This window comes from Polyodon spathula, chromosome 6, assembly GCF_017654505.1.
Source record: "Polyodon spathula isolate WHYD16114869_AA chromosome 6, ASM1765450v1, whole genome shotgun sequence".
Classification (NCBI taxonomy): Eukaryota; Metazoa; Chordata; class Actinopteri; order Acipenseriformes; family Polyodontidae; genus Polyodon; species Polyodon spathula.
Window position 1 is genome coordinate 34,659,658 of NC_054539.1, and position 276,046 is coordinate 34,935,703.

Below are 276,046 nucleotides of genomic sequence, written 5' to 3' on the forward strand. Positions count from 1 at the left end.
TACTCACCGAACACCCAACCCTGAGTGGGTGAAAACATGTTGCTTTTATGCAGCTGTACCAAAACTCAATTGCTAATCAGTCATTCAATTGGAGTCTTGGTACAACTGCACGTGAATTAATAAAGTGCAATTCCCCATGCTCACATATTACATTTTAATTTCATGTGAAGTGCTGTGCAATCCTCGTGCCTAAATACAAATATACATTTTAAACACGCGTGTTACACAGACCCGTTTATATCCCATGTACCAATGACTATACACCAACATTTAACACGCCACATGCAACAACATTATACAGGGGCGGACACTGTCACATATACCCCCCCCCCCCTGTGCAAAGCACACATGGCCAAATGGCCACCCATATTCCTTTTAGGAATAAGAGCTAGTATCATAGCTTCCTACAGTAGCAAGCATAACCATTGATTGACCCCCCCCTTAAATTTTAATCAAATTTATTCTGATTGCTCTATTTTTGGTAAATTTCCATGACAAAATCCCAGTCGTACATATTCGCATACATTGCATAAGGTGAAAGTGAACAGGATGACATGGTTCAGATGTACAGTATATAAAATTAAATAACTTAGAATGACAATTGTCTGCTTTTATTACCACATGCTACTAGTCAAGTTTATGAAACTGCTAAATATGAGTGACTTGGTATAGTTTTTTTATTTATCAATGACAATGTCAACCAAGCAAATTTGTTCCCATTTCACAATGAACCGTTAACAAAACTGTTTATAAGGTTGTACATTAACCCTATGGCTCAACATGACCTGTGTCCATTAATTTACTGCAAACCCATTTTTTATATATATATATATATATTTCACTTTTGCCTTGGAAAAAGCATTTTGGATTTAGACAGGATGAATATTATGGTGATCTGCAATGTATTCCAATTCCATTTAGCAAAGAATTGAATGAGAACCATTTACTTGAAAAACCCTTTCAAACGAAGTTGCATCTAAAAGTGTTTCATCTGAGTTTTTTACTGAAAGGTTATTTTTATTGTTAACCTTTTTCTTAGCACTCAAGGGATGTACTGTGTAAAAAACATTTTACTAATGGGGTTTCTGTCTCTTCCAGTCACTTTGTAGTTCTTATCTGAAGTTATCCAAATGGTTTATATAAATATTAATAGGAAACAGAGAAGACATTTATAAAGATCCACAATTTTGTTTCAGCAAGGTCACATTACACATTCTGGCGGATGGTGGAGTGATAAAATGTCAAAGTTGAGAGTTTATATCTGTCGTGGCTGGAGTTCTGTCCACTGGCTTCTATTTCTTGCAAAGCGTAGTTTTGTACAACACTAGTAGACAATGTGTGTGCTTTCTAAGTCAGGAGTACATGTTAAGGCTAGGACACACAAGCAGCGTGATGCCGTTGGTTATCAGCAGCAGTTTACCGCCATTGTTGCTGGCAATGCTACTGAATGAAACTGTACAGAACAGAGCAATATAATGTCGCAGTACCGTTGAGTAGTGCTACTCAAATCAAATCCAGAGCGATTTCCTCTAGCTGCCGCATGCTACCATCTGTGTCTACACGGTGTCCAAGCACCCTGAAATGTTTGATCATTCCCATGTTTCCTACAAAGATGCTATTCTCAGATGACTGCGACTTATGCGTCCCGAGCCAAAGGCGAGGGCGTTAACCAAAGTCAAGGTCAATTAAAACATGGTAGAGCCTTCAAGAGGGCACAATTGCTATTAGAAAATGATTTTTCTATTTCTCTTAACCACTTGAAACCTACATTTAGCTTTTAATGATTTGTTGGGTATCATTCCACTAAGTTATAGGAAAATAGTCCCAAACATTCATAAAGGATCACACAATTAGAGGCATAAAAAAAATCGTTAAATAACTGTTTTACTTGTCAGTGCTGATTATAGTTTATCTGAACAGTGCAGTAGAACAGAACTGTCCGTTTGTTTTTGTTGAAGTGTCTGTCTGAGCACCAGTCGAGCAGACAGGCTGCGATTGGCCGACTCTGCAGTTACAGGACCGGTTGCTTGCATCAATGCAAAGTATGGATTGGCTGGTTTTGGTGGATAATTAAATACATGGGGACCAATTGTGTCCGTTTAGTCCAAATAGATGTGAACTACGCTTATAAATACAGTAAGTGAAAATAAATTCAGTACTTTGGCAGATTGATCTTAAATTGGATTCACAAGTGATGCTGTAACATTCCAACAGGCTTCTACTATGTATTAATGCTCGCTGTAGCTGGAATCTGATTGGCAGATTCAGAATTGTTTTCCAACACATGTAAATGTATCATTGTAATTGTGCCTTCTTTGCTACACTGATCTGGCTGCACATTGTGAAAAGTGTAAATGGACACGAAGCAATCATTTATTTTTTAGCTTAATGTAACAGTAGACCTGGCCACCAGCTTTAATGTTTTTAAAGTTCGGCAGGAGTTGTAGTTTCGGATGGCTTGTAGACTAGGCATCCTTTGGTTGTCACACAGATGAGAACGTTAGGTGCTTCTCCTGATCTTTCTTTGTCCTAAGAAAAGTAAAAATGAATCAATTGCAGGCCTAAAGGCTGGCAATGATCCACAAGGGCTCAAGTTGAGAAGGCAAAGAAAAGAGAGAGAGAGATACCATGTTCTTCTTGAAGCAGCTCTTCTTAAACACCTTTTGCAGAAGTGTCGTTGTTGAAATTATCCAATAAGTTTATCCGTCCAGATTATTATTCATTAGTCATTTAGCAGATGTTTTTATCCAAACTGTGCATCAACAACCACTTGTTTGGCAGGGGTTAGCCACATTAGCTGGCACTATCCAGCTCTATTTTCAAATAGAACATGATGCTGGAGACATCTACTCAAGGCTTCGAAGAAAGAAAATGGATGAGGATGGAAAGTAGTATGTAAAGGACTAGCTCAAGATTTGCAGTAAGCAAAAACTTGGAGTTCTAGGTTTGTGTTTGTGGCTGGAGCAGTGACAATGATTAGGTGTTTAAGGGAGAATAAAATGCTTGAGGGAGAAGGGACAAGGCTTCAAATTGATTAATATGCTTTATGAAGGCAGTCGAATGAAATCCAGAAACAGGAAGCAAACCAAGGTTTGCAGGATATCAACCATGTCAGATGTGTTGAGGACTTGCATAACTACAACTAGTGATGAACCAGCACAAGAGAAAAAAGAATCTCAACAGGCACAAGCCTGGAGTTAGACAGAGCTTCTGAGAAACCAGCATGGGACACGGTAAACACGGATATTTGTTTTGCGCTGGAAAGGCTAGGTGGAACAATCAAATAAGCAATGGAAGGAATTATTACTGCTTCAAAATGGGTAGTGGGAGGAGAATGCTTGGCTTCTAGAATGTGAGCGCCACCAGTTAGAGCATACATGGATGACATACAATCATGACTACAACAGTAGCCTGCACTAATCAGTTATTAGGCAAACTAATCAATAACACAATGGGAACGAATGCAATTCAAGTCCACCAAGTCGAGGAGCATTTCTATAATTAAAAAGGTAAATTAGTGGATAAGAGGTTCTACATTAACAATGACCAATACCAACAGTCTGAGAACCCTGTGAAGTCTTGAGAGATGGTATGGTAAGAACCTAAAGCACACAGTTCATGTGGGAGAAGTTAGACAACAAGCAGCGTAAGGGTTAGAGCATAGACAGCAGCTATTTACTGGGCAAACTTAAACTCTGCTGCTTTGTTTGGTCTACTGCCAAGACTTGTGGCCACTCGCTGTGTATGAGGTTTGCTTGACAACAGAATAGAAGCTGGAAGCCATAATCAGTTCATACATCAGGAAATGGTTAGTTCCACACTGATCTATGGACAACAGAGCAGGATCAATTTCCTCATTAGGACAACATATGAGGTTCTCCCATCACCACAGAACCTTAATCTATGGGAGGAGTGGATCTGTGATGTATTTTGTGTTCGTTAGGTACATTGACAGGATGCAAGGTGGGTCTTAGCCAAGGACAGTTTACTTGGTGTCCTTCAATGTTTGGTATTAGCATTGGAAGAGAAGCACAGCATGTCACAAATGCTAGCAATGGCACAAGAACATTCCTTCATCCAGGGGAGCAACGGTATAAAAACCAAAACATCTAGGACAACTGGAAGCTGCTATAGACTGGAAAATTCTGGCAAATGTTGGACAATGGCTTATTTGAACCTGAGATTGCCACCACTAACCTTCGACATGATAGTCTTGTGGTCTGGATCAGCACACCTTGTTCACCTGGTAGAGTTAACAGTGCCATGGGAGGATGTTGTGGACGAGTCGTATGAAAGGAACAGACATAGATATTCAACTAGCTGCTGACGTGGAACAGTGAGGATGGAGACTCCAGGTTTATCCAGTGGAGGTGGGTTGTCGAGGATTTGTGGTACACTCCACAACCCGGTTTCTCAGTGACATCTGATTCAGTTAGAGTTGCGACACATCGAAGAACTTATCTGAAGCGAGGAGCAGCAACTAGCTCCGATTGATACGAAAAGATTCTTGTTGGGGACATCTGGCACAGTAAAAAAAAAAATAAAAAGATGTAAAAGGATGAGTGACAGTGGGGAGTGATACTAGGATGCCAGAATCATTGACAAGCCCTCTTAAGGTATTGTGAGCTAGTAATCAAAACACTAAGGATAGAAGGTGCCCACTTGAAGACCCACAGAGAAGCACCCTATCAGCTCAGCTGCTCTGTGGTTGATCCCTGGAGCCAGCATTAGAGCCCTTGTGTGTGCTGATGCAAAAAATAAGCTGATCCCTGGAGCCAGCAATACACTTAAGCCATCAGCACCAAGCAGGAAGATAACTACATTATCAGATGGAAGGAAACAGATGGATCACATTAGTTTACAGTAAAAGAAGCTATGTCTTAGTTGGTGCTTATCTTGGCAAGAGCCGATTCCAATATCAGCATGAAGTTTTAACACCTACTCATGTAATGTACATCTGTTGCAGAGTCACTTACAATAGGACCTTTATTTTACATCTCCCTTCCTAATAACCGATATGAAAATTGGCTAGTCATTACATAAAGGTTACCAAGAGGATGCATTGTGTGCGTCTGTCTGCAACGTCACAAGTGACATGTTGGTAAATAGCCTCGGACTCAAATGCCACAAAACTCACTTTATTCCTGGTAACAGAAATGTACACCAAGTCAGTGTAAAAGCTAAAACGTTGTAACCACTTCCCCTCCACACTTGGAGTCACCCTGAAGTATAGTTTTGCATGCAGAAAATTCTCTTTTTGCATCACTATTTACTTTCTCCAAAGCTGGTAATAAGCATTCTCACTTTTTAGCTCATTGACATTTCCAAAGCAAGCATAGTATTCATGCCAACCTCCATTTTCATAAAATACATTTTGGGATACTGTGCAGATAGTTATCACTTGTTGAGGTTATGTTTGAAATCTGTACAGGCAGTGTGGGAAATTGACAGAATCGTTCTGGTTTTCACGCAACTATCAAAATGTTTTTGTATTCTTATTTTAAAGGTGTAAATTCAAGAGGTTTAATGCTCTTATTAAAATCACACACAAAGAAAAACAATCCATTACCATTGTGACTTAATATCAGCCTTAATAAGCCAAGTCTTTAATCAGACTAGCTGATTAGTATTAGCTCCTTACAGTAGCAGGTATTGAAAGCAAGAAGTTTATACATCATGGATAAGTTGCTTATGTGAAAAGACAATGCCTGTCAAGTCTGCGAGACAAAACAAGCTACTTATAGCCAGTTTCTTCAACTGTAATTTAAAGAATCCTGAGTGATACTGTCCATTGAAAAACTTTAAAAAGTCAGAAAAAGAAACAGTAACATCTGTGCAAGAGTCCAGGTATTGCTTTAAAGAAATGCTTACATGGAAAAATTGTTTTTGTTTTAATAAACCATTCAAAATGTGGACATAACCTTGATCTGAAAAATGGCTTTTATAAAATCCCATTTAATTTCCCTCTTTCTAATAGCGATTGCACTCATGTTGGACTGAGTTCTGAGGCTCATGACATTAGAGGAACATTTTGTTGAGGAGCAGACAGGCTTTTAGTGCTTGTTCACATGAAGGACTGAGTGCAGAAGGACAGGGATTTACACTAAGTGGCTCTGGTTTACAGTTCTCATACGGGAGATGAGAAATGTTTGTACCATCACAGGCTGAAAGGTGAAGATAATTGGGTTTTTATTCAATATCCCCCTCTGTTCCGAGTTTGAACAACATTAGATTATGAGTGTGTACACAAACAATTTAGATGAGCGATGTAGAAACAAGACATTTTAAATAAACTGGGTGCTTAAATGTTCTGGTGTGCAAATAATAAACTGAATTACTATAAATATAGACCACCTTTAGTATCCGCACAGTGTGGGGAAGACAAACAGTATGCTTGCGTATAGAGTACAAATCCAGGGAGGTTATGAGGAGGTTGTATAATGCAGGGGTGAGACTGCATATAGGGCCTCATTTATGAAAGGACATTACATTTTATGGTGCGTGAATTGTAATTACTGTGCATGTTAATGATTTTTTACAATTGTATTCATTGTGTGACAGTAGGCATATTATGGTGCACACATTTTATTGTACCATACTATGGTAATCAGAATGAATGATTTGTACGGTAATGCCTGGCAAAGTATTTAAATGAGCGTCCAGCTCAGAATAATGATTCGCTGTATTCACATGATATTTACTAAAGGACCTTAATTTTAGTGCAACCTATTAGCTTGATTCATTCAGTTTAGTGAATCAATTCAACACATTTGTTAGTTTGACTCACTAAAGCAAAACATCTTGCTGAATTACTTTGTTATGAAAATACATTTGAACAATTTTTTTTTTTTTTTTTTAAAAAAAGACTGTTCACTTGGTGGGCCACATCAAATTATATGTAGCAGGTCGCTACTTTGTGTTTATTGTTTCCATTACTTTCATTTTAGAACACCCACTTGTCTTTCATCCCAACCCCTGTGCCAATCAAATGAGGATTCCCTTTACCTGGATCATTTAAAAGGCTGGTTTTACAGACAAGAGAATGGAAGTTACCGGAAAATGAGTGTTTGCGGAAGAAATTGAGAAGGGACAGGTTAGTGAGGGGTGACTGTGGACTGAAGAAAAATGGAGAAAAGGAGTAAAGGAAAGATGGAAAGTAATTATTCAGGAGGGGAAAGGATGAATGGTGCATGAGTCAGGAAAGAAAAACAAAGGAGAAAGCAAGGAAGTAGAAGGCAAAAAGGAAGGTTTAGGGGCGATTATAAAATCAAATAAAAGATCTAAGTGTTAACCCGTTAAAAGTGGCTGAATGGATTATAGTGGCTGTAGGGAGAGTCAAGGCAGTGAAAAAGGCAAAAGGCAGAGGTTTATTAATTGAGTATGAGTAAGACTCGGAAGAACAGTACTGGGATTAGAGGAGCAAGGCCAAATCCCAACCGAGTTACATAAGGCAGAAAAAGAATGTGTAAAGTAGTGATATGGGGTGATGATGGACATTACAATAAAGGAGTTAGAGGAAGAGTTGGAAAAGGGTCAGGTGGTGGAGGTAAGGCATATTGGGAAAAGGGTGAAGTTAAATCTACAATAGTAGATTAACATTTGAACTGGAAGAAATACCTGAGCAAGTAATTATTGCATTCCAAAGAGTCAGAGTGAATGAATACAGGCCATCAGCTACAAGATGTTATAAGTGTCTACGATGTAGTCATATGGCAGGCTCCTGCAGGGGTAAAAGAAGATGTGCTAAGTGTGGAGGGGATCATGAGTTCAGGGATTGTGATGTAAAGGACAGTAACTGTGGTGGGGAGCATAGTACATCATTTAAATGATGTATGGAACAGATAAAAGCCAGGAAGTTTCAAAATTAAATGAGGAAAAAACTGTATGCAAGTGCAGTGGCAAATGGACAAGAATTTAAAAATTGTAGTTGATTAAGTTGGTGGATATTTTTTATATTCAAGAGACATGGTTGATTCCAAAATTAAAGTACCAGGGTACATAATAAGGAAAGATAGAGGTGGAGGAGTATGCATAAGAATAAAGGAGAATATTGTTTTCTGAAATTGTTAGTTACAATTTGGATAAGTTGGAGATAGTGGGAGTACAAAATAATGTAGAGGACGGTGCGATAAGTGTGTTGAATATCTATAACCCTTGTAAGGAGTTAGATAAGGAAGAAAATATTATTGAACATATGAGGGGTGGGAAGATTTGTGGAGATTTCAAAAGCCATAACACATTATGGGCTAGTATGATAAATGATAGAAGTGGAATGGTGATTGAAGAAATAGAAGATTTAAACCTGGTGGTTTTAAATTTGGGGGAAGGAACAAGGTATGATGCAATACTGGGAAAAGTCCAGCGCTTGATTTATCAATTGTATCAGCGCAGTTGGGAGTTAGAGTGGATTGGAAGATTAGTGGATGAAGAAATGGGAAGTGATCATCTTCCTATAATTACAATAGCTGGTAAGGCCAAGACTGATGAAAAGGTGCAAGGAGAGATGGGATTATAAAAAAGCAAACTGGGAAGAATCAGTGCAGTTGTAGTAAAACTTAAATTTAATACAAGATGTGAATATTTAATGAGGGGATAATATGCTATCAAGCAAGCAGCAAAAAGAGCTATTCCAATTAGCAAAAGAAAGAAAGGGATTAAAAAAAAGTCCCTTGGTGGAATGAAGAATGTTCCAAACTAAAGGAAATCTTGTTTGAGAAAGTTAACTTAGCAGATGACTTGAGTTAAGTCAAATGGCTCAAAGGACTTATGAAGAAAAAGGAATATTGGCAGGATTATTGCACTAATTTAAGTTTGGATTCTAGTATAAAGGATGTGGGGAATAAAATTAAGGCAATGACAGGAAAAGGGAATACATTGTTAAAGCAGGATGGAATTATAACTGACAATGAGAAGAAAGCCTCTATGCTGGGGTTAGCATTTGCCAAGGTGGGGGAAGATGAGAATTATAATAAGGTGGAGGAATTTAGGTACTTTATTGTGCTTTGAGCAATTATCTTGGTGCAAACATACTATAAGAAATTTAAAAGGATAAATATTCTAAGTAGTATTTCAGGAACGAGTTGGGGGCAAATAAAACTAGTATGTAATAAATCCAATCCTTAAGCAACATCCAATAACTAGTATTTGACAGAAATACAAATAAACTACCCTGAACAATACAAGTCTCCAAAGCAGTAGGATTGCACAACAGAACCAAGAAAAATTGTGGGGTAAGTCAGAATTGTTTACGACAAATAGAACACAGGAAGACAATTAAACCAGAAGACAGAGTTCAAATAGCAGATGTTTTTGAATGTGTGGAATATTATAATTGCAGACAGATTTAAACATTTGGAGTACATGAGTTTTAACCAGACAGCATTTGAACCATTCAAAATGTTTACCACACTCCATCAGGCAGTTCTTATAAAAAGAACAAGTGTCCACAAAACAACCACCAATACTTTAAAAGTCCCAAAATATTACCCAATCTGTATTGCAAGTGTAATTGAAACAGAAAAGTTGAAACAAAACAAAAATGAAACTTCTGTGCTGGGGGCTCATTAATCCAATAAATGAGAATGATAATACTACAAAACAATCAGAACAGCCCAGATTATCCAGCAGAAGAGAAAATAAGATTCCTCCCCATTAGGGGATCTCACCCAGTTCTTCCTTGGTCCTGTAGAGCTTGGAGTTTCCAACCAGGTAAAAAGACAAAAAGTGATGATGATAACTGGATTAGTCACTGTTGTTTTTCAGATCCATATAAACAATTTGAACGATGTGGATAGTTTCAGTTTGGCAGGAGATTAGATAACTGGTTAATTTAAAATGGAAAAATGGTAGATTAGAAAAAATACTGTTTCTAACAATCAAAAGATTATTGCTTCCTGATTACTCTTTTACAGAAAAGCAAACTCCCTCTTCAAACACTCTGCATCCACCAAAAACCACACCTGAAAAAAGAATCACCCCAGCAAAAAAGGAACCAACCTCCCCACCAGCCAGTAATAGTCCTATTTAAAGAGCCACCAATTAAGATACCTAGACTTAATGATAAATCAAGCCAAATAAGACCTTTGCGAAGGCAATTAAGGAAAGCACCTGAATCTAAATAGAATGTCCATGAAGCAGTTAAAGAACAGATCCTCAGTTAAAACGAGAGAAAGTCCAGTGCAGAGATAAACCCCTACCAAAAGTTAACAGTAAATTGAAATAGCTTCACTTAATTTTACCTTATGGAATCTGAAAGGCCCACTTTAAAAATGAGAACAAAATTACTTATTTAGCAATTGAACAGAGAATTAAATTAACCTGGCCAGGTATTCTGATACTCAATTAAGAGCAGCAGGCAGCAAATTACTTACGTTGCATTCATGGACCTAGTGCTACATGTATGCTGATGATATACAGAGGGTTAATTAGGAGTTTAATAGATTATGGAAGTCAGATTCTAATGGGAACGTGTAAAAGTAAGCTGGAAAAACTGGATAATTTGCAAGCTAAAGCAATAAGGGTATGTATAGGAGCTACGAAATCTGCTCCAAGAAATGCTGTGCAGGTTTTGTTAAATGAGATGCCGTTGGAATTTTGAAGAAAATGGCTAAGTATAAAATATTGGATAAAGGCTAACTCTCTGCATACAGAATTTCCTCTGCGGAAAAGCATGGAAGATAGGTGGATAAACCATTATAAAAACAAATGGGGGCACGTTGGGGGTATTGGATGCAAAAATGGATAAAGGAATTGGGAATTGAAAATTAATATAAATGTGTTACCAGGATGGTTGGTGGAAAAACCAAATTGTTGTATAGAATTGAATGAGCAAGTCAAGAAAGGAGGGGAAAAATGGAATTGAAAAAAGATTCAAGCTTTTGTAGAGGAGAAGAGTGTGGAAGCACTAAGTTCGAAATTGGATATATAGATAACTATTGTAGATAGTGTGGATATATATATATATATATAATTATATATATATACTATATATATATATATATATATATGGATCCAAGCTCCAGGTCGTGGGTTTTTGGAGTGGCAATGGTGTATTATATCCCAGAATTGGGTATTTGTAAAATAGCAAGGATATCAGACCATGTATCAGTGTATGCTGCAGGAATGGTATCTATACTATTTGCAATAGTTAAAATAGCTGAAATAAAGCCTAAAAAAGGTCATATTTTGTGATTCTTTAAATGTACTTATTTCATTAAAAGGGGAGTTTATTAATAGAATAGATATCATGTTTGAAATAATGCAACAATATAAGGAATGTACAGTAATGGGGATTGAAGTGATTTTAATTTGGATTCCTGGTCACTCTGGGCAATGAGATGGTAGATCTTGCAGCAAAAAATGGGTTAAAAAGAGAGGAGATTGATTTGATGATTCCACTGAGATCGCAGGAAACTAACAACCAAACGAGCAAGATGGGCCGAATGGCCTCCTCTCGTTTATAAACTTTCTTATGTTCTTCTTCTTATGTTCTTAACTAGCGATTCTGGCTTAATTATCCCTAGATTCATGTAAAGTGATTAAGAACATAAGAACATAAGAAAGTTTACAAACAAGAGGAAGCCATTCGTCCCATCTTGCTTGTTTGGTTGTTAGTAGTTTATTGATCCCAGAATTTCATCAAGCAGCTTCTTGAAGGATCCCAAGGTGTCAGGTTCAACAACATTACTGGGGAATTGATTCCAGACCCTCACAATTCTCTGTGTAAAAAAGTACCTCCTATTTTCTGTTCTGAATGCCCCTTTGTCTAATCTCCATTTGTGACCCCTGGTCCTTGTTTTAATACAATTAATGTGTATGTTTAAGTATTTCAAATCAATCTTAAATGTGTATTGGTTATAAGACTATATGTTTTTGTGTGTGCGTTTGTGTGGTTTAGCAGAGATAGAGAATGCATACCTATCTCCAGTCATATGCGGTTTTCACGATTATCTCACCTTAAGTTCTAGACAAAACTGTAGATATTTATTACTGCCATTTTCACCTATTGATTCACCCCATTGCCACTGTACTTTATGCATCCATGCTTCCTGCGATGTCATCGGGCAGGTGTTCTGGGCTTAAATGACTGAGCTATAAAGACAGGCTAAAAGAAATGTATCTTTTTCTCTCAGGATAATGAACAATTAATAATTAGGGGGGGCATGATTGAACTATTTTAAATATTAAAAGTAGTTGACATAGCTAACCCAAACCAATACTTTAAGTGCAGTGCAGAAACTAGGACCAGTGGACACAATTGGAAATGACCTGTAAATAGATATAAACTTCTTCAAGCATAGGGCCTCATTTACGAAAGGGCACTAAATTGGGAGTTAACATGCATGTAAAGTAGTGAGCCTAATGTGAGCGACAAATCTAAATTTATTGCCCCATTTACTAACAGAGTAAAAATAATTGAACTGCACATCACTAGTTTTCAGGCTAGAGTAAGAAGTTTAAGTAGTGACCCTAAGTTGTTAAAGCCTGGTGTCCAAACAAACTAATTATCACTCACTTTAATGTGCACAATACAGTAATCACCCTTTATCAAATAGTGTGAATGATGCTCATCTCATTATTCAGAGTGGGTTGCCCCATATAAATACATTATCATGCATTAGCATACAAATCACATATTCATTCTGATTACCATAGTATGGCACAATAAAAAGAGTGTCCATCATAATATGTGCACTATTTTGCACGATAATTAATAAAATTGCAATAATAAATACAGAAATCATTAATGTGCACAGTAACTGCAATTATTGTGCACTATAAAGTTTAGCGCCCTTTTGTAAAGAAGGCCTATAGGGCCTCATTTACTAAAGGGCACTCAGTTTGGAATTAACGCACACGTAAAGTAGTGAGCCTAACATGCATTATAAATCAAAATTTACTGCCTCATTTACTAACAGAGAACACATTAACACTGTCCTAAAATAAACGATCGCAGAAACAGCACTCAGCAGTGGACAGGTAGAGGCAATGTATTTGTATTTGGACTAGTTTAAGTTGTAATCATATAATACCTTATTTGAATTCAAAATCACGTAGGACCCACCAATATTGAAATAATCAGACTGAACAATGCTTCTAGAGAATTGTGGCAAAGTACCCCACCCCTGTGTATATTTTGTGTTGTATGTTGTGTGTTAATGTTGATGTATAGTCATTGGTACACAGGATATAAACGGGTCTGTATAACACAAGTGTTTAAAATGTATATTTGTATTTAGTCACAAGGATTGCACAGCACTTCACTTGCAAATAAAATGTAATAATATGTGAGCATGGGGAATTGCACTTTATTAATTCACGTGCAGTTGTACCGCGAATCCAGTTGAATGATTGAATGATCACGGTAGAGCTGCATAAAAGCAGCATGTTTTTCACCCACTCAGGGTTGTGTGTTCGGTGAGTGGAGAACGGGATTGGAGATGGAGGTAATGATAATAAGAATAGTTAAAGTATCAGCTCACCGTGTTTTGTCTGTGTAGTTCGTTTTTTCTTTGTCTCTTTGTTTTGGCTGCCAGTGTCGTGTCCTGTTTTTTTGTCCTGTTTTATTTTATAATAATAAACCACGCAGCAGCGCATCCATTTATCATTTCATCTCGCAGTACTGTGTGTTTCTTCTGGTCTGATGTCCCCACTACAGCTGTCTTTGTCACATGAATATAAAGGAAAAGTGTTATTGGAAATAAAACTAAATAAAGGAAAAAGTAAACGTGCAACAACCAAACTAAAGTAATACTGAAAGAATGAATTAACTAAACTAAACAGCACAGAAAAGAAAATAAACAATGACAACTCACTCCTGATAGTTGATTAGCAATCCAAAGAAATCTGTGGGAGATTCCCTTAAAAGTTACAACCACATTCCTGACAACTATTTAAGACAAAGGTTTGTCTTAAGAACATAAGAACATAAGAAAGTTTACAAACGAGAGGAGGCCATTGGGCCCATTTTGCTCGTTTGGTTGTTAGTAGCTTATTGATCACAGAATCTCATCAAGCAGCTTCTTGAAGGATCTCAGGGTGTCAGCTTCAGCAACATTACTGGAGAGTTGATTCCAACCCTCAAAATTCTCTGTGTAAAAAAGTGCCTCCTATTTTCTGTTCTGAATGCCCCTTTGTCTAATCTCCATTTGTGACCCCTGGTCCTTGTTTCTTTTTTCAGGTCGAAAAAGTCCCTTAGGTCAACATTGTCAATAGCCTTTAGAATTTTGAATGTTTGAATTAGGTCGCCGCGTAGTCTTCTTTGTTCAAGACTGAACAGATTCAATTCTTTTAGCCTGTCTGCATATGATATGCCTTTTAAGCACGGAATAATTCTGGCCGCTCTTCTTTGCACTCTTTCTAGAGCAGCAATATCTTTTTTATAGTGAGGTGACCAGAACTGAACACAATATTCAAGATGAGGTCTTACTAATGCATTGTACAGTTTTAACATTACTTCCCTTGATTTAAATTCAACACTTTTCACAAGGTATCCGAACATCTTGTTAGCCTTTTTTATAGCTTCCCCACATTGTCTAGATGAAGACATTTCATAGATCCTAGGTCTTTTTCATAGATTCCTTCTCCAATTTCAGTATCTCCCATATGATATTTATAATGTACATTTTTATTTCCTGCATGCAGTACCTTACACTTTTCTCTATTAAATATCATTTGCCATGCGTCTGCCCAGTTCTGAATCTTGTCTAGATCATTTTGAATGACCATTGCTGCTGCAACAGTGTTTGCCACTCCTCCTATTTTTGTGTCGTCTGCAAATTTAACAAGTTTGCTTACTATACCAGAATCTAAATCATTAATGTAGATTAGGAATAGCAGAGGACCTAATACTGATCCCTGTGGTACACCACTGGTTACCACACTCCATTCTGAGGTTTCTCCTCTAATCAGTACGTTCTGTTTTCTACAGGTTAACCACTCCCTAATCCATGTACATGTGTTTTCTTGAATCCCTACTGCATTCAGTTTGAGAATTAATCTTTTGTGCGGGACTTTGTCAAAAGCTTTCTGGAAATCTAAATAAACCATGTCATATGCTTTGCAATAATCCATTATCGATGTTGCATCCTCAAAAAAATCAAGCAAGTTAGTTAGACACAATCTCCTTTTCCTAAAAGCATGTTGACTGTCTCCTAGGATACTGTTAACATATAGGTAATTTTCCATTTTGGATCATATTATAGTTTCTATAAGTTTGCATTTAATAGAAGACAGGCTTATTGGTCTGTAGTTACCTGGTTCACCTTTTTGTGGATCGGTATTATGTTTGCAATTTTCCAGTCTGTTGGTACCACCGTTGTGTCAAGAGACTGTTGCATGATCTTGGTTAGCGGTTTGTAAATAACTTCTGTCATTTCTTTGAGTACTATTGGGAGGATCTCATCCAGCCCAGGGGATTTGTTTATTTTAAGAGCTCCTAGTCCCTTTAACACTTTTGCCTCGGTTATGCTAAAGTTATTTAAAACTGGATAGGAACTGGATGACATGTGGGGCTTGTTGTCTGTATCTTCCTTTGTAAAAACTTGTGAAAAGTAATAATTTAATATATTTGCTATTTTTTTTCTTCATCTACAATTTTGCCATTTGTATCTCTAGACATTTAATCTCCTCTTTGAATGTTCTCTTGCTGTTGTAATATTGGAAAAAACATTTTGGAATTGGTTTTAGCCCCGTTAAGCGATGTTCATTTCTATTTCTCTCTTGGCCTTTCTAACTTCCTTTTTGACTTGCGTTTGCAGTTTCGTGTACTCTTTCTCTGTACTTTCTGTTTGGTCCCTTTTTAACGCTCTGTAAAGTGTCTTTTCTCGCTGAATATTTAATTGATCTATTAAGCCATTTTGGCAATTAAGTTTTACATTTAGATTTGTCTACTTTAGGGATGTAATTGTTTTGAGACTCTAGTACTACATTTTTGAAGAACAACCATCCTTCTTCTGTGGATGTTTTCTCTATTTTACTCCAATCTACTTCTGTTAGTCTCTGTTTCATACCTTCATAGTTTGCTTTTCTAAAATTGTAAACCTTAGCTTTAGTCATTACTTTTTGGGTTTTAAAAAACACTTCAAATGAGACCATGTTGTGGTCTGAGTTTGCTAGTGGTTCTCTGACCTCTGTTTTAGTTATTCTGTCTTCGTTATTTGAAAAGACTAAATCAAGGCATGCCTCCCCTCTAGTCGATGCCTTGACAAATTGTGTTAGGAAGCAGTCATTTGTCATTTCCACCATTTCAATTTCATCCGTCATGCTCCCCACCGGGTTTTCCCATTTTATTTGGGCGAAGTTGAAATCCCCAATTAGTATGGCTTCTCCTTTGCTACACGCATTTCTAATGTCATTGTATAACAGATTATTTTGCTCACCGTCTGAATCTGGCGGTCTCTAGCATGCTCCTATTATTATGCCCTTTGAATTTTTGTCCGTTATTCTGACCCATATTGATTCGATTTTATTTTCATTGTCCAGGTTTAACCCCTGTGCTTCAAGACTGTTTCTTATGTATATCGTTACCCCTCCTCCTCTTCTGTCCTGCCTGTCTTTCCTATACAGTGTATACCCACAAATATTATATTCGTCCCCATCACTCTCAGACAACCAAGTTTCAGTAACACCTATCACATCATAGTTACTTGTTAGTGCAGTAGCTTCAAGTTCTAGAATTTTGTTTCTGATACTTCTAGCATTTAGATAAATACATTTAATGGTTGTCTTACCTGAGTTGTTGTCCTTGTTTTGATGCGGTCTCCCTTCTGTTTTTTTTTTGTTGATTTCTCCCCACTTCCTTAACAGGATGTGGAGGAGTGTCCCGCCCTTTATGTTTATTAGTGTTTTATGTTGTATGTAATGTGTTATGTTGGTGTTTATGTATAAAATACAAGGGATATAAATATGGGTTAGGAGCATGAGTGTTTAAAATGTATGTTTGTATTTAGGCTCAAGGATTGCACAGCACTTCACGTGCAGGTAAAATGTAATAATACATGAGCATGGGGAATTGCACTTTATTAATTCACGTGCAGTTGTACCGAGACGCCAATTGAATGATTAGCAGTCGAGTCTTGGTATAGCTGCATAAAAGTAGCATGTTTTCACTCACTCTGGGATGTGTGTTCGTGAGTGGAGAATGGGGCCCTGTTCCTCGTAGCTGGTTTAACTAATTCAGGCTAATCAGAGATTAGCCAGATTCGATTAACCCAATAATTGAAGTCAGGATATTTCCGTTCCTCGACGGCGAATACAGGCTAAAAGTGTCTCGTTAACTCACATCCGATTTAAGAAATCTGGGTAATTGCGTGTGCTCGTGCTACCTAAAAGGGAGAATCGCAGAGCACTGAAACAGTGATCTTTACGAAAGATGACGTCAAAAGAGAGCAACTTTTTTTCAGCCTGACCGAGTAAGGGTTTATAATGGAAAGTTTTGAGGAATATAAAAGCATTATCATAACTAAATGCAACACTGCTGCCAAGTCCAGACAGGAAGCATGTGAAAAAATTGCAGATAAGCTAAATGCGTAAGTTTTTTTTTTTTTTTTTAATTTGTGGAGCACTGCACATGAGACAATGATGTCGCAGGATCTGTCACAGATCATCTGAGAATAATTGAGGTCAAGTCATGGATGATGTACGGTATTATCCAAAGTCTGTCACCTACTGTCTAGCACTGGCATTGTATAATTGCCATTAAAATGTTGGATTATTTGCATCAGTTGCTGAATTGTAGCTAATTTTTAATTTCATGTAAGTGATAACATCATAAGTACTTGTACATTAATGCTGTGAAAGGATTTCCTGTTCACAAAATCCACCTCATTTGGTCCTGAGGGTGCCTTGATGGGGATCTGACTGCAGTCCACAGCACCAATGACATTAAGGAACTCTGCATAATAATGTAGCCTACTTAATAAATGATAACAATGGTATAACCTATTCATTAAATTGCATATGACCTAGTAGATTACCTGCGACTGCATAGAGGACCTTTTTTGTGAGCGTTTCCCCTTGTATGTCCATGTAATGTGCTGAATGCATTAAGTAATCTCTTTAGGGCGACGTAGACCCTGATATTTTCGGCATCGCCAACTGGTTATAGGAATGTGCCACTAGCAAAAAAGCACAGCCCTATGCATATAGTCTATGTTACTGTCAACGCACGACTGACCCGGGAGGTATGGACAATGTATGTATGTATGGCTCAAGTAGATTTATTAGGTAAATGATACCTTGCCGACCAAATCTATGGCGCTTAAATGCAAAACATCTGAATGATGCAAAGGATCTTGGCAATCTCTCAATACTCTTTCCCTACGAAAAGCTAATCTAATTAAAATCACTCCTTGATCTGTGGGATCTCTAAGGAAGGGTGTTGCCATTTTAGAGGGGTGTGTATGAATTTTTACACACAGATCCGGCTAACTTTGAGTTAGCCTGCGCTGGAGCAGGTTTAAGATTAAGGATGTGTTGCTATGGTAACTTAGTTGGCTAGACATTAAGCTTGCTTCAAGGAATGGAAAAAGCCAGACTTCTGTCATGTTATCCTGACAGTTAACTCAGTTAGTCAGCTACAAGGAACAGGGCCCGGGTGAGAGATAAGGAGGTATCTCAATAACAATTGCTATTTCACGGTACTTGTTTTCTATTAGTCCATATCTGTTTTGTCTGTCTGTTTGTTTGACGAATCCACCCTTTATTTTCAGTGTTGTGTGTTTTGTTTACTCTGTATTATTATTTAATAAATAAACTGACCGCCATAGCTTCTCAGTTTTCATCCGCCAGTTCTTGTTGTGGAGTGTGTTTCTGGTCTGACGTCACCCCTGCAAAGGCACCCTTTCACAGTTGGTGTCCAGAAGTGGCATTACAGCACCTCCAAGAGCCAGACCAGGAATACGGCAGGTGAACCTTTTTTAATTTTTTTTCACAACATAAGGATGTTGAAAATAAAAAAAAAATGGGAAAATGTGGCCGAAGAAAGCAGCAACCTTCCTAGCAGCCAGAGCAGGTGCTCTGATTTGAGATGTCTGCACCAGGGAAATTCGGGACAAGGACCTAGATGTATTTGTGGAGGCTTGGGAGAGCCAGGGGGGATATTGCCTCCTGTGCAAGCACTACAGGCATGGAGTGGCTGACTGCCTTCTCCTGGATACAGAAGAGGGGCAGTCTCCGTGGCAGCAGCTGGAGCCAGAGCGCCTAGAGGTCTAGGAAAGGGAGGTGAGCAGACGGAGGCAGAGAAAGAGAAAGGTGCGGAGGAAGGATGAGCCGATGCGTCCACAGCCCAAGAAGGGGAAGTCCTCAGGTCTGCAGCCCAATTCTCCAGCAGCAGAGGGAGAATGCCTGCTGGTTCCACCTCCACAGCCATGGGAGGAGCCCTTGCCATTCCCGTCTCCACCAGCAGAGGGTAAAGGCCTGCTGGTATCACTTCCCCCACTGTCACCAACTGCAGGGGAGAAGCAGGAGCTGCCTCTGCTTCCATCACCTACCCCTGCAAGTGAGGGAGAGCCACACCAGTCCCCCCCCCAAGTGAGGGAGAGCTGCACCAGTAACCTGCAACAGGGGGAGACTACACACTGCTCCCACCTTCGTCACCAGGAGACTACACGCTGCTCCCAACTTCATCGCCAGGAGACTGCTTGCATCTCCCACCTCCACCTGCAGAGGATGAATTCTTGTTGGTTCCGCCTCCACCGCATTGGGAGGACTGCTTGCATCTCCCACCTCCACCTGCAGAGGGTGAATTCCTGCTGGTTCCGCCTCCACCACCATGGGAGGACTGCTTGCAGCACCCACCTCTACCAGCAGAAGGTGAATTCCAGCTGGTTCTGTCTCCACCTCCATGGGAGGACTGCTTGCAGCTCCCACCTCCACCAGCAGAGGGTGAGTACCTGCTAGTTCCATCTCTATCGCCCAAGGATGCCTGCCTCGCTCCACCCAAGGTTGCCTGCTGCTCTGCATCACCCGGGGTTGCAGCTGGTTCCGCATCGCCCGAGGTTGCCTGCTGCTCCACATCATCCAGGGTTTCCTGCTGCTCCTCATTGCCCAGGGTTTCCTGCTGCTCCACATCGCCCGGGGTTGCCTGCTGCTCCGCATCGCCTGGGGAGCTACCGGTTACAGGGTACAAGGAGAAGTGGAGCTCCCGCTGCCACCTCTAAGTCCAGGGGCTCCCCTCCCAAGTTTGCCTCCCGATGGTCCGCTGCTACTGCCGTCGCCTCCCGAGGGTCCGCTGCTGCTGCCGTTGCCTCCAGAGGATCCGCTGCTGCTGCCGTCGCCTCCCGAGGGTCTGCTGCTGCTGCCGTTGCCTGGGGTCGCTGGAACTGCTTCGCCTGGGGTTACTGTCAGCCCTGCTTTTCCACAGGAAATACTGTGGCTGGAGCCCCACAAAGGGGAGCTGCCGGCTATGAAGAAGGGAGGAGAGATCAGGAGTCCACCTTCCCCTGCAGCACTTTCGCTGCAGGGAATTTGGTGGCCAGAGCCCCACAAGAGGAAGCTGCCGGCTACACAGAAGGTGGGGAAGGTAAGGAGGCCACCCCCACAGACAGTCAGGCGGTTTTATTAATTCACGTGCAGTTGTATCGAGACTCCAATTGAATGATTGATTAGCAATCAAGTCTCGGTGCAGCTGCATAAAAGCAGCATGTTTTCACTCACTCAGGGTTGTGTGTTCATGAGTGAGTCGGCTAGACATTAAGCTTGCTTCGAGGAATGGAAAAAGCCAGACTTCTGTTAAGTTATCCTGAGAGTTATCCGGCTAACTAAGTTAGCCAGTTACAAGAAACAGGGCCCTGGTGAGAGAGAAGGAGACATCTCAATAACAATTGTTATTTCGTGCTGGATGCTCTAGCGCGGTACTTGTTTTCTGTTGTCCACATCTGTTTTGTCTGTCTGTTTGTTTGGCCAACGCACCCTTTATTTTCAGTGTTGTGTGTTTTTGTTTAATTCTTTTTGTTTGTGTTATTATTTAATAAATAAACTGAGCACCACAGCTCAGTTTTCACCCGCCAGCAAAAAAGAGTGTTTTGGTTTCTGTTCCTAACGTCACCCCTGCAAAGGCACCCTTTCACACAGAGGTATTGTTAGTAACACAAATATTTACTTTTGTTAATATATGATAATAAAGCATTGTTAAATCAGTCTCATATATGTTTTTGTTCAGAAGTCAATTCTTACTCTTGCGAGATAAATATACTCTTTGCTTCCAGACAACCTATCAAGAGTTATCTATTATCAAGACAGCTAAATTTGGATTCTAGCTTTAAATGCAGAATGATAGTTGCCTTGTAAAACCCACATAAATTGGTAAAAATCACATACAACAATTACTGCAGAGTTCATTAACTCATAGCATGACTTGAATGCAGTAATACTTTTCTTAAATTGTACCTCAAATAAAACATTAATTTTACTTTAAGGTTGGCTTATTCTCGAGTTCATAAGAGGATAAAACACTATGTGTTGAATACTTACCAGACTCCTTGCTGCCTCCTCCAGTTGATCTGTGTCTTCAACAAAACAGGTGCTCAAAGGCGAGCCTGTAGGTGAAGGGAAAGTTCAGATTCCGGTTTCTATTTTCCTCACGTTTTGTCTGCACTTCAGTATACGAAAGAAAATGTTTTTGCAAAACATGAATCATGGCAGGCACAAAACAATTATATCCCTAAAGTAGACAAATCTAAATGTAAAACTAAATTGCCAAAATGGTTTAATAGATCAATTAAAAAAAATATTCAGCGAAAAAAGGCACTTTACAGAGCATTAAAAAAGGACCAAAAAGAAAGTACGCAGAAAGAGTACACAGAACTGCAAACGCAAGTCAAAAAGGAAGTTAGAAAGGCCAAGAGAGAAATAGAAATAAACATTGCTAAGGGAGCTAAAACCAATTCCAAAATGTTTTTCCAATATTACAACAGCAAGAGAACATTCAAAGAGGAGATTAAATGTTTAAGAGATACAAATGGCAAAATCGTAGATGAAGAAAAAAAAATAGCAAATATGTTAAATGATTACTTTTCACAAGTTTTTACAAAGGAAGATACTGACAACATGCCCCACATGTCATCCAGTTCCTGTCCAGTTTTAAATAACTTTAGCATAACTGAGGCAGAAGTGTTAAAGGGACTAGGAGCTCTTAAAATAAACAAATCCCCTGGGCCGGATGAGATCCTCCCAGTAGTACTCAAAGAAATGAAAGAAGTAATTTACAAACCGCTAACCAAGATCATGCAGCAGTCTCTTGACACAGGGGTTGTACCGACAGACTGGAAAATTGCAAACGTAATACCGATCCACAAAAAGGGAAACAAAACTGAACCAGGTAACTACAGACCAGTAAGCCTGACTTCTATTATATGCAAACTTATGGAAACTATAATAAGATCCAAAATGGAAAATTACCTATATGGTAACAGGGTACTGGGAGACAGTCAACATGGTTTTAGGAAAGGGAGATCGTGCCTAACTAACTTGCTTGATTTTTTTGAGGATGCAACATCGATAATGGATAATTGCAAAGCATATGACATGGTTTATTTAGATTTCCAGAAAGCTTTTGACAAAGTCCCGCACAAAAGATTAATTCTCAAACTGAACGCAGTTGGGATTCAAGGAAACACATGTACATGGATTAGGGAGTGGTTAACATGTAGAAAACAGAAAGTACTGATTAGAGGAAGAACCTCAGAATGGAGTGTGGTAACCAGCGGTGTACCACAGGGATCAGTATTAGGTCCTCTGCTATTCCTAATCTACATTAATGATTTAGATTCTGGTATAGTAAGCAAACTTGTTAAATTTGCAGACGACACAAAAGTAGGAGGAGTGGCAAACACTGTTGCAGCAGCAAAGGTCATTCAAAATGATCTAGACAAGATTCAGAACTGGGCAGACACATGGCAAATGACATTTAATAGAGAAAAGTGTAAGGTACTGCACGCAGGAAATAAAAATGTACATTATAAATATCATATGGGAGATATTGAAATTGGAGAAGGAATCTATGAAAAAGACCTAGGAGTTTTTGTTGACTCAGAAATGTCTTCATCTAGACAATGTGGGGAAGCTATAAAAAAGGCTAACAAGATGCTCGGATACATTGTGAAAAGTGTTGAATTTAAATCAAGGGAAGTAATGTTAAAACTGTACAATGCACTAGTAAGACCTCATCTTGAATATTGTGTTCAGTTCTGGTCACCTCGCTATAAAAAAGATATTGCTGCTCTAGAAAGAGTGCAAAGAAGAGCGACCAGAATTATTCCGGGCTTAAAAGGCATGTCATATGCAGACAGGCTAAAAGAATTGAATCTGTTCAGTCTTGAACAAAGAAGACTACGTGGCAACCTAATTCAAGCATTCAAAATTCTAAAAGGTATTGACAGTGTCGACCCAAGGGACTTTTTCAGCCTGAAAAAAGAAACAAGGACCAGGGGTCACAAATGGAGTTTAGAAAAAGGGGCATTCAGAACAGAAAATAGGAGACACTTTTTTACACAGAGAATTGTGAGGGTCTGGAATCAACTCCCCAGTAATGTTGTTGAAGCTGACACCCTGGGATCCTTCAAGAAGCTGCTTGATGAGATTTTGGGATCAATAAGCTACTAACAACCAAACGAGCAAGATGGGCCGAATGGCCTCCTCTCGTTTGTAAACTTTCTTATGTTCTTATGTTCTTAACTATTTAGGTATTCCACTGAAACACCAAATCCTCCACAAAATGTGCACGCTTCGTCAGGTTACGCCTGGGATATTCCACCATAGATTCCTGCACTGCTAGCTAATACAAGACTGAATACATTTCAATCTCTGTCCACTTCAAATGTTAATCCAACTCTTTCATGATCAATCAGGACTAAGCTAGAGATTTGATTACAAGTACTTTTAGGATTTTAGACATCTTACGCTGTGGACTCCGACACCAATGCAAACACTAGAGTAGTTATCTTGTATCAGATTTTCTGAAAACGGTATCTCTGTTAAGCCAGTTGCAGGCTCGGTCTTCAGATTGTCAAAGTTCAGAGAGTTGTTTATGTGTCAAGAGACTTGGGTTTCATGTTGGGAGCACTGTTTGGAACTTGCCCAAGTCCATGTGTATTTCCCATTGGTTCTTCTCGTTCTGAGACCTCCCAGTGTTCTCAATTGGTCTGCTGTTTCACCCACTGTCGGCTGGATTTATGAGGTATCCTGTCTTCGCTCATAAGAACATAAGAAAGTTTACAAATGAGATGAGGCCATTCGGCCTATCTTGCTCCTTTGGATGTTAGTAGCGTATTCATCCCAGAATCTCTTGAAGGATCCCAGGGTGTCAGCTTCAACAACATTACTGGGGAGTTCCAGACCCTCACAATTCACAAAAAAAAAGTGTAAAAAAGTGCCTCCTATTTTCTGTGTTGAATGCCTCTTTGCTTAATCTCCATTTGTTTTTCAGTTCAAAAAAGTCTCTTGGGTCGACACTGTCAATACCTTTTAGAAATTTGAATGCTTGAATTAGGTCGCCACGTAGTCTTCTTTGTTCAAGACTGAATAGATTATTTTAGCCTGTCTGCATATGACATGCCTTTTAAACCCAGAATAATTCTGGTCACTCTTCTTTGCACTCTTTCTAGAGCAGCAATATTTGTAGTGAGGTGACCAGAACTGAACACAATTTTTTTACTAATGCTCTTCAAGATGTAGTGTCAAGGCATTCAAAACCGTCTGGTTTTAAATTTTGAAAGACACCACCGGTGCCACAGGATTTAATCAGCGCTGGTGAAGATTAACCACTTGTCCAGTATTTAGTTTATGACTCTTTTTAAAAGCATTCTTTGTCAGTGGGGAGTTTGTGACCAAAAAAACAAGTAGACACAGAGAAAGAAGCCTGAATGGCATGTTCTAAAGTGGAACAGACCATCAGGAGTCCAAAATGAAGTTCTCTTTAGAGCTGCGGGTTAACATTTACCTTACAGAAATCAACTCAGAAGCGGTTGGTGGCGTCCTTTTTGTGACTATCACAATCTGACTGCACCACTCGCTCCTGAAAGGTGCAATCACTCCAAGTTCGAGCATCACTGCGGAAAAGTGCCCGCCCCTGTGTATATTTTCTGTTATATGTTGTGTGTTAATGTTGGTGTATAGTCATTGGTACATGGGATATAAACTGGTCTGTGTAACACGAGTGTTTAAAATGTATATTTCTATTTAGCACGAGGATTGCACAGTGCTTCACTTGCAAATAAAATGTAGTAATATTTGAGCATGGGGAATTGCACTTTATTAATTCACGTGCAGTTGTACCGCGACTCCAATTGAATGATTGATTAGGAATCGGTCACGGTACAGCTACATAAAAGCAACATGTTTTCACTCACTTGGGGTTGTGTGTTCGGTGAGTGGAGAACGGGACTGGAGATGGAGGTAACGATAATAAGAATAGTTAAAGTATCAGCTCACCGTCTTTTGTCTGTGTAGTTCGTTTTTTCTTTGTCTCTTTGTTTTGGCTGCCAGTGTCGTGTCCTGTTTTTTTTGTACTGTTTTATTTTATAATAATAAAACACGCAGCAGTGCATCTATTTATCACTCCACCTCACAGTACTGTGTGTTCTTCTGGTCTGACGTCCCCACTACATCTGTCTTTGTCACATGAATATAAAGGAAAAGTTTTATTGGAAATAAAACTAAATAAAGGACCGCGGGAATCCAAAGCCCGAGGGACAGCTGCTTCCATCTCCACCAGTAGAGGAAAAATGCCTGCTGTTCCCACCACCACCAGCAGGGGAAGAATGCATGCTGGTTTCACCCCGAGAGCGAGAAGGAGAGCCGCACCAGTCCCCTGCAAGTGAGAGAGAGCTGCACCAGTCCCCTGAAACAAGGGTAGACTAGACGCCACTCCCACCTCCGTCGCCAGGAGACTACACGCCGCTCCCACCTCTGCCGCCAAGAGACTACATGCCTCTGCCAACTCCATCTGCAGGAGCAGAGCAGTTCGAGCTGCATACCTCTCCTCTCATCTTTATTTTGTAATCCCGGTTTGGCGACCAGAAAGAATAATCCAAGGCAATACAAAGCAACGGGTTACAGTCCCAAAATAATAAACAAGGTATATCACACACAAAGACACACACGACCACCAGTCCAGAGTGAGTGTTAATGTGAAAGTGGTGAAATCCAATCTATGTGTACAATGGTGAAGTATTGTCCAGGTTGGTGCTGGCCTTAACACTAGACGTGGCAGTCATTTTTGGTTTTTGGTTTTTGGTTTTATAATGTAATTTTCTCCAGCCGTGTAACACATATGGGGCTGCACATTTATATACCTTTCTGTCCGTATGTATTAAATATTCTAACAAAGCATGAAACATGGGAGTGCAGAAATAAAGGAGTGTGAGGATGGTCACAGTGCGCAGGTGCGTGGTGATATCACGGACCAGGAAGAAGCGAGACAACACACAGAGACGTGGAGTTTTGGTGAAGCTGAGCGCTTGCTTGCACTCAGTATTTAATAAATGAACAAACAGAAAATAAAAGGTTGAACAAAACAGCACACGGCACTTGATGCCAAAATAAACAGGCAAACAAAATGAAGAGACACTAACACATAGGGACTAACACTAAACAAACAAGTACCGTACTGGTCCTCCAGCATGACGTAGCAATTGATTATTTTACTTTAATTTACTTTACTTTTCTCTCCGTCTCTCTCCCATTCTTTCGCCCTGAACACACAACCCCGAGTGGGTGAAAACGTGTATCTTTTATATATCTGTACCGAGACTTGATTGCTAATCAGTTATTCAATTGGAGTCTTGGTACATCTGCATCTCCTTGGGCAGACCCCGGCGTATTGTGAAAGAGCAGGCTAGATAGCCGATAGAATAGGACGATGATCCGGGTCGTGCGGGTAGCGGCGACCGGGATAAGGCTGCCGAGTGCAGCACCTTTTATTTGTAGTTTTATTACTGTTTTATTTTCCCTTGTTCTTTTCGCCTTCTGTTTTCATTATTATTTCTTTGAGCACCTGCGAGTGCCCGTGCTGTTCACTTACCAGCTGTGGTATTTCCGTGGTGCTGTCTATCATCGTTGATAGGCAGCCCACGGTCAACAGTGCCCTCTGCCGGAAAAAGCAAGAACTGTCTGAAAATAAAACTGGGCACCTGTGTGGTGTTTTCAAGTACACCTGTCTGTCAAGTACACCTGTCTGTCAAGTACACCTGTCTGCAGTTCTGGTCACCTCGCTATAAAAAAGATATTGCTGCTCTAGAAAGAGTGCAAAGAAGAGCGACCAGAATTATTCCGGGCTTAAAAGGCATGTCATATGCAGACAGGCTAAAAGAATTGAATCTGTTCAGTCTTGAACAAAGAAGACTACGTGGCGACCTAATTCAAGCATTCAAAATTCTAAAAGGTATTGACAGTGTCGACGCAAGGGACTTTTTCAGCCTGAAAAAAGAAACAAGGACCAGGGGTCACAAATGGAGTTTAGAAAAAGGGGCATTCAGAACAGAAAATAGGAGACACTTTTTTACACAGAGAATTGTGAGGGTCTGGAATCAACTCCCCAGTAATGTTGTTGAAGCTGACACCCTGGGATCCTTCAAGAAGCTGCTTGATGAGATTTTGGGATCAATAAGCTACTAACAACCAAACGAGCAAGATGGGCCGAATGGCCTCCTCTCGATTGTAAACTTTCTTATGTTCTTATGTTCTTATGTCTCCTAGTCAGTGAGTTACCCACACCCCTTCCACACCAAGGTACACAAGTTATCTGTATGTATTATACACACACACACACACCAGACTCTTTTAGAAATCAGGTTGGTTGTCACAATATCCCTTCAATGAATTCCGAGACACAGTGTTTATGGGTATACAGGTAAACCTTGGTTTTATTTCAGTCACAGCTGTACCAGAAGGGGTGGGTGGCTGGTGACACAGCTCTGTCCAACCCACAGGAAAAGTACAAACAAGAATTCTAGTGCCACAGAACCACTCAAATAAATAAAGCTTAAATCTTGTGTAACAAAATAACCAAATAAATCAATAAAATAAACCACCCAAACTCAACCAGATAATTAATCTACAATAATAACAAAGGAAACACATAATACTAATACTAATAAAGTGTACTGTGAAGTTGTCAGGGGTGCAATACCAGCCCAAGCCACAGCTGTAATATAAAGAACATAAGAACATAAAGTTTACAAACGAGAGGAGGCCATTCGGCCCATCTTGCTCGTTTGGTTGTTAGTAGCTTATTGATCCCAAAATCTCATCAAGCAGCTTCTTGAAGGATCCCAGGGTGTCAGCTTCAACAACATTACTGGGGAGTTGATTCCAGACCCTCACAATTCTCTGTGTAAAAAAGTGCCTCCTATTTTCTGTTCTGAATGCCCCTTTTTCTAAATGTTAGGTTTATACTTTAAAATGTAGTTTTAGAAGTTACATTTATTCTATAATTACCAGTGTACAACATTTAATTAACAAAAAGAATAGGCAATATAGTTAAAAAGCACATTTTCTAATAAAATATAGTAACATATAAACAATTAAATCAATAAAGAAAAGGACTGAGAGTGAAGAATTGCAAGGACAGCGGCGGCGGGCTTCAAACAGCAATTACACAGACCACACCCAAACAGATTGGCCGCCCTGCAGTGAATGGGTTAAACTGAATTTAAAGAAACACAAACAGCAGTAAGAAAACTTCCAGTCTTCCAATAATCTCTTGTGCAAAATAGCATTCATTTGTTTCACTACAATCAATCCCGTGTCTATACTGCTCACAGAACAACCAGAATCAATAGTCTCACTTCCTTTACATACACTTCAATGCACTCCACAGCCCTGCCCATCCTGGCTGTTTTTCTCTCACAGATTGCAATGCCTCTGACCTCTCTGATTCTCTTCAACACAGCACAGTATATCTGGATTATCTCCCCAAAGAGAGGTCCCATCTATATATATATATATATATATATATATATATATATATATATATATATATATATATATAGCAGAAAAGACAAACAAGGAAATTAGCTGCCAAATACATGATTAATAAACAGTAAAAATCACGAGTAGGGAAAATTAAAACAACATGCAGCACCTAGCATGCATCAGGTCCGACAATTACAAACAATGACACAATCACATCAGATAAAAAAAAGTAAGCTCCAAATAGTTAAAAAGACCGCGTCCATCTATTCTAAGTGATACCATATATCATATATATAGTGATATATATATATAGGCCTCAAGTCTACCAACATAACTTATCTTTTTGGACAATATGTTACAATAATGATCTCTGATAACTGTTACTAAATTAAAGCAAATGCTTCCATCTAGTGGTTAAAGCCTTTCAGTATTTCATTGTTATGGCTCTGCCAATGATTCCCAAGGCTATACTTAACTGACAATTCAAGGACATTACCTCCTGTAATTCAGAACACTTCTGAAGCAGCCTACAATCTTTTCCCTGTCCAGGCATTACTCATCATCCAGATACCTTCATTGTATTCAAAACACTCATTTGCCGCCTTCTCATAATTTAGCCACAATTCAAACCCTTATATTGGTTTCAACTTGTCATCTGGGCATCCTGCACATTGATCTGATTGAGAAATAAGCCTTATTTTTTTAAGCTAAAAGTAGGGTAACAGGGGTGGCTGACACAACCTCTAAGCTGTATTGTGTAAACTCCTCCAGATGGTATTAAGTCAGTGATATTTTTAATAAAAAGTCTATTCTTCCTCTGGTTTACAGGTTTTCATGTCACAGCACCAATGCAGTATGTGTAGTTGGAAGAAGTGTTTTTAAGATTAGAAAGAAAGCAGGAAATTGTGGCTTTGATCCACACTGACCACTGCTGAGTTGGCCATTATTGATGAGGGCAAGACTACAGCAGGGAACTACATTTCTGTCCTATTGACTGATGGTGTGTAGCATTGGCTACACCCCTGCAGCATATGAAGTTTGCTGTCTTCTATATCTAATTGATGGCAGAAAACCAGCCAGGTTATCAAAGTTTAATTGAAAGCTTATTAAGCAGTTTAAAGTCACACGTTTAATATTTTCTGAGGTTTACCAGTAAATGCTAAAAGTTTATTGAAATCTTCATATATTCTGTTTTCCATACATAACATATTAGTAATTATAACTGCATCTGTTCTCTTATTTATCAATCACTTAATGCAAAGGCCTGGTTCTATCTAGTTGAATACCTTTGCCTCATTAAGCCATTTGGTAATTTCTTTATTACAGGCACCTAACTGTTTAGAGAAAATAATAGATGGAATGTGCCCTATAGATTAACCAGAAGAAGAAGAAGAAGAAGAAGACTGTTTAAGAGAGAGTCAAGTTTTGTACAGAGAGTGAAGAGAAGGGTCTGGTTACTGTATGTGTTTGTTAGCAAAAGTATTTTCTAAGCTACTGCTTTTGAAGAATAAAAAAAAAACACTTAGGAAAGAAGTGTATCAAAAAGTGAAATCAATGCTACAGTTAACTTCTCTAGCTGAGTTTAAACTTTGCTTTAGCGAATTAATAGAAATGTATTGAAGTCTTTATGTCCACCTCTGGCTTACTAGTCATTGTCTCACCAAGCCGTTCCTGTTTTACCCTGGAATTTAAAATAATTATTCGTCTGAGCTACATCTCCAGTGGGAAATTGTTTACTGGATGGACATTTCTAAACCATGGTGATTTTGCTGCTGTATTCCTGAATTCTGGGTGAGATCAAACCAATTTACTCTTTTTCTGCTGCTGGATTACTTTTATGAAAATCAACATATTTATATATATATATATATATATATATATATATATAGAGAGAGAGAGAGAGAGAGAGAGAGAGAGAGAGAGAGAGAGAGAGAGAGAGAGAGAGAGAGAGAGATCTGGGGGTTTTTCCTTAATCCCTGGTTTGGTTATACTTGTTCTGGTCAAATAGTTTTTTTTTGTGTGTGTGTGTGTTTCATTGGGGTTCAATGAGCATCTCAGGACAGAAGCCCCAGCTTATTGGTGTATTTTCTTTATTATGCCTTGTGCATGGACAGCTTAAACCAGGGGACATTTTTTGGACATTTTGGTTTCTGTTTTTTATTTTTATTTTTTGGGACTTTGTCAATCATTGACTCAAATCTTTATTTTTTGGGTCAATTCATCAGATTTATTCTGTAGTTGTTGGATGTGATTTATTTTCTTCACTTATCTATCTTTCTTATTGCTCTACCAGTTTTTGTTATCCAGTATTTCTATTCTTACTTTGTGTTTTGTTTTGATTGCTTCAATGTATATTTATTGTAATGAATACTGTCTTACCCTTACCCTTGGATCTGGCACTCCGCTCTCCTATCATTTATTGTGGGTGGGAATATAATTTTGATCAGGTAATTTACAATTACTTTATTTCTTCTAGAGCTGAGATTCTTACAGGTGTCCACAAGAAGTTTGGGAATAAACTTAATTTAGTTTTGATAGTGTTGCAATGGTAAGAAGTTGTTCACATGCTAACTGATACTGTCCTGGGATGTCTAGATACTAGAGAGAGAGAGAGAGAGGGAGAGAGAGAGAGAGGGAGAGAGAGAGAGAGAGAGAGAATGAATGAATGAATGAATGGCGGATGGTAAGTAGGTGATAGCTAATGTGCTATCCAAAAGATATCTCCTTTGTTAGAGAAAATATTGTTAATGTAAATATATAACTTACACACAAGTTTGTTTGCTGTGTGTCTGATTCAGCCAGCTTTCGGATAGTGCTTGGAGTGACCGGAAAGCTCCAAGTTTCTCTGAAAGGAAGCTTTCTCCACGTCTGAGGGAAGGATATACAAGCTACTGAGAGACCTTTATTCACCAGCGTTTCACTGCTCGTGGACCTGAACTCTTAAAGAAGGTTAAACAGGACTGCAATGCTGTAAGTAAACAATTCTTGGTGTTCTAAACGGGACATGCAAACTATAGATAATTAATTGGCTGACAGGGCATGTGAGTTCTATTAATACATGCCTAAAGGGGCTTTTGCAGCCACCCCGCACCCAAGGTTCGCTAGGGCCCACAAAGTTTATTTTCTTTATTTATGTATATTAGTCCTACTGACCAGTATGGTATTTTTCAACAGTGCACTGCATACAGGTATCACATTTGTTTGTTTAGCTGTATGTCTTGCTTAGCAAATGGCACATATTTTGATGGTACACTGTAATTGATCTGTGAAGTATGAAAGACTGTTTATATTAAACCTATATTATATATTGTTTTAAAAACAACAAAAATAACAAAGGAGTGTGGTGGAGTTTTATTTGTTTCCTTTTAAATGTCTGATTTTACTTATTCATCCTGCAATAATAATTGTTTCCATTGTAAAGCTCAGTAAATGTATTTGATTCAAAACAGTGCTTAAGTGTTTCATTTAGTTGCTGAAGACAGGATAGATTGGTACATATTTAATTTTTCCTAGCTGCTGTGATTCAGTATTCAGCTACCCCACACCAGCTAGGTGGAGGTGTTATGTGAGTGTAGATGTTAATGTGGTGCCACCTGAAGTATTGCTTTCAGAGGGAGCAAGTACATGGAAAATAGTGGTTGCACAGCATCTGCCTCTAATCCGGATAAGGCACCAGAACCAGTAGATTTCTTCGAGAAGCTAAATGCCTTCTTGGGATCAGATGGGAAGATGGTCCAGGATGTGCGTAGATTGATGGCCCTGAGACTGCACTGTTTTCAAACCTGGAAGCTATTATTTTAGCAATGGAGAAGTCATGGAACGAGCCTGACTCCGTACAAGAGGCTAAGAGTTTTCTCAGGAGCCAAACCCACCTGCGACAGAGAAAGAATTAATCTTGGTTATAAATCTCCCTCCTGACATGTGAGGGCTCTGTGTAAAGGGAACAGAGTGCCCCTACTGGATGGCCTGACAATTAATTCCAAAGGAAAGGTAGAAGTCATAGAAGTCTGAATGAGATACGAGAGGAAGAGCAGCAGGAAGTGGCTTGTCAAGCCCTCAACGTACCTGTTAAGACAGTTAGCACTAGTGATTTATCTTTGGACAGTTGCGACAGCAGATTAAGGAATTCCAAGAGGGGTTTGTCAGTATGATGGTCAGCGGTATGCTGCAGCGTAAAGCTCCCAAGATTACATAACAAAAGAGAAGACCTCCACCACTGCTTATAGCTATTGAGAAGGCCACTGAGACAGCAGAAATAGAGACCCACTTGAATGAGCTACAGGGAAAAGTAGCAGTGTTACAACTGGGCTAGCTGTCATCAAAGGTCAATCGGCCACAGAAGCCTGTTCCACCCGGAGATAAGCCTGGAGCTACAAGGTGTTGTACTAAAGACACTGAATCCTACTTCTGTTATCACTTTGGTGAGGATGGTCACATTTCAACCCATTGCTGTGAACCAGAAACTCTATAGAAAGTGGTTAAAAAGTTTATCCAGTCTAGATAGACACAGGGAAACCGATCAAGGGGCCCAGTGAAAGAACACACGTGAGTCTTTACCATGACATGTTGCCTTCCTCTAATATTTCCACTAACCTGTGGATCCCCAAAAGACTAATTGGGCCTTCCTCTGTGAGCTTAGTGAAGATCGATGGACACAAATGCAAAGCATTACTGGACATTGGCTTCCAGGTCACTATCATTTTCGAAGGGTGATATAAACCATAACCTATGGAACGTACCCATCCATCCAGTAGAGGGACCCGCTATCTGGGGCCTTTAGCAACATCAATTACCCCACAGAGGATAGTAATTGTGGACCTGGAATTTCCCAGGATGTAGCAGGTTTGCAAGTCCATCTCTGTGGTGGCATTAATTTGTCCTGAGTCTAAAGGACATGACAACATCCCTGTCATTATTGGAACAAATGAGAGTATATTTGGACACCTGCCACGGAGGTGAGAAGAAGTTGCAGGACCCCAATATGTGGACGTTTTGCCCTTTCACCCCATGTATTTAGCTGCTTACAGGAAACAGATGACCAGAGAGCAAGATGTACAGGAGGAGTCCCTGGGCAAGGTACTGTGGGGCCACTGTGAGCCCGTGAAGTTCTCTCCTGGTACCAAATGTGCCCTCACCTATGAGGTAGATACTCCTCAACATCTAGGAAATCCACCTGTAATGGTGGAGACTCCACCTGAAGTTTCCTTGCCAGGTGGTTTGCTAATCCAGAGAGGCGTTCTACCTGCATCGACTGTTTCTGCCAAATGTATAACCATGTTCGTGGAGAATGAGTCTGTACAAGAAAACTCCCTACCAGCTGGGATATTGTTGGCTAATGTTTTTAAGATTGACACTATTACGGGGTCTCCCAAGTTGTGCATCCAGTAAAGGTGCACCAAGTGGAGTGAGTGGTGTGCATCCTGTGTGTCCAGTAAAGGTGCACCAAGTGGAGTGAGCGGTGTGCATCCTTGAGATCACAGGTTTGAATCCAGGTTGTCATTACCGGCAGTGACTGGGTGTTCCTAGAAGGTGGTGCACAATTGGCTGAGCACCTACTGGGTAGAGAGGGATTAGGTTGGCATGGCGATCCATGGTTCACTACACACCAGCGGGTCTGCAGTGGAGCCATTCAGATCTGTGTTGTTCTCCGGCACTACAGGTCTGGCAGCTTCGCTGTGGATCTTCAGTGCACAAAATTATGGATTGGCAGGAATACTTTTCACAGGACACGTCTTTCAGCCTCTGTTTCCTGAGTTCAGGGGTTGCAGCAGTAAACCAGGATAAAAATAATATTTGGGCATTCCAAACTGGGGAGAAAACCAGGGTACCATTGCCATGAAGCCAGAAGGGGAGATATCCGCCATACACCCCAGATTGTTCAACTTCGGAGGCTTACCCATCCCTGAAGAGTGTAAGAACCGTTTGAGATGCCAGATGGTCGAAATAAGCCCAGGTGTTCTCATTACATGAATGGGATGTGGGGCTTGCTAAGGAGCACCATATTTGTCTGAGTAACCCTAGGCCATTTTGAGAAATATCCAGATGGCTGGCCTCAGAGGATATCAAGGCTGTCTGGAGACACCTGCAGGAGCTGCTGTCTACTGGGATCATCAGAGTCCCGAAGTCCTTTTGCATCTCCTGTAGAAATGGCCCAGAAGGATGGTTCAGTGAGGATGTGTGTGGACTACTGGACCGGACTATTCCAATACAGAACATGTTACCCCACCTAGAAGATGCCTTGGACAGTCTGACAGGAAGCAAGAGGTTATCGGTGTTAGACTTTCATAGTGGATGCTACCCAATTCCGATGGGGAAATAGGACAAAGAAAGGACAGCTTTCATCTGCCCACTAGGTTTCTATTAATTTGAACGCATGCCACAAGATGTAACTGGAGCTTCTGCCCCATTCCAATGGCTTAAGAAAGCCATTGGAGATATAAACCTGCTTGAGGTCTTAGTTCACCTTGATGATCTAATTTATATTTGTGCAGACCTTGGAAGAGCATGAAACCTTGGATAGGCTGGAAGCCTGTTGTTTGAAGCTTTCACAAGACAAATGCCATTTTTGTCAGCCATCTGAAGTATGTGGAACATATTGAGTCAGCCCAAGGAGTAGCAACCAATCCTGACAAGGCTGAAGCTGTTTCCACATGGGAATGACCTACTTATCTAAGGAGTTTAAGATCTTTCCTAGGGTTCTGTGGATATTATCAGAGAATGCATTCAAGGACATAAATTATGTGTTGGACTTTGCTGACAGCACTAAGCCATAGCCAAGCAAAACACCCTGTATGTGGATGTCAGCCTGGAGGGATTGGGTGTTGTATTATATCAGGAAGCGATATCCTGTCCATCAGTTTGAGTTCCTCACTCTCAAACGAGCTGTCGTGGATAAGATTCATGACTACTTGTACAGCACAAAGTTTCTGGTCCTCACTGACAATAACCCTCTCATGTATGTGCTCACATCTGCTAAGCTGAATGCCCTGTGAATAGGTGGCTTGCAACCTTGGCCACTGTGACAGGAAATGGTGTTATGGTGACCTCAGGCCAGAAGAACAACAAAGGTAACTGCAGTTCAAAGGCACAGCGCGAGCCATTTTTATTTGACAAAAAATAAATAAAATATTTAAAGAAAAACACCTGCTCACAGAGCACAAATAAAATATTTAAACAAAAACAAAATCACAAACACAAAAACACAGGTCAGGCTGGGCAATCGCCTTCACTGATCCTATACTCTCCTCCGTAAACCCAACCACGAGCAAGGAAAACTGCTGGGTTTTTATACAGGTTACCATCTCCCAATTAGCAACAAATTAATCACTGAACTAATTAGGGAGATGGACACCTTCTGCACAGGTTTTTAATGTGGATGGGGGTTCCCACCCACGCTGCAAAACATATACAAAAACAATAACAAAACAAAACGCATGGCTAAGCTGTCATAAATACAATAACAAAAACACACGGCACGCTGATATATATATATATATATATATATATATATATATATATATATATATATATAATACATAAACACACACACACAAGTCCCCAAACTCCACCAATTTGGGGGGGTGGAGGGGGAAACCGTTTGTGTACTATCCCCCCCCCCCCCCCCCCCCCCCCCCCTTGTGCAAAGCACACATGGCCAATGGCCTCCCCCCTCAGTCTCAAAGTCCCAGAAGAGGGGTCTGGAATAATCTGCAAAACCTCCCATGGTGGGAGGTCCTCCTCGCCCCCCATGTTTTCCTGGGTGGAGGCTCCCTCTTCTGGGGCTCCAGGCGGACTGTAGCTGGGGGAGCTGGTCTCCTGACCTCCCCCCCCTTCTTTGTAGCCAGCAGCCCCCTTTCCTGAGGCTGGCCAAGGTGCTTCTTGAGGTTCTCCAGGACTGGGAGTGGCCCCAGGTGGCGCAAGCCAGGCTGCGGCCCCAGGCGAAACATAGCCGGCAGTGGCCCCAGGCGAAGCAGAGCCAGCAGTGGTCCCAGGTGAAGCAGAGCCGGAAGCGACCCTAGGGAAAGCAGGACCGGCAGCAACCCTAGGAGAAGCAGAGGAAAGACAGGCAACCCCAGGTGAAGCAGGACGTCCCAGGGAGTCGTTGGGGTCCAGGCACTTCGCGCGGGGAAGCAGGACCCCGCAAACCCCAGGCAAAGCGGGCCCTCGGCCCCAGGGGGGTAAGATATCACAGGCTGCTCCAGACGAGTGGAGCAGCAGGCAGCAGGCACCTCGTCGTAGTCGGGGTCCGCCCCAGGCGATCGTGGTCCAGGCAGACCCAGGGGATGCAAACATGGCATCCGTCTGGGCAGCTGTTTGACCGTAGGAACCCGTCACACTCCGTCCGAGGAACACACATTGCTCCCTCCCGTGTAACCAGGGAGCCTTCTGCTACCTCCGTCGCCTGGAACTCTCCGTCGTCGCCTGGAACTCTCCGTCGTCGCCTGGGAGCCCTCCGCTGACGCCGTCGCCTGAGAGCCCTGAGATTCGCAGCCAGTATTTATGTTATTAATTTTGTGTGTAACAAAAGTGACTGTACATTCATATATATATATATATATAGATATATATATATATATATATATAATATGTATATAATATAATAAAATAATAAATAAACAAACACAAAAACACAGTACAGGGGCGGAGGGGGAAACCCTGTTCTAAAAATAAATACTGTACAGGGCTGCTCGCCCTGTTACAGCCACCTGTGATTTCAGTGTACAGTATTGACCCGGGCATGCTTACATTGATGCAGATGCATTGTCCAGAAGACCTCACTCCTCCCAGACTGGCTCCAGAACTGAGATATCTGAGGCAAGTGATTTGCAAGCAAGTGGACTTGGTACCCTATCCTTAAGAAGCAGTTGACAGAGCCATCAACCAGTTGGGAGTACCCCCAGAGGCTATTCCTACTGCGTACATCAAATTAACGCATGTGGACATGACTAATACCCATGCCGAAAATGAAATTTTGAAAGCCCAGAAGTCAGATCTCATGTTAAATCATGTCTGGTTTGTTCTAAAGCATAACCTCCCAGTTGGTTCAGTCAAATCGAGGCTTCCTGCATGCCTCTTGCTCTTGAGAGAGAGAAACAAATTGTTCTTGAAAAGAATTCAAGAAGTGTGTTACAATCATTGCACAATATAATGGGTCAGATAGATATCGATGGACAACTGAGCTCATAAAACCTAGTTTCTACTGGCCGCGATTTAGCTTTTGAAGTGGAGCAATATGTATGTAATGTATTCTCAACGGAAGACACTTCCTAAAAGTTCCCAGCCGATGATGCAGTTCATGAGTAAAGGACCAATGGACCTGGTGTGCATTGAGTATCTGTATTTAGAACCAGACAGAAAGGGGTTGCCAAAGTCTTGGTGAAGATCGACAATTACACTCGCTATGCCCAGGCTTTTCCCATGAAGGATCAAAGAGCGCAGACGGTCGCGATGGGATAAACATTTTGTCCATTATGGTCTCCCAGCCAGAATTCATTCTGAGCAGGGTGTAGCAATTCACATGTAAGTTTCACCCACCTGTCCCTTTTATTAGGGTTAGTAGCCTGGCCAGGTTAAAACTCAATTTCCCATAGTTCCTTGCTATCTCCCTCTGTTCATCCTCTCTTCCCCATTGGCTCATTCAGATATCCACTTCTCCTATCTCAGAGCTTTGGAAGCAAGCACCGGTATTAAAGCTGGCTGGCTAGGCCAGGAGAGGACTCCCTTTTCTCTTGAGGAATCCATTTTACAAACAGCATATTACTTAATTACAGTGTAACTTTAACTTTATTTTAGATAATACATGTGCATCCATTTACTCTTTTGTTAAAATCTTGTACTTTGTCTAAACTTTTCTTTTTTGTTTACACTGTTACTTGTTTAAGTTTAGTTGCTGTTCAAGGTCTGTTTAGGGTTGATTGTTTTTTATTAGTGGGTTCAGTTTCCATTTTGTTCCTGATCCTCCCGATTTTTTCCAAACGGCTGTTCACCACTCAACCCAGTACTACTCGACAGACGCATCGTTTTCTACGATCACTATTTTTCATCAACCTTCATCCATCATCATCAATACAGGACTCTATTTGGGACTTCATTATTTGTTGGTGAGATTATTCCTTTTCTGGTTGCTGGTTTTTTCTACTTTACTGTGATACTTTGGTTCCTGTAATTTTGGTTTTGTTCTTGTGTTACCTTGGATTACATGTGCATTGCTTCATTGGACTTGTTAGGCCTAAATTTCATTTATCATTCGTTGCCATCAAGACTGTCTTTGTAATTGGTTTCCCATATAATTATTCATTCACCTTTGTCTTTTTTGCCTGTCTGTGTGTTGGTGTTGTGTGTGTGTGTGTGGGTTTATTGGAGGCCCACCGTACACTGCATTAATTTTGATTTAGTGTTATTTAGTTTGGATGTTTGTTTAGTTCACTTTACTTTCTTACTTACCTGTACCTTCCACTTGATTAATTGTTCTCTGCAATATGTTGTTGTCCTTATTTCATTTATTACTTCTAGTTCACAACAATAAACAGTTTGTTTGTGAAACTGACACCTCTGACGTCCCTCGTTTTTTTTGCTGCCTGTCACTATTGCTGACTTAGTTATAGATATTGGCCCAGTAGTATCTCCTTAGGGAGAACAGTTCAACTGCTTCTCAGTTGGGCAAAGTGACTGTTACAGAATTGGAGGCCCATACGTGGACCCTTTGTGTCTCATTAAATTCATATTCAAATTCATCAGTTTAAATTGTTGGAAACCTAATGTCAGAAATGGAAAATCAGATCTTGTCTTCACTAAACTTCACTGAGATTGGAGATATACCCCATGTGACTATCAGAAAGACTGTAACAGAGATAACTACCCGCCTTAGTGATCTGTACATTACCCAAGAAGGGGCAGAGCTTTTTGGAGGTGATGATGATGAAGGTAACCTTAATGACAGTGAGGCAGTAGGGCAATTGACTGAGCACTGTTCCCATCTCGCCTAGCAGGTTGAGCAACTGGAAACACAGCTTTCTGAGTTCCAGAAGAGCAGCATTAACCGTGAACAGGTCCTGCGAGATTGCAGAGAGGCGAAGGCAAGAGGCTATAGATGAAATTGATCTGGAAGTGGTGAAGTGCCTTAAATGCCGTAATGTGCTGTGGGGAGAAGAGCTGAAGCACCCCTCATCTGCCACTTGCTTTACCGTCTCTCTCCTCTGGAAGGCAGTCTGCCCCGCATCAATTCTCCTTTGAGGTTGGGTTGACTGATTACCGTGACTCCAGAAATGAAGGAAGTCTTCACCAAGCAAAGCTGACAATAAAGATCAACTTCCTAGAGTTTGACGGAGAGGCCAGCAGCGATATAAGAACATAAGAATATAAGAAAGTTTACAAACGAGAGGAGGCCATTTGGCCCATCTTGCTCGTTTGGTTGTTAGTAGCTTATTGATCCCAGAATCTCATCAAGCAGCTTCTTGAAGGATCCCAGGGTGTCAGCTTCAACAACATTACTGGGGAGTTGATTCCAGACCCTCACAATTCTCTGTGTAAAAAAGTGCCTCCTATTTTCTGTTCTGAATGCCCCTCTGTCTAATCTCCATTTGTGACCCCTGGTCCTTGTTTCTTTTTTCAGGCTGAAAAAGTCCCTTGGGTCGACACTGTCAATACCTTTTAGAATTTTGAATACTTGAATTAGGTCACCACGTAATCTTCTTTGTTCAAGACTGAACAGATTCAATTCTTTTAGCCTGTCTGCATATGACATGCCTTTTAAGCCCGGAATAATTCTGGTCGCTCTTCTTTGCAATCTTTCTAGAGCAGCAATATCTTTTCAATAGGGAGGTGACCAGAACTGCACACAATATTCAAGATGAGGTCTTACTAGTGCATTGTACAGTTTTAACTTTTCACAATGTATCCGAGAATCTTGTTAGACATTTTTATAGCTTCCCCACATTGTCTAGATGAAGACATTTCTGAGTCAACAAAAACTCCTAGGTCTTTTTCATAGATTCCTTCTCCAATTTCAGTATCTCCCATATGATATTTATAATGTACATTTTTATTTCCTGCGTGCAGTACCTTACACTTTTCTCTATTAAATGTCATTTGCCATGTGTCTGCCCAGTTCTGAATCTTGTCTAGATCATTTTGAATGACCTTTGCTGCTGCAACAGTGTTTGCCACTCCTCCTACTTTTGTGTCATCTGCAAATTTAACAAGTTTGCTTACTATACCAGAATCTAAATCATTAATGTAGATTAGGAATAGCAGAGGACCTAATACTGATCCCTGTGGTACACCACTGGTTACCACACTCCATTCTGAGGTTTTTCCTCTAATCAGTACTTTCTGTTTTCTACATGTTAACCACTCCCTAATCCATGTACATGTGTTTCCTTGAATCCCAACTGCGTTCAGTTTGAGAATTAATCTTTTGTGCGGGACTTTGTCAAAAGCTTTCTGGAAATCTAAATAAACCATGTCATATGCTTTGCAATTATCCATTATCGATGTTTCATCCTCAAAAAAATCAAGCAAGTTAGTTAGACACGATCTCCCTTTCCTAAAACCATGTTGACTGTCTCCCAGGACCCTGTTACCATATAGGTAATTTTCCATTTTGGATCTTATTATAGTTTCCATAAGTTTGCATATAATAGAAGTCAGGCTTACTGGTCTGTAGTTACCTGGTTCAGTTTTGTTTCCCTTTTTGTGGATCGGTATTACGTTTGCAATTTTCCAGTCTGTCGGTACCACCCCTGTGTCAAGAGACTGCTGCGTGATCTTGGTTAGCGGTTTGTAAATTACTTCTTTCATTTCTTTGAGTACTACTGGGAGGATCTCATCCGGCCCAGGGGATTTGTTTATTTTAAGAGCTCCTAGTCCCTTTAACACTTCTGCCTCAGTTATGCTAAAGTTATTTAAAACTGGCTAGGAACTGGATGACATGTGGGGCATGTTGTCAGTATCTTCCTTTGTAAAAACTTGTGAAAAGTAATCATTTAATATATTTGCTATTTTTTTTTCTTCATCTACGATTTTGCCATTTGTATCTCTTAAACATTTAATCTCCTCTTTGAATGTTCGCTTGCTGTTGTAATATTGGAAAAACATTTTGGAATTGGTTTTAGCTCCCTTAGCAATGTTCATTTCTATTTCTCTCTTGGCCTTTCTAACTTCCTTTTTGACTTGCGTTTGCAGTTCTGTGTACTCTTTCTGCGTACTTTCTTTTTGGTCCTTTTTTTAATGCTCTGTAAAGTGCCTTTTTTCGCTGAATATTTTTTTTAATTGATCTATTAAACCATTTTGGCAATTTAGTTTTACATTTAGATTTGTCTACTTGAGGGATGTAATTGTTTTGCGCCTCTAGTACTACATTTTTAAAGAACAACCATCCTTCTTCTGTGGGTGTTTTCTCTATTTTACTCCAGTCTACTTCTGTTAGTCTCTGTTTCATACCTTCATAGTTTGCTTTTCTAAAATTGTAAACCTTAGCTTTAGTCATTACTTTTGGGGATTTAAAAAACACTTCAAATGAGACCATGTTGTGGTCTGAGTTTGCCAGTGGTTCTCTGACCTCTGTTTTAGTTATTCTATCTTCGTTATTTGAAAAGTCTAAATCAAGGCATGCCTCCCCTCTAGTCGGTGCCTTGACAAATTGTGTTAGGAAGCAGTCATTTGTCATTTCCACCATTTCAATTTCATCCTTCGTGCTACCCACCGGGTATTCCCATTTTATTTGGGCGAAGTTGAAATCCCCCGTTAGTATGGCTTCTCCTTTGCTACACGCATTTCTAAATAAAACCGAATCAATATGGGTCAGAATAACGGACAAAAATTCAAAGGGCATAATAATAGGAGCATGCTATAGACCGCCAGATTCAGACGGTGAGCACAATAATCTGTTATACAATGACATTAGAAATGCATGTAGCAAAGGAGAAGCCATACTAATGGGGGATTTCAACTTCCCCCAAATAAAATGGGAAAACCCGGTGGGTAGCACGAAGGATGAAATTGAAATGGTGGAAATGACAAATGACTGCTTCCTAACACAATTTGTCAAGGCACCGACTAGAGGGGAGGCATGCCTTGATTTAGTCTTTTCAAATAACGAAGATAGAATAACTAAAACAGAGGTCAGAGAACCACTGGCAAACTCAGACCACAACATGGTCTCATTTGAAGTGTTTTTTAAATCCCCAAAAGTAATGACTAAAGCTAAGGTTTACAATTTTAGAAAAGCAAACTATGAAGGTATGAAACAGAGACTAACAGAAGTAGATTGGAGTAAAATAGAGAAAAAACCCACAGAAGAAGGATGGTTGTTCTTCAAAAATGTAGTACTAGAGGCGCAAAACAATTACATCCCTCAAGTAGACAAATCTAAATGTAAAACTAAATTGCCAAAATGGTTTAATAGATCAATTAAAAAAAATATTCAGGCACTTTAAGGCACTTTACAGAGCATTAAAAAAGGACCAAAAAGAAAGTACGCAGAAAGAGTACACAGAACTGCAAACGCAAGTCAAAAAGGAAGTTAGAAAGGCCAAGAGAGAAATAGAAATGAACATTGCTAAGGGAGCTAAAACCAATTCCAAAATGTTTTTCCAATATTACAACAGCAAGAGAACATTCAAAGAGGAGATTAAATGTTTAAGAGATACAAATGGCAAAATCATAGATGAAGAAAAAAAAATAGCAAATATATTAAATGATTACTTTTCACAAGTTTTTACAAAGGAAGATACTGACAACATGCCCCACATGTCATCCAGTTCCTATCCAGTTTTAAATAACTTTAGCATAACTGAGGCAGAAGTGTTAAAGGGACTAGGAGCTCTTAAAATAAACAAATCTCCTGGGCCGGATGAGATCCTCCCAGTAGTACTCAAAGAAATGAAAGAAGTAATTTACAAACCGCTAACCAAGATCATGCAGCAGTCTCTTGACACAGGGGTGGTACCGACAGACTGGAAAATTGCAAACGTAATACCGATCCACAAAAAGGGAAACAAAACTGAACCAGGTAACTACAGACCAGTAAGCCTGACTTCTATTATATGCAAACTTATGGAAACTATAATAAGATCCAAAATGGAAAATTCCCTATATGGTAACAGGGTACTGGGAGACAGTCAACATGGTTTTAGGAAAGGGAGATCATGTCTAACTAACTTGCTTGATTTTTTTGAGGATGCAACATCGATAATGGATAATTGCAAAGCATATGACATGGTTTATTTAGATTTCCAGAAAGCTTTTGACAAAGTCCCGCACAAAAGATTAATTCTCAAACTGAACGCAGTTGGGATTCAAGGAAACACATGTACATGGATTAGGGAGTGGTTAACATGTAGAAAACAGAAAGTACTGATTAGAGGAAAAACCTCAGAATGGAGTGTGGTAACCAGTGGTGTACCACAGGGATCAGTATTAGGTCCTCTGCTATTCCTAATCTACATTAATGATTTAGATTCTGGTATAGTAAGCAAACTTGTTAAATTTGCAGACTACACAAAAGTAGGAGGAGTGGCAAACACTGTTGCAGCAGCAAAGGTCATTCAAAATGATCTTGACAAGATTCAGAACTGGGCAGACACATGGCAAATGACATTTAATAGAGAAAAGTGTAAGGTACTGCACGCAGGAAATAAAAATGTACATTATAAATATCATATGGGAGATACTGAAATTGGAGAAGGAATCTATGAAAAAGACCTAGGAGTTTTTGTTGACTCAGAAATGTCTTCATCTAGACAATGTGGGGAAGCTATAAAAAAGGCTAACAAGATGCTCGGATACATTGTGAAAAGTGTTGAATTTAAATCAAGGGAAGTAATGTTAAAACTGTACAATGCACTTGTAAGACCTCATCTTGAATATTGTGTGCAGTTCTGATCACCTCGCTATAAACAAGATATTGCTGCTCTAGAAAGTGTGCAAAGAAGAGCGACCAGAATTATTCCGGGCTTAAAAGGCATGTCATATGCAGACAGGCTAAAAGAATTGAATCTGTTCAGTCTTGAACAAAAAAGACTACGTGTCGACCTAATTCAAGCATTCAAAATTCTAAAAGGTATTGACAGTGTCGACCCAAGGGACTTTTTCAGCCTGAAAAAAGAAACAAGGACCAGGGGTCACAAATGGAGTTTATGTTCTTATATAACACGTCTTCCTTTTATATGAGAGCTCCTCTCTCAGTCCTTCTCTCCACCAAGCTTTACCCAAACGAAGGAAAAGATCAGCGTTACCCTGGACCATATATGTAATCCCATATGACATCTTGGTAAACGGTTGCAGCTGCCTTATTGCTTGCAGCTGCCCCTCGTTTACCTTTCAGGTCAATACGGTCTTACAACAGAGTCTTGCTTCTTTCCTGGCTGACCGACTTCCAGGTCCCGGAAACAAACTGTCAGGCCAGCTCTTCCAGATACTTCTCCTCCTGTTCTTTAGTGCCCTCACAGGTCGGAGGGAGATTTATCACCAGATCTCATTATCTTTCTGTGACATATGCCACCGCTCAGAGTGGAGCCGAAGGAACACTCGGCTAAATCTACCTTTCCCATTACTCCCCCCTCTCGGGAAAAATAATCCACATTTTGGTGGTCTTTCCCTGCCCAGTGCACCATATTGTACATGAAGGGCTGCAATGCCAGATACCGCCGAGTTATCCGGGCATTGCTGTCCTTCACTGTGCTTAACCACGTGAGTGGGGCGTGGTCTGTGACCAGATCAAATGAGTGTCCCAGCAGGTAGTATTGTAAAGAGTGAGTAGCCCATTTAATGGCCAAACACTCTTTTTCGACTACGGAGTAGTTACGTTCCCGAGGTAACATTTTTTACTCGGGTACAATATCAAGTGTTCTACTTTTTGGGACAGGACTGCACCCAACCTGATAAAACCTGGTCCATCAGTCTCTGAAAGGCAGCGGGCGCACCATGTAGGCCAAATGGCATGGTTTTAAAGTGGAACATCCCTTCTGGTGTTGAAAATACGGTTTTCTCTCTGGAGCTGCGGGTTAAATGGATTTGCCAGTATCCCTTCGTCAGGTCCAGAGTGGAAATAAACCTCGCTTTTCCCAGTCTGTCTAAAAGTTTGTCAACCCGAGGCATAGGATATGCATCGAACTTAGCAATAGTGTTTACCTTTCTGAAATCCACGCAGAAGCGGTTGGTGCCGTCTTTCTTGGCCACTATGACAATTGGACTGCACCACTTGCTACTGGAAGGTTCAATCACCCCAAGCTCGAGCATATCCCATACCTCTTTGCAAACTGGTACGGTCACTCTCGCACTGTGACACCTGGTGGAGAGATAATGTCATATTCAACTAAGTTTGTTCTGCCGGGCACGTCAGAAAAAACATCGCTGAACTCCTCAATAGCTTAAGCAGCTCTCTTTGCTGATCCGGAACCAATTTTTCCCCCATTGAAATCACTCTTGTGCTAGGAGTCTCTGGACAGGGGCCTAAATTATCCTCCATATTGTCTGGGGCTATAAATAAGACCTCCCTTGCCTGCCAGGGCTTTAACAAATTGACATGGTAAATTTCACATTCATTACGGCGATCGGGCTGTCTAATTTCATAATTCACTTTCCCTATAGCCCGAATCACTGTGGATGATAAACAGACGTCCTGATGGGACGTATTGTTAATATTTTGTACACCTGCTGTAACGTATTGGACAAAAAATTGGTTCAGTGATCAGTCAAGATCTCCTTGGGGATCCCTACTCCAGCCATAATCTGCACTAGCTCGTGGCTATTGCAGCGGCACTAGTGGGCCTCAATGGAACTGCCTCCGGGTATCGCGTAGCATAATCCACCACTACTACTAGTATATGCATATACCTGGAGTCAGAAGGAAGCAAAGTGCCCACTATGTCCATTGCAATGCGCTCAGAAGAAGTGAAAATAATCGGCAGTGGGACCAAAAGGGGCGGGGAACACTCTACTTGCTGGCAGTCTGGGCATGTGGCTACATATCTTGACACATCAATATGAAGACCTACCCAATAGAATTAAGCCAATATCCATTCCCTCGTCTTCTCAGCTCTGAGGTGCCCCGCAAAAGGGATCTCATGCGCCATCCTCATGACCTCGGTCCGACAAGACGGGGGGACTGAAGTAACTTAAAAAAAATGATGGTGATTAAGTAGATTCAAGAAAATGCACAGAGTCCTTTTCTTCAATCAGTTGCCAGTTTATTGAAATATGCAGGGAGTCCGGTCCCAGGTACAGGACAAACAGAATACTCATCATTACAATGTTTGCATGACATTAAATACCCTTCTGTATAGATGGTCCACCTCCCCTTTCTCTGACACTTAACCAATGGTCAAGGTACAACACATTATTCTGTTAATTCTTTAGTGTGTGTGTGTGTGTCTGTATAGTCTAATGTGACAACTTCTGAACTCAGTGCATTCTTCACACTCCTGGAGAAAAAAGGTCCATAAATCTGCCCCTTTGATCCTAGTGGCATTATCTCTTTCGATCTCTCTGAGAACCTCTGGGTCCAACGCCAGTCCCTGGGAGCCTTTTAGCCCCTTTATGCTTTGCATTCCAAAGTCTTACAGCCTGGCCCCTTCTGGTCCACAGCATTGTTATCTTTTTAGCTTGCAGTCAATGCTGGGCAAGAAACTTGAAGACACCAGGTCTCTATCAATTGTTAGCAGTACATGCAATTTGAACCAAACAGTCTGCTATCTGCAATATTAGTCTCTTTATAGAAAAAAAAACACCAGTATAGCTCTGCCAGTCCACATACGTAGCAAACTGCTAATCAATTCTCAATCCATGTTTTCCAACAGGGACCAACAATTGTGTTACAGGCTGCCCTGTGCCCGTGGCTAGGTTTACCCTATACAGTAATTGCCCTTTGATACTGAAGTGTGGATATACTAGTGCCCCAGCGCCATTAACATCCTTACCTTCAATAGACCGGACCTGCCCCCAAGCGTGCACTAGTGACGGGTCTTTATGTTGGCCCCACACTATGTCCACGCTTGAGTACCACAGGTCCGGTCATTGAAAGGGGCTGGAATAACCTCTGCCCTAGCTGGTCCAGTAACCTCGCCCGCTTAGTCACACTGCGTTCCCACTCCCTTTGACTGCCATTTGTTACCACCCTAGCACTTTCCCACCAGACCCCAGCCTTGTCTCAAAGATGCTCCCTCCCATTTCGCGGTCCATCTCTCCTTATTTGTTTTTCTAGGATGGAAAAGAGGGGAAAACATTTCAGGATGAAAAGGAAACACATCACCAATTCGTTCCCATTTCTTTTTTTCTGCCAAGTTTATAAGTGTGGCTGAGACTGCCATTATTTACATAAATTGTTTGAATTTTGGCCAGTCTCGGCCCAGAATAACTGGGTGTGGCAACCTTTCCACCACCCCTACTATGAGGTGATGTTTTATCGGTCCTACCGATAGATATACTTTTAGGGTGTGGTATGTCGCAGTGTCTCCATGGATACAGGAGATGGCCACCTGACCTTGTGGCAGCCACGACACACCGCCCAGGAGAGCTGTCCTAATCAAGGTTTGCTCACACCCTGTGTCCACTAATGCGTGGGTTTTCACATTCCCTAAAACAACATTAATCAGACAAGGGCCCTCCTGACCATTTTCCCCACGCTTACCAGTTTCAGGTGCCCAATTACACGTGGCCTCATCATACTCCATGGCAGTGGGGCATGACCTGGCCATATGTCCCGGCTGGTTGCACCTAAAACAGATAGAAGGGACAGAGGGAGCAGAGGTTAGAAATCTGTTCCACTGCTGTTAGGGCAACGGGGCAGGGGCAGCACCTCTACCCCAGCTGAGGGCCAACCTTGAACTCCATGGGGTCAGCGTTCTTGGAGGTCTGTGTCCCGGGAACAAGGGTGGTGGTGTTGGAGGAGAGGGAGGGAGAGGTCGGCTACTGCAAAGGGCAGGGACCGACAATATCCCGACCCGGACAGAAGTCAGAGAGTCCTCTAAATCTGCAACCACCCTGAGGCATGTCTCCGGGGTTCTCTGGTACTCCCTAAGCCTCGCCCGGTGGGTCTCTCCTGTAATAATAAGGCGGCAAAGGATAGCCTGTTTGACCAGGTTGTAGTGAGCGGCGTGATGGTCACTCATGGCTTGGTAGGCTGCCTGAGCCTCCCCGATCAGACAGGGTCTCAACTGGCTTGCCCAGAACTCCCGCTGCCAAGCCACTGCGGTAGCCAGCCACTCGAACACCACCAAGTACGCCTTCCGTTCATCCTCCGCTGACATCTTCATCGCCCTTGCCTTCAGGGCGACATCAGTGGTGTTGCAGTAGGGGCCGTCGCTGAGGCAATGGCCAGCCCTACCCATTCAATGAGCACCATGTAGAGCTCCTCCCTTCTCTCCTCTGCATCGCGCCTGCTCTCTAGCACATGCAGCAGCTCCGCCAGCGCGTTGCGGTCCATCCCACTGCTGACACCATGTGTGGCAAAGTGGCTGGTGGAGGGGGAACAGGTGTAGCGGCGATGCGGTGCAGTAGTGACGGGCAGACAATTGTAATCCGGTGAAAAGTGCTTTTAGTATTCTAGGTCTGGTGACCGTAAAATAATAAATCCCTGGCAATACACAACAATGTGTAAGGTACGGGGATAACAAAACAGGGCAGAGTCCCGAACAAAAACGAGCACACGGTCACCAGTCCTGGGTGAGTGCAGTCGTGCTGGTGGTGAGTGCGAACACAGGTATTTTCGTAGTTCAGTGGTGATCCGGATAGTGCTGACCCTCGGCGACAGCTCCGGATGTGCTTTAACTGTCTGGTGGTGCAAAATCACAGACAATTACAACACAGACAAACACAATACAAAACATGTAACACATCTTCCTTTTATATGAGAGCTCCTCAGTCCTTCTCTCCACCAAGCTTTACCCAAACAAAGGAAAAGATCAGCGTTACCCTGGCCCCTATATGTAATCCCGCATGACATCTTGGTAAATGGTTGCACCTGCCTTATTGCTTGCAGCTGCCTCTCATTTACCTTTCAGGTCAGTACTTACAACAGCCCTTCCAGATACTTCTCCTCCTGTTCTTTAGCGCCCTCACAGGTCGTGAGGGATATTTATCACCAGAACTCATTATCTTTCTGTCACAGGGATGTATTGTGTAATTGTGATAAATGACAGCCTCTTCATCCGGTTGAACCTTACGTAGGAAAGGTTCTTTGGGGTGAGGTTGTTCTTTGGTTGTTTCCTCCACAATGATTTCATCATCATCAGAATGACATTGAAATGTGCTCAAGTTGTGATTAGTAAGCAGTTTTACAAGTTTTGTGGCAAGATGATGTCTTTTTTGAAAGGATTTATTTCCTTCAGTTTCTGTAAAGCATTATACACTCTTCCCAAACCTTTTTGGACTTTGTTGGTCCACTGCATGCCAGTATGTGGAGTTCCAAGTCATCTGGCAAGGCTTGTTTTGGCGGGGACAGATGGCTCAGTGTTTTCCAAAGATCTGTCTGTTTGTGAATAAATGACATGTAATTTCCCTATTGTTGAGTTTGTTTGTTTAGCTGTTGGTCCCAAAAAAGTTGTTCCTGCTGTTTTTGGGGTCTGGCCTGTGGCTCATTGTGATGCTGATTCTGCTGGTTTTTGTTACAGACAGTTGCACGACGGTATTCCTCAATGGGCGGATTTCGTTCTGAATATTTTACAAATCCAACAAAACAATCCAGGCATTGCAGGTAACTGTGCCAAATGAGAGTATACTGATTCCTTAGGGGCCATGACTAATTAAAACAAATATATTACCACTAAGATATACACTGTATAGGCCTATTCTCAAAACAACACGGCTAAATATTTAACATTTAATATTCAAAATAAATAGGCAACTATTACTATTATAACTAAATCAAAACAGCCACCTTCATAATATTAGGAATCTATCATCTATCTAACATAGCCTACCATACTGTGCTTTTCTGAATAAATAAACTGATTCCACATTAGGTGTTTTTCTAATGAAAAAACTAAAGAAACACGAATTTAAAATCAAACAAAATCAATTTATTGAAACTTGTATTATTATTGTTTGTGTTGCAGCAGAAGGCTATATATATGAGTCTTCCCAGCGACAGCGAGTGGAAGCGACAGCGAGTGGGAGAAGTACAGGCGTGGAAAAGTACAGAGCAGTTTCGAAGCAGAAAGGAGAAATTGCATCTTGAATTGCTTTAATCAGAAAACAGAGGACATTGGGGAAACACAGCAGCAGCTCAAAGTCAAACAACGTGTGTTTTTCTGATAACAAACAAGCTGAAACTCGGAGCAGCTGATTCAAATTCAGCGCCGTTTTGAGACACGGGCGAGGGGAGGAGCCAACAGCACAGCAGAACAACGCAGTTAAACAAGGCAGTCTTCCCAGCGACAGCGAGTGGAAGCGACAGCGAGTGGGAGAAGTACAGGCGTGGAAAAGTACAGAGCAGTTTCGAAGCACTTTGAAAGCAGGTTGACGGCTGCAGAAGAAACTAAACTTCAAAAAAAAAAACCTCAACATGGTCTTCAAGCCAGTAATCTGTGACACCTGCTTGATGTGGGAAATCCGAGAAAACCCAGCGGAGCTAAACCAAGTGTGCGTAAAGTGCCGCGCGATCCAGGATTTGCATAAACTAGTAAGTATGCTAGAAATGGAGCTGGAAGAAGTGAGACAGCAACAAGATCTTGAGGAACTGGCACACCCACAATTCATGGAAGTCTGCATCACCGCTAACAGACTGAAAGCCACCAGGGAGATAGAAGGTCAGAACAGCTGGGTTCAGGTAGGCAGAAGCAGGGAAAAAAAGAAACTTCGTCAAACACCACCACCAGAAATCAAAACAACCAACAGATTTGAGTCACTTCAGAATTTTGATGAGCAGAACCAACAACAAGAGAATGAAAGGAACAACATCCAGGACCCTACTGACAGTGGTGACCAGACAGCAAAAAGAAGGGAGGTCATGATTGTTGGGGACTCCATATTGAGAAACACAGCAAGTTCAATTCGCAGTTTGGACCCCCTTACTACAACAGTGTGCTGCCTTCCGGGAGCCTCGGTCAAGCACATCACTGAGAACGTGGACAGGCTCCTAGAACGAACAGGAGAGGACCCGGTAGTAGTCATCCACATCGGTACAAAAATGTAGTACTAGAGGCGCAAAACAATTATATCCCTAAAGTAGACAAATCTAAATGTAAAACTAAATTGCCAAAATGGTTTAATAGAAATATTCAGCGAAAAAAGGCACTGTACAGAGCATTAAAAAAGGACCAAAAAGAAAGTACGCAGAAAGAGTACACAGAACTGCAAACGCAAGTCAAAAAGGAAGTTAGAAAGGCCAAGAGAGAAATAGAAATGAACATTGCTAAGGGAGCTAAAACCAATTCCAAAATGTTTTTCCAATATTACAACAGCAAGAGAACATTCAAAGAGGAGATTAAATGTTTAAGAGATACAAATGGCAAAATCGTAGAGGAAGAAAAAAAAAATAGCAAATATGTTAAATGATTACTTTTCACAAGTTTTTACAAAGGAAGATACTGACAACATGCCCCACATGTCATCCAGTTCCTATCCAGTTTTAAATAACTTTAGCATAACTGAGGCAGAAGTGTTAAAGGGACTAGGAGCTCTTAAAATAAACAGATCCCCTGGGCCGGATGAGATCCTCCCAGTAGTACTCAAAGAATATTGAAAGAAGTAATTTACAAACCGCTAACCAAGATCATGCAGCAGTCTCTTGACACAGGGGTGGTACCGACAGACTGCAAAATTGCAAACGTAATACCGATCCACAAAAAGGGAAACAAAACTGAACCAGGTAACTACAGACCAGTAAGCCTGACTTCTATTATATGCAAACTTATGGAAACTATAATAAGATCCAAAATAGAAAATTACCTATATGGTAACAGGGTACTGGGAGACAGTCAACATGGTTTTAGGAAAGGGAGATCGTGCCTAACTAACTTGCTTGATTTTTTTGAGGATGCAACATCGATAATGGATAATTGCAAAGCATATGACATGGTTTATTTAGATTTCCAGAAAGCTTTTGACAAAGTACCACACAAAAGATTAATTCTCAAACTGAACGCAGTTGGGATTCAAGGAAACACATGTACATGGATTAGGGAGTGGTTAACATGTAGAAAACAGAAAGTACTGATTAGAGGAAAAACCTCAGAATGGAGTGTGGTAACCAGCGGTGTACCACAGGGATCAGTATTAGGTCCTCTGCTATTCCTAATCTACATTAATGATTTAGATTCTGGTATAGTAAGCAAACTTGTTAAATTTGCAGACGACACAAAAGTAGGAGGAGTGGCAAACACTGTTGCAGCAGCAAAGGTCATTCAAAATGATCTAGACAAGATTCAGAACTGGGCAGACACATGGCAAATGACATTTAATAGAGAAAAGTGTAAGGTACTGCACGCAGGAAATAAAAATGTACATTATAAATATCATATGGGAGATATTGAAATTGGAGAAGGAATCTATGAAAAAGACCTAGGAGTTTTTGTTGACTCAGAAATGTCTTCATCTAGACAATGTGGGGAAGCTATAAAAAAGGCTAACAAGATGCTCGGATACATTGTGAAAAGTGTTGAATTTAAATCAAGGGAAGTAATGTTAAAACTGTACAATGCACTAGTAAGACCTCATCTTGAATATTGTGTGCAGTTCTGGTCACCTCGCTATAAAAAAAATATTGCTGCTCTAGAAAGAGTGCAAAGAAGAGCGACCAGAATTATTCCGGGCTTAAAAGGCATGTCATATGCAGACAGGCTAAAAGAATTGAATCTGTTCAGTCTTGAACAAAGAAGACTACGTGGCGACCTAATTCAAGCATTCAAAATTCTAAAAGGTATTGACAGTGTCGACCCAAGGGACTTTTTCAGCCTGAAAAAAGAAACAAGGACCAGGGGTCACAAATGTAGTTTAGAAAAAGGGGCATTCAGAACAGAAAATAGGAGGCACTTTTTTACACAGAGAATTGTGAGGGTCTGGAATCAACTCCCCAGTAATGTTGTTGAAGCTGACACCCTGGGATCCTTCAAGAAGCTGCTTGATGAGATTCTGGGATTAATAAGCTACTAACAACCAAACGAGCAAGATGGGCCGAATGGCCTCCTCTCGTTTGTAAACTTTCTTATGTTCTTATGTTCTTATATTCATGGGCCATTTTCTTGCAAAATAAGACTGTAGCAGGGGGAGATCTGTGCTGACTCTGCTGGCGTGTTCACAGTGCTGCAGGAAGAGGGCAGCAGTCGTCCAACAACCGCCTGCGAGTCATGGCAGTGACACGGGGAGGTGGGAAAGTGGGTGTGTGGACTTTCCCCCTTTCTGAATGGCTGGGAGACAAGTCTTGGGGAGATTGTTAGCCCTATAAGATAATGCTCTGTTGTTTCCTCAGGTCTGCCCTTTTAGACGCGCCGAGAGTGTGGAAGCGCTGGTCCAGGACCGAGAACCAGTCGGGAGAGAACGAAACTGAGTGTTTCAGAGAGAGACAGTGAGGGCGGGGAACCCTTGGGTAGACCCCAGAATATTGTAGCCGAGCAGGCTAGTTAGCCGGCAGCGTAGGTCGGTGATCCGGGTCGCACGGGCAGCGGTGACCGGGATATCGCTGCCAAGTGCAGCACCTTTTCTTTGTAGTTTTGTTACTGTTTTATTTTCCCTGTTTCTTTGCGCCTTTGATTTTTGCATTGTTGTTTTGAAGCACCTACAAGTGCGCCTGGACTGTTTACCATTGCTTGGTATTCCCGTGGTTCTGTTTACCATAGTTGGTAAGCAGACCACGGACCAACAGCGCCCTCTGCGGGCTAAAGAAACCAAAAGCACCCCTGAAATAAAACTGGGCACCTGTGCGGTGTTGTCAAGTTCACCTGTCTGTCTCCTAAGTCAGTGAATTACCCACCACCCTTCCACACGTGGTGTCAGAGTGGGATTCATGGCATTGCCCCAAGCAGTGCATCCACAGAAGGAGCAGACTAGCAATGGATGCTACCCAGTTTACTGCTGTGATGGACCTCCTGCGCCAGACGCTCACCGCAGCAGTGCAGGGGGCGGCTAGACCAGCAGCTCCAGACCCCCAGTTACAATGCCCAACAAAAATGACGGCCGAGGTGTCTGAGGCCATGGCAGCCTCGGCCGGGTGGGATCCAGCTCAGTGGGCTAGCTACCTGCTGTCTCAGCTCACGGGAGAGGCGCAAGCAGCGGCGAGAACGCTGTCCCCGGAGCATATGATGGATTACCCCATGCTGAAAACTGTCATCCTTAATCGCGTGGGGGTCACACCGGAGGGGTATAGGAAGAAATTCCGGGAGGAGCAGTTTGTGGCAGGGGAGCACCCACAAGCCATTACCCACCGCCTGAAAGATTACGCTCTGGGTTGGCTGAACCCAGACAGGAACACCAAAGCCAGGGTGGTGGAGATTATTGTGGTTGAGCGCTTCCTGGAGGGTCTAGCCCCGGGACCTCGGCTGTGGGTCTAGCGGCAGGCGCCGGATACGCTGGATCAGGCAGCGGAGCCAACGCCTGCGAGACTGCCGGGGAGGACTGCGGCTACCGGATCATCCCCTCAACTGGCCCCAGAGAGGGGGAAGGGGTAGTCCAGGATTTGGTTGGGGGGTGTCGGCAGGATCTCCCGGCCCGGGAACTGGGGCAGGGTGGGGATACCCACGGGCTGCTGCAGTGTTGGACCGGGGTCTCATGCGGACACCTTATCGGCGAGCCCCTTTTATGGCTGCAGTGATCCCACCTGTTGCTAAAGCTTTGGGGAGAGAAACCAGCCCACCGAGGTGTTGGACGTGCAGGAAGGTGGGCCACCTCGCCCGGGACTGCCCCGTGATGGAGTGTGACCTCAACGGCCAGGTAGGCACGTTCAATTACCACAGTCACATCAGCACACAGGTTTCGTTATTCCTGTGACAGTGGATGTTGCAAAAACCCAGGTTCTCCTGGATTCGGGGTGTGGTCAGTCTCTAGTGCAGGAGAGCCTAATCTCACCGAAGCACAAACACATATTGGGACAGGTGCATATTAAATGTATTCATAAGAACATAAGAAAGGTTACAAAAGACAGGAGGCCATTCGGCCCATCTTGCTCGTTTGGTTGTTAGTAGCTTATTAATCCCAGAATCTCATCAAGCAGCTTCTTGAAGGATCCCAGGGTGTCAGCTTCAACAACATTACTGGGGAGTTGATTCCACACCCTCACGATTCTCTGTGTAAAAAAGTGCCTCCTATTTTCTGTTCTGAATGCCCCTCTGTCTAATCTCCATTTGTGACCCCTGATCCTTGTTTCTTTTTTCAGGCTGAAAAAGTCCCTTGGGTCGACACTGTCAAAACCTTTTAGAATTTTGAATACTTGAATTAGGTCGCAGCGTAGTCTTCTTTGGTCAAGACTGAACAGATTCAATTCTTTTAGCCTGTCTGCATATGACATGCCTTTTAAACCCAGAATAATTCTGATCGCTCTTCTTTGCACTCTTTCTAGAGCAGCAATATCTTTTTTATAGTGAGGTGACCCTGAACTGAACACACTATTCAAGATGAGGTCTTCCTAGTTCATTGTACAGTTTTAACATTACTTCCCTTGATTTAAATTCAACACTTTTCATAGCATTTTGTTAGCCTTTTTTATAGCTTCCCCACATTGTCTAGATGAAGACATTTCTGAGTCAACAAAAACTCCTAGGTCTTTTTCATAGATTCCTTCTCCAATTTCAATATCTCCCATATTATATTTATAATGTACATTTTTATTTCCTGCATGCAGTACCTTACACTTTTCTCTATTAAATGTCATTTGCCATGTGTCTGCCCAGTTTTGAATCTTGTCTAGATCATTTTGAATGACCTTTGCTGCTGCAACAGTATTTGCCACTCCTCCTATTTTTGTGTTGTCTGCAAATTTAACAAGTTTGCTTACTATACCAGAATCTAAATCGTTAGTGTAGATTAGAAATAGCAGAGGACCAAATACTGATCCCTGTGGTACTTCATTGGTTACCACACTCCATTCTGAGGTTTCTCCTCTAATCAGTACTTTCTGTTTTCCATATGTTAACCACTCCTTAATCCATGTACATGTGTTTCCTTGAATCCCTACTGCGTTCAGTTTGAGAATTAATCTTTTGTGCGGGACTTTGTCAAAAGCTTTCTGGAAATCTAAATAAACCATGTCATATGCTTTGCAATAATCCATTATTGATGTTGCATCCTCAAAAAAATCAAGCAAGTTAGTTAGACACGATCTCCCTTTCCTAAAACCATGTTGACTGTCTCCCAGGACCCTGTTCCATATAGGTAATTTTCCATTTTGGATCTTATTATAGTTTCCATAAGTTTGCATGCAATAGAAGTCAAGCATATTGGTCTGTAGTTACCTGGTTCAGTTTTGTTTCCTTTTTTGTGGATCGGTATTACATTTGCAATTTTCCAGTCTGTCGGTACCATCCCTGTGTCAAGAGACTGTTGCATGATCTTGGTTAGCGGTTTGCAAATAACTTCTTTCATTTCTTTGAGTACTAATGGGAGGATCTCATCCGGCCCAGGGGATTTGTTTATTTTAAGAGCTCCTAGTCCCTTTAACATTCTGCCTCGGTTATGCTGAAGTTATTTAAAACTGGATAGGAACTGGATGACATGTGGGGCATGTTGTCAGTATCTTCCTTTGTAAAAACTTGTGAAAAGTAATCATTTAATATATTTGCTATTTTTTTCCTTCATCAATGATTTTGCCATTTGTATCTCTTAAACATTTAACCTCCTCTTTGAATGTTCTCTTGCTGTGTACTCTTTCTGTGTACTTTCTTTTTGGTCCCTTTTTAACGCTCTGTAAAGTGCCTTTTTTCGCTGAATATTTAATTGATCTATTAAGCCATTTTGGCAATTTAGTTTTACATTTAGATTTGTCTACTTTAGGGATGTAATTGTTTTGAGACTCTAGTACTACATTTTTGAAGAACAGCCATTCATTTTCTGTGGATGTTTTCTCTATTTTACTCCAATCTACTTCTGTTAGTCTCTGTTTCATACCTTCATAGTTTGCTTTTCTAAAATTGTAAACCTTAGCTTTAGTCATTACCTTTGGGGATTTAAAAAACACTTCAAATGAGACCATGTTGTGGTCTGAGTTTGCCAGTGGTTCTCTGACCTCTGTTTTAGTTATTCTGTCTTCGTTATTTGAAAAGACTAAATGAAGGCATGCCTCCCCTCTAGTCGGTGCCTTGACAAATTGTGTTAGGAAGCAGTCATTTGTCATTTCCACCATTTCAATGGAGCCGCACATTTTGCGGGTGCGGCGTTTGTATGTAGTCCGAAATCTCAGCAGTTCTAGTGTTAAAGTTATTTGTTGTGTTGCTTGGTAATATTTATTAGCGCAACGTGTGATTGTCTAGAATATTTTTTTGCAAGAATTGCATAACTAGTTTTTCGGAGTTGTTTGCGGACCTCCTGGAGTTTATTGGTGGATCATATGTTGGGGACCACTACTCTAGTTTAATCTATGTATTACTCAGTGTTGTGTGACAAGTTTAGAAAAAATACCCTGAATATTTATTTTTTTGCCAAATTACCTTCCGTATTTTTCATTCAAAAGTTTGTTTTTAAATTGGATTTTTTATACAATGGAAAAGTGATTTGTGCTGTGAATTAATTTCATCAATAGGCTCTCTGTATTTCTTTTTTGGTCATTTTATGGATTATGGAGTATGAAATCACTTTGGTGCCCTTGGGTTGAATTTAGGTTTTGCCTTTTTGTCCCCAAGAGCTGCTTTGGTGCCCCTCAATCTTCATGCCCAATGAAGACAACATTGCCTTGCCCTTAATGACCTGCCATACTCCACTACCAGTATGAGTCCTGCAAAACTTAAGCATAAGAACATAAAGTTTACAAACGAGAGGAGGCCATTCGGCCCAGCTTGCTCGTTTGGTTGTTAGTAGTTTATTGATCCCAAAATCTCATCAAGCAGCTTCTTGAAGGATCCCAGGGTGTCAGCTTCAACAACATTACTGGGGAGTTGATTCCAGACCCTCACGATTCTCTGTGTAAAAAACTGCCTCCTATTTTCTGTTCTGAATTCCCCTCTGTCTAATCTCCATTTGTGATTCCCTGGTCCTTGTTTCTTTTTTCAGATCAAAAAAGTCCCTTGGGTCGACATTGTCAATACCTTTTAGAATTTTGAATGCTTGAATCCAGTCGCCATTTCATAGTCGTCTTTGTTCAAAACTGAAGTAGATTCAATTGGTTTTTAGCCTGTCTGCATATGACATGCCTTTTAAACCCACGAATAATTCTGGACGCTCTTCTTTGCACTCTTTCTAGAGCAGCAATATTCTTTTTGTAGTGAGGTGACCAGAACTGAACACAATATTCAGGATGAAGTTTTGCTAATGCATTGTACTGTTTTAACATTACTTCCCTTGATTTAAATTCAACACTGAATGCTTGAATCATATAGTCCTTTGAGCATCTTGTTGGCCTTTTTGTCTGCATATGACTTTTTAAACCCACATTGTCTAGATGAAGACATTTCTGAGTTCACAAAAACTCCTAGGTCTTCTTCATAGATTCCATGTTCAATTTCAGGTGGCTGGAGCTGGAACGGAACACTTCTGTGGTGTATGCAGAGAGGGACCTAAAGATCGGGACAGTACCCAGCAAACATGTACGTATTGGACCCATGAGGGCAAAACATGGGCACCATGGGTATGTTCAGCCCATGCAAAACCCACACTGGCCCAATTCGGGTACAGCAGAATATAGACTCCATAGCTGGGCCAATGCTGGGCCTGTACACACTAAAACCGAAGCAAGCGGAGGGGTGGGTGCACGCGCACGCGCAAGTTCGTCTCCAGTTGCTTAAATCAAGTTGCTGCTCGAGCGAATTCGCAGAAGTTGGCAACAGTTCGAGAGAGGACAAAGCAAGTGATAGAGTAAGAATATCTCAATAGGATGGATGGATGGATGTCGTTTTAGATAGTTAGATTTAGATAGTTTTTTTTTATTATTTATTATTAAAAAAAGACGCCAGAAAGAGCCAGTGTTTTTCATGGTAGGATACTGTACAATTTAATTGGTAAATGTGTAGATATATAACTTAAACAGTAAATTATGATACTGTAATTTATGTGTGCCGTGTTAAACGTTTCGACACCTGTTCAAATGACTTTTTGTCAAATGTGTCAGTGTAGCGTATTTAGCAGTCTTTTTTTCAGTACAGTATATTTGATATTCGCTACTGTGGACGTAAACTCATACCCGGCATGAATTAAAGTTGGTTGAAACGCACTATGTTCCCCTACCATATGTATTTGAGCAGGAGGATAATGGGGGAAAATGTTCTGAAGTTTGCTCTGACAAATGAGCGCCAGTTTCGGGGGTAGAACGATCAGTGTCTGAAGTAAAAGGCTACCTGGGGTAGGGATTGGACCGTTTGAAATTTTCACCGTATGATAACTGTTTAAAAAAATACCGTGGTAACCGTAATATGACGGTATACTGTACATCGTGCAAGTTATCAAGTAAAGGCTCAAAAGAAGAAAGACTAATGTAAATCATTTAAATTACTGTAGTTCGTATGTTACTATGACAGATAACTTGGTACGCTTATTTTTAATAAAGAAACTTAAAAAAAAAAAAAAAAAAGTTGTACACTCTCAACATTATACTGCAACAGTATTAAGATCTATTATTTGCTCAAAATGATGTGCTGCTGTAGTTTGTATTTTAATGTATAAAATTAAATAAACAAATAAATACTTTGTTTAGCTGATGGGAAATAGAATTGGGAAATAATCAGCCTTTTTCTTAAAACACAAACATGTACCACAGGTTATTATTTAGGAGCAGAGATGAGTCGTTTATTTTTTCAACCGGATAAATAAAATATAGCAAAAAAAAAAAAAAAAAAAAAAGTATTCTGTGTTTACCGTTTCCTTCAAAACCATTATCAAAATACAGTATCAGTTCACAAAAAAGATCTTCCTCAGACACTTTGTTAAGGCTGCAAGTACCATTGCTTGATTTAGAAGAAGCGTGTCTGCAGTTGAAAAGTGCGTAAATCGGTGTATAACCGAAATACGATAATTGTGGTTTAGAATAAAAACAACGGTATTAATACCATAATGTACTTAAACCACGGTAAACTGAAGAACCGGTATGCCGACCCAATCCCTAACCCGGGGTGACTGAAAGGGCTTGAAATGTTTCAATACCGCAGCTAGTGTTTTCAGATCAACTTTAAATAAAAGAAGACAATTTGTGAATTGTTTCACAGTAACTGATTTATCTATGAACACTTTGAATAATTTGTGAAAATATAAACATATCGCACTTACCCGGTGTGAATAAAAAGGCCTTTTCAGCTTACCTCAGAGACTGAACATTCTACCGCGAAACTGGCGCTTATCGTTTAAGCCAGCGCGAACTTCAGAATTACATTTCCCCCATCATCCTCCTGCTATCTATGGTGGGGATGAGGGAAAATGTACTGCTGAAGTTCTCCTAAATGGTACGTGTGAAGCTGCCTTTGGAAAAACAGCACAGTGGTCTGCAATTCAGCAGTGTAAAGTGTTCAGCATCTCAAAAATAAATAATAAAAGCAATATGCATACCTTTCTTAAACAGATACAGCAACATATGGGAATGTGCAACACTCACACTACTCAATTTCCCCTTTAAATGGCTGTAAAGAAAAGGGCATAAACTGAACAAAAACAATAGTGTACACATTTTGGTACAAATTGAGAAAGATATGTTTTTTTTTTTTTTTTTTTTTTTTCCTATGGCCAGTGTCACTTTATCATTGAATTGCCACCTTACAGTACATGGGGTGGTCATCCTAAACTTAGACCAGTAGGAAAGGGACCCAAACAAATGGCTAGCTATGTTTTGATTTTAGTATTTGTATATCCCAGATTATATGGGAAACAAATGAAATATGACAGCACAAAGGCAAGAAATAAATCTCTGTGGAGATTCAATAAAAATGGTCTGTTAAGAAGGACCAACCCATGCACTGTATAATAATTTCACCCACACTTGAATCTGCTATTAGTTGTTGGAGTACAACCTATTGTTTTGTTTTCCAGATATTCTGGGATATACAAATACTGAAATAGCTAGCCGTTTGTTTTGCATCGCTTTCCTACTGATCAAAGCGTAGGCATACAGAAGGGGTACTTCAAGAGCTGTCAAGTTTTGAATCTACTGGCGTGGGGTGTGATTCCTCAGATATTGCTTTTGTAAATAGTGCTGAACCAGAAAATGCTTGAATAGCAAAACAGGAGGCAGAAGACATTGGGCCTGATAATCGAAAGGTTTGCCCACCGTGCAGAGGGGTATGCGCACCGCAAATGGCCGTTCTGCCGAAATTGTTCCAAGTTGCCATATTCAAAACGTCCTTTTGCGCGTCACAATCCATTCTGCGCTGTGCAGAAATAAAATGTATGCATCGCGCAATATGGGGGGAGTGTCCGACAATATGCGTGATCATGGTATATTCGAAGGTATGCGCCAAGCACAAACAGGTTTGTGATGTGCAGAATAACAATTGTAAAAGGACTGTGTTAACGCCGCGCACACTAACATTTCAGCACTGACTACAAACAGGCAACAATGGGAAACGTGGGTAGCATGCAGTGTGTCCGTCGACATTTGGATGTGAATGATGCAAGGCACACCCAGTGTAGTGTCTGTCTGTATGTGTATCCTGGCTACCGGGACCATCCAGAAGGTAGCAGGTGATACAGTGGGGATCACCCAGTCAGTGGTTTTTATGAGGTTGCGCACGGTAGGTGCAATTGACTGCACCCATATTACTGTCCTGGCACCTGTTCCGGTTGTCCTGTTCTGTCCTGTTCTGTCCTGTTCTATCAGGATTCCAGTTGTATTCAGAATAGTGGGAAATTTGAATTTATTCAATGCCATGTAAGCAGGGTATTCTGAATGAATTCGTCTGTATTCTGGATACCAGTATTCCGAAAAGGTGATACCAAATACCCACTTAGTATTAGGATACTATCGGTATACTAGCCCTTCTAGACACCTTATTTAGAAAACCTTTTTTTCCAGACTTACGAGTCGTCGTTTTATAATCTATAATATCTAGACGGCTTGCTTGCCCAACAAAGCCTTTGCAAAAACTGTGCACAAAGAATGATTTTGCTCAGCATTTAATAGTGCACAGACAGACAGAAAATAATAGGTTGCAAGACAAACAAAAACACAGGACACGACACATTTGCCAAAACAAAGAGATGAAACAAAAACGGACTAACACTAAACAAAACACGATGAGCAGATGTTTGAACTATTATTATTACAATTATTATTACTACCTCCGTCTCTCCGTTCTCCACTCACCGAACACACAACCCCGAGTGAGTGAAAACATGCTACTTTTATGCAGCTGTACCGAGACTTGATTGCTAATCAATCATTCAATTGGAGTCGCAGTACAACTGCACGTGAATTAATAAAGTGCAATTCCCCGTGTTCACATGTTACATTTTAATTTCATGTGAAGTGCTGTGCAATCCTCGTGCCTAAATACAAATATACATTTGAAGCACTTGTGTTACACAGACCCGTTTATATCCCGTGTACCAATGACTATACACCAACATTAACATACAACATATAACACAAAATACACACAGGGGTGGGCACATTGCCACATTTACCCCCCCTTGTGCAAAGCACACATGGCCTCAATGGCCACCTCACCCCTTAAAATCCCAAAAGTCTCACTCAAAGTCCTGGGCCAAAAACAGGGTCTTAAGGGGTTGATGGGCGGCAATGTTGACAATAGCCAGGCTACTACTGGCCATGCTGTCAGCAGACAGTACCACTGGCAGTGTAAATGCTGCCAATGGTGCGGCTGTCAGCAGACGTGCTAACAGCTCCGAGACTGACTCCTTCAGCCGAGGCAAGTCCAACAGTGGAAAAGCTGCTGGGGTTGTTGGTCTCCAGACCTCCCCCAAGATCTCCGGCAGTGAAACTGCTGCGGGGGAAGGTGGTCTTCTGATCTCTCCCCCCTTTCTCATAGCTGGCAGCTCCCTCTGGTGGGGCTCTGGCCACACTGACCCCTGTGGCCAAGCAGAGCTGACTCCAATTCCTGACGAAACAGTTTCAGCGACCCCAGGTGATGCGGAGTGGCAGGCAACCCCAGGCGATGCCAGGCAGGCATCCTTGGGTGAAGCGAGGCAGGGAGTCAGAACAAGCTGGGGTGTGGGTGTTGGCCCTCTTCCCGGCCACTGCGGCTGGGCGGTTCTTTCCCATGCTTCCCTCAGCAGCCTATGCAAGGGCTGCTGAGGAGTGCCAGTATCTATTCCTGGTCCTTCTGGTGCAGGGAGAGGCATCGCCTGCTTCTCTCCCCCTGATGGTGATGGAGGCAGAGGCAGCCCCAGCTCCTCTCCTCATGATGATGGGGGAAGTGATACCAGCAGGCATTCATCCTCTGCTGGTGGAAAGGGACCCAGCAGGCATTCACCCTCTGCTGGTGGAGGTAGAGGCAGCTCCTGCTGCTCTGCTCTTGGCGTTGGAGGTGGTGGGGGCAGAGGCAGCTCCTGCTGCTCTGCTCCTGGCGGTGGAGGTGGTGGAGGCAGAGGCAGCTCCTGTTGCTCTGCTCCTGGCGGTGGAAGAGGCAGAGGCAGCTCCTGCTGCTCTGCTCCTGGCGGTGGAGGAGGCAGAGGCAGCTCCTGCTGCTCTGCTCCTGGTGGTGGAGGAGGCAGAGGCGGCTCCTGCTGCTCTGCTCCTGGCGGTGGAGGTGGTGGGGGCAGAGGCAGCTCCTGCTGCTCTGCTCCTGGCGGTGGAGGTGGTGGAGGCAGAGGCAGCTCCTGTTGCTCTGCTCCTGGCGGTGGAAGAGGCAGAGGCAGCTCCTGCTGCTCTGCTCCTGGCGGTGGACGAGGCAGAGGCAGCTCCTGTTGCTCTGCTCCTGGCGGTGGTGGAGGCAGAGGCAGCTCCTGTTGCTCTGCTCCTGGCGGTGGAGGAGGCAGAGGCAGAGGCTCCTGCTGCTCTGCTCCTGGTGGTGGAGGAGGCAGAGGCGGCTCCTGCTGCTCTGCTCCTGGTGGTGGAGGAGACAGGCGGCTCCTGCTGCTCTGTTCCTGGCGGTGGAGGTGGTGGAGGCAGAGGCAGCTCCTGTTGCTCTGCTCCTGGTGGTGGAGGTCGCAGAGGCAGCTCCTGCTGCTCTTCTCCTGCCGATTGGAGGTGGCAGAGGCGTTTAGTCTCCTGGCGACGGAGGTGGGAGCGGCGTGTAGTCTATCCTTATTACAGGGGACTGGTGCTGCTCTCCCTTCCTTGCAGGGACTGGTGCTGCTCTCCTTCACTAGCAGGGGACTGGTCGGCTCTCTCTCCTGCTCTGGAGACAGCGGTGGGACCTCACCCTCTGGTGCTGGAGACGGCAGCAACGGCTCATCTCCCTCTGGCTGTGGAGGGAAAACCAACAGGCATTCTTCCTCTGCTGGTGGAGATGGGAGCTGCAAGTCATCTCCCTTCAGCCCAATGAGGATGCAGGTAGGCGTTTCTCCTCCCACTTGGAATTCAACCTGCTGGGGCAGTCCCATATCGGCAGCCAAGTAATTGATCACCACGGCTGCCGGGTTCACGAAGGGCACTGGGTAGAAATGTTGTTCCCAACGTTCCTCATCTCTGGCCCACAGCAGGTCAACAACCAGTGGGAGGTCCTCCCCACTCCACTCCAGGTCCGACACCCAGTCCAGCATCTCCTCAGAGGACGGGAAAGGCTCTGTCTCCTCCCTCCTGGGCTCTAGTTCCTCCTCTTCATAACTGCAGAAGGGACAGCTTGAAAAGCGATGCCCCTGTTTGCAGAGGGGGCACACCGGCGACGGCTGGTTTTATCGCCCTGGGTTCCTAGCCTTCAGGCAGAACTCCTCTGTGTCCTCCTCCTCCTGCAGTCGTTGCTGCCGCTTTCCTCTACCGCTTCTTCCCTCCTCGTTGCTGCAGCCAAATTCCTCTCGGGCGGAAGGAGAGAGCGAAGAAGTGGGGTAAAGAAAATTTAATTTTTTCCCCTTACTTAAAAAAAAAAAAAAAACTTTTTTTTTTTTTTTTTTTTTCCCCAAAAATCTGCGGTCCCTGCTCTGGTCTGCATCTAGGAGGCGCTGGTCGTCCCCGTTCTGACACCACGTGTCACAAAGACGGCCGCAGTGGGGGGTCGTCAGACCAGAAACAGGAATCAGGAAATAAACAACAGAGGTGGAGTTGGGTGGAGCTGAGCTAATGGTCTCGCTCAGCGTTTAATATTGCACAGACAAACAGAAAATAAAAGGTTGCAAGACAAACAAGAAGCACAGGACACGGCACATTCGCTAAAACAAAGAGACGAAACAAAAACTGACCAACACTAAACAAAACACGGTGAGCAGATATTTGAACTATTATTATCTCCGTCGCGGTACAACGGCACATGAATTAATAAAGTGCAATTCCCCGTGCTCACATATTATTACATTTTACTTTCACGTGAAGTGCTGTGCAATCCTCGTGCCTAAATACAAATATACATTTTAAACACCCGTGTTACACAGACCCGTTTATATCCCGTGTACCAATGACTATACACCAACATTAGCATACAACATATAACACAAAATACACATGGGGCGGGCACTTTGCCACAATCATATTTAAAACAAAATACACAAAAGCAGTCAACTATTTAAAATAGTTACAACTCTTTCATGAAATCATGCAGTTTACTGTTTATTTGCAATAAAGATATCTGGGTCTGCAGCTTTAGTTTGGACTGGAACTCATTCCAGGACCATGGGGCATACTAAGCATGGGATCCTTTACCAGCCTGAGTACGCACATTTGGGATTTTAAAATGGAAAAAAGAATGAGATCTGAGGCTATGGTTACTATGGGAATCTATAAGGTATTCATTAAAATAAGTATATTCATATAATTTACATTGAATAGCCTTGTATCCCGGAATATACCAGTGCTTCAACCTGTGTAAAGCCAAAGAAGTCCAACCTACCAAATTCTATAATATACAGTGATGAGTATTAAATCTTGTTAGCATATGCATCAGTAATTAGAAACATGAGATGCAAATGTATTCTAGGTGGACATTCAATATGCACATAGCGCAATCAAATTTGAATTGGGTGAAAGCCCTAATTTGTCTGAATATACCAATATCTGTGCGATAATTGCAAAGCGCTAGTTCCAATAACTGCGCACCTCTAGTTCCAATAACTGCGCATCGCTGGCTCAAATAGTGTCAGGGTAACAGTCAACACCGGATGGGCGGATCAGTTATGTGCTTTATTACTGTATTGATATGGTGGACAGCTGTAGTGTGTTTAGATATACAGTTATATGTGTTCATCACTACTCCACAAGTATATCGGCATCCAACGTGTACCATCAAAGTATGGAAATGAAGATTAAGAGAAGGATGAAGAGGGAGGGGGGTCCTGCCTGTTATCTTTTTTGTGTGTTGCCACACATCTGTAAATTAATTGTATAAATACTTCATACACTCATCTTGTGGCCCATTGCTCTATTTGGCTCTTCCATAGGTTGCTGTGTATTACGGGTGAGGGGTGGGCAGCTGCAATTCAGTGAGCGAAACACAGACAGGGCAGTCTTGCAGTGAAAGGCATGCTGACATTTTCCTAAAGTCAGACCGGTGATACGATCAACCAATCAAAGACCTGTATTCTCTCTGCAGAAGTCCAATCATAAGTTTGAGGTGGGACAAACAGTTTTGTTAACTAATTTCTGAACTTTTTTAGGGAAACTAAGTTTTTGAATGTTGGTTTTGCTAATTGTACAGAGACTGTTAATTTTATTGAGAAATCATAGTAGGCTACAATTAACATTTTAGGAGCGTATTTAAAAATAATTATTCTTACAAAAAAAATGGCATAATGAAAAAAACCTGTTCCGGCGAAACTCAAAACCTTACAAATCATGATGTTCAAATGAGTGAGTAGAATGAATAACATGATGCATTTCTGTATATTGTGTATATAAAAATGCTTGATTTGATATTTACTTTGCAAGTGAATGAACTTGTTACATTTACAAATCAGAGAGTGTGCTACCACAGAAGATTGTCATGGCACGACACTGTTGCAGCAGAAAAGGTCATTCAAAATGATCTAGACAAGATTCAGAACTGGGCAGACAAACTTGCCGTGTGTCTGCCCAGTTCTGAATCTTGTCTAGATCATTTAATAGAGTACAGTGTAAGGCACTGCATGCAGGAAATAAACATGTGCATTATAAAAATCAGATGGGAGATACTGAAATTGGAGAAGGAATCTATGAAAAAGACCTAGGAGTTTTTGTTGACTCAGAAATGTCTTCATCTAGACAATGTGGGGAAGCTATAAAACAAGGCCAACAAGATGCTCAGATACATTGTAAAAAGTGTTGAATTTAAATCAAGGGAAGTAATATTAAAACTGTACAATGCATTCGTAAGACCTCATCTTGAATATTGTGTTCAGTTCTGGTCACCACACTATAAAAAGATATTGCTGCTCTAGAAAGAGTGCAAAGAAGAGCGACCAGAATTATTCCAGGTTTAAAAGGAATGTCATCTGCAGACAGGCTAAAGGAATTGAATCTGTTCAGTCTTGAACAAAGAAGGCTATGCAGCGACCTAATTCAAGCATTCAAAATTCTAAAAGGTATTGACAATGTCGACCCAAGGGACTTTTTCGACCTGTAAAAAGAAACAAGGACCAGGGGGTCACAAATGGAGTTTAGACAAAGGGGCATTCAGAACAGAAAATAGGAGGCACTTTTTTACGCAGAGAATCATGAGGGTCTGGAATCAACTCCCCAGTAATGTTGTTGAAGCGGAAACCCTGGGATCCTTCAAGAAGCTGCTTGATGAGATTCTGGGATCAATAAGCTACTAACAACCAAACGAGCAAGATGGGTTGAATGGCCTCCTCTTGTTTGTAAACTTTCTTATATTCTAATACTGTCCGTATTCAATAAAACAGTGGCGTTATCAGTACATTAATTTGAAAACGCGGCGCCTAGCTATGGAACTAACTGTGCTTTTGAATGGTCTGTCTGTATGTGTGCATGATATATTGTGTGGTATCGTCTGCTGTCATATTGGTACATACTGTGGCAATACCAATGATAGCAGCTTGTCGGGGTAATGCCGTTACTATTGGTGACTGTCCATCATTCTGCATTCTCGCTTGCCTGTTGTGTGCAGTTGCTATATTGGTAGTGAATGCGCAGATGGTTTTGCGAGGCACAAACATATTTGCGAATTGCTCAGAAAACTGCTATATTCCAATGTCTCGCAACTGCTTTGTGCCGTTTTGGAATATCTCTCATTTTGTGCCAAAGCACAGTTTTTTTTGCGAGGCACAAATTTAGCGAGTGGATTGCGTAAAGATTGAAGAGCGGGCCCATTGAATATGTACATGGCCAAAACCAATTTGAAGCAGAATATGATGAACATTTAACAGCTTTCTTATGGATATTCCAGTATTCAATGAGAATTATAGTGTCAGTCACGTTGACAGTGATGGTCAGTTCCCTTATAGTGGAAGTGATTTAAGATTCTGATGATTCAGGGTATATGGGCCTACAGGGTGAGCTTTGTGAATGGGCAGTAAAACATGGCATCGGGCAGAATGAACATAAGAACATAAGAAAGTTTACAAATGAGAGGAGGCCATTCAGCCCATCTTGCTCGTTTGGTTGTTAGTAGCTTATTGATCCCAAAATCTCATCAAGCAGCTTCTTGAAGGATCCCAGGGTGTCAGCTTCAACAACATTACTGGGGAGTTGATTCCAGACCCTCACAATTCTCTGTGTAAAAAAGTGCCTCCTATTTTCTGTTCTGAATGCCCCTTTGTCTAAACTCCATTTGTGACCCCTGGTCCTTGTTTCTTTTTTCAGGCTGAAAAAGTCCCTTGGGTCGACACTGTCAATACCTTTTAGAATTTTGAATGCTTGAATTAGGTCACCACGTAGTCTTCTTTGTTCAAGACTGAACAGATTCAATTCTTTTAGCCTGTCTGCATATGACATGCCTTTTAAGCCCGGAATAATTCTGGTCACTCTTCTTTGCACTCTTTCTAGAGCAGCAATATCTTTTTTATAGCGAGGTGACCAGAACTGCACACAATATTCAAGATGAGGTCTTACTAGTGCATTGTACAGTTTTAACATTACTTCCCTTGATTTAAATTCAACACTTTTCACAATGTATCCGAGCATCTTGTTAGCCTTTTTTATAGCTTCCCCACATTGTCTAGATGAAGACATTTCTGAGTCAACAAAAACTCCTAGGTCTTTTTCATAGATTCCTTCTCCAATTTCAGTATCTCCCATATGATATTTATAATGTACATTTTTATTTCCTGCGTGCAGTACCTTACACTTTTCTCTATTAAATGTCATTTGCCATGTGTCTGCCCAGTTCTGAATCTTGTCTAGATCATTTTGAATGACCTTTGCTGCTGCAACAGTGTTTGCCACTCCTTCTACTTTTGTGTCGTCTGCAAATTTAACAAGTTTGCTTACTATACCAGAATCTAAATCATTAATGTAGATTAGGAATAGCAGAGGACCTAATACTGATCCCTGTGGTACACCACTGGTTACCACACTCCATTCTGAGGATTTTCCTCTAATCAGTACTTTCTGTTTTCTACATGTTAACCACTCCCTAATCCATGTACATGCGTTTCCTTGAATCCCAACTGCGTTCAGTTTGAGAATTAATCTTTTGTGCGGGACTTTGTCAAAAGCTTTCTGGAAATCTAAATAAACCATGTCATATGCTTTGCAATTATCCATTATCGATGTTGCATCCTCAAAAAAATCAAGCAAGTTAGTTAGACACGATCTCCCTTTCCTAAAACCATGTTGACTGTCTCCCAGTACCCTGTTACCATATAGGTAATTTTCCATTTTGGATCTTATTATAGTTTCCATAAGTTTGCATATAATAGAAGTCAGGCTTACTGGTCTGTAGTTACCTGGTTCAGTTTTGTTTCCCTTTTTGTGGATCGGTATTACGTTTGCAATTTTCCAGTCTGTCGGTACCACCCCTGTGTCAAGAGACTGCTGCATGATCTTGGTTAGCGGTTTGTAAATTACTTCTTTCATTTCTTTGAGTACTACTGGGAGGATCTCATCCGGCCCAGGGGATTTGTTTATTTTAAGAGCTCCTAGTCCCTTTAACACTTCTGCCTCAGTTATGCTAAAGTTATTTAAAACTGGATAGGAACTGGATGACATGTGGGGTATGTTGTCAGTATCTTCCTTTGTAAAAACTTGTGAAAAGTAATTATTTAATATATTTGCTATTTTTTTTTCTTCATCTACGATTTCACCATTTGTATCTCTTAAACATTTTATCTCCTCTTTGAATGTTCGCTTACTGTTGTAATATTGGAAAAACATTTTGGAATTGGTTTTAGCTCCCTCAGCAATGTTCATTTCTATTTCTCTCTTGGCCTTTCTAACTTCCTTTTTGACTTGCATTTGCAGTTCTGTGTACTCTTTCTGCGTACTTTCTTTTTGGTCCTTTTTTAATGCTCTGTAAAGTGCCTTTTTTCGCTGAATATTTTTTTTAATTGATCTATTAAACCATTTTGGCAATTTAGTTTTACATTTAGATTTGTCTACTTTAGGGATGTAATTGTTTTGCGCCTCTAGTACTTCATTTTTGAAGAACAACCATCCTTCTTCTGTGGGTGTTTTCTCTATTTTACTCCAATCTACTTCTGTTAGTCTCTGTTTCATACCTTCATAGTTTGCTTTTCTAAAATTGTAAACCTTAGCTTTAGTCATTACTTTTGGGGATTTAAAAAACACTTCAAATGAGACCATGTTGTGGTCTGAGTTTGCCAGTGGTTCTCTGACCTCTGTTTTAGTTATTCTATCTTCGTTATTTGAAAAGACTAAATGAAGGCATGCCTCCCCTCTAGTCGGTGCCTTGACAAATTGTGTTAGGAAGCAGTCATTTGTCATTTCCACCATTTCTGTTTCATCCTTTGCGCTACCCACCGGATTTTCCCATTTTATATTGGGGAAGTTGAAATTAGTATGGCTTCTCCTTTGCTACACGCATTTCTAATGTCATTGTATAACAGATTATTGTGCTCACCGTCTGAATCTGGCGGTCTATAGCATGCTCCTATTATTATGCCCTTTGAATTTTTGTCTGTTATTCTGACCCATATTGATTCGGTTTTATTTTCTTTGTCCAGGTTTAACACCTGGGCTTCAAGACTGTTTCTTATGTATAGCGCTACCCCTCCTCCTCTTCTGTCCTGCCTGTCATTCCTATACAGTCTATACCCACAAATATTATATTCATCCCCATCACTCTCAGACAACCACGTTTCTGTAACACCTATCACATCATAGTTACCTGTTAGTGCAGTAGCTTCAAGTTCTAGAATTTTGTTTCTGATACTTCTAGCATTTAGATAAATACATTTAATGGTTGTCTTACCTGAGTTGTTGTTCTTGTTTTGATGCGGTCTCCCTTCTGGTTTTTTGTTGATTTCTAATGCACTTAGTGATTTGCTTAGCATTTTGAGAAAATATCATACAACTTTACCAAAATGTGCATGTACTGTACTGAAAGCAAGTCAGACATCCGCTCCTGTAAGACAAGTAACTGGTGGTCAGTACTGTCACTTGGGATTTCTGCCATATATTGAGTCAATTTCAGAAAAATTGCTAGAACTGAAAGATGACACTATCTCACTTTAGGTCAATGTTGATGGCTTGCCACTTTATAAAAGTTCAAGTTTACAACTGTGGCCAATTTTAGCAAGGATTTCTTTTGAAAAAGAGCTGTTTGTGATTGGTCTCTTCTGTGGTGAGGGCAAACCAAAAGATGTTGATGATTATATGTTGGATTTTGTGGAAGAAGCTAAAAGACTGGAAAATGGTTTCGAGGTAAATGGGAAAAGATTCAAACTATGTACATCATGCTTCATGTGTGTTGCCTCAGCTCGGTCCTTCTTAAAGAGAACCAAGGGCCATGCAGGCTACTATGGATGTGACCGATGTATACAGGAAGGAACATCTGACCTTTCCTGAGTTAAATGCCCAGCCACGCACTGATACACACTTTGAAGAAATGCGTAATGAAGAACATTACCATGGTCGTTCTCCATTACATAGTTTGAACATAGGTTTAGTAACAAAGTTTGTTTTGGGTTATATGCATCTGGTTTGTCTAGGGGTAACAAAAATGATGTTATGGTTGAAAGGTCCTTTGTCATGTCTTATGTTCTTGGTCAGTTACAGCCATTTCCCAATGTTTAACAAGCTATAGGCAATATATACCTGTGGATTTTGCAAGGAAGCCAAGAGGTCTGTCAGAAGTTGACAAATGGAAAGCTACAGAGTTTAGACAGTTTTTATTATATACAGGATCAATTGCATTGAAGGATCATCTTGCTTCTCCCTATTATGAAAACCTTGTTTGCTTGTCAGTAGCCATTTATTTAATGCTTTGCGCAGAAATCTGCACTTATTGTGATTATACAGATAGTCTCATACATTTTTTTGTGACTCAATTCATGACATTGTATGGGTCAGATCAACTTGTGTATAATGTTCACTCTTTAACACACCTAGCAGATGATGTCAGAAAATTTGGTGCTTTGCATTCTGCTTCTGCTTTCCCTTTCGAAAATTATATGAAGCAGCTAAAAAAAATCGGCATGAAAACCGTTTTGTTCTTCAGCAACTAATTCAGCGTCTTTCTGAAGAAAGGCACAGTTCGAAAAACTAGTAAAACAAATCATCAAGGATTGAGACGTGAACGGAGTCCAAATATTCCTACAATGCCGCTGTGCAAACAGTACAAAGAAATATGTTTACCTGACGTTTGTGTTAAAACTTCAACTGGAGATAACTGTGTCATGATAAGAGGAGCATTAGGTCTGGTTGAGAATATACTATCTGATGGGAAAGATTTGTATGTTTTCAAACAATTTCAACATTTGGAATCACTATACAGACAGCCAATAGATTCAGCAACAATTGGCATTTTTAAAGCGAAAGCACAAAAACTACAGTTTCAGAAATCGAAAATAAATATATTTTAATACCATGCGGTGACGTGTGGGCTGCCACTCCACTGCTTCACACATATTGAAGAGAATGCAAGACTGTCCACATTTTTTTCTTTTCATTTTTTAAGTTAAGGACAGTTTGTTTAAACAGATGGAAATGTACAAAATAGCAGAATTCATTGGAAGAAATGAGGTGGCTGTCATAAGCAGCAAATGTATGAAAGGGGAAAGAAAATGCTTCTGGCCTCCATACATGTCCACAAATTGCCTGCGGAAGGCCTTCCTTACACATGAAGAGCCTGATGATAGCACATGGAGCTTGTACTCTGTGCATTGTATGGCTGAAACAGGTAAACTTAATTTTTAAACTAAGAACAAAAATTACAAACCTGCATTGATAAATTATATCTATAGCTGGCAAATGTGTTAAACTATTGACATTCTGAAAGTTTTCTTTTTTTGGTTAATTTGTTAAATTCATATTATTTATAAGGAGTTGCAAAATATCTTGCTTGACTAGTAGTTTGTCACGGTGCTGCCCTCCCCAAGTGGATAGAAGGGTTCTTTCCACCCAGCCGACACAAATAATCTGTTTTAGTTTCCTTTATTTGTATAGCAGCAACAGTACTACTTTGTACAAGAGAAAATCAGGCAACAAAGTAACATCTATACTATGTTACTATATATTTGTAGCTTTTTGTTTGGGTTAATTTGTTCTACAATAAATGACTTCAAGAGAATCATCTGAATGAGAGTGTTAGCTTTCTGTCTCCGAGGCAAACTTTTAGTTCCCCCACACCAAAACAGGTAACCGATTTATTATGCTTAATATACATTTTTACTGCTCAGTTACAATCCCCTTATACATTTTTATTAGGAAACTCTTAGAAAATAATTTGCATATTATATAAAAATGAATTATACTAAAATGAATTATCCTAAGTAATATATCAATTGTTTGTTACAGTACTAGTACAAATAAAATAAAGTATTGAAAACACCTACTTGATGATGCTGTTAAGCCCCTTTGTTCTACCTGCGATACTGACAATCTGTGGCGATCAAATACTGCCATAAGGTGATCGTCATGCATGGCTTCTATACTTGTACTAAAACACCACTTCCATCAGTAGGCACGTTTTTTATTATTATCTTATTTTAAAACCCCTAATCCTTCCTTACATATATAGGACTGCTAGTTTAGAAATCACAGTCTGTGTAAGTCTGTCTTTGTGTGTTTTATGGTGTTTAGAGTGAGTCTACTGTGTGGATCTGAGTTAATGAGTTTGTGTGAGAAATGTGTGAAAGGTGCTGTAGCTGATGAGGTGCAAATTGCCCAATTAGCTACAGCACCTGTATAAAAGGGAGTGGTTGGGAGGGTTTGTGTGTGAGAAGAACTGTGTGTGAGAGTGGGTGGTTTATTGGTGTGTATTTTGTGTTTAGAATTTGTTGTTAACAGTGTTTTGTGTTTGATCTTTTTATTTGGCTATCGTGCCTTTTTGTTTGGTAATTAAAGTATTTCATTTGATGCACTTTCTGTCTCTGAGTCTCCTCACTTTGGCTACCCTGCCACAGTTGGTGTTAGTAGTGGTATAGCGCCCCCTGGAGACTCAAAGCGGGGTGCATTGATTTTTGTTTTGTTTAAAAAAAAATAATAAAATAAAAATAATATAGAAAATGGAACTGGCCCAGGAGAGGAAGGGGAGGAGGAAGGGCAAGAGAAGAAAGAGGCAACAGGAACTGCAATAGCATTAGGAGGCTGGGGATGACAAATGGCAGGTTCTTTTAAAGAGCCTCGTGGCGGAGTTGTGCCCCGGCTGTGGGGCGTATGGACACACGGTGGCTGCCCCACGCAGCACGGGGGGGAGGAGCCACTGCTGCCGTCCCAAGAGCCAGAAGGGGAGCTACAGTCCTATGAGCTGGAGTGGGAGGCCCAACCCCCAGATTTTTTTTGGGGGGATGAGGGTGTGAAGCTGGTGCTGCACAGCATCCCATTTATTTGCTGCCCGCGGAGACGCTGACCACCAGCCTTGCTGTCGGAGGAACCTGCAGTGCCACATGCCCTACCCCTGTTGTCGGAGAAAGCAGCAGTGCTACCAGCAGTGCCACCAGCCCTGCTGTCGGAGGAGCCGGCAACAACCTCAGCCCCAGCCCTGCTGCTAGAGGAAAACAGGTTTTTTATACCTGCCTCCACCACCAGAGGCCAACAGTTTGGTAATTATTAAGTATTTAATTTCCTGCACTTTGTCTCTCAGTCTCCTTACTTTGGCTACCCTGCCACACACCTTCACACAGTTCCATAGGAAAACACATTTAGACGCCTACATCCAGCAGTTCCTATTTGTCTTGCAGCAGACTATGAGAAAGCCAGAAGAAAAGCAGCCAAAGCAGAGGTGGAATCAGATTTGCAGAGTGAGGTTGACGATCTGCAGTGGAATCAACAATCTATAAAGTAATGTTTATAGTTGTACAACTTTATTCATTTTTGCTTTGCACAAAGTAAAACATACAATTTACAGTTGCTACAGAGAATTGTGTATTTTTTCATCAATGATAAACAGAGAAACCATTAATAACTGTTGTAATAGTGTTTTAGAAATTACCCATTTCCAATTTTGACAACTTTTAATGTCTGGTTGCCAAAAAATATGTTTATTCAGATAATAGGAACTTATAATACAATGCACGAAATAGTAATGATTTTTTAAAATGTTTTTATAGACGTAACAGAAGATATGAGGGCGAATCTTCAGAAAGTGAGGAAGGAGCACCAGTAGGAAGGAAAAAGGACTCTGTTCCTGTCCCACCACCAACCCAGACATGGTCATTGTCACGTGGATCACCACCACTTATTCAGTCACCACTGATTCCAAGGTCACCTAGAACATCACTTGAGCAAGTGACTGGTATGTTTTATGTAGCTCTTTGACTTCTCATTGTTATATAAAACCAGAGTTTATCAACCATAAAAGTTAGGTTTCAAAATAGGTTTTGAAACTGCAACATTTATATTTATTTACAGTAGTTTTCAGAATTGGAATATGATGTAGCAGAAACTGTTTAAACAGGTCCAGAATTAGCCCTGTGTTCACTATTATAATAAATAAAAAAAAATAAAGCTGAGGAAATACCAACATATTTAAAGAGAATGTGGACAAAATTGAAAACTGGAAGACTTTTGTTTTCATTCTTTAGGCCCTAATCTATGGATTTCACATGACTGGGAATAGAGATATGCATCTAGTCACAGATACCTTAAAAAAAAAAAAAAAAAAGGTAGGGGTGTGAATCAGAAAACCAGTCAGTATCTGGTGTGACCACCATTTGCCTCATGCAGCTCGACACATCTCCTTTGCAAGGAGTTGATCAGGCTGTTGATTGTGGAATGTTGTCCCACTCCTCTTCAATGTCTGTGCGAAGTTGCTGGATATTGGCGGGAACTGGAACATGCTGTTGTAGACGTTGATCCAGAGCATCCCAAACATGCTCAATGGGTGACATGTCTGAGTATGCAGGCCATGGAGGAACTGGGACATTTTCAGCTTCCAGGAATTGTGTACAGATCTTTGCGACATGGGGCCGTGTATTATCATGCTGAATCATGAGATGATGGTGGCGGATGAATATCATGACAATGGACCCCAGGATCTCGTCACGTTATCTTCTGTGAATTCAAATTGCCATTGATAAAATGCAATTGTGTTCGTTGTCCGTAGCTTATGCCTGCCCATACCATAACCTCACCGCCACCATGGGACACTCTGTTCACAACGTTGACATCAGCAAACCGCTTGCCCTCACGACGCCATACATGCTGTCTGCCATCTGCCCGGTACAGTTGAAACTGGGATTCATCCGTGAAGAGCACACTTCTCCAGTGTCAGTGGCCATTGAAGGTGAGCATTTGCCCACTGAAGTCAGTTACGTCGCTGACAGTCAGGTCAAGACCCTGGTGACGACTACGAGCATGCAGGTGAGCTTTCCTGAGATGGTTTCTGACAGTTTGTGCAGAAATTCTTCGGTTGTGTAAACCCACCCTTTCATCAGCTGTCCGAGTGGCTGGTCTCTGACGATCCCGCAGGTGAAAAAGGCAGATGTGGAGGTCCTGGGCTGGCGTGGTTACACGTGGTCTGCGGTTGAGGCCGGTTGGCCATTCTGCCAAATTCTCTAAAACGACGTTGGAGGTGGCTTATGGTAAAGAAATGAACATTCAGTTCTCTGGCAACAGCTCTGGTGGACATTCCTGCAGTCAGCATGTCAATTGCACGTTCCCTCAAAACTTGAGACATCTGTGGCATTGTGTTGCATGACAAAACTGCACATTTTAGCGTGGCCTTTTATTGTCCCCAGCATAAGGTGCACCTGTGTAATGATCATGCTGTTTGATCAGCTTCTTGATATGCCACACCTATCAGATGGATGGATTATCTTGGCAGTGGAGAAATGCTCACTAACAGGGATGTAAACAAATTTTGTGCACAAAATTTGAGAAGCTTTTAGCACGTATGGAAAATTTCAGCTCATGAAACATGGGACCAACACATTACATTTAGCGTTTTATATTTTCGGTGTATGTGTGTGTGTGTGTGTGTGTGTGTGTGTGTGTATATATATATATATATATATATATATATATATATATATATATATATATATATATATATATATATATATATATATATATATATATTTAGCTATATAAGGACTAACACGTCACAGCACTTGCAGTCTTGCAAGCATGCTGATAGCAACAGGTAATTATAGCTCTTAACTTAACCTCAAGTCACTGTCTTCCTTGGAACCATTGGGGGGGTGGATGTTCCTACAGTTGTCCGCAGAATTATGGTTGCCTTACTTTGTAATGCATTGGCAACCAAATTCAACTGGAAGGGCCTTGGAAACGAAAGATCATTTTATGACCTCAATTCGAAAAGTGATGGCTGGTGAGTTACATATGTGTTTTACTTTGCCTGTGTAGAACCTTAACATTAGTTAAACATTTGATCTTTTTTCATTGCATTTCAAATGAGCAGTAAATCTGCATGATATGTTAAATGTTATGAAGTAAACAGAAGTATCGAAGTAGATAAGTATTATTTTTTTTTTTTATTAGTGTAATTTTCCTGAAGGTGGTGAGATAGGGGAGGAGTGGTCAGGAGGTGTGTGAGGGGGGGGTTTGGTGAAAGGCTATGATGTGGGGGTTGGTGTTTGGTTGGGGGAATTAGTGTATTTTTAAGTCAGAATGTTGACTTTAGATATGTTAAAGTTAAATCGAAGTTGACCCACATGCAACTTATAAGCCTGATACTGATACCTTTTTTTTTTTGCTTGTTAGAAGGATATTCCTTCTACCCCAGAGGGAACCCGTCACTTGTAGGGACTTGTAATTTGCAATTTAGCGTGTTGGTCAAAGTTTTGATTTGGTCCGGGCCTGTGGTGCATTTATTATTTTTTATTGTTTAAATTGTTAACTTTAGGGTAAAATTTTATATTTAAAATTTCATTTGTTAAATGTTCCCCATATGGTGAAAAGAAAGCCATTTTAAAATATGGTAAATTAATTATGATCCTTATAATTCTAATATCTAACAACTGGCCCCTTATAATTATAGGATATTGTTTTAGGTATTAAATATTTAAAATACATAATAATATTTTATATATATATTTCTAGAGATAGGATATTGTTTATATTTTAAATATTATTTCAAATACAGTACTGTGCGAAAGTTTTATGCAGGTGTGAAAAAATGCTGTAAAGTAAGAATGCTTTCAAAAATAGACATGTTGATAGATTATATTTATTATTAACAAAATGCAAAGTGAGTGAACAGAAGAAAAATCTACATCAAATCAATATTTGGTGTGACCACCCTTTGCCTTCAAAACAGCATCAATTCTTCTAGGTACACTAGCACAAAGTCAGGGATTTTGTAGGCATATAGTCAGGTGTATGATTTAACAATTATACCAAACAGGTGCTAATGATCATCAATTCAATATGTAGGTTGAAACACAATCATTGACTGAAACAGAAACAACTGTGTAGGAGGAATAAAACTGGGTGAGGAACAGCCAAACTCAGCTGACAAGGTGAGGTTGCTGAAAACAGTTTACTGTCAAAAGTCATACACCATGGCAAGACTGAGCACAGCAACAAGACACAAGGTAGTTATACTGCATCAGCAAGGTCTCTCCCAGGCAGAAATTTCAAGGCAGACAGGGGTTTCCAGATGTGCTGTCCAAGCTCTTTTGAAGAAGCACAAAGAAATGAGCAACATTGAGGACCGTAGACTCAGTGGTCGGCCAAGGAAACTTACTGCAGCAGATGAGACACATCATGCTTACTTCCTTTTGCGGGGGCTGCATTTCTGCAAATGGAGTTGGGGAGTTGGTCAGAATTAATGGTCTCCACAATGCTGAGAAGTACAGGCAGATACTTATCCATCATGCAGTGCCATCAGGGAGGAATCTGATTGTCCCCAAATTTATTCTGCAGCATGACAACAACCCCAAACATACAGAGAAGGACATTAAGAACTATCTTCAGCGTAAAGAGGAATAAGGAGTCCTGGAAGTGATGGTCTGGCCCCCACAGAGCCCTGATCTCAACATTGAGTCTATCTGGGATTACATGAAGAGAGAGAAACAACTGAGGCTGCCTAAATCCACAGAAGAACTGTGGTTAGTTCTCCAAGATGTCTGGGCCAACCTACCTGCCGAGTTCCTTCAAAAACTGCAAGTGTACCTAGAAGAATTGATGCTGTTTTGAAGGCAAAGGGTGGTCACACCAAATATTGATTTGATATGGATTTTTCTTCTGTTCACTCACTTTGCATTTAGTTAATTGATAAATATATTCTATTAACATGTCTGTTTTTGAATGCATTCTTACTTTTACGGCATTTTTTCACACCTGCCTAAAACTTTTGCACAGTACTGTACATAAAGCAATATTTCATCTCATATTTTTTATTCATAAAAGGGGCCAATTTTTTTATCTTAAAAATAAGGATACATTTTTTTTCCTGTAGAAATGTAAAAGACATATAAGTGTTCAGAAGACTTCAAAACTTTAACAAGCTTGTTTTGTGTTAATTGAAAACTATTGCTACACAATTTTAGAATCCTGACATTGCACAATGTACAATAACCATTTTGCAATTTGTTTTCAAATATGGTTATGGTCAAATTGTAAAATGGCTATTGTAATTTGCTCAATGACAGAATTCTATGATTGAGTGTAACATTGTGTTAGTATTATTTTATTGTTAATTAATTACATTCTAGAGAACTTAAAGTACACCATATACTACTAGATATGCAAAAGAATACTTACAGTACCTTGTAAGTATTTGCCCGTCTAATTTTCTGCATTTTTGCATATTTTTGACACTGAATATCTAACTAATATTAGATCTTCAACCAAAATCTAATATTAGATAAAAGGGACTCTGAGTGAACAAATAACACAAAATTGATACTTTTTTCATTTATTTATTAAAGTTATGCCACACCCAATGCCCCATGTGAAAAAGTAATCTCCCCCTTAGAATCCATAACTGGTTATGCCACTTTTAGCAGCAATAACTGCAACCAAACGCTTTCTGTAGTTATTAATCAGTCTCTCACAGATCTGTGAAGGAATTTTGGCCCACTTCTTCATGCAGAACAACTTAAACTCTGTGACATTTGTGGGTTTGAGTATAAATTGCTCGTTTCAGGTCCTGCCACAACATCTCAGTGGGGTTTAGGTCTGGACTTTGACTAGGCCATTCCAAAACTTTAAATTTATTGTTCTTCAACCATTCTGATGGAGACTTACTTGTGTGTTTTGGATCATTGTCATGCTGCATGGCCCAGCTGCGCTTCAGCTTCAGCTCATGGATGGATTGCCTGACATTCTCCTGTAGAATTCTCTGTTGCAGAGCAGAATTTATGGTTCCTTCAATGTTGGCAAGTTGTCCAGGTCCTGATGCAGCAAAACATCCCCAAATCATGACACTACCACCACCGTGATTGACATTTGGTATGAGGTTCTTGCTGTGGAATGCAGTGTTTGGTTTTCGCCAGACATAACAAGGCCCATGTTGGCAGAAAAGTTCCACTTTTGACTCCTATGTCCATAGAACATTGTTCCAGAACTCTTGAGGCTTGAGACTAGATTTCATGTTCTTAGTGAGCAGTGGTTTCCTACTCTGCCAAGTATATCACTTTAGCCCAGTGTCTTTCTGATGGTGGAGTCATGAACACTGACCTTAGCTGAGGTGACAGAGGCCTGCAGATCCCTGGATGTTGTTTTAGGGTTCTTTGTGACTTCCTGGATGATTTTACACCTTGCTCTTGGAGAGATTTTGGCAGGATGGCCACTCCTGGGAAGATTCATTACTGTCCCAAGCTATCGCCATTTGGACATGTGTTAAAAGGTGAATTCTTTTAAGAGAGGTATATGTGTGTGTGTGACGGAAAGATGAGTTCTGGTGATGAATCTTCCTCCCAACCTGTGAGGGCGCTAAAGAACGGGAGGAGAAGCATCTGGAAGGGCTGGCCTGACAGTTCGTTTCCGGGTCAGGGAAGTGGGTCAGCCTGGATGGAAGCGCGACTCTGTTGTAAGACCGTATTGATTTGAGAGATAAACGAGAGGCAGCTGCAAGTAATAAGGCAGCTGCAACCGTTTATCTCGATATCATGCGGGATTACATATAGGGGCCAGGGTAACGCTGGTCTTTTCCTTCGTTTGGGTAAATGTTCGGAGAGAGAAGGAGCGAGAGAGGAGCTCTCGTTGTTACAGAGAACTGCGTGTTGTGTTTTGTTGTGTTTGTTTGTAATTGTCTGCGTTTTGCACCACCAGACAGTTAACTCACCTGTCCGGAGCTGTCGACCAGGGTCAGCACAATCCGGATCACCACTGCACGGAACCGTCACGAAATACAGTGTCTTCACCCACCACAAGCACGTCTGCACTCACCCAGGACTGGTGACCGTGTGTTCGTTTTGTTCGGGACTGTGTCCGTGTTATTGCTATCCCCGTGCTTTACACATTGTTGTGTATAGCCGGGGATTTATTATTTAACGGTCACCAGACCTGGATTATAAATAAAAGCACCTTTTCACTGGAAACTGTTGTCTGCCTGTCACTCCTGCATCGCATCACCGTTATACCTGTTCCCCTCCACTAGCCACTTTGCCACACGTGGTGTCAGAACACGGGATTATGGACCGCAACGCGCTGGCGGAGTTGCTGCAGGCACTGGAGACCAGACGGGATGCAGAGGAGAGACGGAGGGAGGAGCGCTATACGGCGCTCATTGAACGGGTAGGGCTGATCGTTGCTGCAGGAGCGACCCCTACCGGAACATCATTGATGTCGGCCCCGAAGGCACGGGCCATGAAAATGACGGCGGAGGATGATCCGGAGGCATTTTTGGTGGCGTTCGAGCGGCTGGCAACCGCGGCGGGATGGCCTCGGGAGTTCTGGGCAAGCCAGCTAGGACCTTGCCTGATCGGGGAAGCGCAGGCAGCTTACCAAGCCCTGAGCGACCAGTACGCCACTGACTATGACCTAGTCAAGCAGGCTATCCTCCGTCGTCTCAACATCACCGCGGAGACCCACCGGACGCGGTTCCGCGAGTACCGGAGAGCCCCGGAGACACGCCCCAGGGTGGTGGCACAGCGGTTGTGCGACCACATGGTCCATTGGCTGACCCCAGAGAAGAAGACCGCTCAACAAATGGGGGAAGCCATTGTGGTGGAACAATTCTGCCATGTGGTCGGCGCCGAAACTCAGGCGTGGGTACGGCGCCACAACCCTGACACCCTGGAGGAGGCGGTCAAATTGGCCGAAGATTTTGAGGACTCTTTGACGTCAGCCCGGGTCGGGATCCTGTCAGCCCCTGCCCTGCTCAGGAACCAACCTCTCCCTCCCTCTCCTCCAACACCACCACCATCACCCTCGGTCCCGGCACCCAGACCTCCCAGACCGCCGACCCCGTTGGGCCCCCTTGCCTCCCCCCCATGGAGACCGAGGATGGCCCCCAGCTGGGGTAGAGGTGTTGCCCCTGCCCCGTTGCCCTACCAGCAGCGGGACAGATATTTAACCTATGCCCCCTCTGTCCCTCCACTCTGTTTTAGGTGTAACCAGCCAGGACATAGGGCCAGGTCATGCCCCGCTGCTATGGAGTGTGACGTGGCTGCATGCAACTGGACACCTGGAACGGGTAAGCAGGGGGAAAACGGTTGGGAGGGGCCCTGTCTGATTGACGTGGTTTTAGGGAATGTGAAAACCCACGCGTTAGTGGACACAGGGTGTGAGCAAACCTTGATCAGGACAGCTCTCTTGGGCGGTATGTCGTGGCGGCCACAAGGTCAGGTGGCCATCTCCTGTATCCATGGAGACACGGCGGCATACCCCACCCTAAAAGTATATTTATCGGTAGGACCGATAAAACGTCACCTTGTAGTCGGGGTGGCGGAAAGGTTGCCGCACCCAGTTATTCTGGGCCGAGACTGGCCAAAATTCAAAGAATTGGTGCAAATAATGGCAGTCTCAGCCACACACGTAAACGTGGCAGAAAAAGGGAAAAAGGAACGGATTGGTGATGTGTTTCCTTTTCATACTGAAATGTTTTCCCCTCTGTTCCGTCCTAGAAAAACAAATAAGGAGAGACGGACCGCGAAATGGGAGGGAGCGTCTTTGAGACAAGGCTGGGGTCTGGTGGGAGAGTGCTGTAATGGTAACAAACGCCAGTCGAAGGGAGTGGGAACGCAGTGTGACCGAGAGAGCGAGGTTACTGGGCCGACTAGGGCAGAGGTTATTCCAGCCCCTCTCAATATACCGGACCCGTGGTACTCAAGCGCGGACCTAGTGTGGGGCCAAAAGAACGACCCGTCACTGGTGCACGCTTGGGGGCAGGTCCGGTCCATTGAAGGTAAGGATGTTGATGGCGCTGGGCCGCTAGTATATCCACATTTCAGTATAAAGGGGCAATTACTATATAGGGTAAACCTAGCCGCGGGCACAGGACAGCCTGTAACACAATTATTGGTTCCCCCGTCTTGTCGGACCGAGGTCATGAGGCTGGCGCATGATATCCCTTTTGCGGGGCACCTCGGAGCCGAGAAGACGAGGGAGCGAATATTGGCTCGATTCTATTGGCTCGGTCTTCATACTGATGTGTCGAAATATGTAGCCACATGCCCAGACTGCCAGCGAGTAGCGCCAGGTCGAGTGCGCCCCGCTCCTTTGGTCCCACTGCCGATTATTTCCACTCCGTTCGAGCGCATTGCAATGGACATAATGGGCCCGTTGCTACCTTCTGACTCTGGGTATACGCATATATTAGTAGTGGTGGATTATGCAACGCGATACCCAGAGGCAGTTCCATTGAGGTCCACTAGTGCAGCTGCAATAGCCACCGAGTTAGCGCAGATTATGGCTAGAGTAGGGATCCCCAAGGAGATTTTGACGGATCACGGAACCAATTTTTTGTCCAATACGTTACAGCAGGTGTACAAAATATTAAAAATACGTCCCATCAGGACGTCCGTTTATCATCCACAATCGGACGGTTTGGTTGAACGTTTTAATCAGACCTTAAAGTCGATGCTGAGGCGATTTGTAACACAGGAGCAGAAACATTGGGCATCGCTTCTTCCCTACCTCCTTTTTGCGGTGAGAGAAGTGCCGCAGAGTTCAACGGGGTTCTCCCCCTTTGAGCTCCTGTACGGCCGGCAGCCTCGCGGCATTCTCGACCTGCTGAGGGAGGGGTGGGAGGAGCACAAAGGCTCGTCTAAAAATGTAGTGAAGTATGTGCTCCTACTACGAGATCGCCTGGATTTGGTCGGTCGTTTGGCCCAAGACAACCTCAGATCGGCTCAGCACCGACAACAGCAGCATTACAACAAAAATGCACGGATTCGAACCTTTCGACCAGGGGACAAGGTAATGCTGCTACTTCCCTCATCTGAATCGAAACTGTGTGCTAAATGGCAGGGGCCGTATGAGGTGATTCGGGCTATAGGGAAAGTAAATTATGAAATTAGACAGCCCGATCGCCGAAATGAACGTGAAATTTATCATGTCAATTTATTAAAGCCCTGGCAGGCAAGGGAGGTCTTATTTATAGCCCCAGGCAATATGGAGGATGATTTAGGTCCCTGTCCAGAGACCCCGAGCACAAGAGCGATTTCTATGGGGGAACAATTGGTTCCGGATCAGCAAAGAGAGCTGCGTAAGCTTATTGAGGAGTTCAGCGATGTTTTTTCTGACGTGCCCGGCAGGACAAACTTAGTTGAATATGACATTATCTCTCCACCAGGTGTCACAGTGCGAGAGAGACCGTACCGGATCCCAGAAAGTCGACGAAGTGGCGTTCGCAAAGAGGTATGGGATATGCTCGAGCTTGGGGTGATTGAGCCTTCCAGGAGCGAGTGGTGCAGTCCGATCGTCATAGTGGCTAAGAAAGACGGCACCAACCGCTTCTGTGTGGATTTCAGAAAGGTGAACGCTATTGCTAAGTTCGATGCATATCCCATGCCTCGGGTCGACGAACTTTTAGACAGACTGGGAAAAGCGAGGTTTATTTCCACTCTGGACCTGACGAAGGGATACTGGCAAATCCCTTTAACCCGCAGCTCCAGAGAGAAAACCGCATTTTCAACACCAGAAGGGCTGTTTCACTTTAAAACCATGCCGTTTGGGCTACATGGTGCGCCCGCTGCCTTTCAGAGACTGATGGACCAGGTTTTACGCCCACATCATGAATATGCAGCAGCGTATATTGATGACGTGGTGATATACAGCTCCACCTGGCGAGAGCATTTGGCTAGGGTTGCAGCCGTTCTTCAGTCTCTAAGGGCAGCCCGGCTGACAGCTAACTTGAGGAAATGTGCGTTTGCCAAAACAGAGACTCAATATTTGGGATTTTTAATGGGGAATGGAAGGGTGAGACCTGTAGTCACCAAAATCCAGGCTTTGGTTGATGCAGCGATCCCCAAAACCAAGACTCAGGTGAGGTCACTACTGGGCTTAGCCGGTTATTACCGCCGCTTCATCCCCGAGTACGCCACAGTGGTTAACCCGTTAGTCGACCTCACCAAAAAGAGTGCTCCAAATTTAATTAAATGGTCAGCTGAGTGTCAGGGAGCGTTTGATACTATTAAGCGTACACTTTGCCAGGCCCCCACTCTTATTACTCCAGATTTCACCAAGAGATTCATCCTCCACACCGACGCATCGGATGTAGGTTTGGGTGCAGTCTTGTCCCAAAAAGTAGCTGGAGTAGAGCACCCGATATTATACCTCAGTAAAAAAATGTTACCTCGGGAACGCAACTACTCCGTAGTCGAAAAAGAGTGTTTGGCCATTAAATGGGCTACTCACTCTTTACGATACTACCTGCTGGGACACTCATTTGATCTGGTCACAGACCACGCCCCACTCAAGTGGTTAAGCACAATGAAGGACAGCAATGCCCGGATAACTCGGTGGTATCTGGCATTGCAGCCCTTCATGTACCACATGGTACACCGTGCGGGGAAAGACCACCAAAATGCGGATTATTTTTCCCGGGAGGGGGGAGTAATGGGAAAGGTAGATTTAGCCGAGTGTTCCTTCGGCTCCACTCTGAGCGGTGGGATATGTGACGGAAAGATGAGTTCTGGTGATGAATCTTCCTCCCAACCTGTGAGGGCGCTAAAGAACGGGAGGAGAAGCATCTGGAAGGGCTGGCCTGACAGTTCGTTTCCGGGTCAGGGAAGTGGGTCAGCCTGGATGGAAGCGCGACTCTGTTGTAAGACCGTATTGATTTGAGAGATAAACGAGAGGCAGCTGCAAGTAATAAGGCAGCTGCAACCGTTTACCTAGATATCATGCGGGATTACATATAGGGGCCAGGGTAACGCTGGTCTTTTCCTTCGTTTGGGTAAATGTTCGGAGAGAGAAGGAGCGAGAGAGGAGCTCTCGTTGTTACAGAGAACTGCGTGTTGTGTTTTGTTGTGTTTGTTTGTAATTGTCTGCGTTTTGCACCACCAGACAGTTAACTCACCTGTCCGGAGCTGTCGACCAGGGTCAGCACAATCCGGATCACCACTGCACGGAACCGTCACGAAATACAGTGTCTTCACCCACCACAAGCACGTCTGCACTCACCCAGGACTGGTGACCGTGTGTTCGTTTTGTTCGGGACTGTGTCCGTGTTATTGCTATCTCCGTGCTTTACACATTGTTGTGTATAGCCGGGGATTTATTATTTAACGGTCACCAGACCTGGATTATAAATAAAAGCACCTTTTCACTGGAAACTGTTGTCTGCCTGTCACTCCTGCATCGCATCACCGTTATACCTGTTCCCCTCCACTAGCCACTTTGCCACAGTGTGTAATATATATATTTTGAAAACTAAGGGACTGAGTGTATACTATCCGGCCTTGAACTGTTTTTGAAATGGGACTGTAAGGTTGTACTTTCTTTAAGAGCATACATTTTCTGCAAACTAATTTAATTCATTTTTTCACTTACAACAGAACTCCTATTGATTTTCTTGTTTTTATTTAGAACGAACTGTGCTACTGAACATTCTATTCTAAAGCAGACCTTGCCATAACTTATTTTTTTTGAAGGCAGATTGTGATATTGGATTGAGCTAAATTTTTTTGTGTGTGGATTCTTCCAAAAAAAAGGAGAACAAGATGGGTTAAAAGACTGAAACAGTTGAGGAAGAAACACTTATTTGTAATAAAAAAAAAAAAAAATGTTTACACTTTTTTTGTGTAGTGAAGGTGCTGATATTGTGTATGTGTAACTTGAAATGTTAATTTTGAGTGTTGATGTATTATTCTTAACTGAGCGGTTTATAAGCTGGGAGTATTGTGTAGTTTGGGGTACAACTGATTACTGATATTTTTGTTAATTGGGTAGCTGTCACCTGACAGAAGGGGACTAAATTTAGAGTTCACGCAGGACTTGCATACAGTATTTCTCCAGCTTTTCTCCCTAAGTGGAAATAATTGCTGTTGGTGAAAAAAATAATAACACAGAAATTAAAGGAAAGTTTTAATTTTATTTCATGCTGAAATAAAGATTTTTTTTTCTGTAAATACAGTATAATTGTAAATCTCGAAAAACTACTCACTTCTAAATCTTTTGTAGTCATCTTTGTATTACTTTAGTATAAATACATGTTAATTTGGATTCATATGTTGTTTTTTTCTGACTTTATGTGAACAAAAAGACCGTTTTCTCATTGGAAATAGGTACATTTCAAAATATCACTGTCCTGGTCACAAAAGCAAAGTTTGTGGGGAATAATAGCCATTTTCTATACTTTTGAGGCATAAGCAATTAGGAAATAACACTTACTACCCAGAAACCAAAATAAAAAAAAACATGTTTTGTTACACAGTGAAATCAGACGATGGAAAACCACAACCATATCCTTTAAATGAAAACATACACCAATAAATCATTTATTGCTTTATTTTAATTTTAAAAGTTGTTTGAGTTAATGTAAATGTTTGTGTAAATAATGTATTAAGTAGGCTAAAGATAATTGAAGGCCTGAAGCAACTAATCACTAAATTGATAGTAGCCATAAAGTAATATAATAAAATACAACATAAACATTTGGTTGTAATTATGGAATTAAATTTACACTGACCTCATAAAAAGGTAAAGTGTATTTGATTAGTTTATATTATGGAAATATGTAATTACTAATTATTTCAACATTGCAAAACACAAGCAAAGCAAATGGATGGAGATGCAGGTGGATCACATTAGTTTTCTGCAAAGCTAGGTCTTAGTTGGTGCTTATCGAGAGCCAAGTTCAAAGCAGCATGAAGTTCAACATCTACAGATCAGGATCAATCTGTTACAAAGGGTCATAAAAGATAAGCTTGCAACATTGCACAGAGCTGAGCGACTACAGAAATGCTACAAAAAGAAAGCGTGCAAGAACGAAGATATTCACCAATGAGAAAAATGGCACACTAAAATCAAATAAGTTTGAGCTGGAGAGGTATTTGGAGGAAACACATAGATTAATAAATGCAGGAGCCTATGTCAATTCCTTCAGATATCCCACCTATCAATCCACCCAAATACCAAATGGAGGACTGTGCACCTAAGTGGAAAGTAGAGCAAGCTGTGAAAAAAGCAAGGGCATCATCATCTCCAGGGCCTAATGGAGTTCCATACAGAGTATACAAGAGTGCTTCTTGAGTTCTACGAATCCTGTGGAAATTGATGCAAGTGGCATGGGGGAAAAACAGGTTGTGCCAAGAGAATGGCGCCGAGCAGGTGAAGTCTTTATTCCAAAAGATAAGGATTTTACAAGCATCGGTCAGTTTTGGTATATTTCCCTATTAAACTTAGAAGGCAAGATTTTCTTTAGCATTATTGCTCAGCGATTGTCAATCTACTTATTAAAGAACTGCTTCATTGACACTTCAATACAAAAAGCAGGAATTCCAGGTTTCCCAGGATGCTTAGAACTCATCAGCGTAATCTGGCAACCAATTCAATCAGCAAAAAAGGAGAGGAAGGAGGTCCATGTGACATTCTTGGATTTGGCTAATGCACATGGTTCAGCGCCACATGAACTTCTTTGGGCACTATTAAATCAAGGAGCATATGGTTTATTTAGATTTCCAGAAAGCTTTTGACAAAGTCCCGCACAAAAGATTAATTCTCAAACTGAACGCAGTTGGGATTCAAGGAAACACATGTACATGGATTAGGGAGTGGTTAACATGTAGAAAACAGAAAGTACTGATTAAAGGAGAAACCTCAGAATGGAGTGTGGTAACCAGCGGTGTACCACAGGGATCAGTATTAGGTCCTCTGCTATTCCTAATCTACATTAATGATTTAGATTCTGGTATAGTAAGCAAACTTGTTAAATTTTCAGATGACACAAAAGTAGGAGGAGTGGCAAACACTGTTGCAGCAGCAAAGGTCATTCAAAATGATCTAGACAAGATTCAGAACTGGGCAGACACATGGCAAATGACATTTAATAGAGAAAAGTGTAAGGTACTGCACGCAGGAAATAAAAATGTACATTATAAATATAATATGGGAGATACTGAAATTGGAGAAGGAATCTATGAAAAAGACCTAGGAGTTTTTGTTGACTCAGAAATGTCTTCATCTAGACAATGTGGGGAAGCTATAAAAAAGGCTAACAAGATGCTCGGATACATTGTAAAAAGTGTTGAATTTAAATCAAGGGAAGTAATGTTAAAACTGTACAATGCACTAGTAAGACCTCATCTTGAATATTGTGTTCAGTTCTGGTCACCTCGCTATAAAAAAGATATTGCTGCTCTAGAAAGAGTGCAAAGAAGAGCGACCAGAATTATTCCGGGCTTAAAAGGCATGTCATATGCAGACAGGCTAAAAGAATTGAATCTGTTCAGTCTTGAACAAAGAAGACTACGTGATGACCTAATTCAAGCATTCAAAATTTTAAAAGGTATTGACAGTGTCAACTTTTTCAGCCTGAAAAAAGAAACAAGGACCAGGGGTCACAAATGGAGTTTAGACAAAGGGGCATTCAGAACAGAAAATAGGAGGCACTTTTTTACACAGAGAATTGTGAGGGTCTGGAATCAACTCCCCAGTAATGTTGTTGAAGCTGACACCCTGGGATCCTTCAAGAAGCTGCTTGATGAGATTCTGGGATCAATAAGCTACTAACAACCAAACGAGCAAGATGGGCCGAATGGCCTCCTCTCATTTGTAAACTTTCTTATGTTCTTATAAGAGATATTATGGGGAAAGTTCAGCATGGAAAAGGAGGATTTGGTCTCAGTTCAGCTCCTCCTACATGGCACAAGAGTGTGGAACAACGCAAGATCGGCTGGTAAGACCTATGGAGAGTGGAACAGAGCAGGATCAGTTTCCTCATCAGATCAGTATATGATGTTCTCCCATCATCATAGAACCTAAACTACTGGGTGGGTGAGGATGTCTCATGTCCTTTGTGTTTGTGGCACACTCAACACACAACCTGGTTTCTCAGATGTTGGGTTCAGTGGCCAAGAGTTGCGTCGCACAGTGAACTTATCTGAAGTGGTAGAAAGGAGCAGCAACTGGTTGTGGCTGAGACGGAAAGATTCTGGATGGGGATCTCAAGCACAATAGAAAGAAATTAACGCTGATGTACAGGTAATTATGCTGGGCTGAGATGAGTGGGGGATGGAGGGGGGTGATGCTGGGATACCAGAGTCACTGTTGAGCCCTCTTGAGGTGTTTTGGACTAGTCAACGAAACAAAGGATGGAAGGTGCCCACTTGAAGCCCCCAGAGATGTACCCTACTTAGCTCAATCCAGACGGTTGTTATGCTGATGCGCTGGGGAGACCGCAATGGGTTGATCCCTGGAGCCAGCATCTCAGCCGTTGTCTGTGCTGATGTGCTGGGGAGGCAAAATGGGCTGATCCCTGGAGTCAGCATTACACTTCAGCAATCAACACCTAACAGAAGGATATCTACATCATCAAATGGAAAATACCATAAATGGATTGAGATGCAGATGGATCACATTAGTTTACTGCAAAGCTACATCTTAGTTGGTGCTTATCTTGGCGAGAGTCGAGTTCAAATCAACATGAAGTTCAACATCTACTCTCATTTAACCTCTTAGTCCCCCCTGTTCCACTGGCGGAACATGGTACTGCAATTAAATGTTATATTTCAAAAATCATCTGTAATATTATTACAAAATCAAAACTGCAAAAAAAAATATATCAGACTCCAATATCAGAAACGTTGTTTTCCTACCGTGAAACAGCGAAGGAATTTTCAAATTCGCCAATTCACTGCTGAAATATTCCCTTCGCAATGTGTCTAGTACCTCACGGCTGAAATACAACTCTGAACGACTAGCTGTGCTTTTCCCTGCTCTGGCCTTACATTTATCTGATGGTGAAATCTTCCTGATCACGTTGTAGGGGAGGTCACAAGCTGTCCAATCATACCTTGACTTTGTTTGTAGCCTAATCCATTGAAGAGTAATCGATGTGCGTATGTAAAGAAGACACATATTTGCAAGTGAGGGCGCAGCATTAAGCAGATAGGATCAAGGTTTGTTACCATTTTCTGATAATTTTTTAAATTGTAAAATTTATGAAATCGAATGAAATGGCGAGCAGTGTTCCAAAGCATCCCAAAAGAAGTCTATTCAGTCTTTTTGAAGTTTTGGAGGAGATGGATAATAGTGAAAGTGACGGCGAAAATGAGATTTGGAGAGCGCTGATTCAGCATCTGTGAAGCAGCGTTTGAAGATGGATTGGAGCCTCTTCAGGATTTGTAAGTATAATGGATCCACACTACATTTATTATTATTATTATTACGTGTAATTTTCAATATGCATTTTTACTGTAAATGTTATTAGAAAATGCAACCATTTGACTCTCAAGGGGCACATAGAAGTAACATTTTTAACAATTTTTATTGCATTGTAAAGAGCAACACCATGTCTCATCTGTACAGTGCTGCTGTATACGGTCCCTGATCTTTACGATGCAATACAAGTTGCAAAAAGTAATTGTTGCTTCTCGGCCATCTTTATTATTTTCTCATTGATGTTCATTGATTTAGATTATTGCATGGGAGTGTTTAGCAAACTTTTTTTTTTATATTTCCATGATTACAAGGAGTGATGTTACTCATTTAGAGACAGTGTAGGTTTCTTAGCCTGTGGCAGAGCAAAGCTCTGCCCTTTTTAAATTGGCAGGGATGGGGTTAATTTTCCCTACTTGCCAGGGTTTATTATGTTCAGGTGGCTGGGGTTGATTAGTTGATTAAATGATTAACTTATTTAACGATCAATCAGCGCCCAGCCACCTGACATAAAAGGAGGCCTCTGCTTCTCATTTGGGGAGGAGGGAGTTGAGGAAGCAGGTTGGTGGGTTGTGGTGTGTGTTTTTGAAAGTTTGAATCCAGTGAAGGCATTGCCCAGCCTGGAAACCTTGTTTTTGTAAGTTTTGTTTTTTTGTATTGCTTTATTTGTGTTTCAATCCCTTTATTTTGCCCTTGTGCATGTTTATTTTGTGTTATTTATAATAAAATTAGTATTTTTTGAACTGCAGACTGTCTCTAGGACTGGGACTGTTACAACAATCACTCACTCAGTTCCTTGCCACATGTCAATCAAAGTGAAGATGAAAGGAACTGAGGTGTTCAGTCTGGCAGCCTGATTTAGAGCAGCAAAGGTGTCTGCAATTCTTCTTCTTCACATTTATCAGACGCCTTTATCCGGTAATTAACATATGTTCACCTGTCAGCAGTGCTTGAATAAGTGTAACCACTTTATTTTGAAAAAAAATCCTCCTCATTATTTTGCTTCTTGACATTTACATACTTTCAAGCAAGTGAGTAACAAAAATAGTCAGGTACTGAAAACTCAGAGCTACAAAAATCTCAATAGCAACATTCTCCTGCACAAACCCACAGTTATGTGAGAGCAATGTGCCTGACAGTTGTGGCATATGAACTGGGAGTATTTGTCATGCATACTCATCATGGATATATTTCGGGCACCCCAAAGCTTTCCAAAAAGGCCGCATTTTGAATGAAATATTGGACAAATAAGTAAAAAAAGAGGATTACAAAATCTAATTCATGTGGCAGTGTATAGCATGTGAGGTGCCAAAAGGTAACCTCCCTTTTAGAACTTGCTCAAGAAACTAGTGTATGACTGGCCATAAAGATTTACACAATATTCATTTTTGGAGCGGTTTGGGGACCCTTGGGCCTAGCTTTGTAAAAACTCATGTAGAATTTTATCCCTTTAATCAATCAGTTTATAATTTGTATCCAGTGTAGTAGACATGTTGGGGAAGGACTGGAAAAAAATCAGGCTCTTTTCATGTGCTACAAGGTGAAAACATGACGATAGAATATAAACAAATGAAAAGCATTTCTTGGTTTTTATATATTTTTTTCTGGGTATCTCCTTCCAGTGTGGTACTGAATAAGACTTTAAATCTGTCCTAATGGCAAGGGGGTTTCCTTGCATTCAAGCCCTGAACCATGCCTGTGCTGTCTATACTTTGGAAGATAATGTGATTTATTTAAGGCCATAGCCCTCCAGGCGGAAATTGCCTGTGGGAGGTTGGGGGTTTAACAGGTTAATGGAAATATTATTAAAAGTAATTAAAAAAAAGTGAAAACATTGTAACAAATAATGATTCTTTAGTCAATTTCAGGTCCAAAGTCTATCTTTATTACAATAATAGATGATCAAAGACAATTAAACAAGGTTAACCAACACTTTAACAGGTCACTGTGGGCCACGAACTACGCATCTAAAACAATAACAAAAATAAATCTCAGGGTGGAACTAGAAAGAAATCTCAGGTTAAAACTAAACTGTTTACTCGTTTCTCTCTCTGCTTCCAACAACAAACACTCCCCGTCACTGGTCTTCAGAACAATCCATTCCCGCCTCGACCAATCACCAGCAGTTCCAGTGGTCCGTGCCTGTCGCCTATAGGCTGCTGGACTGATGTGAAACACAGCCCCTCCCACCCCAAGCTTTACTGTACTTCACAGACCCCACATACGTTAAATATATTACGTAGTTTCTTTAACGTACTTTCAAATTAAACATCAAACATTTAACTGTACTAACTCAGTGTCCTATTAATGTACCTTTGTGTACTTATATTAATATAGGCCTATTTTTAATTTTTGTATTTTTATTTTTTTTAAATCATAGTACTCACGGGACTCTCTGGTAAGTAAAACTACTGTTAAATTTTTGTCCAGCTATTCCAGTATAACTGTAAAAAAGGGGAAGGGATAGTATGGCTTGACTGAAGGAGGGGTGAGGATTGAGTCATGGAGGGGTGAGGTCTGATGTCTGATGATTGAGTCAAGGAGGGGTGAGGATTGAATCGAGGAGGGGTGAGGTCTGAGGATGTCCTAAAATGGAACGCCATATATTTGCCCAAAATGCAAATTCTGACCTTCAAAGCAGAGGCTCCCTTTCCTCCCTTCAGAAGACAGGCCTCTTGTCTCTCACACGGGGTGACAAACTCCATATACATCCAGCAGGCTATGCATTTTTTGTTTGACTTGTTTATATTAATCACATTTTGAATTGAGCGTTGGTTTGATCTCTTTAATGAGTGTGTGTATTTCACATTCTTTTTTCTTTGCTATTTATATATTTTATATTTGTTTTCTTGTGCTTTGATGCATGTTTGTAACTTTGTCTGCTATACGAGGGAGCCCAGGATGTGCTATTAAATTGCAGGCGGTGCCCTACTTGTAGAGAGAAGAGAATTCCTCTGCCGGCTTTAAATTGAATAATTAACACCTTTTATTTCACATACCTGTCTTCCACCAAGGGATTATATATGATTGATCCTGTTGGTTTGAGGGACATTAGATGAAGTCGCATTTGTTGTCAGCATGCATGCAAATTAATTTGTGTATGCCTAGTTTATTTTTCCCCCATCTTTGAATCTTGTCACATTTCAGTGGTTTTGTATTGAAATGCAATAATGAAAACATCTACGAAAGACCTGATTTCTCTAGACAGTAGTGTGTACTTAAGGCTAAACTTTTGAAGAATAAATTATGAAGTAAAAGTGAACTTAGTTGAGGACACTGCTGTTTTAAATAACTTATGCTCCGAATGTATACAATACATTTTTCATTCTTGTATAAGAACCTGTTGCTGAGCATCTCAGCCTTCATATATCTTAACTTTAGGTCTACTATACTTTTTTTTTTTTGGTTTATTTATTAGTTTAATATAATGTCAATGAGAACTTATTTTTTTGCGTCCTCCGCACATGATTACACATATTGCAAGTTAAACGGAGACAGTATTCTGCTGTGTTAATGTAGTACCCAGATAACCAGCAAGCATTGGGCTAACGTTGGCAGTAACTTGGTTTGATTCAACATTGGTTGCGGTTGGTGAGCTGCAGTTGAGCCAACAATGGTAGTAACGCTTTATATTGTGTGGCATAAATTAATATTAAATAGATATGCAATTGCATATGAAACTGTTAAAATAATATTCAATAAACATTAAATAGCTGGCTTCTTGCTAAATGTTAACCAAATGTCAAATGAAAATGAATTTGCATATCGCATCCATTTATAATACGTTTTGTTACCCTCAAATCTGTAATAATTTCCCATTGTTTACATGTTTTTAAATGAAAATACATTGGTAGGCAACTGAAATATTGAGAAATAATTAAATACAGTACATTTAAAGTTAGCAGGAGTAGTTGGAATTTACTTTTTTAAATTTATTAAAACGCATTTGTATTCTGTTTGCCTATAAAACAAACCCTAAGTGACGCTGTTTGATTGGATTCCTTCTTGATTACTCTTCAGGTTTTAATTAAACCTGAAATATGTTTAAATGTGTATCAGCCTCCTCCATTTCACTGGTTGAGTGAGATTGATTCATTTGAATCTAATTTTTCAGTATAATTTATAATCTCAGTAGGAAAATAATAGGCTACGTTTGTATTTTGAAACCTTCACAATGTAGTAATAGGAACATGACAAGCAGTTTTGTGAGGAAATAAGATGCATATAATTGAATATAATCTATATGGCTCTATTGAGCCTTCATTGGGTGCAGTAGTTACTGAATTGAACGCATGTGTGTAATGAATTTGTTCCAGTGCGTATATGGAATCTATAACAAAAATAAATAAATAAATAAATTAGAAAAACGCAACAGCCATTTAAAGTGGTGATATCAAACACAAAAACCCAAGTTAAGAGAAGCAATTGTGGCAACCTTACCTACCATCAAGCAAATAGGCACAATTGGAAAGGTGCTGGTGCCCAACATTCACACAAATGTTGCTTCTAACTTTTTTTTTGATCACTCCACTTTACATTTGAAATGCTCATTCCCTTATCGGCTGGGTTGTAACCAGAAAAAAGATGCTGAGACTCATGTGCCAAGGAAAGTGCTCAGCACAGACTGAAGTGTTCTTAGTTATCCTTACAAGAACTACTACAAAGAGAAAGACAGACAGGGAATGGGAGAGACATCATCACAGGTGCAAACAAGTATGCTTTGAGAAGACACACGGACAACATGCAGGTAAGGCACAGGTAGATTAGAGCACACATAGACATTTAGCCCATACATACAAGAATACCTGAAAGAGCATGAAGCCATATATTGCCAACAATGAAGATGATGAACAAGACCAATAATAGCAACGAGTGCAAGGGATAATGAGAATGCAAGGTAAGTGTATGGGAAGTGACAGTTCATGGGACAGATATTGCAGAGCCAGGGCTGGGGTGTTGAAGCCTTTTTTTTAGTTGTGCATTGTCAGTGTTTTTTTTGTTGCAGATGTGACTTTTGAGCTGATAAGGGAATGGTCACAATCCTCTTGAAGTTGTAGAAAGAATATTTCAATTTAAAGTGGACCAATCAAAAAAAGAAGCCAAGTTAAATGCAATAATTGTGTGAATGTTGGGTCAAAGCACCTTTCCAAATGTGCCTGTTTGCCCTAGCTCTCCTAACTAGGGCTTTTGTGTTTGATATCACCACTTTTAGCGGCTGTTCTGTTTTTCTAACTGGTTTTTGTTTATAGATATCGCTTCTTTTTTTTACTTCATCAAATAATGAATAAAGCAAGGGAAATATATTAAAGAATGTGTACGGTAAATAGACAGATGAGAGTAATAGTTAGAGTAATATAACAGAAATTAGAAGATTTTAAAGTAAAATAATGGTAGAAGGGACTTTTGGACAGTATTGAATGTGTAAACATTGTGTTCTTTTAGCTGCAAATGTACACCCATGAGTGGTGAAAACAATGTCTATTTGGCTAGGTATTGATATTTACGTAGGTACAAAACAACAATGTTATGAACAATTAAAAAGATACATGTTCATGTCAGTGCTAAAGGGTAGAATACTAACACATTTTAATCCTGAAAAAATATATATTCTCCTTGTTGTAGAGGTGTGTGACGGAAATATGAGTTCTGGTTGGAAATCTCCCTCCGTGCCCTCACAGGTCGGAAGTAGCGAAAGGGAAAGTCTTTCGGCGGGCTGGACGGACAGTTCATTTCCAGGGTCGGGAAGTCGGTCAGCCTGGAAGAAGGCGAGACTCAGTTGCAGTGAACGTATTGACCTGGAGGGTAAATGAGGTAGCAGCTGCAAGTAATAAAAGCAGCTGCAATTGTTTACCAAGGGGTCATGCGTGATAGCATAAAGGGGTTGGAGAATTGTTAATCTTTTCCTTCGCTTGGGTTTGGTGTAAGAAGTGGGATATGGATCGCAACGCACTAGCAGAGCTAGTGGAGGTGCTGGATAGCAGACGGGACACAGGACAGAGGAGTGCTACACTGCGCTTATTGAAAGGGTTGGGCTGGTATTTTCCACAGCGTCAACCCCTACCGCAACACCAGTAATGTCGGCACTGAAGACCCAGAGGCATACCTGCTGGCATTTGAGAGGATGGCTACCACCGCGTCATGGCCACGGGAGCTCTGGGCAAAGCAGCTGGGACCCTGCCTGATTGGGGAGGCTCAGGCAGCCTACCAGACTATGAGCAATTTCAATGCTGCTAGCTATGACCTGGTCAAACTGTCCGTTCTCCGCAGCCTCAACATCACGACAGAGACCCACTGGGTACGGTTTAGGGAGTTCCAAAGATCCCCAAAGACATGCCCCAGGGTGGTTGCGGAGCGGTTGTGGGACCACGTGGTATACTGGCTGACCCCAGAGAAAAAAAACATCCTGCAAATCTCGGAAGTCGTGGTGGTGGAGTAATTCCGCCATGTGGTTCGGCGCCGATACCCAAGTCTGGATACGGCACCACAACCCCAACTCCCTGGAAGCCTCCCTAAAACTGGCAGAGGATTATGAGGAATCCCTGGTCTCCACCCGGATTAGAATACTGTCGACCCTCTCCTCCACTATCACCTGTACCAGCAGTCCCGGGACCCAGACCTCCAAGACTGCCGACCCCAATGGGCCCCCTTGCTTCCTCTTCAATGAGGTTTGCCCCCAGCTGGGGTAGAGGTGCTACCCCTGCCCCGTTGCCTTACTCACAACGAGACAAACACCTAACCACTGCAACCAACCGGGACATCTGGCCATGTCATGTCCTGCTGCCATGGAGTGTGACGTGGCCGCGTGTAATTGGGCACCTGAGGTAAGCGTGGGGAAAATGTCGAGAGGGGCCTTGTATGATTGTAGTTTTAAGCAATGTGAAAACTCATGCATTAGTGGACACAGGATGTGAGCAAACCTTAATGAGAACATCTATCTTGGGTGGTGTGTTGTGGCGGCCACAAGGTCAAGTGGCCATCTCCTGTATCCATGGAGATACGGCAGCATCCACCACACAAAGTATATTTATCAGTAGGACCAATAAAATGACACCTGGTCGTAGGGGTGGCGGAAAGGTTGCCACATCCAGTTATTCTGGCCTGAGACTGGCCAAAATGTAAAGAATTAATGCAAATAATGGCAGGCTCAGTCGCACACTTTGTTATTTAGAAACTGCTAACCAAGATCATGCAACAGTCTCTTGACACAGGGGTTGTACCGACAGACTGGAAAATTGCAAAAGTAATACTGATCCACAAAAAGGGAAACAGAACTGAACCAGTTAACTACAGACCAATAAGCCTGACTTCTATTATATGCAAACTTATGGAAACTATAATAAGATCGATAATGGAAAATTACCTACATGGTAACAGTATCCTGGGAGACAGTCAACATGGTTTTAGGAAAGGGAGATCGTGTCTAACTAACCTGCTTGATTTCTTTTTGAGGATGCAACATCGATAATGGATAATTGCAAAGAATATGACATGGTTTATTTAGATTTCCAGAAAGCTTTTGACAAAGTCCCACATAAAATTAATTCTCAAACTGAATGCAGTAGGGATTCAAGGAAACACATGTACATGCATTAGGGAGTGGTTAACATGTAGAAAACAGAAAGTACTGATTAGAGGAGAAACCTCAGAATGGAGTGTGGTAACCAGTGCAGTACCACAGGGATTAGTATTAGAACATAAGAACATAAGAAAGTTTACAAACGAGAGGAGGCCATTCGGCCCATCTTGCTCGTTTGGTTGTTAGTAGCTTATTGATTCCAAAATCTCATCAAGCAGCTTCTTGAAGGATCCCAGGGTGTCAGCTTCAACAACATTACTGGGGAGTTGATTCCAGACCCTCACAATTCTCTGTGTAAAAAAGTGTCTCCTATTTTCTGTTCTGAATGCCCCTTTTTCTAAACTCCATTTGTGACCCCTGGTCCTTGTTTCTTTTTTCAGGCTGAAAAAGTCCCTTGCGTCCACACTGTCAATACCTTTTAGAATTTTGAATGCTTGAATTAGGTCGCCACGTAGTCTTCTTTGTTCAAGACTGAACAGATTCAATTCTTTTAGCCTGTCTGCATATGACATGCCTTTTAAATCCGGAATAATTCTGGTCGCTCTTCTTTGCACTCTTTCTAGAGCAGCAATATCTTTTTTATAGCGAGGTGACCAGAACTGAACACAATATTCAAGATGAGGTCTTACAAGTGCATTGTACAGTTTTAACATTACTTCCCTTGATTTAAATTCAACACTTTTCACAATGTATCCGAGCATCTTGTTAGCCTTTTTTATAGCTTCCCCACATTGTCTAGATGAAGACATTTCTGAGTCAACAAAAACTCCTAGGTCTTTTTCATAGATTCCTTCTCCAATTTCAGTATCTCCCATATGATATTTATAATGTACATTTTTATTTCCTGCGTGCAGTACCTTACACTTTTCTCTATTAAATGTCATTTGCCATGTGTCTGCCCAGTTCTGAATCTTGTCTAGATCATTTTGAATGACCTTTGCTGCTGCAACAGTGTTTGCCACTTTTTTGTGTCGTCTGCAAATTTAACAAGTTTGCTTACTATACCAGAATCTAAATCATTAATGTAGATTAGGAATAGCAGAGGACCTAATACTGATCCCTGTGGTACACCGCTGGTTACCACACTCCATTCTGAGGTTTTTCCTCTAATCAGTACTTTCTGTTTTCTACATGTTAAACACTACCCTAATCCATGTACATGTGTTTCCTTGAATCCCAACTGCGTTCAGTTTGAGAATTAATCTTTTGTGCGGGACTTTGTCAAAAGCTTTCTGGAAATCTAAATAAACCATGTCATATGCTTTGCAATTATCCATTATCGATGTTGCATCCTCAAAAAAATCAAGCAAGTTAGTTAGGCACGATCTCCCTTTCCTAAAACCATGTTGACTGTCTCCCAGTACCCTGTTACCATATAGGTAATTTTCCATTTTGGATCTTATTATAGTTTCCATAAGTTTGCATATAATAGAAGTCAGGCTTACTGGTCTGTAGTTACCTGGTTCAGTTTTGTTTCCCTTTTTGTGGATCGGTATTACGTTTGCAATTTTCCAGTCTGTCGGTACCACCCCTGTGTCAAGAGACTGCTGCATGATCTTGGTTAGCGGTTTGTAAATTACTTCTTTCATTTCTTTGAGTACTACTGGGAGGATCTCATCCGGGCCCAGGGGATTTGTTTATTTTAAGAGCTCCTAGTCCCTTTAACACTTCTGCCTCAGTTATGCTAAAGTTATTTAAAACTGGATAGGAACTGGATGACATGTGGGGCATGTTGTCATTATCTTCCTTTGTAAAAACTTGTGAAAAGTAATCATTTAACATATTTGCTATTTTTTTTTCTTCCTCTACGATTTTGCCATTTGTATCTCTTAAACATTTAATCTCCTCTTTGAATGTTCTCTTGCTGTTGTAATATTGGAAAAACATTTTGGAATTGGTTTTAGCTCCCTTAGCAATGTTCATTTCTATTTCTCTCTTGGCCTTTCTAACTTCCTTTTTGACTTGCATTTGCAGTTCTGTGTACTCTTTCTGTGTACTTTCTTTTTGGTCCTTTTTTAATGCTCTGTAAAGTGCCTTTTTTCGCTGAATATTTTTTTTAATTGATCTATTAAACCATTTTGGCAATTTAGTTTTACATTTAGATTTGTCTACTTTAGGGATATAATTGTTTTGCGCCTCTAGTACTACGTTTTTGAAGAACAACCATCCTTCTTCTGTGGGTGTTTTCTCTATTTTACTCCAATCTACTTCTGTTAGTCTCTGTTTCATGCCTTCATAGTTTGCTTTTCTAAAATTGTAAACCTTGGCTTTAGTCTTTACTTTTGAGGATTTAAAAAACACTTCAAATGAGACCATGTTGTGGTCTGAGTTTGCCAGTGGTTCTCTGACCTCTGTTTTAGTTATTCTATCTTCGTTATTTGAAAAGACTAAATCAAGGCATGCCTCCCCTCTAGTGGGTGCCTTCACAAATTGTGAAAATTAGGTCCTCTGCTATTCCTAATCTAAATTAACGACTTAGATTCTGGTGTAGTAAGCAAACTTCTTAAATTTGCAGACGACACAAAAATAGGAGGAGTGGCAAACACTGTTGCAGCAGCAAAGGTCATTCAAAATGATCTAGACAAGATTCAGAACTGGGCAGACACACGGCAAATGACATTTAATAGAGAAGTGTAAGGTACTGCATGCAGGAAACAATGTGCATTATAAATATCATATGGGAGATAATGAAATTAAAGAAGGACAATATGAAAAAGACTCTATGAAAAATACCTTTTTGTTGACTTCATCTAGACAATGTGGGAAAGCTATAAAAAAAGACCAATAAGATACTCGGATATATTGTGAAAAGTGTTGAATTTAAATCAAGGGAAGTAATGTTAAAACTGTACAATGCATTAGTAAGACCTCATCTTGAATATTGTGTTCAGTTCTGGTCATCTCACTACAAAAAGGATATTGCTGCTCTAGAAAAAGTGCAAAGAAAAGCGACCAGAATTATTCCGGATTTAAAAGGCATGTCATATGTAGACAAGCTAAAAGAATTGAATCTATTCAGTCTTGAACAAAGAAGACTACACGGCGACCTAATTCAAGCATTCAAAATTCTAAAAGGTATTGACAATGTCGACCCAAGGGACTTTTTCAACCTGAAAAAAGAAACAAGGACCAGGGGTCACAAATGGAGATTAGCCAAAGGGTCATTCAGAACAGAAAATAGGAGGCAGTTGCTTACACAGAGAATTGTGAGGGTCTGGAACCAGCTCCCCAGTAATATTATTGAAGCTGACACCCTGGGATCCTTCAAGAAGCTGCTTGATGAGATTCTGGGATCAATAAGCTACTAATAACCAAACGAGCAAGACGGACCAAATGGCCTCATCTCGTTTGTAAACTTTCTTATGTTCTTACACGTAAACATGGCAGAAAAAAAGAAAAAGGAACAAATTGGTGATGTGTTTCTTTTTCAAGCCAAAATGTTTTCTCATATTTTCCATCCTAGAAAAACAAATAGAGAGAAGTCCGCAAAATAGGAGGGAGCATCTTTGCGACAAGGCTGGGGTCTAGTGGGAGAGTGCTTAAATGGTAACAAACGCCAGTCAAAAGGAGTCAGAAAGCAGTGTGACCGAGAGGACGAAGTTATTGGACAGTTATAGGGTAGATGCTACTCCGGCCCCTCTCAATATACCGGACATGTGATACTCAAGCGCGGACATAGTGTGGGGCCAACACAATGACCCGTCACTAGTGCACGCTTGGGAACAATTCCAGTCTATTGAACTTATGGATGCTGATGGTGCTGGGGTGCTAGTATATCCACACTTCAGTATAGGGTAAATCTAGCTGGATACCCAGAAGCAGTTTCATTGAGATCCACTACTGCCGCTGCAATAGCCACTGAGTTAGTACAGATTATGGCTAGAGTAGGGATCCCCAAAGAGATCTTGGTATCAATTTTTTACGTCTAACACGTTCCAGCAGTTATATAAAATAAAAAAAAAACTTCTTCCCTACCTCCTTTTTGCAGTGAGAGAGCTGCCCCAGAGTTCGGCAGGGTTCTCCCCCCTCGAGCTCTTGTATGGCCGACTGCCTCGCAGCATCCTCAATATGTTGAGAGAGAGGGGTGGGAGGAGCACAAAGGCTCATCGAAAAATGTAGTGAAGCATGTGCTCCTATGTGGCGGAGTGTCCCGCCCCTTTATGTTTATTAGTGTTTTATGTTGTAAATATGTTTATTAGTGTTTTATGACTCGGGAGCGATGAAGACGAACACACGCCATCAGTCGACCGCTTCTTTACACACTGCAGATTCACCATGCAGCCGCCCAGGAGCTATAGCATAGGAGGACAATGCAGCTAACAGGCAAGCCCACAGGAGCCGGGCCAGACTACAGGGGTCGCTGGTGCACGGTGAGCCAAGGATACCCTGGCCGACCTAGACCCCTCCCACCCCCTGGCGACGCTCAGCCAATTGAGCGCCGCCTCTTGGGAACTCCCATCCGCGGTCGGCTGTGGAATAGCCCAGACTTGAACCGGCACCGTACAGGCTATAGGGCGCATCCTGCACTCACGCAGAGCGCCTTTACTGGATGGGCCACTTGGGAGCTCCCCCGGGCAATTGCACTTTCATTAATTCATGTGCAGTTGTACCGAGACTCCAGTTGAATGATTGATTAGCAATCGAGTCTCGGTACAGCTGCATAAAAGCAGCATGTTTTCACTCACTCTGAGTTGTGTGTTCGGATTTGGAGAACTGGTGAGAGAGGAGAGTTAAATTAAAATAATATAGCAATTGCTACAGTGTGCTGGCTGAAAACCAACATGGTACTTGTTTGTGGGTTCGTCCACGTGTTTTCTGTTTTGTCTGTATTTCTTTGGCCATTGTGCCCTTTAATTTCAGTGTTATGTGTTTTGTTTAACTCTTTTTGTTTGTATTATTATTTAATAAAACAATGGACGCCATAGCGTCTTAGGTTCACCGCCATCACGTTTTGGTTTGTGTTCTGACGTCACCACTACTGTCATCCTGGTCACATGTGGGATAAACCCAGCCTCCACAAGTCAGGCCAGGGAAGGATTGGGAAAATGGAAAGAAGTGGCTGGAGAAAGCAGCAGCAGGAGGTGCAGCAACAGCAGCACGGGGCCGGTCGCAGGTTTCCTTGCATCTCTACCATGCCGGATATTTACCTTGGCTGTCTGGATGAGGAAGGGTGGTGAGCAGCTGATTCAAATTCAGCTCCATTCTGAGACACGGGTGAGGAGAGGAGCCAACAATGCAGTTAAACGAGACAGTCTTCCCAGCGACAGCGAGTGGAAGCGACAGCGAGTGGGAGAAGTACAGGCGTGGAAAAGTACAGAGCAGTTTAGAAGCACTTTGAAAGCAAGCTGACAGCTGCAGAAGAAACTAAACTTAAAAAAAAAAAAAACCCTCAACATGGTCTTCAAGCCAGTAATCTGTGACACCTGCTTGATGTGGGAAGTCCGAGAAAACCCAGCGGAGCTAAACCAAGTGTGTGTAAAGTGCCGCGCGATCCAGGATTTGCATAAACTAGTAAGTATGCTAGAAATGGAGCTGGAAGAAGTGAGACAGCAACAGGATCTTGAGGAACTGGCACACCCACAATTCATGGAAGTCTGCATCACCCCTAACAGAATGAAAGCCACCAGGGAGATAGAAGGTCAAAACAGCTGGGTTCAGGTAGGCAGAAGCAGGGGAAAAAAGGAACTTCGTCAAACACAACCACCAGAAATCAAAACAACCAACAGATTTGAGTCACTTCAGAATTTTGATGAGCAGAACCAACAACAAGAGAATGAAAGGAACAACATCCAGGACCCTATTGACAGTGGTGACCAGACAGCAAAAAGAAGGGAGGTCATGATTGTTGGGGACTCCATATTGAGAAACACAGCAAGTTCAATTCGTAGTTTGGACCCCCTTACTACAACAGTGTGCTGCCTTCCGGGAGCCTTGGTCAAGCACATCACTGAGAACATGGACAGGCTCCTAACGAACAGGAGAGGACCCGGTAGTAGTCGTCCACATCGGTACAAACAACATTGGAAGAGACAGACCAAAATCCCTGCAAAACAAATTCAGAGAGCTAGGAAGGAAATTAAAAGAGAAAAACAAAACTGTGGTATTTTCTGGTATACTACCGGCACCTTGCAAAGGACCATATGGACAGCTGGAAATAATTAATCAAAACGCATGGCTGAAGACGTGGTGCACACGGGAAGGCTTCACCTATCTTGATCATTGGACCACATTCTACAACAAGGACTATCTGTATAGACGGGACGGACTGCACTTAAATAACAAGGGAACCAGTCTACTCGGAGAAAAGATCCTCGAGCAGGTTCAGAAGCATTTAAACTAGAAAGGAAGGGGGGAGAAATCAACAAAAAAAAAACAGAAGGGAGACCGCATCAAAACAAGAACAACAACTCAGGTAAGACAACCATTAAATGTATTTATCTAAATGCTAGAAGTATCAGAAACAAAATTCTAGAACTTGAAGCTACTGCACTAACAAGTAACTATGATGTGATAGGTGTTACAGAAACTTGGTTGTCTGAGAGTGATGGGGACGAATATAATATTTGTGGGTATACACTGTATAGGAAAGACAGGCAGGACAGAAGAGGAGGAGGGGTAGCGCTATACATAAGAAACAGTCTTGAAGCCCAGGTGTTAAACCTGGACAAAGAAAATAAAGCCGAATCAATATGGGTCAGAATAACGGACAAAAATTCAAAGGGCATAATAATAGGAGCATGCTATAGACCGCCAGATTCAGACGGTGAGCACAATAATCTGTTATACAATGACATTAGAAATGTGTTAGCAAAGGAGAAGCCATACTAATGGGGGATTTCAACTTCCCCTATATAAAATGGGAAAACCCGGTGGGTAGCACGAAGGATGAAATCGAAATGGTGGAAATGACAAATGACTGCTTCCTAACACAATTTGTGAAGGCACCCACTAGAGGGGAGGCATGCCTTGATTTAGTCTTTTCAAATAACAAAGACAGAATAACTAAAACAGAGGTCAGAGAACCACTGGCAAACTCAGACCACAACATGGTCTCATTTGAAGTGTTTTTTAAAACCCCAAAGGTAATGACTAAAGCTAAGGTTTACAATTTTAGAAAAGCAAACTATGAAGGTATGAAACAGAGACTAACAGAAGTAGATTGGAGTAAAATAGAGAAAACACCCACAGAAGAAGGATGGTTGTTCTTCAAAAATGAAGTACTAGAGGCGCAAAACAATTACATCCCTAAAGTAGACAAATCTAAATGTAAAACTAAATGGCCAAAATGGTTTAATAGATCAATTAAAAAAAATATTCAGCGAAAAAAAGGCACTTTACAGAGCATTAAAAAAGGACCAAAAAGAAAGTACGCAGAAAGAGTACACAGAACTGCAAACGCAAGTCAAAAAGGAAGTTAGAAAGGCCGAAAAAAAATAGCAAATATATTAAATGATTACTTTTCACAAGTTTTTACAAAGGAAGATACTGACAACATGCCCCACATGTCATCCAGTTCCTAGCCAGTTTTAAATAACTTTAGCATAACTGAGGCAGAAGTGTTAAAGGGACTAGGAGCGCTTAAAATAAACAAATCCCTTGGGCCGGATTAGATCCTCCCAGTAGTACTCAAAGAAATGAAAGAAGTAATTTACAAACCGCTAACCAAGATCATGCAGCAGTCTCTTGACACAGGGGTGGTACCGACAGACTGAAAAATTGCAAACGTAATACCGATCCACAAAAAGGGAAACAAAACTGAACCGGGTAACTACAGACCAGTAAGCCTGACTTCTATTATATGCAAACTTATGGAAACTATAAGAAGATCCAAAATGGAAAATTACCTATATGGTAACAGGGTACTGGGAGACAGTCAACATGGTTTTAGGAAAGGGAGATCGTGTCTAACTAACTTGCTTGATTTTTTTGAGGATGCAACATCGATAATGGATAATTGCAAAGCATATGGCATGGTTTATTTGGATTTCCAAAAAGCTTTTGACAAAGTCCCGCACAAAAGATTAATTCTCAAACTGAACGAAGTTGGAATTCAAGGAAACACATGTACATGGATTAGGGAGTGGTTAACATGTAGAAAACAGAAAGTACTGATTAGAGGAAAAACCTCAGAATGGAGTGTGGTAACCAGCGGTGTACCACAGGGATCAGTATTAGGTCCTCTGCTATTCCTAATCTACATTAATGATTTCGATTCTGGTATAGTAAGCAAACTTGTTAAATTTGCAGACGACACAAAAGTAGGAGGAGTGGCAAACACTGTTGCAGCAGCAAAGGTCATTCAAAATGATCTAGACAAGATTCAGAACTGGGCAGACACATGGCAAATGACATTTAATAGAGAAAAGTGTAAGGTACTGCACGCAGGAAATAAAAATGTACATTATAAATATCATATGGGAGATATTAAAATTGGAGAAGGAATCTATGAAAAAGACCTAGGAGTTTTTGTTGACTCAGAAATGTCTTCATCTAGACAATGTGGGGAAGCTATAAAAAAGGCTAACAAGATGCTCGGATACATTGTGAAAAGTGTTGAATTTAAATCAAGGGAAGTAATGTTAAAACTGTACAATGCACTAGTCATCTTGAATATTGTGTTCAGTTCTGGTCATCTCACTACAAAAAGGATATTGCTGCTCTAGAAAAAGTGCAAAGAAGAGCGACCAGAATTATTCCGGATTTAAAAGGCATGTCATATGTAGACAAGCTAAAAGAATTGAATCTATTCAGTCTTGAACAAAGAAGACTACACGGCGACCTAATTCAAGCATTCAAAATTCTAAAATTTATTGACAGTGTCGACCCAAGGGACTTTTTCAGCCTGAAAAAAGAAACAAGGACCAGGGGATACAAATGGAGATTAGACAAAGGGTCATTGAGAACAGAAAATAGGAGGCACTTTTTTACACAGAGAATTGTGAGGGTTTGGAATCAACTCCCCAGTAATGTTGTTGAAGCTGACACCCTGGGATCCTTCAAGAAGTTGCTTGATGAGATTCTGGAATCAATAAGCTACTAACAACCAAACAAGCAAGATGGGCCGAATGGCCTCCTCTCGTTTGTAAACTTTCTTATGTTCTTATGGCAGGAGTTGGAGGATCCTGAGCATCGGGCATCAGGGGGAGAGGTCCCACTGGCTCAGAGGCCGACAAATTCACTCACCTCTGAGGGAATCTGGGGCTGGCTGGTGGAACCTGGGAGGAATACTGAAGAGGCCCTCCCTGATGTGAGCAACCTCCTGTGGGCCAGAGATGGAGAGTGATGGGAAGTCTGGGAAAAGCAACACCGCCCAGTGTCCCTCCCACACATTGCAGTCATGGTAGATGCCTGGGGTTGCCTGCTGCTGCTGTCACCTCCTGGGGGTCCGCTGCTACTGCCGTCGCCTATGGTTGCTGGAACTGCTTTGTCTTTGGTTACTGTCAGTCCTGTTTTTCCACAGGAAATACTCTGGCCTGAGCCCAACAAAGGGGAGGTCAGGAGACCACCTTCCTCTGCAAGGAATTTGGTGGCTGGATCCCCACAAGAGGGAGCTGCCGGCTACAGACAAGGGGGGGAAAGTCAGGAGGACACCCACACAGACAGCCAGGAGGTTGCCACTATTGCCTTGGCCACTATGCCTGTTGGGGTGGGAGGAGGACCTCCCACCGTGGCCGCCATCTTTGGCCCGTTGCTGCCCCTGGATGCTCTGGATCAACACTTACGACAGCTTGTTCCATTTCCTGCAAATATCCAGCAACTTCGCACTGCCATTGAAGAGGAGTGGGACAACATTCCACAGGCCACAATCAACAGCCTGATCAACTCTATGCAAAGGAGTTGTGTCGTGCTGCATGAGGCAAATGGTGGTCACACCAGATACTGACTGGTTTTCTGATCCATGCCCTACCTTTTTTTAAGGTATCTGTGAATAACAGATGCATATCTGTATTCCCAGTCATGTAAAATCCATAGATTATGGCCTAATTAATTTATTTCAATTGACTGATTTCCTTGAACTATAACTCAGTAAAATCTTTGAAATTGTTGCATGTTGCATTTATTTTTTTGTTCAGTGTAAAATTAAAATGTTTTGTTTTAAAGTTTATAAAACAATAACATATAAAGACGTAATTTTAACAAAAAAATAGAGTAGATTATTAAATACAAATGAAGCATCGCTGAGGTGTAATGTAATGAGAATGTATAGTTTGGAAACAATAAGTAAAATGGATATGTGAAAAAGATCTGTTTCATGGACAAGTCCAGAAGTCCAGAACACCATGGAACTGTAAAGAAAAAATCATAGATTACAGCTTTGTACCATCCTATCTCCTAGAACTTCTAAGTCCATATATTCCTACTCGTTCTTTGAGATCAGAAAATGCTGAATATTTAATTGTGGCTCTGTTGCCATGGTGTGAAGGTCGCTGTATAAAAATACATTTGTACTGTAGCGTATTGTATCATTGATATAGCTAGAGGTTTAACAACATTGTAGTGAAATAAATGTTTTGTATTATTAGACACAGCCAGTAATGGAACAGCGTTGTGGAACTTTAACTGAGTGAATATGAAGACAGTAACTCAGTGTGCTGTGTATATACAACCGGAACTTCAAAAGTCACATGACCTGCATATTGTAGCCATATTGGTTCAGTGGAAATATAAAGTGACTAACTGAAATAGTTTAACATATGAAGATTTGACACAATGGCAACTGTAGCTTTGTAGAATTACTGACAACAAAGGTTAGTTTTCTTGTATGACTGAACTTGACCTAGACAATACTGTAATGAACATGAAGCCAATATCTCTGATTGTTAAGACTTGAGACCAAGTAGCCACATAACTCCAAGATGACATCTATCTTAGGTAACAGGTACAAAAGAGTTTGAATAGTTCATGTGATTTTTTTAAGTTGAAGTAGCAGTGACATATGTTTAAAAACATTTAAGCCCCCATCAAGGGGACGCTAAACTAAACACAAACCATTATATTAACTTGCACTTATGTAACAATCAAATTGCAACATTGTGTTGGGATTGCTTTTTTATTTCACAATATATTGCGTATAGACTCAGAGTATTAAAAATATATTTCTAGTTTCTACACATTCAATGCACAGATTTAAAATTATACAATGGCTCAACCCATTACAGCAATACAGTAAACTATAACAGCATTGCAACATGATTCCTAAATTAATACAATGCCATCCTCAAAGCAGTTACAGTTCAGTAGAGAGCAGTTAAACTACATTATGCATTTCATCTCCACCATGTAATCAGCCTGTAAATCTCAATCTCATCGAGTTCCAATTTTCTTTTTCTGCAGTCAGAGAGTCGTTCGCATTGGATGTTCATTAGATGACTTCAACAATTAGTGCACATTTTTAAGACTGAGTTTTGCCAGCCGTCACTGCTAACTGGGGCTGTGTTGTGCAGTCACATCAGACCCGGAAGAAACAGACAGCACTGAGTGAATTGTGAGCGCGCTGCTTTCATGTTTTACTAAAGGAACAAAATAAAAGCTTTGAACAAACACAAACACTGATAAACAAAACAAACAGCACAAAACAAACATAAGACAAACCCAAACAAGTATTGTGAGGGTCCAGTTGTTATTTTCTATTTTAAAGTGTACTCTCTACTGCCTCGCATGTCCTGTTCTGTTTTCTCCTCATCAAACACCCACCCCCGAGTAATTCATGCATCTATATATACAACTGTGCCGGGATTCAATTACAGTGCCTCTAGTAAGTATTCACCCCTTGGACGTTTACACAGTTTGTTGTGTTACAACCTGAAATCTTGATGCATTTAAATGGGATTTTTTTCTGATTTACACAACCTACTAAACCTTTTCAATGTGTGAGAAAATGGGGGGGTGGGGGGGTAAAAACAAATTAATTAAAAATAAAAACCTGAAAAGTCTTAATTAGCTAAGTGTTCACCCCATTTGCTGTGACACTCCTAAATAAGCTCAGGTGCAACCAATTGCCTTCAGAATTCACTCAATAATTTAAATGGAGTCCATCTGTGTGCAATAAAAGTGGTTCACATGATTTCAGATTAAATACACCTGTCTCTATAAGGTCCCACAGTTGGGTAGTGCATCCAAAACAAAGAACTACCATGAAGACCAAGGAGCTTTCAAAACAACTCCGGGATAAAGTTGTGGAAAGGCACAGATCAGGGGAGTAATATAAAAAGATTTCAAGGCAATGAATATCCCTTGGAGCACAGTCAAGTCGATCATTAAGAAGTGGAAGGAACATGACACCACCCCTTAGAGTAGGCCGTCCTCCCAAACTGAGTTTTTAGAACTTTGGAATTTGCAAAAAGGCATGTGGGAGACTGAAAAGATGTGGCAAAAGATTCTGTGGTCCGATGAAATAAAAATTTAACTATTTGGCCTAAATGAAAAGAGTTATGTCTGGCGCAAACCCAACACAGCACATCACCCAGGCAACACCATCCCTACTGTGAAGCATGGTGGTGGCAACATCATGCTATGGGGATGCTTTTCATCAGCAGGGACTGGGAAGCTTGTCAGGGTAGAGGGCAAAATGGATAATGCTAAATACAGGCAAATCCTTGTGGAAAACCTGCTTTAGTCTGCAAAAAACCTAAGACTGGGACAGAGATTCACGTTTCAACAGGACAATGACCCCAAGCACACAGCCAAAGCGACACTGGAGTGGCTTAAAAACAAGAAAGTGAATGTCCTAGAGTGGCCCAGTCAAAGCCCGGACTTGAATCTGATTGAGAATCTGTGGCAAGACTTGAAGATTGCTGTCCACCGATCCCCATCCAACTTGACAGAGCTTGAACAATTTTGCCAAGAAGAATAGGGAATATTGCATGATCCAGATGTGCAAACCTGGTAGAGATTTACCCCAAAAGACTCACAGCTGTAATTGCTGCCAAAGGTGGTTCTACCAAGTATTGACTCAAGGTGGTGAATACTTATCAAACCAAGACTTTTTTTTTCTTTTTCATTAACTGTTGTTTCTCAATAAAAATTCTCCTCCTCTTCCAAGTGTTGAGTAGGTTGTGTAAATGAAAGGAAAAAAAAAAAAAACATTTAAATGCATCAAGATTTCAGGTCACACAAAAAACTGTGAAAATGGCCAAGGAGGGTGAATACTATAGGCACTGTACTATTAATCATTCACTTGAATCCTAGCATGTGAACTAATTTGTGCAATCTCCGTGCCCACATGTTCATACACATTTATTTGCATGTGCAATCCCTGTGCCTAAATACAAATATATTACTCGTTACATAGCCCAAATTATATCCTGTGCACCAATATATATACACACCAAAAATAACACACCACATACAACATACAACACAAACTATGCACAGGGACGGGGCACACTAGCAAGGCTGATAAAGAGTGTTAATTGAAATTGATTTGATCGCGGTCTGCTGCTGATGGAGATGAACTAGTCTGATTTCAAATCGCTTTCAAGTCAGTCCCACTCGAAATGTGGCTTAACACTAATCTGCCTTTGTTTGGTAACAGGTAAGGGGTGTTTCACAGTAAAATATTAAACTGTTCCAAAAAAAAAAAAATGCTGACTGATGTATCTACTTAATTTCTTACATGCCAGATATCAAAGATGAACATGTTCAAGACTGTCCAGTCTGCCCTGTCTATATGTAAACACCACAAGCTTGCATTCCCTTGCTTTTTAGCATGGAATCTCCTGAACACAAGAGTTTAGAAATCCTTATCCCAGCCAGAGAACTCCTCCTCTGCTTTTGTTATTTCAGGTGGAAACCTGTCAAAATTTAGGTACGGTGATCCCTAGAACAAAGACCATAGGTTATGTCATTTCATACACATTTTCTTTCAGTTTATAATAGTGTTAATATTCTCTTAAGCAGTTATTAGGTGAAGTCTCTACAGAGTCTGTGTAGTTGAATAGAAAGACAATTGTATAAGACACACAGTATGTAACTGACAGGAACCACCTGCATTGATAATCATTATGTTAGGAATCATACAGTGGTTACAGTCTTATTATTCTGGGATTTTTATTAGGTCAGTGGTGTTTTTAAAAGCATACATTTCCATAAATTCTAGGCAAAAAACATTTTTTCCCATATTTATGCTTTATCACAAGTGTTTGAAGTCTATATTCCATTTTTGAATATGCAAAAAAGGGAGAGAAAAATCCTTAAGCATGCAGTCTCTACATTGCATACACAGACTGTCCATCAAATAAACAGCAGAAAAAGGATGTAGCACTTATTACATGCTACTCTAAAAAAGGCAGTGTGATACAATACAAAGTTTTGATGGGGTTTGGTCCTCGTTTTCTTTGACAACTAGGGTCTTGTCATTCATTTCCCAAAGAACAAAACTCAAGTCAAGCTTACCATTCGTATCAGTGGTATTGTGGGTGCTTCTATCTGTCCAGCCTGCAATTTCTGCCAATTTATCTTGCTGAACCACCTGGAAAGTGAGAGGGACACAATATGTTTATGTACCCTGTATTCTACACATTGAAATATACCGTATTGCATACACAATGGACAACACACCAACTGGACACAGGGCAGAAGCACCAATTACCACATATTTATTTTACAAATTATAAAACAAAAAGGATAAACAAAAAGCTAAAAAAAAATACATTTGTGGCTCATTTCTGCAGACAAAATATAAAATGGGAGTTGTATCCGCATTCTCAGCCAGACAGGCTTCTGGCTACCTCTAGCTTCTCTCCTGTACTGAGAGACTCAACCCACTGGGCTCTGATCTACCTGTGTATTAAGGTGTTCAGAGTCAAATCAATTGGAATGTCAGCTGGGAGCTGACCTTCTACATGTAAAACACACATTTTACAATAAAAACACACTATTGAACATTTATAGTCAGCACCGACATATCCAACCCTATAAAATGGTGACTTCAATGACGGTTAATTTTCAATAGAAAATTTTTTCAACAGAAGTAGTATTTTAATTTATGATTCTGAAAATACCACTTGCCAAAGAGATGACACGTGGACTGTAATAAAGTACATACTTTTAAATCTGGTATGTATTGTAGCAGAATGTAAAATTCCCCATTAACGACCCAACTGCAAAATTAAATCAAAATGTTTCTCATGCACGAACTGCGTAAAACATCAAAATTACAGAATATAGTGCTCGATAAGGCCCTAGCGTCACAGTTAACTTGCAAATGAAAATGCACAAAAGCAACTAAAGAGCACAGATTTTAAAAAAAAATACATCACAGTATCTAAAACTGTTTAATGATGAACTGAGTTACATTACCATAGCTTGTCTCGTTTGCTTTATTTTTGCTGCATTTTCGTCAGGTGAAATTAGACGAAACGCTGTGTAACTGCACAATAAAAACAGACTGATTTGGCTTGCAGAGAGAGAAAAAAAATACATAAAAAACCTGGGCTGTGACGGATAATCAAATAAATTCTAACATTGAAGAGATGGTCTTTGTATTAGAAAACTGGTGATGGAGCTGGAAGTTGCGTGATAGGTAAGTGCATTCATTATTTATATATATATATATATATATATATATATATATATATATATATAATATATTATATATAATATATAAAATATTCTAGAAATTTGTTGAAAATTAATTAAAAATAAAAACTGAAATAGCTTTGTTGTATAAGTGTCCACCCCCCTTGTAATAGCAATCCTAAATTAGCTCAGGTGTTACACCTTCAAACTCACACACAAAGTTAAGTGGCCTCCACCTGTGTTAAATTGTATTGATTCGAATGATTTCAAGATATATTCAGCAGATCCTCTAAGTTCCCTCTGCTGGGTAGTGTATTCCAAAGCAAAGACTCAACCATGAGCACCAAAGAGCTTTCAAAAGAACTCCAAGACAAAGTTGTTGAAAGGCATAGATCAGGGGATAGGTATAAAAAAAATATCAAAGGCCTTGAATATCCCTTGGACCACTGTCAATACGATAATTAAGAAGAGGAAGGTGTATGGCACCACCAAGACCCTGCCGTCCCTCCAAACTGGATGACCGAGCAAGAAGAAGACTGATCGGCTACCGACTAACGGCAACTTTGCAAGAGCTACAGGCTTTTATGGCCAAGACTGGTCAAAGTGTGCATGTGACAACAATATTCCAAGCACTTCACAAATCTGGCCTGTATGGTAGGGTGGCAAGAACGAAGCCATTACTCAAGAAGGCTCATCTTGAATCCCTTTTGAAGTATGCAACAAAACACTCAGGAGATTCTGTATCCATGTGGCAAAACGTTTTGTAGTCTGACAAAACTAAAATGGAACTTTTTGGCCTAAATGCAAAGCGTTATATTTGGCGCAAACCCAACACAATGCATCACCCAAAGAACACCATCACTACTGTGAAGCACGGTGGTGGCAGCATCACGTTATGGGGATGTTTCTCATCACCAGGGACTGGGGCACTTGTCAGGATAGAAGGGAAAATGAATGGAGTAATGTACAGAAAAGTCCTTAAGGAAAACCTGCTGCCCTCTGCAAGAAAGCTGAAACTGGGACGGAAGTTCACCTTTCAGCATGACAATGACCCAAAGCACACAGCCAAAGCTGAAACTGGAATGGCTAAGGAACAAAAAGGTAAATGCCCTTGAGTGGCCCAGTCAGAGCCACAACCTAAATCCAATCGAAAATATGTGGCATGACTTGAAGATTGCTGTCCATCAATGCTTTTCAAGCAACTTGACAGAGCTTGAACAGTTTTGTAAAGAGGAATGGTCAAATATTGCCAAATCTAGGTGTGCAAAGTTGGTAGACACCTATCCCAACAGAGGCACAGCTGTAATTGCTGCCAAAGGTGCTTCAACCAAGTATTAACTCAGGGGGATGGAGACTTATCCAATTATGATCTTTCAATTTTTGATTTGTAATATATATATATATATCTCTATATATTTCTCAAAAACGTTTTTTCTTAACAGTGTGGAGTATGGTCTGTAGATAAGTGGAAAAAAATCCTCATTTAAACACATGAAACTCTGAAGCACTGTGTGACAGGATGACAGAGGGCTGAGGCTCAGAGACAGTGTAAAGGCAAAAATAAAGTTATTTATTTAAACAAAATAATCAAATAAATAGTCACAAGGGCCAACAGAAAAGAGATTCAAACAGAAATAATAAGTGAACTTACAAAGTAAATGGTCAGGTTCCTTTTTAAACAAGACACTCTTTTCTTCTAAACACAAAACTCTCCAACACAAAGCAAACTCCCAACAAAAAAAAACACCCCCAGCCAGGCCCTCTCCCCTGGCTTTTATCCCCTGTGGCTGGAGCCCAATTAATCAATAATCATTCAATTAGAGCTCCAGCCACATTCTCACATGTTTTCTTGGCAGGGAGAAATATAACCCCCTCCCTGCCAGTTCCAAACACATTCATATAGATGGGGCAGTTCCCCGTCACACACTGAACAAAATATGAAAAAAAGTTCAAGGGGGTGTAGACTTTCTATAGGTACTGTGTGTGTGTGTGTGTGTGTGTATATATATATATATATATATATATATATATATATATATATATATATATATATATATATATAATTTGTTTTTTTAATACAAGGACAGTAAGACATGGCTGACTTGTATCAGAGTGTCGTATATCCAAGTGCTGACTGTAATGGGATATGTGGATTAATTACGTGCATTTAGATTATGTTTGTATCTTTAACTGTGACATAACATGTGTGTTAGCCAATAGCACTGAAGTTAGAATGCCTTGATATTGAAACGAGCTGGACATGAACATAGAGCTACCGCCCTCTGTTGGACGGCTTCGGGACACTTGAGAAGTGACCCATTTGCATAAACCAGAGCAAAGGACTATGGGGGGTACTTGCACTGTTGCAGGGTCCCTTTCACCGATTATTATCCAAAATTATTAAATGTTATTGAGTTAAAATTACGAGTTTTATTTTCTGTTGTTCCTGTGACCCTCTGTATCTGTCTGTGAAATGTAGATCAGTCACCGTCATGACACAGTATAGTCCATGTGTGCCCCTTCCTCTCTGTGCTCCCTGTCTGTGGCTCTCTGTTGAGAACACATGCTGTACTTTTTAAGTGTTGTTGGGAATTAACTTAAAAGCAGAAATGCTATACTGGTGTCAGAAAAGTAGAATAGAAGAAGATGCTGCCTCCTTAGAAGGACCCCAAGCAGGGAACTAGCTGCTTCCTTGAGCCTGGGAGGAGACCGGCCCCTCAGAAGCCAGGTGAGCGGGTTAACAGGAAAAGAATCTGGTGCCGCCCGATGAGAAAGCAGAGCAGCAACGGACCTCAGACCACAGAGTAACAGTGGCAATCTGGCCCGACCTTCAGCGGCAGAGCCTTTTTCAAGGCTTCAGCCCAGCGGCAGTTGACCCCACGACACAAGCTCATCTCTGTGTTCCAGCGGCAGATGGTGGGAGCCTTTCTCGGGGCCCCGGGCCAGCGGCAGTCAACACCGGGGCCCAAGCTCACCGCTACTTGACCTGCCCTCCGGACAAGAACTGTAATGCGACACTGTGCACTGCCTTCAGCATTGCTTCGGAAAAAGACCCACTGAACGCCTTGCTCTCGACTTATTCATCTGTGGCCTCTTTCCTAGCGAGCTGCACCACCATGTACATCTAGCCCACCCACGCTCTGTCTCACAGGCACTTGAGAAGGCAGAGGAAATGAAGGCTATCTTAATGGAAGAGTCCAGGGCCAGACGCCGTAGCGGAACCAGAACTGTCCAAGCTGCGGACCTTTCTGGGACTGAGAGCGAATGGGAACCCGAAGGGGAGGCCACCTGTGCCACCCAGCCCACAGAACTAGAACAACCACGGAAACCATCAAACTGTCATCAGTGTCACCGGCCCTTCGCCAAGCGGCAACCCCAGCCTGACGCTACTAAGACACCACAGCCCAAGCCGCCGGGAAACGCCAGTGGGTCGGCTTAGTCGAGGAACCGCCAACCTGTCTTACAGCATCCTCCAAACCAGCTACCCTCGGGGTTCGTTGGCACATGCGACAAGGGAGAAGCCTGAATATCCAGTGCAAGCTTAACAGGTTCCAGTTATAGGCCCTGGTCGACAACGGATCCACCATTTGCCTACTATGCTCCGACACCCTCCCTACAGACAAAGGGAGGAACCTAGAAGCATGGCACCCTTCTACAGCCAGGATTAAGACAGTCACTGGCCAAGTGACACCTGTCCATGGCAAACGAGTTCTATAGATCCGTCTGTGGGACCTCCTCCTGGCCCATGAATTCTGGTTTGCGGACATCGGGGACCCATGCATCCTAGGCTTGGATTTACTTTCTAAGTCTAAAGCGCGGTTGGAATTGGGCACCTCAGTCCTCCGGGTCACCATCTGCCCATGGGGTCTGGAGCTGGGCCGCTACCAGGGGTCCACGAGACACTGGGCCTCCAACGACACAGCCCTGCCACAGGTACCACAATGTCTCGCTCCTTCCCGAGGAAAGGACCGCCGCAACCACGCCAGCTTGGACTAAAAACCTGCCTACCACTGGCCCCGACACTGAACCCCTGGAGCTGGAAGGAGTGGTGGCTGAGCTGTGGAAATGCAGCCACAATGGCCTATCTTCCGATGAGCAGAAGTCACTCCACCACCTCTTGCATGAGTTCCATGACGTCTTCTCCGCTAACTCCCAGGTCTACGGCTGCACCAGGTTAGTTCAACACACTACTGACACCAGCTCCACACGCCCCATCCGCGAACGGCGTCGCCGCGCACCACTGGCCAAGAAGGAGGCTGCAGAATGGATGGTGCGAGATATGGCTGCCGCCGGAGTAATCGAGCCATCGGACAGTCCTTGGGTGGCCCCTGCCCTGCTAGTAAAAAATAAGGATGGTACCTACCGGTTCTGTGTGGACTATCGCCAACTCAACACGGTGACCTGTAAGGACTCATACCTGGATCGATGAGGCCCTAGACTGCGTCGCCGGATCTTCTTGGTTCAGCTCCTTGGACCTCCAGAGTGGGTACTAGCAAGCAGAACTAGACACAGCTGCAAGTCCCAAAATGGCTTTCTCCCTCGGACAAGGGCTGCGGCAGTTTATAGTCATGCCCTTCGGACTGTGCAAATCTCCCGCTACCTTTGAGTGTTTAATGGAAAGAGTCCTAGTGGATGTACCCCGGTCGGCTTGTGTAGTTTACCTGGATGACCTTATGGTGCACACCCCCACCTTTCAGCAAGACATGAACAATTTACGGACAGTTCTCTCCCGCGTCCGGCAAGCGCAACTCAAGCTGCACCCTGGCAAGTGTCACCTGCTGCGGCGAGAGATCACATTCCTTGGGCACATCGTGTGGGCAAATGGGAGCGCTACCAACCCAGAAAAGGTGAAGACTGGTCGGGACTAGCCAACGCCGACTTCCGTGGCACAGGTATGCAGCTTCCTCGGGCTTTCATCCTACTACCGACGTTTCGTGAAAGACAGCCCAACTACCCCAGCCTCTACATCGCCTAACCGAGAAAGGATGCCATTTCCAGTGGGACCCTGACTGCCAGGAAGCCTTCACCCAGACTCCAGTTCTCACCTTCTCCGATCCCCAAAAGGAATTTGTCCTGGACACTGATGCCAGCAACGTGGGCATCGGGGCAGTATTGGCACAATCGATGACGGAAGGAGAACAAGTGGTAACCTATTTCAGCAAGATGCTTGGGAAGGCAGAACAAAACTATTGCATCACCCGGTAGGAGCTGTTAGCCATGGTAAGGGCAATCAAGCACTTTAGACCCTACCTGTACAGACATCAGACCAGACGGACCATGCATCTCTCCAGTGGCTTCTGTCTTTCCAAGAGCCAGAAGGACAGGTAGCCCGCTAGATAGAGGCGCTTCAGGGGTTTGACTTTGCCATCTGCCATGAGCTAGCCGCCGTCATGCAAATGCAGAAGCTCTCTCACACCGCCAGTACTGAGCCCGCTTGGAGCAGAAGATGCTCCTGCATGAACTGGAGGTGAGGGTCATTAGCGACGGGAACAATGATGCCACGCCGCTTTTCACACCAGAAGCCCTCCAACAACTACAGCAGGATGACCCAGAGGTAGGCCCTGTCCGTCAGTGGAAGTTAGCAGGACAGCGACCTCGTAAGGAGGACCTTGCCCAGCTGTCCCCAGTAGTCAAGGTGCTCTACGGCCAGGTTTGGAAACCAAAGAAGGCGTCCTGTACCGGTGCTGGCGAGACCCTACCAAAGACTCTCACCACTGGCAACTTGTTGTTCCACGGAACCTCCGGCCCGAAGTCCGAAGTCTGCCGGTGTGACTCCTGCACTGCCAAGAAGGACCCCCTGGACCATGGCCACTCTACACTGCAGGAGTACAAAGTGGGGGCACCCCCTCAAGCGGGTGGGGTTCAATGTCCTGGGCCCTTTCCCCTGCACAGATCACAGCAACAATTACATTCTCGTGGCCATGGACTACTTTACGAAGTGACCCAAGGCATATGCGGTGCCCAATCAAGGTGCCACCACCTGTGCCGACGCCCTACTGGAGGGGATGTTCTGTCCCTGAAGAGCTACACAGCGACCAAGGAAGAAACTTCGAATCCCAGATCCTTCGTAGAGTTTGTGACCGTCTGGGTATTTGAAAAACTTGTTTTGTTTTCTTTCCCCAGTCTCTTTCTGCTGAGAAGACATGCTGTCCTTTTAACTGTTGCTGGGAATTAAACAAAAAACTCTTCTGCTAAAGATCCATTGCAGTCTCATTCATTGAACTCATGCAAGCAGAAATGCTACAATATTTTTTATTTTGACTGTTTTTGTTTTGGATCAATTTAGACGCTAATGTGACAACTGAATTAGTGCAACTCCTAAGACCTCTACCCACAGAGCTTTCCCCTGTAAATCTTTCATTATCGATACCTGTGGTTTCTGATGTCCTTTATTCCATTTTTGGTGTTTCCTAACCTTTGACCTGGTCGTTGCCTAGGAATCAAAAATAAGAGAGTGGACTGACAATGGTCAAACATTTTCAGAAAGAGTTTTAAAAGCTGAGATTCTACCTAAAATTGTGGAATACAATACCTTTTTTTTCATATCCTAAACAAAATCCTCCTCTTACTTCAGGGATGACTGTTTCTGTCTGACTGTCTTTCTGTATGTCCTTTCATGTTTTTTTACAATGATTACATTTTTTTGAGAGTTTTTAAGAGTTTTAGAATCTGGGATAATAAAAGCAGCTGTCCATTCAGTAGATCTGTATGCTCAACTTACATTTGTACATGTGCATATGTGGCTTTAAGTCAAAATGATCAACAATGATGTTACCGATTGCTTTAATTTTGAATTTATAGCTGTAGGGGGATGTGTATCACTGATGGTAGCTTTTCTGAACTACCCAGGAGGATTTGTTGGTAATGTGATGGCAGTCATGCAGATTAGTGTACATGTGGAAGAAGGGGTGTAAACTTTTGTCCTCTTTTTCATGATATCCTTATCTTCACAAACAGGTAATTGATCCATTTGCGTGTTGCAGATGTACTAGTGACAGATGGAGAAGCTTACCTACAGAGTTTGCTGATGAGAGACCTAGCTCCCTCTCCCATGTAGTGAGGAAATTTAATGATCCCATCCAGAATCTTACTGTAGACCTTCTGGGGGTCAGAGCTGGAGAAGGGGGGGCTGAAACACAGAAAGGGATGTGGATCATTCCACAGCTTGCCAAATCAATCTGTTTTGTCAGCTGTTCACTGTCAGTTTAACCTAAACTGCATTTTACTGTCCTGAAACAAGGAAAACTAGAAATGGGAGGTTAGTAAATGCTGCAGGACGTGAAGTCAGAATCTAAAATTCTGAGTGAATCCCCCATGCTCCCAATGCTAGACAATGACTGCTAGAAGCATAGCATCTCACTAAGACTTGTAGGAAATAAGTAGAAAAAGGTTTCTTGGCACCATCTTCAACAAAGGCAACCAGAAGCCAATCCTTTAAGTTCCATCAGCTTCAATTGGCCAACTCGATGACAGCATGCCAGTACATTGGTAAAGCTCACTTGTCCTCAGCTATTCGTCAGTTGCCAGATGAGCCAGTGGAACTTGGGGGAGTACAAGGGGGAAGGTTTCAGGTTGCCCCTCACCAAGATGACGCTAAGTAAACCTATCTCCTTACATCCTGCCAGTCTTAGTGAGATTCTAGGTTTACAGCCACCACAAACACTGTCTTTGTGGTGGAAGGCTGAACTACACCGTGGTAGAGCTTTCTCACTCTGCAACAAGATATTAGCAGATGAAGTAGCAGCAGTGGCTGCGATAGATTTCCACTTTACAGGAAGCTTAATAATTTTGAAAGAGATAATCACTAACATTTACATGCACAATTAATATTTTCTAAATATTAAATGTTGCAAGGAGGAATCATTTATTTAATGTAATCCTGGCTTAAGTTCAACTAGGTTTTGGAGTTCAGCATGCTTAGCTGTTGGTAATTGTTCAAATATTTACTAGCTGGAAGTCAGGCAGAGATGCACTTGAAGAGATTGTCACACTATGTACAATAACTGATTCAGGTTATAACTTGTACATACTGTTTCTATGTATATAACTATGTTTCTTGTCTCACCTTCCTGACAGCAGCTCATAGACCAGGATCCCCAGAGACCAGAAATCTGCAGCAAAGTCGTGTCCCTCATTCTGTATGATCTCAGGCGCCAGGTACTCTGGTGTGCCACAGAAAGAATATGTCTTCACCCCTCGCGTTAACTCCTTTGCAAATCCAAAATCTACCTGTGAGGGGAAACATGAAATCTACTTGTAGTTCATTTGGAGAAGCATTGGCACTTAAGGGATACTTTACTGTACATCCCCTGTATTTACCAATATTTAATTTCTTTCCTGTTTAATATACTATTTATATTACTGTACAGTTTGTTCTGTATGATTGTACATCGTGTTTCTGTTTAGATAGTTTTCTTCCAACAATTCAATCATAAATTGCCTAAAGCCTACTCAAGGCTGGTGGTGGGAAAGTGAGGTGGGGAAGAATATTAGCGTATAGCTTTTTTAATTTTATCGGGAGGATATCTGCCACTACTACACCTAAAGAAGCTTAAATATGATTCATAAAATACAACATGGAACATGTTTCAAATAAGGATCATAGCAAATAGTGATCTAAATAGAACAAGAACATACATAATCAGATCTTAAATAACTGTACAATACTTCTTCCAAATCCATTGGGTTGTCTGTTTTGCTAAGGTCCAGGGATATACTGTATACTGGTATTATCACTGTGGTATTATTCTAACCTTTCTGTAAGGCATTATATATTGAAACCAACAACAAACAAGAAAGAAAGAGAAATACCCACCAGCTTAATGTATCCATGCTGGTCCAGCATTAAATTCTCTGGCTTAAGGTCTCTGTAAATAATCAACTTCTTGTGCAAATATGCAAATGCCTCAACCACACAGGCAGCACAGAAGACAGCTATGACCTCCTCAAAGCGCCTTCTGTATCAGAAACAAACCAAAATCACCCCAATCAGCCGAGCTAAAACATCTCTGGGACATCCTTCGTCACAATAACTAAAAATATAGAACACACTCACCTTTACGCTCTCATACCTTTTCTTTGTACTCTTTCCAAGCTTCATATTGTCAAGTAATAAAATAATATTTTTTATGCTACACAGATCTCAGCTTGGAGTACGGACAGCGCCCCAGATAAGGTTTTGTGTCATTGGTAATTTACTCTCCAATTTAAACACCATGTAAGTAAAATGTATTTTGGGTGAGTAAAATGCAACATTGCTAGGCACGTGTACTTTCAATAAATACTGAATATACCATAAAACTTCAAATAATTGTTGGTCTCCAATACTCGATGGTCTTTAATAAGCGCCAGGGCTGCTGGGAAATATGGTAAATTGACGCCGGGTTATGAATAATAATATAATGCCCGTCATACTGAATGTTCCAGCCAATATACACACACGGCTTTTTCATGATATCATCTGAAATATTTGCAGATGTTAGTGATCTTATATAATAAATGCCATCTCAAATAGTTGCTGGTCTCCAATAGGTGCTGCGGCTACTGGTAAATATGGTAAATAAACGCTGGGGCATTTATTTTAAGTTTTACGGTACTTTAATGATAACTTATGGTGCATGCATTAACTTTAACTAAGTTATTTTGAACTATTTGGTCTTATAATAAAAACAAAAACAATAATTGTTGTTATTTGCTTTATTGACCACAAACTATAATGCTGTGAAACAAAGTATATATAGTGCACTAATGAAACAAAAATATAATATTGTATTCCTTATTGATCGCCTTGCTATAGCAATTGTGAACTTGTCACTGTTTTCGGTTCAGACACTCAGGATACAGGCAGAAGATATCACAGAAAAAAACCCAAAGGTTTGCACAAAACACTGGAAAACAAAAAGCTTCAAAATAAACCCACCCAGGCTTTAGCTATCTGGTGCTCTCTTTCTCTCTTTTGGTTTCTATCTTCACTCTTCTCCCCTCTTCGACACTCACCTACACACTCTCCCACAACACACTCCTTTGTCCTTTTACACCGTGTGTCCAGGGGTTGATTGACAATCATCCAATCAACGCCTGGCCACATTCCACATTTTTCTATTCACTCTCAATCAAACAATCAAACATGCCATGTGGCTGTGCAAAGGGTGACCATCTTTGTTCCAGTCACCAAACTCACCCACACACACACACACCTACACAGCCATGTGGGTGGATCTGGGGGTGGTCCACCTTCCGGTACCTTCACAAAGGGACGAGGATCAGCGATGGGAGACCCAAACAAGGGGGCAGGGGTGACTTGAGCGTAAGCCAGTGACCTAGTCACAGAGTCCACACCAGTCTGACAGGATATCTGGCAGTCTCTCCAGCAGTGAGCCTGTTCCCCACAATACTCACACTAAGGTAATCTGTAGAGAGGTGCTGCAGTCTGCTGGTGCTTCTCTTCTTGCAGCAGCAACTCTGGTTTCGGCAACAACAACTCTTGCTCTGGCTGAGCATCTCTGGCTATGTTTCTGGCTGGAGTTCACTGTGCTGGTAGAGCCAATCCCCCCAGGCCTCCAAAACAACCGCCAGACCATGGAGGCAATGTTGCCTTATCTAGTGCTTGCTCATGGAGGGGCAAGGTTAAAAAGTTCAATAGCATCCATAGCTCTGAGGATATAGGGGACCCGCTGTGGCTTGAGTCACTCTTTTGTAGGACTTTTTTTTAGGATGATCAGGTCGTTGTGTTGGGAGGTACCTGGGACTGCTGCTACTGTTGCTCTTTACTCTTTCTCCCCTCTCCAACACTCACCTACACACTCTCCCACAACACACTCTTTGTCCTGTTATACCATGTGGCCAGGGGTTGATTGAAACTCAATCATCCAATCACCACCTGGCCACATTCCACATTTCTCAAATCAAACAAATAAACAATCAAACAATGCCATGTGGCTGTGCAAAGGGTGGCCATCTTGGTTCCAGACTTCTTTGCCAAGATCCACCAAACACATACAGACACACATGCGCACCCATGCACCCATGTGCTTAGCCTCTGCTCTGTCACACAATATAAAGCATCTCAACGCTCTGCAAGCACAAACTATTGTATTTATTATATAGATTTACCTTCCAAAAACTTGTTTGACAAATAGGTAAATCGTATATTCACAAGTCACAAACACACACTGCAAGTGAATGGATTCAACCACATTTCTTCTTACAAAAACCTGACTTATTGTTCATGTGTTTCAGGCAATTCCAAGGCCAGCTGCAATTAACTGTCTTGACATTCCTATGATCCATTCTTGTACCGTATGCAGTCTATTTACAATTGATCATTGAGACACTGGGAACCAACAAAGTACAAGAAGCTTAACATGCAAACTTATGTATACAGAAAAAAAAATATGCATATTCTTTATACCTAGTACGCGGTTTATCTGGAGTGCTGGGTAAGGATGTTAGTATTTAGGATTAAACACATTTAAATATTTAAATCTAAACATAGTGACATTTTGTATCCAAAATAGCCAGCATTAGAGAGCTAATAGAATTCTGTAACTTTTTAATGAACATTAAAAAACACTACACTGTTCTCTACTGTATGAACACTACATCTGTATTTTAAAGCACATCTATGACATTTAATGAACATGTAATACTTAGAAAAAGTTTAAACTATTAACACCCCTAGCTTAACAGGAGGAAACTTACTGCAAAATAATCAACCATATTAAGCCATATGTTACTAACAATTTTATGTTCCTGACTATTTATTTGCTTGCTTATTTGCTTAAACTACATGTTGAGATCCATAAGCAATAACTCAGTGTTTTGTACAGTCGATAACAGTGGCACATACCAAAAAAAACAACAACTATGCAACAATGAAACAATGAAAGTATTAACACTGTGTTAATACTGTTGATAAAGATAGTGTTTTAATGTATTATTATCATGATTTTGTATTCAACATCTCTTTTCATCAAAACATTTTACAGCTGTGTTTCCCCCTTTTAAATGAGGCTTGGGTCACAATGGGTATTCTCCTGGTTAAAAAGCAAATAAAAAATCTATGGGTGAAAATAAAATCTTACGCTTCTCTAAGTTTGGTCCACAACTCTCCACCTGGACAGAACTCCAGAATCATGTAGACGTATCTACTGTCCTTAAATGCTGTATACAGCCTGCAAAAAGCAAGAAAATATTTTATAGATCTCTACACCCACACACACAGTGAATACACAAGTTTACCATTGAGTAAGACTGTAAATCGGATTTTGCAAAATTAATAATAATTTTTTTAAAGTTTGTTGGTTATCAAAGAGTGTGTCTGCCATGAATCCCTACCTGACAATAAAGTTGCATTGGATTTCCTGGAGAATACGTCTCTCTAGCATGACATGCTCCTGTTGTTGCTTGGAGACAATGTGCTGCTTACTGATTTGCTTCAGGGCAAAGTAGTGTTTGTTATGGAGAGTTGTAACCTTAAGCGGAAAGGGTTGAAGGTCATGGTTAAGGTTTGAAGAAAGGTTTGTGCAGATTTAGGGTAAGAAACAGATTTAAATGTGCATTTCACCTCAGCTCTACAGCATAATTTGCATAGGACTAAATAAAATTGCATTGCAAACAGCTGTCAATTCACGGAACAGGAGAAAGGACTGCAGGGAAGTAAGCCTGAGAATTAAGTTCTTGTGACTTTTGGAAGATGACATGCTTTCCCCTTGGCTCACGAAGAACCGCCTTTCGCAGAGATGAGACCGAACTGATCGGCCTCCCAGGCTGGGAAGCATTACTTCCCTCAAGGGAAACATGAAGAGAAGGATAGAGGATACATTTGAGAAGACTAGAAGTAGCCCCGACTAACAAGGAATGGCTATGCTTTGGGAGATCGGCATGGCCAATCACTGAGACAGAGCCATGCGGGGCGACAGGAATTCTGAAAGAGAAAATGAAATGAATATGCAAAGGGGCCAGAGAGAAACACTGGTATAGATGAAAGCAAGTTGTTAGTAAGGAATATGGTTTTCCTCTGGCTCAAGTGATAGAAAAAAAGAGATTTGAGAAAAGTGCAGGATTACACCCTGGCTCAGGGAGATACTGTCCTCTTGGAGGTGAGATTGGTCTGATTGGCCTCCAAGGCTGGGGAGCATGTATGCTGCCCATGGGGGGACCTGGAATGATAGAGAGATTGATAAGATAGATTTGTCCGGGGGTCCCCCGCTGGATCTCGGAGAACCCTCTTCTCGGAGGTCGAGGCCAGCCCGGCTAGGCCTTAGGTTGGGTTATAATAGTCACTTGACCCCAGAGGGAGGCTGTTGCAGAAGTGGCACTGTGTTTTGGAGGAGGAGGGGAGGAAGGTGGAAAACAATAAAACAGAGAAAGAATGAGTGTTCAACCCAGGGCTTAAATAGGAAGTTAATTGATAGATTCCTTGATTAACTAGGGAGAAGCCCCTGCACCTGTTCCCCGATCACCCAAATGGTTATAATTCAAAATTATAGCAATCTGTATGATTAATAAGTTATTCACCATATATATCAACAGTATGTAAAGATTAGTGTAGAAAAAATTATTAATGTAAAAATATAAATGTGACATACAGATAGATGGATGCATTGACAGACAGACACCTCTCTTTATCCCCAGAATTTGATAACCTCAGTAACTCAAACTAAACAATGTTAACACCAAGTTTCATGTTAATTGGATAAGCAGTTCTCCAGATACAGTATATGCACAAATTTAAGTGTGACATCGAATTGATGGATGTACTATATAGCCAACAGACACCTGCATATACCCCTATAATCTCATATCAATAACGTATGCTAAATAATGTTAAAATCTAGTTTTATAACAACTGGGGGATTCTCCTGATATATAAAATCTAAAGTGTGACATATGTTTGAATGGACAGACAACCACCCACTATATCCTCTTGCAAGGGATTTATTCCCCAGCGGTGGAAAATAAAACATGCTGGTTTCACCTAGACATCAGGACCTCCTTATACTTTTGAAAATCAGATAACCTGTGGTGATTTAATCCAATCCAAATAGGGCATGTCTTTGCTACAGAGAATGTTTATTTCATTTAAAAAAGTATTTCCAGGGGGCTGAAACCATGGAAAGCTGAACAGTTTCCAGTTTGGGGAGCTAGTAGCTAGGTAGTTCAACTGCAATGAAACATCTGGGTTCAACCTCGTAACGAAGGCTCTCTAAGCCTAAGACAATAGACCCTGCCAAGAAAATGTGTAACATAAACGAGCAGCATGGGGGAAGTGGGGTCAGAGGCCTTGTGTTTTTGCAATAAATTGAATTTTCAACCTAGTCATTGATTTAACTGGGGATAACTTGTGGCATAGTAGCACTGATATGACTGAGTGTAGTTGGGCACATGTGATGGATGCTCCCTAGCATCTAGAAGTATTGCATTGTGACAGGTTGCCACTATTCCTCCAAGCTGCTGAATGGACTACAAATCCAATATACATGACAGAGGTGAGGTGTTGCACAGCTAGTGACTTTGAAAATATGATGGGAAATTCAGTAAAAATTACAAATGAATTAGAAGGTTGTTCATGTACCAGTTCAACCCGACCAAAGCCTCCCACTCCCAGTGTGACCGGTTCTCCCTGGTATTGGCCCTCCTGGTAGAGAACTGGCACCAATTCTTCAAGCCGTGATGGGATACAAACTTTGGAGTTGTTAGTGAAAACACCACTATTCAGAAGAAACAGAGAGAAGTAGAGTTAAAGGGACTGACCGCCAAAGATTTGATTCAGAAATGTTAATTAATCCACATGGTTTGCTGAATCCAGCCTCTAAATTCTAAATTCAGTACTTTTCAAGTTCTGGTGAAGAGCTACCATGGGCAGCTAGACCTCCAAGATGTTTAAATTGTTCTGGATTGACTATCCCTTAAATATTACTGTCTACTTTGGAAATGGAAATCTGCAGCAAAAAAGCCATAGCCATTTACACAAATGTAATATTATGTTTGCTCTGATGCATTTGCAATCATAAGTTCCCTTCCAATGCCACCCCCAAGTCTCGTGTCAGTGCTTGTGTTGTATCAAGTCTCCCTCACGTGTAACAAGCAGGCTGAAAAAAATATACTGAAGGAAAACAAACAATAACATCAAAACGTTTCATTTACAAAGAAATCATGGGAAAATACAAGTGAGGAAATCAGAATTAAAGGTAAGCAATATGTTTGGTATGTTAAAACAAACATGATGTTTTGACTAGATTTAATACAGAACAGTTTTGTAGCGTGCAACGCTGTAGCAGTTTTATACACATTTTAATAGAACATAAAAAAGACAGCTGCGGTAGTTCTAGGTACCTATGTACGCCCGGTAGAGCTAATGTTAAAACTTTTAATTAAACAGTGGTTTTGTGTTTCTGCATAGCAATATGACCTGAATGCCATAGATCTTGAAAAAATAACTGGGTTGTTCACAGTTAAGTTTGTGTGAGCCATAACCGTGGCTGTAGTGATCCCATTGTGGCACCAGTACAGTAGTTTAATATTAGACTCACCCGTGCATAATTTGCACTGGTGTGGTTGCTCCCACCTTTGTAGGGCCCCCCAGAAATGCCTAGAAAATCAACTTATACAACGGTTTTTACGTTAGCTGAAAATGACATTGTAATTTATATCATGGTAAAGGTGTATGGGCTATCCAGCTTACATTTATGATAAAAACACTTTTTTTAGATCTCACCTCTTTGTGTAAGCCAACAAAGCCTTGTCAAATATATCATAACTGGAAAACAAAGATATAGTGTCAAAGCTCATCACTTTATATTACTTTACCTGCTGTATACACCACACACCTATCAAAGCTATAATCTGTTGTATATCTGCGCCTGTAAAAATTATTCTATGCGGGCACCATTTTTATATATAAAAAATGTACATTTTCATACTTTAGTATGTTTTGTTTATTCTATTGATTGTATAATTTGTAGTTTTTTGGTTTTTTTTTTTTTTTGTGAATTTAGTGCTCATGGAAGTTGAGGTATAACTGGAACAAAAGGGTAGACAGGCCCCATGAGAGCTTCCCCTCATTGCTCTGTGACAGCACCTCAAATCTTTGCAGGGTCTCTCTCTGTGTCAAACTGTGTGGTAGTTTTGTTATGTGGACTAATGTCCACTTTGAGCTGGATTGAGATGGCCAAATACATTTAATTTATAACTTGAGTTGATTTTCAATAGTTACAGTGGTATAGAGAACAGGCACTATCAGTCGTCCATAAGTCCATAATAATTCATGTGAATGGTAAAAAAAAAACTAAAAAAAAAAAACTAAAACTAAAAGCCTATGGAAAATATGGCCCCTGCATGTCACCATATATAGTAATAATAATAATAATAATAATAACAACAATAATAATAAAATTATTATTAGTACTCACTCATCAGGCAGTTCTATGTTCTCAAATGGAATGGTTTCTTCAAAAACCCTATACAAATAAAAGTGTTGGTTATTATGTATTTATTTTTATTCTGTGTGTTTGTAACATCAAAAGTTTACACTGTGGAAGATAACTACAGCTAAAAAGACAAGCCTTGGTTGTGTCGCACATGAAATTTAAAACCCTAATACATAGCACTGAATGAAGACTCTACTTTCCAAATATAAATGTTTTTTTCATGTAATATGTGCAAATCATTAGTATTCATTGTAATAATTTTATTTATAGGCAAAATGTTCAGTATAGGTAATGTTGCATGTATTGCATGTGAACTACATTTCTACCTGCTTACTGTATAAAACAACTGTAGCTATTATACTTAACTATCTACAAGTTTCACTACTGTACCCAGCAATTGTTAAACAGATGCTGGTTAGCCTACAACACACCTGAAACCAGTTGTCATTGGTTGATAGATAATATACATTGTAAGTGCTAGACAAATGCTAGACTGGTAGACAATTGACTGTGGTGACAGTTAGGAGCACTGAGCCAAAGACAAGGATACATTTCGAAAGACAGGATCAATTGTCTACAGGTACTGACCGCTGTAGAGTCTATAAAACTAACAGACTTTTTTTGTATTATGTAGTGAGTTACACAATTTTGAAGTACTGTTAGGTTTTAGAGGGCATTTACTACAGGATATGGTTGCTTACATAGAACCCAATTGGCTGTCACAAGCTGTTTATAAGGTTTGTAATTACTTGTTTGGTATCTTCTAAAATGTTTCTTATTATTCCCTCCTGGGGATCCATACATATAGATATATGCTTGTCCAACTGTTAAGAAACTTGCTAAGATATTATTCAGTGCAGATTATTGATATCATATTAAATAATAAACATAAAAACTGAAACAGGTAAAGCACTGTGTGTCTGATTGAAAGTGTCTTTACTTTCATACTGTTCATACCCCAACAGTTATGTGGAATGGAATACTCACTCTTTATCAATGGAGATGCAGGTGACAGGGCCCATTGCAGTGCATGTTGCAGTCCGACAGATTGCCCTAAAAAGAGAATGAAATCATTTTTTAACAATGTAAAATGTAATTGTATTAGCTAAATTATCACTAGTGTTTTATTTCTTTGTTGCTTTTTTCAAAATGTGATTTTTTTTTTTTTTATTATTATTTTTTTTTTTAACAAAACAGCACTTCTCATTAAAACTTGCAGTATGTACCAGGGTACAACAGTGCTAGCTTAAATCTATTGGGTCAGCTTTTCAAAGCTTCTATGTTTTATTTTGGGAAAGTGAAAAATCACATGTGCAGAACCCTCAAGTTGTTTGTTTGTACAGCGTCCGTAATCATTTAAGGGGGGGGTGGGGGTGTAGTTAAATAACTTTGGTGATAAAGAAATATACATTAACAAAAAAATATGCAACAAAGAAAGCAAGTAATAACATAAGAAAGGTTACAGACAAGAGGAGGCCATTCAGCCCATCTTGCTCGTTTGGTTCTTAGTAGCTTATTGATCCCAGAATCTCATCAAGCAGCTTTTTGAAGGATCATAGGGTGTCAGCTTCGACAACATTACTGGGGAGTTGATTCCAGACCATCACAATTCTCTGTGTAAAAAACTACCTCCTAGTTTCTGTTCTGAATACCCCTTTATCTAATCTCCACTTTTGAACCCTGGTCCTTCGAAAAAGTCCCCTCAACATTGTCAGTACCTTTTAGAATTATGAATGTTTGAAAGCACTTCACACACGCACAAAAAAGTACAATCAAACCATTAACTCAAAAACAGTCTAATACAAAATGATCTTGTCTTCAGCTAAATATTATGACGTACACTGTTAATGACTAGCTGTAAGTGATGGAGTACACCCTGCTTCTGTGTTTATTTGTATTATTTTTGTATTATTAGTTGCTGAAGACCTATTGTTATTGTTAAGATTATTAGGCTTCCAAGCCAGGATGGCTGGGGAAGCCTAATATTATTGTAAAGATCTTCTTCTTGGGAACTGGTGAAGCAATTGATCTGAAACTTTTTATATCAAAATGGCTGCCAGTAGTAAAGGCATCACAGCATCTGTCATTTTTGTGCCCCACCCCCTCAAGATGTGTTGATTGATTTATGACCCCTAAGTCTGCCACACCTTTTTTGACAGCTGTCAAAAAGGCCCTCCCTTATGCCCGCCCCTTCTTGACAACTGTCAAAAAGTACCACGTTGTTTTTTTTTTCCTGACATTAAAGGAGATCCGTAAAAACAGACCAACCATAAATATGGTGTCTGTTTCAACATGTATCCTAGTTCACATAAATAGCATAGAAGTTCCTCTGAAATAATAGTTTTAAGCCATTACAGAGAGACATAATTTGACAAGTGTTTTGGGCGCAATATGTAATAATACAGGTTATCACATAGAAAAATAAAGTTAGAAAGAAGAATAAAGAGGTGAGTGTGCATTTATCTTTTGACAATGCAAAGAGCCCTCTAAAATAACAACCGGAGCTGTTACCATTCAGAGGATCCACAAATGCATAAAAAAACCTTGATCATAGGTACGTAATATTATAGGCTATTATACGGAAAAGTGTGCGCATTTATCTTTTGACATCTTTCAGCAGTTCTATGACAATAGCCTGAACCATTATCGTGTAGAGAACCCCTGTTTACACCACAGCTTCATAATCAGCATTATACTGAGAATTAACCTTAACTGAATGAAGAAAGTCCACTGGAGGTCCCCTATTAATTAGGAGATGTGGCCCCGTGGTGGGTATTAGAGCCTTCCAATAATCCCTTCCCTGGTGAATTAGCATACACCCCCCTAGCAGTCGATTTTGATATTACAGCGGTCTCATTATTTTCAAAATAAAATCTAAAAACCTATTTAAAGGTTACACTACGTTCTTTGGATCAGGATTATTTTAAAACCAAATAAGACATTATTACAAAAAAGGGTCTTCTTGTTCTGGTAAAACTGAATATATGGTGGTTAAACGCTGCATCAGAAAGAAATACCTTATAAACCTTCATTTAAAAAAGAAGTGTTTTTATTTTAGTAATAAAAAAATAATAATTAAAAGTTTCCTCTCCGTAACAATTGAAGTATAACAGACTTGATTTAAATTTAGATCATCCTTTAGGCATCTTAAATAATTAAATAATTAATAACTGTGTATTGTGGTTTAAGTTATTTATCAATGCTGGCAACTCCTTACCACTATTTTCAAAGCGAAACCCCAGTTTTTTAAATAAATATAACAGTCTTTCAAAATAGGGGTTTCAGTAGGGAATGACTAGAATATACATGCCCACACTTGTCCCTCTACAGTCCTTTGTATGTAAATTAAGGATTTGGTTCAGAATTTTGTGAGTCCTGATCAACACACCCCTCCTAAAGAAATCTTGATTGAAGGGACCCAAATTCACCAAAATAAAAAAAGTGTTTCAGCCAGAAAATAGACCACACCAGAAAACCTTTCAGATTATGTACAATAAAGAGTATTGGAATCTGATTACACCACCCTGCCCTATGGATACTGGAGGAGGTTCCGATGTACTCCTTTCCATCCCTTTCGCTGCTATTATATCAGGGCCTTCCATTTCAGGGAAAAGCTATTTTGTGAAAAAAACTTTTAGAAAACTCTTCACAGATTCTGTCACAGGTTCCTGAGAACATAATATACTGTAATATCTGCTGGCAAAAATTAGTTTGTAAATTTCCTAATTTAAAATATGTTGAAGGTATACCACCCTCCCTCTGTGATTATTCCTTAATCCCCCCTAACGAAGTCAATTTAATCATTATCAACATTTTGATGGAGACAACTAGTGAAAATGACAAAATACAGAAAGCCTTTACAAAATGCACTCACCGTAGGAGTTTATGTATATTATATCTAGTGCAAAACTTTGTTTTTTCAGGGTAAAATGAGTCGTACCATAAACTTAAATGCCAATTATATGATTCTTTTTAGAAGCTTTAGAAGATGCTACAAAACAACTATACTGTTATCTCTTGGTAGATTTAAATGCACACTCCCCTGAAGATTACCGGTTACGAACAGGTTTGTTCCAGGAGTTCCCAGGAAGCAGCACTCAATTGGCTGAGCGTCACTGGTGGGGGGGGGTCTAGGTCAGCCATTGTGTCCTTGGCCATACCAGCAACACCTGTAGTCTGGCCAGGCACCTGCAGGCTTGCCCATTAGCTGCCCGGGAGCTCCAACACCATGGCTGCATGGTGAATCCACAGTGTGTAAAGAAGCAGTCAGCTGACGGCACACACTTCAGAGGACAGCCAAATAATATACATATATACATATATGTGTGTGTGTGTGTGTGTATATATATATAATTTTATCAACAGCAAACAGCATGTCAGCTAGAATAAAAAGAAACCTCCCCCTCTTAAAAAGGTGAGTTAGCGGCTATTCTCACCAGAGAAGAATCGTTTTACAAGAGACCTCTGATGATCTTGTCAAATCTATTGTTGAAACCATAAATACTTTCAGAGGGAATATTCCTTTGACCAGCACCCAATTAAAAAGACTTAAAAAAGAAAAGGTAGTAATAAAGAAGTTATGTAATAAGAAATATCCTCTAAGAAAGAAGAGAAAAACAGTTAACCAAAGGGGGGTTTATAGGGTCTTTGTTAGGGATTGCCATTCCGTTTTTATCAGATCTTCTAACAGCAAGACTAACACTATGGAGAATGCTCAGAAAATGTATCTCGTTCCCAACAACAGAGTGACAGACTATGACAAGCCCCCTCCACTACTCTTGAACCTATAAGAAAAGCCATGGAGAGTAGTCTTGATAACAAAATGAAAAGCATATTACAGAGAACAGATATCAGCGATTATGAAAAAATGAAACTATACACTGCTAGAGGAATATGGAATTTATTTCACAAGCCATGACCCAGAACTCTAGTTTAACTCATGGAACGATAAAGGAGAGTTTATTTTAAGGGGTAATGCTGTGCATGGGTCCCACATGGTTGATTTAAATAAAACAGCCACAGGGCTTAGTAACGTTACTGATCGTCGGACCCCCGTAGGCTGGGAAGAATTCCTAGAGGGTCTGGCCCGCATAAATATCCCTAATTCGGTGATACCTAATACACAGACCCGTAGCTGTATGCAAACCTTTACAATTACCCTCCTTAAGAGTTCCATAAGTAGGAAAAGGAGAAAAAAAAGACTGGGAAGATTATTAATTTGTAAACTTTTCATTTTTGTTTTAATTATTATTTTCAATGTGATTTTATGTACATACGTTTGTGTTAAATATGCTTCGTTTTTTTTATGATTATAGTCTGTAAAATGAAATTGTTAAGCAGGGTTCGACATTAACCATGGCCCGGTGGCCTGGGGCCAGTAGAGAGCGCAGTTTGGCTGTTAGTTACAAAGCACCACAGGCCCAACTGAGCCAGTAACATTTTTTGACTGTATAATATATATAGTATAGTCCACATGGAGAAAAAAAAGACGAAAATATAGAGTGGACGAAAGACTTAATCTGGCTTCATGATGACAGTGAAACAAATGTCAGTTACCCAGACTTGCAGATAAAACAGCAGCTTTTTTGTTGGGAATTCAACATTTAGTTGCCCTCGTATCCAGTCTGACATTAAGAACATAAGAACATAAGAAAGTTTACAAACGAGAGGAGGCCATTCGGCCCATCTTGCTCGTTTGGTTGTTAGTAGCTTATTGATCCCAAAATCTCATCAAGCAGCTTCTTGAAGGATCCCAGGGTGTCAGCTTCAACAACATTACTGGGGAGTTGATTCCAGACCCTCACAATTCTCTGTGTAAAAAAGTGTCCCCTATTTTCTGTTCTGAATGCCCCTTTTTCTAAACTCCATTTGTGACCCCTGGTCCTTGTTTCTTTTTTCAGGCTGAAAAAGTCCCTTGGGTCAACACTGTCAATACCTTTTAGAATTCTGAATGCTTGAATTAGGTCGCCACGTAGTCTTCTTTGTTCAAGACTGAACAGATTCAATTCTTTTAGCCTGTCTGCATATGACATGCCTTTTAAGCCCGGAATAATTCTGGTCGCTCTTCATTGCACTCTTTCTAGAGCAGCAATATCTTTTTTATAGCGAGGTGACCAGAACTGAACACAATATTCAAGATGAGGTCTTACTAGTGCATTGTACAGTTTTAACATTACTTCCCTTGATTTAAATTCAACACTTTTCACAATGTATCCGAGCATCTTGTTAGCCTTTTTTATAGCTTCCCCACATTGTCTAGATGAAGACATTTCTGAGTCAACAAAAACTCCTAGGTCTTTTTCATAGATTCCTTCTCCAATTTCAATATCTCCCATATGATATTTATAATGTACATTTTTATTTCCTGCGTGCAGTACCTTACACTTTTCTCTATTAAATGTCATTTGCCATGTGTCTGCCCAGTTCTGAATCTTGTCTAGATCATTTTGAATGACCTTTGCTGCTGCAACAGTGTTTGCCACTCCTCCTACTTTTGTGTCGTCTGCAAATTTAACAAGTTTGCTTACTATACCAGAATCTAAATCATTAATGTAGATTAGGAATAGCAGAGGACCTAATACTGATCCCTGTGGTACACCGCTGGTTACCACACTCCATTCTGAGGTTTTTCCTCTAATCAGTACTTTCTGTTTTCTACATGTTAACCACTCCCTAATCCATGTACATGTGTTTCCTTGAATCCCAACTGCGTTCAGTTTGAGAATTAATCTTTTGTGCGGGACTTTGTCAAAAGCTTTCTGGAAATCTAAATAAACCATGTCATATGCTTTGCAATTATCCATTATCGATGTTGCATCCTCAAAAAAATCAAGCAAGTTAGTTAGGCACGATCTCCCTTTCCTAAAACCATGTTGACTGTCTCCCAGTACCCTGTTACCATATAGGTAATTTTCCATTTTGGATCTTATTATAGTTTCCATAAGTTTGCATATAATAGAAGTCAGGCTTACTGGTCTGTAGTTACCTGGTTCAGTTTTGTTTCCCTTTTTGTGGATCGGTATTACGTTTGCAATTTTCCAGTCTGTCGGTACCACCCCTGTGTCAAGAGACTGCTGCATGATCTTGGTTAGCGGTTTGTAAATTACTTCTTTCATTTCTTTGAGTACTACTGGGAGGATCTCATCCGGCCCAGGGGATTTGTTTATTTTAAGAGCTCCTAGTCCCTTTAACACTTCTGCCTCAGTTATGCTAAAGTTATTTAAAACTGGATAGGAACTGGATGACATGTGGGGCATGTTGTCAGTATCTTCCTTTGTAAAAACTTGTGAAAAGTAATCATTTAACATATTTGCTATTTTTTTTTTTTTTTCTTCATCTACGATTTTGCCATTTGTATCTCTTAAACATTTAATCTCCTCTTTGAATGTTCTCTTGCTGTTGTAATATTGGAAAAACATTTTGGAATTGGTTTTAGCTCCCTTAGCAATGTTCATTTCTATTTCTCTCTTGGCCTTTCTAACTTCCTTTTTGACTTGCGTTTGCAGTTCTGTGTACTCTTTCTGCGTACTTTCTTTTTGGTCCTTTTTTAATGCTCTGTAAAGTGCCTTTTTTCGCTGAATATTTTTTTTAATTGATCTATTAAACCATTTTGGCAATTTAGTTTTACATTTAGATTTGTCTACTTTAGGGATATAATTGTTTTGCGCCTCTAGTACTACATTTTTGAAGAACAACCATCCTTCTTCTGTGGGTGTTTTCTCTATTTTACTCCAATCTACTTCTGTTAGTCTCTGTTTCATACCTTCATAGTTTGCTTTTCTAAAATTGTAAACCTTAGCTTTAGTCATTTCTTTTGGGGATTTAAAAAACACTTCAAATGAGACCATGTTGTGGTCTGAGTTTGCCAGTGGTTCTCTGACCTCTGTTTTAGTTATTCTATCTTCGTTATTTGAAAAGACTAAATCAAGGCATGCCTCCCCTCTAGTCGGTGCCTTCACAAATTGTGTTAGGAAGCAGTCATTTGTCATTTCCACCATTTCTATTTCATCCTTCGCGCTACCCACCGGGTTTTCCCATTTTATTTGGGGGAAGTTGAAATCCCCCATTAGTATGGCTTCTCCTTTGCTACACACATTTCTAATGTCATTGTATAACAGATTATTGTGCTCACCGTCTGAATCTGGCGGTCTATAGCATGCTCCTATTATTATGCCCTTTGAATTTTTGTCCGTTATTCTGACCCATATTGATTCGGTTTTATTTTCTTTGTCCAGGTTTAACACCTGGGCTTCAAGACTGTTTCTTATGTATAGCGCTACCCCTCCTCCTCTTCTGTCCTGCCTGTCTTTCCTATACAGTGTATACCCACAAATATTATATTCGTCCCCATCACTCTCAGACAACCACGTTTCTGTAACACCTATCACATCATAGTTACCTGTTAGTGCAGTAGCTTCAAGTTCTAGAATTTTGTTTCTGATACTTCTAGCATTTAGATAAATACATTTAATGGTTGTCTTACCTGAGTTGTTGTTCTTGTTTTGATGCGGTCTCCCTTCTGTTTTTTTGTTGATTTCTCCCCCCTTCCTTTCTAGTTTAAATGCTTCCGAACCTGCTCGAGGATCTTTTCTCCGAGTAGACTGGTTCCCTTGTTATTTAAATGCAGTCCATCCCGTCTATACAGATAGTCCTCGTTGTAGAATGTGGTCCAATGATCAAGATAGGTGAAGCCTTCCCGTGTGCACCACGTCTTCAGCCATGCGTTTTGATTAATTATTTCCAGCTGTCCATATGGTCCTTTGCAAGGTGCCGGTAGTATACCAGAAAATACCACAGTTTTGGTTTTCTCTTTTAATTTCCTTCCTAGCTCTCTGAATTTGTTTTGCAGGGATTTTGGTCTGTCTCTTCCAATGTTGTTTGTACCAATGTGGATGACTACTACCGGGTCGTCTCCTGTTCGTTCTAGGAGCCTGTCCACGTTCTCAGTGATGTGCTTGACCGAGGCTCCCGGAAGGCAGCACACTGTTGTAGTAAGGGGGTCCAAACTGTGAATTGAACTTGCTGTGTTTCTCAATATGGAGTCCCCAACAATCATGACCTCCCTTCTTTTTGCTGTCTGGTCACCACTGTCAATAGGGTCCTGGATGTTGTTCCTTTCATTCTCTTGTTGTTGGTTCTGCTCATCAAAATTCTGAAGTGACTCAAATCTGTTGGTTGTTTTGATTTCTGGTGGTTGTGTTTGAGGAAGTTTCTTTTTTTCCCTGCTTCTGCCTACCTGAACCCAGCTGTTCTGACCTTCTATCTCCCTGGTGGCTTTCAGTCAGTTAGGGGTGATGCAGACTTCCATGAATTGTGGGTGTGCCAGTTCCTCAAGATCCTGTTGCTGTCTCACTTCTTCCAGCTCCATTTCTAGCATACTTACTAGTTTATGCAAGCCCTGGATCGCGCGGCACTTTACGCACACTTGGTTTAGCTCCGCTGGGTTTTCTCGGATTTCCCACATCAAGCAGGTGTCACAGATTACTGGCTTGAAGACCATGTTGAGGTTTTTTTTTTTTTGAAGTTTAGTTTCTTCTGCAGCTGTCAGCCTGCTTTCAAAGTGCTTCGAAACTGCTCTGTACTTTTCCACGCCTGTACTTCTCCCACTCGCTGTCGCTGGGAAGACTGCCTCGTTTAACTGCGTTGTTCTGCTGTGCTGTTGGCTCCTCCCCTCGCCCGTGTCTCAAAACGGCGCTGAATTTGAATCAGCTGCTCCGAGTTTCAGCTTGTTTGTTATCAGAAAAACACACGCGGCTGTTTGACTTTGAGCTGCTGCTGTGTTTCCCCAATGTCCTCTGTTTTCTGATTAAAGCAATTCAAGATGCAATTTCTCCTTTCTGCTTCGAAACTGCTCTGTAATAGTTTGCAAGATAGCAGGTGTTTGTCTGCTGCTGTGACTGCAGCGAGAAAATGAAAATGCACTGACGGATACCCAGGTACTCCACGTGGAAGCTGGACAACGGGATCGAACTGTCTAAACGTTTTGATTTGGGATACAATGTGTTCAGGTCAGAAATGCCATTCACAATCTTTACAGGACTCACTTACTACTTTACTACGTATCAGTAGTAAGATTGGTGCTGACTTGTGAGAGGCTACGACAATGATCTGAGAACAATCTGATGATTATTGTTTGAATAGTGTTTACTATTATGATTAGTATAAATCTCCATTAATCTTTTAGCGTTGCTAACAGCTCAGCTGTGAGTTTGCTTGTAAAAAAGCGAGTATCATTTGTACACATACATTTTGAAATCTTGAATACAGTATTTTCATTTTCTGACAAGCACACCAATGTGTGCACGTTAAATGGCTGAAATAACTACAATAGCATATATGGAAAGGCTTCGCTTAACCGTTTTTTTATTTGAGGCGTGGGCTCTCTTTGGTTACCTTGCACATTAGTAATCATATGGAAATTAAAAACCGTCATGAAAGAATATGCATGGAGCTAAAGTTTTTTTTTTTTTCTTCCCCAGTTCGCATTTTTTCAGAACCAAGTCTGTTTGTGTTCATAATGCAGTTTGCAAGTGCACTCGGCTTGTTTATATTGTGGTGTGGAACAATATCCTGCAAGGCATATTAAAAATGGCAGTTATTGATGTATTGCTCTGGTTTTTAATATAGCATGTTTTAGATTCTTATACACTGCTGTGGAAAGCACTGGGGATCACTTTACTAATTTAATTAACACATTTCTTGAATGCTGCCTACAGTTGGATAATGCAGTTTAATTCTGCACAGTTCTCCAAATGTCGGCATTAAACACAGGATTTGAGAAAAGATTGAATATGTTTTACTATTTTGTGAGTTTTGTCGACAAGATTTTGGTGCCTGACCAAAGTTTCTACCAGAGCTTCAATTTCTCGCACTATCCTTGTAGTTTAGGATTACCAGATTTCCACAGTGAAAATAAACGTTTTTTTTTTTTTTTTTTTTACTTTACTGATCCTGTAGCAACTCTAAAGCCAAAAATAAAACAATAATAGTTTAAAAATTAAACATCGGGTGAATTTATTGCAGATGAATACTAGTTATTTTATTTTTATATTGTCATTTAGTCAAAACATGTTAAAATGTACAAAAAGTCAGATTTAAAAAAATAGATCAGCGATTACCATTTAAATATATGGTATACACATAATCAGAATAGTCAAACAAATAATCCATAACACTGTGTATTTTATTTTTGAATGGTGCTAACACACATCCTCATACATTACTCTGCTGTTAACTTGCTGAGCAGAGTGATACAGTGGACGCGTTGTTTTATTCACCGGTTGCTCCACCGGTGAGACTATGTGCTCTCTGAACTGTTATTACGTCAGCCACCAGACTCACCGAGAAAAAAAGCCGGTGAGATTCACCGTAAACAATGTAGAAACAACATAGACGCCCCCATGGAATCTGTCAATGTGGACTGTGGGCAGACTAAATTAAATATACAGTGTACAAGAATACTGCAAATTAAAAGTCCTACCAAATCCCATTAATTTAGGTACTTTTCAACCTTTAAATTAAGTATTCAAATTATAAAGCAAAATTTTTAAGTTGATGCGATTTTTTATTTATTTATTTTTTTTAATTTAGTGGTCGCCAATTATTTTTAGGCTCAGCTCACCGCTACCACCCCTGCGCTGACTCGGGAGTGGTGAAGACGAGCACACGCTGTCCTCCGAAGCGTGTGCCGTCAGCTTCTTTTCACACTGCAGGTCCACCATGCAACCACCTCAGAGCTACAGTGTCAGAGGACAACGCAGCCCCGGTCAGCTTACAGGCAAGCCCGCAGGCGCCGGGCCAGACTACAGGGGTGCATGGCGAGCCGAAGACGCCCTGGCTGACATAACGTTTGAACAATTCTAGTACTAGCTTCCATATTTAATGTCACCAAACTGTTGTTTTAATCCAGTCACCGGTGGATGTAATTCCAGCTCACCAATACATTTGCTGCGGTGAATAAAACAATGTGCCAAATTCTGTACTTATTATTGGGCCAGTAAAACTACCTCAGTGGCCCAAGGGGCCAGTAGTAAACAATTTAAATGTAGAGCCTTGTTAAGGATTTATTGTTTCAATTTTTTTTTTTTTATTTAACATTTATAACATTTATTTTTAAAAGACAGGCAGGAATTTACACACTGTACACATACACCATTATACATATACTTTGCTTTAGAGGGATACATTTTTTGCATGAAATTGTAGACCATATAATCATTTTTATCAACATTTCCACTAGTTTTAGGATATCATGGTACACCAGCACTTTAGAGCGGTGATATAAGAAAAAAAAAACAGAATGATTGCCGCATGTAGACGTTTAGGTTCCTTGTAGCTGCTGGTTATTAAGAACATAAGAACATAAGAAAGTTTACAAACGAGAGGAGGCCATTCGGCCCATCTTGCTCGTTTGGTTGTTAGTAGCTTATTGATCCCAAAATCTCATCAAGCAGCTTCTTGAAGGATCCCAGGGTGTCAGCTTCAACAACATTACTGGGGAGTTGATTCCAGACCCTCACAATTCTCTGTGTAAAAAAGTGTCTCCTATTTTCTGTTCTGAATGCCCCTTTTTCTAAACTCCATTTGTGACCCCTGGTCCTTGTTTCTTTTTTCAGGCTGAAAAAGTCCCTTGGGTCGACACTGTCAATACCTTTTAGAATTTTGAATGCTTGAATTAGGTCGCCACGTAGTCTTCTTTGTTCAACTTGAAGCTACTGCACTAACAGGTAACTATGATGTGATAGGTGTTACAGAAACGTGGTTATCTGAGAGTGATGGGGACGAATATAATATTTGTGGGTATACACTGTATAGGAAAGACAGGCAGGACAGACGAGGAGGAGGGGTAGCGCTATACATAAGAAACAGTCTTGAAGCCCAGGTGTTAAACCTGGACAAAGAAAATAAAACCGAATCAATATGGGTCAGAATAACAGACAAAAATTCAAAAGGCATAATAATAGGAGCATGCTATAGACCGCCAGATTCAGACGGTGAGCACAATAATCTGTTATACAATGACATTAGAAATGTGTGTAGCAAAGGAGAAGCCATACTAATGGGGGATTTCAACTTCCCCCAAATAAAATGGGAAAACCCGGTGGGTAGCGCGAAGGATGAAATAGAAATGGTGGAAATGACAAATGACTGCTTCCTAACACAATTTGTGAAGGCACCCACTAGAGGGGAGGCATGCCTTGATTTAGTCTTTTCAAATAACGAAGATAGAATAACTAAAACAGAGGTCAGAGAACCACTGGCAAACTCAGACCACAACATGGTCTCATTTGAAGTGTTTTTTAAATCCTCAAAAGTAAAGACTAAAGCTAAGGTTTACAATTTTAGAAAAGCAAACTATGAAGGCATGAAACAGAGACTAACAGAAGTAGATTGGAGTAAAATAGAGAAAACACCCACAGAAGAAGGATGGTTGTTCTTCAAAAACGTAGTACTAGAGGCGCAAAACAATTATATCCCTAAAGTAGACAAATCTAAATGTAAAACTAAATTGCCAAAATGGTTTAATAGATCAATTAAAAAAAAAAATATTCAGCGAAAAAAGGCACTTTACAGAGCATTAAAAAAGGACCAAAAAAAAAGTACGCAGAAAGAGTACATGGAACTGCAAATGCAAGTCAAAAAGGAAGTTAGAAAGGCCAAGAGAGAAATAGAAATGAACATTGCTAAGGGAGCTAAAACCAATTCCAAAATGTTTTTCCAATATTACAACAGCAAGAGAACATTCAAAGAGGAGATTAAATGTTTAAGAGATACAAATGGCAAAATCGTAGAGGAAGAAAAAAAAAAAATAGCAAATATGTTAAATGATTACTTTTCACAAGTTTTTACAAAGGAAGATACTGACAACATGCCCCACATGTCATCCAGTTCCTATCCAGTTTTAAATAACTTTAGCATAACTGAGGCAGAAGTGTTAAAGGGACTAGGAGCTCTTAAAATAAACAAATCCCCTGGGCCGGATGAGATCCTCCCAGTAGTACTCAAAGAAATGAAAGAAGTAATTTACAAACCGCTAACCAAGATCATGCAGCAGTCTCTTGACACAGGGGTGGTACCGACAGACTGGAAAATTGCAAACGTAATACCGATCCACAAAAAGGGAAACAAAACTGAACCAGGTAACTACAGACCAGTAAGCCTGACTTCTATTATATGCAAACTTATGGAAACTATAATAAGAGCCAAAATGGAAAATTACCTATATGGTAACAGGGTACTGGGAGACAGTCAACATGGTTTTAGGAAAGGGAGATCGTGCCTAACTAACTTGCTTGATTTTTTTGAGGATGCAACATCGATAATGGATAATTGCAAAGCATATGACATGGTTTATTTAGATTTCCAGAAAGCTTTTGACAAAGTCCCGCACAAAAGATTAATTCTCAAACTGAACGCAGTTGGGATTCAAGGAAACACATGTACATGGATTAGGGAGTGGTTAACATGTAGAAAACAGAAAGTACTGATTAGAGGAAAAACCTCAGAATGGAGTGTGGTAACCAGCGGTGTACCACAGGGATCAGTATTAGGTCCTCTGCTATTCCTAATCTACATTAATGATTTAGATTCTGGTATAGTAAGCAAACTTGTTAAATTTGCAGACGACACAAAAGTAGGAGGAGTGGCAAACACTGTTGCAGCAGCAAAGGTCATTCAAAATGATCTAGACAAGATTCAGAACTGGGCAGATACATGGCAAATGACATTTAATAGAGAAAAGTGTAAGGTACTGCACGCAGGAAATAAAAATGTACATTATAAATATCATATGGGAGATATTGAAATTGGAGAAGGAATCTATGAAAAAGACCTAGGAGTTTTTGTTGACTCAGAAATGTCTTCATCTAGACAATGTGGGGAAGCTATAAAAAAGGCTAACAAGATGCTCGGATACATTGTGAAAAGTGTTGAATTTAAATCAAGGGAAGTAATGTTAAAACTGTACAATGCACTTGTAAGACCTCATCTTGAATATTGTGTGCAGTTCTGGTCACCTCGCTATAAAAAAGATATTGCTGCTCTAGAAAGAGTGCAAAGAAGAGCGACCAGAATTATTCCGGGCTTAAAAGGCATGCCATATGCAGACAGGCTAAAAGAATTGAATCTGTTCAGTCTTGAACAAAGAAGACTACGTGGCGACCTAATTCAAGCATTCAAAATTCTAAAAGGTATTGACAGTGTCGACGCAAGGGACTTTTTCAGCCTGAAAAAAGAAACAAGGACCAGGGGTCACAAATGGAGTTTAGAAAAAGGGGCATTCAGAACAGAAAATAGGAGACACTTTTTTACACAGAGAATTGTGAGGGTCTGGAATCAACTCCCCAGTAATGTTGTTGAAGCTGACACCCTGGGATCCTTCAAGAAGCTGCTTGATGAGATTCTGGGATCAATAAGCTACTAACAACCAAACGAGCAAGATGGGCCGAATGGCCTCCTCTCGTTTGTAAACTTTCTTATGTTCTTATGTTCTTAAGACTGAACAGATTCAATTCTTTTAGCCTGTCTGCATATGACATGCCTTTTAAGCCCGGAATAATTCTGGTCGCTCTTCTTTGCACTCTTTCTAGAGCAGCAATATTTTTTTTATAGCGAGGTGACCAGAACTGCACACAATATTCAAGATGAGGTCTTACTAGTGCATTGTACAGTTTTAACATTACTTCCCTTGATTTAAATTCAACACTTTTCACAATGTATCCGAGCATCTTGTTAGCCTTTTTTATAGCTTCCCCACATTGTCTAGATGAAGACATTTCTGAGTCAACAAAAACTCCTAGGTCTTTTTCATAGATTCCTTCTCCAATTTCAATATCTCCCATATGATATTTATAATGTACATTTTTATTTCCTGCGTGCAGTACCTTACACTTTTCTCTATTAAATGTCATTTGCCATGTGTCTGCCCAGTTCTGAATCTTGTCTAGATCATTTTGAATGACCTTTGCTGCTGCAACAGTGTTTGCCACTCCTCCTACTTTTGTGTCGTCTGCAAATTTAGCAAGTTTGCTTACTATACCAGAATCTAAATCATTAATGTAGATTAGGAATAGCAGAGGACCTAATACTGATCCCTGTGGTACACCGCTGGTTACCACACTCCATTGAATACTCCATTGAATACAGTCTGCACAGAGTTTTTGAATAAAAGGCCACCAGACCTATAGCACTGGAGGACAACACAGAGCTGGCGGCTCCACTGCAGAACCGCAGTCGCATTATCGGCCACAGGGCTCACTGATGCGTGGTGAGCTGTGGATTCCCCCCCTAGGAACTCCTGGTCATGGTGGGCTGTTACATAGCCTGGACTCAAACCTGCAATCCCCAGGCTGTAGGGCACATCCTGCAGTCCACGTGGAGTGATTTTACTGGATGTGCCACTCGGGAGCCCCCACTGCAACCGTCTTTTAAATATAGTCCCAACCAGTGTTCTCCCGGATAATTCTGCGGGTGAGTGTTGACGATAATCAAAGCAGGATTTTTTATTAATTTTACCCTTAGACAGTTGGTCACATGCTAAAACCCCATAAAAACTATTTTGTGTAAAAGGGTTGCTAGTAAGTTGTAAAGTATGTATTGCGGTAAGTAATCAAATAATCAGTAATCAGTAATCAAAGAGAACTGCCTTTTATTGGGAGACCTCTATGATGTTCTCAGACACTGCACAGCTGATTAGGTAATCGGAACAGAAAAGCGCATTTCAAGATGCATGTTGCCCATTTTAACTAGAGAAAAATGATCCCCTGCTTCTTGGTCACGAGTTAAATCAAAAGCATAAAGGGTGTACCCCCTAAAGTAATCTGAACGATCGATAATCAGAGGTTTGTCTTTCAGATGTCTTCCAGTGGCCTGTATTAAACTATAATACTCCCCAGTAGAGTTGTGCGTATTTACATAGTTGGGTTGCAAAGGCTTTGAGGGTATTTATTCATGTGGCAAGTTGGCCGGTGATTGTGAACAGGTGTAGAGGTGAGGCAGTGCAGAAGAAATCATAAACAATTGTAATCCGGTAGGAAACAGGGGTTTTAATTATAATCCGGGTCTGGTGACCAACAAAAGAAAAACGTTTACCTTCCGGATCAATACGTTCCTGCAACAGAGTTTCGCTTCCATCTAGGCTTACCGACTTCCCGACCTCGGAAACGAACTGTCAGGCCAGCCCATCCAGACTCTTTTCCTTTCACTATTTAGCACCCTCACAGGTCGAGAGGGAGATTTACAACCAGAACTCATTGTATTTCTGTCACAGTTCTCCATTGACATTCAAGGCTATAAAGTTGGTGTCAAAATGTTTAAAGTTAAAAGGATTTTTTCCATAATTGCCACTAAGGGCATTGTTATCTGTTAAACCTATGACTACAAATTTAGGCAGTTTTCCCAAAATATGTTTTTTTGTTTACTAACGCTGAGCCCTCTAGGAATGCTATAAACCTTGACTGCTACCCTTTCAATGCGATATTTAGCATTTGAAGTCATCAAGGCCTGAGCAGGTCCTATTTTTACACCTGGAGACACTTTAACTTTCTTGACATAAAGAGAGGCTTTAAAATGTGAAGTTTGTACTGGTTCACATCACCTGCCATTAAACAAAACAAGACCATTTAACATGAGTTTTTCTTAAAAAAAAATATCAGAATGTAGAGGCCCTAAAAGTTCAAATATGTGACTTCTTCGTGTATAAGCATATCTTTGTTTTAAACCTTCATTGGCCCCTGCTGGATCTCCAACATCTATGTTGCCCGCGGTCTCTTTAAAAAACAACCCTGCTGAAAATTTGCATATGTGCTACTACTACTACTACTACTCTGGCTAATTAGTCTCTCGCCTAAGGAGACGGCTAATTGTGAGAAAATTGTAGCTATGGATAGTTAATAATGGTTACAGGGCTATTGACATCTAGAACAGTGTTATCTGCTTTTGTAATTTTAGAAACCATTCTTAAAAGAGTGTTATTCAAATCAGACAATCCTCCTTGTTTCTGGCAATATAAAATTCAAGAAGGGGCATTGTCCGAAAGCACGACAGCAGAGGTATTTCAACATAAAGGCTTTTATCTATACTTGTCTGGGTATAAGGAACTGTAAATAGATCCAGTTCAGATTTGACACATTCTTGAGATAAATGATGTACTACAGCCATGTTTTAAATGATGTTTCTAGTTTTCTTTTCACGACAAGCCTTTGATTTTTTAACACTCCTCCTTCTCCGTGATCCACTGCTTAATGCTTTAGAGGGGGCCCGTCTATCCCTTTTACAGGGGCATCTTCGAACTTCTAGGGGGATGGTACATTTTTTTCCTTCGTTCCTGGTCATCACCATTAATCCTGAACCTTATTGGGTTGCGTCATGGTTAGGGGGCGCGTAGGACGTTATCATGTTCGACATCACGTCCTTCACAATATTTTTAGCTGCTGATTTTAAATGGGGTTTCGCTATTTCAAACCCCCTTCTAAGTAAGACCCTCAATATACCTCCAATCCCAGCCCCGTACATTACCGGAGCCCTGGTAAACACAAAGCAACCCATTTCCCACTTGGTTTTTGTAATATTGTATATACGGGTTAGAAGTTCTGCAGACCCTCATTTTCGTATTTTTTTCAACTATATATATATATTTCAGAAAAGGTTTTAAGATTGTTAAAACAGATGCTGTGATGCCTTTACTACTGCGGCCAACAAATTCATCAAAACGCGTCCCATCAAACTGCTTCTGTTTGAAAAACATTTAACTAACTCAGATCTTGGTAGGCATCATTCTGGGACAATATAATTCAAATAGGTCAAAATGGTGTTCTTTTGTAAAACAAGATGTAGGTCTGGTGGTCATTTTCTTAAATTTATAACCGCTTCAGTTAAAAAATTGTTTATTTGATTAAGTTCAAAGTTGACAAGCATCATCCCTGTGTCAATAAAATTGACTTTTTTTCAAAAATGGTGTTTGTGCATAAACCAACATGGCTGCCTGATGCAGGTTAATCGTTACTATGGAACACACATAGGAACCCATATATGCTGTATTCAAAAATTGCCTTTATGGTGACCATTGACCTCTACTTAAAATCAAATGCAAAACTGTCTTATACAAGTGCAGATATGGTCATGGTTACTATGGAACACAGATAGGAACCCATGTATGCTCTATCCAAAAATCACCTTGTCTGTGACCTTTGACCTCTTTAAGGTCAAATATAAAACTAGCTTATCTCCTTACAGTGCACATAGTGTTATGATTACTATAGAACACATTTAAGAACCCATATATGCTCTATTCAAAGTGTACCTTGAACATGACCTTTGACCTCTCCTGCTACAGCTTGCCAACTAGTACTAAGCTTGGAAGCTATAAAACTGCCTGTCAGTTCTAGTTCCCATTGCTTCTGTAAGGATTTTAATTTTTTTTCTTGTCTCTGAAAATCAACACTGTTGCACATAAACTCACAAAACTTGGTAGGGTGGTAGAGGCCTTTGGGAGGTTGTGTCGGACTACTGAAGGTCATAGGTCACATGGTTTGGTGACCATACTGGATTTTTCAAGAATTTTGGACAATTTTAAAAAATCTTCTTCTCCAAAACTGTTTATTGTGAAACTTGAAGCACAGACTACCCTTATGCCTCAAGAGAAGTCGATTGGACACATGGTTTGGCGGCCATACTGGATTTGTCAAAAATATTCTAACTTCTTCTCTGAAACCGTTATGCCAATTAAAGCGAAACTCTGCATGCATAGCCTTGGCAAAGTTGTCTATCAAGTTTGTTCAAAGCAAGTCACTACATAAAAAACATGGCCGCCACGAGCCAATCAGATTTAATCTATGGTCAATTTGTACTTGTTTACATAATTTGCAGTATTTATCTAAGGTAGAATGTTGTAGACAGTACACAGTAGTGGAAGCCTGTGGGAATTAATGTATGCTATATTAAAACATTAGCTTCTTTCTTTAATTTATTAGTCAACAAATATTTTTTGTATTTTTTTCTCCCAATTTAGAATTTATTACAATTTTATTAGAATTTATTTACAATTATCCAATTATTTTTAGGCTCAGCTCACCACTACCACCCCCATGTTGACTCTGGAGTGGCAAAGACAAAAATACGCTGTCCTCTAAAGCGTGTGCCATCAGCTGACCTCTTCTTTACACATTGCAGACTCACCATGCAGCCACCTCAGCATTACAGTATTGGAGGACAACAAAGCTCTGAGCAGCAGGGGCCCGGCCAGACTACAGAGGTCGCTGGTGCACGGTGAGCTAAGCACACCCTGGGAGCTCCCGTCCAGGGTAGGCAGTGGAATAGCCTGGACTCGAACTGGCAACGTCCAGGCTATAGGGCGCATCCTGCACTCCATGCGGAGTGCCTTTACTGGATGCACCACTCGGGAGTCTCTTTAAAATATTACCTTGATCGTGACCTTTGACCTCTGCTTAAGGTCAAATGTAAGTCAGAGTGTAGCTAGGGTTGTGGTTACTATAGAATGCATATAGGAATCAATATATGGTCTATTCAAAAATTGCCTTGATAGTGGCCTTTGACTTCTCCTTAAGGTCAAATGTAAAACTAGCTATTACTCCTTACAGAGTGCAGGTAGGGTCATGTTTAAAATTTAACACAGATAGTAACCAATATGGGCTCTATCCAAAAATTACCTCAACATTAACCTTTTGACCCATGAAGTTTGTTAAATGTAAAGTTGCAGCTTCAAAAAAAGTAGAGGCCAAGAGCAAATCAAATGTTAGCATATATTGTACCATTAACCAATGGTAGAATATAGTGCAGTCGTCAAAGTTCATAATATGGTCATAGGTCACATGGTCCCGACTTGGCCCCTGGTCATTGCTGCTTGCAGCTATATTTAGTATTATTATTGTCATTATTTAAATGTATTCGGTATTATTAGTGTGTGTGGCAGCACCGTGTGTGTTGTGTAGGAAATATTGGGTGGCAGGGTGTGAGTTAAAAATCTCCCTGCAAACACATGTGGGAATGTGGCTGGAGCCGTCAACTGAATAAATGTTTAAATGATTAAGGGTCCAGCCACATAGGTATAAAATAGGTGTCAACGGCATTAGTGAGAATTAGGATTCGTGATAATGAGAACTGATGTTGATGAAGATGTTTTGTGTGCTGTTGTGTGTATATATATATATATATATATATATATATATATATATATAATATATATATATATATATATATATATATATAGGTATTCGATACATATAAATATTATATATCTCTACACAAGTACCATAGATTGAGTATGTTTAAAAACTTTATCTGTTTAGACAATGTAAAATAACAGGATGGTAAGCAAAGAAATTAAATAATATAAATATTTCCAACAACCTAAAGTCTTGATTTCTAAACAAATATTTGATAATATTAACTATTAAAGAGGAGACTAAAAGTAATTAAGTCTGGTTTAAAAATTGATAATGATGTGTTAAAGAGACTAAAAGTAATTAAGTCTGGTTTAAAATAAACACAGCTTCTTTAGCAGAGACCATACATGAGGAGGGGCATTAGTACCCGGTAGTGGTAACAGGAGTTAGGACCAACTCCAGGTTTATTTAATAGACTTATTAGCAGATTAATGAATAATGTTTAAAAGGGTGCGAGTGTCTGTGTTTTCGTGTGGGTGATAGTAGGAGTTTGGTTGGGAGAGTTGAAGAGCAAGCGGATTATTGTGACTATTGTGAAACTGGAAAACGCCCTATTGGAAAAGGTATTTGGATTAGGATTTGGCTGCCTTGTTATTAGTTAGGAACGACAACTGTTTAGATAGAGCCCAAGAACGGGTTAGGTTTTGTTTTGTTTATTTTCTTTTTGTTGTAAATAATAAACACACGCTACAGCTTTTCCTGGCATCCTGTGTCTAAAGTGTTTATTTGGAAAAGAAAAACGTGTGACCGGAGGGCAATCCATCACATTGTGATACCAGAAGTAGGGCACTCTGTCTGATAACCAATTCAGACTCTTACCCTGTGAAAGCTTCGGAATAAAGCACCGAGATGAAGGCAGCAGTACAGGCACTGTTGCAGGTGAGTGCAGCCCAACAGGAAGACAAATTGGCTTGTACAACAGCAGCTGACTCTAGTTCAAGAGCAACTAAATAAAATAATGAAGGAACGAGTTGTACCAATGACTCATGTTTTGCCAAAAATGACTGAACGGGATGATGTGGAGGCGTTTCTCCTAACCTTTGAACATACTGTGGAATGGGAGAAATGGCCTCAAGAGCAATGGGCAGGGATGCTCACAACACTTTTAGGCTGCTACTTCGACTTGGAATCAGATACAGTGGCTAACTATGTACAGTTGAAAAAGGAATTCTTGGCACGGGCGGGAGTTACCTCCGTGGTAAGAGCTCAGCGGTTCCACGACTGGCTGTTCCAGAAGGATAGATTACAACAATCACAAATGTTTGACCTTATCCATCTGGCAAGGAGGTGGTTACAGCCTGAGGTCAATTCATTGGCTCGGGTGGTGGAGCTGCTCGTTATGGACCAGTATTTGCGGGCATTACCTTTCCATTTAAGGAAAATGGTTGGACAAACCAACCCTAGCAATGTAGAGGATCTTATCTCTCTGGTTGAGAGACATACAGCTGCAGACAGTCTGGCTCGTCTTACAGCTGAGGAACGGTGGGACTTTAAACTGTGCACCCCGTTCCGGAAGAATCGAGAGCCCATGGAACAGGGTAAGACTATGTTTTGGAAACAGGGTGATGAAGAGCAGCCAAAAGCTGTGAAGGGACCTTGGGGTGAAACTTATAGGGGTGGGGGAACTAATACTAACATTATCTGTTTTAATTGTCATCAACGATGACACACTGCCAGGCACTGCAAAACAGGGGTGGAAAAAATGGATTGTAGCTGGGTTGGTACCTACAGAGGATATGGTTGATGAGGAGTGTAATTATATTACCACTAGTAACAACTTGTTTACCTCATGAATTCTACCCAATGACTATTTGTGGAATGTGCATGTAGCAAGTCAAGAGACGTTAGCTATTTTGGATTCAGGCTGTGGACAGAGCTTAATTGAAATTGAAAATTGCCTGGTTGTAACGAAGTGCGGATTAATTGTATTCATGCCGATATTAAAACTTATCCAGCTAAATTGGTGGAGGTAGAGATTGGGGGGGACTACAATGATACAAGTTTGGGATGGTTCCTCATTTACCTTACCTGGTAGTTGTAGGTAGGGATTGCCCCAATTTTGAGAAAATATTAAAGGGAAAGAAAGGTTAAAGGTTTATCCTCGTTACAGGCAGAGGATGAGAAACTCAGAGGGCAGGTTCATGAGGTAGACCACTCATTTGCATTTTCACAGGAACTGTTTGCTGAACCTGGAAAAAACAAGATGGACGAAGAAAAGAGATAGAATACAAGGAAAATGTGATATGTTGGTTAATTCAGGGACAGAATCTGAGAGTACTAATGAAAGTGTAATGAAAAGTAGCGAACCATCTAGACCACAAAGGTTACCATCAGGAAAGTACTCAAAGAAAAGTGAAACAACGAGGCAGGAAAGGCTTAGAAAAGCAGAAGTTGTGATTGGAGAAAGAGAAGTGTCAATAAAAATGTGGAATGAATTATCTGTCTCCCAAATGGATTTCAGGAAAGAGCAACTTGCAGATCCAAATTTATGCCCTGCTTTTGACCAGATCTATGAAGCCGATGACAATTATGAAAACATTAGAGACAGCTTACCCGTTCCACATTTTATTACAAGATATGACTTATTGTATCGCGTGACCAAAGCTAAGAAAGGGGATTAGTTGGAACAGTTAGTGGTTCCCTATAAGTTTAGAGTATTGATTTCTTTATTTACCAAATAGTCATGTGTTGGGTGGTCATCTGGGCACACATAAAACAAAAGAAAGAGTTTTGAATAGATTATTTTGGCCAGGGATTTATCAGGACATTTTTAATCGTTTTAAACAATGTAGAGACTGTCAACTGGTTTCGGGAAAAAAAAAAAAAAAAACAGCACCAGCTCCCTTAATACCACTACCCATTATTGACATCCCGTTTTCTTGTATTGAGATTGATTTTATTGGGCCTCTGGAAAAAAACAAACTCTGGTCATCAATACATTCTAGTTATTGTAGACTATGCAACCAGGTATCCAGAAGCAATTCCTTTGAGAGTCCCCAACACAAAGAATATAGCCCAAGCTCTTTTACAGGTTTTCAGCAGGGTGGGTTTTCCAAATGAGGTGATCACAGAACAGGGAACTCCTTTTGTAGCATCTATAGTGAAGGAGTTGTGCCAAATTAAGAAAATAGTGACCTCAGTTTACCATCCACAGATGGAAGGGCTTGTGGAACCATTTAATAAAACGTTGAAACAGATGTTAAAAAAAAATTGACGCAGGATGATGGGAAGGACTGGTACAGGTTGCTACCCTATTTATTGTTTGCTTTTAGAGTAATACCTCGAAGTTCCACTGGATTCCCGCCTTTTGAATTGCTATATGGGAGACAAACACAGGAAATTTTAGATGTCATAAAAGAATCATGGGAGGAAAAACATAGTTCAGGTGAATTTAATTGAGTATGTTTGTCAAATGAAATAAAGAATGAGCAAGGTAGCTGAAATTGTCAAGCAAAATATGGAGGATATACAGAGAAACAGCAGCGGCACTATAATGCCGGGGCTAGGCTACGAGAGTTCCTGGTAGGGGGATAAAGTGTTAGTTCTTCTTCCCTCGCATGTACATAAGTTTTTAGCTAAATGGCAGGGGCCATATAAGGTAGTACAGAAGGTATCTCACGTAAACTACCGACTGTTTAGACCAGACAAGAGAAAACCCTATTAATTGTTTCATATTAATCTGTTGAAACCATGAGAAGGGGGTCAAATGGTGGATGTAGCACATGTGGTAAGCCTGAATTCAGAAAATGTCATGAGTGAAATAGTAAAAAGGGTAGTGAATTTACTCAGAGAGAATTGGGATGTGTTTTCGGATTTGCCATAGAGAACTAGTCTGATAAAACACAAAATCGTTACACCACCAGGAGTAGTGGGGAAAAAAAGCCATATAGAAACCCTCACGCTAAGTGGGAGAGCATGACAGAAGAGATTCAAAATATGTTAATGCATGTAATTGAAGAGTCAGACAGCAATTGGTGAAGTCAGGTTGTGATGGTGCCAAAGCTGGACGGATTTTAGAGCTGTAAACGAAGTGTCAAAATTTGATGCTTATTCCATGCCAAGGATGATGACATGATTGAAAAATTGGGACGGGCCAAATTTATTACGACATTAGACCGAACAATAGGTTATTTGCAAGATCCCTTAGAGAAAAGTTCGAAAGAGAAAACAGAGTTTTCTACTCCTGAAGGTCTTTTTCAGTTCACAGTTCTCCCATTTGGTCTCCATGGGGTCCCAGCTACTTTTCAGTGCCTCGTGAATAAGGTTCTTAGACCACAGCAGTATGTGACTGCATACCTGGATGATGTGGTTATCTTTAGTGAAGATTGGGAGTCCCGTTTACGCAGTGCTGAATTTGTTGCAGGACAGTAACTTGATGGCCCATAAAAAGAAATGTGCATTTGCAGTACAGGAAACCAAGTATTTAGGCTTTATACTAGGGAAAGCAGAAATAAAACCCCAGGAAAAGAAGATACATGCCTGTGACAAGGTGCCCGCTGCTGTGTAAATTATCTGTTATATGTTGCACGTGGTGTGTTAAATGTTGGTGTATAGTCATTGTTACATGGGATATAAACGGGTCTGTGTAACACGCGTGTTTAAAATGTATATTTGTATTTAGGCACGAGGCTTGCACAGCACTTCACGTGCAAGTAAAAAGTAATAATATGTGAGCACGGGGGAATTGCACTTTATTAATTCACATGCAGTTGTACCGAGACTCCAACTGACTGATTAGCAATCGAATCTTGGTACAGCTGCATAAAAGCAGCATGTTTTCACCCACTCGGGGTTGGGTGTTCAGTGAGTGGAGAACGGGAGAGAGAGGAGAATTAGAATTAAATATCAATTGCTATTGCGTGCTGGTGGGACCAGCACGATACTTGTTTATTTATCTGCTTACCGTGTTTGTTAGTGTGTCAGTCCGTACACCATGTTTGTCTGTATAGTTCGTTTTGTGTATCTCTTTATTTTGGCATAGAGTGCCGTGTCCTGTTTTTCGTGTTTGTTTAAACCTTTTTATTTACAATAAACCGGCGCCAGCAGGCGTCACCATCAATTCACCTCATCTGTCCTGTCTTTGTGTTCATCATTTCCTCGTTCTGACGTCACTACTCGGCCGTCTTTGTGACATGTGAAAAAAAGACAAACATGGGGAAAAGTGGCCAGAGAAGGCAGCAACCTCCCAGCAACCAGAGCAGGTGCTCTGGTTTGAGATGACTGCGTCCAGGGAGTGGCTGACTGCCCTGTCCCGGATACAGAAGGGGAGCAGTCTCCACGCCAGCAGCCAGAGCCAGAGCGCCTAGAGGCCCAGGAGAGGAAGGTGAGGAGGAGGCAGAGAAGGGGAAAGGGGAAGAGGAAGCGTCCACCGCCCCAGTCTCCACCAGCAGGGGAAGAATGCCTGCTGGTGTTGCCTCCAGCAGGAAAGGAGCCATCTCCAGCGCCAGAGGGAGAGGTCACCGCTGTTTCCAGAGCCGCACCAGTCCCCTGCAAGAGAGGCAGAGCCGCACCAGTCCCCTGCAAGTGAGGCAGAGCCGCACCAGTCCCCTGCAAGAGAGGCAGAGCCGCATCAGTCCCCTGCAAGTGAGGCAGAGCCGCACCAGTCCCCTGCAAGAGAGGCAGAGCCGCACCAGTCCCCTGCAAGAGAGGCAGAGCCGCACCAGTCCCCTGTAATAAGGGTAGACTACACGCCGCTCCCACCTCTGCCGCCAGGAGACTACAAGCCTCCGCCACCACCATCGGCAGGAACAGAGCAGCAGGAGCTGCCTCTGCCTCTGCCATCTCCATCGGCAGGAGCACAGCAGCAGGATCTGCCTCTGCCTCCGCCACCTTCACTGGCAGGAGACTACATGACTCCGCAACCTCCATCAGCAGGAGCAGAGCAGCAGGAGCCCACCAAGGGGTGCTGTCGGCCACGAAGAAGGGGGAGGAGGTCTGGAGACCACCAACCCCAGCAGCAGTTTCGCTGCTGGAGATCGGGGGGGAGGTCAGGAGACCTGCTCCCATTGCAGCAGTTTCGCTGCCGGAGATCGTGGGGGAGGTCAGGAGACCTGCTCCCACTGCAGCAGTTTCGCTGCCCGAGATCGTGGGGGAGGTCAGGAGACCTGCTCCCACTGCAGCAGTTTCGCTGGCGGAGTTCGTTGGGGAGGTCCGGAGACCTGCTCCCACTGCAGCAGTTTCGCTGCCGGAGATCGGGGGGAAGGTCCAGAGACCTGCTCCCACTGCAGTTTCTTCGCTGGAAGTACTGTGGTCGGAGCCCCACCAAGGGGAGCTGCTGGCTCCGAAGAAGGGGGGAGGTCAGGAGACCACCCCCCAAGCAGCCTTTCCACTGCCAGGACTACCCTGGCAGGACTATGCCACCCCGCTGTCAGCATTGCTGCTGACAACTTTACGATCTGTGGGCCCCTTGAAGCCTCCTGTCCTGGCCCAGGACTTTGTGCTGGACTTTTGGGCTTTTAAGGGGGTAGGTGGCCATTGAGGCCATGTGTGCTTTGCACAGGGGGGAGGGGGTATATGTGACAAACTGCCCGCCCCTGTGTATATTATCTGTTATATGTTGCATGTGGTGTGTTAAATGTTGGTGTATAGACATTGGTACACGGGATATAAATGGGTCTGTGTAACACGAGTGTTTAAAATGTATATTTGTATTTAGGCACGAGGATTGCACAGCACTTCACGTGCAAGTAAAAAGTAATAATATGTGAGCACGGGGAATTGCATTTTATTAATTCTCGTGCAGTTGTACCGAGACTCCAATTGAATGATTGATTAGCAATCGAGTCTTGGTACAGCTGCATAAAAACAGCATGTTTTCACCCACTCAGGGTTGGGTGTTCGGTGAGTGGAGAATGGGAGAGAGAGGAGGAGAATTAGAATTAAATATCAATTGCTATTGCGTGCTGGTGAGACCAGCACGATACTTGTTTATTTATCTGCTCACCGTGTTTGTTAGTGTGTCAGTCCATGCACCGTGTTTGTCTGTATAGTCCGTTTTGTGTCTCTCTTTATTTTGGCGTAGAGTGCCGTGTCCTGTTTTTCGTGTTTGTTTAAACCTTTTTATTTACAATAAACCGGCGCCAGCAGGCGTCACCATCAATTCACCTCATTTGTCCTGTCTTTGTGTTCATCATTTTCTGGTTCTGACGTCACCACTCGGCCGTCTTTGTGACAATGGCATACAAGCCTGTAAACAACCGGCAAATAAGAAATAACTGAGGGCATTCTTAGGGTTAATAGGGTATTATAGGTGGTTTATAAAAGATTTCGCCACTAGAGCTGTTCCCCTTATTGAATTGACAAAGGGAATAAAATTCCAACCAGATTGTTTTGAACACCAAAGCAGAGCTGGCTTTTAACGATCTGAAGTCGGCTCTTTGTAGCCCTGACTTTAACAAACTTTTCATTTTGCAGACAGATGCTTCTGCAGTAGGTTTGGGGGCAGTAACAGGAAAGGGATGGAGAGGAACATGCAGTACTGTTCTTTAGTAGGAAGTTGTTATCCAGAGAAGTTAAATATGCCACGGTAGAAAAAGAATGTATGGCCATTAAGTGGGCATTAGAGGCCCTTCGTTATTACGTGTGGGGAAGGTGGTTTGCCCTGGTTACAGACCATCCACCATTAAAGTAGATGTATCATAACAATGATGGGAATGCAAGGGTGACCCGTTGTTTTTTGTCGCTACAACCATATTGCTTTGATATCCAGTATAGGAAGGGCAAGGACCATGTCAATGCTGACTTTTTGTCGAGACATCCTCAGTCCAAAGTTAACTTGTTTATTCAACCTGAAACTGTTAAAAACAGAGGTTGGGTATGGGATGTAGTGTATGTCTAACCAGCGTTTAAAAGCCCTGGGACCATGGTCAGAGACATAATAAATAAATTGAAAAAAATTGAAAAAAGTATTTTGTTGTAAGGTTTGCATGCCCAGCTTCTTTTGTATCCCTGATCCCACGGGATCGTGCAAAAAGGGGGTAGTGTAAGGGATTGGTCGAATAAAACTAAATAAATGGAAAAGACGATGTAAACTAACTGGATGGTAAACAAAGAAATTAAATATAAAGTGTTTGGGATCAAAACTAAAGATACTTAACTAATAAACTGCTAATTGAAAATGGTGCGTTAAATAAGAAAGACTAAAAGTAATTAAGTCTGGTTTAAAATAAACTTGGCTTGTTTAGCAGAGACCATACATGGGGTGGGGGGGCATTAGGACCCGGTAGGGTTACAGGAGTCGGGACCAACGTTAATTTAATTAATAGACAAATTATCAGATTAATTAATAATGTTTAAAAGGGTGTGAGTGTCTGTGTTTTCGTGTGGGTGATAGTAGAAGTTTGGTTGGGAGAGTTGGAGAGCAAGTGGATTATTGTGAAACTGGAAAACAATCAATTGGAAAATGTATTTGGATTACGATTTGGTTTTAGTGACGAGGTAACAGGCTTAGTCTGCCTTGTTATTAGTTAGGAACGACAACTGTTTAGATAGGGGCCAAGAACGAGTTAGGTTTTGTTTTGTTTATTTTCTTTTTGTTGTAAATAATAAACATACGCTACAGCTTTTCCTGGCATCCTGTGTCTAAAGTGTTTATCTGGAGAAGAAAAACGTGTGACCGGAGGGCAATCCATCACACACCGGTACTGAATGTCTGAAACCGGCGGCACGGTCTAGAACCACAGTCTTTAAAATTACAGTGGTTTGCGAAAGTATTGACCCCCCTTGGCATTTTTCCTATTTTGTTGCCTTACAACCTGGAATTAAAATGGATTTTTATTTGGATTTCATGTAATGGACATACACAAAATAGTCCAAATTGGTGAAGTGAAATGAAAAAAATTACTTGTTTCAAAACATTCTAAACAATAAATAACGGAAAAGTGGTGTGCATATGTACTCACCCCCTTTGCTATTAAGCCTCTAAATAAGATCTGGTGCAACCAATTACCTTCAGAAGTCACATAATTAGTTAAATAAAGTCCACCTGTGTGCAATCTAAGTGTCACATGATCTGTCACATGATCTCAGTATATATACACCTGTTCTGAAAGGCCATAGAGTGTGCAACACCACTAAGCAAGGGGCACCACCAAGCAAGTGGCACCATGAAGACCAAGGAGCTCTCCAAACAGGTCAGGGACAAAGTTGTGGAGAAGTACAGATCAGGATTGTGTTATAAAAAAATATCCGAAACTTTGAACATCCCAGGGAGCACCATTAAAGCCATTATTAAAAAATGGAAAGAATATGGCACCACAACAAACCTGGCAAGAGAGGGCCGCCCACCAAAACTCACGGAACAGGCAAGCAGGGCATTAATCAAAGAGGCAACAAAGAGACCAAAGATAACCCTGAAGGAGCTGCAAAGCTCCACAGCGGAGATTGGAGTATCTGTCCATAGGACCACTTTAAGCCGTACACTCCACAGAGCTGGGCTTTACGGAAGAGTGGCCAGAAAAAAGGCATTGCTTAAACAAAAAAATAAGCAAACACGTTTGGTGTTCGCCAAAAGGCAGGTGGGAGACTCCCCAAACATATGGAAGAAGGTACTCTGGTCAGATGAGACTAAAATTGAGCTTTTTGGCCATCAAGGAAAACGCTATGTCTAGCACAAACCCAACATCTCTCATCACCCCGAGAACACCATCCCCACAGTGAAGCATGGTGGTGGCAGCATCATGCTGTGGGGATGTTTTTCATCGGCAGGGACTGGGAAACTGGTCAGAAATGAAGGAATGATGGATGGCGCTAAATACAGGGAAATTCTTGAGGGAAACCTGTTTCAGTCTTCCAGAGATTTGAGACTGTCCTGCTGGAAGGTGAACCTCCGTCCCAATGACCCTAAGCATACTGCTAAAGCAGCACTCGAGTGGTTTAAGGGGAAACATTTAAATGTCTTGGAATAGCCTAGTCAAAGCCCAGACCTCAATTCAATTGAGAATCTGAGGCATGACTTAAAGATTGCTGTACACCAGCGGAACCCATCCAATTTGAAGGAGCTGGAGCAGTTTTGCCTTGAAGAATGGGCAAAAATCCCAGTGGCTAGATGTGCCAAGCTTGTAGATACATACCCCAAGAGACTTGCAGCTGTAATTGCTGCAAAAGGTGGCTCTACAAAGTATTGACTTTGGGGGGGTGAATACTTATGCACGCTCAAGTTTTCTGTTTTTTTGTCTTATTTCTTGTTTGTTTCACAATAAAAAATATTTTGCATCTTCAAAGTGGTAGGCATGTTGTGTAAATCAAATGATACAAACCCCCAAAAAATTCATTTTAATTCCAGGTTGTAAGGCAACAAAATAGGAAAAATGCCAAGGGGGGTGAATACTTTCGCAAGCCACTGTATATATATTCTTTTTGTTAACCTGTTGTTTTGTTATTTGTGTAATTATTAAAGTACACATTTGCATTTAAACCTGCAGCTTTCTTGTGTTTGAGTCTCTTCCTGGTAGAAACAGCTTGTCAGTGATGTCATCCCATTCACACTGTACAAAATCGATTAGAACAAATACTCACATAAAGGATTTTTCTCCTTAGTCACAAAACTTTTGTGTATTTGTACACACACACACACACACACACACACACACAGGTCGTCTCTCTGGTTGTCTGCACATGCCAGTATCATACATGATCCCTTATTCTACCACTGGTGTTCCAATATATGCTGTGACAATACCTTATGAGAGCCAGCTCCCCAAAGTGATCCCCTTCTCCCAGAATCCGAATCTCTCTATCCTGTCCATTCACCTGTTTTGTCACTCGCACCTGCAATACAATAATTCCATGACTCGTTTTTTTAATTTTTTTTATTGTGTGCCAAATTAATTATCCATTGATTTTCTACCCTATTTGGTATTTTTTTTTTTACCCCTTTTTACCACCAGCGGCAATCCCTCACACAGCTCAAGAGAACTGAATGTTCATTGGGCATCCTCCGATCCCACGACCGAGCTAGCCTCTTTTACACCCAGCAACTCAAGAGCAGATGTCAGCGAGTTACCGACCTCTGGAGGATAAAGGCGAGCCCTGCAAGTGTCTGCCCTTGAGCTCACTGGGCGTCTGGCAGCAGGGTTAGATGTAGTGAGATGAAGGGAAACAGTCCCTGCCGGTTTTGCCTCCCTAACTTGTGGGAGAGCCAGACCAAATGTGACACTCCCTTTGGAATCCTCAGAGGAGACTGGTAACTTCACATAGCCAGGACATGAACCTGCATTGTATGACTCACCCTGCACACCACAGAGCAGGGCTTTTACCAGGTGAGCCACTTGGGGACCCAACTCTGACTCATTCTTACTGCTCCGGAGCCTTTATTGTTGTCTGGGCAGAATCAAGAACCTAAGTTACTATGTTTATTACATTGTCACTGGTACCTGTATGCCAAAACAGATAAGTAAATACATACATAAATAAATAAACCTCACCTCTCCTTTCAGGATTATAAAAAAGGTTTTTCCCTCTGTTGCCTCACGAACAATGACCTCCTTGCTTTGGAATTTACACTAAACACACACATTAAAAAAAAAAAAAAAAAAACATAAAAAAATGTAACCATTATTGAGAATAAATCCCACTCCCCCTATTTCAGTTAAACACTTCTTGGTGGACAATTACTGTTGAATAAAAAGAATATCTCTGTAAAATAATTCAGTAGGCCTGCAATCATTTTCCATCATTCTGATATCACACAGTACTGTAAAGGGAATTTCAACAATGAGTCAATAAAACCAACATACCTCATCCATGGAGTCAATGATCTTTGACAGCTGGGCATCAGAGAGTCGCTTTAATATTCTGGCACTGTGGAAAATACAGAACAGCTAATTTCAGTCATGTCACAGCTTACCTGATATATCCTATAGATACCCATTTCATACTGTAGATAATAGCAAACCCTACTGAGCTTGATACCTGATATTATCCCATAACTGATATCCATTTCATAGATAACTGCAAACCCTACTGAGCTGGATATACTATAGAAGCTAAATGAGAATGGTTGAAAAACCAACAAATTAATTTCACCAATTTTAAGGTTCGTAGCCCCTTTAAAATAGACCCAGACACAAGATTTAAAGTGTTTTAAAGCACTACCATGCCAATTTTAACCCTTTGCAGTCCTATGTCGGACCAGGTTCCGACATTACAACGTTCCCTTTCCAGTCCGATGTCGGACCCTGTCTGACATCATCAAAAAGACATAAAGCACAGGACTCTAGTCGTTTTTTCTCCGGAAAAAGCAGAGAAAACCTTTCAATGGGCAAGTGAGACTGATAGGAGTCGAATAGGCCCATGCACCACAGAGATAACACGGACATAAACAAAGGAGATAACTGCTTCTGCATCCAATTGAAGCACACTGCAGCGCTGAACAGGAATGCGCCCAGCAGTACAGAAGCTTTGGGACCTACAAAGATGGCAGATCTCTGGTCCCTGCTGTGCCCGGATGTCAACACTTCCAGTCAGGAGCGCCGCAATCTTTGAGCGCAGCACCCTTACAGGTTAGGAGAGATTCATTCTCTCCTTGTCACAGCACTGTTTTTTTTTTGTTCAAATGCAGCTACCCTAGTGTATTCACAACTATACCCTATGTATTGTGAATCACAGTTCACATGGAAAGAAGGTTCTGAACAGTTCTGAACAATTTATTGTTGAGCAATTTGTACACAATCTATTAGTAATATATATATATAATACTAATTATAATAGTGGCACAGGTGGGAGAGAGACAAAGAAAATGTAGTCCAGGAGGGCTTCCGAAAGACTACATTTCCCAGAATGCCACGAGAGGGAGCCATGATGGGATTCACCTGGCTCTAAATTATAATGCAATTAGCAGGCAGGTATTTAACCAGCAAAAATGATTTTTTTCTGAGCAGTCTCCAATGTGTAAAGTGAGGCTGTCATGAAGAAGAAACCTCTGTTTAAATGGTAGAGTGAAAGCCTTGGATTGTGTGTGTAGTGTGCAACACTGTGTGTGTTAAGTGCTGTTTTGACTGGTAATCAGCTTAGCTGTCCAGTGGGTTAGTTAGGGAAACAAAGAAAAGTTTAGTAAGTACTCTGAATGAAAGTTAGGTGTTTGCTTTCTTCTTGTTTTATTTTATTATTGTAAATATTAACCCTTAGTGGTCCATTTATTCAGCGTTTGTCAGGCGCGTCAGGTCCAATTTATTTATTTTATGCGCTGTTTATTTTACACATGCTGTCTAATTTTTTTTTTTTTAAGTGAAACAGGTTTAAAAGGCATTGAATCGCAAAAGGAAACTCACTACTGTATCTCCAGCCAAACCCCACCCCTTGTTCACTTTATTTTTCACATACCTCTTTAAACGTGCATACTGATAAGTCATCTCCTGATCACTAGTTTTATCACCAAACTCCTCAATAATGCGATCCAAGTCATTATTTTATTACTATGACATCTCAAAAAGCTCTGCAAATGTCAGTGATATTCTTTGAGCGCTGGATGCAGAAACAGCTCTCTCCTTTGTTTATGTGTTATCGCTGTAGTGCACGGGGCTATGAGATACTCCCTTTTTTCGGCTTCATTCGGCTCTCATCGGTCTCACTCAGCCATTGAAAGGTTTTCTCAGCTTTTTCTGGAGAAAAAATTACTAGAGACCTGTGCTTTACGTCTTTTTGGTGATGTCGTACAAGGTCTGACATCGGACTGGAAAGGGAAAATTGTAACGTCGGACCTGGTCCAACACAGGACTGCAAAGGCTTAATCAGTCTGTTGAACTGTAGTCTTCCATCCACCCCCAGTTGCTTCAACAAATTTCCTCCTCCCAGTGCAGGCATTGAGATGCTATGTGCAAAGGAGAAGAGCTCTGCATCAGTCTGACCAGCTCTTTTTCTGTCATAGGACACAGACCAGCCCTTCTCAAAGCAGTATCTGTATTGGATTGTGGACACAGTCTCAACTGCATATGATGGTGCTGGCTTGCCCCCACCTGGTAGGGTAGCCGCACACTCCACTAAAGGGTTGGCTACATCTTGGGCCCTCTTCAGAGTGGCTTTGTTGTCCAATATTTCTACTGCCGCTAGCTGGGCTACGCCGCATAATTTCTCCAGGTTCAACCGCCTTAATGTGGTAGATCCTGCCCTGCCTTCTTTAGGCATATTACATGACAACATATACAATCTATGTGTTGTTTGTTGTGTTGTATACTTCTCATTAAAGCCTCTGTGGGATTTGGCTTTGTATGTATTGTGTATCTTTTATTTTAATTTTTTACTATAGAGCTTTTTAAAAAGCTAATGCTTTAAGTCTTAAGGAGTATGCATTGTTTGATACATTGCACATGTTTCCTTCATTACACTAGTTCCAATATTTTTAAAACCAGAGAAAAAAAATCTTGCTGGCCCAGTGTTTGTGCGATGGACTGGCCACATACCGTTCCACTCTCTGTACTGGACTTCGTTAAGGTGTACCGGACCTGTACATGTTGTCTGAAGTGAACCCATCTACTGTACCAGTTAAGCAGTGTGTGCTGGAAGGCCTGGTCAGAACATGGGTCAGGTAAGAGCACAGTGGAGGCCTTACCTGACAATTTTCCATCTTTTTTGGAATTGTCAGCTCTTACACGTAGTTGTTTGTATTTAATTATATATACAATGAAGTAAGTAACTGGAAATTAAATATAATCTACATGAGGGGTTTAACAAATAATAATATCAATAAATATTCAAAAGGACATAATTATTATGTGTACAAGTCAGACATTTAAGATACACACACACACACACACACATATATATGTATGTATGTATATATATATATATATATATATATATATATATATATATATATATATATATATATATATACACACACACACACACACACACACACACACACACATACACACATACACACACACAGTCCTGTGAAAAAGTATTTGCCCCTTTCTGGTTTTCTGCATTTTTGCATATTTTTGACACTGAATGTTATCACATCTTCAACCAAAATCTAATATTAGACAAAAGGGATTCTGAGTGAACAAATAACATAAAAGTTTGATACGTATTTCATTTATTTATTAAAGAAAGTTTTGCAACACCCAATGCCCCCGTGTGAAAAAGTAATCGCCCCCTTAGACTCAATATCTGGTTACGCCACCTTTAGCAGCAATAACTGCAACCAAACACTTCCTGTAGTTATTGATCAGTCTCTTACCGCACCGTGGAGGAATTTTGGCCCACTCCTTTATGCAGAACTGCTTCAACTCAGTGACGTTTGTGGGTTTTCGAGCATAAACTGCTCGTTTCAGGTCCTGTCACAACATCTCAATGGGGTTTAGGTCTAGACTTTGTAGGCCATTCCAAAACTTTAAATTTCTTGTTCTTCAGCCATTCTGATGTAGACTTGCTTGTGTGTTTCGGATCGTTGTCTTGTTGCATGATCCAGCTGCGCTTCAGCTTTAGCTTCAGCTCACGGACAGATGGCCTGACATTCTCCTGTAGAATTCTCTGATACAGAGCAGAATGCATGGTTCCTTCAATGATGGCAAGTCGTCCAGGTCGTGATGCAGCAAAGCATCCCCAAATCATGACTCTACCGCCACCATGCTTGACCATTGGTATGAGGTTCTTGCTGTGGAATGCAGTGTTTGGGTCTCGCCAGACATAACGGGGCCTATGTTGGCCAAGAAGTTCCACTTTTGACTCAGCTGTCCATAGAAAATTGTTCCAGAACTCTTGAGGATCATCCAGGTGTTTTTTGGCAAACATGAGATGAACATTCATGTTCTTCATAGTGAGCAGTGGCTTCCGCCTTGCTACTCTGCCATGAATCCCATTTTTTGCCTAGTGTGTTTCTGATGATGGAGTCATGAACACTGACCTTAGCCAAGGCGAGAGAGGCCTGCAGATTCCTGGATATTGTTCTAGGGTTCTTTGTGACTTCCTAGACAATTTTATGCCTTGCTCTTGGAGAGATTTTTCAACAAAACATATTAATAGGCACGGGGCCTGCCACCAAAAAATTAAAAAGGGATATCTCGAGTTTCTGAATTATCGACATGACTTAAAGTTGTGTAAGACTTTTTGGAGGCTTCATGTGGGTTTCAACAATCGAAAACCATTCCCTGTATCGTCTTCAACAAGGTGACTTTAATCAGGGACCAACAATACTGTCCAGAAATTCAACATGAACTCAGGACTGAGCGCTTGCTGTGTGAACACCAACAACAAGCTACTCACTTCATGCTGAATGGGGAACTGCGTTGCTACTAAACATTCCGTCCAGTAAATGCTGTCTCACAAACTCTTGTGTTGATTCCATTTCAGTACATTCAAGAGTTCCTACTAGTTTCTATTTAAAAAACATATTTAGCAACTCTTATTGGTTTACTTTAAAACATTTTGTTTAGTTTAACTTTAAGTTGTTAACAATCAATGTTATTTAAAGTTTCTAAATATTTCAATGTCTACCCCTTGCTTATACATTTAAATATAACCTATAAATATTACAGTTGTTTGTCCACTTCATGACTGCTTATTTTATTACAGTGTAAAGGGCAATGTTGTGAGCAGGAGTTGGCACCACCAAGTTGCATGACGGACAATTAACAAAATTACCGGACTTAGTGACGGACATGGAAGGTGTATAGCAAACAGCAGAGCACAGTCTGATTTAAAGCACATTCTCCCATATATATATAGAGGAGCTAAGCACAAGAATATCAATGAAGAGCAGCACAACTGTATATACAGTGGTTTGCGAAAGTATAGACCCCCCTAGGCATTTTTCCTATTTTGTTGCCTTACAACCTGGAATTAAAATTGATTTTTATTTGGATTTCATGTAATGGACATACACAAAATAGTCCAAATTGGTGAAGTGAAATGAAAAAAATTACTTGTTTCAAAAAATTCTAAAAAATAAATAACGGAAAATTGGTGCGTGCATATGTACTCACCCCCTTTGCTATTAAGCCTCTAAATAAGATCTGGTGCAACCAATTACCTTCAGAAGTCACATAATTAGTTAAATAAAGTCCACCTGTGTGCAATCTAAGTGTCACATGATCTGTCACATGATCTCAGTATATATACACCTGTTCTGAAAGGCCCCGGAGTGTGCAACACCTCTAAGCAAGGGGCACCACCAAGCAAGTGGCACCACGAAGACCAAGGAGCTCTCCAAACAGGTCAGGGACAAAGTTGTGGAGAAGTACAGATCAGGGTTGTGTTATAAAAAAATATCCAAAACTTTGAGCATCCCAGGGAGCACCATTAAAGCCATTATTAAAAAATGGAAAGAATATGGCACCACAACAAACCTGGCAAGAGAGGGCCGCCCACCAACACTCACGGACCAGGCAAGGAGGGCATTAATCAGAGAGGCGACAAAGAGACCAAAAATAACCCTGAAGGAGCTGCAAAGCTCCACAGCGGAGATTGGAGTATCTATCCACAGGACCACTTTAAGCCGTACACTCCAAAGAGCTGGGCTTTACGGAAGAGAGGCAAAAAAAAAAGGCATTGCTTAAAGAAAAAAATAAGCAAACACGTTTGGTGTTCGCCAAAAGGCAGGTGGGAGACTCCCCAAACATATGGAAGAAGGTACTCTGGTCAGATGAGACTAAAATTGAGCTTTTTGGCCATCAAGGAAAACGTTATGTCTGGCACAAACCCAACATCTCTTATCACCCCGAGAACACCATCCCCACAGTGAAGCATGGTGGTGGCAGCATCATGCTGTGGGGATGTTTTTCATCGGCAGGGACTGGGAAACTGGTCAGAAATGAAGGAATGATGGATGGCGCTAAATACAGGGAAATTCTTGAGGGAAACCTGTTTCAGTCTTCCAGAGATTTGAGACTGTCCTGCTGGAAGGTGAACCTCCGTCCCAATGACCCTAAGCATACTGCTAAAGCAACACTCGAGTGGTTTAAGGGGAAACATTTAAATGTCTTGGAATAACCTAGTCAAAGCCCAGACCTCAGTTCAATTGAGAATCTGAGGCATGACTTAAAGATTGCTGTACACCAGCGGAACCCATCCAATTTGAAGGCGCTGGAGCAGTTTTGCCTTGAAGAATGGGCAAAAATCCCAGTGGCTAGATGTGCCAAGCTTGTAGATACATACCCCAAGAGACTTGCAGCTGTAATTGCTGCAAAAGGTGGCTCTACAAAGTATTGACTTTGGGGGGGGGTGAATACTTATGCACGCTCAAGTTTTCTGTTTTTTTGTCTTATTTCTTGTTTGTTTCACAATAAAAAATATTTTGCAAAGTGGTAGGCATGTTGTGTAAATCAAATGATACAAACCCCCCAAAAATCCATTTTAATTCCAGGTTGTAAGGCAACAAAATAGGAAAAATGCCAAGGGGGGTGAATACTTTCGCAAGCCACTGTAGCTACTGTAGTTACCTAGGAATAATAATAATAATAATAATAATAATAATAATAATAATAATAATAATAATAATAATAATAATAAATTCAACTCACTTAGTGTTTTTGAATGTACCTTGCCGGCGCAGCTACATCGAAGTCCTTTGTGCTTGTTGTTACAGTTGCAATACGTACACATGCATCAACACGACAGTTCTCAAGGCGATTCCTTGTGGATGTTTTAATTTAGTCCATGTGGCTGAAACCTTGTTCGCAGCAACAGGTGTCAGGCCTCAGTGTCAGTAAAAGAAGTGACAGCCTTGCTAGTTCACTGTATTCATCCTCACTACTTAAACAAAATACACCATAATTTGGTAACGTCACTGCCACAGCAGTCTGAGTTGAAAAGTGTCTTCACAGTCTCATCCTTGCAGTACAATGTATATTGCATTTCAACTTTGCTGGAGTTAATGTGCTTTATAAATCTTGCAGCAAGTTTTTGAATTTCTGAGACTGGTGGCTTTTGGTTGCAGGGGTCCAAATAAAGCATGCATTTCACCAGCTCTTTTTCAGGAAACCTGGACTTGAATGCCTGTTCTGTTTTTTTGCATATTCAATGAACGTTGCTTTTACCTTAGCAATCTCTGTTTCTAGCAAGTAGTGCTGCTCCCCACACTCCCTCAGTATCTCTGTGACCTTGGCACTAGGGATAGACCTGTCGGTTGGAGTTATGAAAGATTCCCGTGTAGAATCCTCATTTGAAGGCTGTTTAAACGGCTTCAAAATTACCTTGCAGTATTTCTCCAGAGAACAGTATGCGTAGTGTAGATTTGAGTTCTCTTTCTAAAGCGCTAGATTCATTGATGCGAGAAGTGGCAAAACCCAATTCAAGAAACTTAGATATAGAATGAATTTAGGAGATTTACCATGACATTGATATTCTGGCAACTTGTTCTATAACTCAGTGACCCATTCCCAAATGCCTCTCTCTCAAAATATTGCACTAGAGAATCCTGCAGTAACTCAAACCTCTCAACGCAGGCAGCCAAACTTAACCAGTGAATTTTTTTGTAGTTGACCAGGTTTGGGTATTCCTCTTCATTCAGCTCACAGATCTGTCTAAACTCATTTTTTCTTGCAGCCCCACTGAAATGTCTCAGTGTCACTTTGATCATGTCTTCCACAAAGTAAGGTAAGACTGATTCAGCGTCTTTAGCCATTAAGACTTAGCGATGATTCATACAGTGCTGGACAAATAAATCGCCATAGCGATCTTTCAATCACCTTGAAACACTTTCACGTTGGGCTAGCATTACAGATGCCCCGTCCGATGTAAATCCCACAATCTTTTCTACATGGTACTTGTTTCAGTCATTTTCCAAACAACCAACGATGGCTTCACTCAGATTTTGTGTGTTACCACGCTTGGTTATTTCAATTAAGCTCAAAAACTCAGAGCGAATTTCACCTGCGTCAACATTCACAAAACGATGATAAATTATTATTTGACTCTTGTCACTGTGGTCACTGCTCTCGTCGCACATTAAGTTTACAAACGGTGCACCTACTGCTGCTTGAACAGTTTCACTGTAAAGATAGCCACCTAAATCCTCTGTGTTTCTTGACACAGTTTTTGCACTGCAATGAAGTCTTTGAAAAGGAGCAGAGTTTGGGTCAATTTTTTCAGCCATTTCTTTGAAAACGACGCCTGCTGTAAATGGCAGTTTGGCTTTTGCTAAACTGTAGGCAAGGCAAAGATCATTCTGTGCATCTTTGAGATTGCGGTTAACAAAGTCAGTCATTGACTTTACCTGGCTTCCTCTGTTGGCTTTGGCCTCCTTGATGAATCTATCCTTTCTACACTTGACATGTTTGAAGTCTTAGATATTTTTTTGCACCATTTTTCAGCATGTTCACAAGCTGCTGTTGACTTGAGTTGTTTCATTACTTGGCCACATCTTGCGCACTCCATAAAATAATCTGTGGGTCTTTCAAAAATGTTTTTTTCAATGTTAAGAAAAAGAAAACAGTGCACAACGTGAACGTAACTAACGTTTAATCGGATTGTATAACAAGGCTTCAGTAGGTGGTTCAGTGTCATCAAGATTCTGCAGTAACCATAGTTACGGTAGAATATTGTCATTGTCAGTTTATGGGGAGAAGCAGAGGCCAAATCTAGCCTGTTCGCATCACAATTGCAATATGTACATAGATAAATCATGTCTTTTTTCAACAGAGATTGTAAATCATACTTTTTTAAAATAAATTACCATTGACCTCAAACTTTTTACAAAGGACACTGGTGTCCGTGTACGGACACCTTGCCGATCCCTGGTTGTGAGTCACACATCCATTACAGATCCTGCCCTGACTCAGTGATATGAAATGACTAAAAGCTCTAAAACCATGATGAGCCCAAATACTCAACTGATTTTTATGCTACACTATTTTTTCGATATGTATAGATAATGGCAAATAACAATGAGATTTGGGAATTTTTTATTATGTCTATGTAATTTGTGTTTAAGGTTTTATTTCGACATTGTATCAATGTGCGACATAAGTGGTAGTAAAAGTGATATAACAGACACAGTTCAAAAGGTGACAAGTTTTTCAGTACAGGAGAAAAAAGATGCTCAAAGTATTTTCCACTGTGCAGTGAAATGTCAAGGTTTGTAAACTACCTGCAATAACTAAAACATTTAACTAAGATATTTAATCAAATTCAAATAGGAAACTAGTGTGGTCTGTTTTCTATCGAAAAAAAATGGCCGGTATGTTACATGTAGGATGTAGGATTTTTCTTTTTTGCAACGTGCAACAATACAATGTAGCAATTATGCAAGAATACCATTGTTGAAAATTGCAACTTTGTATATAACTGTGTACCAAACCAAACTTAAACAAACAGCATGCATATATCCATTTTACATAAGAACATAAGAACATAAGAAAGTTTACAAACGAGAGGAGGCCATTCGGCCCATCTTGCTCGTTTGGTTGTTAGTAGCTTATTGATCCCAAAATCTCATCAAGCAGCTTCTTGAAGGATCCCAGGGTGTCAGCTTCAACAACATTACTGGGGAGTTGATTCCAGACCCTCACAATTCTCTGTGTAAAAAAGTGTCTCCTATTTTCTGTTCTGAATGCCCCTTTTTCTAAACTCCATTTGTGACCCCTGGTCCTTGTTTCTTTTTTCAGGCTGAAAAAGTCCCTTGGGTCGACACTGTCAATACCTTTTAGAATTTTGAATGCTTGAATTAGGTCGCCACGTAGTCTTCTTTGTTCAAGACTGAACAGATTCAATTCTTTTAGCCTGTCTGCATATGACATGCCTTTTAAGCCCGGAATAATTCTGGTCGCTCTTCTTTGCACTCTTTCTAGAGCAGCAATATCTTTTTTATAGCAAGGTGACCAGAACTGCACACAATATTCAAGATGAGGTCTTACAAGTGCATTGTACAGTTTTAACATTACTTCCCTTGATTTAAATTCAACACTTTTCACAATGTATCCAAGCATCTTGTTAGCCTTTTTTATAGCTTCCCCACATTGCCTAGATGAAGACATTTCTGAGTCAACAAAAACTCCTAGGTCTTTTTCATAGATTCCTTCTCCAATTTCAATATCTCCCATATGATATTTATAATGTACATTTTTATTTCCTGCGTGCAGTACCTTACACTTTTCTCTATTAAATGTCATTTGCCATGTGTCTGCCCAGTTCTGAATCTTGTCTAGATCATTTTGAATGACCTTTGCTGCTGCAACAGTGTTTGCCACTCCTCCTACTTTTGTGTCGTCTGCAAATTTAACAAGTTTGCTTACTATACCAGAATCTAAATCATTAATGTAGATTAGGAATAGCAGAGGACCTAATACTGATCCCTGTGGTACACCGCTGGTTACCACACTCCATTCTGAGGTTTTTCCTCTAATCAGTACTTTCTGTTTTCTACATGTTAACCACTCCCTAATCCATGTACATGTGTTTCCTTGAATCCCAACTGCGTTCAGTTTGAGAATTAATCTTTTGTGCGGGACTTTGTCAAAAGCTTTCTGGAAATCTAAATAAACCATGTCATATGCTTTGCAATTATCCATTATCGATGTTGCATCCTCAAAAAAATCAAGCAAGTTAGTTAGACACGATCTCCCTTTCCTAAAACCATGTTGACTGTCTCCCAGTACCCTGTTACCATATAGGTAATTTTCCATTTTGGATCTTATTATAGTTTCCATAAGTTTGCATATAATAGAAGTCAGGCTTACTGGTCTGTAGTTACCTGGTTCAGTTTTGTTTCCCTTTTTGTGGATCGGTATTACGTTTGCAATTTTCCAGTCTGTCGGTACCACCCCTGTGTCAAGAGACTGCTGCATGATCTTGGTTAGCGGTTTGTAAATTACTTCTTTCATTTCTTTGAGTACTACTGGGAGGATCTCATCCGGCCCAGGGGATTTGTTTATTTTAAGAGCTCCTAGTCCCTTTAACACTTCTGCCTCAGTTATGCTAAAGTTATTTAAAACTGGATAGGAACTGGATGACATGTGGGGCATGTTGTCAGTATCTTCCTTTGTAAAAACTTGTGAAAAGTAATCATTTAACATATTTGCTATTTTTTTTTCTTCCTCTACGATTTTGCCATTTGTATCTCTTAAACATTTAATCTCCTCTTTGAATGTTCTCTTGCTGTTGTAATATTGGAAAAACATTTTGGAATTGGTTTTAGCTCCCTTAGCAATGTTCATTTCTATTTCTCTCTTGGCCTTTCTAACTTCCTTTTTGACTTGCGTTTGCAGTTCTGTGTACTCTTTCTGCGTACTTTCTTTTTGGTCCTTTTTTAATGCTCTGTAAAGTGCCTTTTTTCGCTGAATATTTTTTTTAATTGATCTATTAAACCATTTTGGCAATTTAGTTTTACATTTAGATTTGTCTACTTTAGGGATGTAATTGTTTTGCGCCTCTAGTACTACATTTTTGAAGAACAACCATCCTTCTTCTGTGGGTGTTTTCTCTATTTTACTCCAATCTACTTCTGTTAGTCTCTGTTTCATGCCTTCATAGTTTGCTTTTCTAAAATTGTAAACCTTAGCTTTAGTCTTTACTTTTGGGGATTTAAAAAACACTTCAAATGAGACCATGTTATGGTCTGAGTTTGCCAGTGGTTCTCTGACCTCTGTTTTAGTTATTCTGTCTTCGTTATTTGAAAAGACTAAATCAAGGCATGCCTCCCCTCTAGTGGGTGCCTTCACAAATTGTGTTAGGAAGCAGTCATTTGTCATTTCCACCATTTCTATTTCATCCTTCGCGCTACCCACCGGGTTTTCCCATTTTATTTGGGGGAAGTTGAAATCCCCCATTAGTATGGCTTCTCCTTTGCTACACACATTTCTAATGTCATTGTATAACAGATTATTGTGCTCACCGTCTGAATCTGGCGGTCTATAGCATGCTCCTATTATTATGCCCTTTGAATTTTTGTCTGTTATTCTGACCCATATTGATTCGGTTTTATTTTCTTTGTCCAGGTTTAACACCTGGGCTTCAAGACTGTTTCTTATGTATAGCGCTACCCCTCCTCCTCTTCTGTCCTGCCTGTCTTTCCTATACAGTGTATACCCACAAATATTATATTCGTCCCCATCACTCTCAGACAACCACGTTTCTGTAACACCTATCACATCATAGTTACCTGTTAGTGCAGTAGCTTCAAGTTCTAGAATTTTGTTTCTGATACTTCTAGCATTTAGATAAATACATTTAATGGTTGTCTTACCTGAGTTGTTGTTCTTGTTTTGATGCGGTCTCCCTTCTGTTTTTTTGTTGATTTCTCCCCCCTTCCTTTCTAGTTTAAATGCTTCCGAACCTGCTCGAGGATCTTTTCTCCGAGTAGACTAGTTCCCTTGTTATTTAAATGCAGTCCATCCCGTCTATACAGATAGTCCTCGTTGTAGAATGTGGTCCAATGATCAAGATAGGTGAAGCCTTCCCGTGTGCACCACGTCTTCAGCCATGCGTTTTGATTAATTATTTCCAGCTGTCCATATGGTCCTTTGCAAGGTGCCGGTAGTATACCAGAAAATACCACAGTTTTGGTTTTCTCTTTTAATTTCCTTCCTAGCTCTCTGAATTTATTTTGCAGGGATTTTGGTCTGTCTCTTCCAATGTTGTTTGTACCGATGTGGACGACTACTACCGGGTCGTCTCCTGTTCGTTCTAGGAGCCTGTCCACGTTCTCAGTGATGTGCTTGACCAAGGCTCCCGGAAGGCAGCACACTGTTGTAGTAAGGGGGTCCAAACTGCGAATTGAACTTGCTGTGTTTCTCAATATGGAGTCCCCAACAATCATGACCTCCCTTCTTTTTGCTGTCTGGTCACCACTGTCAATAGGGTCCTGGATGTTGTTCCTTTCATTCTCTTGTTGTTGGTTCTGCTCATCACAATTCTGAAGTGACTCAAATCTGTTGGTTGTTTTGATTTCTGGTGGTGTTGTTTGACGAAGTTTCTTTTTTTCCCTGCTTCTGCCTACCTGAACCCAGCTGTTCTGACCTTCTATCTCCCTGGTGGCTTTCAGTCTGTTAGGGGTGATGCAGACTTCCATGAATTGTGGGTGTGCCAGTTCCTCAAGATCCTGTTGCTGTCTCACTTCTTCCAGCTCCATTTCTAGCATACTTACTAGTTTATGCAAATCCTGGATCGCGCGGCACTTTACGCACACTTGGTTTAGCTCCGCTGGGTTTTCTCGGATTTCCCACATCAAGCAGGTGTCACAGATTACAGGCTTGAAGACCATGTTGAGTCTCAAAACGGCGCTGAATTTGAATCAGCTGCTCCGAGTTTCAGCTTGTTTGTTATCAGAAAAACACACGCGGCTGTGTTTCCCCAATGTCCCCTGTTTTCTGATTAAAGCAATTCAAGATGCAATTTCTCCTTTCTGCTTCGAAACTGCTCTGTACTTTTCCACGCCTGTACTTCTCCCACTCGCTGTCGCTTCCACTCGCTGTCGCTGGGAAGACTGCCTCGTTTAACTCAAGATTTTACAATCTGCTTTAAAATCTGTATGCTTAAAAACGCAGTTCAAAATAATAATATGTCAAATGAAGGACTGCGACTACTATTAGCATCAAACTTATTTTACAAAATGACTCTGTAGAATAGTTGTGATTTCCAGAGCTAGCAGAAACTTCACAGTGTATGCAGTCTAAAGTGTTTAAACAAATATGATAATACAAGCTACGTGAGCCCTGGGCTGGTGCAATTACAAACTAGATGAATTTTGATCATCTGTTAAAATATTCAAAGTTGATGGAATTTTGTGAGGCAGGAAGACTCCGACACGTTCAGCTGGTTTGATGTAGAACATAAAAAGCAATTTGGGGATACTGTTTCTACATTGTGGAGATTTTGTTTAGACAAAAAGTTCCAAACAACAGTTACATCATATGTAATAAACTATAACAATAATATTATGGATCAAATATATAAACACATCGCTATATATAATACCATAGATAAAAAGAAATACATGTTAATAGTACACTCCAAGAATCTCCCCCTGCTTGGAACCCCCTGTGATTTCATGTGTTGATTTGGACCAGAGTTCTAAACAAACTGTCGTTTTTTGGGTTTCTGGTGTAAAAATAAAAGTACTGTATGTGTTTGTGTGATACTTTTACAGTTTTGTGAACAGGGAGCAAAATAAAAATACTGATCAAAAGAAACAACAACTATCTACAAATTAATGTGTGTAATATTTGGCAAGCCCAGCTAGGAGAGATGTGCTCCAGAGAAGTCAAATAAGAGGAAAGAAAAATAAGTCTGGAAAAAACACCTGTCCACGAGACGTATTCATTAAAGAAAAAAATCCCGCTTTAAAAGACAGAACCGTAAGTCAATGACAATGATCTGTGTGTGTACAGTTATTATATGATGAAAGCAAGCAGCAACTGAAACAGATGTAAATGGAGATGTATGCTGAAATAATAAAAAATAGAACACATGTTTGTGATACTAAAGTGTCCCTTCCTCAGCACACTGAAGAACACGCAAAGAAAGCTTTAAATTGCAATGCCACTGGAAGCGAAAATTAAAGCCAGCAATATCAATCAGTTAAAGTAATAAATTCTGTTCAAAGTTCAGAGGGAGCAGATTACATTTGCCATTTAACACCTGGACAGTAACTAACTGTGACAAAGTGCCCGCCCCTGTGTATATTATCTGTTATGTTGCGTGTGGTTTGTTAAATGTTGGTGTTTAGTCATTGGTACATGGGATATAAACAGGTCTGTAACACGAGTGTTTAAAATGTATATTTGTATTTAGGCACGGGATTGTACATTACTTCACGTACATTTAAAGTACTTAATATGTGAACACGAGGTTGTACATAATTAATTCACGTGCTGGGATTCAAGTGAATAATTAATTAACAGTATATATAGATGCATGTTTTCACATACTCGCGGTTGGGTGTTCGGTGAGTGGAGAACGGGAGAGAGAGGAAGTTAAAATATCAATTGTTATTGCGTGCTGGTGGGACCAGCACGATACTTGTATTTATATGCTTACCGTGTTTGTTAATGTGTCTGTCCATGCACCGTGTTTTGTTAAGTATAGTCCGTTTTTGTTTGTCTATTTATTTTGGCGTAAAGTGCCGTGTCCTGTTTCTGTTTGTTTGTTAAACGCTTTTATTTTGCAATAAACCGGCGGAAGCAAGCGCCATCATTATTTCATTTCATCCATCCTGTTTTGTGTATTCATTTCCTGGTTCTGACACCACACACTTCAGCCGTCTCTGTGACACGTGGTGTCCTGTGTGGGATTTAACAGCGCCCCCAAGCGTCAGACCAGGAGAGGTTTTTTGTGTGGGGAAAAAAAAATGGGAAAACAGCCAGAGCAGGTGCTCTGGTTTGAGATGACTGCATCCAGGGAAATGCGGGACGAAGACCTGGACACATTTGTGGAGGCTTGGGAGAGCCAGGGGGGATGGTGCCTCCTGTGCAAGCGCTATGGGCATGGAGTGGCTGACTGCCCTCTCCCGGATACAGAAGGGGGGCAGTTTCCACGCCAGCAGCCAGAGCCAGAGCACCTGGAGACCCAGGAGAGAAAGGTGAGGAGGAGGCAGAGAAGGGGGAAGAGGAAGGCAGAGTGTCCAACGCCCCAGTCTCCACCAGCAGGGGAAGAATGCCTGCTGGTGTCGCCTCCAGCGCCAGAGAGAGAGGAGCCGTTGTGCTGTCTCCAGCGCCAGAGGGAGAGGTCCCACCACTGTCTCCAGAGCCACACCAGTCCCCTGCAAGTGAGGGAGAGCCACACCAGTCCCCTGTAACAAGGGTAGACTACACGCCGCTCCCACCTCCGTCACCAGGAGACTACACGCCGCTCCCACCTCCACCGCCAGGAGACTACACACCTCCGCCACCTCCACCGGCAGGCGCAGAGCAGCAGGAGCTGCCTCTGCCTCCGCCACCTCCACCGGCAGGCGCAGAGCAGCAGGACCTACCTCTGCCTCCGCCACCTTCACTGGCAGGAGACTACACCTCTCCGCCACCTCCAGCGGCAGGAGGAGAGCAGCAGGAGCTGCCTTTGCCTCCCCCACCAGCAGAGGGTGAATGCCTGCTGGGTCCCCGTCCACCAGCAGAGGGTGAATGTCTGCTCGGTCCCCGTCCACCAGCAGAGGGTGAATGCCTGATGGGTCCCCGTCCACCAGCAGAGGGTGAATGCCTGCTGGGTCCCCGTCCACCAGCAGAGGGTGAATGCCTGCTGGTTCCCCGTCCACCAGCAGAGGGTGAATGCCTGCTGGTTCCCCGTCCACCAGCAGAGGGTGAATGCCTGCTGGGTCCCTGTCCACCAGCAGAGGGTGAATGCCTGCTGGTATCACTTTCCCCACCAGCAGAGGGTGAATGTCTGCTGGGTCCCTGTCCACCAGCAGAGGGTGAATGCCTGCTGGTATCACTTTCCCCACCAGCAGAGGATGAATGCCTGCTGGTATCACTTCCCCCACCCTCACGAGGAGAGGAGCTGGAGCTGCCTCTGCCTCCATCACCATCAGGGGGAGAGGAGCAGGAGCTGCCTCTCCCTGTACAAGAAAGAGTACCAGGACTTGATGCTGGCATTCCTCAGCAGTCACTACATAGTCTGCTGAGGGGAGCACGGGGGAAAATGGCCCGGCCGCAGCGGCTACGAAGAGGGCCAGAACATCAGCTTGTCCTGACTCCCTGCCACGCTTCGCCCAAGGAGGCCTGCCACGCTTCGCCCAAGAAGGCCTGCCACACTTCGCCCAAGGATGCCTGCCTCGCTTCGCCCAAGGATGCCTGCCTTGCCTCGCCCAAGGATGCCTCCGCATCGCCTGGGGTTGCCAGTCGCTCCACATCGCCTGGGGTTGCTCGCTGCTCCGCATCGCCTGGGGTCGCTGGGATTGCTTCGCCTGGGGTTTCCAGCCGCTCCGCATCGGTGGGGGCTGCCTGTTGCTCAGCATCGCAGCAGGAAGTACTGTGGCCAGAACCCCACCAAGGGGAGCTGCCGGCCACAAAGAAGGGGGAGGAGGTCTGGTGACCACCAACCCCAGCAGCAGTTTCGCTGCCGGAGATCGTGAGGGAGGTCAGGAGATCTGCTCCCACTGCAGCAGTTTCGCTGCCGGAGATCGTGGGGGAAGTCAGGAGACCTGCCCCCACTGCAGCAGTTTCGCTGCCGGAGATTGTGGGGGAGGTCCGGAGGACTGCTCCCACTGCAGTTTCTTCTCTGCTGGAAGAACAGTGGTTGAAGCCCCACCGAGGGGAGCTGCCAGCTTCGAAGAAGGGGAGAGGTCAGGAGACCACCCCCCAAGCAGCCTTTCCACTGCCAGGACTACCCTGGCAGGAGTATGCCACCCTGCTGTCAGCATTGCTGCTGACAGCCTTACAACCTGTGGGCCCCTTGAAGCCTCTGGTCCTGGCCCAGGAGTTTGTGTGGGACTTTTGGGCTTTTAAGGGGAGAGGTGGCCATTGAGGCCATGTGTGCTTTGCACAGGGAGGGGGGGTATATCTGACAAAGTGCCCGCCCCTGTGTATATTATCTGTTATGTTGTGTGTGGTTTGTTAAATGTTGATGTATAGTCATTGGTACATGGGTTATAAACGGGTCTAACACGAGTGTTTAAAATGTATATTTGTATTTAGGCACGGGATTGTACATCACTTCACGTACATTTAAAGTAGTTAATATGTGAGCATGAGGTTGCACATAATTAATTCACATGCTGGGATTCAAGTGAATAATTAATTAGTAATTGAATCCCAGCACAACAGTATATATAAATGCACGTTTTCACATGCTCGCGGTTGGGTGTTTGGTGAGTGGAGAACGGGAGAGAGAGGAGAGTTAAAATATCAATTGCTATTGTGTGCTGGTTTATTTGCTCACCGTGTTTGTTAGTGTGTCTGTCCGTGCACCGTGTTTTGTTAAGTTTTGTTAAGTATTTTTGTTTGTCTATTTATGTTGGCGTAGAGTGCCATGTCCTGTTTCTGTTTGTTTGTTAAACCCTTTTATTTTCAATAAACCGGCGCAAGTAAGTGCCATCATCATTTCATTTCATCCGTCCTGTTTTGTGTATTCATTTCCTGGTTCTGATGCCGCCCACTTTGGCCGTCTCTGTGACACTAACCTTGTGGGGAAGAAATGTATAATGCAGTGCTTTCTTAATGATGTTAAAACAGGAGTGGTGTGGGATACAGGAGCTCAAGTTTGTATGTTCTCTGAACACTGGTGGAGAGAACAGTTGCCACGTGTGCAGGTTCAACAGCAAGAGGAACTGATGGAGACTAAAAATGGACTTGATCTCAGAGTTGTTAATGGTACATCAATTCCTTTCAATGGATGGATTGAAATTCAGTCTCAGCTGGAAACACATGATGAAGCTCTGACTGTGCTTGTGTTGATGAGTAGCTAAAACTTAGAAACTCCAATTATAGGATATAATGTAACTGAAGAGATGGTTAAAAAGGATAGTTCTAAGGCTCAAGATGCTTCATCTCATCAATTAGCCAATAGCTTGACAAAAACATTGCCTTTTGTAAAACTTAACAGCATTTGCTCCCTTCATAAACATCATCCAGAGTAATGAATCTGAATGTTTGTGTGTAGTAAAAGTTGGAAAACGAGACGTGAAAATTCCAAAAGGCAAAACAGTCAATGTGAAGTGTAGTGCACACACAGGTTTCGATTCAGAGGGGGGCTTCAGCACTTTGAGCCAGATATAACTGCACGTAGATTAGAAGACCTGAACATCAATGAAATCAAAGTGAAGATTCCAAAATGACCAATGTTTCACATAGCAATCTCAGTTAGTATTCCTACTGAGCATAATATCATTCTAAGGAGTCGAACTCTGCTTGGGAAACTGCAGTTAATTAAATCTGAATTTCCAATTGATTTCACCGTGTAACAAATTTTTTATTTTTTTTGGTTCCTGGGTAGTAAGTGTTATTTCCTAATTGCTTATACCTCAAAAGTATAGAAAACGGCTATTATTCCCCACAAACTTTGCTTTTGTGACCAGGTGTGACAAAGTGCCTGCCCCTGTGTATATTATCTGTTATGTGTTGCGTGTGGTGTGTTTTAAATGCTGGTGTATAGACATTGGTACATGGGATATAAACGGGTCTGTGTAACACAAGTGTTTTAAAATGTATATGTGTATTTAGGCACGAGGATTGCACAGCACTTCACGTGCAAGTAAAATGTAGTAATATATGAGCACAGGGAATTGCACTTGATTAATTCATGTGCAGTTGTACCGAGACTCCAATTGAATGATTGATTACCAGTCGAGTCTCGGTACAGCTGCATAAAAGGAGCATGTTGTCACATACGCGGGGTTGTGTGTGGAGAGCGAGAGAAAGAGATCGAGAGATAAGTGTAATTATCAAGTCTCAATTGTTTTGGTTTAGCGTTCGTCCACTCTGTGTTTTGTCAGTGTATTCGTTTTGTTCGTCTATTTATTTTGGCCTCATGTGCCACGTCCTGTTTTTGTATTGTTACAAACCTTTTGTTTTCTGCCTGTTCATTATTAAACTGCGCATCAGCGCCTTCATCATTTCAAAGCCTGTGTTCAGAGTCAGTTCCTGTTTCTGGTCTGTCGTCACCAACTCAGGCCGTCTTTGTGACACCAGGACAGTGATATTTTGAAATTTACCCATTTTCCAGAACAATCCAGATAGATTCAGTGCTGAGTAAACTTGGAGTAACTTCTAGAACTTTCCAGTAATATAAATAGTAGTATAAATACAGGGGCCTTAAGCCCACCAGTTCAGTTTAGTTCCAGCTGCCTAAGTGGATACATATCTGCATTTTTCTGAGATGGCATCAAGAGGCCGCAAGCATCGGGCAGACGCATTTTGCTATGTCTGCGGCCAATTTATCAAGACAAGAGCGAAAAAGTACTCCGTGGAAGAATCTGCTAAGATGTGTGAGACCTACAAGGCATATTTCGGCATGCCCTTTGGGGATCAAGACAAACCCTGGGCACCTCATTTCACCTGCAAGCACTGCAAAAAACTTTGGAAGGTAAGATGGACAATTGTTGCTTGGAATTTTATGTTATAGAATTTGTTAATTTTTTAAATTGTAAAAGTTTTTAATTTTAAAATGTTTTATAATTTTCAATGTTATTGAAAAAATATATCATGAAAAATGTTGCGAGAATCTCTTACACATTAGTCATGGGTGAAATAAATATATTTTTGTAAGATGGTACAGAGGGGAAAAGAGAGCCATGAAGTTCGCTATCCCAAGAATTTGGCGGGAACCCAGTGACCACTCAAGCAACTGCTACTTCTGCATGGTGGACCCTTCTAAATGTCAGACTGGCAAGAATGCACCTGCTGTCACGTATCCGGACCATCCTTCATCCATCGCCCCGGTGCCACACTGCCATGAGCTCCCCGTACCCACTCCTCCGGAGAGAGAGCAGCCGTCTTTAGAAGAGAGCAGCAAGTTAGAGAGCGAGGAAGACGTTGTAGATCCAGATGACAATTTCGGAGGTGGAGCTGAGGAGAGAAACCCATACTACCCCAACCAAAAAGACCTCAACGACTTGATTAGAGATCTTGGTCTCACCAAGTCCAATGCCAAGCTTTTGATGTCGAGGCTCAAGCAGTGGAACTTGTTGGATGAAAGTGTGCAAGTCGCAGATCAGAGGAAGCGTCACCAACCTTTTTCCAGCTTCTTCACCCATCAAGCCGGCTCTGCTTCTGCCACAATGTGACCAGTCTGTTCGAGGCAATTGGAATCGCCTGTAACCAGAATGAGTGGCGCCTCTTCATTGACAGCTCATCCAGGAGCCTCAAAGCCGTGCTGCTCCATAATGGTAACAAGTACCCGTCTTTTCCCCTGGCTCACTCGGTGCACCTCAAAGAGGATTACAACAGCATCAGGACCTTGCTGGACGCCTTGAAGTATGATGAGTACGGCTGGAAGGTCATAGGAGACTTCAAAATGGTGGCATTCCTGATGGGTCTCCAAGGTGCTTTTACCAAGTTTCCCTGCTATCTTTGCCTTTGGGACAGCAGGGACACCAAGGCGCACTACCACAGGCGGGACTGGCCACAGCGGACCGAGTTCTCTGTGGGGAGGAACAACGTCAAGTGGGAGCCACTGGTGGACCCCCGGAAGGTGCTGATGCCACCACTGCACATCAGTTTGACAGAGCTCTAGATAAGGAGTCGGCAGCCTTCAAGTACCTTCAAGACTTCTTCCCTAAGCTGTCTGAGGCAAAGGTCAAAGCCGATGTCTTCGTCAGACCACAGATAAAGAAGATCCTGGAGTGCAATGAATTCCCCAAGAAGCTCACTAGTAAGGAGAGAGCAGCTTGGAACAGCTTTGTTGCCGTGGTTCGGGGCTTCCTGGGCAATCACAAGGCCGAAAACTATGTGGAGCTGGTTGAGACTCTGGTGAAGAACTATGGCACAATGGGCTGTAGGATGTCCCTCAAAGTCCATATCCTTGATGCTCATCTTGATAAATTCAAGGAGAACATGGGAGCATACTCGGAGGAGCAAGGCGAGTGCTTCCACCAGGATATACTGGACTTTGAACGCCGCTACCAAGGGCAGTATAACGAGAACATGATGGGAGACTACATTTGGGGGCTGATTCGTGAAAGTGATTTATAGTATAATCGTAAATCTCGAAAAACTACCCGCTTCTAAATCTGTTGTAGTCATTTTTGTATTACTTTAGTATAAATACATGTTAATTTGGATTCATATGTTTTTTTCTGACTTTATGTGAACAAAAAGACCATTTTCTCATTGGAAATAGGTACATTTCAAAATATCACTGTCCTGGTCACAAAAGCAAAGTTTGTGGGGAATAATAGCCATTTTCTATACTTTTGAGGCATAAGCAATTAGGAAATAACACTTACTACCCAGGAACAAAAATTGTGTTACATAGTGTAATCATTGTTAACAGAAAAAAGTGTAAGCCCAGTGTATGAACTCAAGCCAGAAGATGCAAAAGGCAATAACAGAGTGCTACATAGAAATCTGTTACTACCTTGCGATTATTTGCCCTTGGGTACTGCAGTGCAAAAAATCAAGAAAACATAAGAAAACCAGCAAGCAAACTGTTAATTGTTAAACAGTAGCCAGGTGAAACCAGTGACACAGATAGTGAAAATTAAAGTTTCCAGTACTTCACCCCATCTCAGTGCCATGCACAAGCTTGTGACTATGAAATTGAACCTGCTGATACAGATCAAGATCACCTGTTAAATCCAGAAGTAGATCCTTTTTATCCACCAACTCATGCTGAAGCTGCTGATCCTACCAGTACTCAAAGTGCAGATGAAGACCGCATGCCTGCAACCTTCATCCATGATGAGGATCAACAGATTGCAGAAGACCTTGAGATGCACTTTCAAGATCATGCCACAGATGTGGACCAGCCTCCAACACAGATGTATCCAGAAGGACCAGCAGCAGGATCACCAGAAAAGAGCAGAATTCATCCTACCAGAGAGAAGAGCACCACAATGCTTCATCTATAATCTACTAAGAAGTCACAGTTTTTATATGTTGGAGCCCAACTGTCCATGCTGTGGATGCATCCCAAGGACTACCAGTGCCATACCAGTTGCTGCAATATCCTTTTATACCCTTTCCTTATTATCAGTATTCTTACCAGGGTTACGGTTAGGTAGATAAATGGTTACATTTAGTCAGATCCTTGTAAATTTACTGTTTGAAAAAAAAAATCTTAATTTTGTATTGTAACTTTTAAGTGTTATGCATTTAGTAGTAAGAAAGGGGAAAGTTCTATTACTATAGTAATTTAGCTGATAATACAACAGTACTGAGTAGATAAATAGTTATCAGGTATAATACATTTACCATGGAAACCATAACTGTGCAGAAATGGCCACTTTGTCAGTTCAGGAACTCCTTGCCACCATGCACATATGGACAGTTTCCACTGGAATCTTAAAAGGAATCCTTACCTCTATATATTATTATTTTGTTGTGTGTATAATGATATTCTTAAAGGATACATGAATGTAATTGCTATAATGAACATTGAAAGTGTAAAGAGAAGTACAGGCATGGAAAAGTACAGAGCAGTTTAGAAGCAGAAAGGAGAAATTGCATCTTGAATTGCTTTAATCAGAAAACAGAGGACATTGGGGAAACACAGCAGCAGCTCAGAGTCAAACAGCCGCGTGTGTTTTTCTGATAACAAACAAGCTGAAACTCGGAGCAGCTGATTCAAATTCAGCGCCGTTCTGAGACACGGGCGAGGGGAGGAGCCAACAGCACAGCAGAACAACGCAGTTAAATGAGGCAGTCTTCCCAGCGACAGCGAGTGGGAGAAGTACAGGCGTGGAAAAGTACAGAGCAGTTTAGAAGCAGAAAGGAGAAATTGCATCTTGAATTGCTTTAATCAGAAAAGAGAGCACATTGGGGAAACACAGCAGCAGCTCAGAGTCAAACAGCCGCATGCGTTTTTCTGATAACAAACGAGCTGAAACTCGGAGCAGCTGATTCAAATTCAACGCAGTTCTGAGACACGGGCGAGGAGAGGAGCCAACAGCACAGCAGAACAACGCAGTTAAACGAGGCAGTCTTCCCAGCGACAGCGACTGGAAACGACTGAGTGGGAGAAGTACAGGCGTGGAAAAGTACAGAGCAGTTTAGAAGCAGTTTGAAAGCAGGCTGACAGCTGCAGAAGAAACTAAACTTAAAAAAAAAAAACCTTCAACATGGTCTTCAAGCCAGTAATCTGTGACACCTGCTTGATGTGGGAAATCCGAGAAACTGCATTTAAATAACAAGGGAACCAGTCTACTTGGAGAAAAGATCCTCAAGCAGGTTCAGAAGCATTTCAACTAGAAAGGAAGGGGGGAGAAATCAACAATAAAACAGAAGGGAGACCGCATCAAAACAAGAACAACAACTCGGGTAAGACAACCATTAAATGTATTTATCTAAATGCTAGAAGTATCAGAAACAAAATTCTAGAACTTGAAGCTACTGCACTAACAAGTAACTATGATGTGATAGGTGTTACAGAAACGTGGTTGTCTGAGAGTGATGGGAGGAATAGAATATTTGTGGGTATACACTGTATAGGAAAGACAGGCAGGACAGAAGAGGAAGAGGGGTAGCGCTATACATAAGAAACAGTCTTGAAGCCCAGGTGTTAAACCTGGACAAAGAAAATAAAACTGAATCAATATGGGTCAGAATAACAGACAAAAATTCAAAGGGCATAATAATAGGAGCATGCTATAGACCGCCAGATTCAGACAGTGAGCACAATAATCTGTTATACAATGACATTAGAAATGCGTGTAGCAAAGGAGACGCCATACTAATGGGGGATTTCAACTTCCCCCCAAATAAAATGGGAAAACCCGGTGGGTAGCGCGAAGGATGAAATAGAAATGGTGGAAATGACAAATGACTGCTTCCAAACACAATTTGTCAAGGCACCAACTAGAGGGGAGGCATGCCTTGATTTAGTCTTTTCAAATAACGAAGATAGAATAACTAAAACAGAGGTCAGAGAACCACTGGCAAACTCAGACCACAACATGGTCTCATTTGAAGTGTTTTTTAAATCCCCAAAAGTAATGACTAAAGCTAAGGTTTACAATTTTAGAAAAGCAAACTATGAAGGTATGAAACAGAGACTTACAGAAGTAGATTGGAGTAAAATAGAGAAAACACCCACAGAAGAAGGATGGTTGTTCTTCAAAAATGTAGTACTAGAGGTGCAAAACAATTATATCCCCAAAGTAGACAAATCTAAATGTAAAACTAAATTGCCAAAATGGTTTAATAGATCAATTAAAAAAAATATTCAGAGAAAAAAGGCACTTTACAGAGCATTAAAAAAGGACCAAAAAGAAAGTACGCAGAAAGAGTACACAGAACTGCAAACGCAAGTCAAAAAGGAAGTTAGAAAGGCCAATGAAGAAAAAAAAAAATCAAATATATTAAATGATTACTTTTCACAAGTTTTTACAAAGGAAGATACTGACAACATGCCCCACATGTCATCCAGTTCCTATCCAGTTTTAAATAACTTTAGCATAACTGAGGCAGAAGTGTTAAAGGGACTAGGAGCTCTTAAAATAAACAAATCCCCTGGGCCGGATGAGATCCTCCCAGTAGTACTCAAAGAAATGAAAGAAGTAATTTACAAACCGCTAACCAAGATCATGCAGCAGTCTCTTGACACAGGGGTGGTACCGACAGACTGGAAAATTGCAAATGTAATACCGATCCACAAAAAGGGAAACAAAACTGAACCAGGTAACTACAGACCAGTAAGCCTGACTTCTATTATATGCAAACTTATGGAAACTATAATAAGATCCAAAATGGAAAATTACCTATATGGTAACAGGGTCCTGGGAGACAGTCAACATGGCTTTAGGAAAGGGAGATCGTGTCTAACTAACTTGCTTGATTTTTTTGAGGATGCAACATCGATAATGGATAATTGCAAAGCATATGACATGGTTTATTTAGATTTCCAGAAAGCTTTTGACAAAGTCCCGCACAAAAGATTAATTCTCAAACTGAACGCAGTTGGGATTCAAGGAAACACATATACATGGATTAGGGAGTGGTTAACATGTAGAAAACAGAAAGTACTGATTAGAGGAAAAACCTCAGAATGGAGTGTGGTAACCAGCGGTGTACCACAGGGATCAGTATTGGGTCCTCTGCTATTCATAATCTACATTAATGATTTAGATTCTGGTATAGTAAGCAAACTTGTTCAATTTGCAGACGACACAAAAGTAGGAGGAGTGGCAAACACTGTTGCAGCAGCAAAGGTCATTCAAAATGATCTAGACAAGATTCAGAACTGGGCAGACACATGGCAAATGACATTTAATAGAGAAAAGTGTAAGGTACTGCACGCAGGAAATAAAAATGTACATTATAAATATCATATGGGAGATACTGAAATTGGAGAAGGAATCTATGAAAAAGACCTAGGAGTTTTTGTTGACTCAGAAATGTCTTCATCTAGACAATGTGGGGAAGCTATAAAAAAGGCTAACAAGATGCTTGGATACATTGTGAAAAGTGTTGAATTTAAATCAAGGGAAGTAATGTTAAAACTGTACAATGCACTAGTAAGACCTCATCTTGAATATTGTGTGCAGTTCTGGTCACCTTGCTATAAAAAAGATATTGCTGCTCTAGAAAGAGTGCAAAGAAGAGTGACCAGAATTATTCCGGGTTTAAAAGGCATGTCATATGCAGACAGGCTAAAAGAATTGAATCTGTTCAGTCTTGAACAAAGAAGACTTCAAGCATTCAAAATTCTAAAAGGTATTGACAGTGTCGACCCAAGGGACTTTTTCAGCCTGAAAAAAGAAACAAGGGCCAGGGGTCACAAATGGAGATTAGACAAAGGGGCATTCAGAACAGAAAATAGGGGGCACTTTTTTACACGGAGAATTGTGAGGGTCTGGAATCAACTCCCCAGTAATGTTGTTGAAGCTGACACCCTGGGATCCTTCAAGAAGCTGCTTGATGAAATTCTGGGATCAATAAGCTACTAACAACCAAACAAGCAAGATGGGTCGAATGGCCTCCTCTCGTTTGTAAACTTTCTTATGTTCTTATGTTCTTATGTAAAAGCAAAGTTTGTGGGGAATAATAGCCATTTTCTATACTTTTGAGGCATAAGCAATTAGGAAATAGCACTTACTACCCAGGAACAAAAAAAAAAAAAAAAAAGAATTGTTACACGGTGTAATTTTTCAACAAACCAGAAAAAGGCACTATTTGGGGCCAGTCCCCTTGTACCCTAAAAATGTCAAACAGATATTCTAAACCGTTTTGGAGCTGGAGACTGAGAAAAAAAAAAAAAAAAAAAAAAAAAACAGCAAAACAGTTTTTTCACTTTCTGGATCTTGGAATCCACATATCTGAGCAGACTAAAATGACCCACACCAGGAGATCTAACCAAAGGGATCACACATTAACATTTTTGTGCAAATCCATTGAACACGGTCAAAATTATTAAAGTACCCAAATTGGGGTTTAACATTAAACTGCCTACTCAACCCACACACACACACACACACACACACACACATACTGTACATATATACATACAGTTACTCAAATTAGCTGACAGCGACCCCTGGCGAAGCAGAGCCGGCAACCCTGGGCGATGCCAGGCAGGCATCCTTGGGCGAAGCGAGGCAGGCATCCTTGGGCGAAGCGAGGCAGGCATCCTTGGGCGATGCAAGACAAGCATCCTTGATGGAGAGGGGGTCAGCAGGCATTCTTCCTCTGCTGGCAGGGGTGGCAACAGCAGGCTTTGGTTTCCTGCAGTCCCCCTGTCTTTGTGCTGGACACTCCCTGTTTCCCCCATCTGGGCGCTGGACGCTTACGGTCCCCCCATCTGGGCGCTGGATACACGGGTTCCTCCCACACAGGCATTACTTATGCCTCTGTATATTAAGTGGGGCAGATGGCCAATGTGTGCCCATACGCCCCACAGCCGGTGCACAGCTCTGCCATGAGGTTCTTTAAAAAAAAACTCTCAACTGTCATCACTGACCTCCTCCTGCTGTTGCTGTGGCTGCTGCTGCAGATTTTTCCTGCCACTCCTTCTCCTCACCTTCCTCTACTGGGCCGGATCCTCCTCCTCCTCTTGGAAGGGGCAGACAGCCACCAGGTACCCATACCCCCCTCAAGCAAGGCACCAGCCTTGGTCCTCCAGACCAGTGAGGAGCTCCTCCAGCTCTATGTAGCCATCTCTCCAGCCTTCCATTTTTGTTGTTTTTGGTATTTAAAAAAAAACAAAAAAACAATTCAGTTCCCGCTCTGGTCTGTGTCTAGGAGGCACTGGTAATCCCATGATGACACCACGTGTCACAGACGGCTGCAGTGGGTGACGTCAGACCAGAAACCAGGAACCAGGAAATAAACAATAGAGGTGGAGTTTGGTGAAGCTGAGCGAAGACAATTCGCTCAGCATTTAATAATGAACAGACAGACAGAAAATAAAAGGTTGTAAGACAAACAAGACACAGGACACGGCACTTGTAGCCAAAACAAAAAGACAAACAAAATAGACTATACAGACAAAACATGTTGAGCTTCTATTTTAATTATTATTATTATTATTATTATTATTATTATTATTATTATTATTATTATTACCTCAGTCTCCAATCCTGTTCTTCACTGGCCGAACACACAACCCCGAGTGAGTGAAAACATGTTGCTTTTATGCAGCTGTACCGAGACTCGATTGCTAATCAATCATTCACTTGGAGTCGTGGTACAACTGCACGTGAATTAATAAAGTGCAATTCCCCGTGCTCACATATTATTACATTTTACTTGCACATGAAGTGCTGTGCAATCCTTGTGCCTAAATATAAATATACATTTTAAACACTCATGTTACAAAGACCCATTTATATCCCGTTGTAGCAGGGGGAGATCTGTGCTGACTCTGCTGGCGTGTTCATAGTGCTGCAGGAAGAGGGCAGCAGTCATCCAATGGCTGGGAGGCAGGTCTTGGGGAGATTGTTAGCCCTATAAGATAATGCTGTACTGTTTCCTCAGGTCTGCCCTTTTAGACATGCTGAATGTGCGGAAGTGCTGGTTGAGGACCAAGAACCAGCTAGGAGAAAGAAAAGTACCCAACTGCAAGACAGTGACAGCATGGAACCCTTGAGCAGACCCCCGAAATGTTGTTTAGAGCAATGTAGGGAGCCGCTAGTGTAGGTCGGTGATCCGGGTCATACGGGTAGCGGCGACCGGGATAATGCTGCTAAGTGCAGCACCTTTTATTTGTAGTTTTATTACTCACCATAAGCGATGCAAAGTTGGCTGACACTGGTGCAGTGCATAACATATGTGGGGCTCCGGCTGGACTCCACTACGATGCGCGCATACCTGTCGGACAACAGGGTATCAGCTCTACAACACAACCTCTCCCTGTTTCAACAGGGATCGAGGGTGCCCCTTGTTTTGTGCCAGCAACTACAGGGTCTAATGGCAGCATCTGTATCAGCTATCAAGCTGGGTTTATTGTGCATGCGCCTGCTACAGACGTGGCTCAATGCGTTCCGGTTACATCCCAAATGCGACAGGCACCGTTGGCTGACAGTGTGCCTTGCATGTACGGTGTCCCTACACTGGTGGAGGATTCCCTCTCACCTGCGTCAAGGAAAGTCCGAATGGGAGTGGTTTACAACCAAAGAGTGGTGGCGACGGACACCTCCAACTCGCGTAGGGGCATGGAATGCGAAGGCAGAGGAGTCAGCAGACCCTTGTCGCCCTGCATATCAACATGCTGGAGCTGCAGGCAGTGTTCCTTGCCCTCCAGCACTTCTTACTCGTGGTGCGGAACAAACATGTGCTGATCCACACGGACAGCTCATCAGTGGTGGTGTATGTCAACCACCAGGATGGCCTTCGGTCCCCGGGTTTGCATCGCCTAGCCTTCAGGCTTCTGATTTGGGCCCAACAGAACCTACTGTCCCTTTCGGCGATGCATGTTCCGGGTGTGGAGAATCGGGAAGCGGACCTCCTCTCGAGGGAGGACCTGCATCCATCGGAGTGGATGCTCCACCCTCAGGTGGTGGAACGCATTTGGGAACGTTTTCGGGAAGGCGCAGGTCGATCTTGTCACATTGGCAGAGACGACACACTGCCACCTATGGTACTCACTCCACCACTGTGGCGGTCCACTCGGCATCGATGACCTAGCCCACGTGTGGCCCAGAACGCTCCTTTACATGTTCCTGTCTCTGTCTTTTGCTCCTGGCCTTTCTCGAAAAGGTCCGGTCAGAGAAGGAGTCAGTTCTGCTAGTGGCCCCCAGGTAGCCCAGGAGAATCTGGTTTTCATCCCTGTGCCAGCTATTGAACAGCCTGCCCTGGGAAATTCAGCTTCGCCGAGATCTTCTCAGTCAGATGAGAGGCACACTTTGGCACCCGGAGCCGGGCAGGCTCCAGTTGTGGGTCTGGCCCCTGAAAGACCACTGGTCAGCCTTAGGGCTGTCAGACGCGGTCGTGTGTACGCTGCAGAATGCTAGGGTGCATTCCACTAGGTCACTGTATGCCTATAAGTAGAAATATTTCCAAGATTGGTGTTTTTCTAACAGTCATGATCCAATCTTGTGTCCCATGCCTGTCATCTTGCAGTTTCTGAAAGATCTGCTTGAGGCTGGTAGATCACCTTCCACACTGAAGGTTTACCTAGTGGCTATTTCTACTTGCCATGCCCCCGTTGACTCAGTGTCCCTGTGTGTGCATTTTCTGGCTACCCTGTTTCTCCGAGGCGCTCGGCGATTGCACCCTCCTAGGAGGGCTACTCTCCCCGCATGGAGCCTTGAGATTGTACTGGAGGCTTTCACACTGGCCCCATTTGAGCCTATGTACTCCATCGAGTTGAAGCAACTGTCCATGAAGACAGCTTTCCTCTTTGATATCACCTCCGCAAAGTGGCTTAGTGAGCTGCAGGCGCTGTCTGTGCATAGCTCCTGCATGCGTATTTGGGATGATGGTAGCAGAGAGTGTCACTGCGTGCAACCCTGTTTTTCTCCCCAAGGTGGTTACAGTCTTCCACTTGAAGAAGTCTGTGGAACTGGAGTCCTTTCATCCTCCATCGTTTGCTACGGAGGAGGTTAAGAAGTTGAACCTTCTCTGCCCGGTTTGTGCATTGAGATGTCATGTGGATAGGACGAGAGCGCTGCGTCAATCTGACCAGCTCTTCGTCTGCAATGGATCAGGGTCCCTGGGACAGCTCTTTTCGAAGTAGCGACTGTCGCATTGGATTGCGGACACAGTCTCAACTGTGTATGATGGTGCTGGATTACCCCTGCCTGGGCGGGTAGCTGCACATTCCACGAAAGGTGTGGCTACGTCATGAGCCCTCTTTCAAGGTGCTTCTATGGCTGAAATTTGTGATGCGGCTAGCTGGACTACCCTGCATACTTTTCCTGGTTTTACGGCTTAAATGTGGTAGCTCCCTCATTGCGCTCTGTGGGCACTAGGGTCCTCGAGGTTGCACGCTCACGCCACTGACCTTGGTCCCTTATATCCTGCTGTTTTTTCCTCCCTCGCGATGGCTCTGGTACACGTTCCCATAACAATGTTTTGGTGGCCATGTTCGAATTGAAATGGAATGTTAGTTTACCTACCATAAACCTGGATCCCTGAAAGAGAAGATGGCCACCAACCGCGAGGTCGCTTCGGTCAACATCACGGTTTCATCCCGAAAGAGAGCAAATCTCCCATGCATGACGGTTAAGTACCCTCAGGAGGGGAGAGGGCCTATCGGCAGCTTTGATATAAAGAGCTCTGTGACACCTACCAATAGGCAGGATTGTATCCCATAACAATGTTTTGGTGGCCATCTTCTCTTTCAGGGAACCAGGTTTACGGTAGGTAAAATAACGTTTTGTTTGATTTAAATTCTTATTTCTTTAGTTTTTCCATTTGAAAAACACCTAATGAGGCATCCATTTATTTATTCAGAAAAGTACAATAAAAATGATCATTTACCAAAAATAGGAAAAATGAATATATCTGGTTTTGCATATAAACTCTTCATATCACATCAATCACATTGAATATAAAAGAAAAATAAAAGCTTTTTAAAAAATGCAATTGTTAAATCTGCAAAACAGAAAAGTGCATAATTGTGGTTTGAAACTGGAAAATGAGTGGTTACCGTGCACAGGCATGATGGAAAATACTGTAAAGTGACTGCATCTGTATTTGTCACCTTTTTTTTTTATAACTCTTGTCCAAACTGGCCGAACATATATTTAAGAAAAATAAAACCATGCTCAGTTTTTCTCAGTGTTGTAAAGGAGCGCGCTGGAAATGTCCGCTCAAGGAACTACACCATTCCGTCAGAACTGTGGCGCGAGCAGGGGGGGCATGACCACTGGAGATTGTGTTCTTCGTGTGTGTGTGTGTGTGTTCTGTGATTGGTTGTTTATGTTCTGTTAATGTTCTTTCTTAGGCACGCAGGACCTGCATGGAGGTGCTAGTAGCCTTCATCCTAGCCTGCAAAAGGATGCTCACAGAATTGTTCCCGTAAAGCGATTTTTTCATATGAACAGCACCTGAGAGTGGAAATAACTGTATGGGGTGGGGGGGTTCAAATCCACCAAACAGGGGCGTTTACCCACTTTTTTATTTACCACTACACCACTGGTTTTATTTGTTTACAATAATAAATAGTAGACTAAACAGCAAAAATGAGCTGATTTACTTTTAGGGTATTGATCTCAGCAGTTTTGATCGCCTTAAATTCCCAGCTCGCTGCGCTTGTCTTAAAAGAAATTCCCTGGTTGCTGCACTCACCAGCTCCTCACTACTATTCTCTCCTAGCAGAACTTTTCATCTCTGATTCCATTACAGTACACCATGCCGGTGCAGTGTGCTGCTCTTTCACTTTTGTATAAGGCACCTGAGATGCACTGTTATGACTGATTTTATTAAATTGCTATTTAAATAATTGCATAAGAGAAGTTATAAATATATTTATTTCACGCCTTCGCCCAGTTTTAATTGCATTTAGATAATTCCAGACACCACCTGGTACATGAGCGCAACAAACTCAGCAATGCATTATCGACCATTGGTTAAAAAAATTAATGAAACGGACACATTTGTTATATAAGGTAGGCTATGTTAGGTAGATGATAGAATCCTAATATTGTGAAGGTGGCTCTTTTAAAAAGAAAAAAAAAAGTAATGTTAACTTTTAAATATTTAACCGTGTTGTTTAGAGAATAGGCCTATACAGTGTATATCTTAGTGGTAATATATTTGCTTTAATTAGTCATGGCCCCAAAGGAATCAGTATACTCTTATTTGGCCATGACCTGAAATGCCTGGATTATTTTGTTGGATTTGTAAAATATTCAGAACGAAATCCTTCCATGGAGGAATACCGTCGTGCAACTGTCTGTAAAACAAACCAGCAGAATCAGCATCACAACGAGCCACAGGCCAGACCCCAACAGCAGCAGGAACAACGTTATTCAGACCAACAGCTAAACAAACAAACTTAACAATAGGAAAATTACATGTTATTTATTTACAAACAGCCAGATCTTCAGGAAACACTGAGCAAACTGTCCCCGCCAAAACAAGGCTTGCCAGATGACTTGGAACTCCACATCCTGGCATGCAGTGCACCAACAAACTCCAAAACTGTTTGGGAAGACATTGTGGATGATAATAGAATGTATAATGCGTTACGGAAGTTGAAGGAAATCAATCCTTTTTAGAGACACATCATCTTGCCACAAAACTCTGTCAACTTGCTTACTAATCACAACTTGAATGCATTTCCATGTCATTCTGAGGCAGAATGGTCCAGTGGTTAAAGTCCAGGGCTTATAACCAGAGGGTCACTGGTTCAAATCCCACCTCTACCAAACTGCCTGACTTAATGTATGACCCTGAGCACGTCACTTAACCTCCTTGTGCTCCATCTTGTAGATGAGATGTTAAATCAATGTCCAATTGTAAGTGACTCTACATGTTGCACAGTTCACAGCCTACCTCTGTAAAGCGCTTTGTGATGGTGGTCCAATATGAAAGGTGCTATATAAAAGTAAAGATATATTATACATATTTATAATGAAAAAGATGACGATGAAATGACTGTGGAGGAACAACCAAAGAACCTTTGCTACATAAGGTTCAACCAGATGAAGAGGCCGTCATTTACCACAATTACACAATACAACCCATATAGAGTGAAAGAAAGAAAGGTACAGCTAGTGATTTTTACCAAATGTTTCACATACAAGATGACGCTCTGGAAGACTGGGGGAAAAAACTAGACCTACTGTGTTTCCCAGGCTTGTACACTCATGGAATTTGTGGAATGCATGCTGAATGGACACCCGTTTGAATCAAACAGTTTGTCAAAGCTCAGCTTAGTCATGCCACATGCAATTTATGCTGAATCAGCAATATATCTTTCACCTGCAGCATCAGGCCAATCTTTGCCAGATTAAAAGAGGACCTGGACTGACCTGGGACAATACATAAAGGAGGTGAATGGACCAGGGTTTGCAAACATGCCCATCAGTGAACTTGTCGCACGAGATCCTGTCAGTGCATCTCAGCTCACGCCAACAAGTTTCTTGCAATTTTATCACAAGCCCTCTGGGGAAAGTTGTACATTACTTTGGCACAGGGAGTACCAGGGTCATGGAATGCAGGACTTCCACATGCTTCTTTGGGTGGAAGATGCACCACCTTTCCCCCAACTCACAAATTGCACAGAACATTAATCAACATGTCACCTTACCATTCCAAATGACCTGATAACACCTGTACTCAGAGACTGTGTCTTGAAATGGCAGCAACATAAATCCAGCAAGTACTGTCCAAGATCTAAGAAAATCAAAAACAAGGTGGTGATAGTTTGTCGCTTTGAATTTTCCAGAAAATAACAAACTGTGGTGGTAATCCGAGATGTCATTGCTGACCGGAGAGCACTCAAACCTCATGGCAAACTATATGATCTACCACGGAGTAGTGCAGAAGAACCAATGACTACAATCCAGCCATATTGTTAGCTTGGGAAGGCAATATGAATATTCAGTTCATTTGTGAACAATCTACAGCCCTCAACCGCTACATTACAAAATATCTCTCAAAACCTGAGACAAGATTTTCCCTTGGCATCATGAATGACATCAACTCAAACAAGTCTCTGGCCAACAGACTGTGAAATGTTGCACTCCGCAACTTGTCCAACAGAGAACGTGCTGCACTTGAAGCAGCAGACAATCTCCTAGGCTTACCTCTCTATGGCACAGATCTGCAGACAACCATCCGGTCAAAAGTTTTAGAAAACCTCCATTTTAACAGTTTTTATTGAAATGTACGCAGTTTGATGTCTCAATGTACTCTGAATTTAAAGCATAGAACAAATAAACAATTGGAGATAAAAAAGAAATCATGGAATTGTTTTATTTAACAAAATTTAATCTAAATTTTTGATTCAAAGTAGCCACCTTTTGTAGATATAACAGCCAAACACACTCATGGCATTCTTTCTGCAATGGAAATCAAATATTGTTCGGAAAGTTCTTCCCAACACTGTTGCAGAAGTTTCCACAAATGTGTTGCGCTTGTAGGTTGCTTTGCTTTCACCCTTCTGTCCATTTCATCCCAAACCAGCTTGATGGGATTTTAGTCTGGAGACTGTGCTGGCCATTTCATGACTTGAAGCCTACCATCTTGTTCTTTTCTTCTAAGGTACTTTTTACATAGCCTGGAGGTATGTTTTGGGTCATTATCTTGCTGTAGGATGACCAACTAGACGTATACCAGAGGGTATTGCATGATGCTGCAAAATGCTGTGGTAGCCGTTTTGGTTCAGGGTGCCACTCACTCTGTGCAAGTTGCCAACTCTGGATCCAGCAAAAGATCCCCAAACCATCACGCTTCTTCCTCCATGTTTGACAGTTGGTGTCACACACAGATGAACCATCCTTTCGCCTACTCGACGGCGTACAAAAACCCTGCATGATGAACAGAAGATTGCAAATTTTGATTTATCAGTCTTAAGACCTTCTTCCAGTCTTCAGTAGTCCACTGGCGGTGCTTCATGGCCCAGGCAAGCCTCTTCTTATTTTGCCATCTTAGCAATGGCTTTCTTACCACCACTCGACCTGTTAAACCTGCAGCTCGAAGTCTTCTTTTCACAGTTGAAACTGAGACTTGCTTACTTTGACCAGTGTTAAGCTGTGCTGAAGCTGTTATCCTGTGAGCCGCCTATCATGTAAGCTGTTGACTCTCAGAAACTTGTCTTCTGATTCTGTTGTGGCTTTGGATCTGCCAGACCTCTTCATGTCAGAGTTTCCTCCAGTTTCCAAGTGCCTTTTGATGGTGTAGGAAACTGTACTCACTGACACCTTGGCTTTTTTTGCAATTTCTCTAAAGGAAAGACTTACACTTTTAAGGGTTATAATGGTCTGTCTGTCTTCCTTTGTTAATTGCCTTTTTCTTGCCATTATGATAGCAATATACTACTACCTGCAGTACAATACTGTCCAAATAATGCTTAAGAGGGTATAGTAACACAGTCTGTTCCCACACTGCTTTTATACAGACAGAGGGTTTCTAAGTAATCAACAAAAGTTGGGACACATGTAGGAATTGTTAGCATCAACTTTCAAGGCTTAATTTAGTTCCATTGCTGCAGAACAGCTGTAAATTGTTAACCCATTACTTGTTCCCTGAAAAAGGCCTTTTTGTATAACTCTGAGATGTACATTATTTTTCAGTTTTTGGTAACCTAAACTTTTTTTTTTTAACGTCTGGCAGTTTACAGCTTACCTTTGTACCACTTCAGGTTATTCACTGGACTGGAACTGCTTAAATTTCAATAAAAACTAGAAAAATGGGGGTGTTCTAAAACTTTTGACCGGTAGTGTATCAAAGGTTTCTATCGTCCAGCTGAAATCAAAGGAACACACTGACATGCTAGCAAAAGAAAATCCTGACTCAACGACATGTACTTTCCTTCCTGGATTGACTCATACTACCCAAAAAGCCTGGAGGCTCTGCAAGACATAAGCTTCTATGATTTAATTGCATGACATGATGTGGTGACAGAGAAGCCTAAAATGTTTCCCTAGGGACACATCAAAAAGAGAAGCACGCCCTACTTAATCAATCATTACCTTTACAGTGTACGAGACTATACAGAGAACTACTTCTATGATATCCTCTTACTTTTCAAGCCATGGAAAGACAGAACAGACCTTCTTCCTGAAGGGTGCCATTCCTATGTGGAAGCCTTCCATGCTTGTAGTGATAGCCTTCAAAAAGCTGTGGCCTATCATGACCAACTACAACAAATAGCTGCAGTTGATGAGGAGTTAACCCGACTAGTAGATCAGAAACAAAAGGAAATAGTCTGAAGAGGACAATGAGCTTGAAACATAAGGACCTGAAAATCAAGTTCACTTTGATCCTCTGCGGGCTGCAGAGGCAATGGCTGAATTCAGAGATGTGGTGGCACAACCTCTTCTACAAAATGTGGAAGACATGCTCAAGCACCTTAATAAAGATCAGTGTTTGACCACATTGCCAAAACTTTGCAACAACAAACCAAAACAAACACCCCCATCCTCCACATGTTTGTGAGTGGTACTGGAGGCACAGGGAAGACCTTTCTTATTCAAACTGTCACAGCATGGGTGAAACAAAGCCTGGGAAAATAAGTGGCAGTCACAGCACCCACTTGATACCTATGGAAGAGGAGATATTTCCAGGTACAAAAAAATGTATCAGACACATGAAAGACTTAGATGCCAAAGATGCAAGCTCAAATCTGTGTCATGACTACTTTAGATGCCTGTAACCAGATCCAGACTGCCGTGCTTGATCATATGCCTGGAGAGGACATTCATCTTATGGACTGTGGACTCCCCTTGTAACTTGCACGGAAATGTGTTGAAAAAAATGAATGCCTACAAGGCTGACTGTAGTCCTACAGCTGGACTGGAAACTACTATATGAGTCAAAATAGGCTGCAAACTGGTGCTTCACAAGAACATTGACATTGCCACTGGTCTCATCAATGGAGCAATAGGGAAGCTTCAAGCTGTTTCCTACTATCTGGAAAACACAAGTGTGGTGAAAATCATAACCATCAAATTTAATAATGGAGTCACCCATACCTTTGAACATTTACGCTCAAAGTTTGAAATCATGGACAGAGTCTACATTGTTCGAGAGCAGCTCCCAATCATTGGTGCTCATGCAATCACCATTCAGAAATGCCAGGTTATGACTCTCAAAACAGTTATGATGGATCTTGGTAACTCCATTTCCTCCAATGGACAAAGTTTCATTGCATTTTCCAGAGTTATAGCCTTAAGCAGTGTCCACCTTATCAACTTTTTGACCCCATCTTCATTTAGGCACCTCAAACTGCAGTTGCAGAGTACAACAGGCTCAGAGGGATTGATTACCCTAAATTGATAAGCTTGAAGGAGACCAGCATGCACAAGGGACACAAGGTAAAAGATTGTGTGCGTTTCATTCACCAAGCCATTACTAATATCAGGAACAGCAAAAGCCTCAATCTTCTAAGGCTTGAGCAACCTGAATTTCACTTCATGCTATGCAAATGCAACATTGCAGTGCCTTCTTCACTTGCAATCTCTGAAGGATTCATTAAAACACAGTCAACAAGAGGCTATCAGGAGCTTTGTTCACAATTATGACCACATACCATCCACTGCATCTCGAACTACTGTGGATATTTGTCACTTCTTAGGAAAACCCTTCAATAGAGGAGAACAGCAAGATGTTGCAGAGTTTCTCATAAAATGTTCTGAAATTTTTTCTGAAGTATCTCGCATGGTTTCAGTCACAATAAATCATGACATTCTATGTTCTAGATGGAGCTACTGCTTATTAAACCGACAGGTGTTGCATGTTTACCTTTTACATGTACCTGATGGTACAGATTCCATGTGTTTGGAAGAACTAATTTATAGAAATGACACATGGGCAATGATTCTTGGTAGAAAATGTAGGCAATGCAAAACTAGAGGTGTTATGAACTAAGGACAATGTAAAGCATTAGATCTCTTCATAAAAGGCCATATCCATGTCCTTTGCATTTCTTGGCCATGGTTTGACTTCAATAATTGCAACTTTTCCAGTAGCACCCATAGCAAGAAGAGACACATAGTGTCCTGATAGCACCCTGTCATTGGTGTATGATAATGGAAGATAATTGGTCATTCCTTTTGTTATAGATACATAAATACTTTACAGAGAAGCAGACATATCAAGTCCCACACATTCAGTGTGAGACTCACTCATTTGCATGTTTTTTCACTCTCACGTACAGACTTGCTTATCTCATGCATTTAAAAAATACATAATTTATAATATATACCTTTCAAGTAAATGTGTCATACATGTCTCACTGAGATTATGAATATAACAGAGTCAATCCTACAGTACCTGTTTATGTTTTATACTAAATCCAATTTTGTCAAGAGTATTGAGAAGCATGTGTAACTGTGTGTGTATATATATATATATATATATATATATATATATATATATATATATATATATATATATATATATATACATAATGACAAGTATTACTTTTCTCCAATTTTATTTTATTTTTTTTTATTATTATTATCTCAGTTTTGAGCACACAGGCTCTGATCTGGTTCAGCCTCAGCATTTCCACCCAACTCTCAATAACAACTCACGTCTTGAGGAAGCCCATGATCTGCTCCCGTTTTCTTTTCGATTTGTCTGTCATGATTGCTCTATATGTCTGCCTTTCAATACACCAGAGCCGAACATTTGTGATAGCTGTTTTGAGACAAAACAACATGGAGCATTAAATAATATTCTTATGGTGAAACTATGTTACCAGATAGCAGGACAAGCAAGTGAAATTATATTATGGGACAAGTAGAAACTTGTATGGTAAATAGTCACCTTTTAACAAGGTAGCATTTAGGAATATAAAATGACTATGCTTATTCCACATGGGTTAAGGAGTTGTGCTATCATGATACCTGTGACAGTGGCCGTACGTTTACAGTTGTAGAGAATCGCCAGTTCCCCGAAGACATCCCCTTGGGACAGGGTGCGCAGAACACGGCCGCCCTGGGTTACACGGAGCTCCCCAGCTGGAAACCAAGCCAAAGAAACCATGCTTTAAAACAAGACTTCCAAAGAGAATCAGGCATTGTTTGTATATGAAAGACCTGACATCTCAGGTGTTTACGTAAGGTGTATGAATTTTATTTACAGGAATATTAACAAATTATTTCTTTATTAACAAATGTAGCATATATGGTTTACTGCATCCTGTAATGTACTATATGAAAGGAGAGCTCTGTTTTATGTGTCATATTTGTGTGGCACAGGTATGTAGTGGTTGTGGCAAGTCCATGCTGTGGGCTGCCACAGATTTATACCTATTCACACTTTTCCTTTGTAAAATAGGAAGTCAGCTTTCCCCCATTGTAAATAGTATATGCTCATTGTTTAACTGCTGTGTTTTAAAGTGTGTCCAGTCTTGATAGTATGCAAAGCAGGACATATTGTATACATGAAGATATTGGAAAATAGTTGTTATTTATACATCGGGGGCAATTATTTTATTGAACCCCAGTTGACAAATTAAAGGACTACTCTGACCGTGACTGAGACTGTCATTGTGGACAGTAAGCTTGAGTAGTAAGCGGGATAGCCTTCAGGCAAAGCGAGTGAGGCAGCCGTCGAGCTTCCCACCCTTTAGAGGGTCCAGTGCTCAACCGGACTGCCGTGAGATTTAATGTGTTCTACGTGAGCGCAAAACGCTCAGGAGTGCAAACTTGGGGTAACCCATATAGCGCCAGTAATATCACATTCAATAGATTCAGACAAAAAACCCCAACACAGAATATTTAGAGTTTAAAGGATTTATTATGATAATGCAAATGCAAAGAATGCATGGTATATGATGGTTGAGTGGAAAAATAATTTGGGATCAAACCTGCTTAAATGGAGGGAGCACTACTTGGCTGTTTGGACGAGGCAGGAGACCCGCCATAGTGATTGTAATTAGGATAAGCTCCTGGTGGAGATGGAGAGGTGGAGGGTCGTGAATGAATCAAAACGCCAGAGAGTGAGTTATGTGATTATATATTTCCATAGGTTGCAATTAGATGATGTTGTGCGTGGGTGCCGTCTCTCCTCCCAAACTTTTTTTATTTATTTAACTTACATTCCAGGCGCCAAATAGACATGATTAATTGTTTTTTTTTTGTTTCTTAGCATCCATAGGTGATAGTTTCTCATTGGGTCTTGACTACTCACATGACCCACGCACACTCATCCACATACACAAGAGAGAAGGTTTGTGTTGTGTGGGAACATTTTCCCAGTGGTAGCAAACAACACTTTTACAGAGTTAACAATTAAATCTTTGTTTACAAGTCAACAAGTTATATGGTCAACTAGTAAACTTAACAGGTAACAATTCATTGTAAACATAAGAAAATAAGAAAGGTTACAAATGAGAGGTCATTCAGCCCATCTTGCTTGTTTGGTTGTTAGTAGCTTATTGATCCCAGAATCTCATCAAGCAGCTTTTTGAAGGATCCCAGGGTGTCGGCTTCAACAACATTATTGGGGAGTTGGTTCCAGACCCACAATTCTCTGTGTAAAACGTGCTTCCTATTTTCTGTTCTGAATTCCCCTTTATATAATCTCCATTTGTGACCCCTGGTCCTTTTTTCTTTTTTCAGGTCGAAAAAGTCCCCTGGGTCGACATTGTCAATACCTTTTAGAATTTTGAATGCATTAATCGGATTGTCGCATAGTCTTCTTTGTACAAGACTGAGTAGATTAAATTCTTTAATGTGTCTGCACATGACATGCCTTTTAAACCAGGAATAATTCTGGTAACTCTTCTTTGCATTCTTTCTAGAGAAGCAATGTCCTTTTTGTAGCGAGTTGGCCATGTCTCGTGTTCGCAATCCTCTTCATTTACCACGAAAGTTAAGCGTTGCTAGTTTATAAACACATTGTGTTAATTAAAAAATGCTGATGCTTTGGTTAGATGTATATAATCATGGATTTATGTTAAAACTAAATTAGTTGTTGCAGCTAATGTAAATCTATTCCTTTAATACAATATAGCTGAATTGACAAGCTGTATTTTGTTAATATGTCGAACATCTGGACTATTCAGATCTGATGACTTAATATAGCAATTTTGGTGTTTAGACTAATATATATATGTATATATATATATCTATATCTATATATTATATATATATATAGATATTTAATATATATATATATATATATACACACACACACACACACACACACAGCACAATTGCTTCTAAAAACATTCATCATTTTGCACGTTTAATCTAAAATTTATTTACCCAGTTAAAAAATATTTATGGGTACCCATAATATTACTGTGACATTGATGTAGAACCTTTTTTATGTACAAACAAATTGTTTACAAACTACTTTAATATAATATTACAGGCTGCTGAGTCTAGCCGTGGATGAGAGAGATGTTAGCTGCAGATCCATTGGGCAACAGAATTTCCTTTTCACAAAATATTACAAACATGGGTGTGATTAGATTTTGGGTACATTTTGATAAAAACATTTACTGTAAAAACCGTGCCAATGTCTACTGTAACATAACGTAACCTAATTTTCTAAATGATTTGCACCCCTGATGTTGTAGCTGCAGCTCATCATGTCGGGACCTCGCAAGTATGAGTCCTGTGAAAATGCGGCAGTACATTTAGCCGACAGATCATTCCACTGACGGTTGCTCTGGTGAGTGCAGCTTTACCAGGCTGAAATTGATCAAGACATATTTGCACTCAACGATGACTCAAAAATGTGTCCATACTGTCAAATGTGAGTGAAGTTGCCAAGAATTTAAATAATCAGATTTGATTAAGGACTTCGCTGCAGCTAAAGCTGGGAAAATGCCTTTATAATCAATGTTCTTCCATAATTTAGAACATAAAATGAAAAAAAAAAGGATTTGGTAATGCCCAGGGGTTCATGTGTTAACATTTTTTTTTTTTGTAAAAGGTGGCATTGCAAACAGTGTCAAGTGTCAAAGGGGGATTATTATTTTTATTTATTTATTTATTTATTTGTTCATTCATTCCTCCTTGTTATTCTCGGAGCTGACCTGTCAGAATACAGGCATTACAATATTTTTCAATAGGCCTATTGGGGCATGGTCATTTTAGACAAAAATACATTATATGTTTGAAGTAGACTAGAATTCTGAGTGCTTTGAAATTATGAATTATATAAAATGATGAAGTCTAACAAACATGCTGAAAAAAAAGTATTCATTCACATTTGAATATCATTAATATTATTTACCGTATCTTAACATTAGTATATGTAGGTGCACATGATTACATGATGTACCTATATACTAAGATATGGTTGATACTGTAGAATTAATTTTATATTCTGGACCCCACACTTAATCATCACCGCCTAGGACTCCACACAGCCTAAGGCCCGCCCTGGTAGTAAGGGCTGATAAAAGTGCAGTGTGTTAAAACAACAGGCAAGATATGCTGCTAGAGAGCTGTCTGTTTCTAAATCCAGGAAGCCTTTTTTGAATTTTTTACAAATTATGTTTCTGTGTATCAGCAAACAGCATTGAGTGCAAAAGTGTTGAACTTTACTCTGTGTTAATTACTAGTGTGAATCTTGGTTACCCTACCACAGGATCAAATAACTATTAATATATTTGGTAATCTAGAACATATTGTAACAACCCATAAAGATAACATCATGGTATATGAACCAACTAGATTTTTCTAATATACAGAAAAAAATGCAAGTGCTGTAATAGAGAGAGTTACCTGCTACAATGTACAGGGTGTTGCCCTCTGTCCCCTCTCTAATGACAGTCTCTCCCTGACTCCACTCAGCTCCACACAGACACTCCACCATCATATTGATCTGTTCATCATCCAAGCGGTTCAGAAAGTCATTCTGGTAGATGGCCTTCACAATCAAGTTTGTTTCACTGGGGGAGCACAACATTAAAAAAAGACAGCTTTAGCATCAAATTATGCATTTTTATGTTTTATATTTGTCTAACAGCTTATTTAGGTCTATGTTATACTAAATATGAAGCAAATTATGTTTCTTTGTACTCAGTATTCGTCTGTCAATACTACAGTTATTAATCCATTAGCTCTGGGATTTTTCCCCACTTTCACACATACTGTACCGTAACAGTATATAGTCAAGAGCCATAGTTACAAGACTGTGCTATTTGTGTTACAGTATAACAAGTATAAAAGTGCTACTGTAATGACATTAAGGGGCAAATGCCATATAAACATTTCTGCGGTATAAATGGCTGCCTTATAATAGGAGAGCACTGTGATTTTCAAGTGGGATTCAAATAGTTTAAGTCAGACAGAAAGCAGTGTACCTGCAAGACTTTTGAATCCTCTGTGTTAAGTTGTCACAGTGTTCCTGGAGAGGCTCAGGGGCGATGGCGGTTGTGCGACTGTTCCGCATCTCGTGGTCACACTCTGTGCTTGAATGCTCATCATGGATATCTGCAGGATCACACAACAACTTAATATTCAATATACCACATATTCCATGGACATGAGTCAATTTACTACTGAAGGGTTAAATTCTATGTTTTGAAATAAGGGCTATGACCGTTCATTATAACAATCCATCGGTTTGGTTAAAACCGGTCTTATCAAGATGTATCCGTGGCAGAGTGAATAGAACAGATTGTGTATGTGGCAGAGTGGACAGAACAAAGGTTGAAGTACATGGAGTGATAGTGATGACTTGGTATAATATCTGTTAGCTCTAGCATATACACACTCTTAGGTTAGATACATCATTGGGCTCTTTGGGAGACTCACAGTGACAGCCTTCACTCCTGTACCAGAAAGAATACCCCCAGTTTTGGGTAGATATTGCGAACCTACACTGAAACTGTATTTAAACTCGATGACCATTATACCGCACTAACTAACTCTGTATTACTAATAATCTTTGAAAAATTTTGAAATATGTACACTATAATTAGGGCTTGTTTTTTCAGTGCTTATTAATTTCACTTTTTTATGTTTATTTTTAGTTATTTTGAGTTTTATGTAGATACCCCAATTTTCTTTTCTTGTCTTTTGCTTTTTATTTACTGTATTGTTTTTGATTACTTTCAAAAATTATTTGGCGTTTTTTTCTGTCACAATGTGTGTAGTAACTCAACAGTACTTGCACATTTGTACCTTCTTTACTCTGCTTCATAAAGTCACAACTAAATCCTCATGGTCACTGGCATTTTCTTCTGGGGTTTTTGTGTGTCTAGGCATTTTATTGCATTTCGCCATAATTTGCAATTCTGTTTTAAATCTCACAAGCGTGTACTGTAAATCCTTTCATTCTAACTGTAATAATGTAGCTTGAAATCATGCAAGCTGGAACAATCTCCTTTTCTAATTGTAATCTCATTTTAAATCGCAAGTGTGTACAATCCTCTTGGTCTGTGATAGTCTCCAATAGAAATGTAGGAGTTTGCTGCCACTCAGTAGATGAGGTGGGTTTAAAGTATTCACAACAAATCAATCCTAGATACTTCCATTTGTACAAAATAATGAAGACAAGATCTAGAGTAATACTGTATGTGCTTTCTACATATAAACACTTGAAAATCAAACCAATCAAACAGCCTGCTTTTCATTTTTATGCACGGAGGACTTGAGACCATCAAATTCATTTCACTTGTGAAGATGTGAAGCCAGTCCTCCATAGGTGACAGGCATGACAATTAGTTCTGCATCACCTAACCCTCCCTTTATTATACTACACTTGATTGTGCTTTTCCAAGTTTTAAAACATATACAACACATATTTTGTAACATGTACTTACCTAAAACTCCAAACCGGGCTTGTAAATCCTTGACTTGATTGTCTTTTTCTTTGAGAAGATTTTCTAAAGAAAGAGAACAGATACAAAGCAGTATTATTCACATGAATCTAAAACAAAATTTATAAAACTGAAGATTTGATATTAACATTAGGGTACAAAAGTAAAAAGATATTTAAAATTCATACAAAAATTTTGCCTTTCTTCTAAAGTTCTAAAGTTCTTTTGACTGGAACCACAACATGTTCATTCTTATGCTTCCCAGCGACAGCGAGTGGAAGCGACAGCGAGTGGGAGAAGTACAGGTGTGGAAAAGTACAGAGCAGTTTCGAAGCAGAAAGGAGAAATTGCATCTTGAATTGCTTTAATCAGAAAACAGAGGACATTGGGGAAACACAGCAGCAGCTCAAAGTCAAACAGCCGCGTGTGTTTTTCTGATAACAAACAAGCTGAAACTCGGAGCAGCTGATTCAAATTCAGCGCCGTTTTGAGACACGGGCGAGGGGAGGAGCCAACAGCACAGCAGAACAACGCAGTTAAACGAGGCAGTCTTCCCAGCGACAGCGAGTGGAAGCGACAGCGAGTGGGAGAAGTACAGGCGTGGAAAAGTACAGAGCAGTTTCGAAGCACTTTGAAAGCAGGTTGACGGTTGCAGAAGAAACTAAACTTCAAAAAAAAAAACCTCAACATGGTCTTCAAGCCAGTAATCTGTGACACCTGCTTGATGTGGGAAATCCGAGAAAACCCAGCGGAGCTAAACCAAGTGTGCGTAAAGTGCCGCGCGATCCAGGATTTGCATAAACTAGTAAGTATGCTAGAAATGGAGCTGGAAGAAGTGAGACAGCAACAGGATCTTGAGGAACTGGCACACCCACAATTCATGGAAGTCTGCATCACCCCTAACCGACTGAAAGCCACCAGGGAGATAGAAGGTCAGAACAGCTGGGTTCAGGTAGGCAGAAGCAGGGAAAAAAAGAAACTTCGTCAAACACAACCACCAGAAATCAAAACAACCAACAAATTTGAGTCACTTCAGAATTTTGATGAGCAGAACCAACAACAAGAGAATGAAAGGAACAACATCCAGGACCCTATTGACAGTGGTGACCAGACAGCAAAAAGAAGGGAGGTCATGATTGTTGGGGACTCCATATTGAGAAACACAGCAAGTTCAATTCGCAGTTTGGACCCCCTTACTACAACAGTGTGCTGCCTTCCGGGAGCCTCGGTCAAGCACATCACTGAAAACGTGGACAGGCTCCTAGAACGAACAGGAGACGACCCGGTAGTAGTCGTCCACATCGGTACAAACAACATTGGAAGAGACAGACCAAAATCCCTGCAAAACAAATTCAGAGAGCTAGGAAGGAAATTAAAAGAGAAAACCAAAACTGTGGTATTTTCTGGTATACTTCCCGCACCTTGCAAAGGACCATATGGACAGCTGGAAATAATTAATCAAAACGAATGGCTGAAGACGTGGTGCACACGGGAAGGCTTCACCTATCTTGATCATTGGACCACATTCTACAACGAGGACTATCTGTATAGACGGGATGGACTGCATTTAAATAACAAGGGAACTAGTCTACTTGGAGAAAAGATCCTCGAGCAGGTTCGGAAGCATTTAAACTAGAAAGGAAGGGGGGAGAAATCAACAAAAAAACAGAAGGGAGACCGCATCAAAACAAGAACAACAACTCAGGTAAGACAACCATTAAATGTATTTATCTAAATGCTAGAAGTATCAGAAACAAAATTCTAGAACTTGAAGCTACTGCACTAACAGGTAACTATGATGTGATAGGTGTTACAGAAACTTGGTTATCTGAGAGTGATGGGGACGAATATAATATTTGTGGGTATACACTGTATAGGAAAGACAGGCAGGACAGAAGAGGAGGAGGGGTAGCGCTATACATAAGAAACAGTCTTGAAGCCCAGGTGTTAAACCTGGACAAAGAAAATAAAACCGAATCAATATGGGTCAGAATAACAGACAAAAATTCAAAAGGCATAATAATAGGAGCATGCTATAGACCGCCAGATTCAGACGGTGAGCACAATAATCTGTTATACAATGACATTAGAAATGTGTGTAGCAAAGGAGAAGCCATACTAATGGGGGATTTCAACTTCCCCCAAATAAAATGGGAAAACCCGGTGGGTAGCACGAAGGATGAAATAGAAATGGTGGAAATGACAAATGACTGCTTCCTAACACAATTTGTGAAGGCACCCACTAGAGGGGAGGCATGCCTTGATTTAGTCTTTTCAAATAACGAAGATAGAATAACTAAAACAGAGGTCAGAGAACCACTGGCAAACTCAGACCACAACATGGTCTCATTTGAAGTGTTTTTTAAATCCCCAAAAGTAAAGACTAAAGCTAAGGTTTACAATTTTAGAAAAGCAAACTATGAAGGTATGAAACAGAGACTAACAGAAGTAGATTGGAGTAAAATAGAGAAAACACCCACAGAAGAAGGATGGTTGTTCTTCAAAAATGTAGTACTAGAGGCGCAAAACAATTATATCCCTAAAGTAGACAAATCTAAATGTAAAACTAAATTGCCAAAATGGTTTAATAGATCAATTAAAAAAAATATTCAGCGAAAAAAGGCACTTTACAGAGCATTAAAAAAGGACCAAAAAGAAAGTACACAGAAAGAGTACACAGAACTGCAAACGCAAGTCAAAAAGGAAGTTAGAAAGGCCAAGAGAGAAATAGAAATGAACATTGCTAAGGGAGCTAAAACCAATTCCAAAATGTTTTTCCAATATTACAACAGCAAGAGAACATTCAAAGAGGAGATTAAATGTTTAAGAGATACAAATGGCAAAATCGTAGATGAAGAAAAAAAAAATAGCAAATATGTTAAATGATTACTTTTCACAAGTTTTTACAAAGGAAGATACTGACAACATGCCCCACATGTCATCCAGTTCCTATCCAGTTTTAAATAACTTTAGCATAACTGAGGCAGAAGTGTTAAAGGGACTAGGAGCTCTTAAAATAAACAAATCCCCTGGGCCGGATGAGATCCTCCCAGTAGTACTCAAAGAAATGAAAGAAGTTAATTTACAAACCGCTAACCAAGATCATGCAGCAGTCTCTTGACACAGGGGTTGTACCGACAGACTGGAAAATTGCAAACGTAATACCGATCCACAAAAAGGGAAACAAAACTGAACCAGGTAACTACAGACCAGTAAGCCTGACTTCTATTATATGCAAACTTATGGAAACTATAATAAGATCCAAAATGGAAAATTACCTATATGGTAACAGGGTACTGGGAGACAGTCAACATGGTTTTAGGAAAGGGAGATCGTGCCTAACTAACTTGCTTGATTTTTTTGAGGATGCAACATCGATAATGGATAATTGCAAAGCATATGACATGGTTTATTTAGATTTCCAGAAAGCTTTTGACAAAGTCCCGCACAAAAGATTAATTCTCAAACTGAACGCAGTTGGGATTCAAGGAAACACATGTACATGGATTAGGGAGTGGTTAACATGTAGAAAACAGAAAGTACTGATTAGAGGAAAAACCTCAGAATGGAGTGTGGTAACCAGCGGTGTACCACAGGGATCAGTATTAGGTCCTCTGCTATTCCTAATCTACATTAATGATTTAGATTCTGGTATAGTAAGCAAACTTGTTAAATTTGCAGACGACACAAAAGTAGGAGGAGTGGCAAACACTGTTGCAGCAGCAAAGGTCATTCAAAATGATCTAGACAAGATTCAGAACTGGGCAGACACATGGCAAATGACATTTAATAGAGAAAAGTGTAAGGTACTGCACGCAGGAAATAAAAATGTACATTATAAATATCATATGGGAATTATTGAAATTGGAGAAGGAATCTATGAAAAAGACCTAGGAGTTTTTGTTGACTCAGAAATGTCTTCATCTAGGCAATGTGGGGAAGCTATAAAAAAGGCTAACAAGATGCTCGGATACATTGTGAAAAGTGTTGAATTTAAATCAAGGGAAGTAATGTTAAAACTGTACAATGCACTAGTAAGACCTCATCTTGAATATTGTGTTCAGTTCTGGTCACCTCGCTATAAAAAAGATATTGCTGCTCTAGAAAGAGTGCAAAGAAGAGCGACCAGAATTATTCCGGGTTTAAAAGGCATGTCATATGCAGACAGGCTAAAAGAATTGAATCTGTTCAGTCTTGAACAAAGAAGACTACGTGGCGACCTAATTCAAGCATTCAAAATTCTAAAAGGTATTGACAGTGTCGACCCAAGGGACTTTTTCAGCCTGAAAAAAGAAACAAGGACCAGGGGTCACACATGGAGTTTAGAAAAAGGGGCATTCAGAACAGAAAATAGCAGACACTTTTTTACACAGAGAATTGTGAGGGTCTGGAATCAACTCCCCAGTAATGTTGTTGAAGCTGACACCCTGGGATCCTTCAAGAAACTGCTTGATGAGATTTTGGGATCAATAAGCTACTAACAACCAAACGAGCAAGATGGGCCGAATGGCCTCCTCTCGTTTGTAAACTTTCTTATGTTCTTATTTATTTATTTATTGCATTTATATAGTGCTTTTTATACATAAGTATCACAAATCATTGTACAGTACATAACAGATAACAAAAACCCTACAAGAAAAAGCCCCACCCCCCGTGTTCGTGTTTGTTGACCCTAGGAATAACCAGCAGCCCCGCATCCTGTGATCTCAGAGTGTGGTTTTGGAAGATGCAGGATCAGTAACTCCTGCAAATAACTAGGTGGGTTTGCTACGCATGTGGACTGGCAGAGCTATACTGGTGTTCTTTTCTGAAAAGAGACTAATATTGCAGATAGCAGACTGTTTGGTTCAAATTGCATGTACTGCTAACCACTGATAGAGACGATGCGTCTACAAACTGCCCAACAATGACTGCAAGCTAACGAGATAACAATGCTGTGGACTAGAAGGGAACAGGCTCTAGACTTCAGAGAGATCAAAAGAGATAATCCCACTGGCATCAAAGGGGGTCGCAAGGAGATAACAAAAGGCAGATGTATGGACCTTTTGTCTCCAGGAGTGTGAAGAATGCACAGAGTTCAGAGGTTGTCACACTAGACTACACACACAGACACACACACACACACACAAAAATTAAATTACCTTGACCAGCGACAGCGAGTGGGAGAAGTAAAGGCGTGGAAAAGTGGAGCAGTTTATAAGCAGAAAGGAGAAATTGCATCTTGAATTGCTTTAATCAGAAAACAGTATGACATGTGGGGAAACACAGCCCCTGCATATTTCTGATAACAAACAAGCTGAAACTCGGAGCAGCTGATTCAAATTCAGCGCCGTTTTGAGACACGGGCGAGGGGAGGAGCCGAAGTTAGCACAGCAGAACCACGCAGGACTTAAACGAGGCAGTCTTCCCAAATACAGCGAGGGGAGAAGTACACGTGGAAAAGTACAGAGCAGTTTTTTTGCAGGTTGACAGCTGCAGAAGAAACCAAACTTCAAAGCAGACAGAAGGAGAACATGGTTTCAAGCTTTAAGCTCAGACGGTGTGGAGAATCTGGGAAATCCGAGGAACCCAGATCGAGCATAAACCACGTGTGCGTAAAGTGAGTAGTTACAGGATTTGCATAAACTATGCAGTTTTTAGAATGTAGCTGAGAAGAAGGGTAAAGCAACAAGAGGACTTGAGACTGGCACTTGACAATTCATGGAAGTTGAGGACACCTAACAGACTGAAAGACCAGCTTAAAGGTCAGAAAGTGTATTGACTAGGCAGAAGCAGGGTATGAAAGAGGAACTTCATCAAACACAAAAAAAGAAATCAAAAGTAACATTTGAGTAGAATTTTGATGAGCAGAACCAACAGAAGAGATTGGAAGGAACAACACCAGGACTTGTATTGCTCAACAGGTACGACCAGACAGCAAAAAGAAGTTTTCATGTTTGTTTTTGACTCCATATTGAGAAACACAGCAAGTTTTGTCTTTGTTTGGACCCCCTTACTACAACAGTGTGCTGCCTTCCGGGAGCCTCGGTCAAGCACATTATTTAACTGTGGACATTAGGTGGTACAAATAAGGAGACAACCAGGTAGTAGTCGTCCACATCGGTACAAACAACATTGGAAGAGACAGACCAAAATCCCTGCAAAATTTTTTCAGAGAGCTAGGAAGGAAATTAAAAGAGAAAACCAAAACTGTGGTATTTTCTGGTATACTACCCGCACCTTGCAAAGGATGATATGGACAGCTGGAAATAATATAATCAAAAACATGGCTGAAAGGGAAGTGGTGCAGAACAGGAAGGCTTCACCTTCATGAACATTGGACCACATTCTACAACAAGGACTAGACTGTATAGACAAGACTGGACTGCATTTAAAAAACAAGGGAACTAAAAACTCGGAGAAAAGATCCTCGAGCAGGTTCGGAAGCATTTAAACTAGAAGGAAAGGGGGTTGTAATCAACAAAATTAACAGAAGGGAGACCGCATTAAAACAAGAACAACAACTCAGGTAAGATTAATGATTGTTTGAGTAATTATCTAAATTGCTAGAAGTATCAGAAACAGTAACTTCTAGAACTTGAAGCTACTGCACTAACAAGTAACTATGATGTGATAGGTGTTTGAGAAATTCTGATTTTCTGAGAGTGATGGAGATAAAGTAACTTCTTAGTAAAACTATACACTGTATAGGAAAGACAGGCAGGACAGAAGAGGATTTTGGGTAAGCGTATACATAAAGTAACTTCTTGAAAAACAGGTACTAAAACCAGACAAAGAAAATTATTGTCCGAATCGATCATAAGAGGGTCAGAATAAGGGAAAGAAATTCAAAAGTTAATATGAATAGTTTGACTGCTAAAGAATGGCCAACCTTTGGACTGAAACAGTAACACAAATATACAAAGAACAATAGAAATGTTTGTGTTGGATTATAAGATATACAAAGAGCTTTTTCAACTTCTAAGGGTTAAAATAGAAAAGAAAGTGCAGAGCGCGGAGGATGAGAGAGATAATGTAGAGATTGCTGCAACATTGACTGCTTGAAAAAACACTTAGGAAGAAAACAAGTCTAGAGGGGAGGCATGTTTTGATGGAGATCAATTCAAATAACGAAACTAGAAATAACTAAAAATATTTTAGAGAAAATATTTTCAAACTCAAGTTAAGTGTTTGTTTGTCTCATTTGAAGTGTATTTTAAATCACCAAAAGTAATGACTAAAGCTAAGAATACAATTTGAAACCACAGCAAATGAGAAGGAATGAAACAGAGTTAACAGAAGTAGATTTTACAGTAAAATATAGGAAACACCCACAGAAGTGGATGGTTGTACTTCATAATCAGCAGTACTGATTATGGAAAGTTTTTAGAAACTTATTTTTCAAGAATTAACAAATCTATTTAAAACTTAATTTTCAAGAATTAACAGTTTATTTGATAAATTCTTGAAAAATGGCGTGATATTAATCAAACTAACAGGTTTTTTAAAGAGCATTAAAAAGATTTAAAAAACAATAAAAACAGAGAAAGGAGTACACAGAACAGGCAGATAAACTAACACAGAGAACTAAATAACTTACCTAATAGGCTACTGTTTTAAAGGCTGCAAGAGGGAAATAGAAATGAATTGCTAAGGGAATAAAACCAATTCCAAAAACTTTTTTTTTATTACAACAGCAAGATAACACTTCAAATAGGATACTAAATGTTTAAGAGAACTAATGGCAAAATCTTAGGTTGACAGAAGGCTGTCTGTGTTAGTAAACTATCACCCTACAGGGGTTTCTTTGTCAATTATAAGCACAAATCGAAGTAGTGCACAACATGCCCCACATGTCATACCTAAAGTTCCAATTTCAGTTTTAAATAACTGTTGCATAACTGAGGCAGAAAAAAAAAAAAGTTAAATGGCTAGGGTGCTCTTAAAATAAATATGAAACCCCTGGGCCGGATGAGATCAAATCAATAAAGACTGTATAAAAGATATTAACTTGAAGTTTTTTACAAACCTGGGTGATGTGCTCAGAATAGCTGTTTTGTGATAAGACAAAGTATAAACAGACTTTGCACTTAAACACCAGTAGAGATCTTGTAAATAAATAAGCTTACAAAGGCTTAAACAGATCACTGGATTTAAGAAGCCTGTATTATATTATCTGTTACAAACTTATTTAATAGCCTATACATTCCCAGATCCAAAAAGAAAATTACCTAATGGTAAGAATAACCTGGGAGACAGTTTAAATGAAATTAGAAAGGGAGATCAAAAGAACTAACTTGCACTTGATTTTTTTCTAGGTTTGGAACATCGATAATGGATAAGATGCAAAGCATATGGGACACAGGTAGACAACCAGAAAGCTTTGATCAAAGTCCCGCACTGTGAATTAATTCTCAAATTGAACGCAGTTGGGATTCAAAGAAACATTGTACATGGATTAGGGAGTGGTTAATTTGTAGAAAACAGAAAGTTGAATGATTAGAGGAAAAACCTCAAATGAATGAAGGGAAATTCATGTTAACATTATTTGTAATAGGTTAGCAGTAGAAGTGTTGTGCAAAATGATTATATTTGTGGGGGTATTGTATAGAGAATATCACTAGATATAATTAAGGTTTTTTATAACTGGTATGAGTAAAGAAACACTTACCTACTTGCAGACGACATAAAGATAGTTAAGTGGCACACACTATTGCAGTACTTGTTCAATGTATTGTCATCATTTTTAAGACATAGTTTTAGAACTAATCAATCTTACGTGCATTTTAAGATTGAATATGGTCGAGCTAGAATATTGGATACTAGAATGATGGAATTTGACATGTGCATTAAAAATAACAATGATGGGAGAAATTGAAAGGTCAGAGAAACATATCAATAAAAAGAATTGGCTTCACAAAGTCTTCATAGGTAATACAATAAAAGCTTACAAAGAGGCTAACAAGATGCTCGATACCTTGTGATAATGTTGAGATTTAGAATCAAGGAACATGCTTCACTATAATATATTATACAAACACGTTACTTGATGTGACTACTCAGAACCAGAGAAGAGGACATCTGAGGGCTCGGGATCACGTGAGCAACATGGTTGTAGCGGGTCACCCCCCTCCATCTTATATTCTAAAAGTAGGGTATGTTGGAAAAAGAGCGACCAGAATTATTCCGGGTTTGCTACGCATGTGGACTAGCAGAGCTATAATGGTGTTCAGTTCTGAAAAAAGAAGACTAATATTGACAGATTCAAGACTTCAAAATTCAAAAGGTATTGACAGCTGTCGACCCATAGGGACTTTTTCAGTCTGAAAAAAGCCCAACAATGACTGCAAGCTAACGGGGTAACAAATGGAGACTAGAAGGGAACAGGCTCTATTCAGAGAGATCAAAGGAGATAATCCCACTGGCATCAAGAATTGTGAGGGTCTGGAAACAAAAGGCAGATGTAATGTTGTTGAAGCTGACACCCTGGGATCCTTCAAGAAGTTGCTTGATGAGATTTTGGGATCAATAAGCTACTAACAACCAAACGAGCAAGATGGGCCGAATGGCCTCCTCTCGTTTGTAAACTTTCTTATGTTCTTATGTTATTAAGTGTCAGAGAAAGGGGAGGTGGACCATCTATACAAAAGGGTATTTAATGTCATGCAAGCATTGTAATGTTGAGTATTGTGTTTGTCCTGTACCTGGGACCAGACTCCCTGCATATTTCAATAAACCTGGCAACTGATTGAAGAAAAGGACTCTGTGCATTTTCTTGAATCTACTTACTCACCATCTATTTTTTTTTTTAAGTTACTTCATTGGCGAGCCACCTGCGGACTGTTTCCTGATACTTTTTTTTTCCAAATACCGGGGGGTTGATACTTGATTACGGAGAAACCTTTTTTTGCAAGCCTGTATCCCATGAAGAGGACCAGGACAAAGCAGACAGAAGGAGACTGTTTCTACTTTCAGCTCAGACGGTGTGGAGAATCTTTGAATCAGGACTTCAGATCGAACATATAACCACGTACATTGGTGAGTAGTTACTGGTTTTTTGTTTTATATGCAGTTTTTAGAATGTAGTGAGAATCAAGGGTAAAGTATGAAAGAGGACTTTTGACTACTTGATAATTCATGTACATTGAGGACACAATTAGTTAAGACTGCTTAACTAAAAGTGTATTGACTATTAGGACTTTAGGTATGAAAGAGGACCTCTGGAATCCTAAAAAAAGTCATGAGTAAATCGCGTAGTGTTATGACGTGCCAGTAGAGTTTATTGGACTAGTTACACAGAGTTGTATTGCTCAACAGGTACGGGCATACTCGGATTTATGTTTTATGTTTGTTTTTGAGAAGATTTGTTACACTTGTTTTGTCTTTGTTTGTACTGTTTGGTTTATATGTCACGATAAGGGGGCAATAGGATAAGTCTCTTATTTATCTGTCCACATTAGGTGGTACAAATAAGGAACAATCAGACAATAAGTTCCAGTTAAGCCCAAACAGCACATACAAAAAGTGTTGTAAATTAAATGTGCAAGTAAACTCAAATATGTTAAAATATTATTGACTTCCTTAAATGGATAGCTTTAAACACGGAACATTGGTAAAAACATGACAAAAAGGGAAGCTATGTACAGAACAGTAATGTACATGTTCATGTAACAGATCAGGAGTCTGTGTCTCCAAAGATGTTAAAATAAAAATTCAAGACTGGTAGCATCAAAAACAGAACACTGGAGAATATAAAATTCTATATATGTTTTAAAACATGGCAAAAAGGGAAGCTATGTACAGAAAAGTAATGTACATGTTCATGTAACAGATCAGTTGTGTATTAATGATTGTTTGAGTAAAAAGATTTTGGCAATTCAAGCGTGGAGATAAAAAAACAGAACAGTAAAACTACGTACTAATAAAGTTGTTTATTAATGAACTTTGAGTAATTCATTTTGCTTAAGCGTGGAGATAAAGTAACTTCTTAGTAAAATACGTACTTAATAAGTTGTTTATTAATGATTGTTTGAGTAATTCTGATTTTGCTTAAGCGTGGAGATAAAGTAACTTCTTAGTAAAACTACGTACTAAGAACCAGCACGAATACTTATTGTCTTGCCCCGATCATAAGAGGGTTTGATAAGGGAAAGAGACCCAGGTTAATGGATGAATTGTTTGACTGCAAAAGAATGGCCAACCTTTGGACTGAAACAGTAACACAAATATACAAAGGAACAATGAAAAAGTTTGTGTTGGATTATATTGATATACACAGAGCTTTTTGTTTTTCTAAGGGTTAACTAGAAAAGAAAGTGCAGAGAGGGAGAGAGAGAGATAATGTAGAGATTGCTGCTACATTGACTGCTTGAAAAAACACTTAGGAAGAAAACAAATGTTTCTGGAGATCAATAAATCTGAAACTAAGTAAATCAACCTTGAAATATTTTATTAAAAATATTTTCATGAAGCAAGTTAAGTGTTTGTTTGTTTGTTTGTGAATTTTATGTTTAAGACACGGGTTTTTATGAATCACCTATGAATACATATTTGAAACCACAGATCACATGAGAATGAAATAGGAATGTTGGCACAAGGGATTTTACAGTGCAGTATAGGACTGTAGGCTTGGTGGATAGTGGTACTGGATAATCAGCAGTACTGATTATGGAAAGTTTTTAGAAACTTATTTTTCAAGAATTAACAGATTTATTTAGAAACTTATTTTTCAAGAATTAACAGATTTATTTGTAAATTCTTGAAAATGCATGGCGTGATATTAATCAAACTGACACGTTTTTGAAAAGGGTTTTATAACTTGATTTAAAAAACAATAAAAACAGAGAAAGGAATCTGTTTGCTACAGGCAGATAAACTAACACAGAGAGACTAAATAACTTACCTAATAGGCTACTGTTTTATCAGCTGCAAGAGGGTGGGTTATTGAATTGAAAATTGAATAAGCCAATACCAATAACTTTTTTTTTTTTTTACAATATACAAGATATCACTGAGGGATAATGTATACTAAATGGACCAGCAACTAAGTGTAAAATCTTTGGTTGACATTAGGCTGTCTGTGTTAGTATACTATCACCCTACAGGGGTTTCTTTGTCAATTATAAGCACAAATCGAAGTAGTGCACAATTAGCATAGGACTAAGCCCCTACCTAAAGGGTTACAATTTCAAATTGGGGAACAAATGTTGCTTATGAAAAAAAAAAAACAAAAAAATGGGGGATGGCTAGGGTGCCAATTGGGAAAGTTCCATATGAAACTATGGACAAACTTGTGCAAATCAATAAAGATTGTATAAAAGATATTAACTTGAAGTTTTTTTTCGATTCTGGGTGATGTGCTCAAATAGCTGTTTTGTGATAAGACAAAAATAAAAAGACTTTGCACTTAAACACCAGTAGAGATCTTGTAAATAAATAAGCTTACAAAGGCTTAAACAGATCACTGGATTTAAGAAGCGAGTATTATATTTCTCTGTTACAAACTGCTTTAATAGCCTATACATTCCCAGATGAAATAAAGAAAATTCAAGGAGAGAATAACCCCATTGAAGGTTTAAATGAAATCAGATGTTATCAAAAGAATTAATATTGCACTTGATTTTTCTTCTAGGTTTGGAAAAGAAATAATTCTGATGGAGATTCAAGCATTGGGACACAGGTGGAGACAACGGTGAAACAACTGATCGTACAGCAGGGGCTGTGAATGGGACGAGACCATTGAAAACTGCTGTGCTACTGAAGAATATTGTCAGCTATACTGGACATTCATTTTCAAAAGAACGTGACATTTGAATGATTCAGTGTTGTATATGTCTAAAATGAATGAAGGGAAATTCATGTTAACATTATTTGTAATAGGTTAGCAGTAGAAGTGTTGTGCAAAATGATTATATTTGTGGGGGTATTGTATAGAGAATATCACAAGATATAATTAAGGTTTTTTATAACTATGAGAAAAGAAACACTTACCTACTAATGTGTTACATATAGATAGTTAAGCATTCACACGCTATTTTAGTACTTGTTCAATGTATAGTGATCATTTTTCAAATCATAGTTTTAGTTTGTAATCAATCTTACGTGCATTTTAAGATTGAGATGGTCGAGCTAGAATATTGGATTCTAGAATGATGGAATTTTACATATGCAAGTTAAAAATAACAATGATTCACCTAAATTTGTAAGGTCAGAGCAACATACCAATATCCAGAATTGGCTTCAAAAGAGAAATAGGTAGTACAATAAAAGATTACAAAGAGGCGAAAGCAAGGTAGATACCTACACATAATGGAGAGACTTAGAATGAAGGAACATGCTTCACTATAATATATTATACAAACACGTTACTTGATGTGACTACTCCGAACCAGAGAAGAGGACATCTGAGGGCTCGGGATCACGTGAGCAACATGGTTGTAGCGGGTCACCCCCCTCCATCTTATATTCTAAAAGTAGGGTATGTTGGAAAACATGGATTGAGAATTGATTAGGGGTTTGCTAAGCATGTGGACTAGCAGAGCTATACTGGTGTTCTTTTCTGAAAAGAGACTAATATTGCAGATAGCAGACTGTTTGGTTCAAATTGCATGTACTGCTAACCACTGATAGAGACGATGCGTCTACAAACTGCCCAACAATGACTGCAAGCTAACGAGATAACAATGCTGTGGACTAGAAGGGAACAGGCTCTAGACTTCAGAGAGATCAAAAGAGATAATCCCACTGGCATCAATGGGGGTCGCAAGGAGACAACAAAAGGCAGATGTATGGACCTTTTGTCTCCAGGAGTGTGAAGAAAGTTCAGAGGTTGTCACACTAGACACACACACAGACACACTCACACAATAAATTAAATTACCTTGACCATTGGTTAATGTCAGAGAAAGGGGAGGTGGACCATCTATACAGAAGGGTATTTAATGTCACGCAAACATTGTAATTTTGAGTTCTGTATGTCCTGTACCTGGGACCAGACTCCCTGCATATTTCAATAAACCTGGCAACCGATTGAAGAAAAGGACTCTGTGCATTTTCTTGAATCTACTTACTCACCATCTATTTTTTAAGTACTTCACATAGTATTCAAGATACATACAAATATTAATTATTTTTCAAATGGTAAAAAGATACTTTATTAACTTTTCTAATGTGAGTCTTTTAGTGATAGATCAGGATCAAAGATGACCCCAAACTCTTAACCCATATATTAAATCAAGTGCAAAATATGCCCACATTATTTTCTGACAGGAATAAAACCACGTTCTTATTAAAATGTTTGACCAAATAGGAATATGACAGCTGCAGAGGACAATGGCACCTGAAAGGGGTCAAGCACAATCACACAGAAAATTAATGCAGGCAATGAGCAAGCTGTGTCGACTGGAATAGAACAACATGTGAGAGACTTGCTTACCTAACTCATGTATTTGGAACTCCAGCTCCTTGTTCCGCAGGCATTGTCTCTCAAGCTGTAGCTTCAGCTCCTGAATCTGAACCTCCATGGCTGGGTTAAAACACTGCATAGAATTCAATCAAGATATATACAAATATTAACTATGTTAACATTATTAATGAAAACTATTAAAGTACCTGTGCAGCAACCTAGGGTGTCTATTTTACTTGTCAGGTCTGCTGTACCTTACATTTGGCCTTCAACTTACTTATACTATCGAGTTCTGCTATAGTGTTATCAAAGTGTTGCAGCCAGGGAATTTTAATGTACATGTCTTTACATAGATCTCTGTTTAAGAATGTTTGGATTAATATGTTAGCTATATCACTCCAGTCTCTTGATTTGAAAAAGTATAGAGAATGTGTAAAGGGCAGTGTTGTGTGATGCACTGCTGTTAAATTATATTAAAAAAAACAAGCAAAGAACCATAAATACAAGAACATTTTAATTAAAGAATTATGTAAAACAGCTCCATTTACAATTACAGTGTAAAATACAATCTGTACAGACTAAAAATCACCACATAACAGGTGGCTTCGGAATTGTTACCGAAATTGGTGAAATTTAGTCCCATGTGAACTGTCCATTTCTTTCTATCCCAGATAATTCTCAGAAATGCTCTGATTTTTTTTTACTTTACATCGGGACCTGAAATCGACTGTGTCAGCGTTATGTTAGAATTGATACAGTATTTCCGGGGTACTCAAAGCAAAACCAAACTTTACAATAAACCATAATATAATAGGTCTGTCCCAAGATTCTACAGTTAAGTAAAATGCAATGATTGGGCATAACCAAATTGGGGTTCAGGCGGAAAATACAAAACATAACTGGCAACTATTCAAAAATGGATGTTGAACGGTGCATTTGAAGATGTTGTAACGACCCTGGGTCTGCTGTAACTGCGTTCAGGAAGGTTCTGTAACCCAGGGTTAACAGTTCAATGTAGCACGTGTTTGGGGACCTCAAAGATGGGAGAATTACCATCAATCAGAGGCTTGGTTTGCAGCGTGAGTGGTACCACGTTGCAACATTGTTGGGAAAAACCAAGGGATGAGATATTACAACCATGAGGGGATTGACAGCTAGAAGCTGTGTCTGCTTGAGATTGGTGGCTTGTGCACCGGGAGCATATCCTGGACGCAGAAATAAGTAACGGGCTGCTGCTGCTTCTGGGCTGCTGAGACAGGGAGACAAGCTGGAGTGAAAGAAAGAGCATAGAAGAGAAGTGATGGGCTACAAGAGACAGAAACCAGATTGCACTTAGTGGCTGTAGCACACAGCCGAAACAGTGTGTTTTCAAACTTGCTTTTATTTTATTTATTATTTTGTCACAGTCTGAGTAGCACTATGCTGCTCATCTGTATTTATATAACTGGTTGGTAAAGCAGCATGCTTAACCTGTCCAGTGTAGAGTCCCGGCTTAATAAACCGCTGAATTCTAGAACCTGAAAAAAACTGGTTTGAGTCTGCTTTCATTTCTATGCAACACTCAAGGGACAAAATGGTTATTCTAGCCTTTGGAAAAGAAGCTACAACCAAACTAGTTATTTACACCCAGCTCAATGTTTACAAATCATGCACAAAAGCGCCTTCTGTGGCCACAACATCACATTTCATTTAGAATTTACTGACTTTTTTTGATGAAAACTAATTTGCGGCTGGGAGTATACTATACATCCTCCATTTTTGACCAACTCTGAGGACACCTGATATTAGTCCTGTACAAATCATACTTAAAATGTGAGGGCAGCTGTCACGGGTGGCTTGAGTGGTGCATGTGGGTGGTGATGTCAGGTTCAGTAAGCAGCAGTAAACACAGATGATACAGGGTGAAACTGAGGCACTATAGCTGTGCTCAGTGAGTTTATTAAACAAACAAATAAAAGATTTAAGCAAAAACAGCACACGGCATTTTAGGACAAAATAAACAGTAGATGAACAGATAAACACAGTGAATCAAAAACAAACACATATTGTGCTGTTCCTTCCAGCACAAAATAGCAATTGTCATTAATTATTTTACTTTATTTTACTTTCTTTCTCACTCCCATTCTCTACTTTCCGAACGCCCAACACCGAGTGAAACGCTGCATCTTTTATGCAGGTGTACCGAGACTCGATTACTGATCAATCTTTCAATTTGGAATCTCGGTACATCTGCATATGAACTAATAAGTGCACATAATAGCATAATCTGCATGTGAAGTGATTATGCTATTATGTCTAAATATGTTTATATATTTGAAATCACTCGTGCTACACAGACCCATTTATATCCCGTGCACCAATACCTATACACCAACATTAACACACCACATCCAACATATAACACAAAATACACACAGGGCGGGGCACATTGCACTCCCCCTTTGTGTGCAGCACACATGGCCTGAAAACAAAATCCCAAAAAAGCTTTGCTTAAAGTCAGGAGCCAAGAACAGGGACTTCAAGGGGTTCATGGATGGCAAATGTTGCCAATAGTCAGTCTGATACTGGCAATGCTATCAGTAGATATGCTAACAGAGGGGTGAGTTCTTCCTCCCGCTGTACCACTGGTAGCGGAAATGCTGCTGGTGGTAATGCTGTCAGCAGATGTGCTGACAGTGTGGTGGCACACTCCAGCAGCAGAAAGGTTGCCAACAGCAAGGATCCTCCAAACTCAGCAAATCCCCAGAGCTCAGCAGCAAACTACCTCCAGGGCAAGCATCCATGGGCAGTGTAGATGCGATCGGCAAATAGCCCTCCCATTGCGATGGATGCGGGAATAGTAGTCCGTCTCCCTCGGGCGGTGGAGGCAGAGGCAGCTCCTGCTGCTCTCCCTCTGGTGGCAGAGGCAGAGGCAGCCCCTGCTGCTCTCCCTCTGGTGGCAGAGGCGGTGGCAGCTCCTGCTCTGCCCTTCCGGAAGCTGGACGCTTGTGTTCCCCCTTACGGGCATTGGATGCTCATTCTCCCCCTTCTGGGTGCTGGGCGCTGGACACTTGTGCTCCCCCTTTTGGGCACTGGACGCTTGTCCTCCTACCTTCTGGGTGCTGGATCCTCATTCTCCCCCTTCTGGGTGTTGGGCACTGGATGCTCATGCTCCCCCCTTCTCCTGACCTAACTCCTCCGGAGGCACTGTATCCTATAATGACGCCATATGTCACGGATGGCTTGAGTGGTGCATGTGGGTGGTGATGTCAGGTTCAGTAAGCAGCAATAAAACACAGATGATACAGGGTGAAATTGAGGCACTATAGCTCCGCTCAGTGAGTTTATTAAACAAACAAATAAAAGATTTAAACAAAAACAGCACACAGCACTTTAGGCCAAAATAGACAAACAAAAACAGACTAACACTAAACAAACAGTGGACGAACAGACAAACAAACACGGCGAGTCAAAAACAAACAAGTATCGTGCTGGTCCATCCAGCATGAAATAGTAATTGTTATTTGTTTTTTACCTTTATTTTCCTCTCCTCTCTCCCATTCTCTACTCACTTAATACCCAACCCCGCATGAGTGAAACACTGCAGATTTTATGCAGGTGTACCGAAACTTGATTGCTATTAAATCAGTAAATTTGGAATCTCGGTACATCTGCACGTGAACTAATTTGTGCACTTCCTGTGCTTCATACAAATACCTCTTTTAATCTGCATGTGAAGTGATTGTGCCATCCTCGTGTCTAAATCCAATTATATATTTTAAATTGCTTGTGCTATTGTGGCAAAGTGGCTGCTGATAGTGAACAGGTGTATATCAGGTGCTGAGCTGGTGCAATAATCCAAAGAATCCAACAGACAAAGTACAGGTGAAATGGTTTGTTTATTATTTGTTTACCACCAAGGATCTGATGACCAGACAGTAAATAATAACAAACTTACAATACACAACCATATGTATTGCGCAGTATTGAAAAAGGTTTACAGTCCCTTAAATAATATGCATAGTACTTAAACACACACAATTTAATACACACACGATCACCAGTCCAAAGTAAGTGCTCTCAGTGCTTGTGGTGCAGTACAATATAATACGTGCTTTATTTGTGAACGACAGTGATCACAATGTTAATCGTGACTGAAGTGCGGTGTTGATCCGGTTTGTGCTGGCCCTTGGCAACAGCTCAGGATTTGTGTTTAGTCATCTAGTGCTATAATCAGAAAACACAGGCAGTTACTAAACAGACACGGACAAACAAACAAAAAACACTCACAAATATTTCCAATATGCTTTCTCTGCATCTCTCACAGTCTTTCCAGTTTCTAACCAAAAACCAAGCAAAGGAAAAGATTAGTGTTTCTCTGGTCCCTCTTATGCTATCCCGCATGACCCCTTGGTAAACGATTCCAGCTGCGTCTATTGCTTGCAGCTGCTACCTCATTTACCTTCCAGGTCAATACGTTCCTGCAACAGAGTCTCGCTTCCATCCAGGCTGACCAACTTCAACTGTCAGGCCAGCCCATCCAGAGAATTCTCCTTTCACTATTTAGCACCCTCACAGGTCGAGAGGGAGATATACAACCAGAACTCATTGTATTTATGTCAGTTATACAGACCCATTTATACCCCATGCACCAATACCTATACACCAACATTAACACACCACACGCAACATATAACACAAAATAAACATAGGGCGAGGAACATTGCCACAGCAGCCCATTTTGCTGTTTGCAGTCCAAAGGAAAGAATTCAGAAAGGCTTCTGCACAAGTAGAATGATAAGGAGAAACAGTCCTTTTTGGTTAGCCTCCCGAATCTATTGTATGCAAGAGACAATGCCAAGCACCCTTTGGAAACCCCAGGGAAGACTGTTAACTTTGCACAGCCATGCTTTTACCTGGTGAGCCACTCGGGGACCCAGAAGAGCTCCTTAACAGTTTTGTTAGACTTCAGCGGAACTATTGTGATGATAAGACACTGATGACCCTAATTTTAAGTAGGCACTAGATACTTGATTAAAACCTTTCAGAGTCAGTGTTAAATGTTAAGAAAAGGTGGAATATTTATTTAACTGCAATAACAAATGTCTACATGACTGGCAAGATGGTTGTAAAATAACTATATCTATGGAAAATGCTGTATAACTCCAAAATTCAATCACACACACTTGCATTAGAAAATCTGCCCTTATTATACATTTGATGCTTTATGATGTCTCTAATCATTCTGAGAGGTTCTGAAGTCCAATATTGAATAAAAAATTATTTAAGCACATACCAGTGTCAAACAATGAGGATTCTCCTGTGACAGAGATCGAATGACGCTTGGTGTTAGATCTCCTTCCCGACCTGTAAGAGCACTAAAAAGAAGGAACAGAGTAACCTTAAGCAAATGGCAAGACAATTTATTCCGTAGGGTAGGTGGAAGTCGGCATTTAGGAAGAGGGCGAAGCTACGGCACCCAAGCTCACTGACCCGGACGGTAGACGGCGTAGCATCTGAGGATTGGCTCGTTAACCTAGGGGTCATGGGCAAGGGTATAAATAGGGGGCGTAGCTTCAGTTATTTGTTCCTTTGTAGGTGGTTAGCAACAACCTAGGAGCCAGTAATTTGTGAATAAATCGTGAGTGTTCTCAGTGTTAGTCTGTCTTGTAACACTGTTTGTTTGTGTTGTTTGTTTTTCAAAGAGTACTCGCACGATCCGAAGCTGTAGGCACAGGCCTGCATTAACCCGGACATGAACACTCACTTTTCACTTCAGAACTGTCTTTGCACCACAAGCACTTAATTCACGCACTGTAGGAACTGTGTTTGTGTCTGTGCTTGTGTTTTGTGTGGGTGAGGAAAGACAGGACTTTTGGTTGCGGGTCAAACCTGAGGGATTACAAACAGGCGTGATACATGCCGCTGTACCACTAACATCATTATTATTGTTTGCAGGTTTTGCCATAAGGCTCTGGACATTATAATCATTAATAAACACCCTTGCACCTGTAAATCATTCGTCTCTGTGATTAATCCACTCTGCACTGCACTCACCTGCATGTATCCACCACTTTGCCGCACAGACTCAAAGACAGATAGAGACAATTTAGTTTGATTTAATGTACTGTATTTTTGTTATTATTACTTTTAACTTGGATGAAGCCCATTAAGATATCCATCTCTGTTGACAATATGGCATTAAAGATAGTTACAGTAATATAGCAAATTGAAATAGTCAGAAACAACAACCAAAATATAAAAAATGTACATTATAAAAAGGTGACAAATGTCAATGTTAACAGAGAAATAACTACAGTACCCTGTATTTGATTCAAGCAATGGAACTACAAGTAGCTTAACCTTAAATCAACTGAAATGGAAAAATCTTAGTTTAAAAAAGGTTTAAAACATCTCTTCATAACAAAGAAATGTACCTGGTCATAGTTCAATCTGGAAACCATTTACACCATGCACTTCAAAAGAAGTAGCACAATAGTTTGTTGATGTCTCCAGACAGCCTGGGTTTATAGCAGAGAGGTTAATTGCCCCTAACGATAGTGTAAATAAGTAAATTAGGTTTTCTGTAAGTTATTTTGGCTGTGAAAACAGTTTTAACTAATCCATTTCTCTAAAGAAGGTTTGTTTATATTTGATAAAAACATTTGTTAATGAAAAGTACACAGAGTATGAATTATTTAGGACTGGGTTGCAAAAAGCAAACTATGTTTTGCACATGAAAGAGATTATTGCATATTTAACATTATTGAACTTGAATAATATTTTGCATGGAGATGTGAAGTTTAGAATAAACTTGAAATTGACAATGTACTTATTTTTATTGGATCATTTGTATGTTGATTGTGTTTATGAATGAGCCTGGCACTGTATTTTATGCATGTTATGTTTTAAAGTAGTAATATGTGTAACCTGATTATGATATACATGAAATGCAGTTTACTAAGATTATCATTTTTGATTGAGGTTTTTATAAATGCCTGTCAGTGTCTGGGGGATGATGATAACAAGCCATTGTATAGCTCTTATGTCACATTACAAACATCCAATGTTATGATAGTATGTTATCCCGGACAAATACATATATACATAACAGAGGTTTAGCAGCAATAAAGGTGTTTTGGAAGTTTAACTGTACTGCTGTGTGCCTAGATACCTAATTTATAGAAATTAAATGCAAAACCTGACCTTTGAATAATTCACAGATGGATGTTGGCTGTCATATTTTTTGCAAAAGCAAGTGGCCCAATGAATAATAAATAATTTAGAAAAACAATAAAACAAGTGATTTCAAAGTTTATAAGTATTATAGTGTTACATATAATATTAATTTCACTGGACGTTAATGTGAAGCTTTAATTTAATAACTACAAATTTAATGTTGATTGAATGTAATGAACTTAAATTTTGTAGATTTGGTTTGGAGTTAAACATTACAGATACTATGGTGCAGTCAATTAGTGATCTATAGTTCTTTTCTTTTTTGGTTGCTGGTTTTACTGTGTAGTGGAGTGAAGAGGGTTAATATGTAATGACCCTCAGGAAATGAATCAAGCTGACATTTAAGATTTGCTGATATTTAATATCTGCAGAAATTTTTTGAAGAATAGCTCAAGATTAACTTCCTTTAACTATTGAACAAATCTATAATTATAAGTTGTTTTTGTCTGTGGTTACAGAGTGACGTTGAGTTCATTTTGTGTGGACAAGGACATTACACTGGCAACTGGTAAGATTACTTTGGTAAATGTGACTTGAATTGTTTCTTACTTATCTGTAATTGCTGCCTGCTCAAATAAACAAGACGTCAAATTTACTTGACTGTCTCTGAAGCCTTTCTTATTCATAATATGTCACCATGGTTACGGGGCTGGGGAAGCCCAGCAATAAATGCAGCTGGTGCAGAGCATAGAAAGAGCTGTTCCAGGTTGGAGGTATTTAGTTGCTGGGTGCATGTTTTTATCTCACAGAGAGCTGGAAGGAAGGGGCAGGTTGCATTTTTGGTCTCCCTTATCTGGTATTGTTTTATCGTGCTCCTTGTGGTGTTGTTTCAAATAATTAACCCTTTGTGGTCCATTTATTCAGTGCCTGTCTGGCGCATCAGGTCCAATTTATTTTCACATGTGCTGTTTATTTTACACACACTGTTTAAAAGTAATTTTATTCATAGTAAAACAGGTTTAAAAGGCACTGCATATCAACAGGACACTCAGAACTGCATCTCCAGCCCTGCCCCACCCCTTGTTCGCTGTATTTATCACATACCTCTTCATAGTCGTGCATACTGATAAATCATCTCCTGATCACTCGATTTATCACCAACCCCCTCAATAATGCTGTCCAAGTCATTATTTTATTACTATAACATCTTAAAAAGCTTGGCAAATGTCCGTGATATTCTTTGAGCGCTGGATGCAGAAGCAGCTATCTTGTTTGTTTATGTCTGTGTTATGCTTGTGGTGAAGGCACAATTCATATTGCTCAGATTCACCTCCTTTTTTTTTGGCTTCTATCGGCCTCACTCAGCCATTGAAAGCTTTTCTCAGCTTTTTCCGGAGAAAAAAACGACCAGAGACCTATGCTTAACCTATGCTTAACCAGAAAGGAAAAATTGTAATGTCAAACCTGGTCCGACATAGGTCAGCAATGGGTTAATGCTTGTTGAATTCGGAGCAAAGAAAGGAGGTGAATAGGGTTCGGATCCTCCTGCAGTAAATTCAAACAACATTATTGTTATTTTCTCTATTATTTTTGTTTGTGGCTGAAGGGCGTATTATCATTTTAGTTTAGTTTTGTTTTCGGGACCAGACAGCCGTGAGCCACTGGCTTCTGTGTGTTTGTTTTATGTTGCTAGTTGCTGTTGTATTGACTAAATTTCCTTTGTATTGTTAACTGTGCACTGTGACAAGCAGGCTGTAATGGTGACGTCAGACCCGGAAGAAACACTCAGTACTGCCAAGTGAAATGTGAATTGCACTGTTGCGCAGTTTAAACAATAAACAGAAAATAAAAGTCTGAACAAATGAAAAATACTTTGTAAAATAAAACGGCACAGTAGCCAAAACCAACAGACAAACGGTGGACGAACAAACAAGTATTGTGCTGGTTGAAAGCCAGCACTTAGCAATTGTTAAAGCTTTAAATAATTCTCCTCTCTCGCTCACCCGTTCTCACGAACATACAACCATGAGTGAGTGAAAACATGCTGCTTTTATGCAGCTGTACCGAAACTTGACTGCTAATCAATCATTCAATTGGAGTCTAGCTACAACTGCATGTGAATTAATCTAGTGCAATTTCCTGCGCTCAAATATGATTACGTTTTACCTGCACATGAAGTGCTGTGCAATCCTTGTGCCTAAATACAAATATACATTTTAAACACTTGTTCGCATAACCCATATTACATCCTGTGTACCAACTACTCTACACCAACATTAACACACCACACGCAACATATAACACAGAAATACACACAGGGACAGGGCAACATGGCCTCAATGGCCAACTCCCTTCACTGGGACCATAGCTGAAAATGTTGTTAGCTCCCCTGCCAGTAGTGGCACGGCTGACAGCATGGTGGTCCACTCCCGCAGCAGAAAGGCTGCTGAGGAAGGTGGTCTACTAATCACTCCCCCCTTCTTCTCAGCCGGCAGCTCCCTCCTGTGGGACTCCAGCCACAGGCTTCGGCTGTGGACGCTGCCTGCTCTGCTTCGCCTGGGGTCGCTGAGGGCTCTGCTTCGCCTGGGGTCGCTGAGGGCTCTGCTTCGCCTGGGGTCGCTGCCGGCTTTGCTTCGCCTGGGGTCGCTGCCGGCTTTGCTTCGCCTGGGGTCGCTGCCGGCTTTGCTTCGCCTGGGGTCGCTGCCGGCTTTGTTTCGCCTGGGGTCGCTGCCGGCTTTGCTTCACCTGGGGTCGCTGCCGGCTCTGCTTTGCCTGGGGTCACTGCCGGTTTTGCTTTGCCTGGCATCGCTGCCAGCTCTGCTTCGCCTGGGGCCACTGCCGGCTCTGCCTTTCCTAGGGCCGCTGCCTGGCTTACGCCGCCTGGGGCCGCTGCCTGGCTTGCGCCACCTGGGCCCGCTGCTAGTCTTGCAGGACTACAGGAAGCACCTCGTCCAAGGGTTTTGCTGTTTTGCTGCCATGTTGCAGCGGCAAAACTAAATCACTTAGAATTACCATCTGTACCAGTACCCAAAGTCTGAAACATTCTTACATCAAATGTGAAAAATGTAAACACCTCTTATACACAATGAGATAAGTCGTCAAACTAAAGTAAATTCTTCTTCTTCCTCCTCCTCGTCTTCCATTTACTTTTTTAAGGGTGTGTAGTGACTTTTCAAACAGAAAAGCTAAGTAACTAGACATCTCTCAATCGTGACATTCCACATGTTGGTCAATGTCAAAATAAACCAGGGATCGCAAGCAGTTTGATATCCACAAAATTTATATAAAAAAATGTATTTATGTTTTAAAACAGCATATATCGCAGAAAAAATTAAATAAAAATTACGTTGTTTGAACTTGCACCATGAAGTCCTTGAAGAGCACACAGCCTTAGCCCGCTGCGCCACTTCGCAATTGTTGAAGTGTGTTCATTTTTTAAGCTTACATCCATGCCTGACCAGCTGAAAACCTGAAGGTTCTGCTCAATTCTAGAAATACTTTATTTCCTGTTTGAAAATATCTAGTTTCCTGTTTGGTAGATCTATAACAAAAACATTGTCAATGTAAAAAAACAAATTAGAAAAACGCAACAGCCACTTAAAGTGGTGATATCAAAGACAAAAGCCAGGAGGAGAAAGTTAGGAGAAGCAACTGGGGCAGCCTTGTCAAACAACAAGCAAATAGGCACAATTGGAAAGGTGCTTGGGCCCAACATTTGTTGCTTCTAACTTTGCTTCTTTTTTCATTGCTCCACTTTACATTGAAATGCTCATTCCCTTATCTGGTTTTTAACCAGAATAAAGATGCTGAGACACATATGTGCCAAGTAAAGTGCTCAACACAGACTGAAGTGTTCTTGGTTATCCTTACAAGCACTACTACAGAAAGAAAGACAGACAAGGAATGGGAGAGGTGTCATCACAGGTGCAGACAAGTATGCTTTGGGAAGATACATAGAAAACATGCAGGTAAGGCACAGGTAGATCAGGGCACACATGGACAGACATTTAGCCCATACATGCAAGAATATGTGAAAGAGGCAATATACATGAAGCAATATATATATATATATATATATATATATATATATATATATATATATATATATATATCTATATCACAACAATGAAGATCATGAACAAGACAAATAATGGCAATGTTTTCTCTTGGTTTCTTTATTCTTCTTATTCCATGTTTCTTACGATTTATTTTTTTTAACTGGTCACAGGTCATAACCCCAAAAATTAAACAGCTTAACTCCTTACGGGGACAAGATAGGGTCATGGTTACTATTGAACATACAGAGAACCAATGGGTTCCTATACAAGACCAACTTTTTTCTGTTGACCTATGACCTTCCTAGACCAAGATAATGGATCAAAAAATTACCTCTAAAAATATACAGCTCATAACTCCTGAAAGAGGGCAGAGAGGCCCATAGTTTGTATTGAGCACGTATAGGAACCATTGTATGCTCTTTAAAAATATGTCCTGGCCCATGACCTATGACCTTTCTAGAGCCAGGTATAGAATTTTGGCATTTTGACAAAAAAAGTAAATACATTTTTGAAAGCTTACAGAGTGTTTTGTTGTACTGATTACTATTGAACACTAATAGGAATCTGCCAATGGTCTGTCTGTCTGACCTTTGCCCTTTTCGTTACTGGTTAAACTGGACAACGAAACACTAATAGCTTAAATCTCCTTAAATACTGCAGATAGACTCATTTATTATTGAATATGTATAGGAAGACAACTAAGAGCTTTCTAAAAATGTCTTGGACTTTGATCTTTGACCTCTCGTTCATGGTCAAACTGGACAATAGACTATTTTAAGCTATCTCCATAAATGCTGCAGATAGGCTTATATGTACTATTGGACACTTATAGGAAACCAACTAAGAGCTTTCTAAAAATGTCTTGGACTTTGACCTTTGACATCTGGTTTAAGGTCAAATGGACAAATGACTGTTTTGACAACTTATAATTCCTTTAAAAAACTAGATTATGGTCTTTGAATTCATTTATACTACACTTTTAAAGCGACCAGTTGAATAGGCAACAACGTCAATGCTCGCGTTTTACAATGCAGACGAAGTTTCCCCAGAAACTTCCATTCTAGTTGTTTATTATTTATTATTATTATTATTATTATTATTATTATTATTATTATTATTATTATTATTATTTGCTTTGATTTTGTTTATTTTGTGAAATTACCAATCCTCTTTTTTCTGTATGTTTTTGTATGTATGTATTGCTGTGTTTGATTAGGCCTACTGATCTTAGTTGTATTTGTTTATTTTTTTTTTTAAATATAATTCTTTATACATGCCTTGGGCTTTCAGTTAGTGTAACTTATTCTGCCTTTTGCACTTTCTTTACAACAAAGTGCAACCCTACCACTGTTCACATAGATGGTATAGATGCAGGGAATAGTCATGTTTTATTTCTATTATTTGGGGATTTGAATTTGTTTGCACATTTATTTTACGTTTCTAATTGAGTTTGCACTTGATGTTTGTGTGGATTTATATTGCTTGATTTTCTTTTTTCAGGTCTTTTTATTACTTTCTTTTTCTATAGTATCACCTTTCCTGTGTCTGGTGTCCTCTATGCTTTTTGTAGTATGGTTGTAAGGGGTGGCGTAGTCACTGATTGCAAATTCAAAGATTATATTTAAGTTTCCCCTGCCCAAACTGCAGCAGACATGACACATTGTCAATGTTTTTTGTTGCAGATGTGACTTTTGAGCTAAAAAGGGAATGATCACAATTGGGGGGTGAAAAAAGAAGCCAAGTTAGAAGCAACAATTGTGTGAATGTTGGGCCCCAGCACCTTTCCAATTGTACCCATTTGCTTGATGCTTGACAAAGTTGCCTCAATTGCTTCTCCTAAACTGGGTTTTTGTGTTTGATATCGCCACTTTAAACGGCTGTTTTTCTACACTGAAAATGTTTTTGTTATAGATTACATATGCATATACAGAATTACATATGCATCAAGGGCTAATGTGCACAGAAACATTGCCCCTGCAAATCACATCTTAATTGCATGTTTATGTCATTGCGTGTGTTTTATAAATCCCATCCAAGAATTCAAACCCTCTGCGCCTGTTTTACAGTGGTAAAACATGCGCAATCCTTTTATAAATCTGTGTCTGTGCTTTATTATTTTCTTACATTTTGTGGATTTTTATTATTAAGTTTTGTGTTATTTTCACAGGTGGGATTGGGTGGTGATCAAGGCCTTCTGAGATCAGGGGAACTGCAGAAACAGCTGATCCAAATTTACCATGTATTGTCAGCAGCAAGCTACAAGCAGTGTGGGCATTTCCAAATTCTTCCTTGTACAGATTTGATCCAGAGGCTACTCTGATATGTAACTGCTGTAACCAGTAAACAGTCCCTGCCAGAGGGAGGTATGGGGGGGGGGGGGGTCAGAGCCTTTTAATAGGGCTTCGCCATTGGGAAAACTAGAATTCACTACTGTTCTGAGTCATACTTTGGTGGGGAGTTGTTTATACTCTAGGGGAAGTCCAGGTCTTGCCACAGGGTGTCTAAAGTAATTGGCATGAGACAATGGCTAATATGGCTGGGGTCTTGATACCCTGTGTCTTGGACAGGTGAAGTAGAGCCCACTGGGGGGTCAGTAGAGGGATGGATCCAAAAGCATCAGGAAATTCTCCAGACGACCTACCGAAGAGATGGTTGGAGAGGCAGCGCAGCAAAAGGGTAAGTTGCATAATAAAAGTCCATGACTTAGGACTGGCAGAGGGGCAGAGGGTTTACTTGAAGACCCATAGCATGAGGGGTCAGAACAAGATCCAGGATTTATGGAGCTCGGTCTAGTAAAGGTGGTTCGATCACCTATGGGACAGAGTGTGGTGAGCCTGTGGATGGAGTCGACCAGTACAGCATGTCAATCGAGGTGAGTTAGTACACCAGGATACAATTGTTTGATATTACTCCTCCGTGTCACCTTGATCTTGGTTTGTTCCCCTCAGTGTCTTGACCACAGCAAGGTAGCCATATGGCAGGGGCTCCATGACCCCATTATGGAATCTCTCAAGCAGGAAGAAGTGGAATAACCTCTTCCAAAAACTGGGCCTATCCTCCAGAGGACCAGTCGGAGTACTGCAGGTCAGCACTGCAGCCCACACCATCTACCCTGGTCAACAGTCAGTGCTGCAGACGAAGCTGATGGATGGAATGCAGGGGCTTTGAATCTCATGGGTACTTGCACCAACAGTTGGTCAACGCAAAAGGGGGGTGGTGGAATGTAGAATATGTCACCATGGTTATGGGCGGGGCAGAAAAAGAGCTGTTTCAGGCTGGAGGTGATTAGTTGCTGGGTGCGTGTTTCTGTCTCGCAGAGCGCTGGAAGGAAGGGTCAGGTTGTATTTTTGGTCTCCCTTATCTGGTATTGTGGTGTTTTAAATAATTAGTACTTAATAATTAGTGTTTGTTTTATGTTGCTGGTTGCTGATAGCCAGGCTTCTTGTATTGACTAAATTTTTTGTATATGCTACCCTTGGGGCAATATTGTTCGTAGACACGAGGTACATTTTCATTGTTATGCTGATAAAGTTAAATTATATTTATCGACACCTCATCTGAAAATAATCTGATTACCTGTCTTGCACAAAATCAGCTAAATAATATAAATCCTTCTGATTTTAGACTTTCTCCTCCTGAGTTAAAAGCTGAAATGTCGGTGTCATTAGGATGAAATGAAATGATGATGGCGCTTGCTTGCGCCTGTTTATTGTAAAATCAAAGGGTTGAACAAACAAACAGAAACAGGACACGGCACTGGTAGCTAAAATAAACAGACCAAGAAAAACAGACTAATACTAAACAAAAATACCGTGAGCAGATCGACAAACAAACACGGTGAGTTAAATAAACAAGTATAGTGCTGGTCCCACCAGCACGCAATAGCAATTGCAATTGTAGCTCTCCTACTCTTTCTCCCATTCTCCACTCACCGAACACCCAAGCGCGAGTCGGTGAAAACATGCTGCTTTTATGCAGCTGTACCGAGACTCAACTGCTAATCAATCATTCAATTGGAGTCTCGGTACAACTGCACGTGAATTAATAAAGTGCAATTCCCCGTGCTCACATATTATTACATTTTACTTGCACGTGAAGTGCTGTGCAATCCTCGTGCCTAAATACAAATATACATTTTAAACACTTGTGTTACACAGACCCGTTTATATCCCGTTGTCACAGAGACGGCCGAAGTGGGCGGTGTCAGAACCAGGAAATGAATACACAAAACAGGACGGATTAAATGAAATGATGATGGCACTTGCTTGCGCCGGTTTATTGAAAATAAAAGGGTTTAACAAACAAACAGAAACAGGACACGGCACTCTACGCCAAAATAAAAGAGACAAACAAAAACGGACTAACACTTAACAAAACGATGCACGGACAGACACGGTGAGTTGTATAAATTAACAAGTATCGTGCTGGTCCCACCAGCACGCAATAGCAATTGTAAATAATTTCTCCTTTCTCTCCCGTTCTCCACTCACCGAACACCCAACCCCGAGTGGGTGAAAACATGCTGTTTTTATGCAGCTGTACCAAGACTCGATTGTTAATCAACCATTCACCTGGAGTCTCGGTACAACTGCACGTGAATTAATAAAAGTGCAATTCCCCGTGCTCACATATTATTACTTTTTACTTACATGTGAAGTGCTGTGCAATCCTTGTGCCTAAATACAAATATACATTTTAAACACACGTGTTACACAGACCCATTTATATCCCGTGTACCAATGACTATACACCAACATTTAACAAACCACACGCAACATAACAGATAATATACACAGGGGCGGGCACTTTGTCATACCCGTGTACCAATGACTATACACCAACATTAAACACACAACACGCAACACATAACAGATAATATACACAGGGGCGGGCACTTTGTCACACTGGTGCATGCGTTTTATAACACCTAGTGTTGATTATTGCAATGCTCTTTCTGGTACATTTTATAGATTCATACAGTGAACTTGGTGTCCTTAATTCCCCCCCCCCCACACACACACACACAACCCCCTTATCCCTATCATCTTTGAAAAATATAGGCATACAAGCAGGATATCCATTTTTATTGCTCTGTTAAACTACCATTGCAGGAAGTAGTATTCTGTCAACAAAACACTGTTGTTCCATGCATTTACCATAGCTTGCTATGTTTTTTTTTTTTAAGATGACTTACAAAACATTGCTGGTCTTTACAATGCTTTACCATGATTTCACAATGCTTTATTACACTTTGATATGCTTTTACTATGGGCTGTTGTTGTGCAATTATTGTAATTTTAAACTGCAGCATGGAAGCAAGAATAGTAAAAATAATAATAAGAAATAAACATATCATACAGTATGTACTACAGCAGGGGTTTTCAAACTTTTTTTGAAACTGTACCCCTTCCGTCTGATGACATCACAGTTGCAATAAAAGGGAGAATAATCTCATTAACACATTTCTTTTTTTTTTCTCCCGTTTTTATTTAATAATATAATTTGTCACAACAGTTTGGGACTGACAAACAGCTGGGTTAGGACAGAATTCCAAACAGTCGGCTTAATTCTTAAAACTTTCAATTACATGCCTTTGGATGCACGGAATTAAAAAAGTATTTGGAAATCTCTTTGGAAACACCCATGTTTGCTTTCTATTCGGCTAAGTTAGTATAAATGCAAAATAGTGTTTACTGTAAATGCAGAAAGTGGAAATCAACTCAATCAAAATCATGCATGTGTACAGGATTAAAGTGAGGATGCGATAGTTTCACTTTGAGCTGCTAAACAAAAACGAAATATTTATGCATAGTGGTTTAGAGGTGATCTATAATATTGTTAAATGTATTCAAGATAATTATTTTCTTTTACTTGTACACTTCTGAGCTGTCCTGCATACTCTCTATGGTATTAGGCATACCCCTGGTCAAAAACTCCTGTACTACAGTATTGTGAAGTCAATAAAGCATACTATGGTCTAGCAGCAGTTTACTAACATAAAATATACATAATGGACCACAATAACTGAAATGTATCATGCAAGTAGTATTGTGAAGAGATTCTTTGCCTTACCTGGCTCCCTGTGTTCAGGGATCTAATCTCTGGAGATATCCACCATCAGACAGATTCAAAACAATAACAGTTACTTCTTCAGAAGGCATAAGAGGAATGAGAAGAACAGATTGTCTTCCTTCCTTGGCAACAGGTATAAGTGTGTGTCCACGAATTCTAGTGAAGTACAGAACTCGACAGTTCACACTCTCTCTCTCTCTCTCTCTCTCTGTGTGCTTGCCCTGTGATCACCCTGCCTCCTCTCAATCACAGCACGCCCTGCTGAGCGCTGGACTCACATGAAATATTAACCAGATCATATCCTTTCATGGGGGGTGTGAACAGGCTGGCTGGTGGTGACGTCAGACCCGGAAGAGAATGGACATAATCAGTACTGCAGGGTCTGACAGCGCTGATGTGCGGTTTAATAATTTAAAAAAATAAGAGGTTTGAACAAAACAGGAAACAAAACACTAAACACAACAAAATGTTGTAAAACCAGCATGGACAGCAATTTTTATTTCTCTCTTATCTTACGACTCACATCTTTCGTTCCGCCTCTGAACACACTCAACCTCGATCAGTCAAAGCTGCAGGTTTTTATACATGTTTAATTAGTAGTAAATTATTCAATCTAGAGATGGTCACATTCTGCACAAGTTAGCATGGATGAGAAGTTTAACCCCATCCATGCTGCAAAACTATTAACAGTAAACTAACGTGTTTTTACACACAAACAATATATTTCAATTATAATAATACAAAAACCATACAATACACACAGGGGTGGGGTGTACCCGTCACACTTTTCCCCCTTGTGTGTAGCACACATGGTCTTAACATTAGAAGCGCCAAGCCGGTCAATTTGAACGTTTTGGGTTTTAAAATTTAAATTACTCCGTGTTCCAGAATGTAATGTGCATGCCCATTCGTGACTTTTCCTAAATACACGTGTGATGAGTCAAAGGGGTTTCGGTCTGTGATTCAGCCTCCCGACAGTAGACGGCATCAAACCAACTCGGGACTTCCCTTACCAAGATCTCGTGACCATGGCAAAAGTCATCTTTTTGAGGGGCGGCACCTTGGTGAGGGGCGGAAGTACAAGTATGTCAATTCCAACCATTGGAGTCAAGTGAAGGATAAGGACACTTGTCGGTTGGGGATTGGTGTTCCACTGACTACAGAGGCGGGATGTTACATACTAAAGGGAACGTACTACTGTGTTCGGGCTTGGTCCGAATGAAAATAGGCGGAGAATAGGGCGGAGGGAGAAACAAAGAATTGAGTAGCAGGGTTTTTGAAAAACTTTAACTAATATTTCTTTTGTCTTTTTTTTGTTTATGTCCAGTACGCCGCGAAGACGACTAAGGAAGAGTTTTCACGATCTGCTTTGGATTTTTACTCCAGCACTCCCTCCCTCATGCCGTTTTGTTTTCTTTTGTTATTTAATTTTTTTTTTTGTTGTTGCGTATAGAAAATAAAAATGACTGTCTGGACATTCCATTTAATACACTCTCGCCTCACACGTGGTGTCAGGGTGGGATTGGATCCAGCTACAGTTTTGGCAATGTTTAGGGAGTTAAGAGTACAGGTTGGTGGGAAGAGTACTTACGCATTTGTGGACTCTGGGTGTGCACAAACATTGATTCGGCAAGCTCTCTTGGATGGGGTAGCCTGGGAGCCACAGGGTAAAGTGGCTATCTCCTATGTTCATGGAGAAACTCGGGTTTATCCTACCACTAAAGTTAGATTTACTATAGGTGATTATTCAGCTTACGTTAAAGTGGCTGTAGCGCAATGTTTACCATACCCTGTTCTCCTGGGAAGAGACTGGACGTTTTTTGATCGTATTTTAGGTCGGGAAATGGTCTTAGTTTCTACCAGGGGACAATCAAAGCAACAGGAGAAAACAATTGGCGAGATTTTTCCATTGCAATCCGACCTGTTTAACCCTAAAATCCGCCCAAGAAAAACAAGAAGAGAGCATCGGGTGGAAAAATATGAGGGAACTCTGAGACAACAAGGGGAGGGGTCTGACACAAAAGTAAACCAATCGCTTAAACGGCAAGGAAAGGGGGTAGGTGTTCCGGTTCAGGTTCAGTGTAACCGGGGCTGCGAGGTTACTGAGGTGGAAGGTCATGTAATAAAAGACACTCCTCTTGGTGTACCTAACCATTGGGACCGAGATATTTACTTGGGATATGAACAACAAAATGATCCCACGTTACAGTATGCTTGGAAACAGGTTAGATATATCGAGGGGAAGGATATGCAGGAAGGAAAACCAGTAGTATTTCCGCATTTTTCTGTATCTGGGCTCTTATTATATAGAATAACCTGGGCTCCTGGGACGGGACAGCTCGTAAAACAGTTATTGGTTCTTAGGCCTTTTCAGTCAGAAATGAGATTGGTACATGACATTCATTTTCAGGTCATTTGGGAACTGAAAAGACTCAGGAACGAATTCTGGCCCAGTTTTTTTTGGCCTGGGGTTTATGGTCTTGTGCGGAAGTATGTATTGGAGTGTCCTGAATGTCAATTAGCTGCCCCTAAGTCAGTTCGCCCCGCACCTCTGGTTCCACTTCCAATTATTGGGGTACCGTTTGAAAGGATTGGTGTAGATTTAGAAGGCCCTCTGGAGGGAACAGAGTCAGGATATCGGTATATTTTAGTAGTAGTGGACTACACAACAAGATATCCAGAAGCTGTTCCCTTACGCTCTATGAATGCAGTAGCTGTAGCTACTTGGTAAAAATATTCTCTAGGGTGGGAATCCCAAAAGCAATTCTCACTGATCAGGGCACTAATTTTATGTCGGACTGTATTCAGCAACTATATAAATTATTGAAAATCCGTTCAATTAGAACCTCAGTTTTTCATCCTCAAACGGATGGGCTTGTTGAACGATTTAATCAGACTTTGAAAAATATGTTGCGCCACTTTGTAGATCAAGAAAAATGCAATTGGGCTAAACTGCTTCCCTACTTGCTCTTTGCAGTTCGCGGGGTACCACAATCCTCAATGGGGTTTTCCCTGTTTGAGCTCTTGTACAGTTGGCAGCCGCGGGGTATCTTGGATCTCATAAGAGAAGGCTGGGAAGAACAGTCAAAGGAGTCTAAAAATGTAGTAAAATATGTGTTGCAGCTACGCGATCGCTTAGAATTTGTCATGTGCCAATCGACTGACTATCTCAAAGTGGCACAGCAGAAGCAGCAACAAAGCTACAATATAAATGCAAGAATTAGGAATTTTTGACCTGGAGATAAAGTGTTGTTATTGTTGCCCTCATCGGAATCTAAGTTGTTTGCTAAATGGCAGGGTCCCTTTCAGGTTATTCGAGCAATTGGTAAAGTCAATTATGAGATCCGACAGCCTGGGCGTCAAAGAAAGTCAAATTTATCATGTTAATCTCCTGAAACCGTGGAAAGAACGGGAAGTCCATTTTATATCTCCTGTACAGGAGGGAGAGGACTTTGGACCCTCAATTGAGCCAAAGTCAGCAATTGAGGTCCCGATGGGGGAACAGTTAACTCCTGGTCAGCGTGAAGAGGTAAGCAATCTAATTAATATGTTCGGTGACGTGTTTTCTAACGTGCCTGACGAAGAACGCATTTGATTGAACATGCTATTATCACTCCGCCAGGTCTAACAGTTAGACAGAGACCGTATTGCATTCCAGAGAGTCGGAGAGATTCTGTTCAGAGGGAGGTGGAGTGTATGTTGAAACTTGGGGTAATTGAACCTTCCCGAAGCGAGTGGTGTAGCCCAATAGTACCACTTGACAAGCCAGATGGGTCACTACGATTATGTATCAATTTTAGGAGGGTGAATGCTATCTCCAAGTTTGATGCATATCCCATGCCTCGAGTAGATGAACTCTTAGACAAGCTGGGGCGAGCTCGGTTTATTTCAACTCTGGATCTGACGAAAGGATATTGGCAAATTCCATTAACGAAAGCCTCTCGTGAGAAAACGGCATTTTCAACCCCAGAGGGTCTTTTTCAATTTTGTACTATGCCGTTCGGACTTCATGGAGCGCCTGCTACTTTTCAGAGACTAATGGACAGGGTTTTACAACCTCATCGAGAGTATGCAGCTGCGTATATCGATGATGTAGTCATTTATAGTTCTTCCTGGAGAGAACATTTGACTAGCTTAGAAGCCGTCTTACAGTCTCTGAGGAGGGCGGGGCTCACAACGAACATGGCAAAGTGTGCTATTGGAAAAGAAGAAACTAAATATTTAGGTTTCATAATGGCTAAGGGTAGAGTGAAACCGTTGGTTTCAAAAGTCCAGGCTTTGTTGGATTCACCGGTACCTACCACGAAAACCCAGGTGAGATCACTGTTAGGGCTGGCTGGTTATTATCGCCACTTTATTCCAAACTTTTCCACTATAGCGACCCCTCTCACTGATCTCACTAAAAAGAACGCTCCAAATAAAATTAAGTGGAGTGCAGAGTGTCAGACGGCCTTTCAATCTATTAAAACTAATTTGAGTCAGGCCCCAGCATTAATAAGCCCGGATTTCAGCCGAGAGTTCATCCTGCAGACAGATGCATCGCAGACTGGTCTGGGGGCGGTTCTGTCCCAGGAGAGAGATGGTATAGAACACCCGATACTATACATCAGTCGGAAGTTACTGCCCAGAGAACAGAGGTATTCGGTAGTGGAGAAAGAATGCCTGGCAGTGAAATGGGCGGTGGAGTCTTTAAAATACTATCTTCTGGAACGACCTTTTGTACTTATCACAGATCACGCTTCTTTAAAGTGGTTAGACACGATGAAGGATTCAAACGCTAGGATTACACGATGGTACCTGGCGCTCCAACCCTTCGCCTTTCAAATAAGGTATCGTGCGGGTAAGTTACATCAAAATGCTGATTTTTTTTTTCCCTGAAGGGAGGAAAAAAGAATGGTTAGAGGTTTCCAAGTGTTCCTTCGGCTCCACTCTGAGGGGTGGGATATGTGATTGTGGACAATAATGATTGTGGAGGAGTAGCAAGCAGTTAGTGCGATGTTGTATGTTCGTGGCCCATACAGGGGAAAAAGTGTTTATCTGGAGAGCTTGTGGTCCAAGCAGTGGGGAATTAATTTTTTTCCCCTCAGACAATGGCACGCAATCGGTTCAGAGAAATAATGCGATATATTAGTTTTGATGTGAGAGCAACAACAGTCACACGCCTTCTGACTGATAAATTTGCCCTGGCATCAGACATTTGTAACGGTTTCATTACAAACAGTATTGCCTGTTACAAGCCAGGCCAAAGAATCACAGTAGATGAGCAGCTATTTCCTACAAAATCATGCTGTCCATTCACCCAGTATATGGCTAACAAACCTGGCTGGCAGCGGACGTTGTTTCAAAATATCTCGTGAATGGTTTCCCCCACCTGGGCAGGGATGACACTCGCCCTGCTGGCCGGAGACAAGGAGACAGCATGGTGCTGAGGCTGACAGAGCCATACCTCGACAAAAGGAGGAATGTGACCACACAATTTTTCACATCACTGCATTTGGCCAGAGAATTGAAGAAAATAAGTCGAGATGCAAAGTATACCTTCAGCTCCAGGTTTGCCAGCACCCTTGCACTCGACTGCACTGTTCAGACACAGTGACTGTGCCACCATCAGTGTTTACAAGTGCAAAAAGAACAAAACTGTGATTATTCTAAACATTATGCACAAAACAGTGGCAATTGGAACCAGTGGCAAAAAAAGAAAGCCTGAGACAGTGGAATACTACAATGTCACTGTGTGGATGTGCTGGACCAGATGGCACAACAGTATTCAGTCAAAGGCGGATCTCGTTGGGGGCCTGCGGCTGTATTTTATAACATTTTGGACCTGGCAGCCGTCAGTGCATATGTTTTGTACAAGGAATGTACCGGAAAAAATTGCAACAGGAGGGGCTTCCTCCTGCAGTTAACCATGGAGCTTCAGCAAGCACATATGGATCAGAAAAGGGCAGAGACGGATGTCCCTTCTGGCAGTGCTGCAGCTGCTGCCCCCACACGCAAGAGGAAACAATGCCAGTTTCCAGGTGGAAACCCCCTCAGTCCTAAAGTCCCGGAAGACAGGAAGCACGGAGTTCATGGGGGTAGCCATGGTGGGGAGGTCTGTCGCCCCCCATTTCTTTGTGGCTGGCAGCTCCCTCTTCCGGGGCTCCAGCCACACACTGTCAGGCAGCGAAAATGCTGCGGGGGGAGTGGGTCTCTTGACCCCCCACCCCTTTCTTCATGGCTGGCAGCTCCCCTTTGCAGACCTCGGGCCACCATAGTTCCTGCTGCCTGGCAGGACTGGTAGCGACCCCAGGCAAAGCTGAGCAGGCGCCGACCCCAGGCGAAGCAAAGCAGGCAGATACCCCAGGCGAAGCAGAGCCCTCAGCGACCCAAGGCGAAGTGAGACCTTCAGGAACCCTAAGGGATAAAAAGGAGACAGACAGATGATGCAAAGCAGCAGGCATCCTTGGGCGGTGCGAGGCAGGCATCCTTGAGCGGTGCATGACAGGGCAGCAGCGGTCCCTCAGGAGGCGACGGTGGCAGAGGACCCTTGGGAGGTGACTGCGGGAGGCGAGCCCCTGACCATAAAGGTGGCGGCGGCATAAAGCAGGCATCCTTGGGCGGTGCATGACAAGGCAGGCATCCTTGGGCGGTACATGACAGGGCAGCAGTGGTCCCTCAGGAGACAACGGTGGCAGACAGGAGGGAGCTAGGACCCTTGGCGGTGCTGGCGTTAGCCCTCTTTGCATCCACTGTGGATGGGCGGTCCCATCCGCGGTGCTATACGTTTTTACTTTTAAATTTCTTTTCTCTCTCCTCTTGGTCTCCTCTGTTCCTCCTCTGAACTCCCACACAGAGTGCAGAGAGCTGCAGGCATATATACTGTGGCTGAAGGGTTTAACTAGCTGGTAATTATTCCATTACCCCTCAGCCACAATCTGCACGAGTTTATTAATTACGTGTGACTAGTTCAGGGGTTCCCAGCAGTGGGGATGGGAAACTGGCAGGGACTTATTATAGGATGCTGTGTGGTCCATTATAGGAGGTCCCTGGTTCAAATCCCGGCTCACTCAATGACTCATTGTGTGACCTTTAGGAAGTCATTTAACCTCCTTGTGCTCTGTCTTTCGGGTGAGATGTTGTTGTAAGTGACTCTACAGCTGATGCATAATTCACACACCCTAGTCTCATATCTTGTAAAGCGCTTTGTGATGGTGGTACACTATGAAAGGCACTATATAAAAACAAAGATTATTATTATTAATATTATTATTATTATGTACAGAGACCTGTTACAAAATAGCTACTACTGAAATGTTTATTGTTCCTTTTGAAAAATAAAAAAATGTAATGCTTTGTTTTCTATTTAAATATGGTGTTTCTGCTACGCAAATGTTTGATTTGATGCTCACAAATTAAACTTTTGAGTTTTATACGATCGTTTGTCTTTCATTATTATATTACAGCTGTTTAAAAAACTACCGGTTAAAATAACCAGTTTGGTGCTTCTAGGTAGTTCGAAATTCTGCCTCTTCTAGTGTTAAAGGCCGCCTCCCCCCTTAAAAACCCAATAGTCTCTGTCATAGTCCTGGGACAGGAACAGAGGCATCAATGGGCCCATGGCCAGCAATGCAGTCAGTGGCAATGCTGACAAAGGCAAGGATAGTTCCTCCAGCCGGGGCAATCCTGGCAGAGAAAATGCTGTCCATTGAATACACCAGAAGTCCCAAGTAAATCTAATCATCGCTTGGCCTTGACATTTCTTATCTTTAAGTTAATTATACTATCTAGAAGGATCTGGTCAGCTCCTTTTTCAGAACTGATAGGATATAACTTCTTGCCAAAAATACATTGCTCTCTTTTTCTAACCTCCTTTTTCTAAAAATAATTCACAGAATCCTTGCTATAATATAATACAAGTACATGTGTATATATGAGAGATGTTTTTAATATGTATTTGATTATATTTAGCTGGGTAAAAAAAAAAAGTCCCTCTTATCTGCATATTATGTTACCTTTTCAGTGTGTTCTCAATGGGCCAGTTTAACATCATATACAATGTGTGTTAACAAAGTATGGGACAAAGACTGCCTTTGAATAAGCACACAGTGGTCAGTTAAGTTATTTTCATTTAAATTTAAGCTATAATAAACCTGTTAAGTATAACAGCCTTATTTAACTGTGCCATTCTCGGACTATGCCTGACCTCTCTTTGTTTCTAAAAGTTGCCTGCTCAAACAGGATTAAGTAGGATTAAGACACCCTACTTTATTGCCAAGACTATTGTTTTGATTAATATGAAACACCATTGTAAGCACTTTTCCAAATTCACTGCATTAAGTCAGTTTTCCCCCAAAGAAAGTCGCTACTTATTTGATAAGAACTGATACTGGACAAACTCCCCTAATTCGTGGAATGCACGGTACGACTGTCAGCTTTTCTGATCATAGAAAGACCTCGGAGTCAAAACTGTGGACTACAAGTAAATCTCACTTTGACTGCCAAAAAGAACCTTCCATATCTAGCACCGCTATGCTTGCAAGCAGATTAGGGCAAGGCTATTTTTCTGTAGATGTATTGTGTTCTAAAATTATTGATTACAGTTTACACTTTATTTGCCTAATATTCCAACCTAACAGTTCCTGTTTTTTATTGCAGTAAAACCTTTATATAAACTAAACATTTATATTATTTAATTTAATGGATATTGTAATGTCTAAAATACAAAGTTTGTTTAGTGGAAGACAAACTGAACTAATTCTTAAATTGATTAAATTAAATGCTTGCTCCTGTTTTTACAGTCTATTTGTATTACAGTAGAGCCTTAAACAAACAAATATACTTGCTAGTTTAAATATTATGTTTCTTATTATATCAAAATACTTAAAACATATTATTTCTCTTCAGAGAGTTTTGTCACTCTATTATTAGATCAGAATATTTATTTAAAACCTCTATGCTTAAAAACAACACAATAAAATAAGTCTTATTAGTTTCAACTATCATTTGGTCTAAAAAGGGTTGCCCTTTTGTTTTTGCTATTTTGCAATACCTAGCCTGTGTTTCGCTCCCCTAGATGTCTGCTATTTTTTTTTTTTTTTTTATAGGCTTCTACACGCAATAGTCTGATCAGCTTCCAAGTGTGTATGTGCACTAATAGCAAAGGCACATAGACAAGCTTTTTTTTCTAACATTAACACTTGTTCAGTTTTCTTAGTTCAAACCATTGTAACCTGTTCATAATTTGCTGCAATATTACTTATGCTGGTTTCTATTCTTTAAAACACAGTACAATTATTACAATATTCTGACAGTGTCAGTTAGTCCTGAACTTCTTTCATTTTTAACTGTAATATGTTCTTTCAACAATAATAATGTTATTTGTATAACAGTTTAACTTGAAATGATTTTATAACATGTGTTTCTAATTCAGTTACTTCAGTATAACAGTTGCTAATATTATTTTACTGAATTAAGTCTGACCCCTTTCTCTGTTCATACAAAATCCAGTTGAAGCAGGTTTTAAGACATCCTAGCCTTTTCCCAATGTATGGGTGTTGATTAATATGAGACATAAAGTAATGAAAGTAAAGTAAATAAAGAAGCTATTTTTTCTCATAAAACTGGAATGTGTAAACAAGGCTTTATGATAAGAGCCTGCCAAATTTGACTCCTTCCAGCAGGTGCTTTCATAGACTGCTAATAATATTTTCTACTGGTTTCACATATCTATTTGAAAGGAGTACATACAGCATTACTATAATTATTGACAAAGAGTATATCATATTATTTCAATACAGGTTAGTTTGAATCATACAATTCATGTCTAATAATCGGCACATTTCCAACAGGATTCAAACTCTGCGCAGCTCGGACTGGTTCTGCGAACACCACAACAAGCCTGTGCATCCAACGTTTTACATCAGAGGTGTGGGCAACCAGGGCCTTTACCTGATACCTGTAAAAACTTAAATCTCTACATTCCCATTCCCAATTAAACTGTTTCTATCAGAGTCAGACATCTTGGCACATACACCTTTCACTCAAAAAAGGTGATCACACCTTGTACAAGGAAAGACAGGTTTTAGGGTCACTCGTGAAAAGACAGGTTATATATTCATAGATATATATATATATATATATATATATATATATATATATATATATATATATATATATATATATATTATATATATATATATCAGAGTTAATCAAAATTATGTTGTGTTGTTGAGATTTTGTCTCGTTATTGTCACATGAGTTCCTAAGAACACTGATGGCACAATATTCTGCAGACCAACAAACACACCCAGGTAATATCCTTCTGGGTAGTCTTAGTGGAGCATTTGTCATGTGATTGACCATTGCTGATGTCATTACTGATGTGATCATCATAAGTGATGCAAAGGCATAATAGGTGTGAGTTATGGTTGCTGCCTTAACGTCCCATTTCCTGACTTTTGTGATTTTGAACTGCAACCTTAACGTTATTTTAACAAAGTTTTTGTTAATATATATATATATATATATATATATATATATATATATATATATATGTTATCATTGTTATGTAACAACTTTGAAATAAGCTAAAACCTTATTGTGAAAAAACCTGAAATATTTCTGTTCTTGAATTGCATTAGGTGTGGTGTTCTTTTTATCTTGTTTTAATTTCTTGTATCGACTGTTAGGTTTCACTAACTGATGTGCAGTCTCTGGCAAGTAATCTCTGCAATAACTGGAAAAAACAAAACAAAACAAAACAGAATTTTATACCCCGAATAAGTAAACTAAATCTAAACTGGAGGCAGTCGCAGTTAGAGAGCCAAGGATGATCTAATCTGTGAGACAAGGTGCTGGTTTAAATACTTAATCAGCTGGCTCTGATAAAAGAGACAGAGATAATACCCGACCTTCACCCCATCAAGCAGCTCCCTCTCCATGTGTCGTCCCTTTTACTGCTTAAGCTCCTCATAAAACTTTTAGGTCTGACCTAATTATCTTATGCTATCAGCAGGCTCCCAGGAGACCAGGCAGGAAACAACTGGAGGATAGCCACTTGTGGGCCACAGGTGGGCAGAGAAGAAAGGTGTCATTAGAATGCTTTGGGTACCTCTGTAATTCTAACCACAGCTGTTCTTCTGAAAAAGTATCTCTCGCATTAAGGGACCTAATCTGGTTACTTATACTTTATATTTGAATATGTAACAGTTTAATATGTGGTACTGTTTAAGTCATATTATGGATAATGCTGACCCCTGCAGGTGATACAAGGTAATAGGATGTATGGGTTAAGAAACTGTGTAAAACCCTATACTGGTTAAGACACTTGCTTGGGAACCATGAGGTAGTCAGTTCAGGTCCTCATTAGTATCTTGACTGGTGAGTAGACAAACACAAGCTCTCAAGAAATGGAGCAGGTCATACTATGCTAGGTGAAGCACCTCAGTTATGAATATCATTGATCACTGCAGATGAGATGAGGAAATGTAATTTACTGTCAATGCAAATTGTGACCCTTGAAACTTGCTTTACTCGCTCCAGCTACACTTGCACTTTATATAAAATAAATAAGAATTATCATAGTGGTTTTAACCTTTGTCTCTTCCTGAATGTATGTAGTTATAGGCCATACGTGTATCTGGACCATAGGTTTTATTATTGAGAAATAGGCCTATTATTTTGGAAAGGATACTGTATCCCCCTAACCAGAGCTGTCCAACCTTATTGTCTAAAACAGCATATCAATGATCAGAAAGTCAATCAGCAAAACAAAAAGTGTACACATTCTGTCTCATTAAATAGGTTTAACAACATTTGTTTTTGCACTTTGATTTGTTTCTACCAAACCTCAAGAGCCATCATTTGGACAACCCTGCTCTAACCAAGGGGTCTGAATAGTAATGCACCCTTGGGGTTGAATAGTTTCACTTTACACCTACAATCAAGGTGGCCCATCTAGGAAGCAGCGTACCACTGTCCTTACAATGCGTCCTTTCTCGTTGGGAGGGAGATTTACAACATCGATTCTTTCTCTCTCTATCACAGGCCCATTAACATTAGTAATATACTTGGTGTCTGCCAGCATGTCATTGTATTGGTGGGGGAGATACAGGGCTAGAAACTTCTTACTGATGCTGCACAAGCCTTCTTGACCATCACTGCATTTAAGCCTTCTTAATGGAGTATCACTGCACATTCTTTCAACTGATGAAAGTTAATGAAAGAAAAATTGGCAGTATTTCTGCACCAGTACAAAGCTAGAATAAAACTTTCATAATAAGTTCACTCCAAAATGTTATGTTATATTGGAGAATATTGCCATTGCAAACACCCTGTGAAGTTTCATTGAGGTTAGTTCATACTTGGTATGCAAGAAAACTGCATGTCATGCAACTGATTTGTAGAACTGTAAAAAAGTAACTATCCAGTATGTTGGCACTCTAGTACTCTTAACATACAGCAAAGTTCTGCATCAGCACATCTGGTAATCATCAACAACGTGGAGTTATGAATATCAGACATAGCATTGTGTTGTGTCTCTCATAATGACATTGCACATACTTTTGTAAATGTTGTCGCTGTTGAATGACATAAGAAATAGCAGAGCAGATTCCCCGTATTTATTTCATCAGTAAAATGATTACATTTGAGTTATTGATAAGAATCGTATTGATAAAGTGCTAAATAATCACATAAACATTACGTTTATGCCAAGATATAATGTTATTGTGGTGTAGGGGAGAGACACAGGGCGGTATTATGCAAATTGTCTTTGACAGATGTTTATGTGGTATTGTAAGGGTTTAAAAAAAATAACAAAATCCATTGAAAGCTAAATTAAATTTTCTCTCGCTGTGTTGCCACACCAGGTTGAAGACAGCTAGGACAGTTGATAATCAATCTATTAGTTCAACAGCTTTTAAGACTGCTTCCCTGTTCCTCAAGACTGAACATCTCAGAAAGCAATTAGCAGGGCACAAGTGTCACTTTGAAACCTTCCAGGACTAAAGACAAGCTATTTTGACCCTGTTACTGAATTTGTGTAATAATTTGGTGCATGTATATGATGGATCTGACACTTGATTGATACAATATGTAAATGCAGGACTGACTTCTCCAGAGGTAAGGTTTGGAGAGATGTCTTTGACCAATGGTGATTGGATTGAGTTTAAATTTGAAAACATTTACTTATAGGTGAGAGGGGGTTGTCTTTGAATAATTTGAAATCTTTTTGTTTGTGGTGGTTTGAAAATGAGAATCTTTGCGTTCCACTTTTCCTCCTATATAACACTGATACATCTGGCATCTTGGCCCATGCACTCAATGATCTCAGGTAAACAAGTAATAATTGTATAGCTGATACTCTTTATAGGTAGTGGAACTTATTTAATTATATTAATAAATGTATGCTTCCTGTATGCAAGTGTGGCAGAGCACAGCTCTGCCCTTTAGAAACTGGCAGGGATGGGGTTAAATTCCCCTACCTGCCTGGGTTCATTGTGTTCAGGTGGCTGGGGTTGATTAGATGATTAGTTTAATTAACGATCAATCAGCACCCAGCCACCTGACATAAAAGGAGGCCTCTGCTTCTCATTAGAGAGAGGGAGCTGAGGAAGCAGGTTGGTGGTTTTTGGTGTGTGATTTTTGATGTGCGATTTTTGAATTTTGATAAATCCAGTGAAGGCATTACCCAGCCTGGAAATTGTTATTTTTGTTAGTTTTGCTTTTTGTCTTTCTTTTTGTATTTAAATTGCTTTGTTTTGGCCCTTGTGCCCTTTTATTTTTGTGTATTTATAATAAAATAATTATTTTTTTGAACTACAGACTGTCTCTGGGCCTCTATCCATTCACCAGCCTGCCACAGCAAGTATGGCTTAATGAAATAAAATACACTGTGTTTAAATATTATATCAATATCTGGGCTTGTTTAATTTAGACCATAGAATAATACCTTACAGTATACCCCAGAAGCTGCACCTAGTTTACCAAACATGAATGTGAGTGTAGACTCTGTACACACATATATACCAGTGTTCAAAGAGATGTAAATTAATTAGTTATTTTGAACAGTGACATGATACAATAAAACAATATTACAAACCTTGTACTAATCCAGCAGTGCCTGCAGAGGCATGAATGACATCAATGGCACATGATTCTCCTCAATCACTTTCTGCAAGGGGTTGTACAGCCATGGATGACTCATCCTATAGGAAACTGTATTTAATAGCATTTTCTTTTTTTTTGGAAGAAAAAAACGCTATTAAATACAATTTTGTTAAGTGCGATTAACAGGTTGTCAAAGTTTTGATTTGGTCCAGGCCAAAGTTTTAATATATTTGAAATATTTTAATACATTGAACAATAAACAACATTATATTGCAAATTCATCTTAAAAATACTTTTGTATGAAACAAAATGACTTTAAGCTGGACAGAATCAATTTCAGGTTCTCATTTCGTATTGACAAGGAACACGTTTCCGAAAGAGGTTGAAGGGATGCAAATTTACCACAATACATTTCTTGCTAATTTCATCAGGAAAAATTGCAATTTTTCTGCCTTGCATTTCTTTAACAGGAATGTTTCAGTTTAACACTGGTAATTCGATCAGACACCAGTTGTCCAGCACTGTATGCTGTTCCCAAAATGTTAACAAGTGCAAAACTTTTTTTTTTCCTGATTCATCAGAAACAACAACAAAGAGAAATATTTGCCATTTTTCCATCTCTCAGAAGCACAGTGTAACTGTTACAGTTTTCAGCACGAGAATATTCTTCAGTACTGTAAGGCTTCCCACCAATTATCTTCCTCCTTGCTAGCTGGGTGTGTCTATTCTGCACCAAGAGCAATAATGCCAGATTCAAGCCTAGCGGCTTTTTTGAGGTAACTACTGCCCAATAGCCTCTGCAGTAGTTCCTTGTATAATGGACAGGAATTAGTCCATGGTGTGTGTTCCAATAAGGGGAGAGCACTTAGATATGTAAAGGGCTGCAGTATCTGAACAGGAACTTTTTGGGTTCCATTTAACAGCTGTAGTACAGTGGCTTGCGAAAGTATTCACCCCCTTGGCATTTTTCCTATTTTGTTGCCTTATAACCTGGAATTAAAATGTTATTTGGATTTCATGTAATGGACATACACAAAATAGTCCAAATTGGTGAAGTGAAATGAAAAAGATAACTTGTTTAAAAAAATTCTAAACAATAAATAACAGAAAAGTGGTGTGTGCATATGTATTCACCCCTTTTGCTATTAAGCTTCTAAATAAGATCTGGTGCAACCAATTATTCAGAAGTCACATAATTAGTTAAAAAAATTCCACCTGTGTGCAATCTAAATGTCACATGATCTGTCACATGATCTCAGTATATATACACCTGTTCTGAAAGGCCCCAGAGTCTGCAACACCACTAAGCAAGGGGCACCACCAAGCAAGCAGAACCATGAAGACCAAGGAGCTCTCCAAACAGGTCAGGGACAAAGTTGTGGAGAAGTACAGATCAGGGTTGGGTTATAAAAAAATATCCGAAACTTTGAATATCCCAGGGAGCATCATTAAAGCCATTATTAAAAAATGGAAAGAATATGGCACCACAACAAACCTGGCAAGAGAGGGGGCCCACCAAAACTCATGGACCAGGCAAGGAGGGCATTAATCAGAGAGGCAACAAAGAGACCACAGATAACCCTGAAGGAGCTGTAAAGCTCCACAGCGGAGATTGGAGTATCTGTCCATAGGACCAATTAAAGCCGTACACTCCACAGAGTTGGGCTGTACAGAAGAGTGGCCAGAAAAAAGCCATTGCTTAAAGAAAAAAATAAGCAAACACATTTGGTGTCCGCCAAAAGGCATGTGGGAGACTCCCCAAACATAAGAACATAAGAAAGTTTACAAATGAGAGGAGGCCATTCGGCCCATCTTGCTCGTTTGGTTGTTAGTAGCTTATTGATACCAAAATCTCATCAAGCAGTTTCTTGAAGGATCCCAGGGTGTCAGCTTCAACAACATTACTGGGGAGTTGATTCCAGACCCTCACAATTCTCTGTGTAAAAAAGTGCCTCCTATTTTCTGTTCTGAATGCCCCTTTGTCTAGTCTCCATTTGTGACCCCTGGTCCTTGTTTCTTTTTTCAGGATGAAAAAGTCCCTTGGGTCGACACTGTCAATACCGTTTAGAATTTTGAATGCTTGAATTAGGTCGCCACGTAGTCTTCTTTGTTCAAGACTGAACAGATTCAATTCTTTTAGCCTGTCTGCATATGACATGCCTTTTAAGCCCAGAATAATTCTGGTCGCTCTTCTTTGCACTCTTTCTAGAGCAGCAATATCTTTTTTATAGCGAGGTGACCAGAACTGAACACAATATTCAAGATGAGGTCTTACTAGTGCATTGTACAGTTTTAACATTACTTCCCTTGATTTAAATTCAACACTTTTCACAATGTATCCGAGCATCTTGTTAGCCTTTTTTATAGCTTCCCCACATTGTCTAGATGAAGACATTTCTGAGTCAACAAAAACTCCAAGGTCTTTTTCATAGATTCCTTCTCCAATTTCAATATCTCCCATATGATATTTATAATGTACATTTTTATTTCCTGCGTGCAGTACCTTACACTTTTCTCTATTAAATGTCATTTGCCATGTGTCTGCCCAGTTCTGAATCTTGTCTAGATCATTTTGAATGACCTTTGCTGCTGCAACAGTGTTTGCCACTCCTCCTACTTTTGTGTCGTCTGCAAATTTAACAAGTTTGCTTACTATACCAGAATCTAAATCATTAATGTAGATTAGGAATAGCAGAGGACCTAATACTGATCCCTGTGGTACACCGCTGGTTACCACACTCCATTCTGAGGTTTTTCCTCTAATCAGTACTTTCTGTTTTCTACATGTTAACCACTCCCTAATCCATGTACATGTGTTTCCTTGAATCCCAACTGCGTTCAGTTTGAGAATTAATCTTTTGTGCGGGACTTTGTCAAAAGCTTTCTGGAAATCTAAATAAACCATGTCATATGCTTTGCAATTATCCATTATCGATGTTGCATCCTCAAAAAAATCAAGCAAGTTAGTTAGACACGATCTCCCTTTCCTAAAACCATGTTGACTGTCTCCCAGTACCCTGTTACCATATAGGTAATTTTCCATTTTGGATCTTATTATAGTTTCCATAAGTTTGCATATAATAGAAGTCAGGCTTACTGGTCTGTAGTTACCTGGTTCAGTTTTGTTTCCCTTTTTGTGGATCGGTATTACGTTTGCAATTTTCCAGTCTGTCGGTACCACCCCTGTGTCAAGAGACTGCTGCATGATCTTGGTTAGCGGTTTGTAAATTACTTCTTTCATTTCTTTGAGTACTACTGGGAGGATCTCGTCCGGCCCAGGGGATTTGTTTATTTTAAGAGCTCCTAGTCCCTTTAACACTTCTGCCTCAGTTATGCTAAAGTTATTTAAAACTGGATAGGAACTGGATGACATGTGGGGCATGTTGTCAGTATCTTCCTTTGTAAAAACTTGTGAAAAGTAATCATTTAACATATTTGCTATTTTTTTTTCTTCCTCTACGATTTTGCCATTTGTATCTCTTAAACATTTAATCTCCTCTTTGAGTGTTCTCTTGCTGTTGTAATATTGGAAAAACATTTTTTTGGAATTGGTTTTAGCTCCCTTAGCAATGTTTATTTCTATTTCTCTCTTGGCCTTTCTAACTTCCTTTTTGACTTGCGTTTGCAGTTCTGTGTACTCTTTCTGCGTACTTTCTTTTTGGTCCTTTTTTAATGCTCTGTAAAGTGCCTTTTTTCGCTGAATATTTTTTTTTAATTGATCTATTAAACCATTTTGGCAATTTAGTTTTACATTTAGATTTGTCTACTTTAGGGATGTAATTGTTTTGCGCCTCTAGTACTACATTTTTGAAGAACAACCATCCTTCTTCTGTGGGTGTTTTCTCTATTTTACTCCAGTCTACTTCTGTTAGTCTCTGTTTCATACCTTCATAGTTTGCTTTTCTAAAATTGTAAACCTTAGCTTTAGTCTTTACTTTTGGGGATTTAAAAAACACTTCAAATGAGACCATGTTGTGGTCTGAGTTTGCCAGTGGTTCTCTGACCTCTGTTTTAGTTATTCTATCTTCGTTATTTGAAAAGACTAAATCAAGGCATGCCTCCCCTCTAGTGGGTGCCTTCACAAATTGTGTTAGGAAGCAGTCATTTGTCATTTCCACCATTTCTATTTCATCCTTCGCGCTACCCACCGGGTTTTCCCATTTTATTTGGGGGAAGTTGAAATCCCCCATTAGTATGGCTTCTCCTTTGCTACACACATTTCTAATGTCATTGTATAACAGATTATTGTGCTCACCGTCTGAATCTGGCGGTCTATAGCATGCTCCTATTATTATGCCTTTTGAATTTTTGTCTGTTATTCTGACCCATATTGATTCGGTTTTATTTTCTTTGTCCAGGTTTAACACCTGGGCTTCAAGACTGTTTCTTATGTACAGCGCTACCCCTCCTCCTCTTCTGTCCTGCCTGTCTTTCCTATACAGTGTATACCCACAAATATTATATAGTTGCTGCTCCTTCTGAAAATGCTGCTCCAGCCTCAAGGGTTTTTTTCCTCTCCACTGAGCAGCATTTATACACATAGTCACATCCTACTAAATTACTAACCATCCTCCTGTTTGTCCCATTTGTCCTTCTGGTCTTTTGTTTGTTATGCGCTGGCATGTGCTGCTTTTGTTTGTCTCACGGTGTTGGAGATTTTGTGAGGAGCCGGGTGTCCATCCTTTGGGGGACAAGTGAGTCTCACTTCCCCAACCTCAGGGCTAGGCATCAGCATCCCTTTACTTTCAGGGGGGTTCTCACCATGTGAGTCAGAGCGGACCCCCGGCCACACTCTGTTCTTTCGCAGCTCCTGCGCATATCTTGCCTCACTCAATACTCTGTTCCATACTCTGCCTCAATTCGGGACGTGGCTACTCCGTGCTCGAGTCCCATACTAACCTCTATACCTTGTTCTTATTTCAGGTCCCAGGCAGTGTGAAGTCTCAACCAATTGGGGGTCTAAGAAGCGCCCCTTTACAGAAGTCTCAGACGCTGGGTACCTCTCCCTCTCTATCTCCTTTCGTGTCCCGGTCTTCCGGGACCATCTTCCTCCCGAGGGATGACTCCCCAAGTCATAACCCTCGTATGTGTTTTCAGTTGCTGGGTCCTTTGCCCCTGGGTTGTGTTGGCATTGCCGCCCTCAGTCAGTGACCACTTTCCATATCCTGTTTTCGGTTGCTGGGTCCTTCACCCCTGGGTTGTGTCGGCATCGCCGCCCTCAGTCAGTGACCATCTTTCTATCCGGTTCCGGTTGCTGGGTCCTTCACCCCTGGGTTGTGTCGGCATCGCCACCCTCAGTCAGTGACCACCTTATATCCTAGCTTCCATGTCCAGCTTTGCTGGTCTGCTACTAGAGTGGGCCTCTCCTGCTCTTCTATCCTAGGTCCGATCCTTTCTAGCTGGCACTCTGTCCTACTTTCCGCTCCCTTCTGCTTCTTCTGCCCTATCCTTACACCCCCAGCTCACACCCCATTAATTTATCTATTAAACCATTTTGGCAATTTAGTTTTACATTTAGATTTGTCTACTTAGGGATGTAATTGCTTTGCGCCTCTAGTACTACATTTCTGAAGAACAGCCACCCTTTTTCTGTGGATGTTTTCTCTATTTTACTCCAATCTACTTCTGTTAGTCTCTGTTTCATACCTTCATAGTTTGCTTTTCTAAAATCGGTAGTGGCCGAATGAGAGGATTCAGTTGGGGGAATCTGGCCACAGATAACAGATCTCTTGTTTACCAAATGCTGTTACAACCCCAGCAACATTTGAAGGGTACCATTCTTTTAGATGCCTACTTGGTTCACATTGGCATTGTTCTTGGCCTACATAATGTTTGCAATTATGTTGCTTTTGGACTTTTCAATTTGGAAATTACACCCCAATTCATTCAACACTTTAGTTTAATAGTAACCACAATATATGGCTAAAAATCCTAAGAATTAGTACATTATTGGTCTAGAAATATTATTGCCTTCTATTCTCTTTTGAGCAGGAAATCCTTCCTGGAAGTGGTATAAAGGTAAGCAAGATGTGCTGGGTTACAGCTGTAAACCAGAATGCTCCAACTAGCTTTGCACGAACACTTTTAATGGGACTATTCCTTGTAGCAGTTCTTCAGAGATCCAACCTGACTGGAGCAGGTAGCAAACTGAACCAGGATGCAGAACGCGAGGATGCATTGGATAAATTGATTGGTAAAGTAATATTTTACGCATTATGCAATTGTCACACAAGTTGTTTCCATCACTTTAACCACCACCATATGATCATAGTTTAATTGTAACTTAGATTTAGGGTTATATGTGGTTATACTTGAGCCTAAGTCACTCACTATCATAGCCTTTCATAAATGGTGGTAGGAACTGATGATATAATTTATTGATAAACTTTTTTTAACATTATTATAATGCTTTACATTGTATAAGATATTTCAATCTTTAGTTGTCTGTTGTTTTAGTCAACTGCTAAAGATTGTATTTTATGAGTGCAACTTTAAAAATCCTGGAAGAAAGATGCCAAAAGCACGGTAGCAGTCTCTTAAAATGTGTATTCTGTTGGCATCAATAACAGTGCTGCTGTATTTTTCAGGAACTGTTCAGAGTAAGTTTCCAGGGACATCTAAAGGAGCGATTGGAAAAGCTATAAATGGAAAAATTAATGAACTTTGTTACAAAGAAAAGAAGCAAATAAGTGCTAATGAAAGTTTACAAAATGAAAACTTAGAAAATCCTTCATTTTGAAAGGTATAGTAGCTAGCACAAGTAATAATTGTTGTGGTTAGGCTACTGCTTGGTTGTAAAAATGAGTACCAGTCATTCATGGCAGACATTTCTTTTGATTTCTGGTTTTTCTCTGATGATGGAAGGCAAGGTTCTACACAGGACACAACGGTCATATCTGGAAATGTTCACTTACTGTTAGCAAAATCATATATCTGCCAAGCCATTGCTGTAGTGCAGCAATATGAACTACGCAATTCATTTTAAAATGAATGCTGAAACAGAAGTCAAACAAAGTAATAGTAAATAAGGGCTGGATTTACTAAGCTTTGCTCTAATGCAGTTTGCTGCACCTTTTTTGTTATGTAAAAACAAATATTTACAAGTAGTAAAAAAAAAAAAAAAAAAAAAAAAAGGATTTGCGTGCATGTAGAAACCTTCAAGAAAAAAAAATTGGGACTCGAAAAACAATATCAAACCGTTGGTAATGTTCTTTTTTTTTTTTTTGGGGGGGGGGGGGGGGGGGGGGGGGGGGTTCCAAATTCTATTTATCCCCCTCATTATTTGAAACGTACCACTCGTTGTCGAATTATTTAGATTGGTTATAAATCAATCTCTATGATTTCAGATAAAATAATATATATATATATATGATACCAAAACGTTATATCGTAGTCTATGACGATACCATAAACTATGGTTTTGCAATGTACAGCAGATACTGATTTTGCAAAGTTTCATACCTTGTGAACTTAATAGAGATTAAGTGTATAGTTCTACATAATCCATGATTGCCATTAGGTGCATTTCACATCAATAGACATTTTGTGTAGTTCTGTTTCTGTTTTATGTAAAGAGAGAATAAAAACTCTCTACTTTTTTGTAACTTATGTAACTCAATTAAAAAAAAAAAAAAAAAAAAAAAAAAAAATAGTACAAAAACTTAATTGGAATAAAGTATCAGTGCATTTGACTGATTGTTCAGTAGCTCTTTAATGTGAAATATGTTTGTTTTTAAGTTATTATTTATATAATAGTAACTAATTATATAATATAGTTTTGTATTGCATCTACAGTTGCTATTTGATGATACTGTGATTAGGTTTTGTCTGTACAATGCTGTATAAAAACTCAATGACAAGAAGTTCTCAAATAGAATTGGCTTCAAGTGGGCAATTCCTATAAAATTGCTTTCCCATTAAATGGCAGTTTACATAAGAACATAAGAACAGAAGAACAGAAGAAGTTTACAAACAAGAGGAGGCCATTAGTAGCTTATTGATACCAAAATCTCATCAAGCAGCTTCTTGAAGGATCCCAGGGTGTCAGCTTCAACAACATTACTGGGGAGTTGATTCCAGACCCTCACAATTCTCCGTGTAAAAAAGTGCCTCCTATTTTCTGTTCTGAATGCCCCTTTGTCTAGTCTCCATTTGTGACCCCTGGTCCTTGTTTCTTTTTTCAGGCTGAAAAAGTCCCTTGGGTCGACACTGTCAATACTTTTTAGAATTTTGAATGCTTGAATTAGGTTGCCACGTAGTCTTCTTTGTTCAAGACTGAACAGATTCAATTCTTTTAGCCTGTCTGCATATGACATGCCTTTTAAGCCTGGAATAATTCTGGTCGCTCTTCTTTGCACTCTTTCTAGAGCAGCAATACCTTTTTTATAGCGAGGTGACCAGAACTGCACACAATATTCAAGATGAGGTCTTACTAGTGCATTGTACAGTTTTAACATTACTTCCCTTGATTTAAATTCAACACTTTTCACAATGTATCCGAGCATCTTGTTAGCCTTTTTTATAGCTTCCCCACATTGTCTAGATGAAGACATTTCTGAGTCAACAAAAACTCCTAGGTCTTTTTCATAGATTCCTTCTCCAATTTCAGTATCTCCCATATGATATTTATAATGTACATTTTTATTTCCTGCGTGCAGTACCTTACACTTTTCTCTATTAAATGTCATTTGCCATGTGTCTGCCCAGTTCAGTTTTGTTTCCCTTTTTGTGGATCGGTATTACGTTTGCAATTTTCCAGTCTGTCGGTACCACCCCTGTGTCAAGAGACTGCTGCATGATCTTGGTTAGCGGTTTGTAAATTACTTCTTTCATTTCTTTGAGTACTACTGGGAGGATCTCATCCGGCCCAGGGGATTTGTTTATTTTAAGAGCTCCTAGTCCCTTTAACACTTCTGCCTCAGTTATGCTAAAGTTATTTAAAACTGGATAGGAACTGGATGACATGTGGGGCATGTTGTCAGTATCTTCCTTTGTAAAATCTTGTGAAAAGTAATCATTTAATATATTTGCTATTTTTTTTTCTTCATCTACGATTTTGACATTTGTATCTCTTAAACATTTAATCTCCTCTTTGAATGTTCTCTTGCTGTTGTAATATTGGAAAAACATTTTGGAATTGGTTTTAGCTCCCTTAGCAATGTTTATTTCTATTTCTCTCTTGGCCTTTCTAACTTCCTTTTTGACTTGCGTTTGCAGTTCTGTGTACTCTTTCTGCGTACTTTCTTTTTGGTCCTTTTTTAATGCTCTGTAAAGTGCCTTTTTTCGCTGAATATTTTTTTTAATTGATCTATTAAACCATTTTGGCAATTTAGTTTTACATTTAGATTTGTCTACTTTAGGGATATAATTGTTTATATACATTGCATATAATGCATGCAATACATTTTTGAAGAACAACCATCCTTCTTCTGTGGGTGTTTTCTCTATTTTACTCCAATCTACTTCTGTTAGTCTCTGTTTCATACCTTCATAGTTTGCTTTTCTAAAATTGTAAACCTTAGCTTTAGTCATTACTTTTGGGGATTTAAAAAACACTTCAAATGAGACCATGTTGTGGTCTGAGTTTGCCAGTGGTTCTCTGACCTCTGTTTTAGTTATTCTATCTTCGTTATTTGAAAAGACTAAATCAAGGCATGCCTCCCCTCTAGTCGGTGCCTTGACAAATTGTGTTAGGAAGCAGTCATTTGTCATTTCCACCATTTCTATTTCATCCTTCGCGCTACCCACCGGGTTTTCCCATTTTATTTGGGGGAAGTTGAAATCCCCCATTAGTATGGCTTCTCCTTTGCTACACGCATTTCTAATGTCATTGTATAACAGATTATTGTGCTCACCGTCTGAATCTGGCGGTCTATAGCATGCTCCTATTATTATGCCCTTTGAATTTTTGTCTGTTATTCTGACCCATATTGATTCGGTTTTATTTTCTTTGTCCAGGTTTAACACCTGGGCTTCAAGACTGTTTCTTATGTATAGCGCTACCCCTCCTCCTCTTCTGTCCTGCCTGTCTTTCCTATACAGTGTATACCCACAAATATTCTATTCGTCCCCATCACTCTCAGACAACCACGTTTCTGTAACACCTATCACATCATAGTTACCTGTTAGTGCAGTAGCTTCAAGTTCTAGAATTTTGTTTCTGATACTTCTAGCATTTAGATAAATACATTTAATGGTTGTCTTACCTGAGTTGTTGTTCTTGTTTTGATGCGGTCTCCCTACTGTTTTTTTGTTGATTTCTCCCCTCTTCCTTTCTTGTTGAAATGCTTCTGAACCTGCTCGAGGATCTTTTCTCCGAGTAGACTGGTTCCCTTATTATTTAAATGCAGTCCATCCCGTCTATACAGATAGTCCTCGTTGTAGAATGTGGTCCAATGATCAAGATAGGTGAAGCCTTCCCGTGTGCACCACGTCTTCTCTTGTTGTTGGTTCTGCTCATCAAAATTCTGAAGTGACTCAAATCTGTTGGTTGTTTTGATTTCTGGTGGTTGTGTTTGACAAAGTTTCTTTTTTTTCCCTGCTTCTGCCTACCTGAACCCAGCTGTTCTGACCTTCTATCTCCCTGGTGGCTTTCAGTCTGTTAGGGGTGATGCAGACTTCCATGAATTGTGGGTGTGCCAGTTCCTCAAGATCCTGTTGCTGTCTCACTTCTTCCAGCTCCATTTCTAGCATACTTACTAGTTTATGCAAATCGTGGATCGCGCGGCACTTTACACACACTTGGTTTAGCTCCGCTGGGTTTTCTCGGATTTCCCACATCAAGCAGGTGTCACAGATTACTGGCTTGAAGACCATGTTGAGGTTTTTTTTTGAAGTTTAGTTTCTTCTGCAGCTGTCAGCCTGCTTTCCAACTGCTTCTAAACTGCTCTGTACTTTTCCACGCCTGTACTTCTGCCACTCGCTGTCGCTTCCACTCGCTGTCGCTGGGAAGACTGCCTCGTTTAACTGCGTTGCTCTGCTGTGCTGCCGGCTCCTCCCCTCGCCCGTGTCTCAGAACGGCGCTGAATTTGAATCAGCTGCTCCGAGTTTCAGCTTGTTTGTTATCAGAAAAACACACGCGGCTGTGTTTCCCCAATGTCCTCTGTTTTCTGTTTAAAGCAATTCAAGATGCAATTTCTCCTTTCTGCTTCTAAACTACAGTAGTTTATATTTTTAGGTGGTATATTCCCCTCTAGTATCTTTATTTGCATGCTACGTAAACAATACTAGTCATCAGAGTAGAGCCTAGCACCCAAAATATCGAATTTGTTGCCAAATGGTTAATCTGATTAATGTAAATGTATATTCCAAGTGCTACAAACATGTCCACAATCCAGTTTTGAATAAAGGGGTTTTCAAACAATTTTTAAATAAAACTTTTTGATTTTAAAAAGTATGTCATAGCAATCATTTTAATTTGTGGATTCATTATTGAATAACATTTGCCTTCAATATACAGTATTTACAGTATATAGAAAGTAAACACAGTGCAAAAAACAAGTTTACTGTGTTTATTTTTCTTTCTATACAGCTTTTGTCTGAAACATCCTGATTATCTAATATATATATTATTAGATACTTATGAAAATATATATATATATATATATATATATATATATATATATATATATATATATATATAGATATATATATATATATAAGAACATAAGAACATAAGAAAGTTTACAAACGAGAGGAGGCCATTCGGCCCATCTTGCTCGTTTGGTTGTTAGTAGCTTATTGATCCCAAAATCTCATCAAGCAGCTTCTTGAAGGATCCCAGGGTGTCAGCTTCAACAACATTACTGGGGAGTTGATTCCAGACCCTCACAATTCTCTGTGTAAAAAAGTGTCTCCTATTTTCTGTTCTGAATGCCCCTTTTTCTAAACTCCATTTGTGACCCCTGGTCCTTGTTTCTTTTTTCAGGCTGAAAAAGTCCCTTGGGTCGACACTGTCAATACCTTTTAGAATTTTGAATGCTTGAATTAGGTCGCCACGTAGTCTTCTTTGTTCAAGACTGAACAGATTCAATTCTTTTAGCCTGTCTGCATATGACATGCCTTTTAAGCCCGGAATAATTCTGGTCGCTCTTCTTTGCACTCTTTCTAGAGCAGCAATATCTTTTTTATAGCGAGGTGACCAGAACTGCACACAATATTCAAGATGAGGTCTTACAAGTGCATTGTACAGTTTTAACATTACTTCCCTTGATTTAAATTCAACACTTTTCACAATGTATCCGAGCATCTTGTTAGCCTTTTTTATAGCTTCCCCACATTGTCTAGATGAAGACATTTCTGAGTCAACAAAAACTCCTAGGTCTTTTTCATAGATTCCTTCTCCAATTTCAATATCTCCCATATGATATTTATAATGTACATTTTTATTTCCTGCGTGCAGTACCTTACACTTTTCTCTATTAAATGTCATTTGCCATGTGTCTGCCCAGTTCTGAATGTTGTCTAGATCATTTTGAATGACCTTTGCTGCTGCAACAGTGTTTGCCACTCCTCCTTTTTGTGTTGTTTGCAAATTTAACAAGTTTGCTTACTATACCAGAATCTAAATCATTAATGTAGATTAGGAATAGCAGAGGACCTAATACTGATCCCTGTGGTACACCGCTGGTTACCACACTCCATTCTGAGGTTTTTCCTCTAATCAGTACTTTCTGTTTTCTACATGTTAACCACTCCCTAATCCATGTACATGTGTTTCCTTGAATCCCAACTGCGTTCAGTTTGAGAATTAATCTTTTGTGCGGGACTTTGTCAAAAGCTTTCTGGAAATCTAAATAAACCATGTCATATGCTTTGCAATTATCCATTATCGATGTTGCATCCTCAAAAAAATCAAGCAAGTTAGTTAGGCACGATCTCCCTTTCCTAAAACCATGTTGACTGTCTCCCAGTACCCTGTTACCATATAGGTAATTTTCCATTTTGGATCTTATTATAGTTTCCATAAGTTTGCATATAATAGAAGTCAGGCTTACTGGTCTGTAGTTACCTGGTTCAGTTTTGTTTCCCTTTTTGTGGATCGGTATTACGTTTGCAATTTTCCAGTCTGTCGGTACCACCCCTGTGTCAAGAGACTGCTGCATGATCTTGGTTAGCGGTTTGTAAATTACTTCTTTCATTTCTTTGAGTACTACTGGGAGGATCTCATCCGGCCCAGGGGATTTGTTTATTTTAAGAGCTCCTAGTCCCTTTAACACTTCTGCCTCAGTTATGCTAAAGTTATTTAAAACTGGATAGGAACTGGATGACATGTGGGGCATGTTGTCAGTATCTTCCTTTGTAAAAACTTGTGAAAAGTAATCATTTAACATATTTGCTATTTTTTTTTCTTCCTCTACGATTTTGCCATTTGTATCTCTTAAACATTTAACCTCCTCTTTGAATGTTCTCTTGCTGTTGTAATATTGGAAAAACATTTTGGAATTGGTTTTAGCTCCCTTAGCAATGTTCATTTCTATTTCTCTCTTGGCCTTTCTAACTTCCTTTTTGACTTGCGTTTGCAGTTCCGTGTACTCTTTCTGCGTACTTTCTTTTTGGTCCTTTTTTAATGCTCTGTAAAGTGCCTTTTTTCGCTGAATATTTTTTTTAATTGATCTATTAAACCATTTTGGCAATTTAGTTTTACATTTAGATTTGTCTACTTTAGGGATGTAATTGTTTTGCGCCTCTAGTACTACATTTTTGAAGAACAACCATCCTTCTTCTGTGGGTGTTTTCTCTATTTTACTCCAATCTACTTCTGTTAGTCTCTGTTTCATACCTTCATAGTTTGCTTTTCTAAAATTGTAAACCTTAGCTTTAGTCTTTACTTTTGGGGTTTTAAAAAACACTTCAAATGAGACCATGTTGTGGTCTGAGTTTGCCAGTGGTTCTCTGACCTCTGTTTTAGTTATTCTATCTTCGTTATTTGAAAAGACTAAATCAAGGCATGCCTCCCCTCTAGTGGGTGCCTTCACAAATTGTGTTAGGAAGCAGTCATTTGTCATTTCCACCATTTCTATTTCATCCTTCGCGCTACCCACCGGGTTTTCCCATTTTATTTGGGGGAAGTTGAAATCCCCCATTAGTATGGCTTCTCCTTTGCTACACACATTTCTAATGTCATTGTATAACAGATTATTGTGCTCACCGTCTGAATCTGGCGGTCTATAGCATGCTCCTATTATTATGCCTTTTGAATTTTTGTCTGTTATTCTGACCCATATTGATTCGGTTTTATTTTCTTTGTCCAGGTTTAACACCTGGGCTTCAAGACTGTTTCTTATGTATAGCGCTACCCCTCCTCCTCTTCTGTCCTGCCTGTCTTTCCTATACAGTGTATACCCACAAATATTATATTCGTCCCCATCACTCTCAGATAACCACGTTTCTGTAACACCTATCACATCATAGTTACCTGTTAGTGCAGTAGCTTCAAGTTCTAGAATTTTGTTTCTGATACTTCTAGCATTTAGATAAATACATTTAATGGTTGTCTTACCTGAGTTGTTGTTCTTGTTTTGATGCGGTCTCCCTTCTGTTTTTTTTTGTTGATTTCTCCCCCCTTCCTTTCTAGTTTAAATGCTTCTGAACCTGCGAGGATCTTTTCTCCAAGTAGACTGGTTCCCTTGTTATTTAAATGCAGTCCATCCCGTCTATACAGATAGTCCTCGTTGTAGAATGTGGTCCAATGATCAAGATAGGTGAAGCCTTCCCGTGTGCACCACGTCTTCAGCCATGCGTTTTGATTAATTATTTCCAGCTGTCCATATGGTCCTTTGCAAGGTGCGGGTAGTATACCAGAAAATACCACCGTTTTGGTTTTCTCTTTTAATTTCCTTCCTAGCTCTCTGAATTTATTTTGCAGGGATTTTGGTCTGTCTCTTCCAATGTTGTTTGTACCGATGTGGACGACTACTACCGGGTCATCTCCTGTTCGTTCTAGGAGCCTGTCCACGTTTTCAGTGATGTGCTTGACCGAGGCTCCCGGAAGGCAGCACACTGTTGTAGTAAGGGGGTCCAAACTGCGAATTGAACTTGCTGTGTTTCTCAATATGGAGTCCCCAACAATCATGACCTCCCTCTTTTTGCTGTCTGGTCACCACTGTCAATGGGGTCCTGGATGTTGTTCCTTTCATTCTCTTGTTGTTGGTTCTGCTCATCAAAATTCTGAAGTGACTCAAATCTGTTGGTTGTTTTGATTTCTGGTGGTTGTGTTTGACGAAGTTTCTTTTTTTCCCTGCTTCTGCCTACCTGAACCCAGCTGTTCTGACCTTCTATCTCCCTGGTGGCTTTCAGTCTGTTAGGGGTGATGCAGACTTCCATGAATTGTGGGTGTGCCAGTTCCTCAAGATCCTGTTGCTGTCTCACTTCTTCCAGCTCCATTTCTAGCATACTTACTAGTTTATGCAAATCCTGGATCGCGCGGCACTTTACGCACACTTGGTTTAGCTCCGCTGGGTTTTCTCGGATTTCCCACATCAAGCAGGTGTCACAGATTACTGGCTTGAAGACCATGTTGAGGTTTTTTTATATATATATTATATATATATATATAATTTAAACGTTTTTGTGACCTAACTTTTTCATCTTATTTTCATTTACTTTTGTACACTACACCTCAATATGTTTTAAATATATTTTCATTATATTATATAATATATTAGATATACATTAGATACATAAAACTATTAGATGTATTGTACAATATATGTCAACTACATGTTCAATATATTTATATGGCATTTGTAATATATTGTGGAATACATCTTATTTATATATTGAATATAATTAAAATATATTTTGAAATATATCAATAAATATATAAATAACACTTTATATAAACCTATATTTTATAACAACTGGATGACCTATTCTATATATCCTATCTATATATATATATATATATATATATATATATATATATATATATATATATATACACACACACACACATATTTTTTGTTTATGGATATCTTTTTTGAAATATATTGTACTGTTAACAATATATTTTAAAATATACCTTTTTTCATAGGGGAAGCTATGTTGTATATGTTTACAAGTCCGTTTTTTATCGCTATAGCAGTATGTATTTGAATAAAATATTGCTCTTCAAGTCTGGATATCTGTTATCCAAATCTCTATTGTAATCTTATCAATTCCTTGATGAACTGCCGTCTGGCTGTCTACGTGAGCATATAGTCTGTTGTCTTATAATATTACTATTACAAGAATCTTTTGAGAAATCTTGATATTTTTGCTTTTTGATTTGAGAGCAACTACAGATATATTTGCATTGGCAGCAGGAATTTGTAAAGACTTCACTGAAAATAGTATTGCCTGTTTCAAGCTACACATAAAACAGTACCTGGACAAGCAGCTGTTTCCGACAAAAGCATGGTGTTTGTGGACACAATACACGTCAAACAAGCCTGTCAAATTTGGGATCAAGTTTTGGCTTACAGCGGACAATACTCCTAGCTGTGCAAAGATGAAACTCGTCCAGCTGGTCAGAGATTGGGTGGCAATGTTACTTAAGCTGATGTAACTGTGCTTAGGAAAAGGGATGAATCTTACCAATGACAATTTTTATTTCACTGTAATTAGCAAAAGTTGAAGAAAAAAAAAAACACAGCCCGATTGGAACAGTAAACAAAGCGAGAAGAGAGTTTCCACCATTTGCGCAAAACTCAGTTCTCCGTGAAAGCAATCACCGATGTCCAGTTGCTGTATTTTACAATGTACTGGACATGGCAGCCGTCAATTTCTTCATTATGTACAATGAATGCACAGGGGACAATATCATCTTATGATGCTAGCCATGGAGCTTTGGCAGAAACATTTAATTAGAAAGCTGCAAAGTGGCAGAGAAACACAGCTCAATCTGGATACAGTGTGAATCTTGAAAACAATGACAAGTAACTAAATGCAATAAAAATAAAACGTCTGATATCTGTGCCCAGCGTGAAAGAGCAATATGTGTTAAATGCACATGACAAGTTGATAAGCGTTACTTCTGTATGGATTGTGCTAATATGGGGGCTACTTTGAAGTATGTTCCTTTTCAATTCGAAGATGGCCACCAAACATCGTTATGGGATACACTCCAGCCTACTGGTAGGTGTCACTGAGCTCCTATGTCAAAGCTGCAGATAGGCCCTCTTCCCCCAGTGACGTCCTTGGACCCGCCTCCTGAGGGTACTTTACCGTCACTCTGGAGAAGAATCATCCTCTTTCGCTTCTCACATTGGTAAGGTAAGACCTCTGTGTTGCATTGAGCCCTGTATAAAAAGTGCTGTGCAAGCTACTGCTAGTTCCCCTGCACTTTGTGCTGAAAGCTAGCATCGCCGCTTTCCCGGAATCAGTAATTAAAAAAAAAATTGTAGCCCTTTTATTCTTTTTCTGACTTTCAGCACCTGTGCACTCCATGTGTCAGACTGCTTCTTTCTGTCTGTCCATCTTAGCAACAGTAAGTATTTTTTCCTTGTATCCATTGTCAAGTTTTACCCACCAGCCACCTGCGGGCCGCAGTTGGGCCTTGTTTTGATTAAGCTGAACGCGTCCCCATACTGGCATAGCGCAATAGCCCCTCCATGGCTGCTTTAGCCGGGCCGGACATAAGACTCCTCACGAGGCTTCCCTAGTTGGGTTGAGATGTAATCTGGCTTTAACCCTAACCCTAACCCTAACCCTAACCAGACTTTAAATTTGACATCCCTGTTGATAAACTTCCCCAGCTGTAAATTGCTATATGTAATGTCTAAGTTTAAAGTTTTTATTATCCTTTTTATCGCTCAAACCAATGGATAGAATGTTCTCCCCCATCTGTCCTGTAATACTGAACTGTTTTTATTATTGTGTGTGTAAGTCAATCGCCCTCCGCAGCTTCGGCCCTGTACCCCTGTTGTACGTTACGCGCTGCTCAGGCATGAGACCACGCGGTCAGGGTAGGCACGGTGCCCAGCTGCCCGGTGTTTTCTAATACCACAGTGATAAGATTGCCCATGCTACTTCGGTACCACGGTGCGCACGGTGCCCATTGTCGCTGTACCGATAAATAGGCTAGCACGTCGGTGTGGCACTGTGCTTGGTGCACGCGGTGCCTGACGCTGCACGGTACTCGGTGCATGTGTACGCTGTGCAAGCGGTAATCCACGGTGCATATTAGACTGGTGCTGCATGGTACGCGTGGTGCAGATTAGACCGGTGCTCTTAATCCGGTGCCACACTACTCCCGGTGCCCACAGTGCTCAGTGCATGCGGTGTGTACAACGCAGTAGTTCTAACCCGCGGAGTTATTATTGCAACGCGTACAAGGTAACAGCTTTAGAAAACCACCTCTCCCCGTTTCGACAGGGATCGAAGGTGTCCCTTGTTTTGTGCAAAAATGGCAGCAGCGGTATCAGCCATCGAACTGGGTTTATTACGTATGCGCCCGCTGCAGAAGTGGCTCAATGCGTCTCGCTTGTCTGGCGGCCCTGCGCTGGTGGAAGATTCCCTCTCACCTGCGCCAAGGAGTCCGAATGGGGGCAGTTTACACCCGTAGGGTAGCGACGACGGACACCTCCAACTTGGGTTGGGGCGTGGTCTGCGAAGGCAGAGGAGTCAGTGGACCCTGGTCGGGCTGCAGGACGTCCCTGCATATCAACAAGTTGGAGCTGCAAGCAGTGTTCCGTGCCCTCCAGTACTTCCTACCCGTGGTGCGGAACAGACATATGCTGAACTGCACAGACAATACATCAGTGGTGGCATATGTCAACCACAACCCCCGCCCAACAGAACTTGCTGTCCCTTCGGGCGACGTACATTCCAGGCGTGGAGAATCGAGCGGCGAACCTCCTCTTGAGGGGGGGCTCCACCCTCAGGTGATGGAGTGCATTTAGGAATGTTTCGGGAAGGTGCAGGTCGATCTCTTCGCCTCGGCGGAGACGACAAACTGCCCCTTATTGTACTCCCTCTACCGCTGCGGCGGTTCACT

The 276,046-nt window shown here is 40.7% G+C and overlaps 1 protein-coding gene across 1 annotated transcript; it reads right to left on the reverse strand.

The window, feature by feature from the left end:
* Positions 1-114,029: 114,029 nt before the first annotated feature.
* prkg3 (protein kinase cGMP-dependent 3) lies at positions 114,030-243,127 on the reverse strand. The gene is made up of 22 exons (XM_041252782.1): positions 242,980-243,127; positions 225,722-225,824; positions 211,312-211,374; positions 209,848-209,977; positions 209,267-209,433; positions 205,427-205,540; positions 205,112-205,217; positions 165,747-165,810; positions 165,435-165,512; positions 164,690-164,778; positions 133,820-133,885; positions 132,815-132,862; positions 132,121-132,162; positions 130,978-131,113; positions 128,739-128,875; positions 128,486-128,575; positions 125,218-125,359; positions 124,468-124,631; positions 123,415-123,531; positions 122,773-122,835; positions 115,278-115,353; positions 114,030-114,702 (listed from the first exon to the last, which is right to left on the reverse strand). The coding sequence occupies exons 2-22, from the start codon at positions 225,807-225,809 to the stop codon at positions 114,616-114,618; spliced, it is 2,067 nt and encodes a 688-aa protein (XP_041108716.1). The 5' UTR covers positions 225,810-225,824; positions 242,980-243,127; the 3' UTR covers positions 114,030-114,615.
* Between the last annotated feature and the right edge of the window lie 32,919 nt (positions 243,128-276,046).

Bases quoted from the DNA above. Each gene is read 5' to 3' on its own strand.
- prkg3 (XM_041252782.1), bottom strand. From the start codon at position 225,809: ATGGAGGTTCAGATTCAGGAGCTGAAGCTACAGCTTGAGAGACAATGC. The intron at 209,434-209,847 runs GTACACTGCTTT...GTGCTCCCCCAG, and splicing joins AGGATTCAAAAGTCTTGCAG to TGAAACAAACTTGATTGTGA. The intron at 131,114-132,120 runs GTGAGATCTAAA...TCTTCTGAATAG, and splicing joins TTGTTGGCTTACACAAAGAG to TGGTGTTTTCACTAACAACT.